Genomic DNA, 228,308 nt, shown 5'->3' with positions numbered 1-228,308 from the left:
GTCAGGAACTGATTACAAAGGTGTCAAGAGGACTGAAAGGCAAAAGGGAGATGAAGAAGGGGCACTGGAGAAGCCAAAGGGAAGGGGCTATTAGCCTAACATCAGAACCTGCCTTTGGGGACTTCCCTGGCGGTCCAGTGGTGAAGACTCAGTGCTTCCCATGCAGGGGGCTCGGCTTCCATCCTTGGTCTGGGAACTAAGATTCTGCAGCAGCACATAAAGTGGGAAAAAAAAGAGAAGAAGCTGCTTTGGCTCTGAGCCGGGGATGCTGCTGTTCCAGAGACTGAGCCTCCTCCCCCTGGCACTGCTGCCCCTGCAGCCCTTGGTTATCCTCCGCTAGTGCTGCACTGCCAAGCCCCCCCTCCAGTAGGCAAAAAAAAACAGCAGCATTTTGCTTTCAGCAACCTTCTAATTCCCGTGCCTGTGCCAAGAAATGACAGAGCTAAACAGAAGCCATCTGGCAAGGAGCCTGAGAGATGAAGGCTGCAGGCTGTAAGCCCCTGGCAGGACAGGAAGGAAGCTGGCTGGAAGGGCTGCGTGAAGCTGCAAACCTTCCACCCAGCACACAGAAATGTTAATCACACTTCTTTTGGTTCTACTTGTGAATAAACTGGAGCTGATAATACTAGAATTCATTTGCCTTTGTTTGGCTTGTTGAGAAAAATGTTTCTGTATAGGAAAGTCAACGTAATACGATTAAAAACATGGGTTTTGGATAAATAACAAGTCTGGGTTTGACCCCCCTGGTTCCATCACCTACTGTGATTTCCAAAGGTCTTCACGAAACCTTATTCCTACCAGAAACAGATGTCTCCTTTACTGCATCCTCCCAAAAGGTGGGCAGTTTTTCTTTTTAAAACTTTTTGCTAATTTGATCAGTGAAAATAGTGTCTCGGTATTTACGTTTGTATTTCTTTAGCATCTATGTGATTAATCCTTAAGAAAACTGTAATTATAAGGCTGAGCTCACAAGTAGAGCCTGTGATTGTTATTCTTGGGCATAAATGTGCAAGGAACAAAAGGGTCATGTGGTGGCACTAGAACGTAACAAATGGAAATGACCGTTCCGCTTCATCAGCAGTCGCCAACCTTTTTGGAACCAGGGACTGGTTTTGTGGAAGATAGTTTTTCCACAAATGGGGGTTGGGGAGTGGGTGTGGTTTCGGGATGATTCAAGCACATTACATTTATTGTGCGCTTCATTATTATGACATTGTGATGTATAATGAAGTAATTACATAGCTTACTATAATGCAGAATCAGTGGGAGCCCTGAGCTTGTTTTCTTGCGCTCAAGCAGTAATGCGAGCAATAGGGAGTGGCAGTAAATATAGATGAAGCTCCACTTGCTCGCCCGCTGCTCACCTCCTGCTGTGTGGCCTAGTTCTTAACAGGGCACCTGCCGGTACTGGTCCATGGCCCAGGGGGTTGGGAACGCCTGCACTTCCTGGGCTCAAGCTGGGCTAAAAAGGATTTCTTTCTCCATCTTAACACTGGTTTCATTGTTCAGAGTAAAGTTCTGGATGTTAACTAGATTTATTGTGGTGATCACTTCATCAAATATACAAATAATGAGTTATGTACACCTGAAACTATTATTACATGTCAGTTATCCGTCAATACAATAAAATAAAATAATTTTAGATTAGGAATCATGTCAAGTTGGTGGAAGATGAATAGACATGCACACAAGTTCTGATAGGGAGCAGGTTAGCTTTTTTATTTTTTAAGCTTATTTTATTTTTTGGCTGTGGTGGGTCTTCGTTGCTGCATTCAGGCTTTCTCTAGTTGAGGCGAGCAGGGTCTACTCTTCGTTGCAGTGTTTAGGCTTCTCATTGCAGCCGCTTCTCTTGTTGAGGAGCACAGGCTCTAGGCACACAGGCTCAGTAGTTGTCATGCAAGGGCTTAGTTACTCCTCAGCATGTGGAATCTTCCAAGACCAGGGATCAAACCCCCGTGGCCCTTGCATCATCAGGCAGTTTCTTAACCACTATATCACCAGGTAAGCCCACAGGTTAGCTTTTAATATGCCCATGAAGTGGTTTTTTGCTATTGGGCTGGAAGAAGCACAAGCTGGAATCAAGATTGCCGGGAGAAATATCAATAACCTCAGATATGCAGATGACACCACCCTTATGGCAGAAAGGGAAGAGAAACTAAAAAGCCTCTTGATGAAAGTGAAAGAGGAGAGTGAAAAAGTTGGCTTAAAGCTCAACATTCAGAAAATTAAGATCATGGCATCTGGTCCCATCACTTCATGGCAGATAGATGGGGAAACAGTGGAAACAGTGTCAGACTTTATTTTTGGGGGGCTCCAAGATCACTGCAAACGGTGACTGCAGCCATGAAATTAAAAGATGCTTACTCCTTGAAAGAAAAGTTATGACCAACCTAGATAGCATATTGAAAAGCAGAGACATTACTTTGCCAACAAAGGTCCGTCTAGTCAAGGCTCTGGTTTTTCCTGTGGTCATGTGTGGATGTGAGAGTTGGACTGTGAAGAAAGCTGAGCACCGAAGAACTGATGCTTTTGAACTGTGGTGTTGGAGAAGACTTTTGAGAGTCCCTTGGACTGCAAGGAGATCCAACCAGTCCATTCTGAAGGAGATCAGCCCTGGGTGTTCTTTGGAAGGAAAGGTGCTAAAGCTGAAACTCCAGTACTTTGGCCACCTCATGCGAAGAGTTGACTCATTGGAAAAGACTCTGATGCTGGGAGGGATTGGGGGCAGAAGGAAAAGGGGACGACAGAGGATGAGATACCTGGATGGCATCACCGACTTGATGGACATGAGTTTGAGTGAACTCCGGGAGATGGTGATGGACAGGGAAGCCTGGCATGCTGCGGTTCATGGGGTTGCAAAGGGTCGGACACGACTGAGTGACTGAACTGAAATATATTTGAATTTAAGTTCAAATACATAATTAGGATCTTTTTTATTATTATATCTATTGTATTTTTATTAGCCATGACCATTATTTTTATTTTCCACTCATCTCCATACAGCCATTCTCCATCCCCTTCTCTAAGCATATTCTAAAAACTCAGGCTCAGTGGATGTGGCTCATGGGCCTGAGAGCTCATGGGCTCAGTAGTTGTAGTACACAGGCTTAATTGCTCCGAGGCATGTGGAATTCTCCCAGACCAAGGATCGAACCCGTGTCCCCCATACTGGCAGGCGCATATATCCACTGCACCACCAAGCATGTCAGTAGACAAAGATCTTGATGAAACTTTAAAAATTTTATATTCTGGGACTTCCTGGTGGTCCAGTAATTAAGACTCCATGCTTCCACTGCAGGGGTGCTGGTTTGGTCCCTAGTCGGGGACTTAAGATCCCCACATGCCCATGTAGCACTGCCCCAAAAATTACATTTTAAGACAAGAAACATTGAAACGAAACTTTATCTGCTTGTGTTGGCCTCCTCCCTCCCCTCCAGTATGCACTGCGCATCATTATGCATCAACCAGACCTACCCTGTGGCAGAAATACCCGCTCAGCCATAAAACCCAATTTTTCTTCTGGCACTAGCCATGTAACTAGAAGATACCATTCCTTTCTCAGTCCTATAAAGTGTCATGATGACCCACCACTCACATCGTATGTGCAGATATCTTCAGTGAGTGCTATGTAAAATGCCAATATATTGGTTTCCTTATAATGATTGGTTCAGTACAGACTGGTCAGACGACCTGGGAAAATACTGGGCCACACCTAATGGAATTTTTTAACTTAAATGCTTATGACCTTATTGATGTTACTAGCTATATTATATGTATTCTGCCTAATTCACAAGATTATTGTTTCTTGCATGGCCAAATGTGTGATTGGTCCTCAGATAAAATGAATGATGACTAGGTGACTTTGAGATGATGGATAATATTGTTCTACAAGATCAACGATTGTAATAGTGTAGCTCTAGATATGGAAAGAAGCAACAGAAAGAACCATTTTCTAGACCATAGCAGACCAGTAAGAGGTAGTGCAGAGGCCTTTGGTTATAGTTAATAGGGCCTAGTCCAGTAACGTCTGCGTGTGTGTGCTCAGTCATGTCTGTCTGTGACCCCATGGACTGTAGGCCCCCAGCTTGTGTGTGTGAGTGTGTGTGTATATGCGCGCTCAGTCATGTCTGACTGACTGTGACCACATGGACTGTAGCCCACCAGGCTCCTCTGTCCATGGAATTCTCCAGGCAAGAATATCAGAGTGGGTTGTCATTTCCTTCTCCAAGTCCAGTAGTAACACAGCACCCTGCCCCCTACAAAAAGGAAAAAAGGCCCATCAATGAAATCCACACCTGACCTGGAAATGAACATTCCTAGCATTGTGGGACAAATTGGTCACAAAATACCTTCCAAACCTTGATTGCAATTAAGACTGAAAGAAAGGAGTTATAAAATAAAGAATGGTGCCCACCATCCAGTTCTACAAAAATCAAGTCATTAACTGCTATAGTCACTGACCTACAATACACCCTTAAAGGAATTCAGGGCCAAGATCAAGCTGATCTTTGTGCTCTGGGAAAACTGGCAGAACTGGCCCTCAGATTGTTAGATATTTTCAGGAGAGAATTTTGTAAACCCAGTTTCTCATCTTCCTATACTTGGAAAGGCACTAAACTTGCTATGGTGTCTGTTCCTGGTAACTAACCGCAACCTTCTACCAGTATGTCTGATAGATTTCATGTCCCCCTTCACTGAAATCACATATATACTAACCTCCCCCTTACCTCTTTGGAATCGCCCTCAGAGCTATCTGAGTCACTGTCTCCCAACCTATAATCCTTAGATTAGTTGGAGTAAAAATTTTCATTTCTTTCTTATACTATTGATTTTTTTCATCAAATACTCTCTAGGAAGATTTTCTATATTAAAAAAAAAAAGGTTCTTTAAGACTTCCCTGGCAGTTCAATGGTTAACACTGTTTGCACTGTAGGAGGTGTGGGTCTGATCCCTGGTCAGGAAATTAAGATCCTCCAGGCTGCTTGATGCAGCCAAAAATTTTAAAAAAGTAAACAGTTCTCAGTAGATCTACCAGGAAAAGGCACCCCTCTTTGGAGGATCACATTCTTTTCCTTAATTTGGCTGCACCAGGTCTTCATTATGGCATGCAGGATCTTTAGTTGTAGCATGCGAACTCAGCCATGTAGTTCCCTGACGAGCGGTGGAACCCAGGCCCCCTGCCTTGGGAGCACAGAGTCCTAGCCACTGCACCACCAGGGAAGTCCAGGGTCACATTTTTTAAAGCACAGTGTTTAAAAACTGGCTCTCAGTTGCAGCCCAGTATTTCCTGCCCGTATACACCATGACTTACACGTGGATCCAGTCCACCTACCTTTCTAGCCTCAATGTTCCCACTCTTCCCCTTTCTCTGGCCAGCCTCTCCCCTTCCCCAGTCACTTACTAGGCCATAACCATATTTACTTCCTTCCCAAAACTATTAAAAGTTAACCTTTGTCGCCTTCTCTATTGATCATCTCACTATTCATTAATTTGTCCCCAAACCTTAGAACTGTGCTTCATGTAGGAGACTTTTAATAGGTCTGTATGAGATAAGTAAATTCTGGCTACCCATTTTTCAGGGTAAAATTCCTTCCTTGAATGTTTCATGGTCACATGCACACATGAAGGCACCTCATTACACATAACAAAAAGAGAAATTTAGCAACAACTAAATAAGTAAAGACTATATTTAATTTCCGTGACTCATGCACAGTCTTTCATCATCTCTAGCTTTGCATGAAGTGGCTCATTGCCAATCCTTTGACTAGTCGGAGTCAAGAATCTAATTAGTGGGGCACTCAGCTTGCCCTTCTTAAGGATGGAAAAGCTGGTCTGACAAGATGGAAGATATTCAGTCTTTGTACTGTTTCTTCTGGGGCCCAGAGATTTGGAATCTACTTGCTGTGCTTATGTAAGCACATTGGCTGCCTCCCCTGGGTAGTTTTTGACCGAGCTTTAAGTAAGAGAATAAGACCAAAGAGTTTGGGTGAACACGTCCGTCCAGATGGGAGTAGCCAAGTAAGCACACAGATGTGCTTAAGATAGCCAACAGGTTCTTTTTAGTTGAATGCTGGTGCCCTAGATATAATAGGCTAGTGGTCCCCCAACTTTTCTATGGCATGCCCATCAGTTAAAACGTTTGAATATGTACCCCCAATGTATATTCCTTTAGTAGAGGTTTTGAAAAGAGGAAATATGAACACATTCAATATCTTCTAATAACCTATCATGGGGAAAAACCTAAAGCTATATACCTGAAACTAACACAATATTGTAAGTCAACTATAGTTAAATTTTTAAAAAGACAAAGAGGGACTTCCCTGGTGGTCCAGTGGCTAAGACTCCTCACTCCCAATGCAGGGGGCCTAGGTTTGATTCCTGGTCAGGGAACTAGATCCTGTGTGTCACAACTAAGGCCCAACACAGCCAAAAATAAATAAATATTTTTTAAGAGAAAAATAAAAAATTGAGATTAATACTTTCTCCCTATATCCAATGGATTGTCCTGCGCACTTCATATTGGAAGCCTCTGGCATAGACAACTTTACTTTGCAGTACTCTTAATATTGAGGTGTAATTTACATACGATAAAGCACACAAATCAAAGTTGGGTTACTGTTTCCCTATGTCTACAGCTGTACAGTGATAATCCTTATCAAAATATAGAACATTCTAACATACCAGAACACCACCTGGTGCCCCCTCCTAGATAGAGCATATTTCCCCCATTAATAACCATTGTTCTCTCCTCTACCATCATAGATTATTAGTTTCACCTGGTTTTGAATCTTCTTTAAGTGGACTGTTACAGCATCTACTCTAGAGTCTGACTTCATTCCTCAACATTTTAAGAGTCACGTATATTATTTTTTATAGCAATAGCAGTAGTTCATTCTTTTCCATCCTTGTGAGTATCCTATTGTATTAATGTACCTTTATTTATCTATTATCTCTCTCTCTCTCTCTCTTTTTTTTTTTTTTTTTGGCCAGACAGCATGTGGGATCTTAGTTCTCCAACCAGGGATCAAACCCAGTCCCCCTGCATTGGAAGCTTGAAATCTTAGCCACTGGACTGCCAGGGACATCCCTACCCATTCTACTTGCTTTTTTCTTGTTTGTGCTGGGTCTTCATAGCTGTGCGTGGGCTTTCTCTGGTTGTGGTGAGCAGGGGCTACTTTTCACTGAAGTGCACGGGCTTCTCATTTCATGGCTTCTAAGGAAACGGCAACCCACTCCAGTATTCTTGCCTGGAGAATCCCATGGACAGAGGACCTGTCAGGCTATAGTCCATGGGATTGCAAGAGTCAGACATGACTTAGCAACTAAACCTTGTTGTAAAACACAGGCTCTAGGCTCACAGGCTTCAGTAGTTGCAAGATGTAGGCTCAAGGGTGCGTAGGCTTCAATAGTTGCAGCATGCAGGCCCAGTAGTTGCAGCTCTTAGACCCCAGAGCACAGGCTCAGTAGTTGTGGCACACGGGCTTAGTTGCTCCATGGCATGTGGGATCTTCCCGGACCAGGGATCAAACCAGTGTCCCTGAACTGGCAGGTGGATTGTTATCCAGTGTACCACTAGGGAAGTTCCCCATTCTACTCCTGACAGATATCTGGGTTATTACCAGTTTTTGACAATGATGAATGAAGCTGCTCTGAGCACTCCTGTACATGTCTTTGATGGACAGAAGCCCTCATTGAGAGTTTCCCTAATGGCTAGAGAGTAACCCCCACTTGCCGCAACTAGAGAAAAGCCCATGCAGCAATGAAGACCCAGCACAGCCAGAAAATAAATAACATTAAAAAAAAGAAGAAGAAGAACACTCACTGACTGTGGGTGTGTTTCCGGGAGTGGAAGTGCTTTAGTAAACATTGCCAAACAGTCTTGCCAAAGTAGTTATACCATCTATACTCCCTCCAGCCATGTGTGAGAGATTACCCCACATCCGTGACAAGACTTTGAATCATCAGTCCTTTTAATTTTATTATTTTTATGTATTTTTAAAATTTGTATTGGAGTTTAGTTGATTTACATTGTTGAGTTAGTTTCAGGTGTACAGCAAAGTGTTTCAGTTATACATATATGCATATTCATTTTTTCAGATTCTTTTCTCATATACGGTATCAAAGATATTGAATAGAGTTCCCTGAGTTTTACAGTAAGTCCTTGTTGGTTATCTATCTTATATATGGTAATGTGTATAGGTTAATCTCAAGCTCCTGATTTATCCCTTTCCTCCCCATTTCCCCTTTGGTAACCATGTTTGGATTTGATATCTGCTAAGAAACACAAGCTGGAATCAAGATTGCCAGGAGAAATATCAATGACCTCAGATATGCAGATGACACCATCCTTATCGCAGAAAGTGAAGAGGAAATAAAAAGCCTCTTGATGAAAGTGAAAGAGGAGAGTGAAAAAGTTGGCTTAAAGCTCAACATTCAGAAAATTGAGATCATGGCATCTGGTCCCATCACTTCATGGCAAATAGATGGGGAAACAGTGTCAGACTTTATTTTGGGGGGGCTCCAAAATCACTGCAGATGGTGACTGCAGCCATGAAATTAAAAGACTCTTACTCCTTGGAAGAAAAGTTATGACCAACCTAGATAGCATATTCAAAAGCAGAGACATTACTTTGCTGACTAAGGTCCGTCTAGTCAAGGCTATGGTTTTTCCTGTGGTCATGTATGGATGTGAGAGTTGGACTGTGAAGAAGGCTGAGCGCCGAAGAATTGATGCTTTTGAACTGTGGTGTTGGAGAAGACTCTTGAGAGTCCCTTGGACTGCAAGGAGATCCAACCAATCCATTCTGAAGGAGATCAGCCCTGGGATTTCTTTGGAAGGAATGATGCTAAAGCTGAAACTCCAGTACTTTGGCCACCTCATGCGAAGAGTTGACTCATTGGAAAAGACTCTGATGCTGGGAGGGATTGGGGGCAGGAGGAGAAGGGGATGACAGAGGATGAGATGGCTGGATGGCATCACTGACTCAATGGACGTGAGTCTGAGTGAACTCTGGGAGTTGGTGATGGACAGGGAGGCCTGGCGTGCTGTGATTCATGGGGTCGCAAAGAGTCAGACACGACTGAGCAACTGAACTGAACTGAAGTCTGTCCCTATTTTGTAAATAAGCTCATTTGTATCATTTTTTAAAATTAGATTCTGCATATGGTATCATATATTTTTATTTCTCTGTCTGACTTACTTCACTCAGTATGATAATCTCTAAGTCATCCAGTTTGCTACAAATGGCATTATTTTGTTCTTTTTTATGGCTGAGTAGTATTCCATTGTGTATCTGTACTACATCTTCTTTCTCCATTCATTTGTTGATTGGCATTTAGGTTGCTTCTGTGTCGTGACTATTGTAAATAGTGCTTCAATGAACACTGTGGAGCATGTATATCAGTCCTTTTAATTTTAGCCATCCTGGTGGGAGACTTTGCAATACTCTTGATGAAGTGGGAAAAAATGCCAGGACAAACATCTTGTCTTCCAGTCTGGTTTATCTCCTCTCGCTTTTCCACTTGAGATTTATGGATGAGTTAAATCCACAGTGTATCTGTACATCTCAGAGTCCAGTGGCCATCATTCAATATGATCTCAACTGGGAAGCATGACAAGATTCTAAATCTGAACTCACAACAGCTAAGTCTTACCATAAACTTTAGAAAAGATTAAACAGCTACTCAGTGGGTTTTTGTTTTCTTTCTGGCACTCTTTAAATATCCTAAAGCAACCAGAAAACAAGGATTTGTGCTTTTCGAACAACCAAGGCTTAGTGTTTTTTAGAGGGAATAAAGACATTCCTAGAGCAATTTCTCATTTTGAACTCTCCTTCTGACATCCATAGGACCAAAGAATACAACCTCTAAACTGACTTTCTCTTGGTAAGTAGTCCTACAGCTTGAGAAAAAAAGGCTTTTTTGAGATATGGTTCACATACCGTACAATTCACCTATTTAAAGTATACAATCCAACACTTTTGACTACATCACAAATATATACAACTATCACTACAGTCTTCCTTGGTGGCTCAGATGATAAAGAATCTGCCTGCAATGTGGGAGACCTGGCTTCAACCCCTGGGTTGGGAAGATTCCCTGGAAGAGGACATGACAACCAACTCTAGTATTCTTGCCTGGAGAATCCCCATGAACAGAGGAGCCTGGTGGGCTACAGTCCATGGGGTTGCAGAGTTGGACACGACTGAGCAACTAAGCACACATATCACCAGTCAATTGTTGAACATTTTCATCACCTCTAAAAGAAACCCCATACCCTTTAGCTATCATCTCCCTATCCCCCTTCCCAATCCACACCTCCCAAGCAACTGCTAATCTACTCTCTATGGGTTTGCCTCTTCTGGACATTTGAATATGTAAATAGAATCATGATATGTGGCTTTTGCAACCGCAAAGTTCATCCATGTTGTAGCAGATGTATTTATTCCATTTTTATGGTGGAATAATATTCCATTGCATAGATAGATTATGCATGCCTGCTAAGTCACTTCAGTTGTGTCTGACTCTTTGCAACCCTATGGACAGTAGCCTGCCAGGCTCCTCTGTCCATGGGATTCTCTAGGCAAGAATACTGGTGTGGGTTGCCATGCCCTCCTCCAGGGGATCTTCCTGACCTAGGGATCAAACCTGCCTCTCTTATATCTCCTGCATTGGCAGGCAGATTCTTTACCACTAGTGCCACCCGGGAAGCCCTGTAGATAGACCACACTTAGTTTATCTATTGATGGAAATTTGGGTTGTTTCCACCTTTTGGCTATTATAAAGAAAGAAAGAAAGTCAAGTCGCTCAGTCGTGTCTGACTGTTTGCAACCCATGGACTGTAGCCCACCAAGCCTCTCTGTCCATGGGATTCTCTAGGCAAGAATACTGGAGTGGGTTGCCATTTCTTTAACTATTGCTATATTCTGTAGCTTTTTAGTCACCTTAATACTTTTAGGGGCTTTTGTTGTTGTTATTTTCAATATGTACACATATTGACTTACTCATCCTTGAGACATCAGTTAAGACTCTGTGATCAAGAAAAAATCAAAATATGCATAGAAACGAATGAAAATGAAAACACAACAACCCAAAACCTCTGGGATTCAGTAAAAGCAGTGCTAAGGGGAAGGTTCATAGCAATACAAGCTTACCTCAAGAAACAATAGAGAAATCAAATAAATACCCTAACTTTACACCTAAAGCAACTAGAAAAAGAAGAAATGAAGAATCCTAGGGTTAGTAGAAGGAAAGAAATCATAAAAATTAGGGCAGAAATAAATGAAAAAGAAACAAAGGAGACTATGGCAAATATCAATAAAACTAAAAGCTGGTTCTTTGAGAAGATAAATAAAATAGACAAACTGTTAGCCAAACTCATCAAGAAAAAAAGGGAGAAGAATCAAATCAACAAAATTAGGAATGAAAATGGAGAAATCACAACAGACAATACAGAAATACAAAGGATCATAAGAGACTACTATCAGCAACTATATGCCAATAAAACGGACAACTTGGAAGAAATGGATGAATTCTTAGAAAAGTATAACCTTCCAAAACTGAACCAGGAAGAAACAGAAAATCTTAACAGACCCATCACAAACATGGAAATTGAAACTGTAATAAAAAATCTTCCAACAAACAAAACCCCAGGACCAGACGGCTTCACAGGTTAATTCTACCAAAAATTTAGAGAAGAGCTAACACCTATCCTACTCAAACTCTTCCAGAAAATTGCAGAGGAAGATAAGCTGCCAAACTCATTCTATGAGGCCACCATCACCCTAATACCAAAACCAGACAAAGATGCCACAAAAAAAGAAATCAGGCCAATATCACTGATGAACATAGATGCAAAAATCCTTAACAAAATTCTAGCAAACAGAATCCAACGACATATTAAAAAGATCATACATCATGACCAAGTGGCTTTGTCCCAGGGATGCCAAGATTCTTAAGTATTTGCAAATCAATTAATGTGGTGTGATACACCACATTAACAAATTGAAAATTTAAAAACATATGATTATCTCAATAGATGCAGAGAAAGCCTTTGACAAAATTGAACATCCATTTATGATTGAAAAAAAAAACCCTCCAGAAAGCAGGCATAGATGGAACATACCTCAACATAATAAAAGCCATATATGATAAACCCACAGCAAACATTATCCTCAATGGTGAAAATTGAAAGCTTGTCCCCTAAAGTCAGGAAAAAGACAAGGGTGCCCGCTCTGATCACTACCATTCAACATGGTTTTGGAAGTTTTAGCCACAGCAATCAGAAAAGAAAAAGAAATAAAAGGAATTCAGATTGGAAAAGAAGAAGTAAAACTCTCACTGTTTGCAGATGACATGATCCTTTACATAGAAAACCCTAAAGACACCACCAGAAAATTACTAGAGCTAATCAATGACTATAGTTAATTTGCAGGATATAAAATTAACACATGGAAATTCCTTGTATTCCTATACACTAATAATGAGAAAACAGAGAAATTAAGGAAACAATACCATTCACCATTGCAACATAAAGAATAAAATATTTAGGAATAAATCTACCTAAAAAATCCAAAAACCTATATATAGAAAACTATAAACACTGCTGAAAGAAATCAAAGGTGACACAAATAGATGGAGAAATATACCATGTTCATGGATTAGAAGAATCAATATAGTGAAAATATGAGTACTACCCAAAGCAATCTATAGATTTAATGCAATCCCTATCAAGCTACCAACAGTATTTTTCAAAGAATTAGAACAAATAATTTCACAATTTGTATGGAAATACAAAAAACCTTGAACAGCCAAAGCAATCTTGAGAAAGAAGAATGGAACTGGAGGAGTCAACCTACCTGACTTCAGAGTATACTACAAAGCTACAGTCATTAAGAAAGTATGGTACTGGCACAACAACAGAAATACAGATCAGTGGAACAAAATGCTCAGAGTTAAGTCCACACACCTATGGACACCTTATCTTTGACAAAGGATGCAAGAATATACAATAGAGAAACAACAATCTCTTTAACAAGTGGTTCTGGGAAAACTGGTCAACCACGTGTAAAAGAATGAAACTAGAACACTTTCTAATACCATACACAAAAATAAAGTGGATTAAAGATCTAAATGTAAGACCAGAAACTATAAAATTCCTAGAGGAAAACATAGGCAAAACACTCTCTCACATAAATCACAGCAGGATCCTCTATGACCCACCTCCTAGAGTAATGGAAATAAAAGCAAAAATAAACAAATGGGACATAATTAAACTTAAAAGTTTTTGCACAATGAAGGAAACTATAAGCAAGGTGAAAAGACAGCCTTCAGAGTAGAAAATAATGGCAAATGAAGCAACTGACAAATAATCTCAAAAATATACAAATAGTTCATGCAGCTCAATTCCAGAAAAATAAATGACCCAATCAAAAAATGGGCCAAAGACCTAAACAGACATTTCTCCAAAGAAGACATACAAATGGCTAACAAACACATGAAAAAATATTAAACGTCACTCATTATCAGAGAAATGGAAATTAAAACCACAATGTGGTACCATCTCATGCCGATCAGAATGGCTGCTATCAAAAAGTCTACAAACAATAAATGCTGGAGAGGGTGTGGAGAAAAGGGAACCCTCTTACACTGTTGGTGGGAATGCAAACTAATACAGGCACATGGAGAACAGTGTGGAGATTCCTTAAAAAACTGGAAATAGAACTCCCATATGACCCAGCAATCCCACTGCTGGGCATACACACCAAGGAAACCAGAATTGAAAAAGACACGTGTTCCCCAATGTTCATCACAGCACTGTTTACAGTAGCTAGAACATGGAAGCAACCTAGATGTCCATCAGCAGACAAATGAATAAGAAAGCTGTGGTACATATACACAATGGAATATTAGCTATTAAAAAGAATGCATTTGGATCAGTTCTAAAGAGGTGGATGAAACTGGAACCTATTATACAGAGTGAAGTAAGTCAGAAAGAAAAACACCAATACAGTATATTAATGCATACATATGGAATTTAGAAAGATGGTAATGATTACCCTATATGCAAGAGAGCAAAAGAGACACAGATGTAAAGATCAGACTTTTGGACTCTGGGAGAAGGCGAGGGTGGGATGATTTGAGAGAATAGCATTGAAATATGTAAATTACCCTATGTGAAACAGATTGCCAGTCTAGGTTTGATGCATGAGACAGGGTGCTCAGGGCCTGTGCACTGGGATGACCCTGAGGGATGGGATGGAGAGGGAGGAGGAAGAGGGGTTCAGGATGGGGGATACATGTACACCCATGGCCGATTCATGTCAATATATGGCAAAAACCACTACAATATTGTAATGTAATTAGCCTCCAATTAAAATTAATTAATAATAAAAAAAGACTCTGTGATCAGGGAACTTCCCTGGTGTTCCAGTGACTGGGACTTAAGTTCCCAATGCAGGGGGTCAGGGTGTGATCCCTGGTCAAAGAACTGGATCCCACATGCCACAACTAAGACCTGGTACAGCCAAATAAATATTTTTTAAAATATATGATCAGATTTTTTCCAATTCACTCTTGTCTCTGGCAGCAATTCTCTACATATACCATGGTATTTCAAGACTTTGCTGCCATCCCCTCTTTGCCTAGCTAACTCCCACTCATTTTTATCTTATTATTATTGTTTTTACTTTCTGGTCACACCTTGAGACATGTGGGATCTTTTGTTCTCCAACCAGGGATTGAACCTGCACCCCTGCAATGGAAATGTGGAATCTTAACCACTGGACCGCCAGGGAAGTCTCCTTACTCATTCTTTATTCTGTGATGTTTACTCAGTATCCAAGTTCATTGGAACTACTTCAGAGAATATCTTGTTTATATGACTAGGCATCTATGTATGAAGCATTAGGATATTCCTTGCATTCAAATAAATAATATGATGAACCAGGAGAAATGGCATGTCACCAGAACTATTGCTGACTTATTTTTTTCCAACGTTCTTTATATAGACTTGATTTTTTAAGTCTACAGAGGATGTTACTCATAACCCATACTCTGTTTCATACCTCAAAAGAAGAAGTGGTAATTTACAAAATTTCTTCCTCTTCTTTCCACCTCGTAATATCATATGCCCTGTGGTTGGTGATTTTTTGGTCATAATGGAGCCAGAATATCTAGGAAAACTTTTGTCATCAAATGATATGAATGCATAGGCTGGTGCTTTGATCTCTCTTTCTAAGATGACTCTTAATCAGCCACCGTATACAACACTGATTGTAATAGTTCTATCATTTATAGGGTTGCCATGTAAAGATAAGAATTCTGGGGACTTCCCTGATGGTCCTGTGGTTAGAACTCACTCTCACTGACAAAGGCCCAGGTTCAGGGAACTAAGATCCCACAAGCTTTACAGTGTTGCCCCCCCAAAAAAGAGAAAAAAAAGAATTCTACGTGCTAGTATTTTAATGGGTCGCCTTTTCTTGGCAAGTTCCATGCTTTTGGTTCAACCTAGATTACTGGTGGGATTTTTCTATATTTTTTTATATTTTTCTATATTAGCAAGAATAAAAAGAAAATGTGAGTGGTGAGGGTTGAATGGAAGAGGGAAAGGAAGAAAGAACCAGAAGGATGAAAGCCAGTGGCCAAGCTATACCACCACATCATCTTCATCGAGCCTGCTTAGTTAGGTCTCTTGAAAGGCATCAAGAGAATACTCAAGTTTCTCTCCAGTTTGCCCAAATATCTCTATATTCATTTTCTAGGGCTGCCATACCTAATGATCACTAACTGGGTGCTTTAAAACATCAGAAACCTATTCTCTCACAGTCCTGGAGGCCAGAGGTCCAAAATAAAAGTGTCAGCAGGACCACACTCTCTCCAAAGTCGCTAATGGAAAATCCCTCCTTATCTCCTGCAGCCTTTGGTGGTGCTGGGTGTTCCTTGGCTTTGGCAGCATCACTCCATTGTCTGGCTCCATTGTTGCATGGCCCTCGCTACGTGTCTCTCTGTCCTTTTATTTTATTTGTTTATTTGGCCTAACTGTGTGCCTTGCGAGATCTTAGATCCACGACCAGGGCCCCTAGTATTGAGTCCTAACCACTGCACTGCCAGGGAATAATCCTTTTCTGTCTTTCATAAGGATACTTGTCATTGGATTTAGGGCCTATCCTATTCTGTCGGATCTTATCTTAATCCTGACCTTAATTACATCTACTAAGACACCATTTCCAAGGAAGGTCACATTCTGAGGTTCCAGGTGGACATGAATATTGTGGTGGAGAGGCTATTCAACCCACTCCAAACTCCTTCAAATTCTACTGCTTCTGCCTTTGGATATAGTATACACACCTTGAAGTGACAGTGAGCTGTCTACTTCGCCACTAATAAGAAACAGTTGTCTTACAAATTTAACAGAAGTAAACTAATGTACTGGGGGCCTTCCTGGTGGCTCAGATGGTAGAGAATCTGCCTGCAATGCAGGAGATGTGGGATTGATCCCTGGGTCAGGAAGATGGCCTGAAGAAGGGAATGGATATCCACTCCAGTATTCTTGCCTGGAGAATCCCATGGTCAGAGGAGCCTGGTGGGCTACAGTCCATGGGGTTGAAAAACATTGGACTTGACTGACCAACTAACACTCACACAAACTAACATACAGAAGAGTATGGAAATTGCAATGGATTTTTCACAAAGACAACATGCCCATGTAGTAAAACACTCAAATCAAGACATAGAACATTCCCAGTATAGATTAGGAACCATATTCTCTCTTTTTTTCCATTAAAGAAAAAAATTAAATTGTGGTAAAACACAACAAAATATACCATCTTAACCATTTTAAAGTATACAGTTCAGGGACTTTCCTGGTGGTCCAGTGGTTGAGAATTCACCTTGCAATGCAGGGGACTCAGGTTTGATCCCTGGTGAGGGAACTAGCATCCCACATATTTGGAGCTACTGAGCCTGCAAGCCACAATTAGAAAGTCTGAGCGTTGCATTGAAATATTCCCACATGACGCAACAAGGATGCCATGTGCTGTAACTAAGACTGAAGGCAGCCAAATAAATAAACTATACAGTTCAGTGGCCTTAAATACATTCACATTGTTGGGCAACCACCCCCACCATCCAGTTTCAGAATTTTCTCTCATGTGAACTAAAACTCTGTCCCCATTACACAATAATTCCCCATTTCCGCAGCCCCTGGTAACCACAATTCTACTTCTGTCTCTCTGAATTTGACTACTCTAGGGACCTCATGGAAGTGGAATCATACAGTATTTGTTGCTTTGTGACCTTCTTATTTCACTCAACATAAATCAAATCCCTTATGATTATACAGTGGAAGTGAGAAATAGATTTAAGGGACTAGATCTGATAGGTAGAGTGCCTGATGAACTATGGACAGAGGTTTGTGACATTGTACAGGAGACAGGGATGAAGACCATCCCCATGGAAAAGAAATGCAAAAAAGCAAAATGGCTGTCTGAGGAGGCCTTACAAATAGCTGTGAAAAGAAGAGAAGCAAAAAGCAAAGGAGAAAAGGAAAGATATAAGCATCTGAATGCAGAGTTCCAAAGAATAGCAAGGAGAGATAAGAAAGCCTTCCTCAGCAATCAATGCAAAGAATTAGAGGAAAACCACAGAATAGGAAAGACTAGAGATCTCTTCAAGAAAGTTAGAGATACCATGGGAACATTTCATGCAAAGATGGGCTTGACAAAGGACAGAAATGGTATGGACCTAACAGAAGCAGAAGATAGTAAGAAGAGGTGGCAAGAATACACAGAAAAACTGTGCAAAAAAGATCTTCATGACCCAGATAATCACAATGGTGTGGTCACTCACCTAGAGCTAGACATCCTGGAATGTGAAGTCAAGTGGGCCTTAGGAAGCATCACTACTAACAAAGCTAGTGGCGGTAATGGAATTCCAGTTGAGCTATTTCAAATCCTGAAAGATGATGCTGTGGAAGTGCTGCACTCAATATGCCAGCAAATTGGGAAAACTCAGCAGTGGCCACAGGACTGGAAGAAGGCAGTTTTCATTCCAATCCCAAAGAAAGGCAATGCCAAAAAATGCTCAAACTACCGCACAATTGCACTCATCTCACATGCTAGTAAAGTAATGCTCAAAATTCTCCAAGCCAGGCTTCAGCAATACATGAACCGTGAACTTCCATTCCAGATGGTCAAGCTGGTTTTAGAAAAGGCAGAGGAACCAGAGATCAAATTGCCAACAAGTGTGGGATCATCGAAAAAGCAAGAGAGTTCCAGAAAAACATCTATTTCTGCTTTATTGACTATGTCAAAGCCTTTGACTGTGTGGGTCACAAGAAACTGTGGAAAATTCTGAAAGAGATGGGAATACAGACCACCTGACCTGCCTCTTGAGAAAGCCGTGTGCAGGTCAGGAAGCAACAGTTTGAACTGGACATGGAACAACAGGCTGGTTCCAAATAGGAAAAGGAGTACGTCAAGGCTGTATATTGTCACCCTGCTTATTTAACTTATATGCAGAGTGCATCATGAGAAATGCTGGGCTGGATGAAGCACAAGCTGGAATCAAGATTGCCGGGAGAAATATCAATAACCTCATATATGCAGATGACACCAACTTTATGGCAGAAAGTGAAGAGGAACTAAAAAGCCTCTTGATGAAAGTGAAAGAGGAGAGTGAAAAAGTTGGCTTAAAGTTCAACATTCAGAAAATTAAGATCATGGCATCTGGTCCCATCACTTCATGGGAAATAGATGGGAAACAGTGGAAACAGTGGCTGAATTTATTTTGGGGGCTCCAAAATCACTGCAGATGGTGATTACAGCCATGAAATTAAAAGATGCTTACTCCTTGGAAGGAAAGTTATGACCAATCTAGATAGCATATTGAAAAGCAGAGACATTACTTTGTCAACAAAGGTCCATCTAGTCAAGGCTATGGTTTTTCCAGGGGTCATGTATGGATGTGAGAGTTGGACTGTGAAGAAAGCTGAGCGCCGAAGAATTGATGCTTTTGAACTGCGGTGTTTAAGAAGACTCATGAGAGTCCCTTGGACTGCAAGGAGATCAGTCCCGGGTGTTCATTGGACAGACTGATGCTAAAGCTGAAACTCCAATACTTTGACCACCTCATGTGAAGAGTTGACTCATTCGAAAAGACTCTGATGCTGGGAGGGATTAGGGGCAGGAGGAGAAGGGGACGACAGAGAATGAGATGGCTGGATGGCATTCCTGACTCGATGGACATGAGTTTGAGTGAACTCCGGGAGTTGGTGATGAACAGGGAGGCCTGGCATGCTGAGATTCATGGGGTCGCAAAGAGTCGGACACAACTGAGCGACTGAACTGAACTGAACCGAATGTCCTTTGGGTTCATCCATGTTGTAACACGTCAGAATTTCCTTCCTTTTAGGGCTGAGTACTATAGGAACCATATTCTTCTGAAAGGTGATGAAAACGTCCTCTGGATTTTAATGGCTAAGTCTTTATTTTCATCCCTGATTCCAATTGGTAAATAATGTATGTTTCATTTATGTTTTCTTCTTTGGCAATTATAGAGTTGAGGTTTCAGGGGTTTAAACCAGAACCTAGCCCTTTGCTCTGGATCCTGTGGCTTTGACTGAGTTACCCAATCTCATGTGCATTTTAAGGATCTCATTGAATTTATAGAAAAGCTCAAAGAATCAATCGCATCACCAACTCTATGGACATGAGTTTGAGTAAGCTTTGGGACTTTGTGATAGACCGGGAAGCCTGGCATGCTGCAGTGCATGGGGTCGCAAAGAGTCAGACACGACTGAGCAGCTGAACTGAGCTGAAAAGAATCAACAGCTTTCAAAAGTGGATACATGAGTGCTAAGTTGCTTCAGTCGTATCCAACTCTTTGTGACCCTTTAGACATGGCTCCATCCTGTGGCTCCTCTGTCTATGGGATTCTCTAGGCAAAAATAATGCAGTGAATTGCCATGCCCTCCTCCAGGGGATCTTCCCAACTCAGAGATCAAACCTGTGTCTCTTATGTCTCCTGCACTGGCAGGCGGGTTCTTTACCACTAGCGCCACCTGGGAAGCCCTCAGAAGTAGAGACAAATAACCCAAAGGGCAAGTCTCAAAACATAATTGTTCATTCCTCTTTCCTTTCCCTTTCTTTGCAGTTGGCTCCTAGGCAGAGCCCAAAGGACCTTGGCAGTGGTTTAGTCCTCATCCTTCCGCCCATCTGAAAGTCAGCGGGAGTCTGTGTTGTTTCCTTTTATTTAAGCACACTCACTCATTGTTTTGGAAATACCTCACATTCCAGGCAATTCAAGACTTCTGGAATAAACAAGTCATCTCTTAAGAGATAAGACCCATTGAACATAGGAATCCCTAGCTGAATGGGAAAAATGAAACAACCAAGATGTGGAGACTGAGGGGAAGGTCATTCTGTATCTTTGTTAGAGATTCTCAGAGGGACAGTCTAAATTCACTTCCATCATGGCTAAGCACCTTAATTAGTGTGGGCCCAGGACCTAGCTCCTTCAATCCATCAACTGTGAAACAGGTTTTTACTGTAGGCTATTTAAGTCATTTATTTTCATAGTTTTGTTTACACATTACACAATGACTTAGGACTTAGGACTTAGTGCCAAGAAGTATATAGTAAGAGCAAGATCAAATCCAACCACACTTCAAGTATTAATCTTTAAGGGTTGTGTGTGTGTGTCTTAGTTGTTCAGTTGTGTCCAGTTCTTTGCAACCCTGCAGACTGTAGCTCTCTAGGCTCCTCTGTCCATGGAATTCTCTAGACAAGAATACTGGAGTGGGTTTCCATTCCCTTCTCCAGGGGCTCTTCCCAACCCGGGGATCAAACCTGGGTCTCCCACATTGCAGGAAGATTCTTCGCTGTCTGAGCCATCAAGGAAGCCCTTTTAATCTCTAATACTAGCCTTTATATGCCCTTATAAAAGCCCGCCCAGTTGCATTATCCTTTTCCTGAAAGCTTTCTATCTATAGAGTAAAGCAGGAAACATATGGTCAGGTCACTCAAGATGGCTGTTGTCTTGCTCTTTTTGTCCATCTCTTGCCTGACGAGCACCTGCTTCACCTAAACTCTACACACAGGACTGACCTTCCTATATACCTGCCCCAGCTGTTGATTGTTCTCATCAAAATGCTGCAGGAAGGAGGACCCCTTCCAGGGTCCTAAAGTGGGCTCTTGTCTAACTCTCAGAAATGCATTGTCTGGGGAGACTCATGTGCTGACAAAGCAGATTTTATGGAGAAGGGGGCACCCAGGTGGAGAGCAGGAGGGCAAGGGAACCCAGGAGGACTGCTCTGCCACCTGGCTTGCAGTCTCAGGTTTTATGGTGATGTGAATAATTTCCGGGTGGTCCCTGGCCAATCACTCTGACTCAGGATTCTTCCTGGTGGTGCAGGCATGGCTCAGCCAAGATGGACTCCAGCGATAAGGATTCTGGGAGGTGGTAGGACACACAGCGTCTCTTTTTTACTTTTCCTGAATTCTTCCAGTTTGTGGTAACTTGTTAGTTCTGTGTTCCTTCCCATATTCCTCCTGTCATAAAATAATTCATGAAAATTGTTAGTATGGTGCCTGGCGAGAGTGGGCAGTTTCGGTCACTGTTTCCTTTAACAAAAGGGGCGGTGAGGGGCGTGTCTCTCTGCTGGTTTCCCTGGTAACTAGTGAACTCTTCTGACCTCAATTCCCCTACAACTGGCAATCTCCCCTACCTCTCAGGAGCAGAGACTGTCACCATGTCCTGCCCGCCGTCCACCACACATGGTGGAATATTGTTCCAGGACCTTGTTTCTTGCTTCAGACATGTAAGTTCCCTCATCCATTAAACCATGGATGTCTCTCTTGCTGACTCTGGGCTCTTGAAACTGGGGAAGCAAGGGCCTTATTGGCCTGTGGAGAGCAGTCCAATAGGTGGCCATTTCCAGAACTTTCCAGAACCACAGAAAAGTGAGGGAAAGGGCATGGAGAGGGATCCACTTATTTTCCTCTGCTTTCTCCCAGTCGCAGCCTAGTGATGCAAAGGTCAACTTGACTTTGAAGTGGAAAGTGCTCACCTTTACCATGTAGAATTGACATTTCACACATCCACAGTGTTTGGTCATGTTCCAGGGTTCAATGCTAATCTGTCAAATCTCACGAGAAGCCGCACAAACTCAGTGGTGTGCCTAGTGATTCCATCTTGCCAGCAGTACTCAGAGCTGACAACTCTATAATTATTTAAATATTGTACCTAAAGCTAGTCCATCTGGTTTTTGAAATATTCAGTGCTAAGACTGGCTTGAGACAGGGAATATGAGACTGGGATTCATCTTTGGGGATCACACACACGTATACACACACACACTCCTTGCCTAGCCCTGAGAACTGACTGCACTTGAAAATTCTTATGCTTTTAAGATTTTTTTGATGTGAAAGTGAGTCACTCAGTTGTGTCCTCTTTGTGACACTATAGATTGTAGCCCACCAGGCTCCTCTCCGGAGAAGGTGATGGCACCCCACTCCAGTACTCTTGCCTGGAAAATCCCATGGATGGAGGAGCTTGGTAGGCTGCAGTCCATGGGGTCGCTAAGAGTCGGACATGACTGAGCGACTTCACTTTCACTTTTCACTTTCATGCATTGGAGAAGGAAATGGCAACCCACTACAGTGTTCTTGCCTGGAGAATCCCAGGGACGGGGAGGCCTGGTGGGCTGCTGTCTATGGGGTCGCACAGAGTTGGACACGAATGAAGCAACTTAGCAACAGCAGCAGGCTCCTCTCTCCATGGGATTTTCCAGGCAAGAATACTGGAGTGGATTGCCATTTCCTTCTCCAGGGGATCTTCCCAACCCAAGGATTGAACCCAGGTTTCCCACATTGCAGGCAGACTCTTTACTGACTGAACCACCAGGGAAATCATTTTTTGATGTGGACCATTTTAAAAGTCTTTATCGAATTTGTTAAAACTCTGCTTATGTTTTCTGAGTTTTGGGCCACGAGGCACATGGGGTCTTCGTTCCATGACGAGGGATCAAATTTGCACCTCCTGCATTGGAAGGTGAAGCCTTAACCACTGGACAACCAGGGAAGTCCTGGGAATTCTTTGTCATTAGCTATCTACCTACAAGCTGAAAAGATTTCTTGCTTTCATTTTAGCTGCAGCCACTCATGAGGGTACGTTTTTGCTCCAGGGAGAGACACGCGAACATGGTTACTGTTAGTCTTGCAATTCTTGCTCCTGGTTGGATAAAATCAATACCTTTGCCTGGCTTTTTCAGAACCTTCCTTGGGGGTCTTTGGGCAGCAAATAATAAAAACCTTGCTGCCAAAACTAGAAATGGCTTTAAGAGGTCATTTACTATCTTGCATAACCTGAAGTTCAGATATTGAGTTCCCAGAACTTGCCGATGATGTAATCGAGCCCAGGTTCTTTCCATCTTTCCACTCAGCCATCCTTTACTGGGCTGGTTTGGCCTTGGCTTGTCATCTCACAAAAGGGCTCAGCTGCTCCAAACATTACATCCTTAGGCAAGAATTTCCAAAGTTCCTTTTTTTTTTTTTTAATTGAATTAAAATTCACATGACATAAAATCACCATGTTAAAAGTGAGCAACTCAAAGATAAATATCATATACTAATGCATATATATATATGGAATCTAGAAAGATGGTACTAAAGAGTTTATTTGCAGGGCAGCAATGGAGGAGCAAACACAGAGAACAGACTTATGGACATGGGAGAGGGGAGGAGAGGGTGAGATGTATGGAGAGAGTAACAGGGAAACTTATACTACCATATGTAAAATAGATAGCCAATGGGAATTTGCTATATGTCTCAGGGAAGTCAAACAGGGGCTCTCTATCAGCTGAGAGGGGTGGGATGGGGAGGGAGGTTAAAGAGGGAGGGGAAATATATATACATATGGCTGATTCATGCTGAGGTTTCACAGAAAGCAACAAAATTCTGTAAGCAATTATCCTTCAATTAAAAATAAATAAATTTTTAAAAGAAAAATAAAGGGAGCAACTCAGTGGCATTTAATCCCTTCACAATGTTTGCAAGCTCTCACCTCTACTGAGTTCCAAAATATTTGCATTACCCCCAAAATACTCACTCAACAGGGACTAACTACTTATTCCCTCCTCTCCAATTCCTGGGAAACTACTAATCTTTCTGCCTCTAAGGATTTACCTATTCTGGACATTTCATATAATTGGAATCATATAATATACGACCTTTTGTGTGGCTTTTCCCACTCAGTCTGGTGTGTTTGAGATCCATCCACGCTGGAGCCTGCATTAGCCCTTCATTCCTTTCTCTGATAGTCCGTTGCACGAATATGCCACCTTTTTGTTTGTCCATTCACCTGCTGATGGATATTTGGGTTGTTTCTGTCTTTTGGCTATTGTGAATAGTGCTGCTGTGAACATGCCTGTATTTGTATTTATTTGGGTAACTGATCTTCAGTTCTTTGGGGAATATACCTAAGAATAGAATTACTAGGAGATTTTCTTTTTTTAATTTTCTTTTTTTGGGGGGGGGCACTGTGCATAGCATGTGGGGTCTTAGTTCCCTGACCAGGGATCAAACCCATGTCCCCTGCAGTGGAAGTGCATGAACCACCAGGGAAGTCTCTACTAGGAAATTTTCTGAAAAACATCCCCAGACTTCCCCTCACATCCTATAGATCAGAGCTGTGTTACCATCTCCACGCCTAAAGCAATATCTTGGCAAGGAGAGTGAGACCACCACTGTTGTCCAAAACTAATTGAGACTGACATCATGTAGCTGGGTTGGAACCCAGTCACCTCTGAAGGACACAGTCACTTGGAAGAGGGCCATTTTCAGAAGGTGGTGACCTTGAGCATGAACACTGTGACGCAGGTATGAAAATCCTCTGTCAACCATCCCTCCCCATATTGTTAGAGCAATTTGCTTTGTGTTCAAGGGTGTGAACTTGACTACTCTACGTGGCAAGCAGCCTTTCCTTTGGGGATTGTTCATCCTGCAAACATCTGTCTTAAGGAAGATGTGTGGGAACTAGGGTCGTGACAAATAGCATGTCAGACAATGAAACCTAGGTGAAATGGAAGCTCTTAAAAAATACTAGAGGAAGGACCCTGGTGGATGCAGGGTGTGTGTCTGCTTTGTAGAGACACTGGGAATGTGTTTCAAAGAAGTTCCATTAATTATTTATTTTTTAAACTGGAGTGTAATTGCTTTACAATGTTGTATTAGTTATTGTTGTACAACAATGGGAATCACCTTAGGTAGATATATATCCCCTTCTTCTTGTGCCTCCCTCCCACCACCCCAACCCACCCCTCTTCAAAGAACTCCCATGAATTTAACGTCATCTAGATTCTTCTTTATGTATCCAGATTTGCCTTTCCCTCCACCACCAAGCCACATGGAGTTCATTTTTCATCTATTTCACAAACATTCCCTGAGCGTCTACTATGTGTTAGGCACTGGGAAAGACAGTGGAGAGAGTGTGGTAAGGCAGAGAGCTTAGCACCTATCCTCCTGGAGCTGTTAATAACAGTGCGGTAGAGGAGGCTGAGGTTAAATACATAATTCTGGAGAACATTTTTGAAGAAAGTAGGGAAAACCACTAGACCATTCAGGTATGACCTAAATCAAATCCCTTATGATTATACAGTGGAAGTGAGAAATAGATTTAAGGGACTAGATCTGATAGATAGAGTGCCTGATGAACTATGGAATGAGGTTCATGACATTGTACAGGAGACAGGGATCAAGACCATCCCCATGGAAAAGAAATGCAAAAAAGCAAAATGGCTGTCTGAGGAGGCCTTACAAATAGCTGTGAAAAGAAGAGAAGTGAAAAGCAAAGGAGAAAAGGAAAGATATAAGCATCTGAATGCAGAGTTCCAAAGAATAGCAAGGAGAGATAAGAAAGCCTTCCTCAGCAATCAATGCAAAGAATTAGAGGAAAACCACAGAATGGGAAAGACTAGAGATCTCTTCAAGAAAATTAGAGATACCAAGGGAACATTTCATGCAAAGATGGGCTCGATAAAGGACAGAAATGGTATGGACCTAACAGAAGATATTAGGAAGAGGTGGCAAGAATACACAGAAGAACCGTACAAAACAGATCTTCATGACCCAGATAATCACAATGGTGTGGTCACTCACCTAGAGCTAGACATCCTGGAATGTGAAGTCAAGTGGGCCTTAGAAAGCATCACTACGAACAAAGCTGGTGGAGGTGATGGAATTCCAGTTGAGCTATTTCAAATCCTGAAAGATGATGCTGTGAAAGTGCTGCACTCAATATGCCAGCAAATTGGGAAAACTCAGCAGTGGCCACAGGACTGGAAGAGGTCAGTTTTCATTCCAATCCCAAAGAAAGGCAATGCCAAAAAATGCTCAAACTACCACACAATTACGCTCATCTCACGTGTTAGTAAAGTAATGCTCAAAATTCTCCAAGCCAGGCTTCAGCAATACATGAACTGTGAACTTCCATTCCAGATGGTCAAGCTGGTTTTAGAAAAGGCAGAGGAACCAGAGATCAAATTGCCAACAAGTGTGGGATCATCGAAAAAGCAAGAGAGTTCCAGAAAAACATCTATTTCTGCTTTATTGACTATGCCAAAGCCTTTGACTGTGTGGGTCACAAGAAACTGTGGAAAATTCTGAAAGAGATGGGAATACAGACCACCTGACCTGCCTCTTGAGAAACCCGTATGCAGGTCAGGAAGCAACAGTTAGAACTGGACATGGAACAACAGACTGGTTCCAAATAGGAAAAGGAGTATGTCAAGGCTGTATATTGTCACCCTGCTTATTTAACTTATATGCAGAGTACATCATGAGAAACGCTGGGCTGGATGAAGCACAAGCTGGAATCAAGTTTGCCGGGAGAAATATCAATAACCTCATATATGCAGATGACACCAACTTTATGGCAGAAAGTGAAGAGGAACTAAAAAACCTCTTGAAAGTGAAAGAGGAGAGTGAAAAAGTTGGCTTAAAACTCAACATTCAGAAAACAAAGATCATGGCATCTGGTCCTATCACTTCATGGGAAATAGATGGGGAAACGGTGGAAACAATGTCAGACTTCATTTTGGGGGCTTCAAAATCACTGCAGATGGTGATTGCATCTGTGAAATTAAAAGACGCTTACTCCTTGGAAGAAAAGTTATGACCAACCTAGATAGCATATCGAAAAGCAGAGACATTACTTTGCCAACAAAGGTCCATCTAGTCAAGGCTATAGTTTTTCCATTGGTCATGAATGGATGTGAGAGTTGGACTGTGAAGAAAGCTGAGCGCTGAAAATTGATGCTTTTGAACTGTGGTGTTGGAGAAGACTCTTGAGAGTCCCTTGGACTGCAAGGAGATCCAACCAGTCCATTCTGAAGGAGATCAGCCCTGGGATTTCTTTGGAGGGAATGATGCTAAAGCTGAAGCTCCAGGACTTTGGCCACCTCATGAAAAGAGTTGAGTCATTGGAAAAGACTTTGATGCTGGGAGGGATTGGGGGCAGGAGAAGGGGACGACAGAGGATGAGATGGCTGGATGGCATCACGGACTCAATGGACATGAGTCTGAGTGAACTCTGGGAGTTGGTGATGGACAGGACTGGCGTGCTGCGCGATTCATGGGGTCACAAAGAGTCGGACACGACTGAGCAACTGAACTGAATTACTTTTTTCTTTTTTTTTTAAGTATATTTGCTGTAAGTTACAAGTGTACAATATAGTGATTCACAGTTTTTAAAGGTTATACTCCTTTTATAGTTATTATCAAATGTTGGCAATATTCCCTGTGATGTACAGTATATCCTTGTAGCTTATTTTATACCTAATGTGTGTGTGCTCAGTTGCTTCAATCATGTCCGACTCTTTGCAGCCCTTCGGATTATAGCCTGCCAGGTTCCTCTGTCCATGGGATTCTCCAGGCAAGAATACTGGAGTGAGTTGGCATGCCCTCCTCCAGGAGATCTTCTCAACCCAGGAATTGAGCAGATGTCTCTGCGGCTCCTGCACTGCAGGCAGGTTCTTTACTACTGAGCCACCAGGGAAGCCCTTATACCTAATAGCTTGTACCTTTTGCTACCCTACCCTATATTTCCCCTCCCCCAGGTAACCTCTCCTTTGTATCTGTGGGTCTGCATTAATTTTTGTTATATTCACTGCTTTGTTGTACTTCTTAGATTTCACATTTAAGGGATATCATACAGTATTTTTCTCTGTCTGACTTATTTCACCTAGAGTAGTGCCGTTTAAGTCCATCCATGTGGCTGCAAATGGCAAAATATTGTTCTCTTTATGGCTGAGTAGTATTATACTGTATCTATTATATATATTATATATATTACATATGCATATATAAATATACAGTGTACAGACCATATCTTCTTTTATCTATTCCTCTGCTGATGGTCACTTATGTTGCTTCCCTTTCTTTACAATTGCAAGTAATGCTGCTATGAACATTGCGATTATGCAAATCGTTTTAAAACTACCATTGTGATAGATGTGACAAAGAAATGGAAAACACAGGGCGCAGTGAAAGTGTGGGAGAGAGGAAATGTTTTGATTAGACCCTCCCTGACAACAGACACAAGGAAAGACTGCAGACTTCCTGTACCGAGTGGTTAAGAGAAAGTGGTGACTTCAGCCAATGTCACTGGGGTCCCTCAATTAGCCAGCAAGGCCAAGTGCAGGCTCCAGGGACACTACTTAGAGTACAATGGGGACTCATTTGTTTCCAACAGAATGTTCATGGGAAAAATAATACTAGGTTTGAAAATAAAGGATTGTTTAGACCCATAAAGGCCAGGGTGGGGATGTTTCGAAAAATTGAAATGCAATCCCCGTGTCCCTCTGTGCTGTGCTGTAAGAGAAGCCCATGGCCCGAGTGCCATGTCATGTCACCATTTGGGCTTCAGTTGACTAGACCAGCCCAGAGGAATCATCCATTCGTTGACTGACAGCTGTAATCTGGCCGGGTACATAAGCTTTTCTCAAAAAGGCACTCTATACTGTATAATAGTTTCTTGGGGCTGCTGTAACAAATTTCCACCACACTTGGTGTTTTAAAACCATAGGAATTTATTCTCTGACAGTTCTGGGGACCAGACATCTAAAGTCAAGGTTTTTTTTTTTTTTTTTTTTTTTTTTTTTTTAAAGTCAAGGTGTTGACAGAGCCGCATTCCTTGTGAAGGCTCAAGGAAGGACCCTTTCTTGTGGCTTGCAACTCTGGGGGCCCCCAGTGTTCCTTGACCTGTGGCCACCTCACTCCATTGTCTTCTCCACATGGTTTTCTCCTCTCTGTGTGTCTCTTATAAGGAGACACACTTGTCACTGGATTTAGAGCTTATCCAGATAATCCAGGATGATCTCATCTTGGGATCCTAAATTTAATTATATCTGTGAAGAGCCTTTTTCCACATAAGGTAACATTCACAAGTTAAGATCTTCCTGGTGGCTCAGACGGTAGAGCGTCTACCTGCAATGCAGGAGACCCGGGTTCGATTCCTGGGTAGGGAAGATCTCCTGGAGAAGGAAATGGCAATCCACTCCAGCACTCTTGCCTGGAAAATCCCATGGATGGAGGAGCCTGATGGGCTACAGTCCATGGGGTCACAAAGAGTCGGACACGACTAAGCGACTTCACTTTCACTTTCACAAGTTAAGGTTCTGGGATTAAGCCGTGAACAACGAATGGGCTGAGGATCACTATCCAACTCACTCCCATAGGTTAGTGACTATTTAGACACAATCATACAGGGGAAGACGCTGAACAGCAACAGTCCGGATAGGGCCTCTCTTTACGGAAGTCTGAACATAAGATGTGCAAGAAAAAGACACTTTTGTTGGAGCTGGGCACAAGCCAAGAGACCCTGAAAGAAGACAATCAGAAGTCAGAACAATGACCTACTGAGACCACATCCTAAGAATGGAGATAATTCTAGAGCTCCTTTCTCCTGTCATACTGTTTTCATTGATGTAAGCTAAAATATAGGGATTCCCTGGTGGCTCAGTGGTAATGAACTCGCCTGCCGATGCAGGAGACGTGAGTGGGTTCGATTTCTGGGTCAGGAAGATACCCTGGAGAAGGAAGTGGCAACCCACTCCAGTATTCTTGTCTGGGAAATCCTATGGACAGAGAAACCTGGAGGGCTATAGTCCATGGGGTTGCAAAAGAGTTGGACATGACTTAGCAACTAAATAACAACAAGCTAAAATGTATCTTTTGTTTTCCATCACATTTTAACATCTTGGGATGTGCCTAACAATAGCTGGCATTTTTTCTTTCTTTTCTTTTGTCTGCACCTGGTGGCAGTTCCCTGATCAGTGATCGAACCTGCACCCCCTGCACTAGAAGGTGGATTCTCAACCACTGGTGTCTTAATTGTTGTGTTTGTGGAGGCAGCAGTCCTGAAGTGATGGACATTGCCTGCCTGCAGGAAGGTGAGCACCAAGAGCATGGGGATCGAAAGGCCCACAATGGGTGTCAATGCCTCAGGGACAGCACTCTTCTCACTCCTGAGAGCCCAGGTGTTGGAGGAGGGGTGAGGCAAGAAGAGGATCAGACACGTTTAGCAACATTCCCATTGGAAGATTCAGAAGGAGGCTCCCTGCATGATCCCTGAGTTGGCAGAAGAGCCAACTGTGGTTCAGTGTTTTAAGAAATGCCACATCATCAGCATTCTTGAGTCACGGAGGACGATGCTCAGTGAAAAACACAGTGTGATTGTGTTGAGGAGTGATCAGAAGAGCCAGATCTAAGCAGGAAGGCATTGTATGAGTTCCGTCACCAGTTTATCTTCATTTTCCCTTTTAATATGTGCTCAAGAGTGACATAGGAAATTAAACAACTGGGCACTAAAATGATATAAAAAATCCAAGACAAAATACCAGTCGAACATTTTCAAAATGATGACATTTTCAAAATTATTTTGCCACAGTGAGTGTACATTCATTTCCTGTCTTTGCGGCACAGAAAGTAATGATGTGTCTTCTACCAGATGGTATTAGGATGTAACCTAAGACAGTATTATCCAGGGACTTCTCTGGCGGTCCAGAGGTTAAGACTTCACTTTCCAGTGCAGGGGGTGCAAGTCTGATCCACGGTCAGGGAGCTAAGATCCCGTGCGCCTCGTGGCCAAAAACCCAAAGCATGAAACAAGAAACATCGTAACACAGTCCATAAAGATTTTTAAAATAGTCCACATTGAAAAAAATAATCTTAAAAAAAAAAGACAGTGTGGTCCCAGACCTCCACAAGGCTTGACAGTTTCCCTAGCAAGCTCATTTCAGGTGCTTATGTAACATTCATCACCTCAGGTAACCCAGAAGTTCCCAAGCAACACAGAGTCAGACAAAAGCTGGACAAGGAACAATGCTTAAACTCAAAGCCTTGTGGGCTGTTAAAGAACACGCCCCAAATCCTGGATTAGAAAGAGAAAAGGAGGCTGGCTTACCTCAAGGACTTACAAGATCCCTCACTGTTTCATTTATTTATTTGGTTGTGCTGAGCGTCTTGTGGGGTCTTAACTCCCTGTCCAGGGACTGAACCTGGGCTACAGCATGAAAGTTTGGAGTCCTAACCACTGGACTGCAAGGGAAGCCCCTCTCATGGTTTTTTTGTTTTGTTTCTCAAGGTGAATTGTTCAGGTTTTCCTTGAGGCTGATGCTCTTTACTATGCTGAAGCACAGACTAATCTCTATCTATTTATTTGGCTGTGCTGGGTCTTAGTTGTGGCCCATGGGATGTTCCGTCTTTGTTGTGGCATGCCAACTCTCAGTTATGGCTGTGGGATCTTCCCTGACCAGGGATCGAACCCAAGCGCCCACATTGGGAGCACAGTCTTAGCCACTGAACCACCAGGGAAGTCCCCGTAGACCAATCTTTATTCCAGTATTTCTCAACCCCTTTTCCTTTATTGCCCCTTCCCTGGTTACCTTTTCAGACTTTAAAAAATTTTTTTACTAATTGTCCCGCTCTGTGAATTTTTTCTTATTGTGATAAAATATATGATAACATGTGTGTGCCTGCTCAGTTGCTTCAGTTGTCCTATTCTTTGTGATCCTATGAACTGTAGCCCACGAGGCTCCTTTGGCCATGGAATTCTCCAGGAGGAATACTGGAGTGGGGGGCCATGCCCTTCTCCAGGGGATCTTCTTGACCCAGGGATTCAACCCATGTCTCTTATGTCTCCTGCATGGACAGGCAGGTTCTTTACCACTAGCACCACCTGGGAAACCCATTTTAAAACTGCATTAACTGCATTCACAATGTTGTGCAACCAATACCATGATCTCATTCCAGAATTTTTGCATCACCCCAAACAAAAACCCCAAACCCATTATTGAGCAGGCCTATTGATTGGAAAAGACCCTGATGCTGGGAAAGATTGAAGGCAGGAGGAGAAGGGGACGACAGAGGATGAGATGGTCGGATGGCATCACTGACTTGATGGACTTGAGTTTGAGCAAGCTCTGGGAGTTGGTGACAAACAAGGAAGCCTGGCCTGCTGCAGTCCATGGGGTTACAAAGAGTCAGACATGACTGAGCAACTAAACTGAACTGATTCTCCCACAACTCCCACCCCCACCCCCCAAGTCCTGGACACTACTAATCTACTTTCTGTTTCTATGGATTTGCCTTGAAATAAGTGAAGAAAGCTGAGCACCAAGGAATTGATGCTTTTGAACTGTGGTGTTGGAGAAGACTCTTGAGAGTCCCTTGGACTGCAAGAAGATCCAACCAGTCCATTCTAAAGGAGATCAGTCCTGGGGGTTCATTGAAAGGACTGATGTTGAAGCTGAAACTCCAATACTTTGGCCACCTCATACGAAGAGTTGACTCATTGGAAAAGACCCTGATTCTGGGAGGGATTGGGGGCAGGAGGAGAAGGGGATGACAGAGGATGAGATGGCTGGATGGCATCGCCAACTCGATGGAGATGAGTTTGAGCAAACTCTGGGAGATGGTGATGGGCAGGGAGGCCTGGCGTGCTGCAGTTCACGGGGTTGCAAAGAGTTGAACACGACTGAGTGACTGAACCGAACTGAACTGAAGTGGTCTTTTATGTCTGGCCTCTACCACTCATCATAACCTTTTAAAAAATATTTTACCCACTTATTTTTGGCTGCGCTGGGTCTTAGTTGCTGGGTGCAGCCTTCCTCTAGTCGTGGGGAGAAGAGGCTACTCTCTGGTTGTGGTGCATGGGCCTCTCTTGTTTCAGAGCACAGGCCCTAGGGTGCAAGAGCTTCAGTAGTTGCGGTGTACCAGTTGCCCCACAGAATGTGCGATCTTCCGGGACAAGGGATAGAACCCATGTCCTCTGCAGTGGAAACATGGACTCTTCACAACAGGACTGCCAGGGAAGTCCCACTTTATTCCTTTTTTATGGCTGAATTATTCTATTGTATATTCAGATGGATGGACCACGTTTGTTTATCCATTCATCTGCTGATGGACTTTTGAGTTGTTTCCACATTTTGGATACTGTGAATAGTGTTGCTATGACCATTTGTTCAAGTGTTTGAACATCCATTCAGTTCTTTTGGATATAGTCATAGGACTGGAATTGCTGTGTTCCTATAGTAACTCTATGTTTAACTTATCAAAGTCCTGCCAAACTCTTCTCCACAGTGGTAGCACCATTTGACATTCATACCAGCAATATATGAGGGCTCCAATTTCTCCACATCCTCACTAATACCTGCCCCCTGGCTTCACCCCATAAAAGGGCAATACCTCACATATACCACGTATTTGTTTGTGTACTGTGGCCCTTTCAAGGACAGACTGTGTCTAGTGAAAACATTTACAGGGGGATCCTAGACTCAGAAGCCTGCAGGAATTTATAAAAACATTGCTGGCTCACCAAAAACACATCTGCCAGGCCTCGGGGCTTGCAGGCTGCCAGGTTGCAGACATCGATCGATTTTATTACAATATATATAGGGTGGGTATAGCATCATTTAGTCCATCATTTCCCTTTTCCTTTTCTGGCCTGTTTCCTACCACAAAAGAAAAAAAAACCACAACACTCTAATAAACATCCTTGTCCCTAAGTTTTGGTATTTTTATTTCTTTGGGATGGATTCCCATGAGTGAGATTAATGGGTCAAAGGGTTTAGTTTCCATTTTAACAGATGTTGCCAGATTGCTTTCCCAAATGGTCACAAAACTTTACATGTACCCTTTCCTCCATATTCCTGCCAGCACTTGAGAGCATCGCTTGTTTTAGTTTCATCAATCAGTCTGATGAATGCACTGTTTCATTGCTCCTTTAATTTCCATTCTTCTGACCACTGTGCAATTTAAAGAGCTTTATATTCATTTGTTGACCTTTTGGTTTTGCTCCTCTATAAGTAATCTGTTCATAATCTAAAGTCCATTTCCGTCTTTGTTGTTTGTCTTGTTCAGGTCAATTTGTAAAAGCTCTTTTTTTAAAAAAAACGTTGATCGATTTAATTTTTACAGAATTGGCTTGCTTTCTTTTTGTAAGATGATGTATCTAGGGACTTCCCTGGCAGTCCAGTGGTTAAGACTTCACCTTCCAATGCAGGGGGTGTGGCTTTGATCCCTGGTCAGGGAACTAAGATCCCACATGCCTTTCCATCAAAAAACAAAACATAAAACAGAAGCAATACTGTAACAAATTCAATAAAGACTTAAAAAATGGCCCACATTAAAAAAAAATCTCTGAAAAAAAAAGATGATATGTCTAACAGGAGAAAGCAATGGGTATTTATTTATTTGGCTGCCCCAGGTCTTAGCTGAAGCACATGGGATCCTCTGTCTTTGTTGCAGCATGCCGGATGTTTAGTTGTATCATGTGGGATCCAGTTTCCTGACCAGGGATCCAACCTGGGCCCCCTGCGGTGGAAGCCCAGATTTTAACCATTGGACCACCAAGGAAGTCCCCATGAAAGCTTTTTAGATAATATCCATTTGGCCTTTGGCTTAATTGCAGAGAAGTGATTAAGACCATTCTTCTCTGGGGCAGGCTGCCAAGGGTCACACCAGAACTTAGTCCCTGACTGGCTATGTGACCTCTACAAGTCATTCAACTTTGTTATGCCCCAGTTTTCTCATCTATAAAGTAATGGTCATCATCAATATCAGGATTCCTACCTCCTACTGTTGTTCTAGACGCAAAGGAGTTAATACAGGTCAATAAGATGGTGCGTGGCACCCAGTAAGTTAGGCAACCATGGTTGGTGACTATTATTTGTATTACAAATATTTTTCCAGCTCCATCATTTGCACTGGCTTTATTTTTGGTATCCCTTGTCACATAAAACATTTTAATGTTTACATAGTCAAATACCCTTCTTTTCTTTCTTAGCTTCTGAGTTCCCAGGCTTGGTTAAGGAGAGCTCCCTATTTCCTTCATGTGAATTTCCTTGATGTGATCATCACAGACATATAACTCACTATGTCCCACACTGAGGGGCATAGTCCTCCCAGCTCCTAATCTCTTTCCTCTTCTCCCTCAGCCCTCCCGGATGAGACCTGTAGACCACTTCACTTCCTGTCTTTCCTCCTCTCCTTCCCCATGTTCCCCACTGAGACCTGTGAAACACTTTTCCTCCCCACCCCTACTCACCAGTTTCTGAAATTTGGTTGAAATAATTTAGTATTTCTTAGAGCTCCCTTGGGCTTCCCTGGTGGCTCAGTGGTAAAGAATCTGCCTGTCACCGTAGGAGCCACAGGAGACATGAGTTCGAACCTTGGATCAGGAAGATCCCCTGGAGAAAGAAATGGCAATCCACTCCGGGATTTTTGCCTGGGAAATCCCATGGACAGAGGAGCCTGGCAGGCTACAGTCCGTGGGGTTGCAAAGAGTTGGACACGACTTAGCAACTAAACAACAGAACCCACAGGGAATGTCCATTTGGTTTCAAGAGTCCTTTTCTGTTACACAAATCCCTCTCTGGAGCCCCTTAATCTTTTAAGTTCTTTTAAAGTGAACCATTTAAAAAAATCTATTGAATTTGTGATAATATTGCTTCTGTTTTATGTTTACTTGGTTTTTTGGCCATGAAGCGTATTGGATCTTAGCTCCCTGACCAAGGATCAGTGCTTCACCCCCTGCATTAGAAGGTGAATCTTTACCACTGGACCACCAGGGAAGTCCCTGGATCCACTTAGATGTAAGATATCCCATGCCTACATTCTTAACATTGTTTTCTCTCTCTCTCTTTTTTTTCTTCTCTTTTTTTTTCAATTTTCCTTTCAGGTTCAGTTGTAGTTTGGTTAGTCTTTTCTCAAGTTGTTTCCATAGACGGAGTCCTGAGAGTTAAAGTCTCTGAATCCTTGACTATTCTCCTTTTGCCACAATAGATGGAAAGTATTTTGGAAACTAGATAGAGGATTCTTGGATTGACGTCCTTTCTCTTCTCTGTCATCTTTCCATAGCTTAGATGAAAATCCAGTCTGATTTTTTTCCTTCATGAATATCTTCTGCTTTCCACTTGACACTTATGTTTATCTTCAAGATTTGGGAATTTTACCAGAATATGACCACATTGGATTTTTATCTCATTAGACCAGTCTGGAACTCAGCGAACCCTTTTATAATTACTTTATTTATTATTTACTTATTTTGGCCACGCCACACAGCATATGGGATCTTAGTTTCTGCATCAGAGATCGAACCCAAGCCCCCTGAGATGAATGGGTGGAGTGGTGGTGTTTGCACAAATTTGTGAATATTCCAAAAAATAGTTGAACTGTACTTTAACAGAATGAATTTATCATTTTGTGGCCTCTTGGCTAAGATCGAGTGTCAGTATCTGTTTTTAGTCGATGTCCCTGGTTGAACTGTGGTTGAGGGCTGGAGGGCAGAGATCTCAGGGAGTTGCATGTGTCTTGGTTGGGTGGCTGGGAATCCAGTCTGTGTCAGGAGCCAGCCTATGACCCAGGACACCATGGTCACCGCCGCCAGCATGCAGCCACTGGCCATGCAGCCAGGGGACCTGCTGTGGCTGCCAGAATCAGCTGCAGACAGTCTCTCTCTCTCCGGCTTCCCTCTGCCAGCTGGTTCTTTCTCCTAGATTCCATTTCATTTCACTCTATCAGGACTTGTCACTACACTGTTGAGATAGAGGGGAAGTGCTGGCTTATTCCTCAGTGGGAAAGATAGGTGAAGGGTCTGGACAGGAGCTTGAATCATGTGTTCTTGTTGTCCTGTCATTCTCGGGCCTTTTAGGTATGTATCTGAAAGAAAGTCTCTTGACTGTAAGAATATAAGAAAGTACACGAGCTAGGCCACAAAATGTTGGTGGTGGTTTAGTCACTCAGTCATGTCTCACTCTTGCGACCCTAAAAAATAACCTGCCAGGCTGCTCTGTCCATGAGATTTCCCAGGCAAGAATAGTAGAGTGAGTTGCCATTTCCTTAAATGACCTAAAAAAAGAAAAGATGAATTTTATAGCATGAGAATTCTATCTCAGTATAAAACGTATCCATATCTGAAAGGGTCCTAGGCCCAGGACTTCTTTCACGCTCTGCATCCCTAGCACCTAGCCAATGAGTGGGAAAGTTGGAATGTCAGTCCAGGAGCATCTGATTTCAAAGGCTGTTCTCTTTCACTTCCACCTCCAACCTTGTTGGTACCAGGTTGCCTGGCAGCAAAGACTGTGCTGAGCTGAAACTTTATTCTTCTTTTTTGGCTGTGCCGGGTCTTAGTTGTGGCACACAGGATCTTCATTGCAGCATGGGGGTATCTAGTTCCTTAACCGAGGATGGAACCCAGCCCCCCTGAATTGGGAGTCTTAACCACTGGATCACCAGGGAAGCCCCAAACTCTCTTCTTTTGATAATTGAAGACTTAAGGTAGGAAAAGAAGGACGATTCAGTTTTTGTTTTAGAAGGATAATTTTTAGGAGTTTTATGTGAATACTCTGTTAGAAATAATAGCCGTAGATAATAAGACTATTCAGCAGTTTTTTTCTGGGTGGACTATAGTTATTTTAGTAGCTTTTTTTTTTTTAATTGTATTTTTGAAATCATGAATTAAATGTCAGCTTTTCTGGGAATCCTAGAGAACAGTGTGATTTTTTTCTCTCATTCAATTTTTTAAAAAACATGCATTTTAATGAATTTTGAGATTGTTTTCCATCATTAAATAAAAGATATGTATTAAGACAAAGCAGTTGGATCATGTTTGCCTATGAAAAGTCAACCTGTCTTTAATGCTATTGTTCTGCTTTCTCTATAGTTGAATTTGTCTGCTTTGTAGCATAGCAGGTCTTATGTGAAATCCTATTCAAATTAATAGGGGATAAATAAGTGGTTTTAAATAAACACCCAAGGCATTCCAGCCAAGCTCCAAAACCACTGGCCAACTGAGGCATAGGACAAAGATAATCAGATGCTATGAGTTTGTTTGGGGGGATACAGATCAGCTCATAACAGACACCAGGGTTTATGTACTGTCTAATTTCCTCTTAAGCTTGCTTTGATTCCAGTGCGGTTCATTGAAGGACTGGAAACAAAACTGGCTGGGCTTTGGAAAGAGATTGGGATAAGAACAGGTGGGAGACAGGAACTCCCCAGCCAGAGGGACCAGGATTCCCCAGAGATATCACCAGCAAGTTAGAAGCTGCTTGGGAGGCAGTGGGACCACTGGGTTGTTTCTAGAGTGTGAGGACGTCAGCTCCCATCAGTGACAAAGAAAGATGAGGAAATAAAACATGTCCCCTCCAAGCCGTCTGGAAGCCAGAGTCAGAAATTACTCAGTTTTCATTTCAAACACAAAAATGACTCAGAATTTTTCAAATATTCTTTTATAGTATCTCTGAGATCTTGTAAACAGTAACTTCAATGTACAACCATTTTCAGTTTGTGGAAGAGACTTCATTTCAACCTGACAACCACCCTCAGACATGCTTCAAACAGCAGCTGGTGATCTTTCTCCACGGGGTTTTAAGAGTGAGGAAAATGTTTATATGAGAGCTACCCAGGCTACAGATGATAAGAAATCACACAGGATGCTGGCTCAGACCTTGTGTGTGTGTGTGTGTGTGTGTGTGTGTGTGTGTGTGTGTGTGTGTGAGCTGCTCAGTCATGTCCGATTCTTAGCAACTGCATGGACTGTAGTTCACCAGGCTTCTCTGTCCGTGGGATTCTTCAGGCAAGAATACTGGAGTGGATTGACATGCCCTTCTCCGGGGGACCTTCCTGACCCGGGATCGAACCTGGGCCTCCCGCGTTGCAGGCAGACTCTTTACCATCTGAGTCACCAGGGATGCCCCTCAGACCTAGTATCCCACCCTAATTCCATTCTCAGACACTGCCTCTGAGGTAGGGATCCTGCCCGACCCAGGAGAGGACTGCGGACAGAGAACGGAGGATGGGAGACAGCTGAGCTAGAGAAGAGGGGCAGTTGCTCTACAGATTTGCCCCAGTTCTTTGTTTTTAATCACATGAAACTCATATAACATGAAACGAACCATTTTAAAGTGAAAAGTTTAGTGGCATTTAGTACATTTTCAGTGTTGTGCAACCGACACCTCTCTAATTCTGAAACATTTTCATCACCCGAGAAAGAAACTACAGGCTGTTTAGCCATTCCCCCTTTGAAGGACATTAGCAGATTGTTCTTCTTAAAAAAAAAAAAAAAGTAAAAGCATTGCAGAGACAATTGAGGCCTCTCATCCATCAAATTTCCCTCCTTCCTTCTACAGAGGTCATCTGTATCCCGCGGTTGCTATGCATCCTTCTCATCCATGATTTTTGTTTTATTACGTATCAATGCTTCCAAAATCCATGTTATTTTGTTCAGTATGTTTTAAACATTTACAACAGTGTTATCACATTGCACAAATCTTTTGGCAGCTTGCTTTCGGCTCCAGATGTTCTGCTCTAGGTTTAACTCTGTTGATGAAAGTAACTCTTGTCCACTTTTTTCCTTCCCTGCTATGTAGTATTCCGACGGGTGCCTGTATTGGTGTTTACCTGTTCCCCTCCTAATGGACACTGGGTTGTCTCCTGGTTTCCACTATTACAAACACTGTTGCACTGATCATCCTTGACCTGCCTCCTTGTGAGATGGTAGCTTTATTAGGAAGACAAGAAGAATCTTCAACAAGGAAGAAAGAATTCAATGACCTGTTAGCTTTGGAAGAAGGGAAACTAACATTCATTAATCCCTTTAGTGCCAGGTACTGTGCCTGAAAGCTGAAGTACATGAGCTCAGTCTGGACCTGGGAGATCCCTCTTGGTAGGACAACGTGAAAAGTTCCAGAAATATTGAGCCCTAATGGGCCAAAGCATTCACCCTACTTTTTACAGTTCATGTTGTTCATCTCTCACTTTGTGTTTTTTCAGAACTTTTAAAGGCAAAGACTCAGGCATACCTCAAGAAACAAGAAAAAAGTCAAATAAATAACCTAACTCTACAACTAAAGCAACTAGAAAAGGAAGAATTGGAGAACCCCAGAGTTAGTAGAAGGAAATAAATCTTAAAAATTAGGGCAGAAATAAATGCAAAAGAAACAAAAGAGACCATAGCAAAAATCAACAAAGCCAAAAGCTGGTTCTTTGAAAGGATAAATAAAATTGACAAACCATTAGCCAAACTCATCAAGAAACAAAGAGAGAAAAATCAAATCAATAAAATTAGAACCGAAAATGAAGAGATCACAACAGACAACACAGAAATACAAAGGATCATAAGAGACTACTATCAGCAGTTGTATGCCAATAAAATGGACAACGTGGAAGAAATGGACAAATTCTTAGAAAAGTACAATTTTCCAAAACTGAACCAGGAAGAAATAGAAAGTCTTAACAGACCCATCACAAGCACGGAAATTGAAACTGTAATCAGAAATCTTCCAGCAAACAAAAGCCCAGGTCCAGACGGCTTCACAGCTGAATTCTACCAAAAATTTCGAGAAGAGCTAACACCTATCCTCCTCAAACTCTTCCAGAAAATTGCAGAGGAAGGTAAACTTCCAAACTCATTCTATGAGGCCACCATTACCCTAATACCAAAACCTGACAAAGATGTCACAAAAAAAGAAAACTACAGGCCAATATCACTGATGAACATAGATGCAAAAATCCTCAACAAAATTCTAGCAATCAGAATCCAACAACACATTAAAAAGATCATACACCATGACCAAGTGGGCTTTATCCCAGGGATGCAAGGATTCTTCAATATCCGCAAATCAATCAATGTAATTCACCACATTAACAAATTGAAAAATAAAAACCATATGATTATCTCAATAGATGCAGAGAAGGCCTTTGACAAAATTCAACATCCATTTATGATAAAAACTCTCCAGAAAGCAGGAATAGAAGGAACATACCTCAACATAATAAAAGCTATATATGAAAAACCCGCAGCAAACATTATCCTCAATGGTGAAAAATTGAAAGCATTTCCCCTAAAGTCAGGAACAAGACAAGGGTGTCCACTTTCACCGCTACTATTCAACATAGTTCTGGAAGTTTTGGCCACAGCAATCAGAGCAGAAAAAGAAATAAAAGGAATCCAAATTGGAAAAGAAGAAGTAAAACTCTCACTGTTTGCAGATGACATGATCCTCTACATGGAAAACCCTAAAGACTCCACCAGAAAATTACTAGAGCTAATCAATGAATATAGTAAAGTTGCAGGATATAAAATCAACACACAGAAATCCCTTGCATTCCTATACACGAATAATGAGAAAGTAGAAAAAGAAATTAAGGAAACAATTCCATTCACCATTGCAATGAAAAGAATAAAATACTTAGGAATATATCTACCTAAAGAAACTAAAGACCTATATATAGAAAACTATAAAACACTGATGAAAGAAATCAAAGAGGACACTAATAGATGGAGAAATATGCCATGTTCATGGATCAGAAGAATCAATATAGTGAAAATGAGTATACTACCCAAAGCAATTTACAAATTCAATGCAATCCCTATCAAGCTACCAGCCACATTTTTCACAGAACTAGAACAAATAATTTCAAGATTTGTATGGAAATACAAAAAACCTCGAATAGCCAAAGCAATCTTGAGAAAGAAGAATGGAACTGGAGGAATCAACTTGCCTGACTTCAGGCTCTACTACAAAGCCACAGTCATCAAGACAGTATGGTACTGGCACAAAGACAGACATATAGATCAATGGAACAAAATAGAAAGCCCAGAGATAAATCCACACACATATGGACACCTTATCTTTGACAAAGGAGGCAAGAATATACAATGGAGTAAAGACAATCTCTTTAACAAGTGGTGCTGGGAAAACTGGTCAACCACTTGTAAAAGAATGAAACTAGATCACTTTCTAACACCGCACACAAAAATAAACTCAAAGTGGATTAAAGATCTAAATGTAAGATCAGAAACTATAAAACTCCTAGAGGAGAACATAGGCAAAACACTCTCAGACATAAATCACAGCAGGATCCTCTATGATCCACCTCCCAGAATTCTGGAAATAAAAGCAAAAATAAACAAATGGGATCTAATTAAAATTAAAAGCTTCTGCACAACAAAGGAAAATATAAGCAAGGTGAAAAGACAGCCTTCTGAATGGGAGAAAATAATAGCAAATGAAGCAACTGACAAACAACTAATCTCAAAAATATACAAGCAACTTATGCAGCTCAATTCCAGAAAAATAAACAACCCAATCAAAAAATGGGCCAAAGAACTAAATAGACATTTCTCCAAAGAAGACATACGAATGGCTAACAAACATATGAAAAGATGCTCAACATCACTCATTATTAGAGAAATGCAAATCAAAACCACAATGAGGTACCACTTCACACCAGTCAGAATGTCTGCGATCCAAAAATCTGCAAGCAATAAATGCTGGAGAGGGTGTGGAGAAAAGGGAACCCTCCTACACTGTTGGTGGGAATGCAAACTAGTACAGCCACTATGGAGAACAGTGTGGAGATTCCTTAAAAAATTGCAAATAGAACTACCTTATGACCCAGCAATCCCACTGCTGGGCATACACACCAAGGAAACCAGAATGGAAAGAGACACATGTACCCCAATGTTCATCGCAGCACTGTTTATAATAGCCAGGACATGGAAACAACCTAGATGTCCATCAGCAGATGAATGGATAAGAAAGCTGTGGTACATATACACAATGGAGTATTACTCAGCCGTTAAAAAGAATTCATTTGAATCAGTTCTGATGAGATGGATGAAACTGGAGCCTACTGTACAGAGTGAAGTAAGCCAGAAAGAAAAACACCAATACAGTATACTAACACATATATATGGAATTTAGGAAGATGGCAATGATGACCCTGTATGCAAGACAGGAAAAAAGACACAGATGTGTATAACGGACTTTTGGACTCAGAGGAAGAGGGAGAGGGTGGGATGATTTGGGAGAATGGCATTGTAACAGGTATACTATCATGTAAGAATTGAATCGCCAGTCTATGTCTGATGCAGGATACAGCATGCTTGGGGCTGGTGCATGGGGATGACCCAGAGAGATGTTATGGGGAGGGAGGTGGGAGGGGGGTTCATGTTTGGGAACGCATGTAAGAATTAAAGATTTTAAAATTTAAAAAATTAAAAATATATATATAAATAAATAAAGGCAAAGACTCTGAAGTCGGACTGCCTACATTTGTTCCCTCAAACATTGTGCCCTCATACATGCCTGCGTTTGGCTCATCTCTTACAGGTTGTATGACCGTGGGCAAATTATTCAGACTCCCTGGGCCTCAGTTCCCTTATCTGTGAAATGAAATAGCACCTACCCTATGAAGTTATTGAAAGAATGAAATGAGATCATCCATGGAAAATAGAGTAGTGTCTGGCAGACTGCACGGAGCAAATCTTAGATATAATAATTTATGGCGATCAAATGATGAATGGGGGACTTACCTGGTGGTCCAGTGGTAAAAGCTTCATGCTGCCAAGGCAAGAGGTGTGGATTCGATCCCTGGTCAGGGAACTAAAACCCCTCTCTGACAGTCTATCTTTGCCTCATGTTCTTTGACTGAAATAAAAAATTGAATCAATACCATTTTCCTGACCGAAGCATTGTATTCCAAAGAAGGGATGTTCTGTAAGCTGGCTGAAAAGAAACCCTCTGTTTTTTAACCTGTTAACATCGGTTCAGTTCAATTCAGTTCAGTCGCTCAGTTGTGTCCAATTCTTTGCAACTCCATGGACTGCAGCACGCCAGGCCTCCCTGTCCATCACCAGCTCCCAGAGTTTACTGAAACTCATGTCCATAGAGTCGGTGATGCCATTCAACCATCTCATCCTCTGTCGTCCCCTTCTCCTCCCGCCTTCAAACTTTCCGAGCATCAGGTCTTTTCCAGCAAGTCAGTTCTTCACACAGGTGGCCAAAGTATTGGAGCTTCAGCTTTAGCATCAGTCCTCCCAATGAATATTCAGGACTGATTTCCTTTAGGATGGACTGGTTAGATTTCCTTGCAGTCCAAGGGACTCTCAAAAGTCTCCTCCAACACCACAGTTCAAAAGCATCAATTCTTCGGCGCTCAACTTTCCTTATAGTCCAACTCTCACATCCATACATGACTACTGGAAAAACCATAGCTTTGACTAGACGGACCTTTGTCAGCAAAGTAATGTCTCTGCTTTTCAATATGCTGTCTAGATTGGTCATAACTTTTCTTCCAAGGAGTAAGCATCTTTTAATTTCACGGCTGCACTCACCATTTGCAGTGATTTTGGAATCCCAAAAAATAAAGTCTGTCACTGTTTCCATTGTTTCCCCATCTATTTGCCATGAAGTGATGGGACCAGATGCCATGATCTTTGTTTTCTGAATGTTGAGTTTTAAGCCAACTTTTTCACTCTCCTCTTTCACTTTCATCAAGAGGCTCTTAAGTTCTTCTTCCCTTTCTGCCATAAGGGTGGTGTCATCTGGATATCTGAGGTGATTGATATTTCTCCCGGCAATCTTGATTCCAGCTTGTGTTTAACCCAGCCCAGTGTTTCTCATGATGTCAACATCAGTAGGCAATTGTTTTCTCTTCTTTGCAGTTGCATTGGGAATGTCATATACTGTTCCCAGTGCCCACTCATGCCTGTGAATCCCTTTCAGGGTGTGGCCAGAGCACCCAGTATATCAATATTTGTTAAGAGCCTAGAAGTGCTTGCCTTTCATAGGACAGGGTCGTGAGATTGTGATCAGGCCTGATGTTTGTAATGCCACATGCAAACCTCTTCTCACTGAAGAGACAGAGAGTGACCAAGTCTTAAATTTGAGCCCCAGGAGAATCCAGCACTGGCTGCACAGTAGCCACATTTCAGCTGTCATGGAAGATGCAAAACAGTGAACAGAGTGTCACGGCCAGGTATTCACCATGGCTAAGCCTGCCAAAGAATATTCCTTGGACTTGAGTTTATTAAGTAACATATAACATTACAAAGATTTTTAAATCTCTGGGAAGGCCTCAAGAAGGGCTCTAGAACTCATCTGGAGAGCCACATCTGTTTGGGTTTGGGACAATGTGAACTGTTATTTCTTCCTCAAGGTTGGCTGATTACCTCTGTGTTCCCCAGAAATTTTGGAAGCAAGAGAACCGAGACCAACTTTGCTGAAGGCACAAACATACTTTTTAAATGAGTGACCTAGATGGCAGTCCGAAATGTTATGGTAGGAACAGTTGCCAAAAAGCATGTCTTAACATAAACAGTAGTTTAAAAATACCCCTTTGGGACTTCCCAGGTGGTCCAGCAACTAAGACTCCATGCTCCCAATGCAGGGGTCCTGGGTCCCATCCCTGGTCAAGGAACTAGGTCCTACATGTTTTAACTTAAAGTTCACATGCCACAACTAAAGATCCTGTGTGCTGCAGCTGGGCCTAGCACAACCAAATAAATAAATAAAAATATTTTTTAGAAATAACGATAAATAAAAATACCCTTTAGTGGTTACTAGAGGTCGGGGTGGAGATGGAGAAATTGGATGAAGATAGGCAAATGTACAAACATCCAGTAATAAGATAAATAACTCCTAGGATGTGATGTACAACCCCATAGATATAATTAACACTGCTCTGTGTTATAGATGAAAGCTGTTAAGGGGATAAATCCTAAGAGCTCTAATCACAGGAAACATTTTTTCCTATTTCTTTAATTTTGTACCTATATGAGATGATGGATCTTCACTAAACTTATTGTGGTCATCATTTCATGATGTATGTAAGTCAGATCATTATGCTGTACACCTTAAACTTCTGCAGTGCTGTATGTCAATTATATCTGCGTAAAACTAGAAGAAAAAAAAGAGAGACTTTACATAGCTGCTGCTGAGAGTTGTCCTCCTGACCCTTTTATAAAGTGTGGTTTGGGACCAATCAGATTCTCTCAAATGAGACTCTGACCTGAAAGACACAGGTATTGAGGTTGACTCATGTTTATGGTTAAGAGCTGGAGTGAAGAGCTGTGAACTGGTCTCCTGGGTCTGCCTGTGCCTGATTTAATTCTCTGTTAGTTTCTGTGAGATACATCACAATATTTCTTCTCTTTTTCTTTTTCAAGTTAATATAAGTGTATCTCGGTTACTTCATCCTTAAGTACCTGGAGTTAAACAATTACAGTAAGGCATCTTTCCATGCCATGAGAGAGAGAGAAAGGATTTTCCAGTAACAAACAGCTCAGCTTCAACCACTAAAGAATTTCATCAAAAATTTCTTTCCAATTTGAAAAAGTCATCAATTTTAACTAAAAGATGGGGGAGCAGGAGATGACCCATATCTCCATTGATTTGTAAATGGTCAATTGCCAGTACTTAGTGCTTCACCACGGAGAAGGCAATGGCACCCCACTCCAATGTTCTTGCCTAGAAAATCCCAGGGACGGGGGAGCCTGGTAGGCTGCAGTCCATGGGGTCGCTAACAGTTGGACACAACTGAGTGACTTCACTTTCACTTTTCACTTTCATGCATTGGAGAAGGAAATTGCAACCCACTCCAGTGTTCTTGCCTGGAGAATCCCAGGGTCAGGGGAGCCTGGTGGGTTGCCGCCTACAGGGTCGCACAGAGTCGGACACGACTGAAGCGACTTAGCGGCAGCAGCAGCAGTGCTTCACCAAGGCACATTGTTGGTCAAATCCCTCAGCTAAAGACTGATTACAGAAGCAAGGCAGGGGAAGAGAGAAGTGAGCTGGGGCCTGAGGGACCTTCTGTGAACTGCAGCTGCTTGCTGTAAGTTCCATAGACCATAGTTAGGAAGTGTTTTGAATATTAAATCAAAAGGCATGTTTATACCAGGTGCAGTTTAAATCCCCTCCCTTCATGCAAGGTGCCCTGGGGCAGGCAGGCTAATAAATTCGGAAAGGCAAAGGAGTTCATAAAGTCAGAAACAAACATGATTTTGTACCCCTGATTTTATGGTTCTGGACATAGGGGTAATTAATCTCCTGAAGCTTGGAAGACGTTGTTTGGGGGCAGCTAGCGGGAAGTCCAACAGAGAGTGAAACTCATGGAACTCATGACCCCCAAAACTGGGATCTTCCAAAATAAAGAGAAATCAGTGAAAAAGAGATGCATAAATGATGATGACTGGCCCTTCCAATACATATATAGATACACAGACATGCATACCTAGAGTTACACTCACACAAACATTGTATCACACACAATTTGACACTGAATAGACCACATCATTGGTTTAGCCCAGAACATTATTGCTAGCTCTCATTTTTTTATTTTTAATTTTTTGCCTGAACTGTGCGGCATGTTGGAGAAGGAAATGGCAACCCACTCCAGTGTTCTTGCCTGGAGAATCCCAGGGACGGGGGAGCCTGGTGGGCTGCCGTCTATGGGGTCGCACAGAGTCGGACACGACCGAAGCGACTTAGCAGCCGCAGCGGCAGTGTGGCATGTAGGATCTTATTAACAGTTCTCCAACCAGAAACTGAACCCATGCCCTGGAGTGGAAGGGTAGAGTCTTTAACCACTGTACTGCTAGGGAAGTTGTGTTTGCTCTCTGTTGGCATTCTCCTGGACAGGAAACAGAATTTAAGAGATTGCTCTCTCTCTCTTTTTTCAAATGGAAGTGTAGTTGATTTACAATGTCGTGTTAGTTTTGAGTACATACAACAAAGTGATTCAGTTATTCATATATATATATACATATTCTTTTCCATTATGGTTTATTATAAGATATTGAATATAGTTCCCTGTGCTATACAGTAGGATCTTGTTGTTTATCTACTTTATATGTAGATAAACATAGTATATAAGTAGTTTGTATCTGATAATCCCCAATCCCTAATTTACCCCTCCCCCATCACTTTTCTGCTTTGGTAACTGTACATTTGTTTTCTATGTCTGTGAGTCTGTTTCTGTTTCATAAATAAGTTCATCTGTGTCATATTTCAGACTCCACATATGTTATCTGCAGGATCTGTCTTTCTCTGTCTGACTTACTTCACTTCATATAATAATCTCTAGGTCCATCCATGTTGCTTCAGATGGCATTACTTCATTATTTTTTATGGCTGAATAATATTCCATTGCATATAGCACACTGTATTGTATATTCATCTGTGGGTGGACACTTGGATTGCTTCCGTGTCTTAGCTATTGTGAATAGTGGTGAACATTGGGGTGCATGTATCTTTTCAAATTTGAGTTTCGTCTGAGATGTGCCCGGGAGCGGGACTGCTGTGTCATGTGGTAACTCTATTTTTAGTTTCTTAAGGAGACCCCATATTGTTTTCCACAGTACCTGCACCTATCTACATTCCCACCAGTGGTGTAGAAGGGTTCCCTTTGGGAGACTGCTCTCTCAATAACTATTGTTGATGATCAAGGAGGATGATAGGAAGATGATACTAAGGAAAAGTCAGATGGACAAGTGAAAATCATCACTAACCTCATCACCCAGGTAGAATCAAAGTTAAGGCTGCAATGTATGTTTTTCTAATCTGTTGTTCCAGCCATATATGCATAGACAGATTTTAAAAGAGAACAAAGATCCTATCTTGTTTTTAACCTCTTTTCCCTTTAATACGGTGTGATCTTTTTCTCAATTCTTTTGTTATTTTCACACAACAGGGTTCTTTACCTAACTGGGTAGAAGACTCCACACTCACCATGCCCAGTCATCTGACCTCACCTCTGTTTCTCACTGCAGTGGGTTGACTTGGGCTCCCCAAAAGCTATGTCCACCCAAGATCTCAGAACGTGACCTTATTTGGAACAAGGGGCTTTGCAGATGTAATCTTTGCAGATGTAATTAAGGGAAGGATGTCAAGCTGAGATCATCCTGGGTTGGGGTGGTCCCTCAATCCAGTGGCAAGTGTTTGTATAAGAGACAGAGAAGGAGAAGACACAGAGACATGGAGAAAAGAAGGCATGCTGAGACAGCGGGGGGCCTGGGACCCTTTGCTGCAGTGCCAACACTTAGACGAATGTCTCCTCCAGCAACACAATACAAGAAGCTATGGGGGATTAAAAATAACTGTGTTCCTGTGCAGTTGGGATAAATTATGGACAAAAAGATACAAAAAAGATCAAAACCCAACTGCCACTTCTGAAGAGGTGGGATCAAAAGCAGGGTGATGTGCATGCCCCCTGCATACACACCACGAAAGGGGTCGCAAACCATCTAAGCCACCCCTCTGGAATGACCCCTGAACACACCCTACCTTCACCCCATATAAGGAACAAGCTCACCCCTCTTCAAGGAGCAAGCCAGCAAGAGAACCTGTTACTTGCTGTCACTCCCCACCTTGTGCCACAAGGGCCCTAATAAAGCCTTGCCTGAATTTCTTGTCTGGCCATTTATCAATTTCTGTCGATTAAGAAGGCCAAGAATCCTGGTCCATAACAATGTGAAGATGGAGGCAGAGACTGGAGTGATGTGTCTGCAGGCCCAGGAATGTTAAGGACATTCCTGATAGCCCATAGAAGCTAGGAGTGAGGCATGAGGTGGATTCTCCTCAGAGCATCCAGAAGTAATCAGTCCTGCTGACCCCCTGATGTGGACTCCCGGGCTCCAGAACTGTCTGAGAATACTGTTTTGCCTTTTTCCCCCAAGTATTTATCTATTTTCACTTTCAGCTGTGTCGGGCCTTAGTTGTGGTGCATGGGCTTCTCTCTAGTTGCAGAGTGTGGGCTTAGCTGCCCGGTGGCACATGGGATCTTACTTTCCCAACCAGGAATTGAATCCTTCATGTCCCCTGAATTGGACGGTGGATTCTTAACCACTGGACCACCAGGGAAATCCCAAGTTTTCGTTTTTTTTTAAGCCACCAAATTTGTGTTACTTTGTTATGGCGGTCCTGGGAGACCAGCAGGCTCACACACCCGAGGGCCTCTGTATTTACCATCCCCTCTGCCTAGAATGCCCTTCCTCCAGATGCTCACATTGTTTGCGCTGTCTCATCATCCATGGCTCAGCTCTTGGTCACATCCCAGTCATCCCAGCACCACGCCTCTTTTAGCCTGTCATCCTTCTTTGTTGGCTTCATGGTCCTCACAGTCATCCCAAGCTTCCTTTCCATTTATTTGTTTACCTCTTGTCTGGCCACCTCCCCGCTGTGAATGTAAGTTCTAGGAGAAGAGGGTCTCAGGGAATTTGTTCCTTGCTCTGTTTCCACCAACCACTCAGAATGCCACAGCACACTGTTGGTGCTTAATACATAAAAACTTGATGCCAAGCAGGGCCCTGTGGGGCTCCTGGGCACAAGGACTTTCTGTTTCCCCCATTTCCTTGATTATAGAAAACAGCTTTCATTCAGCCTCCGCAAACTTCCCTGAGTTCCAATGGGCAGACCCAAGCACTTGTTAACTAGAGAAGGAAGGAGATGCCACACCAGGCAGAAACAGTCAAGAGCAGCCTTGGGGCAAGGTCCTGTTTCCCCATTGGGGAAACATACGACAATATCTTTGAGCCATTTTGCTGACACTGAAACTCCCTCCAGGTGGGAGAAGTTAACGATTAATGATGTTATGGTGCCCACCAGCATGCAGACACCATACTTAAAGGCTGATGGTGCTGACTCCCACTTACTTCACCACCAACCCATCAGAAGAATGTCCACAAGCTGATCATGCCCTCCTCTTTGAACAATTACTGTAAAACTTCTCACTATCTTCCCCAAATAGGGACACACGGTTTTGAAATCGTTAGCCCGCTTTTAGCCCCCTTTGCCCGGCAAAACAATAAAGCTCTTCTTTTCTATCTCACCCAAGTCTCTCTCCAAGATTCGATTTGGCACTGGTGTACAGAGTAACTGAGCTTTCAGCATCAAGCTGATGGGATGAATGAACAAAAGGACAAATGTGAGTTGTTCGGTTGTTCTGAACAAATAGGGGTTTCACAAACGGGTTCCCTGCTGACTCATGCATCTGAGGCTGGCGGAATCCCTGCTTTCCTCTGAGCTCTTCTCTGATCGTCTCTTCCTCTTTAAGAAAGATGATCTCTGCTTTTAACTTTCAGTCTCTAGGAGTTAATTGAAAAATCAGACAAGCAAACTGCTCAGAAAACACTTCAGAACCTCAAAATATCCATCTTTCTTCCTTTTCTGCCATTCCACTGGGGCCAGGAGTCTGAGTATCTGCCTTCCTTATCGGCATCCAAGTCACTATGTCAAAGCAAGCCTCATCTTGCTAATGAACAATGAGTGGAAATGAGCATGTAACAGAAACTTGGACCGATTACCACCTCAAACCAGTACATCTCCTTTCCTTCCCAGCTTTGGGAACTGAAACCATTCTGTAGGAAGGTCTCTCTTCCCCCTCCTATGCAAAAATCCCAGCCTGGCCAGATTCCTTTTTTTGATACACAAATACTAATAGCAGCATTCACCATACCATTAGCAGTATTAACCACCCCCTAAATAAAAGCAAAGTCCTCTTGCAATCCTGTCTGTACTGCCCTTCCAGATTAAATCACTTTTATTTATTCCCAACTCTTTCCCATCCTTGTTCTAACGCATATGTAATTTTTGACTTAACTACCTCATGTTGTGGCTCAGATTCCACATCCCTTTCTTACACTTTACAGTATATGGTATTTTTTTTTTCTTCCAGGGCACAGTTAACCACCCATAAAGGTCTCCGCTTAAGTAAGAAGTCCATGTCTGTGAACCATCACCCAGACACAAGCAACACCAGACTATGTGTCTCATATCAAAGTTTATTGAAGGGGTAGATTTCTTATAAGAACAGAAACACAAGCAAATGAACCAGGAGGAAATCTCTCCCCCCTCTAACCATAGGACAGCATTTCCCTTTGAGTGATAAAAGCAAACAGAGATGGGAAGCTGCTTTCTCCCTGGAGCCTTTTTAACTGCTCAACCTTCAAATTAGTGTAAACAGAAGAGGAATGGATTGGCTGCAGGTTGTAACATAAATGTCATTTCCTTTTGCTTAGTAACACTGTTCTGCTCAGATCCTCCTGGGGCAAAGCCCCTTCTTACCACCACTGGAAACTCAGATACTAACGGAAGCTCATGAATCTCTCTATCTGGTCTGTTTCTGCTAAATCATGGCTGAAAGAAGGATCGGTTCCACTGAACCCAGGTGACCTCCTGGCTTGTTTCATGATGCTTGGGCTCCCTTCAGATGCAATAATTCCCCTCCAATCACAGCTTTCCTTATCCCAGTGGGAGCCCACAAGAAGCTAGACATTGCTCCAGGAGCTGAGAACCAAACAAGTCTCAGGCAGGTGACAGGAAGAGGCCTGTTGAGTCCCAGGTGCCAGTGGGCCTCTCTGTGGCTCCAACACTCCAGCAGCAGAAATGTGGACAGTTTTGCCATCTTCAGTTCTGCAAGTGTCCAAGACTGAACAGAAATCTTAGACACCTGGAAGCTTCATCCTCCATTCCCCAAGGTTCCTGTGGAGACACGCCACAGGCAGGCAGCCCACGCTGTCACACCGATGCCCTAAATCTGCTTCTCCGAATCTGGAAGTTCTGGGAAACCACAGACCAAGGCTCTGTTATTCCGTGCAGCAGCCAAACTGCTTCTCCAGAAATCCTGGTCCTTGATGATCTTCTCCCTTCTCGGATTGGCTTTTTTAACTGGAGACTGGATTCAGATAAGAGGGGCTCTGCGGCTCACTGAGATTGGACATCAAAGCCTCGGGAACGTTCTTGGTAGTGCTCAGATCCCCTGTGAGCTCGGCGCTGGTGCTGCGGTTGTTATCCAACTCATCCGGGCCCTTCCTCTGCAGGCAGCGGTTGATCAAGGTGGAGAAGAAGTTGGGGAAAGATGGGCTGGAGAAGTAGTACACCAAAGGGTCCAGCATGCTGTTCATGTAGGTGAAGCTGAGGGTGATGTAAAACGCCAGGTCCACTGAACGATAGATGTCACAGTTTTCCGTGCCAGCCTTGCGCAAGAGCCAGAAAATATGTATGCGTACGGCCACGCTGGGCAGGAAGCAGATGATGAAGACAATGGCCACCACCATGATGAAGTTGATAGCCCGCTTGATCTTGGCGTGTCTGTTCATTTGCCGCTGCCGTAGGCTCCAGACGATTCTGACTGAGCAGAACAGGATGATGCCCAGGGGCACGAAGAACTCCAGGAGGAACATGGCATCGTGCCAGCGGAAGGCATCGCAGATGCTGAAGCTGCTGCACAGTTTCGAACCCTGATTCTCGATCAACCTCGTTCTGTACAGGAGGTGGACCGTCAGGCCAATGGTGATGCCCCACAAGAGGCAGGAGATGATGCCCGCTGTCCGATTGGAGATCTTGTTCAGGGCGTGGTGGGGATGGACCACCCGGAAGTACCTATCCACGGCCACCACAGTGAGGAAAATGATGCTGCCCTGGCGGTTCATGGCCAACATGAACAGCATGAGCCGGCAGGGGATCTCCCCAAACTTCCAGTCCCACCTCCGCACGTAGTTGTCCGCCAGGAACGGCAGGCAGATGATCAGGAGAAAGTCAGCCACGGCCAAGTTGAACAGGAAAACCCGGCTGGCTTTCCAGGACTTGAGGTGGAAGCAGAAAATCCACAGGGCAAGGCCATTGCCCAGGAGCCCGAACACGAACTCCAGCCCCACGACCGGCGGCAGCACTTTGGCAATGAAGTCATCACGGAACACACAGCAGTTCTTTTCGCCTATTTTCAGAAAATGATTCTGCAGTTGGGAAGGGTTCATGAGTGAATCGCGTTGGCGCCAGGGAGCAGCTCACCTAGTCAAGGCTCGGAGAACGAGGTGCAGGTCTGAGTGACGAACCTGTGGTTCAGCGCTTGCCTTTATGTCATGTCAGAGTGTTGAAACAGATGACTGAATGGTTACCAGGAAACTACGAAATCGCTTTAAGAAAAAAAAAAAAAAAAAAAAAAAGAAGCCAGCAAGGCTCTTGTGCAACCTGCTGTTTGCATAAACAAGAAATAAAAAAAAAAAAAATCCCCCCGGGGAGACAGGAACCCAAAAAATTTTCTAAATGTAAAGAATATGCTTGGGCAAGCCGACTGTCATTGTGAATTACTGAAATGTGTAAGCCTGTGTGCCCGTATACTGAATACTTAGCACAGGAGAATTAATTCATAGTCATGTGGTTGCCTTGCATAATGAACAAAACAACAACAGCAATATTAACTTACTGTGCTCAACAGAAGCATGAAGAATTTGCATGGAATATTTGCAGGCATGTGTTTTAAGAAATGGTAGTGTGTGTGTGATTTTTGAGGGGGGTCAGAAGGCCAAGAGAATAGTAATTGTCTAGTACCTCGTGGGCTGCCGTCTATGGGGTCGCACAGAGTCGGACATGACTGAAGCGACTTAGCAGCAGCAGCAGCAGTATTTTATGAGGACAGATATGTTGCATTTGATGTTTCCAGGCCATCTTTCCCGTACAAGCATGGATTGCCTTTCTACACCAGAATGCTGCAATTAATTCCCAGCTAAGGCGGAGGTGGGGGGGTGGGGGTGGAGGGGTGGAGGGGTGGGGGGAAGCTATTTGAGAGCGGCATGCCATTTCATAAGATGCTTGAAAACTTGAACCCAGTTTGGGTTGCCAGTGGTATGTTACAATAAGTTGGGTTTTTCCTTTGTTTGTGTTAGATTTTGAGATGCCTCCATGCTCAAGTTAGTAATTTATCAGTAAGGATGTGATTTATTAAAATTAATAAGCTTTATTTTTTAGAGCAGTTTTAAATTCCCAGCAAAACTGAGCAGAAAGTACAGTGAGTTCTTGTTTACCAGCTGTCCCCATATACAACCTCCCTCACAATGTACATGATATTTTCGATTTTTTAAATTTTTATTTATTTATAGATTTTTTAAAAAATACATTTTACTTAATTTTAGCTGTGCTGGGTCTTCACTGCTGCTCTGGCTTTTGAGTGCGGACCACTCTCTAGTTGTGGTGCTCAGGCTTCTTGCAGTGGCTTCTCTTGTTGCAGAACACAGGCCTTAGGGTGCCAGGTTTCAGTACTTGTGGCACTTGGGTTCAGTCGTTGCAGTTCCCAGGCTCTAGCACACAGGCTCAGTAGTTGTGGCCCATGGGCTTAGTTGCTCTACGGCAAATGGGATCTTCCCAGATCAGAGATCGAATCTATGTCTCCTTCATCGGCAGGCAGATTCTTTACCACTGAGCCACCAGCGAAGCCCAATGTGCGTGATATTTTAAAAACCTCCATTTTTACAAAATTAAACTTTGAGGACCTAAGAAGACTTTGAACTCTGCCTTGCAGGAGGTCACCATTTCACACATCATTTTCTTGCTTTTCAGTATAATTGGGTATATAAGTCCTCACAGAACATTTCTACCCTGGAATATTTTGGTCTGATGAATTCTTGCTGTGCAAGAGGTTCTCAGTTGTGTTGCTTCTACTCTGAGTGAGAACTAAGACATTTGTTTATTTTTATCTTTGAAAATTTGGCCACATCATGCAGCATGAGGGATCTTAGTTCCCAGACCAGGAATCGAACCTGCTCCCTCTGCGGTGGAAGTGTAGAGTCTTAATCACTGGACTACCAGGAAGTCCCAGACATTTGTTTATTTAGTTTCACAGCCAGGTTCTGCCACAGGGGTTTGTAGACTCCTCCCAGTAAACGGGAGTCAAGATGATCTAATGTTAGGCTCACGTAGGGAGCAGTGGCACTTGATGATGAAGACGGTAATGAAGATGACGTGGGCAGTCATGCTAGGGAGAGCTTCCTGCATGTCGGGTGGCATGCTCAGTGCTTTAAATACATTCACTTGTTTCCCCCTGACTTCAGTCCATGAGGGAGGGACTACTACTGACTTTTATTTCGAAATGAGGAAAGTGAAGCTCACAGAAGTTGGCCATATACATAGTCAAGGCTACACAGATCATAAGATTTGAATCTGGCACTGGCTTCAAAGCCTGCATCCCTAACCAATACACTACACTGCCTCTTATTGTATTATTGCCCCATCTGTAAGGCTGCACCAGACTGAGGTCACATTGTGTGGGTGTGGTAAGAATCAAGTGAAATGACTAGCATTTGTTTCCTGTCCTTGATGCCTATCAATATCCTGCTCCTTTCTCAGATGAATGTGGACTTGTCAGTGACATTCAGAAAGTAACCCTAAGGGCCTTTATTAGCTAAGAGTCAGAAAATCCAACTATTCACAATAGTTATTTCCGGGAGCTGGAATTTGCAAGGGATCTTCCCTTTGTAAGGTTTTCTTTCTGTTTTGTTTTTAATTTTTGCCAACCCACTCCAGGACTCTTGCCTAGAAAATCCCATGGATGGAGGAGCCTGGTGCAGGCTACTGTCCAGGGGGTCACAGAGAGTCGGACACAGCTGAGCGATTTCACTTCACTTCATAGTTACTCTACAATGTTGGGTTACTTTCTACTGTACAGTAAACTGAATCAGCTATCAGGACATATATATATCCCCTCTGTTTTGGATTTCCTTCGCATTTAGGTCCCCATAGAGCACCGAGTAGAGTTCTCTGTGCTGTGCAGTAGGTTCTCATTAGTTACCTATTTTATACATGGTGTGTGTATGTCAATTGCAATCTCCTAATTCTTTTTTCCCCTCATAAACTGTTATTTGTCTGTTTATTTTTATTTATTACTTTTAAAAATTTTAATTGGAGGCTGATTGCTTTACAATGCTGTGTTAGTTTCTGCTGTACAGCAATGTGAATCAGCTGTAAGTATAAATATATCCCCTCCCTCTTGAGCCTCCCTCTCACCCCTCGAGTTCATCAGAGAGCACTGAGCTGAGCTCCCTGTGCTTTACAGCAGCTTCCGACCAGCTATCTATTTCACACTTGGTAGTGTATATATCGGAGAAGGCAATGGCACCCCACTCCAGTGTTCTTGCCTGGAGAGTCCCAGGGATGGGGGAGCCTGGTGGGCTGCCGTCTATGGGGTTGCACAGAGTCGGACACGACTGAAGCGACTTAGCAGCAGCAGCAGAGTATATATATTAATGCTACTCTCTCAATTCGTCCCACCCTCCCCTTCCCCCACTCTGTCCACCTTTGAAAGTTTTATAATTTCATAATATTTGGATAAAATTAGGAAAAAACAAGAATGGATATTGCTTCATTTGGAAAAAAAAGAGAGAGAGAGAGAAGTTGGAGGCCCTGGATGCTTTTTCCTGGCTCCATCATTACCCATGAAACCTCTTAACCCCTGAATTTCCCATATGTAATGTGGAAGATGGGACCATCTTCCAGATCCCTTCCAGCTCTAGGATTCTAAACCCAAGTTCACAACTGCTCAGAAAGAGTGTCAATCCCGGCCTCCCTGGAGCCTGGCCCTGCTGTGGAATTCCCAGTCTTACCACCGTGTCATGGGCATGTTTTGTCTTGCTCCTGTCTTCCTTTTATGCATTTTTTTTTTCTTACAAGTGCATGAGTTGTACAGAAACTTGTTTTAGTGATTCATTTCAACAGCTCAGGCAGTGATTCCACCAAGTTTGGGGGAACTCCACTTAACATTTATGACTTCACCATTAACTCAAATCTCCCTTCTTAGTTCTCTTATCACAACTGGAATGTGCCCCAGAGCAGGATGGAACTACTTTTTAAAATTAAAAATAACAATAGCTTTCATTTACCAACTGCTTGCTTTGTGCCAGGCATGTGGCTAAGAGCTGTACATACATGATCTCATTTAATCTTCTCAGAAACCCATGAGGAGTTGCCCTGTTATGATCACAGATCGGAAACCTGAGGCTTAGAGAGGTTAATTCATGGTTTGTCTTTTTTTTTTTTTAATTCTTGTTGAAGTATAGTTTATTTACAATGTTGTGTTTGGTGGTGGCGGTTTAGTCGCTCAGTCGTGTCCGACCCTTTGCGACCTCTCTGTCCACGAGATTCTCCAGGCAAGAGTACCGGAGCAGGTTGCCATTTCCGTCTCCAGAGGATTTTCCTGACCCAGAGATCGAACCTGGGTCTCCTGCATTGGCATGCAGACTCTTTACCGACTGAGCTACGAGGGAAACCCAATGTTGTGTTTAATTTCTGCTGTATAGCAAAATGACTCAGCTATACATATATATATATATATACATATACATATATATATTCTTCATATTCTTTTCCATTCTGATTTATCACAAGACATTGGGTATATTTCCCTGCACTGTGCAATAGGGCTTTGTTGTTTATTCATCTGTCCCTGGTGGTCTAGTGGTTAGAATTCGGCGCTCTCACTGTTTGTCGTTGAACGTAGCGAGGTTTCTGTTTCAGTGATCTATTACTATTTCAAAAACCACCACAAAATTTAGTGGCTTGAAACAGTCACTGTTAAAAAAAAAGAAAAAGAGTCACCATTGTATTATCATGGCTTGACTGAGCTTAGCTAGTCAGTCCTTGTTTGGGGTCTCTTAGGTGGCAGGGAAGCTCACTCATGCCACTTGGGATGCCTGGGCATCTCTTCGTCTTCATATGGTCTGTGTCTCTCTATGGCATCTGTGCACAGCCTCTTCACATATTCTTTCCACTGAGTATGCTGGACTTCTTACAAGGCTACTCAACATTTCCAAAAGCACACAAGCAGAGTCTCTTTCTTTCTCTCTGTCTCCCTTCTTTCTTCCCTTCCTTCCACAGCACCAGGTTTTAGTTACAGTATGCCAACACTTAGCTATGGCATGTGGGATCTAGTTCCCTGACCAGGGATCGAACCCGGGCCCCTGGCATTGGGAGCACAGAGATGCAGACCTTCTTAATGCCATGGCTCGGAAATCCCAGGACATCACCTGTACCACATTCTACTGGCCAAGGCAAGTCACTGAGTCAGTCCATATTTCACAGGGAGAGGCCACATAAGGGTGGGGGTTCAGGAAGCACAGTTCACTGGTGCTATCTGGGGGGACCTGGACTCTGTAGGTAATAAATAACATTGAGTTGGGACATTTGGGAAAGGAGAGACATTTGGACCTCCCATGAAGAGGATAAAGTCGGAGAAATCGAAAGTTAGTGGGCAGAGGAAGCTGGCAATACTGACTAGCAGAGACATTAAAAGGAAGGAGAAGGGTATTTCAGAGTTTTGAAACACAGTGTTAAATTTAACTTAAAAAGTCTGAGGGCAAACCAGAATAACCAAATAATCTTGAAAAAGAAGAACAAAGTTGGAGGACTCACATTTTGCAATTAAAAGCTTGACTGCAAATCTATAATAATCAAGACAGTGTGATTCTGGCATAAGAATAGATGTATAGATCAATAGAGCAAGATTATTGAGAGTTCAAAAATAAACTCCTGCATTTATGGTCAGATGATTTTCTTCATCTTTTTTTTTTTTAGTATCTATTTATTTATTTGGCTGTGCTGAACCTTAGTTGTGGTGCTTGGAATTTTCGATCTTCACTGTGGCGTGTGGAAACTTTAGTTGTGATGCCTGACCTCTTGGTTGCTGCATGTGGGATCTAGTCCCCTGACCAGGAATTGAACCCAGGCCCTCTGCATTAGCCACTGGACCACCAAGGAAGTCGTACGGTTGGCTGATTTTCAACAAGGGTGCTAAGACAAATCCATGGGAGAAAAAATCATCTGTTCAATAAGTGCTGCTGCTGCTGCTGCTAAGTCGCTTCAGTCGCGTCCGACTCTGTGCAACCACATAGATGGCAGCCCACCAGGCTCCCCCATCCCTGGGATTCTCCAGGCAAGAACACTGGAATGGGTTGCCATTTCTACTGGATGACTAAATAGACAAATGAATGAAGTTGGGTCCTTTCCTTGAACTGGACACAGAAATGAGCTCAAAATGGATTATAAACCTCAACATAAGATATAAAACTCTTTTAAGAAATCCTAAGGGTAATTCAACATGACTGTGGCTTAGGCAGAGCCTTTCTAGGTACATCAAACACACACACAAACAAAACTGATAAGCCAGACTTTATCACTTTAAAGAAGTGAAAGTTTTTGTTTGGTTTTTACAAAAAAGAAGAAAAACAAAATGCTTGTTAAACAAACCAAACAAGGGCCCATTGGCGAGAGTGTGGAAGAAGGCTTTTTCATGCACTATCAGGGGAGTCTAAGTTGGTTCAGCCTTTTTGTTAAGTAATTTGGCAGTATTTATCAAGGTTTTAATAAGAGCTAATACAATATAATAATAAGGATGAATAGAAGTAGAGCTGCTCCAGGGACTTCTCTGGTGATCCAGCAGTTAGGACTTCACATTTCTAATGCAGGGGGCGTGGAATTGATCCCTGGTCAGGGCACTACTGTAGAGCATGGTCAGAAAGTAAAATAATAATAGTAATTTAAAAAAAGAAATAGAGCTACTCCATGTTGGTCACTCCACCCATCAACAGAAAATTGGATTAAAGAGTTACTGAGCATGGCCCCGCCCTTCAGAACAAGACCCAGTTTCCCTCTCAGTCAGTCTCTCCCATCAGGAAGCTTCCATAAGCCTCTATCCTTCTCCATCAGAGGGCAGACAGACTGAAAACCACAATCACAGAAAACCAACCAATGTGATCACCAGTGTGGACCACAGCCTTGTCTATCTCAATGAAACTATGAGCCATGCTGTGTAGGGCCACCCAAGACTGACGGGTCACGGTGGAGAGTTCTGACAAAACGTGGTCCACTGGAGAAGGGAATGGCAAACCACTTCAGTATTTTTACCTTGAGAACCCCGTGAACAGTATGAAAAGCCAAAAAGATAGAACACGGAAAGATGAACTCCCCAGGTTGGTAGGTGCCCAATATGCTACTGGAGATCAGTGGAGAAATAACTCCAGAAAGAATGAAGAGACAGAGGCAAAGCAAAAACAACACCCAGTTGTGGATGTGACTGGTGATAGAAGTAAAGTTCGATGCTGGAAAGAGCAATATTGCATAGGAACCTGGAATGTTAGGTCCATGAATCGAGGTAAATTGAAAGTGGTCAAACAGGAGATGGCAAGAGTGAACATCAGCATTCTAGGAATCAGTGAACTAAAATGGACTGGAATGGGTGAATTTAACTCAGATGACCATTATATCTACTACTGTGGGCAAGAATCCCTTATAAGAAATGGAGTAGCCATCATAGTCAACAAAAAAGTCTAAAATGCAGTACTTGGATGCATTCTCAAAAACAACAGAATGATCTCTGTTCGTTTCCAAGGCAAACCATTCAATATCACAGTAACCCAAGTCTATGCCCCAACCAGTAATGCTGAAGAAGCTGAAGTTGAATGGTTCTATGAAGACCTATAAGATCTTCTAGAACTAACACCCAAAAAAAAGATGCCCTTTTCATTATAGGGGACTGGAATGCAAAAGTAGGAAGTCAAGAAACACCTGGGGTAACAGGCCAATTTGGCCTTGGAATACAGAATGAAGCAGGGCAAAGACCAATAGAGTTTTGCCAAGAGAACACACTGGTCATAGCAAACACCCTCTTCCAACAACACAAGAGAAGACAGTACACATGGACATCACCAGATGGTCGACACCAAAATCAGATTGATTATATTCTTTGCAGCCAAAGATGGAGAAGCTCTCTAAGGTCAACAAAAACGAGACCAGGAGCTGACTGTGGCTCAGGTCATGAACTCCTTATTGCCAAATTCAGACTTATATTGAAGAAAGTAGGGAAAACTGCTAGAGCATTCAGGTATGACCTAAATCAAATCCCTTACGATTATACAGTGGAAGTGACAAATAGATTCAAGGGATTAGATCTGATAGAGTGCCTGAGGAGCTATGGACAGAGGTTCATGATATTATATGGGAGACAGGGATCAAGACCATCCCCAAGAAAAAGAAATGCAAAGGCAAAATGGTTGTCCGAGGAGGCCTTACAAATAGCTGAGAAAAGAAGAGAGGCAAAATGCAAAGGAGAAAAGGAAAGATATACCCATCTGAATGCAGAGTTCCAAAGAATGGCAAGGAGAGATAAGAAAGCCTTCCTCAGTGATCAGTGCAAAGAAATAGAGGTAAACAATAGAATGGGAAAGACTAGAGAACTCTTCAAGAAAATTAGAGATACCAAGGCAACATTTCATGCAAAGATGGGCTCAATAAAGGACAGAAATGGTGTGGACCTAACAGAAGCAGAAGATATATTAAGAAGAGGTAGCAAGAATATACAGAAAGTGAAAGTGAGAGTGAAGTTGCTCAGTTGTGTCCGACCCTTAATGACCCCATGGACTGCAGCCCACCAGGCTCCTCCGTCCGTGGGATTTTCCAGGCAAGAGTACTGGAGTGGGGTGCCATTGCACCTAACAGAAGCAGAAGATATATTAAGAAGAGGTGGCAAGAATACACAGAAGAACTGTACAAAAAAGATCTTCATGACCCAGATAATCACAATGATGTGATCACTCACCTAGAGCCAGACATCCTGGAATGTCAAGTGGGCCTTAGGAAGCATCACTACGAACAAAGCTAGTGGAGGTGATGGAATTCTAGCTGAACTATTTCAAATCGGAAAAGATGATGCTGTGAAAGTGCTGCATTCAAGATGCCAGCAAATTGGGAAAACTCAGCAGTGGCCACAGGATTAGAAAAGGTCAGTTTTCATTCTAATCCCAAAGAAAGGCAATGCCAAAGAATTCTCATACTACCACACGATAACACTCATCTCACACGCTAGTCAAAAAATGCTCAAAATTCTCCAAGCCAGGCTTCAACAGTACATGAACTGTAAATTCCCAGATGTTCAAGCTGGTTTTAGAAAAGGCAGAGGAACCAGAGATCAAATTGCCAACATCTGTGGGATCATCGAAAAAACAAGAGAGTTCCAGAAAAACATCTACTTCTGGTTTCTTGACTATGCCAAAGCCTTTGACTGTGTGGATCACAAGAAACTGTGGGAAGTTCTGAAAGAGATGGGAATACCAGACCACCTGACCTACCTTTTGAGGAATCCATATGCAGGTCAGGAAGCAACAGTTAAAACTGGACATGGAACAACAGACTGCTTCCAAATCAGGAAAGAAGAATGTCAAGGCTGTATACTGTCACCCTGCTAATTTAACTTATATGCAGAGTACATTATGCTAAATGCCAGGCTGGATGAAGCACAAGCTGGAATCAAGATTTCCAGGAGAAATATCAGTAACCTCAGATATGCAGATGACACCACCCTTGTGGCAGAAAGTGAAGAAGAACTAAAGAGCCTCTTGATGAAAGTGAAAGAGGAGAGTGAAAAAGTTGGCTTAAAACTCAACATTCAGGAAACGAAGATCATGGCATCTGGTCCCATCACTTCATGGCAAATAGATGGGGAAACAGTGGAAACAGTGTCATACTTTATTTTGGGGGGCTCCAAAATCACTGCAGATGGTGACTGCAGCCATGAAGTTAAAAGATGCTTGCTCCTTGGAAGGAAATTTACGACCAACCTAGATAGCATATTGAAAAGGAGAGACACTCCTTTGCCAACAAAGGACCATCTAGCTGAAGCTATGGTTTTTCCAGTAATCATGTATGGATGTGAGAGTTGGACTATAAAGAAAGCTGAACACCGAAGAATTGATGCTTTTGAACTGTGGTGTTGGAAAAGACTCTTGAGAGTCCCTTGGACTGCAAGGAGTTCCAACCAGTCCATCCTAAAGGAAATCAGCCCTCAATATTCATTGGAAGGACTGATGCTGAAGCTGAAACTCCAATACTTTGGCCACCTGATGCAAAGAACTGACTCATTTGAAAAGACCCTGATATTGGGAAAGATTGAGGGCTGGAGGAGAAGGGGACAACAGAGGATGAGATGATTGGATGGTATCACCCACTCAATGCACATGAGTTTGAGCAAGCTCCAGGACCTGGTGATGGACAGGGAGGCCTGGAATGCTGCAGTCCATGGGGTCACAAAGAGTCAAGACAAGACTGAGCAACTGAACTGAACTGAATGTTGGTTACTATTGTAGGGGCTTTATACAGTTAAACTAATTTAGTGCTCAGAACAGTTTAAGAGATAGGTAGTATGCATAGGTACTATTCTTTTACAGACAAGGAAAATAAAGCAGTGAGAAGTTCAGTAATTTTCTCAAGGTCACACAGCTAGTAAAAAAAGGCGATAGAATTGGAACGCATGAGATGTATGTAATTCCAAGGGTTCTCCTCTCAGCCACTGTGCACTCGACCTCACCCAGTGTGCCTTTGACTGCAATTCCATGTCTAAAAATCTGTCTTCCAAAGTCTTTGACACAACCCAAAGATAAATCATTCAGTGTGTTCACCATAGCATCCTGACAATAGAGGAAAACTAGAAATAAATGTCTGTTAGTTGAATAAACTACATGTGGCTCATTTACACAATAAGATAATTTCAAAAAGGAAATTGATCTCTATTCTGACTTAGGAAGGGCTTCCCAGGAGGCTCAGTGGTAAAGAACCTGCCTGCCAGTGCAGAAGATGCAGGAAACCTGGGTTCCATCCCTGAGTCAGGAAGATTCCCTGGAGGAGGGCATGGCACCCTAGGTTGGGACGATCCCCTGGAGAAGGGCATGGCAACCCACTCCATTATTCTTGCCTGGGAAATCCCAAGGACAGAGGAACCTGGCAGGCTCCAGTCCATAGGGTCACAGAGTCAGGCACGACTGAGCATGCACGCACTGACGTAGGAAACGGTCCATGATAAAATAGCTTGCAAGACTCTATCTTTCTATCTTGCTTTAACAATGAAAGATTCATTACCTTTGTGCAAGTGTGTATGTATCCAAATGTTAAAAGTCACGACCTCTAGAAATCAGATTAAGAGGAAAGAAAGGAAGATCTTTACTTCTTACTTTACATATCTGTGTGTTCCTTGATTTCTGAATGAAAACATAACATGCTTCTGTAATGAAATACATTGAATTCTTGTCTAAAAGGAAAGGGATCTGCAAGTCTATTCATGAGTCTTCTGTCAGGACAGATTGTGAGCAGACCCTCCTCACCCAGGTGGATCTGACAGCTTCCCCTCTTACCAGGCTGTTGTGACCCAGCCTCGACTTTCCATTCCAGTCCCATTGACCTTCCTGCAGTTCCCTCAACCAGGCTTAAGGGCCCCTGGCTTCTCCTGTAGAACCCCAGATTTCCCACTTTCACTGCAGTTACCCTGAATGGTAAATTTAGTTTTTCCTTGGTTTCTACATTGGAACCCACGGGGTGAGGGCTATGTTTTTCGCTTGGGTTTTCACTGTGCCTGGTACAGAGCTGGTACCTAACGAATGTTCCTTGAAAGAGGGAATGAATGAATGAAACCATATCATCACTGGAAGCTGAATACAGAGTAAGCCCATCTCTAAGCCCATCTGTTTATGCTGCTCCATCACAAACTCTGTCTATATGAAATGTAGGGCCCCAGACTTCCCTTGGAGAAGGAAATGGCAACCCACTCCAGTATTCTTGCCTGGAGAACCCCAGGGACAGAGGAGCCTGGTGGGCTGCCATCTATGGGGTCGTACATGACTGAAGTGACTTAGCAGCAGCAGCAGACTTCCCTGGTGGTCCAGTGGTTAAAAATCCACCTCCAGTGCAGAGGACATGGATTTGATCCCCAGTCCGGGAAGATCCCACCCATATCTACTAAGCCTGTGTGCCAACTACGAAGCCAGTACACTGCCAAAAATCAATCAATCAATTAATTAGTTTTGAAAATGTAGGACTCCAGCTTCATGGATGAGTTCAGAAGGGTTCTGTGTTTAGTTTATGCCCTGCTGTCACTATCTTGAAATGCTTTATGCTTTTTGAATGAGGGCCCTTGCATTTTCTCTTTGCACTGGTCTTTCAAATGGGATAGCTAAGCCTGAAGCCATTTATGGACTCACTGAGATGGTGGGGTCTTGCGTCATATTGGAAAACCATGAATTAGAAGGCCCAGGAGGCAGCAAGCTGAGCGTGTGCATCACAACGTGTCCACCTCCCATCTCAGAGTTCTAATCCCACCCAAGCAGCCCCTGCACTCTGGTGACCTCAGACACCATCTTAACCATGTCAGTTGTAAGAAAGGGTAAGGAAACCCATTCTGAGAGTAGTCCAGAATCTATTTTCACAGTCAGCACCAATAAAAGGTACCTCTTATTTTTTTCCATAGAATTTGTGAACAATAATGGTCTACTATCCCTTCTCACTTTTACATCACTTTTCCTGGAAAGACCCTGAGTCAGAGGAGACAACATTTTCTTCTACATCAATGACAGTTCCCTATTCCAGGTAGTTTAAACAAAGTTTCATCAACAAAGCTATACATCACTTCCTTACAATTTCTGAAGGCTTCTTGGTAACATTTATGTTTCACCACATTCTATGAATTTGAAAGAAGCAAAATCAGAATCAAGACTGTGGCTGGGGTCTGGATCTTTCTTTTGGTTTGTTCTTGCTGTTTTTTTAATGAGAACCTCAGCCTACCGGGGCTTCCCTGGTGGCTCAGATGGGAAAGAATCTGCCTGCAATGCAGGAGACCCAGGTTCTATCCCTGGGTCAGAAAGATCCCCTGGAGAAGGGAAGGGCTATCCACTCCTGTATTCTTGCCTGGAAAAATCTCACGGACAGAGGAGCCTGGTGGTCTACAGTCCATGGGGTCTGAAAGAGATGGACAAACACAACTGAGCGACTAACACTTTCAGCCTACCATGAGCTCCTGGATTTTTTGGACTTTTTTTCTCTTGGAGGGTAAAGTCTCATGACTCTTTTGACATAGGATGACACACAGGATACAGGCTTTCTTTTGGAATCTGTTTTTATTAAGATGGAGCAACAAGGAGGGCAGCCCAGGAAAGAGTGAACTAAGAATAGAGTTTAAAGCAGAAGTGCGGGTTTTTCACAGATTTCTGTCTAGAGTTCTTTGAAGCTGGTAAGAATCCTTGCTTTCACTTTTCCCCTGGAAGCAGGGGAGCTGACATAGTGACAGCAGAATAGCTACTTAAGGGCTCTGAACGGCAGGGGAAATGGCTTCTGTGCCTCAGTTTCTTTATGTGTAAAATGTGTTAACATAATACATCAGAACATTGAGCATTACTGCCAGGCAATGCATTTAATGCTTTACATGCACTTACTCATTCATTCAATTTACTGAACACCTACTGTGTGCATTCACACTTCTAGACTCTAAGGATTTAAGAGTAAACAAAGTACCTGCGCTTCAGGATCTTATATTCAGTGAATTCACCCAACAACCTTCTTGTTTCCTTTGTAATCGTTTTTTATTTGTCCGTGCTGGGTCTCCGTTGCTTTGCACAGGGTTTGTCTAGTTGCAGCGAGCAGAGGCTACTCTTCCTTGTGGTGCACAGGCTTCTCATTGCAGTGGCTTCTCTTGTTGTGAAGCACAGGCTCCAGGCACACAGGCCTCAGTAGTTGCAGCGCCTGGGCTCAGTAGTTGCGGTGTGCAGGCTTAATTGCTCCATGGCACGTAGGATCTTCCCAGATCAGGGATCGAAACTGTGTGCCCTGCATTGGCAGGCAGATTCTTTACCAGTACCACTAAGCCACCAACGGAGTCCCCCAAAGACCTTCTGATGTCAATGTTATTGCTACCCCTGTTTGACAGATGAGGAAATTAAAGCTAAACGTGGTTAAATAAAATCTGCCCCCAGATCACACATCTAGTAACTTAGATTTGATTTAGTTTGTACAACCCATGTTTTCCATCTCTGGGCTGTGCTGCTGCTGCTGCTGCTGCTAAGTCACTTCAGTCGTGTCCGACTCTGTGCGACCCCATAGATGGCAGCCCACCAGGCTCCGCCATCCCTGGGATTCTCCAGGCAAGAACACTGGAGTGGGGTGCCGTTGCCTTCTCCCTGGGCTGTGCAGTGCCCTTTAAAAATGAGTTAATAGGAACAATATATATACATATGTGGATACTTAGTCGTGTCCAACTCTTTGTGACCCCATGGACCATAGCCCACCAGGCTTCTGTCCATGGGATTTCCCAAGCAACAATACTGGAGTGGGTTGCCATTTCCTTCTCCAAGGTCTTCATGACCCAAGGATGGAATCTGGGTCTCTTGCATTGCAGGCAGATCCTTTACCTCTGCACCACCTGGGAAGGCCAGGGACAGCCTAGATGGGTGTTTTGAGGCCAAAGAATGCAACATTGGTATTAGTTGCAGATTGAGGGTCTTAATGGGCTTCCCCAACGGCAAAGAATCTGCCTGCAATGCACAAGCCACAGGAGGTACAGGTGCGATCCCTGGGTCAGGAAGGTCTCCTGGAGGAGGGCATGGTAGCCCACTCCAGTATTCTTACCTGGAGAATCCCCATGGACAGAGAAGCCAGGTGAGCTACAGTCCATAGGGTCATAAAGAGTCGGACATGACTGAAGCGACTTAGCATGCGTACAAAGGTTTTAAGTGGAGAGAATCCCCTGGGAATTTGAGAGCGTGTGAAGAGAGGAGCCAAGAATGCTTTCACTGCTTTATGACTTGAGAACATAAATTTCGGCTGATTCCAGCTTGGCATCTCTCCCCCTAATCCAGGGCAGAAGCAGCATGTCAGTTCATACAATCATCTCATTCTGAGCACCCCATAGGCATATCTGGAAATTCATGTATGCAAGGCCTACTGCCTTTTCCACCCTTTGGTGTTTGTATAGAATCCTACAATAAAAGGAAAACAGCGGTGTTTGTAGAGAACAGGTCTAGAAGCTATAGTTATCATAAGGGTGAAGGTCACTAACTTCTCTGTCTGCCACCTCCCCCAAAACACACAAGTTGACTAAGGACCCTCCGGGTCAAAGGGACACTAGCACAGTACCTGGCACAGAATATTAATTCAGGAAACACGCAGAAAACGAATGATTGCATAATTTAAACTCATAGTCGCATTACAAGCAGCCAAAGCAATTTCGCTGGACTCAGCACTACCCAAAGGCTAAGGGGACTTTTTCAAGTGCTCAGCTTCCACTGGAAAAATCAGGACAGGAAAACATATCCTTCGGTACCTTCTTTGAAATGCAAATACTTGCAGAAAAACGTGCAGCTCCGAAAAGCTGGCAGCATGTTGTTTTTGCTGTCATTCTTCTTGGGCTCCTGAGAAGTCAGAAAAGTAGAGGGACCCTGGGAAGATGAAAATCTTCGGGGTCAAGACATCCCACTCTAAAGAGCCTCCCTCTGCCTGAAATAAAAATATTGACTTACCCCAGTTACTATTTTCCAAGAAAAGTGAGGATTTAAGGTCAGAGGATGGGTCATTAAATTCGCTGACTCCCCCAGGGAGAGAACATGACAGAATGACAGATTTAAACATCAGTACATATCACCTGAGCCGTTTAAAATTTCTCAGGGGCCAAGCTCTTCCCAGCACACACACACACACACACACACACACACACACACACACACACACACACTCACACACACACACACACGCCTCTGTTATTAGAATCAAATTATATAAATGCAACTGACTCACTTCTCAAGTGGAACCTTCCAAAAAGGCATAGTGATCCGAATTTCGTATCCAACAGAGTGAGGAGTGTACAGCTAAGAAAGAACGGCATTTTCAAGGCTCCCCACCCCTCAGCATGGAGTATTTCTAAGTCACCAATCCATCCTCCTTGATTTTGTCCGTCTGTCTGTTCTGGTGCCATCCGTCACATTTAGAGATCTCACTGCACTTCAGACTGGCTTTGGAAGCTATTTGCCACACTGACGCAACTCTTGCAACAAAGGTTGGAAGTGGGCATCCCCTCTGGCCTCTTGAAGCATCCCGGATACCTAGGTCTCAAACTGCAGATTTTGAGCTTGGTGTAGAATTTGGGGAATGAGGGACTTGAAAAATAATATACCAGGGGGTCCAGCATGCTGTTTATGTAGGTGAAGCTGAGCGTGACGTGGAGGGCCATATGGACAGATGGATTGCAGGCACTGGAGGGCACCGTCCAGAGAAAATAGAGTCTGGCCAATGCGCTGGGCAGGTAGCAGGCAATAAACACCACTGCCACCATCATGATGAAACGAATAGGCTTCTTCATCCGACTCTGCCTGGCCAGACGCTGCCTCTGCTTGAGGCTCCAAATGATCTTGAAGGAGCAGAACAAGATGATGCCAAGGGGCAGAAAGAACTCCAGCTGGAACATGACATCATGCCAGCCATTGGCTGACACCATGATGAAGCTCTCACAAGCTATGACTTTCTCTTGCACACACAGATGGTTCTCCATCAGAAGATACAGAGTCCCCAAGATGACCAGGGTCCAAAGGGCACAGACGATGCCAACCGCAGTCCAGTTGGAGATGGTGTTCACCATATGGTGGGGATGGACCACTTTAAAATACCGGTCCACAGCCACCACTGTGAGGAAGACAATGCTCCCGGCCCTGTTCATGGCCAGCATGAAGAGTGCCATCCGACAAGGAATATCCTCAAATGCCCATTGCCTCTGTCTGAGGTAGTAGTCTGTCCGAAAGGGCAGGCAGATCATCAGAAGGAAGTCGGCTATGGCCAAGTTGAACAGGTAAATAGTGCTTGGCTTCCAGGTCTTCATGTGAAAGCAGAAACCACAGAGGGCGATGCCGTTGCCCAGGATGCCGAGCACAAAGGCGAGGATTAGCAGCGACGGCATCACCTCGGGCATGTGGTACCCCTGGATGAGGCAGCACGACCTGTTGGCCATGGTGGACAGAGGACCAGTGCTCCGTGTGCTGGGCCGTGCCGTTTCCAACTTCCTTACCGTGGGAGGCAGGTACCACACGTGTGCATGGATGCAGGCACCGCCTGGAGAACAGAAACTTCAGCCAGGAAATGCAACTCTGCAGTGGAGGCTGGATCACAAGCGGTCCATCTCCAACCCCCACCCCCCACCTCCTGGCCCAAGAGCTGAAGCCTGTAGCACCCCAGGGCCTGGAAACACAGGTGACTTCACCAAGTTGTCATTTCTGGGAAGCAGCTGGCTGGTCCGAGGAAATTCATGCCGGAGAGGAGTTGTTGGGACCTGCCCCAGAATGAAATTTTCTTTCCAGCCTCTCTTCAGAGTCTCTCCAAGCTGGAGGATTAAGCGAAGCTACACAGAAGGCACGAAAAAAAAAAAAAAGCTTGTTTTTCCTCCCTCCCCAGTGGAGAAACACAAACATTTCCTGGAGCTGTTCTGGGTCTCTCCTCCCTAACCTTTGCCTGACTGCCCCAACCTCACCCTCATCCCGTGGGGGCTCTCCCAGGCGGTGCCAGAGAGGGGAAGCTTAGCTCTGCCGCTCCTCAGGGCCACTTCCTGCGCCCAGACCCAAAAATACAGCACTTCAAAATCAGAAGGATCTATGGAGGGGAAAAAAAATCCCTAAAATAGCATTTGTTTGGCTGTTTGAAAAGTTCTCTGAAGTGAGTCGCCCTTCCCCTCCTTCACTGGCACCTCCTACCCTGGGCATCCTTCCTTGGACCCAGTGACCAGCTGCTCCACCACTGAGGCCGTGAAATGAATCTGAAGCCACTTCTCATGTCCCTGTTCATGAAACAGCCTCTCTGGGAGCCGGGTTCTCCCTCTGCTGTCAGCAAAAGAGGATTTGGCTCTGAGTTTCTCAAATCCGCCTGCTCAAAAGAGTGGAGTGCCACGGTCTGTATGTTTTTCATTTTAATTATGTGTTCAGCCCATGGGTGGCGGCAGTTGGTCAAGGAGTTTATCTCCAAAACGGTCATGGGTAAAATCAGTCTGCTCCCAAGACCTGTATGTGCTAAGTCGCTTCAGTCACATCCAACTGTTTGCAACCCCATTTACTGTAGCCCACCAGGCCCCTCCGTCTGTGGGATTTCTCCAGGCAAGAATACTGGAGTAGGTTGCCATGCCCTCCTCTAGGGGATCTTCCCAACCCAGGGGTTGAATCTGGGTCTCCTGCTTTGGCAGGTGGTTTCGTAAACTTTCCTGTCCTTTGGCCTTAGAGATCATCTGTCCACCTTTCAGCTTTCAGTTTAGGGAAGGGTGAGGGGAGAGAGTGTATGGAAAGGATACATGTGGGGACCTCCTGGGTGGTCTAGTGGTTAAGACTCCAAATTCCACTGCAAGGGGCCCAGGTTTGATCCCTGGTCAGTGAACTAAAATCCCACATGCCATAAGATGTGGCCACACACACACACACACACACACACCTGGATTTCCAGCTTCTCTAGGAAACTGGAAGATCTGGCCACACTGGGCCAAGCATCCTACCTGATGACAATCTGCAGGATGTGAGAAGAGCTTCACCCTTAAGACACAGCAGGAATGCTCCATTTTGCCTCCGTCTCCACTTACCTGATCAGCTTCACTCATCGACAGGCCTGGTCTCTGTGGGATTTTGAGTTTGTTACCTCTGCTCTAGGTTTGTCAGTGCTGTCCTTCCCAGGTGGTGCAGTGGTAAAGAATCTGCTTCTTAATACAGGAGACGCAGGTTCAATTCCTGGGTCAGGAAGATTCCCTGGAGGAAGAAATGGCAAGCCACTCCAATATTCCTGCCTGGAGGATCCTATGGACAAAGGAGCCTGGAAGGCTACAGTCCATGGGGTTGCAAAGAGTCGGATACGACTGAAGCGACTTAGCATGCATGCACGCTCCAGGTTAAAGGTCACATTCCCTGAATTGGTCTACAAGGCCCTTCACAGATGATTGCCAAACCAGCTTTCCAAGATCATTCTCCTCTCACTTTCCTCCCCACACCCTACTTGTTAGTCTCCGAACTTCTAATAAATAAGTGTATCCACCAAACAGCTACACTTAGCTCCCTCACTATCCTCACTAACCAACAGGTCCTTGAATGTAAAGTTCATGTTCTTGGCAGGAAGGGCCTACAAGAAGGATCTGATGATTAGCTCCTACTTTTCATGAGAGCAAGTATCTGCCAGTTACACTCTGTGGATCTTTGTGATTATTATTACTATTATTTTTTGACCATGCCTCTTGGCAAGTGGGATCTTAGTTCCCTGACCAAGGATTGAACCCAGGCCCCCTGCATTAGAACGCGTGGAGTCTTAATCAGTGGACCACCAAGCAAGTTCCTACTTTGTGATTTTATAAGAAGCTAACTGGCAGGGGGTATCTATGTAGGCTGGAATGCCCCAAGGTGAGCCCTGGGTGGGTGAACCTGAGCACCTTGATATGGTCAGGCTGGATATTTCAACAAATGGAGTAGACTCTTTCTTCTGTGTTAGCAGAGACTATCGAGATTCTCATAAATACAAAGATGATTGTTTTCCTTTTCCCAAATGACTAATACTTGCCTTTCTTTAAAAAAAAATAATTTTATTGATTTATTTGGTGTTTGGCTGTGCTGGGTCTTTGTGGCTACAAGCAGGTTTTCTCTCATTGCTTCTCATTGTGGTGGCTTCTCTTGTTGAGGAGCTCTAGTAGTTATAGCTTGTGGGCTCAGAAGTGGCAGTTCCCAGGCTCTAGAGCACAGACTCAGTGTTGTGGGCTTCTGTGTGACACATGTATGACACACGGGCTTAGTTGCTCCAAGGCTTGTGGGAAACTTCCTGGATCCAGGATCAAACCCGTGTCTCCTGTATTGGCAGGCAGGTTCTTTATCACTGAGCCACCAGGAAAGCCCTAACACTTACCCTTCTTTTTCCACATCCTTTCAGTTTAGCTCAGTCGTGTCTGACTCTTTGCGACCCCATGGACTGCAGCACGCCAGGCCTCCCTGTCTGTCACCAACTCCCAGAGTTTACTCAAACTCATGTCCATTGAGTCGGTCATGCCATCCAACCATCTCATCCTCTGTCGTCCCCTTCTCCTCCCGCCTTCAATCTTACCCAGCATCAGAATCTTCCAATGAGTCAGTTCTTTGCATCACGTGGCCAAAGTATTGGAGTTTCAGCTTCAACATCAGTCCTTCTAATGAATATACAGGACTGATCTCCTTTAGAATGGACTGGTTGGACTCCTTGCAGTCCAAGGGACTCTCAAGAGTCTTCTCCATCACCACAGTTTAAAAGCATCAATTCTGCACTCCAGAGAGAAGAAACCCAGCTCCACCCACCAAAACTCCAACACAAGCCTCCCTAACCAGGAAACCTTGACAAGCCACTGATAGAACCCCACCCAAAGTGAGGAAGCTCCATAATAAAGAGAACTCCACAAATTATCAGAATATAAAAAGGCCACCCCAAACACAGCAATATAACCAAGATGAAGAGACAGAGGAATACTCAGCAGGTAAAGGAACAGGAGAGTTGCCCACCAAATCAAACAAAAGAGGAAGAAGTAGGGAATCTACCGGAGAAGGAATTCCGAATATTGATAGTGAAAATGATCCAAAATCTTGAAATCAAAATGGAAACACAGATAAATAGCCTAGAGACAAGGATCGAGAAGATGCAAGAAAGGTTTAACAAGGACCTAGAAGAAATAAAAAAGAGTCAAAATATAATGAATAACACAATAAATGAGATCAGAAACACTCTGGAGGCAACAAATAGTAGAATAACAGAGGCAGAAGATAGGATTAGTGAAATAGAAGATAGAATGGTAGAAATAAATGAATCAGAGAGGAAACAAGAAAAACGAATTAAAAGAAACGAGGACAATCTCAGAGACCTCCAGGACAATATGAAACGCTCCAACATTCGAATTATAGGAGTCCCAGAAGAAGAAGACAGAAAGAAAGATCATGAGAAAATCCTTGAGGAGATAATAGTTGAAAACTTCCCTAAAATGGGGAAGGAAATAATCACCCAAGTCCAAGAAACACAGAGAGTCCCAAATAGGATAAACCCAAGGCGAAACACCCCAAGACACATATTAATCAAATTAACAAAGATCAAACACAAAGAACAAATATTAAAAGCAGCAAGGGAAAAACAACAAATAACACACAAGGGGATTCCCATAAGGATAACAGCTGATCTGTCAATAGAAACTCTTCAGGCCAGGAGGGAATGGCAAGACATACTTAAAGTGATGAAAGACAATAACCTACAGCCCAGATTACTGTACCCAGCAAGGATCTCATTCAAATACGAAGGAGAAATCAAAAGCTTTACAGACAAGCAAAAGCTGAGAGAATTCAGCACCACCAAACCAGCTCTCCAACAAATTCTAAAGGATATCCTCTAGACAGGAAACACGAAAGGGTGCATAAACCCGAACCCAAAACAATAAAGTAAATGGCAACGGGATCATACTTATCAATAATTACCTTAAACGTAAATGGGTTGAACGCCCCAACCAAAAAGACAAAGACTGGCCGAATGGATACAAAAACAAGACCCCTCTATATGCTGCTTACAAGAGACCCACCTCAAAACAAGGGACACATACAGACTGAAAGTGAAGGGCTGGAAAAGATATACCACGCAAATAGAGACCAAAAGAAAGCAGGAGTGGCAATACTCATATCCGATAAAATAGACTTTAAAACAAAGGCTGTGAAAAGAGACAAAGAAGGCCACTACATAATGATCAAAGGAACAATCCAAGAAGAAGATATAACAATTATAAATATATATGCACCCAATATAGGAGCACCACAATATGTAAGACAAATGCTAACAAGTATGAAAGGGGAAATCAACAATAACACAATAATAGTGGGAGACTTTAATACCCCACTCACACCTATGGACAGATCAACTAAACAGAAAATTAACAAAGAAACGCAAACTTTAAATGATACATTAGATCAGTTAGACCTAATTGATATCTATAGGACATTTCACCCCAAAACAACGAATTTCACCTTTTTTTCAAGTGCTCATGGAACCTTCTCCAGGATAGATCACATCCTGGGCCATAAATCTAAACTTGATAAATTCAAAAAAATCGAAATCATTCCAAGCATCTTTTCTGACCATAATGCATTAAGATTAGATCTCAATTACAGGAGAAAAACTATTAAAAATTCCAACATATGGAGGTTGAACAACACACTTCTGAATAACCAACAAATCACAGAAGAAATCAAAAAGAAATCAAAATATGCATAGAAACTAATGAAAATGAAAACACAACAACCCAAAACCTGTGGGACACTATAAAAGCAGTGCTAAGAGGAAAGTTCATAGCAATACAGGCATACCTCAAGAAACAAGAAAAAAGTCAAATAAATAACCTAACTCTACAACTAAAGCAACTAGAAAAGGAAGAGTTGGAGAACCCCAGAGTGAGTAGAAGGAAAGAAGTACAGCCACTATGGAGAACAGTGTGGAGATTCCTTAAAAAATTGCAAATAGAACTACCTTATGACCCAGCAATCCCACTTCTGGGCATACACACCGAGGAAACCAGAATTGAAAGAGACACATGTACCCCAATGTTCATCGCAGCACTGTTTATAATAGCCAGGACATGGAAACAACCTAGATGTCCATCAGCAGATGAATGGATAAGAAAGCTGTGGTACATATACACAATGGAGTATTACTCAGCCGTTAAAAAGAATTCATTTGAATCAGTTCTGATGAGATGGATGAAACTGGAGCCGATTATACAGAGTGAAGTAAGCCAGAAAGAAAAACACCAATACAGTATACTAACACATATATATGGAATTTAGGAAGATGGCAATGACGACCCTGTATGCAAGACAGGGAAAGAGACACAGATGTGTATAACGGACTTTTGGACTCAGAGGGAGAGGGAGAGGGTGGGATGATTTGGGAGAATGACATTCTAACATGTATACTATCATGTGAATTGAATCGCCAGTCTATGTCTGACGCAGGATGCAGCATGCTTGGGGCTGGTGCATGGGGATGACCCAGAGGGATGTTGTGGGGAGGGAGGTGGGAGGGGGGTTCATGTTTGGGAATGCATGTAAGAATTAAAGATTTTAAAATTTAAAAAATAAAAAACTAAAAAAAAAAATAAAAGCATCAATTCTTCAGCTCTCAGCTTTCTTTATAGTCCAGCTCTCACATCCATACATGACTACTGGAAAAACCACAGCTTTAACTAGATGGACCTTTGTCAGCAAAGTAATGTCTCTGCTTTTTAATATGCTGTCTAGGTTGGTCATAACTTTCCTTCCAAGGAACAAGTGTCTTTTAATTTCATGGCTGCAGTCACCATCTGCAGTGATTTTGGAGCCCCAAAAAATAAAGTCAGCCACTGTTTCCACTGTTTCCCCATCTATTTGCTATGAAGTGATGGGACCAGATGCCATGATCTTCGTTTTCTGAATGTTGAGCCTTAAGCCAACTTTTTCACTCTTCCTCTTTCACTTTCATCAAGAGGCTTTTTAGTTCCTCTTCACTTTCTGCCATAAGGGTGGTGTCATCTGCTTATCTGAGGTTATTGATATTTCTCCCAGCAATCTTGATTCCAGCTTGTGCTTCATTCATCCCAGCATTTCTCATGATGTACTCTGCATATAAGTTAAATAAGAAGGGTGACAATATACAGCCTTAACATACTCCTTTCCTGATTTGGAAGCAGTCTGTTGTTCCGTGTCCAGTTCTAACTGTTGCTTCCTGATCTGTATATGGATTTCTCAAAAGGCAGGTCAGGTGGTCTGGTATTCCCATCTCTTTCAGAATTTTCCACAGTTTATGGTGATCCACACAGTCAAAGGCTTTGGCATAGTCAAGAAACCAGAAGTACATGTTTTTCTGGAACTTTCTTGCTTTTTCGATGATCCCACAGATGTTTGCAATTTGATGTCTGGTTCCTCTGCCTTTTCTAAATCCAGCTTGAACATCTGGGAGTTCACAGTTCATGTACTGTTGAAGCCTGTCTTGGAGAATTTTAAGTATTACTTTGCTAGCGTGTGAGATGAGTACGATTGTGTGGTAGTTTGAGCATTCTCAAGGCATTGCCTTTCTTTGGGATTGGAATGAAAACTGACCTCTTCCAGTCCTGTGGCCACTGCTGAGTTTTCCCAATTTGCTGGCATCTTGAGTGCAGCACTTTCACAGTATCATCTTTCAGGATTTGAAATAGCTCAACTGGAATTCCATCACCTCCACTAGCTTTGTTCGTAGTGATGCTTCCTAAAGCCCACTTGACTTCGCATTCCAGAATGTCTGGCTCTAGGTGAGTGGTTACACCATTGTGATTGTCTGGGTGGTCAAGTTCTTTTTTGCACAGTTCTTCTGTGTATTCTTGCCACCTCTTCTTAATATCTTCTGCTTCTGTTAGATCCATACCATTTCTGTCCTTTATTGTGGCCACATCTTTACATCCCTAGATACCTCTAATTTTCTTGAAAAGATCTCTAGTCTTTCCCATTCCCACCCTAAATCTATTCTCAGACCACTGCCAGAAACTGAACCAGCGTCTCTTTCATCTCCTGCATTGGCAGGTGGATTCTTTACCACTGTGCCGCCTGGGAAACTCACCAAAGAGCTCATAAGCTTGACTGCCTCTCCCCTGCTTGCACAATCCCCCGTCTACTGATCATTTGCCCTAAATCTCTCTCCACCCACACTGCTACCACTTTGGCTGGCCCAGTCTCTAGAGGAATGCAGCCACCTCATGACTGGGCCTGCTCTCATGCTCCTCCTCCAATCCATTCCCCCAAAACTCAAATCTGATGTCACCCATCACCCACCCAGGTGAATGCTCCAGTGGTTCCCTGTTGTCTTTAGCGGGGGATTCAAGGCACCATAGGAACTGGCCTTGGTGCCTTCAACAGGAACCATGGCAGTATTTAGCGTCCAAAGCCTGTCTTATACGGACTGCTGAGGACATCATTCCTTCCCTCCTGGTCACGGATAACCCCTCTTTTTTTGGCTTTAGCATCTTCCACTAGAACTTTCCACAGTGATGGAAATCTTCTGTAATATACATGTAACTCCTGAGCACTTGAAATTGGGGCTAGTGGGCACTGAATTTTCAATGTTATTTAATTTTAATTAATTTCCATTCTGAAAGCCACATAGCCACATGCGGTTTGTGACTATCCTACAGGCAGCCCAGGGGATACCTCTTCCTTCAGCCCCCAAGCCTCCAGTGTACTCCCACACTAGTCTGGGTTAAACCCTCCTCTCTGCCCATATCCACCATGCCCACACTGACCACACAGTATTGTCATGATTTACCCGTGTATCTTCCCCTAGTCCCTCGTCTTTGTGAAGCCTAGCACTGGCTCTGATTCAGCAGTGCATACCCAGACTGCAGACTGGCACCAAGGGAACACTCAGGAAGTATGTCTTGGATAAATGAATGCACTAGTGGACTAGCAGTCATATCTGCCAGGCTGATCTGGTGTGAGCTTGGAGCTCTTAGGCCCCACAATACCACTTTCTCTGATGCTTTGAGATAACACATTACTTTATACGTGACGGGGCAGGCGGTGGACATTCAGGGCAGGAGGGGAGACTGGCCCTGTGGCAGTGTATTGGGAAGGTACTCTCCTCCTGGAGTGTCTTCACTCCTGCACCTTCACCACACTCAAAACACTTCCAATGCCAAGCAAGTGGGATTTTTTTTCCCCCACACACCACACAGTTTTCTGTGACACAGTTGGGTGTCCTATAATTTGATTCAATTCTGACACTAACCAGAGTTGGCACAGATGCATTCTGCCCCCTGTTCCCCTGGACCAGGTTAAAGGCTCAGTTCCATGAGACTGCCTCCCGCTTTGGATGCTAATTGTGAATTCCTTGGATATCTACAACTTTATGTCTGATGAGGCTGCAGTTTGAGATGCCCGTTTAACACCCCTCCTCAGATTTCAGCATAGGCTAGAACAGCTCACAGAGCTCAGGAAAACAGTTATGTTTTTGTTATTCATTTGTTAAGTCGTGTCTGACTCTTTTTGACCCCATGGACTGTAATATACCAGGTTCCATGGGATTCTTCAAGCAAGAATACTGAGGTGGGTTGCCATTTCCTTCTCCAAGGAATCTTTCTGGAATCAAACCCATATCTCCTGCATTGGCAGGTGGATTCTTTACCACTGAGCCACCAGGGAAGCCCTAGTTATGTTTACCAGTTTATTCTATAATGAAGGATGTGATAAAGGATAGAGAAAAGCTGCCAGATAAAAGGTATGTAGGACAAGGTCTGGAAGGGTGTGTGGGGTTGGGCACCCGTGGGGTCTTCATGGGGTTGGGGACCTCCTGATTCATGAAAGTTATCACCAACCCAGAAGCTCCCCAAACCACATAGCATTGGGATTTTTGTGGAGGATTCATCACGTAAGCACAATCGCTCATTAACTCCATTTCCAGCCCTTCTCCCTTCTCTGAAGAATAAGAGATGGGGGCTAAAAATTCCAGGCTTCTAACCATGGCTTGTCTTTGCGGTAACCAGTCCCCACCGAGCAGTCCATTAAGAGTCAACCTCATTAGAATACAAGACAGAGATTTCCCTAGTGATTTAGTGCCTAAGGCTCTGAGCTCCCAGTGCAGGGGGCCCGGGCTCCATCCCTAGTCAGGGAACTAGATCCTGCGTGCTGCAACTCAAAGTTTGCACACTGAAACTAAAGATCATACATGCTGCAATGAAGATCAAAGATCCTGCTTGCCAAAACTAAGACCTGTTGCAGCTCAATAATATGTATTTTTTAAATTATTTATTTTTAAATTGAAGGATAATTGCTTTACAGAATTTTGTTGTTTTCTGTCAAACCTCAATATGAACCAGCCATTGGTATACATATGTCCCCTCCCTCTTGAACCTCCCTCCCATCTCCCTCCCCATCCCACCCCTCTAGGTTGACACAGAGCCCCTGTTTGAGTTTCTGAGCCATACAGCAAATTCCTATTGGCTATCTATTTTACATATGGTAATGCAAGTACAGATATGCAGATGACACCACCCTTATGGCAGAAAGTGAAGAAGAACTAAAGAGCCTCTTGATGAAAGTGAAAGAGGAGAGTGAAAAAGTTGGCTTAAAGTTCAACATTCAGAAAACGAAGATCATGGCATCCGGTCCCATCACTTCATGGCAAATAGATGAGGAAACAGAGGAAACAGTGGCTGACTTTATTTTGGAGGGCTCCAAAATCATTGCAAATGGTGACTGCAGCCATGAAGTTAAAAGACTCTTACTCCTTGGAAGGAAGTTATGACCAACCTAGATAGCATATTAAAAAGCAGAGACATTCCTTTGCCAACAAAGGTCCATCTGGTCAAGGCTATGGTTTTTCCAGTAGTCATGTATGGATGGGAGAATTGGACTGTAAAGAAAGCTGAGCACCCAAGAATTGATGATTTTGAACTGCAGTGTTGGAGAAGACTCCTGAGAGTCCCTTGGACTGCAAAGAGATCCAACCAGTCCATCCTAAAGGAGATCAGTCCTGGGTGCTCATTGGAAGGACTGGTGTTGACGCTGAAACTCCAATACTTTGGCCACCTAATGCCAAGAGCTGACTCATTTGAAAAGACCCTGATGCTAGGAAAGATTGAGGGCAGGAGGAGAAGGGGATGAGAGAGGGTGAGATTGTTGGATGGCGTCACTGACTCAATGGACATGAGTTTAGGTAAACTCCAGGAGTTGGTGATGGACAGGGAGGCCTGGCGTGCTGCGGTTCATGGGGTCGCAAAGAGTTGCACATGACTGAGCAACTAAAATGAATATAAGTTTCACGTTGCTCTCTCCATACATCTCACCCTCTCTTCCCCTGTCCCCATGTCCATAAGTCTGTTCTCTATATCTGTTTATATGTCTATTAAAAAAAAAAAAAGAACACAAAACAATCCTATCACCCTGGAAATCCAAGGGATTTAGGAGTTCTGTGTCAGGAACAAGGGGCAGAGACCAACATCTATATTTCTTATTATGTCACAGGTAGAAAGCCAAGGCTCTCCTTTTCCAAATTGCCTTTCCCAGCCAGGGACCTGAGGATGTGACTCTATTAGCTTCCTGTGGCTGCTGGAACAAATTACCACCAGCATGGTGGCTTAAAACAACTGGAATGTGTTCTCTGAGAGTTCTGGAAACTGGAACTCTTGGAGGAAGGTGTCAGGAGGGCTGTGCTCCCACCAGAGGCCCTAGGGAAGAGCTTGTTCCCACGTGTCCCAGCTTCTGGGAACTGCTGGCAGTCCTTGGCTTGCAGCCACGTCAGTCTCTTCCTCCTTGGTTACATAGGCTTCTCCTCTGTGTGCCTCTAGTATGCACACTTGTCACTGGATTTAGGGCCCAGGTACTCCAGAATGATCTTGGGATCACTAACTTAATTACTGCAAAGACTCTTTTTCCAAATAGGATCATATTTAATTGTTTTTGGGGGTGATGGTGTGAACATATCTTCTTTTTGGAAGGGGGGATGTAACCACTCTGCCCATTACAGTAAGCTTTTTTTTTTTTAAGAGTTCTTTGTTTCCCTTTTTTTCTGAACTTTTTATTTTATATTGGAGTATAGCTAATAAACAATGTTGTGATAGTTTCAGGTGGGCAGCAAAGGTACTCAGCCATACATATACATGTATCCAATCTCCCCCAAACTCTCCTCCCATCCAGGATGCCAAATAACATTGAGCAGAGTTCCCTGTGCTGTACAGGAGGTCCTTATTGGTTATCCATTTGAAATATAGCAGTGTGTGTGTGTCCATCCCAAACTCCCTAACTATCCCTTCCTCCCATCCTTCCTCCTGGCAACCCTAAGTTTGTTTTCTGAATCTATGAGTCTGTTTCTGTTTTGCAAATAAGTTCATTTGTATCATTTAAAAAGTACTTTATTTTGGCTACACCGTGCAGCTTACAGAATCTTAGTTCCCCAACCAGGGACTGAACCTGGGCCCTTGGCAGTGAAAGCAGAGTCCCAACCACTGGGCTTCCAGGGAAGTCCTCACAGTGACATTTTCAACGTCAGTATTTGAGTCCAGAGTTCCTTTCTCTACCAAACTATTTCAAAACACCTTCTCTGGAAGGGAGGAGGAATTACTGACTGAAAGTAAGGTATCAATGATCTATCCTGTGTTTCGATTTTGTTTCCTGCAACAGCCCAGGAGAGAGCTGGGGCCAAAAGTTTAAGGGGAGGTTGGAGGATTGCTTCACAGGGTGACCAGGAGGGAGGTTACCCTGACCTCACACAAGATGACAAGGAAGTTCCTTGGCATTTCAACATGAGTCTTAAAAATGGCAAACAATGTAGGTTTCTTCCCTCTACGTATAAAGTATAAGAAAAATTAAAAAGGGGAGGCAAACTATATATTTAAAGAAATTTAAGAGATATATTCACCAATTGTTTGTACTCTGACAATTCCAGCTGTTAAAAAGTACTGGACAGGGATTTCCCTGGTGGTTCAGTGGTTAAGACTTAGCCTTCCAATGCAAGGGGTGGGATTTTGATCCCTGGTTGGGGAGCTAAGATACCTCGCAACCAAAAAAAAAAAAAAAAGTAAAACAGAAGCCATATTGTAACAAATTCAACAAAGCCTTTATAAATGGTCCACATCAATTTTTTTAAAATTTTTTTAAGAACAAAGCATTAGGAGAACTCTAAACATGAAATGGCTAATTATTGTGGGGGTGATAATGGGTATTGTGATTATGTTTGAAGAAAGAGTTATTATCTTTTGGAAATAAATTCTGAAATATGTGTAGATGAATTACCTATTATTTAGGATGTGATTCAAAGGAGTCCAACAGGAGAAGGGAAAGAAATAGAAAAAGAGAAGTTACAAATTTTTTATTATTGTGGCTGGATTATGAAAACAGGGACTCTCATTGTCCTATTCTCCTGGTTTATGTATATTTTCCATAATAAAAAGTTAAAGTTGAAAGCAGCTTAAATCTCTACCAGTGGGAAATGAGATAAATTGTGGTGACTCCTTACATACTTAGGAATTCCCTGTTAGTCCAGTGGTTAGGACTCTATCCTTTCACTGCCAAGGGCATGGATTCAATCCCTGGTTGGAGAACTAAGTTCCCACAAGTTGCATGGAATGGCCAAAAACAAAAGAACAACTATATGCTTATTAAAAAGCATTCACTTGCAAGGCTTCCCTAGTGGTCTAGTGGCTAAGAGTCTGTGCTCCCAATGCAGGGGCCTGGGTTTGATTCCTGGTCAGGGAACAAGATCCCATATCCCATAACTAAGACCTGGGGTAGCCAAATAAATAATTTTTTTTTTTAAGCATTCACTTGCAGAACACTTTCTTTGGATCAGGCTCCCAAAATACACAAACGTACTGGAGTTTGTGTAGAATAATCCCATTTTTGGAAGCTAAAACACTATATACATATATAGTTTTCTGTATCACTGGGTGGAAATATAAAATGGTTCAGCCGCTGTGGAAAACAGTTTGGCAGCTCCTCAAAAACTTAAACGTAGAATTGCCCCATGACCCAGCAACAACACTCCGAAGTGTATATACCCGAAAGAACTGAAAATAGGACTCAAAAAATACTTGTACACAAATGCTCCTAGCAGCACTAGTCACAGCAGCCAGAAGATGCTATGAAGGTTTATTTATGTGTCATCACAGCTGGGCCTCAGTGCCCAGACAGGTGGTCAACCCGTCTTCTGACTGTGTCTCTGAAGGCGTCTATTGGATGAGAGTAACATTTACATTGATAGACTCCAAGTAAAGCAGAGTGCCCTCTATTTATTTAGTTATTTATGGCTGCTCTGGGTCTTCTTTGCTGTTCACGGTCTTTCTCTAGTTACAGTAAGCAGGGGTTATTCTTCCCCCTGTCTCCAGCCTGCCAGCCTAACCTGCAGATTTCAACTTACCAGTCTTGCGGTCACATACGCCAACTCCTTTAAATAAATCTCTCTCTGTATACATATACACCCTATCAGTTCTGTTTCTCGGAAGAACCCTAATAGAGATAGAAACAATTCAAATGTTCATCAGTACATGAATGAATAAAAAATTGTGGTAAAAACACACAGTGGAGTATATTCCATCGCAAAAAGAAAGGAGTATGCTGATTGATGGTACAGCATACGTGAACTTCAAACCCTAAGTGAAAGAAGAGGCATCATACAATTCCCTTTGTACGAAACATTCAGAACATATAAGTTATAGAGACAGTAGATTAGCATTTTTCAAAGACTGGAGCTAGAGGAGAAAGGGGAGTGACTGCTTAATGGGTACAGGATTATGTTTGGGGGCGATAATATTTTGGAACTAGACAGAAGTGGTGTTTGCACAATGTACTATGCCACTGAATTGAACACTCTAAATGGTCATTTTATGTGAATTATAACTCAATGGAAAAAAAAACAAGTATACATTTTAAAAATCTAGAAGATAAGACTGTATACTCTGGAGCTTGGTTGTCTGGGCTTAAAGTTAATTCTGTCAATTATTGGCTATGAGATTTTAGGCTATCTTTTAAAAAAAATTAATTAATTAATTTGGCTGTGCCAGGTCTTCGTTAGCAGCATGTGGGATCTTTAGTTGTGGCACGTGGAATCTGGTTCCCTGACCAGGGTTCTTGGAGTCTTAGCCACTGGACCATCAGGTAAGTCCCTTTAGGCAATCTCTGTTTTCTTTTAACTTTTTATTTTGTATTGGAGGATAGCTGATTAACAGTGTTGAGAGAGTTTCAGGTGAACAGGGAAGGGACTCAGCCATACATATGCATGTATCCATTCTCCCCCAAACTCCCCTTCCATCCAGACTGCCACAAAACATTGAGCAGAGTTCCATGTGCTTTGCTGGTTATCCATTTTAAATATAGCAGTGTGTACATGTCCATCCCAAACTCCCTAGCTTTAGGCTGTCTTTAAAGGTTCAATTTCCTCATGGGTAAAATGGAAATGATATTGCCCATGTCATTCTAATATGATGGTAAAATTGTAAGAGGGAAGAACCTTTGTATTCTATTACAAATCAATCACTAAAGGGATGTTCACCTATAAGCTTAAATTATACATAATGGCCCATCTCTAGGAACCCTGCCTCATACACAAGGAGCATTAAGCTAAAATACCTTTGTTTAGATGACAGGAAACATCCTGACCAGGCTTGCCTGTGAACAGTTGCAGGAAGAAAGAAATTAATACATTCCCTCAGGAGTCTGACCCCCATCTAGGATCTAGGACTTTATTCCTTCATTGTTTAAAAGCGGACTGGGGGGAACTTGCCTGTTGGTCCGGTGGCTAAGACTGTGCACTCCCAATGCAGGGGGCCCAGGTTCTATCCTTGGTTGCAAAACTAGATCCCACATGCCCACTATACCAGTGCAGCCAAATAAATAAATATATTAAATATTTTTTAAAAAAGCACCAAAAAAAACCCCAGCCTGAATTCTAACTTAGGGAACATGGTTCTTTGGGACTTTAGTCCACCATCTCCTTGACTGGCTGGCTTTCGGACTGGGGGCTTTCTCTGCCCCCACAACTCATCTTTGATTTATTGGCCTGTTTCGTGGTGAGAAGTACAAGATTGGACATGGTAACAAAATGGATTAATCTATAGAAAGTGCTTAGAGCGTATGCAACACAGAGTAAATGGTATCTGTGTTTTAGTTAATATTCCTATTCTTATCACTATATGCACCAAACTGTTAATAGTACTCTGGGGAGGGGGAAATTTTTGTTTTTTATAATAAAAGAGAGAGATGTACTTCAATGTATTGTAATAAGACTCTCAGAATATCAGGGGGCTGAGCCCCTTGTACAAGGGCTAAACAAAGATAAGTTTCACTGCAAGTTTAAGTTCCTGCCCCATTAAAATAAAGTATCATCTTTGTAAATCCTCTTCTATATTTAATATTTATGGGCCTCTGTGGCAGAACTGGTTGTGTCCCTTGTTAGTCCTGTGCGGCAGGTAGAGCAAATGACCTTATGAAACGTCAAGCTCTTTGGAGAAGCAGGGCAGGTTGGTTTCCACGAACCACTGTCCTGGCTGCTCCTTGCCTATCATCTCTTTGCTCCGTCCTGCTTCCTTTGAGTAGGGCTTCTGGGATCAAGAGCTTGGATGGTTTTGGTGGTCCAGTGGTTAAGAATCTGCCTTGCAAAGCAAGGGACACCAGTTCGATCACTGGTCTGGGAAGATCCCACATGCCGTGGAGGAACTAAGCCCGTGCACCACAACTACTGAGCCCACAGTCCACAACAAGAGAAGTCACTGCAATGAGAAGCCCTCACACCACAACTAGAGCATAGTCCCCGCTCTCCGCAACTAGAGGAAGCCAAAGTGTGGTGATGAAGACCCAGTGCAGCCAAAAATAATATAAATTAAAAAAAAAAACAACCCCAACTCAGGTGATGGTGTAGTTATATGCTGTCTTGGTCTTCCCAGTATCTACATGCCCTCTGATTGGCATTGACATCCTGATTTCTTTCTCTGACTAATCCATCTCTGAGTTATGACCATCTCTGAGGTTTGGGAGGATTTGGCTCCACCCCCAGGCTCTAGGAATGACCATCTGGCAAATCAGATCTTTTCATCCCTACAGCCACTGTGACGGGCTCATGTAGGCACAGGACTCCAAGGATGAATTTGAGTTCATTTGGGTTCATTTGGGTTGCAACGGAGGAGCCTGGTAGGCTGCAGTCCATGGGATCGCTAAGAGTCGGATACGACTGAGGGACTTCACTTTCCCTTTTTACTTTCATGCATTGGAGAAGGAAATGGCAACCCACTCCAGTGTTCTTGCCTGGAGAATCCCAGGGACGGGGGAGCCTGGTGGGCTGCCGTCTATGGGGTCACACAGAGTTGGACACGACTGAAGCAACTTAGCAGCAGCAGCAGCAGCAAAATACCATAGCCAGGGCAACTTGTAAAAAATAGAAACTTATTTCTCACAGTCCAGGAGGCTGGGAAGTCAAAGATCAAGGTGCCAGCAGAATCACTGGTGAGGGGCCACTTCCTGACTGTTATCTGCTCTTGGTGTCCTCACATGGCAGAAGGGAAAGGGCACTTTCTGGGATCTCGCTCTCTTTTTTTTTTTTTTGCAGTGTGGTGGGGGGAGGGGAAGGCACACCTTGTAACATGTGGGAATCTTAGTTCCCCACCCTGGGATCTAACCAGTGCCCCCTGCAGTGGAAGCACAGAGTCTTAACCACTAGGCTGCCAGAGAAGTCCCCAATTTGGTTATACATATATATTTCAGTGCGCCATTTCAAGGGACATCAACACAGCAGCCAAGTTCATCAGAACTGAGGTAGGGGTGGCTAGCTCTGGGCTGGAATTCAGGACTATGTTTGGGAGCCTCATCATCCATTATGCCAAGAACCCTTCTTTGAAGCAACCATCTCTCTCCTACACCATTCTGGACTTGGCTCGGGAGGGAGGGATGGGGGTCCTCTATCCTGATAGTGCTCTTTCTCATCCTTTCACCGTGAGAGGGGTCTGTCTCCACTTCCCATAGTTCTTTCCCCCATGTCTCTCTGCCTTATTGGTTCCTTTCCCATGCCTCCCCAGGCAGCCTAGGAAAAGTGGTTGGCTCAGGGTTTGACAGAGAGAAGACAAATACTGTATTGATTAAAAAATATATGGGGCTTCCCTGGTGACTCGCTGGTAAAGAATCCAGTTGCCAATGCAATAGACATGGGTTCGATCCCTGAGGTGGAAAGATTCCACATGCTTCGGAGCAACTAAGCCCGTGTGTCACAACTACTGAGCCGTGCTTGCCTGGAGAATCCCAGGGATGGGGGAGCCTGGTGGGCTGCCGTCTCTGAGGTCGCACAGAGTCGGACACGACTGAAGCGACTTAGCAGCAGCAGCAGCAGCAGCAGCAGCAGCAGCAGCAGCAGCAGCAGCAGCAGAGTTTTCTATTCATTCCTAAATGATGCTATCATTTAGGAGCAACTAAATGATAGCTCTTCACTTAAGCTCTCTACTTAAGCTGCAACTACTGAGCCCATGGGCAGCAACTACTGAAGCCTGAGTACCCTGGAGCCTGTGTTCCACAAGAGAAGCCTGAGCACCACACCAAAGAATAGCCCCCACTCAGTGCAACTAGAGAAACCCTGCACGGCCACAGAGACCCCACACAACAAGAATAGATAAATAAAAAGATACTTTTTTTTCTAAACCAATTTGAACATCAAAGATCCAAGAGACATGTACCATCTTGCCCATGAAAAAATAATTCTCAAAGGATATTTATCCTTCAAGAGAGAAAGATGACAAATATAAACTCTTTTCAGAAAAGAGTAAATGGTTTTCAATTTAGACCAGACGTAACAGATGGAAAATATATTCATTTTGAAGATAGCTCATGTAGCTTGGGAACTAACTGGACCCCGTTCGGTTGGCAGTTCTCACCCGTGTGTCTCGAGCCACAGGTATGTTGAAATCAGTTTTTGTTTGCTTGTCTGTTTGTTTTGGCTGCACCATGCTGCTTGTGGGATCTCAGTTCCCCAACTGGGGCCCTCCTGCAATGAAAGCATGGAGTCTTAACCATTGGACCGCCAGGGAATTCCCAGAATTCAGTTTCATGTATGGCATGTGCTTGGCAATTTATTGCTAATAAGGAACTATTAGAGTTTGAAATTTTACTTACTTAAGCAAATCAAACAGTTTGAAGGTTAGCCCTATGTTTCTCTTTTGACCAGGACTTGATCTAAGGACTCCAAAATACCTTCTTCTGAGGGGTAAAAAGGACTCCAGTGATAACCCATTTAATCTGCCATAGTCCGCAGCCACCTTAATTATGTGCACATTGTAATTAACTGCAAAAACTGCAGATCACTGGGACTTCCCTGGTGGTCCAGTGGTTAAGAATCCACCTTCCAATGCAGGGGACAGGGGTTAGATCCCTGGTTGGGGAACTAAGATCCCACATGCCTTGTGGGCAACTACTGAGCCCACAAACCACAGCTAGAGTCCATGCAACACAAGGAAAGATCCCGCATGACTCAACAAAGACCCCAAGTGACACAGGTAAGACCCCACACAGTCTAAATACATATTTTTTAAAATTACAGATTATTATAATGCTTTACATCCTTGCAGTTATTTGGAGATGTCATCAAACTGTAGATGTGTTTATGAAAAATCATGCTCTGCAAAGGCATAAGATCCATTGGGCATATCACAGTGGGGAGAAAATGTTAGGAAACATTGGTTACAACAGGTCTTAACAAATCCCTGTCAGGGCTGCAATAGTGCTAACTCCTATGTGTTCATCAGAACTAATTTGAAAATGACATTCCAGGTCAAACTGACTTGAGCGAAAAATGGGAATTTGTTGACTTTTATACAGAAGATTTGGGGTTTGAGGCTGACCTCAGATGTGGCTGGAACCAGGGGTCAAATATTCTCTATTTCTCAGCTCTGCTCTCCTTCACACTGACTTTATTCTCAAACCACATGTGACATGACGGCTGCCAGCAACTCTAATGTGAATGTCCTGAGACTCAAGTCCAACAGCAAAGAGAGAGCCTCTTTTCTAGAAGCTCCTTCAAAAGTGTGCTGGCATCCACTCTGACTGATCTACCCTGGAATCAATTAATGGCTGTTACCAGGAGGACACTGTGGGCTGATTGCCTTAGACCTGGGTCATATGCTCCGTCTCTGAATGGGAGTTGTAACAGTTCTGTTGAACCACCTGGGATAAGTGTGGGGGAGAGATACACCCTTCCAGTTCAAAATGAACCTGTTACAGAGAGGGGATGCTAGAAAGGCAAACAACTAATATCCACTCAGCCCCAAGTCTCTGTCTTAAAAAATGCCCCGAAAGAACCAGAGGAAAGAACATGTCTGGCCAAGTGCAGAGCCAGCCCCAAAGGTGGAAAAATAAAATTCATAATTTCTTGAAAAAAAAAAAATAGTGTTATGACAAAGTATCCTGTGTGGTAAGACGTCATTTCTCACTCAAGGAGCCCAGGGCAAATGCTTTCATTCTCTTTGACAGAAGTCTTCTCAGAAAGTGACAGAACGATTCTTCCTCCAGGCTTCATCCGAATGACAGGTCTTGCAGCATTACTTCCCCATCGCCTCTTAGCCAGCTCTCACCTTTGCCCCCTTCCTTCACACATGCATTGTTTGAACATCAGCTCCCCTCTTGTGTTAAAGGAAATGACACTGACCAGGGTTCTTGGCCTCCCCCAATCAATAGAAATTGACTAGAGACCAGACAAGAAATTCAGGCAACGCTTTATTGGGGTCCCCGCTGCAGCAGAGAGGAGTGGGAACAAGTAACAGGTTCCCTTGCTTGCTCATTTCCTGAGAGAGGGGGGCGATCTGGTTCCTTATGGTTGGTGAGGGTAACAGTGTGTCCAGGGGTCTGTCCAGAGAGGTACCCTAGATGTTTTGCTCATCCTTTAGGTGGTGTTGTATGTAGGGGGCATATGTAATATCCTATTTTTGCTTCCAACACCCTGTTTTTGCTCCCAGCTATTCAGATGTGGCAATTGGATTTTTTTTTTGGCCTTTTTGTATCTTTTGTCTAGAATTTGCCCCAACTGCATATGTGCACAGTTATTTTTTAGTCTCTTATAGGTTCTTTGTATTTCATTGTTGGAGGAAAGGTTTGTCCAGGTGCAAGCACCCCAACACTGCAGCAAAGGGTCCCAAGTTCCACGCTCGTCTCAGAAATGCTGGGCTTCCTGATATTATCATTAGGAATGCACAGAAAACTCTACTGTAGTAAATAGTTGGTGGGGGAGTGTGGGGAGATGGGGAGGCTGTAGGGATGGGGAGTGTTTGTCTTTCATGATAGGAAGCTCTAGAAGGAGGACCAAAAGCTGATACAATGTCTCAACAATGTTATCCAGAACATAGGCTGTTTATGTTTCCGTCCAAGATCCCTAGCATATGCACCTTCATTCTCAGGCTTGCAAGATGGTTGTAAGCCATCCTCATGGTTGCAAGATGGCTTATGTTCATGTTTCAGTTGGAAAGAAGACAGAAAATTTGACTTTGTTTTTAAATAAAGAATTGCCTTTTTATTTCAGAATGTTAAGTGATACATTTTTTAAAAAAGCAGAGAATTCCCTGGTAGTCCAGTGGTTCAATTCAGTTCCGTTTAGTCGCTCTGCTGCTGCTGCTAAGTCGCTTCAGTCGTGCCCGACTCTGTGCGACCCGATAGAGGGCAGCCCAGCAGGCTCCCCTGTCCCTGGGATTCTCCAGGCAAGAACTCTGAAGTGGGTTGTCATTTCCTTCCCCAATGCGTGAAAGTGAAGTCGCTCAGTCGTGTCCAATTCAGAGCGACCTCATGCACTGCAGCCTACCAGGCACCTCTGTCTATGGGAGTTTCCAGGCAAGAGTACTGGAGTGGGTTGCCATCAGTTGCTCAGGCATGTCCAACTTTTTGTGACCCCATGGACTGCAGCATGCCGGGCTTCCCTGTCCCTCACCAACTCCCAGAGCTTATTCAAAATCATATCCACTGAGTCAGTGATGCCATCCAACCATTTTATCGCTGTCGTCTCCTTCTCCTCCTGCCCTCAATCTTTCCCAGCATCAGTGTCTTTTCAAATGAGTCAGCTCTTGGCATCAGGTGGCCAAGTATTGGAGTTTCAGCTTCAACAGCAGTCCTTCCAATGAACACCCAGGACTGATCTCCTTCAGGTTGGACTGGTTGGATCTTCTTGCAGTCCAAGGGACTTTCAAGAGTCTTCTCCAACACCACAGTTCAAAAGCATCAGTTCTTCAGCGCTCAGCTTTCTTCACAGTCCAACTCTCACATTCATAATTGACTATTGGAAAAACCATAGCTTTAACTAGATGGACCTTTGTTGGCAAAGTAATGTCTCTGCTTTTTAATATGTTGTCTAGGTTGGTCATAACTTTTCTTCCAAGGAGTAAGCATCTTTTAATTTCATGGCTGCAGTCACCATTTGCAGTGATTTTGAAGCCCCAGAAATAAAGTCTGTCACTGTTTCCATTGTTTCCCCATCTATTTGCCATGAAGTGATGGGATCAGATGCCATGATCTTAGTTTTCTGAATGTTGAGCTTTAAGCCAACTTTTTCACTCTCTTTCACTTTCATCAAGCGGTTCTTTAGTTCTTCACTTTCTGCCATAAGGGTGATGTCATCTGCATATCTGAGGTTATTGATAATTCTCCTGGCAATCTTAATTCCAGCTTGTGCTTCATTCAGCCCAACATTTCTCATGATGTACTCTGCATAGAAGTTAAATCAGCAGGGTGACAATATACAGCCTTGATGTACTCCTTTCCTGATTTGGAACCAGTCTGTTGTTCTATGTCCAGTTCTAACTGTTGCTTCCTGACCTGCATACAGATTTCTCAGGAGACAGGCCAGGTGGTCTAGTATTACCATCTCTTGAAGAGTTTTCCACAGTTGATGGTGATCCACACAGTCAAAGGCTTTGGCATAGTCAATAAAGCAGAAGTAGGTGTTTTTCTGGAACTCTCTTGCTTTTTCGATGATCCAGCGGATGTTGGCAATTTGATCTCTGGTTCCTCTGCCTTTTCTAAATCCAGCTTGAACATCTGGAAGTTCATGGTTCACATACTGTTGAAGCCTGACTTGGTGAATTTTGAGTATTACTTTACTAGCATATGAGATGAGTGCAATTGTGCGGTAGTTTGAAAATTCTTTGACATTGCCTTTCTTTGGGATTGGAATGAAAACTGACCTTTTTCCAGTCCTGTGGCCACTACTGAGTTTTCCAAAGTTGCTGGCATATTGAGTGCAGCACTTTGACAGCATCATCTTTTCGTAGCTCAGTTGGAATTACATCACCTTCACTAGCTTTGTTCGTAGTGGTGTTTCCTAAGGCCCACTTGACTTCACATTCCAGGATGCCTGGCCCTAGGTGAGTGATCTCACCATTGTGGTATCTGGTTCATGAAGATCTTTTTTGTATAGTTCTTCTGTGTATTCTTGCCACCTCTTCTTAATATCTTCTGCTTCTGTTAGGTCCATACCATTTCTGTCTTTTATTGTGCCCATCTTTGCATGAAGTGTTCCCTTGGTAACTCTAATTTTCTTGAAGAGATCTCTAGTCTTTCCCATTCTATTGTTTTCCTCTATTTCTTTGCACTGATTACTGAGGAAGGGTTTCTTATCCTTCCTTGTTATTCTTTGGAACTCTGCATTCAGATGGGTATATCTTTCCTTTTCTCCTTTGCCTTTTGTGTGTTTTCTTTTCTCAGCTATTTGTAAGGCCTCCTCAGACAACCATTTTGGATTTTTGCATTTCTTTTTCTTGGGGATGGTCTTGATCCCTGCCTCCTATACAATGTCACGAACCTCTGTCCATAGTTCTTCAGGCACTCTGGCTATCAGATCTAATCCCTTGAATCTATTTGTCACTTCCACTGTATAATCGTAAGGGATTTGAATGGTCTAGTGGTTTTTCCTACTTTCTTCAATTTGAGTCTGAATTTGGCAATAAGGATCCTGAGCCACAGTCAGCTCTCAGTCTTGTTTTTGCTGACTGTATAGAGCTTCTCCATCTTTGACTACAAAGAATATATCAATCTGATTTCAGTATTGACCATTTGGTGATGTCCATGTGTAGAGTCTTGCCTTATGTTGTTGGAAAAGGGTGTTTGCTATGACCAGTGTGTTCTCTTGGCAAAGCTCTGTTAGCCTTTGACCTGCTCCGTTTTACACTCCAAGGTTAAATTTGCCTGTTACTCCAGATATCTCTTGACTTTCGACTTTTGCATTCCAGTCCCCTATAATGAGAAGGACATCTTTATTAGGTCCTTGAGCCCAGTGGTTAAAACTCATGCCTTCACTGCCAAGGGCCCAGGTTCAGACTCTGGTTGGAGAACTAAGATCCTGTAAGCCATGAGTTCCAGTAAGCCACAAGAAAAAAAAATGACTCTTGTCCAGTTATAAGTAAACATGTGTCAATATTTTTATTTCATTCTTTAATTAGCATGGGAATTAGGAGATGTGAAAAGAATTTTTAAAAACAAGCACACATAGGCATTCATATACACATACATAAGAATCAGAAATGCCAAAATGAATTTACAAGCAGATGGAATCCTAGTCAACAGAGAAATAATCAATTACAGCTCCACTAGACAGAAGTGATTTCCATTCCTATGGACAAGAGCAAACTGCATGACTATCCATTTTTAACAACTTACGAAATTGTAAAATAGCATAAAGTCAAGGAAAGATAACACTGAAGAGAATGCTAAACAGGACACCCAGTATTCTTTTTTTGTCCATTTAAAAATCTTTCACAGTGTTTCCCAAGAGAAGAGATGCCCTTCTCAGCACCCACTTACATCTCATTGACCAGAATTGTATCACTTAGCCTCCTTCACTGCAAGGGAGGCCGGGCAATCAAGCATCTTTAGCTGGACACATGGCGACCTCAAATAAAACAGGATTCTGTTAGTAAGGTAGTCTGCCTCACCTGTACACCCACCTGATGTGTTAAGAGCACTATTTTTATTTTTAGAAATATTTATTTATTTGGCTGCACCAGATCTTTGTTGCAGCTCATGAGATCTTTGCCTTGTGGGAGATCTTCCTTGCAGTGTGTGTGTGTGTGTGTGTGTGTGTGTGTGTGTGTGTGTGTGTTAGTCACTCAGTCTTGTCTGACTCTTTGCAACCCCATGGACTATAGCCCACCAGGCTCCTCTGTCCATGGAATTCTCCAGGCAAGAATACTGGAGTGGGTAGCCATTCCCTTCTCCAAAGGATCTTCCCAACCCAGGGATCGAACCTGGGTCTCCTGCATTGCAGGTGGATTATTAACCACCTGAGCCACCAGGGAAGCTCTCCTTGTGACATGAGGGATCTTTTTAGTTTTGGCATGCTGGCTCCTAGTTGTGGCATGTGGGACCTACTTCCCTGTCCAGGGATCCAACCTGGACCCCCTGCATTGGGAATGCAGATTCTCAACCACATCACCACCAGGGAAGTCCCGAAGGCCTCTAGATTTTTATATGATTTTTAGCACACATGAGTATGAGGATGTCTGGAGTAAACTGTCTGTTGGTTTTGATAGTATTATTGACTATGCCAAAGCCTTTGACTGTGGGGATCACAATAAACTGTGGAAAATTCTGAAAGTGATGGGAATACCAGGCCACCTGACCTGCCTCTTGAGAAACTTTTATGCAGGTCAGGAAGCAAGAGTTTAAACTGGACATGGAACAACAGACTGGTTCCAAATAGGAAAAGGAGTACGTCAAGGCTGTATATTGTCACCCTGCTTATTTAACTTCTATGCAGAGTACATCATGAGAAACGCTGGGCTGGAGGGAAGCACAAGCTGGAATCAAGATTGCCGGGAGAAATATCAATAACCTCAGATATGCAGATGACACCACCCTTATGGCAGAAAGTGAAGAGGAACTAAAGAGCCTCTTGATGAAAGTGAAAGAGGAGAGTGAAAAAGCTGGCTTAAAGCTCAACATTCAGAAAACGAAGATCATGGCATCTGGTCCCATCACTTCATGGCAAATAGATGGGGAAACAGTGGAAACAGTGGCTGACTTCATTTTTCGGGGCTCCAAAATCACTGCAGATGGTGATTGCAGCCATGAAATTAAAAGATGCTTACTTCTTGGAAGGAAAGTTATGATCAACCTAGATAGCATATTAAAAAGCAGAGACATTACTTTGCCAACAAAGGTCTGTCTAGTCAAGGCTATGGTTTTTCCATTGGTCATGTATGGATGTGAGAGTTGGACTGTGAAGAAAGCTGAGCGCCGAAGAATTGATGCTTTTGAACTGTGGTGTTGGAGAAGACTCTTGAGAGTCCCTTGGACTGCAAGGAGATCCAACCAGTCCATTCTAAAGGAGATCAGTCCTGGGTGTTCATTGGAAGGACTGATGCTGAAGCTGAAACTCCAGTACTTTGGCCACCTCATGCGAAGAGTTGACTCATTGGAAAAGATTCTGATGCTGGGAGGGACTGGGGGCAGGAGGAGAAGGGGACGACAGAGGATGAGATGGCTGGATGGCATCACTGACTCAACGGACATGAGTCTGAGTGAACTCCGGGAGTTGGTGATGGACAGGGAGGCCTGGTGTGCTGCGATTCATGGGGTTGTAAAGAGTTGGGCACGACTGAGTGACTGAACTGAACTGAACCTGTTTTCCCATTCCAAACACAGTTCCAAAAATGGACACTTGTCTCAGAGCTTGACTAGTTATGGTGATTGATTTAGGAATGGATGCGATTGGAAACAAGCCCATCAGATTCAACCTTTGGACTTTCATTGGAACAAAACTATAACTTACACTAGAAAAATAGTAATACTTAAGGCTGAAAGATATTTAGCCAATTTCCTGACAATGTTTAGTCTTCAACTGGATTCCTGTATTCTTTGCAATAATTCCCCTGCCTCTCAGAGTCTGTGGCTTCCTGGTGAGAAACCACTGTGCTCTTTCTTTATTTAATAGGTTGTTCCTCCTTTTATTACCTGAATGCTGACAGGTTGTGATGAGTGAGTGAGGAAGTACAGCTCTGGGTTTGAATGCCAGCAATGTCAGGCAGAGTTCACCTAGAGAACAGTATTTAAATACTATCAAAGGATTTAAAGCAGAGGGGAATTTCATTCAGGGCTTTAAAACCTAAATAGAGATGGTGAAGCCACTCAGAAATCAGCACCAAGAAGCCATCAATCACTACTGGTAGGCTAGAGACTAGATCTAGGGAAGGGGCGATGTTACAGGAGCCCAGAAGCTGAGATGCCTAGATTATGCAGAGGGAGAACCAGCTCGCTGCTAGAGACGCTGCCCAAGAAGATGGCACGGTCTCATTACTGCCTCCCATTGACTGAACTAGCTGGAAGCTCAGGAAAAAGAAAGCTTGGGAATTCAGTCATAGGAGTCAACACCCTCTTCTCTACAAAGCAGAGCAGGAAAAGCGTGAGGAATGGCACTGAAGACATTAGGTCTACTACACAGGACTGGCCACTTATCCATATTTCCTCATGTCTAAGATGCCACTGACAGCAAGATGCATCACTAAGAAAGGAAAAACACTGCCGAATTAAACTATGCCACAGTGAAATCTCATAGACAGAGGAGTCTGGCAGGCTACAGTTCATGGGGTCACAAAGAGTCTGACATGACTTAGCAACTAAAACAACAATGTGAAGACTCCATCCCATGCAATACATCTTGATATGAGAGATGTGAAAATGTAAAAATATGTATGTCTTAAGATCATTAACACGCTACTAGCTATGTATCTTAAGCATAGGTAAACGATGCATTCCCATCTTTGAGCTTCGATTCTACCCTCTATTTGGAAATTAGAGACAGTCACTACATTGTAAGGATTTTGTAATTCTAATTTGTTAAGCTCAATAAGATTAGGGACTTTGCCTCTTGTTCACTGCTTCCCCAGCACGTAGCACTTAGGGCATTCTCAGTTATCAGTCGTGTCTGATTCTTTGAGACCCCCATGGACTATAACCTGCCAATCTCCTCTGTCCATGGAATCTTCCAGACAAGTATACTGGAGCCGATTGCCATTTCCTACTCCAGGGGATCTTCCTGACCCAGGGATTGAACCCACGTCTGTTGTGTCTCCTGCATTGGCAGGTGGCTTCTTTACCACTGTGCTACCTGGGAAGCCCCTGGCACATAGTAAGAACCCAAGTTTTATGAAATGAAGTCACCTGGACTCGATCTCCAAATGAACAGGTTCTTGGCATGTTAAGTGTCAATAAACGGAAGCTTTTATTATTGGAATCAAATAGGCTTAGAAACAAGATCTTTTACTATCTTTTAGAATTGATGCTCTTCTGTGAGAGGGGGAAACCACTCATTTATATAAGAAAGATATCAGAGTAGAGGTCATAGTCTCTGGTGCAAAAGATTATGCTAGATGGCTTCATACACACAAAGCTCTGAGCAGACAATTTAAGGGTGGTACTGGTGGTGGCAAATGAAGTTGTAGTCAAGGGGAAGAATGAAACAGATGTGAGTGGAGGAAACAGCAAAATAGAAAAGAACCACCTCCAACATCTACAAAGCACTTTTGGTCTCCATTTCCCTAACCCACATCTCTTCAACTGTTGTAGTGTTATTCCCATTTCCTAAATAGGACTCAGGCTGAAAATGGATACGAAGGGTTTTTCCCAAAATGAAACAACTAGATGGAAGCAAAGCCAAGACACACCGTGAGTGAAAACCTGATGAGAAATGGACTATTTCCTGCAGTATCAGTAAACAAAGGATGTCACAGTCATCATCACCACCAAACTATGAGCTGGTGAACCCTGAGGGAACTTGGGAAGGAAAAAACTACCTGCCATCTAGCAGTCATCAGACTACAGCTACTCCCTACAATGAGCACTGAGGAAACTCAGGATGGGAAAACACAGGATATTGGCCCCAGGTAGCTGACGTGTATATTAAAGGAAAGATTTCAGTAAGCCCAGACTCCTGCATCTACTCTCACACAGAAAAATCACTTAATTTCTTTACTTGACATACCTGATTTTCTTTAATTAACAATAATCTTTTGGTTTTCAGACTACCTGCTCCTTGCTGCAAAATGCCTATATATCCTGGCTTCTGTCCTCCCCAGAACAGTTCTCTCAGGGTTAACTTGAGAAGCTGCCTCCTAGGCTTGAAGCCCTAAAATTCCAGCCAAGTAAAACCTAACTCGCAATCTTGAGGTTGTGAATACTTCTTTAGTCTACAGTGACGTGGGAGAGTTTAATTCCAATTTAAAACATATATAAGGATCAGTAAACACCAGGAAGCTGTGAAAATAGTTGTTAGGTTGGTGAAATTGCAGGACAATGAGAAAAATGGAATAGCATTGACACTGTCTTTTTAAAAAGAATTCCGCCAATATAGGGCAGGTCGTTGAAATTAAACCAAACGCATTTTCCAGTTGCAATCTCCCCGCGGAGGAATGACATCCAATAGGCTGGAGGTTAGTCAGGACTGAAGGAGGCACTCCAGACCCCAGGGCCACGGCCACGTCCCCGCCTCAGCAGCAAGCAGTAAGCAGTCTTCGCTTTCCAAAGAGCGCCCCCTTTCGCGCCGCGACCGCGGACCACCCACCCTCTCCCACAAGTAACGAGCACCGCCTACTGGCTGTCAGCCTCTAGGCTGCTTGGCCCCGCCCCTGAGCGAAATGCGCATGCTCTCCAATTCCTCCCCGCCCCAGCCTTCAGGCTTCTCGCGACAGCCGCCCGGCGGCCACTGAGTCTCGCGATAAAGGCTTATTATCTCGCGGGACCGCCGCTGGTAGACGCGCTCTCGGGCGGCTCTGGCTGGAGAAGAGGAATCGCATGTGTCGCTTCAGCTGGCGGTAGTGGCGGGAGCGGAGGCGGTGGAGGCTGTGCGACCGCCTGGGTAATAACCCCTCGTGCCTCTCCCGCTTCGGAGAAGCTTGTAGAGAGCGTGAGGAAGCTGAGGTGCTGTCCGGCGGAAGGGGGCCGGGCCGGGCGCCTCCACACCCCCGCCCACATGGGCCGCTCTGGTGTCCCCGGGGTTGCCCCTGTCGCTTCAGGTCGCGCCCTCACACCTGACCGCCCTTGTCGCCTTAGTCCTGTTACATTCTGCTCCTTTCTGGTTCTTTTGCCCGTATTCTTATCTCCTCAGACTCTAGTCTCCCCGCCCTCTCCCACTTCCATCCCCTCTCCCGACTCTAAAGCGTCCCTTTCTTGGCATCCAGCCGCCCCCACACCCTGCACTCTGGGCGCCTCCGGCGACCCACCCCTTCTTCACCCCCTCTTCGTAGGTTTTTCCAGCCCCTTCAGCTGCTTCGTGGCCTTTCTCTGTTGTACTTTGCATCCCTCCCGAATCACCCCCTAAACCTTTTGCCTTGCCCCCACCGAGGTCACTATCCCCATCCTTTTTTCCCATTGCTGCTGCTTCCACCGGTGCCCCCCCCCCGCCCCGCCCCTCGTTGTCATGGTCCATTTGCTATGAATCTCACTGTTGTCGCTCGCTTTCCTGGAAAATGGTGTGCCCAGAATTACTCATATTTTATGGATCCAGCTTCTTACCTTTCATTCAGCAGAGAATTGAAACAGATTTGGGGTGGGGGGATTTCTACTGGAAGACAAGGTTACACTTGAACAGTGTTTCTCTCAGGGCCTTGGTCCCAAATAGTGAAGCTGTGTTATTTTCTTTTCTGACAGGTTTTGAAATGGCTGCTGACATTTCTGAATCCGGTGGGCATGATTGCAGAGGAGACCAGAGGAGCAACACCAAGTTAGATGCAGATTACCCACTTCGAGTCCTTTACTGTGGAGGTAAGTGTTGGAAGGCAGAAAATGGCTTTTACTCACCGTATTTTTAGACGTTATGATCAGTGGCTTCACATTTGGTCCAAGTAATTTTTTCATCTTTGTCATTTGGTGAATCTTTAATTGGGAGTTGGGGAAGAGGAGGCATGGATGAACAGATTTTCCCAACCTGTGGGACTTGTGTCTTGCTACTTGGCCTGGAGAAATTTTCAGTCCAGTTGGAATAGACATGTGTAAATAGATTATTCCAGCCCAAAGTAACTTTCCAGTCTGGCCGTTAAAGTTGGGCTTCTTGTAAGATAATTGACTCTTAGGGATGACTGGATGAGGGAGTGGGAAAATGCATCCTAGATGAAGTGAATAGCTGTGTAAGGAAAAGCTTGTCTGTGGAGAAATAAGCAGTTTTGTATGAGTATAGTGTGTAGTGTAGGAATAGTGTAATAACAAGTGGAAGATGATGAGACTGGAGTGATGGACAGTAGGACAGTTGATTAATAAAATGTGGATCAGGGTTTTTTTTTCCCTTTGAGTGTGTTTCCTCATTTTCAGTTCAGAAATATTTGTTAATTGGAAATAGCTAATTTTACTAGCATCTTGAAAAGGTTCAGAAAAATTTGAAGACATACGACAGTAAAGTAAAGGGCAAGTAAATATTATCTTTTTCAGTAAATATTTTTGGCCACTTACTACGTGCCTAACTGTTTTGTGTGCTGGAGACTGAATAATAACTAAGTTCGGAGAAGTCATTGTTCTTGTGGACCTTACCTTCTGTGAATGTAATGGAGATTTCTTCTGGAATTTAAGTACTATAAAAGGAGAAGTGATGTCACTGAGTTGAAAAATTGTATCGACTCATCATTTATTTACTATCTTTGATTAAGAAAATAAAATGAGTATAAAATATCCCAGAGAGTAGGCAGGGGAACTTTATGTAAGGTTGACTTTGGAGTCATGGACCAGGGTTTGCATCCTTACCTTGGGCTTTACCAGCCGCTTCTGCTTTATTCTAGCTCTGTGACCTTGGGCAAGTTACCTGATTTCACTAAGGGTTAGAGGTCTGTTTCTTAAGGTCTGTAAAATAAAGATGGTGATTATATCTGAAGTCAAATAATTCCTATAAAGCTGGTTCAACAATGAATACAAGAACATAATACAGTAAGTGCTCTTATTAAAAAAGTATACTGGTTTAGTTTATTCATTCTTGCTCGTCAGATGTAGTTATGAGTTACCATTCTTTGTATCCTAATTCATTGAATCTAAGTCTTCGTATGTTATAAGATGCACCATTATTTTAGGTTCCACTGAGGAAGAAAAATTTTTTAAGATTGACATGCCATAATTATGGGATGCATCCCTGTAAAAGTGAAAAGAAGAAAGAATTAATGAAATACAGTATATGAAAGTCATCCTCTTCAATTGCTTATGTCACTTCTGAGTTGGTTTTGAATAACTGCACTAAGTATGCATCTAACCCAGTGATATTTCACCAGTAGTCACCAGAGGTCCCTAACCTTTTTGAGAAAGGTTTATTTTTATTTCCCTAGTTTGTGTTGATATTCCAGGCACTAGGATGGAGACAGGATTACCTTTTCCTTAAGGAGTTTAAAGTCTAGTTGTAGGAGAAGGACTTAGGGAATATTCAGTGGTAAAATAAATAGTACTGACCAGAGCTATTAATTAGGATTTTAGGAAAAGGAGGGATCTTTGTTTGAAGGGAAGCTGGTAAAGTGAAGTGAGAAACCTTACGTAATAGGTAGAATTTGCAAGGAAAGGTGGTAAGGTGAAGTCAGTCAGTCGTGTCTGACTCTTTGTGACCCTATGGACTGTAGCCTACCAGGCTCTTCCATCCATGGGATTTTCCAGGCAAGAGTACTATGGGGGCAAGGTTTAATATGCTATTTTCAGGGTAGAGGGGGAAAAAAGGAGCTAATTGGTGCAGAATGCTGGTTGAAATATAGTGAAAAACAAAGGTACGTGGGATGGGGTCATTTCCAGGGAGACATTTGTCTGCAGTACTGAGACTTCAGAATCTGAAGTCAGTCTGAGTTTGAATCCTGGCTTAGCCAGGATTGGTCAAGCCAGGCCAGTGACCTTGGCCAGTTCCTCATCCAGAAAATGAATAACAGAGCCTACCTCAGCGGGCTGTTGAAAAGAATAAAATAATGCTTCCTAAGGCCCCATCTCCTAATAACACCACATTGTGAATTTTGAGGGGACACAAACATGAAGACCATAGCAGAAGGTTTCATGGATGATGGACTTTGTTCTTCATATATCATCAGCAGGTACATAAGATCAGGTTGTTAGTGATGTAAAGCTGGTGACTGCTCAGTATTTTCATTGAAGAGCTATAGTTTACAAATAGTAAATCATCTGTGGAGGAAAATTGACTCAAATAATGTGGAACTTGGAAGATTTGTCCAACTTTTTTCATCATATTAGAATTTTGCTGCATTGAATATTATTTGAAATGGTGTACAAAATTTTATGGTTTTAGAGTTTGCAGTAATGGTATTTAACCTGTAATTATATCCTGAAAGTGTGGCTGAATATTTGTTCCTACTAGTGATTGAACCTGAACTGTGAAGATTAGAGAGCTCTGGTTAAGCAGACAGAGCTTTAGTGGGAAACTCTAAACTGAAATAAAGAGATGGTGCATTTTATCGAATAGTTTCTGCCACATTACCACTTTTGTCATTGGGTGAGCTATTTAACCTATTTCAGGGCTTCATCTTTAAAAGACTGATGCACTGGTACACAGCTACATTGCCTGATAGGTTCTGTGATCTAATTAAGTAAACCAGCATGAGCTTCAGAAACAGACCAAGGTTCAAATCTTGTTCTAACCAGATGCAAATGAATTACTTGTTCTAAGTCTCATTTTTCTCAATCATAATAAACATATGGTAGTTCTTACCTTATCAGGCTGTGATGATGAAACATGATACAAAGTATAACAGTGCCTGGGATGTGCCAGTAGATGGTAATTGCTGTTACTGGTAATGGTGTACTACCTGTCCTCTCCCTCACAAGCCTCAAGGTGTTGGGGCCACTGAACCAGTCCATTCCTCACCTTAAAAATTAAAATAAGCAGTTGACCCAGTAATAGAGTTATAGTTAAAATTGGGAAACTTCGAGTTTTTCTAGTCCCTTAGCCTTTGCAGGCTATCTAGTGACAAGACTGAACCAACCTCCCTTTGAAGGAAGGAAATTCAGTTTCATGATCTTGTGTAGCATAACATGAAAAGAAGAGGAAAACTGTATTGCAAAGAAATGGTAGCAGAGGTGCTGCTGAAGTCTGTAAATGTGTTAGTATGAACGGAAATTAGCGGCTGTTTTAGTGAAGTTATCAAAAGAAATAACCAGCTCCATTTAAGCTTTGTGCATGGGTAATGGTTCCCATCCTAGCTTAGTTTCCAACCCATTGAAGTGGTTGTGGTAAAACCGTAAGACATGCCAGATAGTATAGTTTGATGTTTTAGCAACTGAAGGAGACATTGTTCTTAAGATCAAAAACACAAATCAAGATAGTATCTCTATTAACCATGTGCCATTAACCTCAAAAAAAGCACATGATGGGGGTAGTATTTGAAAAGTGGTATAGAAAAGTTACAGGGAAAAATAGAAATGAAGCATTTTGTCAAATTGAAAATAAGTCCTGTGTGTTTGTACTTATTTATTTATTTGTATTTTCAACTCTTTTCTCTCCATTTCCCCAGTCTGTTCATTACCAACAGAGGTAAGTTCTTTTCAGATTCTTTTTTTTTAAAAATTTGAGGTCATTGATTTTATAGCTAGCTTGGGAACTTCATTTTGTTATTTTTCATTTTCTGTTATTTGCTAGCAGAGTTTCAACCTTTTATAGAGGACTTTGGTTTAGAGTGATTTTATGGTCCTACAAATTGTTTTTTTTTAAGACTTTGAGTCATATGTGTGCGTCTTTTGCACTTGGCTATACATAGTTTGGATTTTTGCACAGAACTCATGGTCAGCCAATAAAACGAGTAACCTTAAAGTCAAAGTTTAACATCCAAACAGAGAAGAGAAAGCATAAATTATGTGTAAGGCTTTCTGTTGATAAGCTTCTAAGTCAGGCTCTGTGGGCAGATCATAAAAATGAGACTCCTATATGCCTGAAGCAAGAAATGTTTGTGGTTATTTTTGTCTGTTTCCTCCTTTTTCTAATGGCCCTTCTGTTTGTCGGAAAGGAAATAAATTGCTACAGTGAGGAGGTGTGTTTTAATTTTTAATTTCTTATGGGACATTTCCTGTTTGAATACAGATTTTCTGTGGATGAGACATTAGGTGGGAGTAGTTGATTTTATCATTCTATAAATAGCAAGCACAGGGAATGATTTTTTAATTAAAATGATTAAAAATATACTGTTGTGACTCAGTTTGTTCTTTTCCCCCCTCCAGTACTGTGAATATATGCCTGATGTTGCTAAATGTAGACAATGGTTAGAGAAGAATTTTCCAAATGAGTTTGCAAAACTTACTGTAGGTATGAACATTTTTTTTTCTTTCATAAAAGCCTATACACCTGAAACAGATGCATGTAGGGCATTATTTTAAAGATACAAAAGTCCTCTAGTAGGAACAGAATTGTATCACTCTATATATCTATTGACTTTAAAACTGTTTTAAGTTCTTGGGTTAATTAAGATTTCTTACATAAAATCATGGACCACTTCATGAGTCTTATCGGGATAGGATAGGTCAAAATATCAACTTTCTTATATAAAGACTAAATGATTTAGGGACATATATTTTCACTCATTTGCTTAACAAATTATTTCTTGTATGCCTGCTATATGCTACACACTATTTTAGATGCTGAGAATAAAGCAGTAAACAAAAGACCTGGTCTTTGCTATATTATATTATAGAAGTAGAGACAAAATAAGTAAAACAAGACAAATGAAATAAATACATTAAATTATGATAAGCAGGGAATGGAAAGATAAGAATTTAGGGGGAGGGAATTTGAAATCTTGAAAGATTTTGCTGAAAAGATGGCATTTGAACAAAGACCTAAAATAAGTGAGGGAGAGAGTCCTTTGAAGATCTGGGTGAAGAATTTTCCAGGCAGATAGCACAACCAGTGCAAAGGCCCTGAGGCAAACACTTACCACATACAGCATATTTAGAAAACAGCAACGTGGCCTTTTTTTTTTTTTTTCCTTTGGTGGGAAGGTGGTCAGGGGAAGGTAGGAGATGAAGTCAGAGAAGTAACAAAGGACTGTGTCTTAAAGAGCAAGTCTTGGCTTTTCTGAATGAGATGAGAAGCCTTTGGAGCAGTTTGAGCAGAAGAATGATGATAAGGTCTTTTGTTTCAACAGCATCTTTGGCTGCTATATTAAAATAGACTGAAGAGAGACTTCCCTGGTGGTCCAGTGGTTAAGACTGGGCTTCCAGAGCAGGGATGTAGGGGACTCAGATTCAATCCCTGGTCAAAGAACTAAGATCCCACACGCTGCATAGCATGGCTAAAAAAAAAGACTGAAGAGAGGCATAGGCAGCAAAGCAGGGAGATCAAGTAAGTGGCTCTTGCAGTGATTGGGTCAGGAGGATGACCACCTAGTCTGGATGGTAGCAGTGGGGTGGTGAGAAGTGGTCAGATTCTGGACATGTCTTGAAGGTAGAGCTGACAGGGTCTCCTGATGTGTTGCATGTGGGATGTGAGGAAAAGGGCCAGCTAGACTTCTGACCGAAGCAACTAGAATGGAGTTGCTGTTGCCAAAGGTAAGGAAAACTGCAGAAAAACAGATTTTCTCAGTTAACAAATTGATGGCTTTTCTTACAAGACTGGTAAAAATGAAGGCAGTAGCAGAAGAAAGGAAACCCTGGGCCAGAAACAGGGCGTATACCCAATGTTATCCTGCTATTTGCTGCTTTGATTTTCAGATAGTTTTCCATGCAGCACAGCCCCTGAGACAACATGGTCTGTCTGTGATTGGATAAGCACCCTCAAATCTGATGTAACAGTCAGTCTGCCTGGTGGGCCCTGAACATGTGACTTGCCTAGGATGTATCTTCATATTAAGGACCAGGCTTTCTGTTAACAGAATCAGTATGCTTGATGCTAAACACTCCTGTGGAGTCTTGAGGGTTTTATGCTACTTTAATGTGGCTTCTGTCACCATACACTTACCATAATGACTTCAGAATCAGGCCTGATAGGAGTTCAGGAATATAATCACTGACTTTATAAATGTTACACTCACTTATTGGTAAAATATCTTATTTGTCTGTAAAGGTATTATCCTTCAATTAAAAAATAAACTTTAAAAAATACCTTATTTGTGTATGAGGTTTCTCAGGGGTAATTTCATGTTAATATGAAGTGATGTCAGTGCTTATAAGGGTTTTGTTTTTACATCTAGAAAATTCACCCAAACAAGAAGCTGGAATTAGTGAGGGTCAAGGAACAGCAGGGGAAGAGGAAGAGAAGAAAAAGCAAAAGAGAGGTGAGGCGTGATTTGATTTACACAAAACATGCTACTAGGATAGGGCTTCCCAGAAAGCTCAGAATCCACCTGCCAACGCAGGAAACGCGGGTTCAATCCCTGGGTCGTGAAGATCCCCTTGAGAAGGAAATAGCAACCCATCCCAGTATACTTTCCTAGGAAATCCCATGGACAGAAGAGCCTGGCGGGCTACAGTCCGTGGGATTGCAAAAAAGTTGGACACGACTTAGCAACTAAACAACAACAACCACTAGAGGAAATAAGTGAAAGCATTCCCAAACTGAATAACATCTTCCTGTTACTGCCTTCTATGTGAATACCATACAGAGGGGTACAGGATCGTTCTCAGGATGACTGGATTTCCTATGATTTGCTCTATCAGTAAATTGGACCCAAGGAAATGTGTTTCATTTGCCATGTATATACATTAAAAAGCAGCCAGCCAGCTTGTTTATGACTTAAAAACTTTGTTGCCTTATAAAAATATCTGTGTATTCTATTTAATTAGAGTGAGGACATTTATAAAAGATTTTATTCTCTCCTTATTTCTGTCAGCTCAGTTGAATTTTTCTTTTCACAACTGATGAATATACTTGTCTACCTCTCCTTCTAAAATGAATTTCTTGTGCCTTGTATCCTATCCCTGCCTGTTTCTTCCTGAATTAATTCTCCCATGACTAAAATCAGCTTATAAATATTTTCTAGGACTTCGCATTAAAGTCAAAAAACATTCCCCCAAGAACTCGTGTCTCTCTTTGCCATATTCTCCTCCCCATTCCCTTCTTAGCTAGACTTCCTTGCTAAGACTAGACTCAGCTAGCCTCCTTTCAGTTCAGTCATTGAGTCTTGACTCCTATCCTCACCTGGCTTTCATGCCACTGAAACTCCTCTGACCAGGGTCACACATGGCTGGAGGGTTGCTCAGTGGTGAGAGAGCGTCTGAGTGCTCCCTTCCTGAAGTGTTGTGCTTGCTCCTTCGTTCTGCTTTCTTTCCTCCTCAGGCTTCTGTGCAGACTTCTCCCTTCTGTCCCTTTAAAAAAATGGTGTTTCCCAGGACTCTGTGTACTTACCTTCTCATTCTGCATATCCTCCCTGGATGATTCTTCTGCATCCTTAACTATTGCCCCAACTCTGCACTTAGAACTCCCAAATCTAGTCCTGGGTCATGTTTCTAGACTAGAAATGCGCATAGTCCCATAGGCACGTAAAACACAGCACTTCCAAAGTAAACTTACTCAAGTCCCAAATCTGCGTCTTTTGTTTTTTGATTAACGACAGCACAGTTTATCCAGTCATTTGAGCCCTAAACCTGAGAGCCATTTTGGCTTCTTTCTTTTTGCCTCTTTGAATCAGTTCTGAATTCTGTGATCTCGTCTCCTTTCTCTGTTTATTCTGTGCCTAGTGGCCATTGCTGTTGCCACTGCTTTATTTAGCTTTTGATTCGTTTCTGCCTGAACTAATGTAGAAGCCTCCTCAGTGGCCTCTCTTTCATTGCTCTTCACAGACTCACCCTCCACACGGTATGATGATCTTGACAGACCATAAATCAATGATTTCACTCTTGCATAGTCACTTGTTTGCTGGGTTCTTTTATTTGCAGTATAACAGAGCTTGACGTACTAGTCCTTAAAGTGAAGTGAAGTGAAGTCGCTCAGTCGTGTCCAACTCTTAGCGACCCCATGGACTGTAGACTACCAGGCTTCTCTGACCATGGGATTCTCCAGGCAAGAATACTGGAGTGGGTTACCATTTCCTTCTCCAGGGAATCTTCCCGACTCAGGGATCGATCCTGGGTCCCCCACATTGGAGGCAGACACTTTAACCTCTGAGCCACAGGGAAGCTAACCAGGGAAGTCCTTAAATGACTGGTATATAATATTTACCTATCTGGCTCTCTTTCCTACATATCATAAGCTTCCTTCAGACAAGTGTATTTGCAGCCAGTTAAGCCAACCATGCTCTTTTCCCCGTGGGGCTCAGTGTGCAGTGGTTGTGAACAGCACACTACCTCCTCTGTAGTGTATTCAGCTTGTGGCCTGTATGAGTTGCCCTAGGGAGACAGCCCTTTCCAGTGGACACTCGCATCCGCCCTAATGAGACCAAGTGCCTATGGGACCACCCCAGTTTAGGCTCCAGACAGGTATGTGAAGGGCCTTTGGAAAGCCCCAGGACACAGTGGCCAGGGTCCACATTGGTCAAGTTGCGATGTCCATCCATACCAAGCTGCAGAATAAGGAGCATGTGATTGAGGCGCTCTGCAGGGCCAAGCTCAAGTTCCCTGGGTGCCAGACGATCCACATCACCGAGAACTGGGGATTTACTAAGTTTAATGTGGATGAGTTTGAAAACATGGAGGCAGAAAAGCGGCTCGTCCCAGGTGGTTGTGGGGTCAAGTACAACCCTAACCATGGCCCCCTGGACAAGTGGCGGGCCCTGCACTCATGGGAACCTTGGTACTGTCTTTTCCTTACTATGCCAACCAATAAATCCTACTTTCCTGTTACACACACCAAAAGACAAAGTGTAGTTCTCAATTACAGCATCCTTTCTTGTCTCTGTACTTGTTTCCTTTTTTATATCCCCACCAGCCCTTTTCCCTTCAAATGGACTTATTCTGCAGGCACTTAGATGGCACTTTCTCTGGGAAACTTTTTCTGTCTTCTGGAAGTAGAGTAAGCCGTTCCTCTGCAGAGGTTATGGTAGTGCTGTGTTCATGGATCCTATTTCAGTATAGACCAGATTGCTGTAATTTAACCTGTTGTCTCCTTGCCCTGGACTGAGAGCCTCTGGAGGACAGGGGCTGCGTTTTTGTTCTCTTCGTCTTTGTGTCCTCAGCCCTTAGTGCAGTGCACAGCACATACTACTTAATATGTATTGACTGAATGAATACTCATGCCTGTGTTTATATTAATCATGAATTTTGTATTAGAAAAAGAAACTTTAGAAATTAATGTTTCATACCTTTTGAAAATCAGTATATTTAAAGATAGTATTCTCTATTTATGATAAAACAACTAATCCTGAACTGTTTCTTAATAAATAAAGGTGGAAGGGGTCAAATAAAACAGAAAAAGAAAACTGTACCACAAAAGGTTACGATAGCCAAAATTCCCAGAGCAAAGAAGAAATATGTAACAAGAGTGTGTGGCCTTGCAACTTTTGGTGAGTTCAAGCTTAAGTATGTTTAAAATTTGTGAATTTTATTCATAATTCATTTCATTCTCTTTTTAATCTAGTATCATGAAAATTTTACAGTTCTGTTTTTTGCTAAGAAGGATACAAAATGAGATTTTTGATTTCTAACTATAGTCAAACTTAAAATCTTAAAAATCTTTTGCGGAGGGGAATGGTTTAACTTTTTCCATTCCAGAATTTCTGCTTGTGCACGTTTTATCTAAAATGAGGGCTGGACAGGTTTCCCTTTAAGGTCTACCAGCACTGCTCCTCTTTCCAAACAGTTGCAAAATGACCTGTCCCCTCTGGATGACGGTAGAGGGTGAGGGAAGGTGGTTAGTGGTAGAGTGTCTTCCTTTGTAAAAAGGGATAACCACAGGAACTTCATTTACTTGGAAGTGCATATGTAATGTTGGAATCCATGTGTTCCTGGATTTATTTTGGTCTTACTGTATGAATCAGGAATAGTATGGATGATCTTATTTTTACGTACTGAGGCTTTATCTGACCTTAACAATGTTACATTGTTCAGATGACTGCCTATGGGTAGTTTATAATTACTGTTCCGAAAGGAACATGAAACCCATTAATATGATGTTTTATGAATTTAAAATGCAGATTAAATTTCAAAATGGAAAAATATCTTTGACATGATTCCAATTATAGTCTCACTGTTTCTTTTTTTTTAAATAACAGAAATTGATCTTAAAGAAGCACAAAGATTTTTTGCTCAGAAATTCTCCTGTGGTGCCTCAGTAACAGGGGAGGATGAAATCATCATTCAGGGAGACTTTACAGATGATATTATTGATGTCATTCAGGAAAAATGGCCAGAGGTGAGTATTTGGAACCTGTGCATCTATAGAAGTAAGTTACTAAAGCAGTTGCTTCCATGTTAGTTGCTAAGCACAGCTCATTAAATGTAATTATTTGTGTTTTATAGGTGGATGATGATAGCATTGAAGATCTTGGAGAAGTGAAGAAGTGATTTTGAAAATATGTCTGTATTTAATGATCTGAGCTGATTGTTGATGTGGCCAAAGGGAGAGAGGCCTTTTAAAAATATATATATTTATCCTACAGTAAAACTGTAGCCTACCCTTCACCCTTGGAATTTTCACTGTTCTGTACAAGGCTGCTTGTTTTTTGGTGTTTTGGTTTTTTTTTCAATTGCCAAAGTCTAATAAACAGGAGAGACTGTCATGCTTATGCATGAGATAGAATTTAGTCAAATAAAAATTTTTGGTCATTTGGTACTGACTTTTCTCTTTCTTTTTAACTTTATTTTTGGAAAAACTAGATTTTCTGTGGAAAGCTTTTCTGTTGATTATTTTTAAATACAATTTAATCAAAAATGATTTTTTTAATTTGAGTGATATTTTAAAGATTTGAATTTGGCTTTATCACCAGTAATAACTGTCTCCTTGCTTATTTGGTGTGGTAGTTTTGAGATGCTTGAATATCTCATGGATGTATGGTTGAATTTGCTTCATGGTCACCAACCAAGTTCACTTTGTGGGCATATTAACATATTGTTGGTAACAGCTGTTTGAGCTGTTGTGGAGATTATTTCGTAAAGTATATTAAAAGCCTTAAAACCATCTGCACTGTTTGACCCACTTCTTTGGCATTATCCTAAAGATATAATGGCTGCTTAAAACTATGGATGAGGGTGTTCATCACAGTGCTACTCATAATATTTAAAAAATTGCAAATAATTATAAATGCAACAGTTGGGAAATGGTTAAAGAAATGATGGTGTGTCATGTGGTAGGATATTTGCTTATATTTTAAAATACTGTCTAAGAATACTTGGAAAGGTGTTTGATAATGCTAAGTAGGAGGTCAGACACCCAAATCCATTTTATACATTATTTTCATCGTCTTGAGTGGACAACCATTCAGAGAGGCTGAGTTCTTGTTCTGGCTGTAAATTTATGTGAGTGAAATTCTTCTAGTCACTTGAAAATAATACACAGCATTGCTCAGTATAGTCTGGGAAGCAGCAATTGAAATGTGTTTTTCTCAGAAGCAGTGACAGTGAATCTTAATGAATATATTAAATGAATTTAAACTGTTTTTATAAAGGTCCTAAGTCTGGTGCTACAAATTGGAAAGAAGACTCAGTGGTATTTTAAGTTGCTGTCGACACTTTTAAGAAAGTTAGAACCCATTGTCTGTTGCCATGCAGAATACCATCTTGAATGAATGAGTGGATTTTTGAGTATTGAAACGTTAGGAAGAATGTATAAATAAAGATGTAAATTAAAATGAAATTCTGCATTAACTGTGAGTTTAGTTAAATAAAATTATCTAATGAAGCAAATTTATCCATTAAGATCACTTGATATGTGTTATGTATGTATTCTGTTGGTGCTGGAAGATGTCTATGTGCTTGTATCAACACACGTGACTTCATGTAAAGATTCTTAATGTTCACAGTTCTTGGCAAATGCAGTTTCAGTCCATTTATAGCCACAGTGGATGTTACTGCAGGAAAATGCAGGATTAAAACTGTCCTTGTGTATATGTGTGAATCTTTTTCTTTGACTTGAAATTTAAAATGCAACTGTTTAATCTCTGATTAAAGCCTATTGTTCAAGGGGAATTCAGTGGCCGTCCAGTGGTTAGGACTCAGCATTTTCACAGCTGTGGCCTGGGTTCAATCCCTTGTCAGGGAACTAAGATCCCACAAGCCTCATGGCATGGCCACACACACACACTATATATATATATGGTTCAGGGACTGAGTTGAATTCATACATTTTATGTATACTTTTATTATGTAAATACTTTCACAATCTAGTATTTTTAGCAAAAAGAATAAACAGCCTTATATGTGTAAGAGATTTACAATGATTAAGCTGGCAACTTCAAACACAAATATAGTTTTGGTATGTAGTGTCTTATTTTTAAAAAAATGCTGGCAATATATGGTTTTAAATTCCTTTTTAGTTGTTAAATAGTTGTTAAATAACATTAAGTCAGCTGTCACTTAGGTATAATCCATGATTTCTCATTCTTAAAAATTAATTTTTTCAAAACAATTTATACTTTTTAGATTCTGTTATTTACTAAATGCCTTTACTTAGAAAATATGGTAGAGAAACTGGAATGAGTCTGTAGAGTTCATCAATTTGAATTAGTGTATAGCTAGATGCTGTTTAATTATATTTTCTCTTTAAAGATTTTTTACCTTAAAATACTAAGATTTTTGATTTGCAGCTAGTCATAATAACTCTCTTACCCACATTCAGTTGGTACTTAGCAACCATAACTCATAAAAATGAGCCTCATTTCTTACTGCTTCGTATACTTGTACCTTTAAAGTGAATATTAGGCATGTGATTGCCTGGTAAAGAATGACATTTTAGGGCTTCCTAAAACTCCCAAATTTTACAAAAGTGAAATTTGAGAAGCATGTAAGTTAAAATTTTCCTCACTTGGAAAATTGACATTCAACCACACTCCTTTTCATCTTTCTCATTCCACCACCACAACTTACTGCATAGTCATCTATTGATAGGTCATTTAACAATTAGTCAGCATTTGCTTTATTGATTTTTAAACTCTAAGGCATTATCTTGTTGGTTCTCCTGAACATGAGCCAAGCCTAAGGAGACAAGTGTCATCCAAATCAGTAAAGTTTCAAGGTAAGATTTTTTTTCTTTTTAAAAATGTTGGCAGTGCTGAAACTTCATTGCTGCAAGAGCTTTTCTGTAGTTGAGCATGCAGGCTACTTTCTAGTTTTGGTTTGCAGGCTTCTCATTGCGGTGGCTTCCCTTGCTGTGGAGCATGGTCTTCAGTGGTGGTGGCTCCCCATCTCTGTAGCACAGGGTCGATAGTTGTGCACAGGCTTAGTTGCTCTGCAGCATGTGGGGTCTTCCCCGAATAGGGATTGAACCGGTGTCTCCTACGTTGGCAAGTGGATTCTTTACCATTGAGCCACCAGGGAAGCTCCAAGGTAAGAAATTTAAAATTTGTTTTTTCCATGTTCAGGTTATCTTTTATGAACACGAGGACGTGTTTTGCAAATTCACAGTCAACCAAAAGTAAAGTTGAAATACTAGTACAAATTTGTCTTGCCAGCACTGCCATCTTATGGGTTACGCAGTAGGGGTGGGTGACCAGAGGTTAAATATAATAAGCATTACTTTTTTATAGTCCAGTTCCTATATAATGAGTAAAAAGGGGGAAGGGGTGATTATGGACAGGAGAAGAAAATCTTAATCTCAACTCAAAACATGGTAAATATTGTCAGGATAAAGTGCCAAGGGTCTCCCCTCATGGTGCACAACCATCCCCTTCCCAGGGGGCAGGACCCTCAGGGTGTGCACCTCTACCCCATGGAGGTACATCATCATTTGACTTACCCCAGGGGGGTGTACACAACCCCCCAAGGGGGACAGCACACCTGCTGATTCAGTCTGCCTTAGTAAATATAGTGACCCTAATTAAATCATTCTCCTTAATGCGTGTCCCAAGAGGTAAGGTGATTTAATGGGGGGGGGGCGGGGGGTGGTGTCAGGAAACCTAAGATGTTTCATTGGTTTAATGAACGTTAGGCGATTTAAGGACTCGATTTAACGAAGGGTGAGGGGGGGCGGAGGTGGGTGTCAGTATTTGAGGGAGATGATTTAATCAGCGGCGACTCACGTGATTTAGGGGTCGGCTTAATATATAGGAGTCACACAGTACAGGGTGTTGACTGAATCAATGGGACTCACCTGACTTATGATAGGGACTGATTTAACAATAGGGATCAAGTCATCCAGGGGCTGATGAAGTCAGCCCGAGCACCCCTCAAGAGGGACAGACAGCACCCTTCCAGGCTGAACAGAAGGGTGGGTGCACGTCCACCCTAAGGGGGCACGTCTACCCCAAAAGGTGCATCTCCTCATTTGATGTACACCACGGGGTGCACGCCCACCCCAAGAGATACCTCATTATTTAACAAAAGAGCTACATCAAGAGTTAAAATACCGAAACTTTTTCCTCTCCATCTATGATTCTCAGTTTAGAACTGTCTGCGGCGCTGGTCAGCAATTGACTATCAACTACCACCAGAGGTGGCGTCTGCCTCCATCATTTGAGTGCCAGGTGCTGACTGTTCTCCCTACCCGGGTGTGCAGGGCAGCTAAGGCGACAGCGCTCACAGTTAGGAGGGAAAGATGCGAATCTGTAAGCGGCTGGTCCTACATAGGTCAGGACGTGGCAGAGACGGCCGCTCATTTGTTCCATCATTCTCTGGGTAGTGGGGAAGGAGCGGTTCTTCGTGGGCCGCGGGTAACGGCTTTTACATCGCCAGATAAACCATTCGAGAGTCTCCAGACTTGCAAGAACAAAATGCCGGGATGGCGGCGCGGCACGCGCCAGGAGGGAGCCAGCCTCCGTGGGGTCTCGCGAGAGCTGGAGCGGTCCCTCGGCGACGCCGTAGGCCGAGCGGGCCGGGCGCGCTCCGCGGGGTCGGCGGTTTGGGCGGGCTGGCTTGGGCCGGCGAGGGCGCGGGGCTCCGGGGCTCGGGGCTCGCCCCCCGCCGCTCCGGGCAGGCGCGCCGATGGCGTTTCTAAGGTGACGCTGCGCACACCGACTGTCTCTGGGGGTGGAAGGAAACACCTATGAACCCTTCGGCCTCCTTCCTGGCCGGGCGCCAGGTGAGCGGCAGCCCCTCGGCGCCTCCGGTTTCCGCCGGCTTGTCCCAGGGCGAGCGGAGAGCAGTCCTCTGGGACGACGTGCATGGGGGTTACTCAGGAATCGTTCCTGCTTAAAATGTGAAACAATACCCAGGACGCAGGGGAGCGTCACTGCCGTTTCCTTACCTTAATGAAAACTTGTTTAGCCTAGGCGAGGTGCTCACTTTTTAACGATATACCAATGGGCATCTGCAGAGTTGTTTCTCTTTATACACCTGCTCGCTTGCTTACCTGCCCTTGCTTCCCAGCCACCTGCGAGTGGAGCAGCGCTGTAATCACCACTTTTCCCAAAACATCTTGAAAGTAAACTTGCCCAAGATGTGCGTGTGTCTGGTCCGTATAGGTTGAGATGAACGTGTTTTGCACACTTGGTCCATTGTTGTTTCCTGTGTTAGAATCCGTGCTCCGGGCTGGCGAGCTCAATGCCCCAAGCAACTGGTCTGCCCGGTGAATATTGGTTGAGTGAATGAGTGAGTGAAATGGCTTACCAAAGACTGGAATTCACGTTTTATGGCTTGGAATTCCTTGACTTCAAGTTCCATTTTCTGTGTTTAGTAAGTAACTAATTCATTCGTCATTATTATTTCTCTACAAATCTTATAATTCAGAAAGCAATAATGATGTACATGGGTCTCTGGTAAACGATAACACTTTTTTTTAATTGGAGTATAATTGGTTTACAATATTGCGTTAGTTTCAGTGTAGAGCATAGTGATTCAGTTTTTTTTTAGTTCTTTAGTTCATAGATGGAGACAGTGCCATACTTCAGAATGTGACTTACAGTCTTGCTAATAATTTGTTAATAATAGCTAATGTTTGTTGATCGGTTATGATGGAACAAAATTTTATTAAGGCAGGACATGAAAATTTTAACATAAAATTTTCTCTGCACTTTGAGCCACACCCTCCTCCCCTTTGGTGTGTATTGTGCATCCCCTTTAAACATTAACTAGATCCCTTTAGAAGACCTAGGAATGCCTACTGACCAAAAAAAAAAAAAGGGGTGTTTTTTTTTTCTTAGAATTAGCAAGCAACTCCTTAGTAGATAGCATTCCTTTTTCAATCATGTAAGGGGTCACAGTGACCCACCACTTGCCTTGTCTGTGCAAAACTGAACTGTGTAAAGGTGAATGTATTATTTTGATATATTTTCAACCCTTTGTCTTGAAAACATACGTAACTGGGTTTTGACATCTTACAGGCAGAATGGTTCTCAGAGCTTTTTGAAAGACTGTCTCCCAGGTTATAATCCTCAGGTTGGCTGGAAAAAATTCTCCATTTCTTTTTTAGATTAACTGTTGATTAATTTTTAAAGACACAATAGTGTGTCATTTTTAATGACACAATGGGAAGTGCTTTACAGACCTTATCTTGCTTAATCCACACGACTCTAAGAAATTGAAATAGTGTTACTATCATCTCACAGCAAAGAAACTAAGGGTTAAGAAAGTAAAGTAACTTGCCCAAGGTCTTGGAGCCACCAAGTGGCTCATTCTGGATTCCCACTTAGGTGAGACCAACTTGACTGCACTAGACTTTCAAATGATGTATGCTTAAAAGAAATTATTGTAGATAATTTTGTTAGGTATGAAAATGGGATCTTGGTTACATAAAAATGTTCATTTTTAGAGAGGCATACCAAAGTATCTAAAAGTAAAATATAATTTTTATCAACAACAAAAAGAAAAAGGAAAATTGAAATGTTGCAAAATTTTTTATAGTAGTGAGACCTAGCTACTGAGCAAATGTGAGTTCATTATACTGTTCTTTTATCTTCTGTGTATGTTTGAAATTTTACCTTTGGACCAGTTATATTTAAATAATATTTACTTCCTGTTTCCCTTTACTTGATAGTTCTAGAATTGCTAGATGAGGGTATAAGATGGGGGATAATATTGTTGATTGATACAAGGAGGGTTGACAGCAAAGAAAAAAAATGCAGAAATGGGTTTATCTGTGATTAACCAATGGAGGTTTTACAGCTGGTCCTGTTCTTTAAGAGTAGTGTGTTTGGTATGACAGAAAATGATAGAGACAGAGTGCATAGTAGATGTTAGCATATATTAAATATACATAATTTTGCTGCCATGTTATAATCAAGAAATAAAATTTCTTGATTCAAGTTGCTACCTTGAATTGGCAGCAAAAGAAGATACTGAGTTGGCCCTAAAATTCCTTTGGCCAACCCAATATAATTGTTCGGAAAATATACTTTGGCTGATTTATGGCGATGGTTTTATTTTGACATGAATCTGCTTTCTATATTTAGAACATCGGGTCAGAGGTTGAGATTTCCACTATTGAGAAACAACGGAAAGAGCTGCAGCTGCTCATTGGAGAGCTGAAAGATCGAGATAGAGAGCTCAATGATATGGTTGCAGTACATCAGAGACAACTTCTTTCATGGGAAGAGGATCGGCAGAAAGTGTTGACTTTGGAAGAACGTTGCAGCAAATTAGAAGGTCAGACATATTCAGCACGATCCATCTAGTGCTGGTACATTGCCAGCATACTGAAAGGGCTCGTGTGAAAAATAGAGAAGGAACATCTCAGCACAGTCCCTGCTGTCCTAGAGTTTAATTGAAGATAGGAAGACTTCATGAAGATTCACAGCAGAACAGATAAACTCATGTGAATTAAAGTAGGGCCAGCAAAGTATTAATACTTAACTGTAGAAAGAGTGCTGGGACAGCTCCAGTAGACAGGGAGGGTCAAGAGTGAACCTGAAGGAAATTAGTTTTGAGCTAGAATATGAATGAAGATGCCACTGAACTGACCATTCCTTTTGAACTGACTCAAAGATTTTAAACTTTTGATATTAAACTTGATCTCAAGTACTTAAAACAATCATCTTTTAAAATTACAGCAACCTCAAAAGTGGCTTACAAAAGTTTCCCTTTGTACCATATTTAACTGTCATCCTTTTGGTGCTGCCCTAAAATCTGACTGTTCTATTGACACTATGTCAATATTACTAGAATGCACTAGAGGACGAAATACTAGATCTGTTTATAGAAAAGTAGGGACTTCCCTGGTGGTCCATTGGTTAAGAATCCAGTGCAGGGGATGTGGATTCGATCCCTGGTTGGGGATCTGAGATCCTGCATGCCATGGGGCAACTAAGCCCTCATGCCACGACTGCCGACCTCACATGCCTCAACCGGAGAACCTGGGCTCTGCAACGAAGACCCAACACAGTCAAAAAAATAAGAGAGATAAACATATATCACCTTCTTTTTTTTTTTTTTTTTGCTTTTGTTACACAAAGGATTCTGTAAATGTGACAGTCTAAATATGATTAATTTTTCAATTTCCTGATGACCATCTGATTTTACCCTAACTGTATGTACCCACACATATATACATATAATGCAGTATTTGTTTATTTTTTAAACTTAATTTTGTTTTAATTTTTGACCATGCCATACAGCATTTGGGATCTAACTGTATGCACCCACACACATATATATATATAATGCAGTATTTGTTTATTTTTTAAACTTAATTTTGTTTTAATTTTTGACCATGCCATACAGCATTTGGGATCTAAGTTCCCTGACCAGGGATCAAACCTGTGCCCTCTGCATTGGAAGCACAGAGTCTTAACCAGTGGACCACCAGGGAAGTCCCGATAAGGTATTTTTAAATTGAGGTCTACACATCGGTTTTTGTGCATAATGCTATTGCACACTTAATAGACTATAATATACTACCATATAAACATAACTTTTATATGCACTGGAAAACCAAAGTATTTATGTAATTCACTTTATTATGATATTCCCGTTATTGCAGTGGTTTGAAATTTAACCTACAATATCTCAGAGGTCTGCCTGTATAACCATTAGTATCTGGTTTTAAAATGATCAAGACGTTTGAATAGGCATTTCATGGAAAACTGGCCAATAAATTTACAAAAAAGTTCTCATTCGTAAATTAGGGAAATGCAAACGAAAATTAAGACCATAATGAGACTTCTTACACCTAACAGACTGGCGAAAAATATCAGGTACTGGTAAAATTGTGGAGCAAGGGAAGATTCACTGACTGCTAGTGGTAGAGTCAATTAGTACAACTACTTTGGAAAAATCACGTGACAATTCTGGTAAAGTTGAAGATATACCAAGCTATGGCTCTGCATTTCCCTTTCTGGAAGTATACTCCCACTTCAATATGCAAGTGAATTACCTAAAAGTGAAGTGAAAGTGTTAGTCACTCAGACATGTCTGACTCTTTGCAACCTCGTGGACTGTAGCCCACTTGGCTATGTCCATGGAATTGTCCAGATGAGGATACTGGAGTGGGTGGCCATTCCATTCTCCAGGGAATCTTCCTGACCCAGGGATCCAACCCAGGGCTATCTGAGCCACTAGGGAAGTCCTCAGGATCTTACTAATAAGTAGACTATGATATAGTAGGTCTGTGGCCTAGTTCAGTTCAGTTCAGTTCAGTTGCTCAGTCGTGTCCGACTCTTTGCGACCCCATGAATCGCAGCATGCCAGACCTCCCTGTCCATCACCATCTCCCAGAGTTCACTCAGACTCACGTCCATTGAGTCCGTGATGCCATCCAGCCATCTCATCCTCGGTCGTCCCCTTCTCCTCCTGCCCCCAATCCCTCCCAGCATCAGAGTCTTTTCCAGTGAGTCAACTCTTCGCATGAGGTGGCCAAAGTATTGGAGTTTCAGCTTTAGCATCATTCCTTCCAAAGAAATCCCAGGGCTGATCTCCTTCAGAATGGACCGGTTGGATCTCCTTGCAGTCCAAGGGACTCTCAAGAGTCTTCTCCAACACCACAGTTCAAAAGCATCAATTCTTCGGTGCTCAGCCTTCTTCACAGTCCAACTCTCACTTCCATACATGACCACAGGAAAAACCATAGCCTTGACTAGACAGACCTTAGTCGGCAAAGTAATGTCTCTGCTTTTGAATATACTATCTAGGTTGGTCATAACTTTTCTTCCAAGGAGTAAGCGTCTTTTAATTTCATGGCAGCAATCACCATCTGCAGTGATTTTGGAGCCCCCCAAAATAAAGTCTGACACTGTTTCCACTGTTTCCCATCTATTTGCTATGAAGTGATGGGACCAGATGTCATATCTTCGTTTTCTGAATATTGAGCTTTAAGCCAACTTTTTCACTCTCCTCTTTTACTTTCATCAGCAGGCTTTTTAGCTCCTCTTCACTTTCTGCCCTAAGGGTGGTGTCATCTGCATACCTGAGGTTATTGATATTTCTCTCGGCAATCTTGATTCCAGTCCAGCGTTTCTCATGATGTACTCTGCATATAAGTTAAATAAGCAGGGTGACAATATACAGCCTTGACGTACTCCTTTTCCTATTTGGAACCAGTCTGTTGTTCCATGTCCAGTTCTAACTGTTGCTTCCTGACCTGCATACAGATTTCTCAAGAGGCAGGTTACGTGGTCTGGTATTCCCATCTCTTTCAAAATTTTCCAGTTTCTTGTGATCCACACAGTCAAAGGCTTTGGCATAGTCAATAAAGCAGAAATAGATGTTTTCTGGAACTCTCTTGCTTTTTCCATGATCCAGCGGATGTTGGCAATTTGATCTCTAGTTCCTCTGCCTTTTCTAAAACCAGCTTGAACATCAGGGAGTTCACAGTTCATGTATTGCTGAAGCCTGGCTTGGAGAATTTTGAGCATTACTTTACTAGCATGTGAGATGAGTGCAATTGTGTGGTAGTTTGAGCATTCTTTGGTGTTGCCTTTCTTTGGGATTGGAATGAAAACTGACCTTTTCCAGTCTTGTGGCCACTGCTGAGTTTTCCAAATTTGCTGGCATATTGAGTGCAGCACTTTAAATCTGCATATTTAACAAGTTCACAGTTGATATTGGTGCTGCTGGTCTAAGGGACCACGTTTTATTCAGAAGCTCTTGCAAAAGCATAAAGATGCTTGTGCAAGAATATTCAGGGCAGCATCGTTCATAATAGCTGTGAAGTGGAAACAGTCCAAATGACCGTCAATAGTAGAGTGTATAAGTAAATGTTGACATAATCATATAATGTTATTATGTAGGAATGATAGTGCACAAGGAGGAGTTACACGGCCACATGGACACATCTCAGGATCATAATCTTTTTATTTTTTGGCCCTGCAGTGCAGCTTGTGGTATCTTAGTAACCAGACCAGGGATCAAACCTATGCCCTTGGCAGTGAAAGGGCAGAGTCCTAACCACTGAACCACTAGAGAATTCACAGAATCATAATCTTAAGTGAAAAACAGCAAACAGAATTCACACAATTAAACTATTTTTAGGGATGTGATCAAAGAGAGTAAAGTGAAAGTGAAGTCGCTCAGTTGTGTCCGACTCTTTGCGACTCGCCCACCAAGCTCCTCTGTCCATGGGATTCTCCAGGCAAGAATACTGGAGTGGGTTGCCATTTCCTTCTCCAGGGGATCTTCCCGGCCCAGGGATTGAAGCCAGGTCTCCCACATCGCAGGGAGACGCTTTAACCTCTGCACCAAAACTGTAATAAAAAACAAGGAAATGAGTAAGCTCACGATGGTGGCTGGCAGGTGGGAGATTGGAGAGGCTGCTCAGGAAGTGACATGCAGGGCTCTGGGTTGCTGCTAGTGCTCTGCTTCTTGACCAGGGTACAGTAGCATGCATTTCGTAATAAAACCTTTTCAAAGAAGAATTACCCTTTGAAAGATTCCTTAGCACCCTTACTTTTTAACCGTTGCCTGAAAATAATCGCCTTCAGGTGAACTACATAAAAGAACTGAAATAATCAAGTCACTCACAAAGAAGGTAAAAAGCCTTGAATCGAACCAAATTGAATGCCAGAGTACTCTTCAGAAGACTCAACTACAGCTTCAGGAGATGGCCCAAAAGGCAACCCATTCCTCTCTCCTCTCTGAAGACCTTGAGGTTGGTTTTATTTTTTTAGTTAATTAACTTTTTATTAGAGTATAATTGCTTTATAATGTTGTGTTAGTTTCTGCTGTAGGACAAAGTCAATCGGTGAGACTGGTTTTCAGATAAGTTTCGCTAGCCCAAATTCTGTTTGTGTTTCAGTTTTAAAGTAGTTCATAGACTTAAATATTTCCATTAAATGTGTGTGTGTGTATAAAAGTATACCCATCCATTCAGCGTCCCAGTTTTATGCTGATGGTGAGCTTTGGTTAGCCCCTAGTGTTGCTTTGTCTTGAAGATGAAGCTTCATTACAGCTCTTTCTTAATTGTTAGGCCATTTGTTTGGTAGCATCCTTCATTTTATCAATAGTGGGTTAATTTAAAAAGCCTGTCTCAAGGTCTGAGATCAGTATCATCACACAGCTTCAAATTATGTTTCCTGAATAACTGTGTCTAATCTGATGAAACAGATATCTACCTCATGTTAGTGGCATATTGGGAACAAAATGTCAGGGTGATCTTTCAGTTTTTAGTCCTGGCTGATGAGTCATCAAATATCTTTTGAGCTCATGCTTTTTTGAGAGGCACAGTGAGAAAGCCTTTTTAAAAATATTATTTATTTATCTTTTTTTTTTTTTTTTTACTGTACTGGGTCTTTGTTGCTGTAAGGGTTTTACTCTAGTTTCAGAGAGTGGAGGCTGCTCTCTCGTTGTGGTACATGGGCTTCTCGTGGTAGCTTCTCTTGTTTGAGAGCAAGGGCCCTACGGTGGACAGGCTTCAGTAGGTGCAGCTCACGGGCTCAGTGGTCGTGGTGCATGTGGGATCTTCCTGGACCAGGGATTGCATCCATTGGCAGATGGATTTTTACCACTGAGCCTCTAGGGAAGCCTGAGAAAGCCTTTTTTGCTGTTGTTGTTACTGCCTTCATGTTCTTGTTTCATAATGATACCAGTATAGATCTTGGTAATATAGTGAATCTTAATAACTCATAGTAATTATATAGATTTTATTTTATGTCTTAAATTTTTTTTTCAGATTACTCTTATAGACAGATTCTAGCTATAAAATAAGTGAAAACTATTAATGGAATCTCTTGATGTGAAAGTGAAAGTCACTCAGTCCTGTCTGACTCTTTGCGACCCCCATGAACTATATAGTCCATGGAATTCTCCAGGCCCGGATACTGGAGTGGGTAGCCTTTCTCTTCTCTAGGGGATCTTCCCAACCCAGGGATTGAACCCAGGTCTCCCACATTGCAGGCGGATTCTTTACCAACTGAGCCACAAGGAAAGCCCAGAATCTCTTGATATGTTGAATTAAAAAATAGAAGTATGTTAGTCAGCTTGGGCTGCCATAACAAAATACCATAGACTGGAGGAAGGCTTAAAAAACAGAGATTTTTTTCCTCACAGTTCTGCAGATTAGAAGTTGAAGATCATGGTGCCAGCCTGGTTGGTTTCTGGTGAGGGCTCTCTTCTTGACTTGTAAATGGAATGGTCACCTTCTTACCATGTCCTTGTGTGACAGGGAGAGAGATAGCACCTGAGCACGTTCTCTGGTATCTTTTCTTCTGAGGGCTCTGATCCCATCCTGAGGGCCCCACCCTCATGACCTCATCTAAACCTAATTCCCTCTCAAAGGCTCCCCGCCCCCGGCAAACACCATCACATTAGAAGTTAGGGCTTCAGCATATGCATTTGAGGGGGCATGCAGTTCAGTCTGTTGCAGGGAGGTTTTTTTCTTTTTTTAAATTAGTAAAACTTTGTCTTTGTTAGAGAAGTTTTAGGTTCATAGCAAAATTGGGTGGAATGTACAGAGATTTCTCATAGACACCCCCAGCCCCGACCCCGCCCCCAGCTAGCCTCCTCCACTGTCGACATCGTGGATCCCAGTAGAACTGATACATTTGTTGTAGCCAGTGACATGTCATTGCCACATCACTGGGTGAGACATGGAAGTCCGCAGTTTACGTTAGGGTTCACTCTTGGTGTTGTACATTCTGTGGGTTTCTACAAATAATGACCTGTATCCACCATTGTAATATCATGCAAAATACTTTCCCAACCCTAAAAACCCTCTCTGCTCTGTCCTTCTTTCTTGCAGTCCCTTGCAACCCCTGATCTCATAGTTTTGCCTTTTCCAGAATGTCATGTAGTTGAAACCATAGAGTATGTAGCCTTTTCAGATTGGCTTCTTTCACTTAGTAATATGCATTTCAGTTTCCTCCATCACATCTAGATCTATTATTTTAAAAATCCCTGATGAGTGAGAATACCTCAATGTGAAGTTATTTCAACATAAAAAAAGATGCACAGAAGTTCTTCAGTTCAGTTCAGTCGCTCAGTCGTGTCCGACTCTTTGCGACCCCATGAGTCGAAACACGCCAGGCCTCCCTGTCCATCACCAACTCCAGGAGTTCACTCAGACTCACGTCCATTGAGTCCGTGATGCCATCCAGCCATCTCATCCTCTGTCATCCCCTTCTCCTCCTGCCCCCAATCCCTCCCAGCATCAGAGTCTTTTCCAGTGAGTCAACTCTTCACATGAGGTGGCCAAAGTACTGGAGTTTCAGCTTCAGCATCATTCCTGCCAAAGAAATCCCAGGGCTGATCTTCTTCAGAATGGACTGGTTGGATCTCCTTGCAGTCCAAGGGACTCTCAAGAGTCTTCTCCAACACCACAGTTCAGAAGCATCAATTCTTCTTTATTTTAGCAAAGGAAATCTCTCACTAATCCAGTTGCCGTTCATTCTTCCGTTCATGTTCCTCTTTCTCACCCACCTGAAAGTATACGTAAAAGACCATTAGGAAGTAGGCATGTTTATAAACATAACTGATAGAATTCAGAAGGGAATCATAAGAACTGAGAGGATGATGGGGAAATAGATGTTTGTGTTGCTTTTTGATGACTGCTTAAATAGCTCACTTTGTTACTGAAAAGGTTAAAGAAAAAACAGAAAGATTGAGAACAGATTATGGCTGGTGAGAGTAGTGAAAGCTTTTAAATGACTGGGTTAGTATTTTGCGTTTTTTTCCTTGTAGGCTAGAAATGAAAATCTCAGCAACACATTAGTGGAACTTTCTGCTCAAGTGGGACAACTGCAAGCTCGTGAACAGGCTCTCACCACCATGATAAAGCTGAAGGTAATTCAGAATAATGATACCTCTATGTGCCAGGCACCTTGTGATCAATAAAGTATAGTCATGTACCTTATCTCACTTAAGTCCCACAGTGACCCAGATAGGTTGAACTGTCTATATTATTCTCTCTTTTTTTAAAAAATTCTGGTTTTAGAAATGAGGGAAACAAGTTTAAAATGATATGCCGAAGGCATTAAGAGGAGGCAGAACTCCACTGTGGGTTTCGGTCTTCAAGGCCTGTTCCATCTGATCACAAAGTTCCATCTCCTGCATCCCAACCCCTATCGGTTTTTTAATGATCTGCCCCAACCCTATTTTTCCATAAATCCTCTTAACGTGAGATATGCAAACTGTGAAGTGTTTTAGGAATGCATATATGATGCTACCACAGAAACCTTTGTCCTTAAGCAAAGGTGAAACCTGCTGATAATCGATATTCCCTGTGAGTGGTGGGGGGAGTACTTTTACTTATTATTTTTGTACCTTCAGGTGTTATTTGAATTGCTTTTCAACAGGCAGATAGATACCTTTTACATAATTAAAACAACCATGTCAACAATAAGAGGTTCTGGCTTGGGTAGTTTTGGGATGAGGTCTTGGAGTCTGTCGTGTTAAGAAGCTGAAAAGAAGGAAAGGAAGAGAGGGCCTCTGGGATTTATCTGTAATCCAGAAAACACAGCCCCCTCCAGGGCCACCAGTCCTCCTATCGCTTGCTATTATAGTTTCATAGGTAATCAAATGTTTGGTTCTAGACTTTCTGAGACTGCAGACTGGTGGTTCATGCATGGTTTTGGGGGTCAGCCAGCCAAGTTCAAATCAAAACTCTGTCACTGACTTGTGCTGTGTTTAGTCACTCAGTCGTGTCCAACTCTCTGTGACCCCATGGACTGTAGCCCACTAGGTTTCTCTGTCCATGGGATTCCCCAGGCAAGAATACTGGAGTGGGTTGCCATGCCCTCCTCCAGGGGATCTTCCCTACCCAGGGATCAAACCCAGGTCTCCTGCAATGTAGGTGGATTCTTTACCTCGTGAGCCACCAGGGAAGCCCAGCTTGTGTAATTGTGGCCAATTTCCTGTCCACTCCTCTGTCATGTGGGTAGTAACAATATTTCTTACCTCAGATAGTTACTGTGAGGCTTAAATGAGTTAACACATGGAAAGCGCTGGATTGAAACTGGGTACACAATGACATGACACGGTCTTTTTTTCTTTTTTAGTTTTTAGTAGAGTACAGTTAGGGCTTCCCTGGTGGCACAGAGGTAAAGCCTCTGCCTGCAATGTGGGAGACCCAGGTGTGATCCCTGGGTCAGGAAGATCCCCTGGAGAAGGAAATGGCAACCCACTCCAGTACTCTTGCCTGGAAAATTCCTCGGGCTATAATCCGTGGGGTCGCAAAGAGTCGGACACGCCTGAGCCACTTCACTTTCACTTTTCACAGTTGATTTACCATGTTCTGTGTTTTAAGTGTACGTCAAAGTAAATCAGTTATATATACACATATCGCCACTCCTTTTTAGATTCTTTTCCCATATAGGCCATTACAGAGTAGTGAGCAGAGTTCCCTGTGCTGGACAGCAGATTCTTACTAGTTACCTATTCTATGTATAGCAGTATGTACACATCAATCCCAATCCCACAGTTTATCCCTACTCCACAATGAGATTTCAGTAAGTGTCATCTTGTTTAGTTGGCATTTTAAAATGTAACAGTTTTCAAATTTGGGTTTTAGGACAAAGATATCATTGAGGCAGTCAATCACATTGCTGACTGTTCGGGTAAATTTAAATTGTTAGAGCATGCCTTACGTGATGCTAAGATGGTGGAGACCTGTATTGTGAAAGAAAAGCAAGATTATAAGCAGAAATTGAAGGCACTTAAGATTGAAGTCAATAAATTAAAAGGTAAGGAAGAGGCCTAAATATAGGTGTTTTATCTTGGGAATATATTTCTTCATTTGAGTTCACTTAATCTGATAACTGGGAAGAGGTCTGTTGTTAGCATTAGGTCCGATCATGAAATGTTCATTTCATTTGTATAGAATTATGCAGCAGTTTTTGTGTTACAAGATAAATAGCAAGAGTTGGGGAAAACTGCCTAATGCATTATATTTAAAAAATAATCCTGCCTTTGCTGTACCTGTTAACTATTGCTACTATATGCCTTGTGGCAACCAACGATGGTATCTCAGTGGTGTCCTTTGATAAACTCATTTATCTGGAAGCCACTAGGGAATAGGCTGATCTCTGTTGGGCCCATTGGAGCATCTTTTCCCCGGCTGGGTAGTGTGGGCATTTCTTCCCGTGGTGAAGGCAGAAACTTAAGAGAGGAAGCAGAAGGAAGCCTGGCACATCATCACTTGCCCTTCATTCTGCGCCACAGTGAATCACATGGCTGAACCCAGAGTCAGGCAATGGAAAAATATCCTCTGCCCTTTTGTGGAAGAAATTTAAAAAAAAAATTGAGGAATGAACGCAGGGCGGGATAAGGAGTTGCCACCTAAAACACAGACTGCCAGAGTGGCTGTTCAGTGGATGTTCTGTTTTGGGGAGAACTCCTTTTGTGTCTTCCTTTTTCTGTTTTCATTCTCACAGTAACTCCATGGTTTATTCTACTCCTGGAAGTTTTCGAATGAAACGAAGGCTGGGTACGGCAGATAGGTTAGTGCTACATGCTTGGAGGTGGATCTAGGTGATAGAGTAAAAATTTGCGTTTGTCTTCAGAGGGTACAGGGGGAGGCCCACTTGTCTCTGGCTTTTCCCAGCTGTATCGCAGAAGCAGCTGTTGGAGTCAGGAGCTATCTGGGTCTTACTTCCACACCCAGATGATTGGATTTGTAAGTGGTCATCAGTTAGACTTGAGGACTAACTCTTACAGTGGAACAGGCAGCCTTAGAATGACAAAGCGGTGCAGCGGCGTGGTTGCTCCGCCTCTCTCCCAGGCGGGGCCCCTTGTGAGGCAGGGAAGAGTCCACCTGCTAAAATCTTGTTCTAATGATGCCCTGACTCTTGGCAAATGATAATTTTGTGTCCATTTGTAGCTTCATCTAAAACCATAATCATACTATTAGCCCCTTGACAGCAGGGACGGACTCTAATAACACAGCCCTTGGAGTATATTGCATTCAGTAAATTTATTGAATGTTATGTATACCTAGGTAAGATTAAAAGTAAAAAGAAGTCTGTTTTATCAACATTTATGCCTTATTTTAGAAATTTAACATTTGTTTAAAAAATATAAAATAAAAACAGGGTCATGGATAGTGGGCCAGAGAGTAAGGGACAGAGACTCATTTAGTTTGGGTGCGCTGGAAGGACATCTTTACAGAGAACATTTGAGCTGAAACTTGGATGATGGGAAGAACTAGTCATGTAAAAATCTAGGCCAAGAGCTTCCAGGCAGAAGAAACAGCAAATGCAAAAGCCCTGGGGTGGGTTCGGAGGTCGGGGCAAGTGAAAGGAACAGATTGAAAGGTCGGCCAGGCTGTGCAGGGCTTAAGGGTATGAGTTTATATTTCATCCTAAATGTAGTATGAGGGCTTTTAGCAGAGAAGTGATGCCAGCAGATGGCCCTGATGGCTCTGTGGACATCAAGCTGCAATGGAAGAGGCAAGGTTCGTGCAGGGAGACAGTGGGAGCCTTGGCCAGGATCACTGCCAAGCATGCAGTGAAATGTCAGATATGGGACATTTTGGCTGTAGATCCAACAGGACTTCATATGGATTGGAAGTGGGTGCTAAGGACATGAGAGGTATTCACAGTGTATATTCCTCTAGAAACTAGTATTTATTTGAGGACTTTCTCCCCCTTCTATTTGTGAAGAGGATCTAAATGAAAAGACAACAGAAAATAATGAACAACGAGAAGAGATCATTCGCCTCAAGCAAGAGAAGAGTTGCCTGCATGACGAATTGGTCTTTACTGGTAAAAATAGATTGTTTGTTTAAGTGATTGAATAGTTATATATATTTTGTAACCTGTACTTTCTTTGGTACTACCATGGTGGGCTAAATGAACTGCCTGCCTCAAAATACTATATGTATTTATGTAATTAATTTTAACACCCTTTGAGAAACGAAGAGAGACCATGCAGGACATTTTAAAGCTGTCGTCATACTTACCAGTTAACTCAGTTTTCCCTTCTGTAAAATGAGGAGCTGCTCTCCCTTCCAGCTTGAGTATGTGACTATACTTCTTACTAAAAATGCAACACTTGGCTTAAAAATTCATTAAGGAAGAATCTTATGAGCCAAAGAAGGGAGGATGTTCATACTTCTGCAAACACTAGGTAAAAATTAGGAATTCAACATTTTTTTAGTTTTCCAAATAAATCACCCGTAATTATTACAGTTGGAAAACTTCATGTGTTTTGTTACATCAGTATGACCCCAAAATAATAAAATTGGAGATGAGTTGTTCATGATGTGAAAGCAAGTTTGTCAATAATATGTAATGTAAAAATTGTACACACACTGCTCCACCGGCTGCCATATTCTCCTGCACTTTTAACCCCAACCTACCCCAGTATGTTAGAGTGTGTAGCCCCTCCTTTCTCTACTCCCAACTGAGAATCACTGATACATAGATCTGATCCATATATGGCTAGATCTGATCCATATATGGCCCTGCCAGCCAAGATTTTTTTGGGCTTTAATTCTGGTAGTTTGTATTAAGAAAATCATAGATTTGGGGATAAAATTCCAAATAGAAATTAAATGAACATTTTTGGGTCTACTCATACATACCCTCAATGTTCTTCCTTCTAGGAAGAGAATACATTTCTATAAGTTAAAGGACAGGATACAGTATTACATTTTTTTTTTTTCCGAATAAAGTGGAATTCTTAATTTTAATCTCATGTGATTAAGATAGGAGAAATGCAGTTTTCTACCACTAGAGGTCACTATTTCTGTTATTTCTAGGGCTATACAGCATGCACGCATCTAAAGATACATATATAAAGTTGTATGTATATTTGGATGTATACGTAAAGATACGTATATTTGTGGCTTTACGGTTGAATTCACACAGTCTTTGGATCAGTGTATATGTGCCAGGCACTCTGTTAGTGACCAAGAAGCACAAGGCCCACAGAGAATTCAGTGTTACACAAATGCTATGAAAGGTCAGACAATGGAGAAAAGTTTACAAGATATTTTAATAAATAACCTCCTTTTCTTTTGGTTCATCTATTTTTACTCATTCTGTTAGGTATTACTAGGTAAAGTATATGTAATTTGTTAGCTAATACTCCAGTAAATCCGTTTTGTGAAATAATTTTTTGAATCATTTCCTAAGCTGATTTCTTAAACATTTTTTCTGCTCAAACCACTGTCTCAGAACAATTTTTGTACGCTTAAATGATAAAAGTGAATTATGCCTAAAAATAATTTTTAAAGGCTTACTGCTAAGTCGCTTCAGTCATGTCCGACTCTGTGCGACCCCATAGACGGCAGCCCACCAGGCTCCCCTGTCCCTGGGATTCTCCAGGCAAGAACACTGGAGTGGGTTGCCATTTCCTTCTCCAATGCAGGAAAGTGAAAAGTCAAAGTGAAGTCGCTCAGTTGTGTCCAACTCTTTGTGACCCCATGGACTGCAGCCCACCAGGCCCCTCCATCCATGAGATTTTCCAGGCGAGAGTACTGGAGTGGGGTGCCATCGCCTTCTCCGTTTAAAGGCTTAACGTGATAATATGCTCTCAGGTGCCATGGCTGAAAATTAACACATTTTATTCGAGATTGGAAGATGCCTTAGAAATGTACTTTTAATTCAAAACTTCATTTTCCCTCTTATTGAAGTTCTTCACATAGGGTTAGAGACAGGTTTCATTTATACATGTTGCTTATAAGAAGTTTTTTTTTTTAAAAAAAAACCACGATGCTAGTTTACATTTCTGTGGTCCTGAGAGTTCTGTAAGACTGAGTGAAGGTCTTTCAGGCAGTAAAAGGCATAGCGGCCTGACCGGAGCTCAGCAGGTCCAGACTGCCAGCCCCCCTGCCTTTATGCTGCTGTCCTTAGGCTGCCTGGCTTAGGCAGGTGTCAGCAGAGAGTTCCGTATCTCTTTGTTTTCAGTAACCAATGTGTGAAAATAGGCAGACCCACTCCACTTTGGTCCCTAGATAATCCAGCCATGTAGGAAAGTGTCAGATCTAAGGAAACAGTTCTGTTTTATGCAACAGTAGATTATTCTAACGACAGATTAAGGCAGTACTGAAGTACATTTAGAATTGCCCTTTCAATGCCAGATAAAGTCGTTAGCTTTTGTTTAGGGGGCCGTGCTGTGCCCTAAAGAAGTATCGCTAAACACTGGGAAGGCACCAGCATGTTAGATGCTGTTGAAAATGAGAGGTGGGTAGAACAGAGAGCAGCCAGGAGGCCTAGACGCCCGAAAGGCATCGCTTCCCCTGTGAAAGGCGCTGTGTCCCCTCTTTTATTGTTTTCTTTGTGCATAGGATTGAATTCATACAAACTAAATGGGGCTTCATAAATATTGCAAGTGCACTACTTTTTTAGGCTTTCGTTATGGTGTTGACTCATCTAATGCAAGGAAATAAATTCAGAAATGAGGAGAGGTAGTAGTTTAAACCCGAGGCGGTGGCTTTCACTGTGCCGTGTCCTCCATTCTGTGCACGTGGATTACCTTTTTGAAATGAGATGATGCTGCAGACCCGGGTTGGAAGGGCTGAGCATTAAGCGTGTTTGGGTAGGAGGTGGTGGCTTTTCACAGGTCACTCCTCATGCTTTATTCCACCTGGCCCTGCTCTGATTACCAGCAAGCACTTGGCAGAAAAGCTGTCTAGGTAGCGTCTCCATCCCCAGCAAAGCTCATGCCTTTGTCCTTGGATGGTTTCTGTGATGTTCCAAATGTAAAGCAACGATAAAATAAATATTTGTATTCTCCATCCATGAGGAAAATGACCCATGGAAAAGGAACTATTAATAAACCGTAGGAGTTGCACATTTTGATTTAGGCTGCATCTGATTGACTCAAAATCCATTCATGTAACAGAGGGCTATTTTGTGCATTTCATTTGAACTTCTTATAAAGATAGTAGGGTTTTTTTAGGTGAAACATTTACTGTTGATCTCTCACTTCTGTGTGAATGACATGATTTCTCATTAAGCATAATACTAATTTTTTTTCTGGTGCAAGACTTCATAGAGACTTCAGATCTTTCCTTTCTGTAGGTTCTCATTTGCCAAGTTCTGAAACTGTTTTAAAAATATTGACTTCTCATACTCCAACTCTAGTAATAATGAAGTGTCCCAATTTCAGCAGAATGTTTTTGGTCTTTATAAAAGAATGAAGATTAAAAAAAAATACCTCTTTTTCTTTCTGAGCTAGGAAATTGAGTGTAATGCTCAAGTATATATTCAAGACAATTCTGAATCTTAATTACCTATCAGATAAAAAGAATTTTCAAGAAATAGAAAGTCTGTAAAGGAGTCCTGGGCTTTCCTTAAAATGGAAAGACAAGTTTATCTACCTATGGGGTCACCTCATAGGTTCAGGTATCTTAAGTCTTTGGCTTGCAAGATCATGTAGGAATAGCCTGATTGTGAGATTATATCAGATTGACTTACCTACTGAAGAAAGCAGTGAATTTTTTTTTTCCCTTGTAATGTTAGGTTTTTTTCTGTTGATAAAAGTAATATGTTGTTTGGATTTTTATAAGGAAAATGCATTTACAAGTTACCTGTGTAATGTGAATAAACAAGTAAAGAATAAAGTATTAAATTTTAGAGATTTAGAACTCATCCCCTCCCCCCAAAAAAGGAAAATAATTTTCTTTAATCCTTACATCTAAAAATAACTTCTTTTGATATTTCAGTGTAATATGTAAAAAAGTATAACTTGATATTCCATCAAAAGAAAGAATAACTTTCTTTTGATATTGCCCTCAGCCTTTTTCAATGCATATGTACGTACAGACACACACGTCATTTGATCATAGAGTTTGTACAGTTTGGAATACTTTTTTGACTTAGCATTAATTATATTGTGAAAGTTTTCAAATTTGGTGAAGGATCTAGTTAGAATCACAGATTAAACTTCCTGGGCATCCATTTTACAATTTTAAAATTCAGAAACTAGTGGGGAAAAAAAATTAGCCATGTGCACTTTCAGTTGTTAGAAATGAAGAGGTGTGTATTGATGTGGCTGGTGAAAAATGTTTTAATAATATTTGTTCTTAAATAGCAGAGAGAGAAAAAAGGAAAGATGAGTTACTTGATATCGCAAAGTCAAAGCAAGAGCGCATGAACGCAGAGCTGCATAACCTGAGACAGGTACGTCCCCACTCCCTCTTCACTATTAAGTGGGAAACATTTATAAACAGACATCAAATTAGGAAAAGTGTATGCCTGGTGATTTTGTTTATGGTGCTTCTGGAATCCTGACTACTTTAAAGGTGTATCAATCGTATTAACCTCGCAGATAGAGCCTTGCTTATAGTAAAGGAGACTAGTTATACTAACAAATCTTGGTGCGAACAGGAAAAATGAAAGCTAACATACTCAGCATATGTCTTTAGCCACTGTCTGATACGTTTTAGCGTTTGAAACACCCAACTGTTGGCTTGCTTTAGCTTTGTCGTTACACTTTGTATTGATTTATCAATATCTACGGCAGATTTACGTAAAACAACAGCGTGATCTGCAGTTTCTTAATTTCAATGTGGAAAATTCTCAGGAATTAATACAGATATATGACTCAAAGATGGAGGAATCAAAGGGCATGGAATCCAGGTAACCTTAGTAAGATGCCATTAATATGATATTGTATTTATTTCCGTCATTCATCAATGTTTGTTAAGTACCTACTATGGGTCAGTACTTACTACTATTCCCTAGATAGCAGGGAGTAAATGGGAAAAAATATATGTGAGCTAATAATTATCATTTTAATCCTGGGTTGTAGTGAGACTAGATTTAGAATTTTAGGCATGATCCTAATTAAACTATTTGATAAATTTCATTAAATACATTATTTGTGGGTATGTGTTGTATAAAAGGCTTTGAGGTAAAGTAGAAATTACAGAGATGAATCATTTATTCAGAACTCTCAGTATTTTAGGCACTGGGCTAGGAATCGGGAAAATAAAGATATACTGGGTATTATACTTATCTAAAAGAGAGAACATCAAAGAAGGGTAGAAATAACTGCAGCAGAAGTTCAGCTGAGGGTGACCTCTGCTCTCAGCTTGATTTTTCCAATAACAGGCAGTATGTGAATTAAATTCATTTCTGTAAAAGTAGAACATAAACATATGAAGAGTGGTTTAATTGACAAGCATACAGCTGTCCCACAGTTCAGTTTAGTCCACTCATCCAACCGAATAGTGAGGAAGTGGTGGAAAGGAGGGGGCATTCAGGGGACTCCCATCTCTCCATGTAAGGGCAGAAGCTGGGCCCAGTGGCGCACGCCTTTCCCGGGGGGCTGGGGTTCGAGGGTGGGAGTGGTCAGGAGTTGCAGGGTTTTGCTGCAGACTGGAAGGCTGGGGACTCACCCCACACTTTGCTGCATTCGCTGTGCTTTTCTTCGGGTCTTTCACTGGGGCTTCTAACACCATCTGTCTGTATCCCAGTATCTGCAGCTGCTACTAATAAACAGCAGACCAAGCCGGCGATCTCCAGGAGGCAGAAGCCCCTAACCAGTTGTCTCTCTTTCCTTTTTGTACTTCATTTCCTCTGGGAGGCACCTGGCCTTAGACGATAGAGGTTATTCTTTAAGAACATAAAGTGGCCTTTCCCATTCTAGAAGGAGAATCAGAATCATATAGATTAGAACACCTGAACACATGTGACATGAGCATTTTAACAGGCAGTGTATTAAAAGATTTATCACAATGATTTTTATTTTATGCACACATGTCATTTTTACTTTAGACTGGCTTTCAATAGGTATGCAGCAGATAAATGGGATAGTAATGAATACAGTATGGTAAACACATTTGGCACTGTCCAGTTTATCTCTATACCTTGAATCCCCATTGCCTTTCAGTTCTGGCTTTAGCTCTGCTTACTGTGAAACTAATAGAATTAGGAAAAGAAATAACAGATCAGTCAACAAGTATTTACAGAACACTGAGTGTGTATTAATGACCGTGCTAGGTGCTAGGGGGATTAAAAATGCCTTCATATGTGAAAAACACCCTTAAGCATCTTTAGACAAGACATTGATATGTATGAAACAGTGAGCCATACAGTTGTAATTGGAGAGTCTGTCTCTGATTAATTAAATCATATATGCAATAAGATAGTGATTTGCAGTATGGACAGTATGTATAGTAGACCTTAAGGATGGGACATGGGGGAGTGGGCATATGGGGCTTGGTGATCACAAAGACTTCTTGGAGGAGGCTGGGCTAAAATTGGGCTCCGAAGAATATAAAAATTCTACCTTCTATTTTCAACTGAGACAAATGGGTTTTATTAAGGTTTAGCTCAACTGATGAGGTTTGAGTGAAATATTTAGAATGACAGTATCAAGTGTATCTTATAACTTCCCGTTTTTTGTAATGCCACCATAGCAGAGACATGTGTTTATCAGACCTTGAAAATAACCACCTAAAAGTCGATTTTAAGAGGGAGAAAAATCAGAAGTCACTGGTTAAGGACCAAAAATTTGAGACCACGTTGGTTCAGCAAACTAGGTCAGACAAGAGCTCTTGTGATGTATGCAAAGAGAAGAAACTACAGGTTAATACTTCATTTGGGGGAAAAAGTGTAATTGCTATCTCATCTCTATTTGCAAAAGACTTAGTGGAGAAACAAAAGTCTTGGTCTCTGGGAGGAAAAATCCAGATTGAACCCGAAAACAAAAGTACATTTTGCAAGATCCACGCAAAATCACACAAAGGGAATGGAATTGGGATTCAGAATGAAGAGAAGCAACCCTCAGAAACATCAACATCTGTATCTGATGATAAATGGCATGACGTCAACGTTTACCTGGGCCTGGCCGGCTGTTCTGATTCAAAACAGCCAGAAAAGCTGGATGTCGACTATCAGGACCACTTGGAAAGGCCTGGAGTCTCCTGTTACCACAAAAATGAAGCCTGTGTGGATGAGAGTGACCTGTGGGAGTCCAAGTGCTGCCACCCGAGCAACTTCATCATCGAAGCGCCAGGCCACATGTCTGACGTGGAGTGGATGAGCATCTTCAAGCCTTCCAAAGTACAGAGAGTCGTGCGCCACAGATCTGTGTGCACTTGTTCAGAAAGTGCCAGCGGGCCCAAGTACAACTCTTCGACAAGGTCAGTCTCGTTTCACATTTGTAAACACTCAGGGAGCCTACTTGGTGTTGTGGTTTAGTTGCTAAGTTGTATCCAACTCTTTTGCACCCCATGGACTGTAGCCCGCCAGGTACCTCTGTCCATGGGATTCGTCTGGCAAGAATACTAGAGCGGGTTGCCATTTCCTGGCAAGAATGCTAGAGCGCGTTGCCATTTCCTCCTCTAGGGGATCTCCCCGACCCAGGGATTGAACGCACGTCTCTGTGTTTTCAGGTGGATTCTTTACCGCCAAGCACCAGGGAAGCCCAGGGAGCCTACTTACTGAGTTTAGAAATGGAAAAGGCCCACAGGAGCCACTTCCTGCCAACTGTGGAATGAGAGCAGTGTTTGCAGCAGACATTGCGTGTGACACACCGCTTCCTCTTTTCATCACAGCGCAGGCTGTTGAGTTTTGACTGCACAGAGACTTGATGCCAGTGAGAAGTTTGTGCCTAGGACAGCATCTGAGGCAAAGGTTTTGCTTAACAACACAGCCAGCTGTCATGAGCTGAGCAAACATGTTTTATTTTAAAACAAACGGGGAGGTCACTTCACAGAGTAGAATGCTGCTCTGGGGCATTCCTCAGCCTGGATCCTTTTGAATCGATAAGCTGTTTCTTTCATGTCCAGATTACATTCCCTAGACCCCAGATAAGACATTCTCCTGGCCTGCATCGGCGTATTGATACATCCAACTGCTTTGGCCTTTGCGTTCAGTTTACATCTCCGAAACTTTCTTACTTTTCAGAATCATGCAGGAGAAAGAATATTTGTGTTTAACAAGCTGGTAACAGTTATTGGCCTTTTTCTTTCAGTTTTATTGAGATATAACTGATGTAGAACTGTATAAATTTAAGGTGTTTGCCATAACGATTTAAGTACATCAGGAAGTGATGAGCACAGTAAGTTTAGTGAATGGCCATCATCTCATATAGATACAAAAGGAAAAAAAATTATTGTTCCTTGTGATGAGAACCCTTAGGATTTACCTTCTCAGCAATTTTCGTATATAGCCTACACCAGTGTAAATTTTATTAATCCTACTGTATGTGAAATCTCTAGTTCTTATAACTGTAAGTTTGTGCCTTTTGACCATTTCTATCCAACTGTATTTTTTATTTTTTTTTTAAGAGAAGAAAATGCATTAGTTGTCAGCAAATGCTGCACGTTTCAGGCTCATCCGGTCAGTTGCTGAATCCTGTAGTTAGTTGTGGGACACTATCCTAACTTCTGCTATTTTTAAAGAAAACCTCGCTCTTTGACCTTAAATTATAGAAAGAATAAAGTTTCTATATTGTGAGCCTTATCTGAATCATCACATTGACTTTCATAGGACTTTATAGTTAAAAATTCCTTTGGGGGATTTTCATTGTTTGGGTTTTCATTTGGCCTGTTTAGAAGCCTGAGTCATTTAAAAATCATATACTGATTCTGTCAGTTGCAAAAGTTTTTTAAAAAATTGGTTGTTACACTAAATGTTACTTGTTCATATTTGGTTTTAATAAAAGATTGCCTTAAGTAATCGCAAATCCCAGTAGGACACAACTTCCTGTTGTTCACTACTGAACAAAAACACGCATATATTAGGGGGAAAATTTTGTGTTAGACAGTTTTAAGAGCACAGTGGACATACATTAAATTTAAGGCATGAAAGAAATTCCAGAGCAACTTCAGAGTGTTCTTTCCAGGCCCTTTTGACCTCCCTGACTTGAAATAATTCAAGTGACTTCTTGTTCTGCCAGCAGAGGCACATGGCAAGGCATCGCACGACAAACGCATGATTAAGTAGAAAAGGCCATCGTTTTTTCCCGTTCTTCCTTAGACTGTAAGAATTGCGTGCACACTTCATCATCTGACCGAAAGGTCCTTCCCATCTATACCTCCATTCCATTTGACAGCTAGGGGTGTGTCTGTGCACGGAGAAGCCGCAGCAGCCTGCCTGGACCGATCCAGAAGGTCCATGGGAGAAGGTTTCCAGGGCCTGTTTCCAGGCTCTGCTTTGAGCCCAGACTTTAATAACCTGCCCAGAAACTTAGCTACATGTGTCTGTTCTCTAATTACTGAGATCCTGTAGAAGAATTAAGGACCCATAACAGTGCCACTCAATTTTCACAAAAGCACTTTAAAAAAACTATTAACAAAAATCAATCTCTCGCCAACAACCTAAAATCTACACGTTTAACCTTATACTGTATTCATTTCTTTCCCCCGTCTCTCTTGGATGATCCTATCCCTCAAACCTTCTTTTCTTTGCTGTTTTTTTTCCCAAGGTGTAGAGAGGAGGACAATTCTCTCTTCTGTAGTTACCCTTTAACAAAGAATTTTGTTTTCTTGCTGTGAAGGGTGTGCATTAATTATAATATCTTATATAAATACTCTATTCAAATCTGTAACATTCTGTTCAAACTTGAGCTTCTTCATCAAAAAAGAAAAATCTCTCTCTTTTTTGTCCTGTTGAGATGCTTTTCTGTACTGGTGTCAGATGTTTCCTATTGTTTCAAGATGCCTATTTTTGTTTGGTTTTATTATTCACAGTGAGCTGATCGCCATCCAGCAGTCCCACTGTTTGGGTTCTTCAAAATCTGCCTTAAGAGAAGATGAGAAGTTGATAGAGGCAGAATCCTCTTCCGATAAAAAGAACTCATCTAAGATTTTGTTAGTCAACAAAGACACAGCCCTCCCCAGTGAAAAGGTTTGTATTTCGCTTAGGAATACTCAGCTTAGGGACTTCCCTGGCAGTCCAGTGGTTGGGACTTAGCCTTCCAATGCAGGAGGGTGTGGGCTTGATCCCTGGTCGGGGAGCTAAGACCCCCACATGCCTCATGGCCAAAAAGCAAAGAACAGAAGAAGAATATTGTAACAAATTCGATAAAGACTTTAAAAATGGTCCATATTTTTTAAAAAAATCTTTAAAGAAAGAAATACCCAGCTTATTCAGGCAAGATTTCTCCCCAGTGTACTTTTAATTCTTCTATAGCAGTATTGTTAGTGTGCTTATGTTAGTGTGCTTAATTTTGGCTGTTCTTCAGGTTTTATTTTAACCATAGGGCTTTACCTGCATTATTGAACTGAAGTCATACTTACTTCCCTTCTGTTTTCCTTAAACATACTGTAGGTTAGCTTCAGGCAAAACGTCCCTCAGGCCCTCCAAGTGATTGCTGTATCTATTTTTAGTAAATAGTTTAAACACACAGCAAGTGAAGAGTACAAGAAGCAACTGTGTACCTACATTCAGATTTAACATGTTTACATTTTGCTGTATTTGCTTTATTTTTCAAGTGGTAAAGAAATAGAACGTTGCAGATAAAGAGTAAACTCCACGTGTCACTCTGCCCTGTCCACCCCTGCCACCAGCTAACCACTACCATGAAGTCGTCTCCACATTTGTTTTTATGCTTTTACGTTTTTCATAAAAGTGTACACCTAAATATCACGTACTGTTGCTTTGTTTAAAATGTACATAAATGCCTTTTGCAGTGTGATTTTCCAGCTCTGTTAGTATTTTGTGACCCTCATCAGTGTTGACGTTGTGGACCTGGCCTCGTCATTTTGACGGCTGCTCAGCGTGCTGTCCAGTGACTGAATAAACCGTAGTCTGTCTGTTCACACCCCTCCATGCAGGCAGTGAGGTTATTTCTGTGTGGGTGTGTGTTTAGTTTCTCAGTCGTGTTCAACCCTTTTCGACCCCATGGACCGTAGCTTGCCAAGCTCCTCTGTCCGTGGAATTCTCCAGGCAAGAGTACTGGAGTGGGATGCCATTTCCTACTCCAGGGGACCTTCCCCCCCCACCCAGGGACGGAGCCCACTTCTCCTGCACCTCCTGCGTTGGCAGGCTGATTCTTGATGCAGCCACCGGGGAAGCCCTGAGGTGGTTTCTACACTCACTGTTGTGGACGAGCCAGTGTCTTTATCATGAACAGGCTCCTGCTCGCAGCTTTATCGTAAAGAAAATTAGTTCAAGTAAACTTAGTCATTTTGGGGGTTATTTTGGGAAGATATCTGGCTTTGAAAGCATCTAATCTGAGTTCAAATCCCCATTTTGCTTTGTCTTAGCTCAATGACCTTAGTACAGTTATGTAACTTCTTTGAGCCTCAATTTGTTCACCTACAAAAATATAATTAAAGTATCACAGTTGGGGCTTCCTTTGTAGCTCAGCCTCAATTTGTTCACCTACAAAAATATAATTAAAGTATCACAGTTGGGGCTTCCTTTGTAGCTCAGACGATAAAGCATCTGCCTCCAATGCAGGAGACCTGGGTTTGATCCCTGAGTTGGGAAGATCCCCTGCAGAAGGAAATGGCAACCCACTCCAGTATCCTTGCTTGGAAAATCTCATGGACATGTGAGCCTGACAGCTGCAGTCCATGGGGTCACAAAGAGTCAGACGCGACTGGGCAACTAACACACACCCACAGCATCACAGTTCCTTGGTTTCAAGGGGATATCGTAGGGCTTGGCCGCTAATGGGTGTTTTGATGAGTGTTGGTCCTCTTTGTTATGAATTGACGATACTAAGTGTTGACTAGAATCAGGAGCATCTGGAGCGTTCATTCACTGATGGCGAGAATGTGCATGGCAGAGCCACTTTGGAAAACACTTGGGTACTTTCTATTAAAAAACTGCTTAAAAAAAAAAGTTAAATATACACCTACCATATGACCCAGCTATTCTACTCCTGCAGACATGGAAACATATGTCCACATAAATATTCTAGCAGCTTTATTTTCACTAGTTAAAAAAAACTGGGAATAACCTGATTATGCTACAGAAGGTGAATAGATAAACAGTGGTTTATCCATACAATGGAGTACTTCTCAGCAATAAAAAGAATGAACTATTTATACATATACAGCATGGTGTACCCCAAGATAATTATGCTGAGATAAGCCAGACAGACAAAAGTATGTAATGCATTTATATAAAATTCTAGAAAATGCAAACTAATCTCCTGTGAGAGAAAGCAGATCAGTAGTTGTCTGAGAATGGGAAGCAGGGACTCTGAGAGGCAGGAATTCCCCAGGGACACAGGCATGGTAAATGTGACCTGTATTCATCATGGGTGTGTACATGCACCAGAACTCACCAGATATTCACTGAATTGTATAGTTAATTGTATGTTCACTGTGGAAAACTCACAGGTTGTATACTGTGAAAAACTTTTTACACAAAGTAGAAAATTAAACAAGAATGAACAAACTAAGATATATTTCCACAGATTTTTAAAAGCTAACAGAGGACTTCCCTGGCGGTCCAGTGGCTAAGACTCTGTGCTCTCAATGCAAAGGACCTAGGCTTGATCCCTGGTCAGGGAACTAAGATCCCACATGCTCCATGGTGTGACCAAAAAATTAAAAATTAATTTAAAAGCTAGCAAGCCTTTAGTGTTAAAGTTGCATTTTGTAAGTGTTTTGACTTGGTAATTACAGCCTTGACAAGTTGATTTAAGAGAGGTAAACAATGCCTATGATTCTTTTATCACATGGGTGTTACTTAATTAGGTGTAGTAAGTTCTGTTGAAGTCAAATTACCTAGTCAAATAGGTTTTGAGAAAGAACTGAAATTTGGTTCTTTTAGTATTTAGTGTTCTGCTTTGGCATGTAACACACACTTAAAGTCAAAGAACCAGTCATGAATAGTTGACGTTTGTGCTTGTCAGATTGTTCTTGTAGACATATACGTTAGAAAGTGTTTCTTGATTTCATCAGTGCTTGAATTGTGTTGTGTTCCCAGGATGATTTTTCTCCCACGAGTAAGCTTCAGCGTTTGCTGGCAGAATCCCGTCAGATGGTCACGGACCTGGAGCTGAGCACCCTGCTTCCCATCAGCTCCGAGAATCTCAGCACCAGCAAAAGCGTAAGTTCTTCCTTTTCTTTTGACCCTGAACCTTTTCCGTCATTGTGTGCGAATGTCACTTTCTGTTAGAATAGCAGTGTCTTCTTGTCTGGGGGAAGGGGTTTGCAGCCTGGGTTTGAGGAGGAACAGAATGTTGCCACAGATGCCACCACACCCAGACTTCCTCTTTCCAGTTACCTGGGCACATGCATGTACATTCTGGGGGATTTTTAAAAGACATTTTATTATAGAACATTTCAAGTACAGAAGTAGAAAGACTACTTCTAATCCCAGAGTTCCAGTAACCGCCAGCTTTCTGCTGCCTTTGTTTCATCTTCCCCCATCCGTCCCTGTGTTTTCCTGAAACATTTTAAAGCAAACCCTGGACATAATGTCAGGTTTCCCTGGTGGCTCAGTGGTAAAGAATCCACCTGCCAATGCCGGAGATGCAAGAGACATCTTGCATCTTGCATTCCTTTGATCCCTGGGTCAGGAAGATCCCCTGGAGTAGGAAACGGCAAGCCACTCTAGTGTTCTTGCCTGGAAAATCCCATGGACAGAGGAGCCTGGCCGGTAGCTATAATCTGTGGGGTCACACAGAGTTGAACATGACTTAGCAAAAACAACAACAGACATCGTGTGTTTTCACTCATATGTACTTCATTCTATAGCTCTAACAGGTAAGGACTTTTATTACACCCAGCCAGATTCACAGTAACTCTTTAGTATTGTCTAATGACTACACTACCTTAAGGTCTCCCCATTTGTCTCAAAAGTATCTTTTTACTGTTTGTTCAAATTAATACTCAATCGAGGTCCGTATTTTGCACTTGAATGAATCCCTGAGGTCTCTCTTCATCACTAACAGTTCCTTCTCCTTCCTTCCCTCCTTCTCTCCTTCCTTCCTCCTCTCTTCTTTCTCTTGTGTTTCATTTTTTAAAAAATATTTATTTGTTTGACTGTGCTGGGTCTTGGTTGCAGCAGGTGGGATCTGATCTTATTAGTTCCTCAACCAGAGATCGAACCTGGGCCCCCTCCATTGAGTGTAGAGTCTTAGCCACTAGGCCACCAGAGAAGTCCCTTCTTTCTTTGTCTTTTGATGCCACTTGTTTGTGGGAGAAGCACTGGGTCGTTGTCCCGTAGGTTTGCCCAGGGACTGAGATAGGCTTGATGACTCCATCCTCACTGTTGCGTCACACATACCTCTAGCCTCCAAATTCCTGTAAGCTAGTATTTCTGTCTAGTGACTTGTTGAGACTTGGGGTCAGTTTGGGTTCTTTTTGTTTGCTCTGGCGCTACGCCCTCCTGGGTGACACCCAGTCTGTGGCCTAGTGCATCCTATCAGGAGGATCCTCGTGTCTGGTTGCCCCACTTGTGGATGTCAGACTTATTGGGGAGATTGTCAGCCTGAGCTTTTTTATTGTAGAGTTTCCCTAAAGTTCACTTAATGACTTTTGTGTTTCTTGATTATTATGCTTTAGATCTGTTGTTTCATTAGGAATTGCAAAATAGTCATTTTCTAAATCTGTCGGTCTTTGGGAGTGTGTCACACATGAATTCTAACTGCTTTCTCTGAGCACAGGAACACTGCAGTAGCAGTGATATAAGTTGCTTTGTAGATTCTATAGCCTGACATAAATAGTGAAAAGAACACCGAACTTGAAATCAGGACACTTGAGTCCCAGTTGCCCAGTCTGTAAAATACAAGCTTGAGATGGGTGCTATAAGATTCCAGGTCCGTTAGTTGGATGTGCTGTGGACATAGTTCAAGATACTTGAAAGCCATTGAATTAAACTTTTTTGTATCCCTGACCAAATAAAATTAAAAAGATCTGCAAGACATTGAAATACCATTTGTTTAAAATTTTTAAATTTATTTTTGGCTGCACTGTGTCTTAGTTGCAGCAGGCAGGATCTTTGCTGTAACAGACAGGATGTTTCATTTCAGCGCACCGGCTTTTCTGTAGTTGTGGCTTGAGGGCTTAGGTGCCCTTCTGTCTGTGGGGCTTTAGTTCCCCGACCAGGGACGGAACCTGTGCCCCTTCATTGGAAGGTAGATCTTTTTTTTTAACTTTTTTACTTTGTATTGGGGTATAGCTGATTAACAATGCTGTGATAGTTTGAGGTGAACAGGGAAGGGACTCAGTCATACATATACATGTATCCATTTCCCCCCCGAACTCCCCTCCCATTCAGGCTATGGAAGGCGGATCCTTACACTGGACCACTAGGGAATTTATCGCTGCACCTGGGCTCTCTCCAGTTTTGGTGAGCGGGGCTACTCTGGCTGTAGTGCCTGGGCTCCTCCTCGCAGTGGTTTCTCTTGCTGCAGAGCACGAGCCCTGTGCACAGGCTCAGTAGTTGTGGTGCATGGGCTTGGTTGCTCTGCAGCATGTGGGATCTTCCTGGACCAGGGATTGAACCTGCGTCTCCTGCATTGGTAGGCAGATTCTTAACCAATGAGCCACCAGGAAAGCCCTTAATGCCTGTATGCAGGCGTGCATATGTGCGAAGTTGGTTCAGTCGTGTCTAAGTCTTTGTGACCCACTGGACTATAGCGCACCAAGCTCCTCTGCCCGTGAGATTCTTCAGATAAGAAGGTTGGAGGGTTGCCATTCCCTTCTCCAGGGGATCTTCCCAACCCTGGGATCGAACCCACGTCTCTTATGTCTCCTGCATTGGCAGGCGGGTTCTTTACCACTAGTGCCCCCCGGGAAACACTAGACTCAGTGGTAAAGAATCTGCCTGCCAAGCAAGAGACGTGGGTTCAATCCCTGGGTTGGGAAGATCCCTGAGGAGGAAATGGCAACCCACTCCAGCATCCCTGCCTGGGAAATCCCATGGACAGAGGATCCTGGCGGGCTACAGTCCATGGGGTCAAAAAAGAACTGGAACCAACTTAGCTACTGAACAACCACCACCAACATCCCTCTCAAGATATAGAACATCTCCATCATCCCAGAAAGTTCCCTCATGGTCTTTGGAGTGAATCTTTCCCTACCTCCACCCTAGGCAACTACTGATTTGACTTTTATCATTAGAGAATAGTTTTGCCTGTTCTAGAACTTCATATAAATGCAGTGATACAGGTTGTACTGTTACTTTATGACCAACCTAGACAGCATATTCAGAGAAGGCAATGGCAACCCACTCCAGTACTCTTGCCTGGAAAATCCCATGGACAGAGGAGCATGGTGGGCTGCAGTCCATGGGGTCGCTAGGAGTCTGACACGACTGAGCGACCTCGCTTTCACTTTTCACTTTGATGCATTGGAGAAGGAAATGGCCACCCACTCTTGTGTTCTTGCCTGGAGAATCCCAGGGAGGGGGGTGCCTGGTGGGCTCTTGTCTATGGCGTCGCACAGAGACAACTGAAGCAACTTAGCAGCAGCAGCAGCAGCAGATAGCATATTAGAAAGCAGAGACATTACTTTGCCAACAAAGGTCTGTCTAGTCAAAGCTATGGTTTTTCCAGGAGTCATGTATGGATGTAAGAGTTGAACTATGAAGAAAGCTGAGTGCCAAAGAATTGATGCTTTTAAACTGTGGTGTTACAGAGAAGACTCTTGAGAGTCCCTTGGATTGCAAGGAGATCCAACCAGTCCATCCTAAAGGAAATCAGTCCTGAATATTCATTGGAAGGACTGATGCCGAAGCTGAAACTCCAATACTTTGGCCACCTGATGCAAAGAACTGACTCGTTGGAAAAGACCCTGATGCTGGGAAAGATTGAAGTTGGGAGGAGAAGGGGACGACAGAGGATGAGATGGTTGGATGGCATCACTGACTCAGTGGATGTGGGTTTGAATAAACTCTGGGAGTTGGTGACGGACAGGGAGGCCTGGCGTGCTGCAGTCCATGGGGTCACAAAAAGTTGGACACAACTAAGCGACCAAAGTAACTGACTGACTTACACGTTGTACTCCTTATCTAGCTTCTTTCAGTAGAATTATTTTGAGATCATACGTGTTGCTGTTTATCAGTATTTCGCTCTTTTTTGTTGCTGATTAGCATTCCATTGTATGAAAAGACCACAGTTTGTTTATCTGCCTGTTGATGGGCTATTTGGATTGTTTCCAGTTTTGGACTATCATAAGTAAAGCTGTGAACATTTCACACACACAAGCCTTTTTTGTAAATGGACATATGTCTTCATTTCTCTAAGGGTAAATACCTAGAAGTAGAATTGCTAGTTATAGCATTTAAATTTTTAGTAAACTGGCAAGTCATTTTTCAGAGTGGTTGGTACCATTTTACGTCCTTCCCAGCCCTGTATGAAAGACCTAGGCTCTCCACAGCCTTACGCAACCGTGGTTTTTTTTTTAATCATTAATTTTTGGCTGCACTGGGTCTTTGTTGCTGCTCACGGGCTTTCTCTGGTTGTGGTGAGCGGGACGCTACTCTTTGTGGGGTGCCAGCTTCTCATTGTAGTGGCTTCTCTTGTTGCGGAGCAGAGGCTCTCGTGTGCTGGCTCAGTAGTTGAGGCTCAGTAGTAGTTACTCCCTGGCATATGGAGTCCTCCCGGATCCAGCAATCAAACCGTTGTCTCCTGCTTTGGAAGACGGAGTGTTAACCACTGGCCCACCAGGGAAGTCCCTGGCCTCAGTTTTGTCAGTCCGTTTGATTTTAGCCATTCTAGTATATTTGACATAGCATCTCACTGCCATTGACTAATTTGCCTTTTCCCGGTAACCTAACGACAAGCATCTTCATGTGCTCCTTGGCCCTTCAGGTGTCTTCTCCTTCTCCTATGTACTCTGCTTTACCAGCATCTCTAGAATCAGTGAATCAGTTCAGTTCAGTTCAATCGCGTCCGACTCTTTGCGACCTCATGAATTGCAGCACGCCAGGCCTCCCTGTCCATCACTAACTCCCGGAGTCCACCCAAACCCAGTCAGTGATGCCATCCAACCATCTCATCCTCTGTCGTCCCCTTCTCCTCCTGCCCTCAATCTTTCCTAGCATTAGGGTCTTTTCCAATCAGTCAACTCTTCACATGAGGTGGCCAAAGTATTGGAGTTTCAACTTCAACATCAGTCCTTCCAAGGAACACCCAGGACTGATTTCCTTTAGGATGGACTGGTTGGATCTCCTTGCGGTCCAAGGGACTCTCAAGAGTCTTCTCCAACACCACAGTTCAAAAGCATCAATCCTTCTGTGCTCAGCTTTCTTTATAGTCCAACTCACATCCATACATGACCACTGGAAAAACCATAGCTTTGACTAGACAGACCTTTGTTGGCAAAGTAATGTCTCTGCTTTTTAATATGCTATCTAGGTTGGTCATAACTTTCCTTCCAAGGAGTAAGCATCTTTTAATTTCATGGCTGCAGTCACCATCTGCAGTGATTTTGGAGCCCCCCAAAATAAAGTCAGCCACTGTTTCCCTATCTGTTTGCCATGAAGTGATGGGACCAGATGCCATGATCTTTCTGAATGTTGAGCTTTAACCCAGCTTTTTCACTCTCCTCTTTCACTTTCATCAACAGGCTTTTTAGTTCCTCTTCACTTTCTGCCATAAGGGTGGTGTCATCTGCATACCTGAGGTTATTGATATTTCTCCCGGCAATCTTAATTCCAGCTTGTGCTTCCTCCAACCCAGCATTTATCATGATGTACTCTGCATATAAGTTAAATAAGCAGGGTGACAATATACATCCTTAACATATTCCTTTTCCTATTTGGAACCAGTCTGTGGTTCCATGTCCAGTTCTAACTGTTGCTTCCTGACCTGCATACAGATTTCTCAGGAGGCAGGTCAGGTGGTCTGGTATTCCCATCTCTTTCAGAATCTCCCACAGTTTATTGTGATCCACACAGTCAAAGGCTTTGGCATAGTCAATAAAGCAGAAATAGATGTTTTCTGGAACTCTCTTGCTTTTTTGATGATCCAACGGATATTGGCAATTTGATCTCTGGTTCCTCTGCCTTTTCTAAAACCAGCTTGAACATCTGGAAGTTCATGGTTCACGTATTGCTGAAGCCTTGTTTGGAGAATTTCAAGCATTACTTTACTAGTGTGTGAGATGAGTTCAACTGTGTGGTAGTTTGAGCATTCTTTGGCGTTGCCTTTGGGATTGGAATGAAAACTGACCTTTTCCAGTCCTGTGGCCACTGCTGAGTTTTCCAAATTTGCTAGCATATTGAGTGCAGCACTTTCACAGTATCATCTTTCAGAATTTGAAATAGCTCAACTGGAATTCTATCACCTCCACTAGAATCAGTGAATAATACATTGGAAAATATATGACATCTGAAGGCAGTATTTTTGCCAACTAAATGATTATCTGATTCTAGCTGTAGGATGTTAAACAAGAGATTTAATCACTTTCCCTCTCCTGTGAAAGGAATGGTTGTGATGAGATCTCTCGTCTGGATCTTTCCAGTTCAAAAATCCTTTTAAACCAAGTTTTCAGTAACCTTTTCACTAACCTGAAGTGTCTTTAAGTCCTTTGCCCATTTTAAATATGAGTTGTCGATATTTCCTAGGAAGATTTTTTTCTTGACAAAATCTTTGCAGCATCCGTGAAGTTGTTTCTTTACATTGGGGTAGAACATTTTTAAGTATTGGTAAGAGTTTTTAAAGTTTTTAACAGCATTTATTGAGGTATAGTTCACCTATCCATAACCTTCCCCCATGTAGAAGTGTACAGTTCAGTGCTTTAGTATATTTACAGAGTTGTGCAACCGTCACCATGATCCAGGTTTAGAACATTTTCATCATTCCAGAAGAACCTTGCACCCACTGGCAGTTACTCCCCATTTTACTTTCCCCCTGCTTCAGGCTGACGTTCATCTACTTTCTGTCCTTGCGGATTTGTTGGGCAGAGATTTTTTCATCAGAGTTTGTTCAATAGAATTCAGAAGACCCATAAATTTTGAAGGGGGGGGGTAAAAATTACACATTAGGTTATTTTTGTTAATCTCTAATTGAAATAGAGCACTTCCTTCAATTACGAATATAGGAAATAAGCCATCATCGTACCTGCTACTTATGACCTTGTCATTAGTAGAAATAACAAATTCCTACCACATTGCAGTTATTACTGGTATCTTGAAATAGCATGTACACTAAGTACTGTGTCAGAATTACAGACCATTAGGCCTACTGCTAGACCTTATTATTTAATGCACTAATAAAGAAGGCTATATACTATTGTATCACAGTCTTATTTAATATTTTGATAACCACAGTTATAGCTGCCATAATGCAACATATGGGTTCCTAAAAATCACCACACAATGCAAAAACTGCCCAATAAAAACCATACAGTTTATGGGGAAAATGGGATTAGGAGCATAGCCTCAAAACCTTTTTCACTGACACATCTTTAAAAGGACATTTAAATGGTAGGACAGCTTTATGCATGTTAAATAGTTAAGAAACGCACAAATATTGCCATAAATGCGGCACTTTACCCTGGAAGAGCCCTGAAGTTCGCAGGTAGCATTGGGAGTCGGAGAGGTTGCAGTCTGTGGCTCACTGGAACGCGGTAGGAGGGTGACTGGATGGAAAGTGGTGGCAGGTGTGGATGTGTTTCATGACACCCCGGGCTGAGGGCTGGTGGGCGTTGGAGGGGTCTGGAAGTAGGGGTGGGTATATTCCTACGTGACCCAGTCCAGTTCACCTAGGTTTCTTGTGGACAGAAATTACGCATTAACAAACGCAGACAACTCAAGTCATTCTTACATATATCAGGTGAGTTGGAACAAATTCGTGTTTTCAAAACAATTGTCATAGCAGAACCAACTATACTTCAGAATCATCCTTCTGACAGCTTCTACTTGCCCTCATGGCCTCCGGTTTTCCTCTTAACCTCCTCTTTGGGGTTTCGGGTTAATTCCTCAGATGTAATCAGGAGCTCCCTCACTTTTGTCCTCATAGCACCGCTGGGGTGTGTGTGTCAGAGTGCATGTCCCAGCACATGACAGCTGGGAATGTCCGTGGGTCTCTGCTCCCGCTTTAGCCCCTTTAGGAGCCTCCATCACTCATCCTGGCCTCCACCCCCCGGTGTAGCACAGGCCATGCCTGCTACAGAGTATGCTTGGTAAATACCGTGAATGGAGCTGGTAGGAGAGTTCAGGAAGAATGCAGAAGGGTGACCACAGGTGCAGATGGAAAAAGTGCTACAGCTTTTCAAGTTTGGTGAAAACTTGGTTTAAGAGAATTTTTGAGCTAGAAAGATCCAGAAGAGAGATCTCATCACAACCATTCTTTTTACAGGAGAGGGAAAGTGATTAAATCTCTTGCTTAACATCCCACAGCTAGAATCAGAAAATCATTTAGTTGGCAAAAATACTGCTTTCAGATGTAATATATTTTCCAATGGATTATTCACTGATTCTAGAGATGTTGGGAAAGCAAAATTTAACTAACAGAAATCTACTTGGCAATGCACTTTGCAAATTCTGCCCCTCTGGTCCTTTGAGTGGAGTATTGCTGGTTACAGAAAAAGTAAATAATTTTGTAAAAAATTCTTCATTTTTGCAGCAGGGAAGCAGGATAAGTTCTGAGCAGCCTGTCTGCTTCCCCAGGATTTTGCCATCTGTCGCTAAAGACAAGGGTCTTAATTGAAAGCCTGTCTCTGCAATAGGCACTCTCACATTGCTGGGGAAGCACAAAGTGCTTCCGTCCTTCTGGCAGGGAACCCGTCGATGTCCAAAACTTGCCCTGGCAGCATCACTTTGGGACTCTCTCATTCACACACAGCTGTGTGTATGTAAAATGGTATATGGACAAGTTTTTCATGGCAGCCTTGCTTTATTTTTATATTATTATTTTAAAAATATTTATTTTTACTTATTCATTTATTTGGCTGTACCAGGTCTTAGTTGTGGCATACGAACTCTTAGTTGCAGCTTGTGGGATCTAGATTCCCCGATGAGGGATCAAACCTAGGCCCCCTGCTTGGGAGCGTGGAGTCTTAGCCACTGGACCACCAGGGAAGTCCCATGGCAGCATTGCTTTATAACAGCCAAAGTTAGGAACTGATCTAAGTGTCCAGCAAGAAGAATCTGAATGAATAGCTGTGGCCTGTCCACCTGATGGAATATTACCCTGAGACAGAATAGGAAGGTCCTAGGTGTGGAGATGTTTCCAGGATGTTCAGTTCAGTCGTTCAGTTGTGTCCGACTCTGCGACCCCATGGACTGTAGCACACCAGACTTCCCTGTCCATCACCAACTCCGAGAGCTTGCTCAAACTCATGTCCATTGAGTTGGTGATGCCATCTAACCATCTCATCCTCTGTCATCCCCTTCTCCTCCTGCCTTCAGTCTTTCCCAGCATCAGGGTCTTTTTCAGGATGTACTAGTGAGTGAAAGGAGACAGGATCCTGAAAGGTTCATGTGGTATTCTACATATGAGGTGGGAACAGGAATCTGTCTATGTATATATGTTCAAACCATGCTCTTTAAAAAACATTAATTTAAAAATAGAGGAAAAAAAGGAATGAGTGAGACAGCACAGCTGCCGCACCACCAGCAGCAGGCCTCCTGTGGGGTGGGGTGGGTTTCAGTTTCAGCCTGAAACTGAGGTCAGAGTTTTGACCCGAACACAGGACTGTTTCCTCATCAGTAGTTGGCAGCTGTTGGGATTACCTGTCAAGGTTCTTAACCTTGTCTGTGGCAGGCTGGATCCCTTTTAGAATCATCTTTTTAATTTTATTTTGGTATCAGTTTTAAAAATTTATTTTTTTGTTTTTGGCTGTGCCGCAAGGCGTGGAAGTGTGGAGTCTTAACCACTGGACCACCAGGGAAGTCCCCCCTAGAATCATGAAGTAAAATACATCATATTGTAAAGTACATAGGAAGGCTATCCCAGTAGAGAGCAAAGCAGCGTGTTTAAGAGCCCAGGGGTCTGGAAGCACCGAGAAGAATCCTAATGTGGCTCAAAGGCTGGCCCTGTGGGAAGATGAGGCAGCTGAGCAAGCCCAGGTTCACCACTGGAGTCTACCAGTGTCTTTCCAAGTATCGTCCTCCTCTTCTTTCCATCTTCTTTTTTAATACCTCCCCCAAGCCTGACCATGTTACGCCCTCAGTAGGCACCGTGCTGAATTAAAGCGTTGCTGAGTTGTGGAGTCTTCTTGTGACCCTTGTCCTCACTGCAGGCTCACCGCAGAGTCTATATTAAGGCTGACAGAGAGCCAGTTATATTTGGGCGTTAGCTGACTCCCAGGGTTTAGCCATAACACGCATACGGTAAAGCAAACAGAACATTCCAACTGCAGGCTTAGAGACAGAGGGGCCCCACGCATGAGCAGGAAGTCAGTCCATCTTTGTTGGCTGGCTGGATGATGGTTGTATGAAATTGCTTCATTGTATTTCATTAATTCCTTACGGTCTTTTAAAGGCATTTCTGCTGTATTTGTGTATTGTCCTCCTAAGTATTTTCTTGTTCCATCCTGGGTACTCATTTGGGAATTGTTTTGTAGAATATGGAAGTCTCAGAAGAGTCAGCTGAAAAAAATACCCCTCTCGGTAACTGAAGAAAACAAAAGTTAACCTCAGTGTTCATTGTGATCATGGGTAAGTCACCTTTCCTTATCTCACCTTATATTTATATTTAATAAGTAACTTGGGAATGTTGATAATCTAGAAGCACGGCAATGAGTTTGACCTGTAGTCCTTTCTCTTTTGCCTGACCTATTTATACACACCTTCTAAATTTAATCCAAAAAAATAAATAAATAAATAAATTTAATCAGAGTCAAATGTCAGTTACTTATAAGAGAGATGCAGATCAAAAAATTCTTGTTCTCAGTACCTAGAATTTTAAGCCTAAAGAAGTGAATGCATATAGCTTTCAAACTCCCATGTCAGCATTTCATCCGAATGTCTGTCTGGAGAGAAGTCTTTCCATGGGGTTTTGAGTCTTCTAAAAAAGGCTTATTGACCCAGGAAGCACTTTCTTGATTTGTGTTTCCTCCTATCGAACCTTCATTTCCTATGCCAAGTTTCTTTAGAAGCCAGTTTGATAAGTTAAAATATAAAATCATCTCAGTTGTTTTCCACTTAATCATAAGAACATCTTTTATGATTGTGAACGCACCAAGCATAAGCAGCCCTTTCTCTGTCTTCTTTCTCTTTCCTGAGAAATCTTCATGTTTATAATAGTTCACATGACCTTATGTTGTTGAGAATCAAGACTGTATAGTTCTTTTTTTTTTTTAGAAGCTGGGAGCTTATCGCACACCATCCAGTGCCCATTGATTTTGATTTGATTAACTCTGTTTCCTTCCCACAGAAGCTGATTTCTCATCCATGTGGAAGGCAGGAAGCAGACATCCATACCTAATACTTAGCCTTGAAAACAAAAAGAGGATGGTAATCCTTTGTAAGCAACATCTAATACCAAAGGGGAGCTGAAACCGAAAGTTAATTTTTAAACATCTGTATCTTGTTTGTCTTCAGGTTAGCCATTTTCATGTGGAAGAAATATTTTTCATGTGGAAGAAATGGGACCTAATTGTATATTACATGTAATATGCCACCTTGGAATTTATGCTAACAGAGAAAAAGCCTTCTCTATAAAGATGCTGACTCTGGTTAAATACTCCAGAAGCTCTTTAAAAGTGTGAACATCAAATAGAGAATCCATGCATAAAAAATGCTGTTTTAGCCATCTGATTTTTTTAAACCTGTACAAACATTTACATTATAGCCAGTAGCTTATCGGCGTCAGCTCCAAATATATGAGAAATAGTGTTCCCTTGTAGTTTTAGCCCTGAACTTGGCTGTGTAAATAGCCATAAAGTGATATGATATAAAACATTTTTAACTGCAAACTATCTCTTGGGTTCCTGACAGTTGAGGTCCTTCTGTCCCAAAAGCTGAGCAGAGCTCCCTCTTGTCTGGATCAGTAGTAGTCCCATCAACTTATACAAACCAAAGCTCGCTGGAAGATCAAGTTTTATATGCATTTTTTTTTAAATCCTTGAAGACTGAAACTTCTGTTTTAACCTGTAAAGTAATTTAATTTTTTAAAAAATATGATGATCAGCTTCAGTCAATAAAAAATATTTTTAATAATAAAAATAGTTTTTTGGGGTTTCTTTTTCTGACACAGAAGCGAAATAAGGAAGGTTACTCTCTTGAAACCAAACCTGGCAAGTTAATTTCCTGAGGAATGGGAATGCAGTTTTTTTAAGCATTGCCGATATCAAAGTTCTATTGTGCTGTATCAATGCCCCTTTGTTAAAAGGTTTCAGTGCTACTTCAGAGATGATTTTCATGAGAGTGGAGGAGCCACCCCATTTAGCCTTTTTAATGAGGGTGCTGAAAAGAGAAATTGGGTGAAGTTTGGCTATGTTCTTTATAAACGCTTGCTTTCTTCCCAGGCTAGGCTGGTTTATACCGGGCAAAACTGAGAAAGGTGCTGTGTATAGTCGATTGTGAACCATTGCCTCCAAGTTAGAAACCCAAAATGTCCCTGGAGAGGCCAACTTTCTGTCTGAGAAACAAAATATTAAATTTTCTCCTTCTCTTCATGATAGGTTCACGGCTGCACATCAACTTACCTAGTGAAAAGAAAGAACACTGATGAGATGCTAAGAACAATTTCAGGGACCTGAAGGATTTGAAAAAAGTCCAGTTGTTTTGTAACTAAATGTCTTTTAGCTCATAGAGTTATAGTATCTACCCATACCTATTCTTACCCATCCACATTCTTGTGTATTACAGTACATGATTTCAAAAATGGAAACCTTAGTATTATCAATTTATCTCTCTCAACCCTAGTTATTTAAGTCCATAAGCAATTTCTGTGAAAGAGAGGCAGCCTTTGGTTACAAGATAAAACTAGATTTCAGCCTTTATATTTTGTCATCAATATATTTCATCTTGAGAGGGGAATTTCCTGGCAGTCCAGCGGGTAGGACTCTGTTTTCACTGCCAAGGGTGAGGGTTTGATTCCTGCTTGGGGAAGTGGTTTTTCTGGTAGTCATGTATGGATGTGAGAGTTGGACTATAAAAAAAAGGCTGAGTGCTGAAGAATTGAAGATTTTCAACTGTGGTGTTGGAGAAGACTCTTGAGAGTCCTTTGGACTACAAGGAGATCAAACCAGTCAATCCTAAATGAAATCAGTTCTGAATATGCATTGGCAGGACTGATGCTGAAGCTGAAATTCCAATATTTTGGCCATGTGATGCGAAGAACTGACTCATTTGAAAAGACCCTGTTGCTGGGAAAGATGGAAGGCAGAAGGAAAGTGGGACGACAGAGGATGAGATAGTTGGATGGCATCACCAACTCGATGGACTTGAGTTTGAGCAAGCTCCAGGAGTTGGTGATGGACAGGGAAGCCTGGCGTGCTGCAGTCCGTGGGGTCACAAAGTCGAACATGACTGAGCAACTGAACTGAACTGGGGAAGTAGGATCCCATAGGCCATGCAGAGTGGCCAAAAAAGGAGGCAACTGAATTGTACTATAATTTGCCTGCCAGAAATTATCTCAGCCTTCAAAAGAGACTGATGGAAGTGTATTTTTAGAGTTTGTGAACAGATCTATTAAATACAAATAACCCAAAATAAAGAAATTCTGAATAAAGATAATACTGAAATTCTGAATACGAGATAATACTTAACAGTTTTACCTAAAAACTGCTAATAAAATGCAAAGGATTGAGGGTCACTATGGGGTAAGCTTGGTTTATTTCAGGAAACGTGGCTGAGGTTTAGAACCTTGTGTGTGTGTTAATCACTCAGTCGTGTCTGACTCCTTGTGACAATATAGACTATAGCCCACCAGGCCCCTCTGTCCATGGGATTTTCCAAGCAAGAATACTGGAGTGGGTGGTCATTTCCTTCTCCAGGGGATCTTCCCAACCCAGAGATTGAACCTGGTTCTTCATTCGCAGGCAGGTTCTTTACCATCTAAGCCACAAGGGAAGCCCCAGAACTTTGTGTATACCATTGATCCTGGGGTTGTTCTTGGTGACCTTGACCTGAGATTTTTCTTCTCTGGTTAGATACCAGTAGCTAAAGTGGCTGTTTCAAAGCCATGCATTTTTGTTTCTCTTGAGCCGTGTGATGACAATTCTGTTGGGGTACATTTCAAAAAGGTTCATCATTCTGGGCCAAACAGAATCATCATAGTAACCACTTCATACGTGATATAGAACAATGAATACAATCAGATTAAGAAACCAGACACGTTAATCAGAACCACAGCTGACAAGGTAGGTTAAAAACCAGAATGGTCTTTGAGAGAACTTCATCAAATGAGGGCACATTAGTCAGTCCTGTAAATGATGATTTCTGGGTCCTCAGCCAAATGCACGCTTAAGAGGTCTAGCAAAGAGAAAATAATTTGAGCTCACATTAAATATTGTTTTGCTGGCCACTGCAGACACAACAGGGAGCAAAGCAGACTCAATCTTTGTTTACAGTCTAGTGGAGGTTGTTTAGTTGTTAAGTCATGTCCAGCTCTTGTGTGACCCCATGGACTGTAGCCCCCCAGGATCCTCTGTCCCTGGGATTTCCAGGCAAGAATACTGGAATGGGTTGCCATTTCCTTCTGCAGGGGACCTTCCTGACTCAGGGAGCAAACCCATGTCTCCTAATTTGGCAGATGGGTTCTTTACCACTGAGCCACCAGGGATGCCCATCTAGTGGGAGAGACAGATCTTAATCAAATAATCGCAAATAGGTTGTGAAAAACTGGTAAGGGCTACGAAAAATAAAGCTTTGAGCTACTGTGTCAGCATACAATAGGGGCATAGGTCAAGCGTGGAGGGTTCAGGGAAGGCTTCCCTGAGGAAGTGACATCTGAACTAAGCCTAAAGATGAGTAGATGCTGACTGGCAAACAGGAAGGAAAAGAGCATTCCAGATAAATGGTAACAGCATGTGCAAAGGCCCTGAGACAGAAAGGAGCGCAATACATTTTCTGACCTGATGGACTAGGATGGAGCAAGATGAGGCAGGAAAGAGAGGCTGGGACACCAGATCAGACACATGTCAGTGAGGCAGTGTGGGAATTGCAGCGCCATCACTTGGTAAGTCCAATGATGTAAACTCTGTTTGTTTTTTTGGTTTTCCTTGTGAGTGAGTGAAGTCACTCAGTCATGTCCGACTCTTTGCGATCCCATGGACTGTAGCCCACCAAGCTTCTCCACCCATGGGATTCTCCAGGCAAGAATACTGGAGTGGGTTGCCATTTCCTTCTCCAGGGGATCTGCCCAATCCAGGGATTGAACCCAGGTCTCCCACATTGCAGGCAGACGCTTTAAACTCTGAGCCACCAGAGCCTTGTAATCAGGTCTAAGTTATCCAGTTATCCTAAATGCTCCTAAATATCTAATATCCTAAATGCTTTGCCCTTGTAATGGCCCAGGGGCAGCATTAAACAGCACTGGAGATATGCAACAAAAAGCAGAATCTCAGCCGAATAGTGACAGCCAGTTTTCGAATCAGGTCTCCTGCCTGAAGGGGTTCCCACGAGGGACCTGACAAATTGAGGGTGGGGAAGATTGTGTCCTTGTGTCCGTAGGAATGCTCTTTCATAAAACTCAGCCATATGTTGATGTGCCAAATTACGGGGGACTCTGTATTTACTTTTTCAGCTCCTTCATTCCACACACATTTTTGCTGGATGTTACTAAGCACCACCAGGATAAAACTGAGTAAGGCAGGGAACCCCCTGGTGGTCCAGTGATCAGGGAACTCAGATTGCACAGTCTCTACTGTGTAACCAAAAATTACTAAAAAAAAAAAAGTAAGACAGGGTGGTCCTTGCCCTCCAGCTGCTCAAATATCTTTCTTACAAACAGATCAATCATAATTCATTAGAGATGTCTTTAACAAAGTACTCTGGGATCCCAACAGTATTGAGCACCGCTTCTAGCACAGTTATCAACCCTTTATTATTGATAGGAATGGTAGTTGGTTGCTGACCTTAAGTCCCTGTGGCAGACATTGCTTTTTTGTTTTTTTTTTAATTTATTTTTTGGCTGTGCCACGTGGCGCATGGGATCTTAGTTCCCTGACCAGGGATTGAATACACGCCCCCTGCATTAGGAGCTCAGGGTCTTAACCACTAGGCATCCAGGGAAGTCCCAAGTCCCTGTGGCAGACATTCTAAACCCAGAAGGGGTGTTGCCTGGTTTAAAAGAAGATGCATGAAGGTCACATAATACGCGCTTTTGTTGAATGTGGAAAAAGGTGTTTGAGAAACAGCTGGTCTGGAGCCTGCAAATCCCTTTCCTGCAGGCCTTCTTTCCCCACAGCTATTGACTAGGGGCTGAGGGTTAAAATGAAATAATACACACAAAGGGTTTTACCTAGTGCCTAGCAAATACTAAGCATTCAGTAAATATTAGCTGTGCTTAGTCGCTCAGTTATGTCCTATTGTTTGGAACCCCATGGTCTGCAGCCCGCCAGGCTCCTCTGCCCATGGGGATTCTCCAGGTGAGACTCCTGGAGTGGGTTGCCACGCCCTTCTTCAGGGTACCTTCCCAACCCTGGGATTGAACCCAGGTTTCCTGCATTGCAGGCAGTTTCTTCACTGTCTGAACCAACAGGGAAGCCCAAATATTAGCTATTGTTATTTTATTGTAAAGAAGATTTTTGGCGATTAGAATTAGATTAAAGTGGGGTTATTTCCTCTTTATAAGGGAGTAAGAGGAAAGCCTTGTTAAATACATCTTTCAAGTTCCCAGTGTCAGCTCCGGGACTAGACAGTGAGGAACCAGTGAGGTTACAGAAGGGGTCCAGCAAACAACATTCAGGGTTATGTAGGTGTCACCTTCCCACTTCAAGGAGTGTCCTTAGTTTTGGGTGATTTCACACCTATACTCTGAGAGGAAAGCTGAGGCCAGCAGAAACAAAATAACCATTTGAGAGCTACCTGTGATTTAAAAAGAAAAAAAAAAAACTTTAATTTTGTGACTGGTAATTTTAGAAGCAAACCAGTAATAATATTTAAAAAGAAAAGAAAAAAAAAAGGCTCACATCACCTCCTGTGGCATCTGCTGCATGCTGTCTGACGGCCCAGCTCTGGGTTGGTCCAGAGCTGTCTCCAGGCTGTCCCAGCCCTGCCTCTCTCGGTCAGGTTCTCAGCTCTAGGAGGGTCTCTGAAAAGTCATCCCACAGTCCCGCGTTGATTACAGCTGCAGTTACGTTACACTTGGGCTTCCCAGCTGGCGCTAGTGATAAAGAACACTCCTGCCAATGCAGGAGAAGTAAGACACAGCGGTTCGATCCCTGGGTCTGGAAGATCCCCCGGAACAGGGCATGGCAACCCACTCCAGTATTCTTGCCTGGAGAATCCTATGGAGAAAGGAGCCTAATGGGCCTCAGTCCATAGGGTCCTGCAGAGTCGGACAGGACAGAGCGTGCACACATGCAGTTACATTAGAGATGCACAGAGTGGACAGCCCAATTTTATGTCTTTGACACACAAAGAGAGTCCCCTGGACTGCAAGGAGATCCAACCAGTCCATCCTGAAGGAAATCAGTCCTGAGTATTCACTGAAAGGACTGATGCTGAAACTGAAACTCCGGTAATTTGTGCACCTGATGCTAAGAGCTGACTCATTTGAAAAGACCCCGATGCTGGGAAAGATTGAGGGTGGGAGGAGAAGGAGATGACAGAGGATGAGGTGGTTGGATGGCATCACCGACATAATGGACATGAGTTTGAGTAAACTCCGGGAGTTGGTGAAGGACAGGGTGGCCTGGCGTGCTGCAGTCCATGAGGTCGCAGAGTCGGAGACGACTGAGCGACTGAACTGAACTGACACGTAAAAGTAATAGAGGCCTGTTTAAAATGAAAGAAAAAGTGTCTAGATGTGCTCCCCTTGGTCAAGTTTCATTGAGGCCAGGTTTTCTCCAGTTAACCAGATCTTGGCCTGGTGCGGACAGGGCTCAGTGAGTCGGGGCGGAGTCTGTGTGTGCAGACGGAGGAGAGACGGGTGTTTCCGCTCGCACACGTGAGGCGTGGAGGGGCTGGGGGCCCCCCTGGCCGCAGCCTGTGCCAGCCACCCCACCAGGGCCGGGCCGGGGGCGGGCCGGGGGCGGGGCGATAGTAAAGCTCCTCCCCCAAAGGGCGGGCGTTGCCGTGCGGCGGGCGGCCTCGCGGTGCCTAGGCTTGGGCGGCCGGCCTGGGTCGCTCAGTCGCGCGGAGCCCCGCCAGGGATCGCAGGCGGCGGCAGGATGAACAGCATCAAGAACGTGCCTGCGCGGGTGCTGAACCGCAGGCCTGGCCACAGCCTGGAGGCCGAGCGCGAGCAGTTCGACAAGACCCAGGCGAGCGGCGGGGCTGCGGGCGGGCGGGCTGGCGGACGGCGCCTTCTCCCCTTCCCCTCACACACGTCCCTGGAGCCCGGCCTGCGCCCGTCCCCTTGGCGCCCCAGGCCCCTCGCTCCCGGCCGCCTGGGTTCCCTTGGCTGCATCTCGGTCACGGCCACCCCTGCTCCCCGGCCTCCGCCGGCCCGGGCGCAGGTGAACCGGAAGCGCGCGCCGGCGCCCGGGCCGGAGGCGGCGCGGGGGGCTGGGGTGGCCGGGACTGAGATGCCGCCGGGGACTGAGATGCAACTGAGGGGCCCAGGTGGCCCGGGAACCGGCCAGGTGTTCAGGGACTGAGATGCGGTCGGGGGCCGAGATGGCCAGGGGACAGCGGTGTCCAGGGACCGAGAGGCGGCCGGGGACCTCGGGTGCCCAGGGACCGAGAGGTGGCTGGAGACCTCAGATGGCCAGGGCACCAAAGTGTCCAGGGACTGAGGCGGCCGGGGACCGAGGTGGTCGGGAGCCGAGGTGGTGGAAAGGGATCCAGCTGGAGGGGGCCGAGACGCCGCGGTGGGCCAGGTAGGTCAAGGTACGTTTCGGGCCCGGGTGCGTCCAGCCCGGGTTGGCCCGAGTGGACTTATCCACCCTGGCCGCGCAGCGCCGCCCCCTCCCGGGCTCCGGCCACCTTTTTCCACGCCTTAAAAGAATGCCCTCTCTTCGGAGAAGCAATGCATTTCCTTCAAGGAAACTCAGTGCTTCCTTTCCTCCTGAGTTGTTTTCCAGGGCCTCACAATATCTTATTATCTGCTGGGTGAAAAGTTTCACGTATGTAGCCAGACTTGTTTGCTCGAGCCATTGGCCCACATATAAACAGGTTCACACCCCCTTATTAAATGCCGGCGCCTGACAGAAACTTCCTAGGGTTCCCTTCCTGCACTTCCCACGCTCAGGCATCTCTTCCTCAGGGTGGCCTGTCCTGGGAAGGTTATTTTAAAAATGAAACAATGACAGGGGGTGTGTATTTGTCCGTGTGTTCCTGCTGAGACCACACTGATGAGGGCGTTGGTGTTTCTGGTTTTCTGTTCCTTTTTATTTTGCAAACACTGAGGTGGTGTTCTGCCTGGGTGGGGGTGAGAGGAGCTTACTTGTTTATTCGCTAAAGTAAGTCAACCAGGACTGACACAACAGAAAGCTTTTCTTTAGAAATCAGCGGTGGACTTGCCTGGCGGTCCAGTGGTTAAGACTGTGCCCCGCAGGCAGGGGGCAGGGGTTCCATCCCTGGTTGGAGGACTAAGATCCTCCAAGAGTAGGCCAGAAAAAGAAAGGAGCTAAAAGGACCGAACTGACCCCTGTCTGAAGCCAGGTGGTGACATTTGTGTCTGCCATTATTAGTAAGGTTCTCTCAGTCTCTCCCTATAGGAGCAACAACTTCTGAGGTGTCTTTCAGATCAAGTTAGTACATGCAGCCTACGACAACTTTCGCTTTGAAGTAAGAGGAAATGCAGAGGAAACAGCTAACCTTTGTGCTTGAGATTAACCAGGAAAATGATAATAAAACCTTGGCTCTAGGAAAGCCTAGTGCTGAACCAACCTAGCCACAAATTATTAATTTATCCTTGTGATCATCACCATCCAGCCCCTGGTATATTTTCAGCCCAGATAGTCCATCATAAAAACAAATGTGGCATTTAATTTAAAGTCATTAATGCATAATTAACTGTGCCAGGAACTTTCAGAAGGATGGGGAGAAAAATTTAATTGGCAGAGAGAATCTGGATGTTGTCAGATGTTATTCATTCTCTGATTTTTAGTTTCTTTCACGCTTTTGAGAAGGTATAGAGAGGCCGGATTGCTACATAGAGGAGATGAAATTAAAGGGCTGAGTTCATTGATCTTACTCTTAAATTGTGATAAATCAAGGGCAAGCTTCCCGAATGTCAAAGAGAATCCCTGATACAGCACCGTATATTTTGATGGTTGGTTTGGTAAACAAGAGGGTGTTTTGTTCTTGCTGCTTGGTTTTTTCTCAGAGGCCGAGAGGGTTACTTATCATGAATAATTCTTTCTAATAGGTGAATCTCATAGGCTTTACCCATTCCAGGGCTCTTTTTTTTTTTTTCTAGAAAGATGAAGTTCAGGTTCACTGTCTAGATTTGTCTTCAGAATGAGTTACTGAGAGATGCAGGAATAAGGTTTTGTGCACGGTTAATATTTAATTAGATCGCTCCCAGAAATATCTAGTGAGCTGCTAGCCAGGCCCCATTGGAGGAAAGGACACAGAGAGCCGAAGCTGCTGCTTACAGGTCTCCTTCTGAACAGAAAATAGTGCATCCAGCCCTCGGACACTCCTTGCCTTCAGAATGCACTGTCCGGGTCTCCTCGTTGACCACAGTACCCTGTAGAGCAGAGGGGCATTTTGGCTTCCTTAGAACACATGTCCCCACTGTCCTGCCAGCCTCGCTATTCCTCCTGGGCTTATGGGTCAAGAAGAGGAAAAATGTGACTGACCACACCCTGTTTTGCAAAAGGGTTTCTAACCCCGCCCAGGTCAGGAAAGTGGAGGGAGGGCAGTCCTGCATCCTTCACGTTGCGGGTACTCGTGGTTGTTATGTGATGTCAGTGTGTGAGTGCCTGTATATTAATCCCCAGGGCGCCGTGCAGAAAGCTGGTCTATTGTTCCCCAAGACTTTATGGTCCCTTTGGTGATAAAGCCCCTTTTTAAAATGGAAGTGACAAAACTGTATTGGCGTTTTGTTGTTGTAGTATTCTGAATGCAGAATACTGTGGAATACAGCATCCCCGTGTTCTGAACATGAAAATCACCTGTATTGTTTCAAAGGCGGTGCAATATCACCGAAAGTCAGTGCACCTGTGTCCCTGGGCAAGGTGCTTAACTCCTGTTTCCTGGTCTGTGAAAATAGAGATAATTCCATCTACTTCCTTGGGCTGTTTCAAGGTCTAGAAACGATGGGGTGGGCTAAAGAGGCCCCCTCCCCGCCCCACACCAAAGATGTCCATGTCCTAATTCCTGGAACCTGTGAATATCTTAGCAGTCCTGGGTAAGAAAATGCTAATCAGAGGACCTTAATAATAGGGGGCATGGCCTGGGTTAGCCAGGTGGTCCCAGTGTAATTACAGGACCTTTAAATGTGGAAGAGGTCACAGGGAGGTCAGGGTGATGTGTGGTGAGGGGGACGCCATGGGACATTGCTGGCTTTAAAGCTGAAGGAGTGTGAGTGTCCTCTAGAAGCTTAAAAAGGCCAAGAAATGGATTTTTTCACAGAACTTCTAGAAAGAAGCACAGCACTGCAAGCACCTTGATTTCAGCCCCTAAGATCTATTTTGGACTTCTAACCTCCAGAACTGTAAGATGATACGTTTGTGTTGTTTTAAACCGCTGAGCCCACTGTGGTCATTTGTTAACAGGAGTGACAGGCAGCGAACACCATCAGAACACAAAACATGTAGTATGGAGCTCTGAAAGTGGTCAGCGATAGCCTTCTTTCTCCCTGCCCCCACTTCCCCAGAAAGCTTACAATTTGAGAACTATTTCAGACCTTCCACTAGAGAGGAGACCCATCTTTGAGGCCTAGCATGGGTGACGGCTCAGCAGATGGGAGGCCTAGAAATGCTAAACCCCAGCTTGTTTTCTTCCTTGTCTATGAGCGCGTTGGCTATCTGGGCCTCTGTTTCCCGTGCAGGAAATGGAATTAGAGCCCAACAGCTTCTTTAAGGTCAGGACGAGAGAGGGGCCCCACTGCTCAGTGAGCCGCGCCGGGTGGGGAAGAAGAACATCACACCTGGGTGGGAGGGAGGGTCAGGAGTTCAGGGCTTCTGGCTTGTCCAATAGAGACAGAATAGCCACCTGTATCATTTTTAGATTACTTAGCCACCTAAAGACATAAACAGGTGAAATTCATTTTCATCGTATATTTTATTTAGCCCAGTGTATCCAAGCTATGGAGGTCAGCGGTAAAGAATCTGCCTGCAATGCAGGGGGCGAGGGATCGATCCCTGGGTCAGGAAGATCCCCTGGAGAAGGGAATGAGAGCCCACTCCAGAACTCATGCCTGGATAATCCCATGGACAGAGAAGAATGGCGGGCTGCAGTCCATGGGGGCCACAAAGAGTCAGACACGCCTGAGCACGCACATCCAAAATATAACGATCCCAACACGTAATCACTGTGGAAATTATGAATGGGGTATTTTACATTCTTTTCCTCCTACTGAGTCTTCAGACTCGTTTTGTGTTTGATTCAGCACATCTCAATTTGGGCTCACATTTCGGGCACTCAGTAACGTGGCCGGCAGCTGCTGGATTGGTTGACCAGGTGTTAGAATCATCTGGGGGCGTTTTCACACTTGTCAGTGTCTAAATCCTGGTGATTGGGAGTGATTTGACTTGGATTGGAGTCCTAGGCACATGGTCTATTAAAGTTCCCTAGCCAGGAATTCTGTAGAACCTCAGTATCAAAGGCAAGCCCCAGCACACGGACAGGTGTTTGGGCACTTCACTTGAGTTTCTGGCTTGAAGGCCGTTCCCACATTGGCAGTAGTCTTTTGGACTTCCGATTTCCTCTGTCCTGACTTGCCGACCCTTGACTGTCATCACCCATCTCTGCTGGGCAGGCAGACTTACACACTCTCCCTTTTAAAAAACACTTTATAGTTGATTTACAATGTCTAATTTCTGTTGTACAGCCAAGTGACTCAGTTATACATATATATATAGTCTTTTCACATTCTTCTCCACTGTGGTTTATCACGGGTATATAGTTCCCTATGCTATAGGGTAGGACCTTGTTGCTCATCCATCCTGTGTGTACTAGTTTGCATCTGCTAACCCCAATCTCCGAGTCCTTCCCTCCCCTGGCCACCCACCCCCTTGGCAATCACAAATCTGTTCTCTACGTTGTAAGTCTGTCTTTGGTGTGTCGCTGAGTTCACTTAGGCCATATTTAGATTCCACGTATAAGTGACATCATAGGGCCTTACTCTTTCTGACTCATCTCGCTTAGTGTGATCATTTCTGGGTCCATCCGTGTTGCTGCGAATGGTGTGATGCGTTCTTTCAGTGGCTGTGTTACATCCCATTGTGTATAGGTACCGCATCTTTATCCGTCCACCCATTGATGGATAGGTGTTTCCATGCCTGGGCTGTTGTAAGTAATTATACATGCTCCCCTTCTGTCTTTGGTATTCCTTATAGATACTGTGGTATTACAACACTGTACGTCACCAACCACTTTCTGGGCCTCATTTAAATGTTTATTTAGAAAAAGTTCCCCCACCTCCGAGTCTGGGAGGAAACCTCAACCATATGGTGGAAGTCAGAAAGCCCCCAGTTCCACCCACATCTGTCGGCTCCTGGAAGGCTGGGACAAGGAAGGGGGCCTGGCACCCAGTGGCAGGCTGGTTGAAAGGCTAACGAGAGGTGAGCCCAAGGTTTTCTGAAAAGGAAGGGAGAACCAACCCGGCTCATAACCCCCACGGGATGCTGCCCACAAAGCCACACCTGAACTGCCCTAGCAGCAGTGGCCTTCCTCCCCGGCCCCCAGGGGTGGGCCAGCTGGGGTGGGTAGGGGGTGGCGAGCCGTGCCCTTCCTTCCAATGATGCTGCTGTTTCACGCCCCTGAGACACCCTTCACCTGGTCCTGCCCCATCAGCCTGCTTGGTGATGCTCAGGACAGCTGCTGACTTCCGGGTTCCTGTGGTTTCCCCCCAGAATCCCCCTGGGCTGCCCACGTGTCTAGTGACCTCTTGGTCCAGGCTGGGGTGAGGCTGCGGCTGCTCATCCTTCCCCTCCCTCTTCCCACCTTTGCTGTGCGTTTGTCCCGTGACACGTTCACGAGGGACCACTGACTGTCTGTTGGCTTGGTTCCGGTGCCCTGAGATGTGTCTCCTCCGAGGGTGTTCACTTTGGTGAAGGAGGTGGGAGATGGACAGGGGGGCTGTGGCAGAGCTATCTGAGAGTTGGGCTCTGTGCCTCAGTTATCCCATCTGCAAAATGGAGCTAATCCTAGCGCCCGAGTCATGGTGTAGGTATGAGGATTTGCGGGATGCCCCAGCGCCTCGTGCAGAGCCGGTGCTGGACCAAGCAGCTGTTGGCCGTTAGGCTGTGCATTGGAACGCAGGCTGGACCAAAGAAATAGAAGTAGCGCCCTCCTGGCTTCTGTCCCTGTGTCCCCAGGTGAGCCTCTGTAAGTGGGGAGCTGGGGCGGTCTGTGAGGGCTGCCACGGGAAGGTAGGGAGCCACCTGCTCCTGGCAGGGCGATCCTGCAGTGCCACCTTCTCAGGTATGGAAGGCCCTGTTCCTGGGTGACGCTGTCCCCTGGAAGATGCCCCGGGGGACGCTCCAGAGAGGTCGGGGGAGGCCAGCTGGGACTTCTTGGCAGAAAGGCCTGCCCTCCTGACCTTGCCCCCAGGTCAGCGTCCCATTTGTGAATGAAACCCGCCTGGGCACTGAGTCCCGCTGCGCAAGGTGGAAACTTTGGAATCGAGTCTAGGCCTGCTTGGCTGGGTGGAGGGGGGCAGGGAAACCCAGCCAGCTAACCTGAGCCGGGTCCCAGAGAGTGTTTGCCAGGAGCGCCTCTGCCAGCCAGGCTGACAGCAATACCCTTCCCCCGCTCCACCTGGCTCCAGGGTGGACTCAAATATCACCTTGCTTGCAAAGCCTTCCTGTGCTGCCCTAGTTCTCGCGATGCTATCCCCACTTGCTTCCCCGTCTCCCGAAACCCTGCAGCCAAACCAGCAGGACTGGGCGGACCTGAGGCTGGGTGTATGTTTGGATCCAGAGTCACTCGAAGAGGAGAGATCACATTGCCTCCCCCCAGGGCCCTCAGGCAGGACACCCTTGACTCCTAATGTGTCCTGGCACCCAGGAGTGCCCAGCACGGGACCCGCTCGGCGAGTATGCGCCGAATGAATGGGTGCCCTGGGGACCTGTGGGTCTCCCTTCTTTGATGCTGCTGCTCGGTGAAGCCTAAAAGGCCCTGGCACCCACTGCGGGGAAAGACTGAGCCCTTGGAGCAAAGTTTAGTAGAGGCGGGGTTGTTTTTCCTCCTGCTGAAACAAACACAATCTCAAATTGCAATAGGTTCTCCCGCCAGAGAGTGACTCAGCCCCCTAGCTTGTGGGCCAGACAGGTCTGGGGAGTGATGTCAGCAGGGCCCAGGAAGGAACCTGCCCCGGGGCTGGCTCCCTGTCCATCCTGGAGGTGGGACTCGGGCCACATCCTCCTGTACCACTTCCTCCTCATGTGTCACCTGCAGAGCCCAGGGGTGGTGGGGGGGAGGTGGCAGTGCCCACCCCCGCTGAGCCCCTTCCTGGGGTATGGGAGGAGCCCGCCTGGGGCTCAGGCCCTCCCCTCCCCCATCCAGTTTCATAAGGTCAAATGATTAAGGGGCCCAGACCAATCCAACCGCCTCTCCGGCTACAGAAATCCTGTTTGCTTTCATCAATGGCCATTGAGGTGGCAAAAGCATTTGAATGCGGTCTCTCTTTGCTCTTTGGAAACACTGAAGCAGGATAACCCACCTCTGCCAGCCCCCGTGCCCTGGCTCTTTGAAGGATGTTTGGTCCCTGCCAAGTGCCACCATGAAGCGTCAAGATAACAGGACAAGGAAGATTAAGTCTGATTCATTTCAGGGTTGGTTTTAAAAATAGAAATGGTTTTATAGTTGCCTTTGGTATTTAGTGGTTAAATCATTAGCTGGGGAAAGAGACATACACACTACCTTGAATTTAACCAGCACTTACTTTTGAAAGAGCTTTTGTTCATTCAAGTTTACACTCTTTCACTCATCCAATAAAGATTTATTGACCTCAAGTTTGAGGACTAGAGATACAGCAGGGAGCAAGACCAACCAGGTTCCTCATGCCAAGTTCAAGTTCAGGGGTGGGAGGTAGAATAAATGGTAAACATATGGTTTCAGAGAATAAATATCCTGGGTGAAAGTAACCGAGAGAGTGCTATCTGTGCGGAGGAGGGGGCTGCTCTAGAGAGGGGGGTTGGAGGAAAATTCCTAGGAGGAGCGTCTTAGATCAGAGCAGGGTGACCCCAGAAGCACCGCTGGGCCGGGGGTGGGACCAGACTTGCCCTGTTTGAGGACCAGAAGGAAGGCAGTGTGGCTGGAACAGAGCAAGATGTCCCACCCCTCCCATGAAGATGTCCTGCATCTTCAAATGTGTTTGTGTCCTCGAAGACCCAAGGGTTTTTTATTCTTCTCAGATGGGAAAGGGGAGGTTTCTAAAGTGGAGGTTCCCCAGTGAGTCGGTGTGCATGGGCCTGGGGTCTCCGGGCCAGGGTGCTGCGGGTGGCCGTGGTGGAGCCGGGCGAGCTGACCTGTATTTGTCCCCATTCACGTGGGCTCCTGGGGAAGGGGTCTCCCTGAGTCTGTATTCCTCTGCTGTGCAGAGCCCCCCACAGCCTGGCTGGGAGGTCAGACCTCACAGAGAACAGTCAGGGCTGCAGCCTCTGCGGTCACTGGGCTCTGACCCCTCGCTGGGGTTTCCAGAACGGTGGCTCTGTGAGCTGTTGCATGCTCCCTCTGCCTGGTGTGCAGTCCCATGGCGCCGGGGCGGGTGGGGGGGCTTGACTTCTGTCTCGAGTCCATAGCAGGTGCCCACGTGGCAAGCCTCTGGGGAATATCACCTGTGGGGTCTACTCCCCAACCCCCGCCCCGCCTCACCGGGTGCCCTCTCCTGACCACACAGAGATGCTCCCTCAGTGTTCCTTGGGGTCACCCGTCCAGGGCCAAGTGTGCCCAGAGGCTCTGTCCACCCTGGTCCTGGGGTTGTCGCCCTGGGCTTGACTCCCAGGCCTCTGCTGGCACCAGACAGGGTTTTATTTGATAAACAAGAACAAGACTGTTCCTGGAAGCAGGGCGGGTGTTTCCTGGGGTCCCACAGACCCAACGGAGCCCATATAAGAGGCCTTCCTAGAGGTCCCCAGCCCCACAGTCAGGAGCCGGCCCAGGAGGAGCCGGAGGGAGCCAAAATGAAGGCCTTGGTCAGGCAGCCTTCCTTGCCTGCAGGAATGGGGAGCCTTGGGGGACCCCCCCCACCCCGAGCTCCTTGCCACCACCCAGTTGCTGTTATTCCCTGTGGTTTACACAAATCCCGGATCCAGAATCCGCATCATAACTTGGGGTCAGGCCAGGTCCTCCCTGGGCGACAGCAGGTCCTGGGGAGCTGGGTCCCCGCATTGGGACAGAGGGGCCAGAAGGACGTGCGGGCCCCCAGCCCCCCAGCCCCTCCTGCTGTGAGACCCAGGACCAGTGGTGTCTAAGGGGACCATCTGCAGAGCCAGCAGCCTGGGTCCCAGAGCTGCCTGGCCACCCTGGGGACTGCTCGCCCTGGGTTAGCAGGGAGAGGCACAGGAGGCTTGTCTGGGGGGATGGTGCCTGGAGTGGTGCCCAGTGGGGCGTGGGTGCTGGGGCTGCGTTTCCTCATTATGACCTTGAGCAAGTGACTTAAACTTCTCGAGCTCTGATTTCTTCATCCACCTGCTTCCAGGGTTACTCAGGAGACTAAATGAGATAATGCTGGTGAGCACTCTGCACGGGGCCTGGCACATGGCTGAACTTGATAAAAGTAATTTTATTAGTCATTTATTGAGGCCATCTCGCTGGCCCTTCGGCATGAAGTATGCCTCCTGCAAGCTTCCCCGGGGCCAGCGATTCCAAGTGCGTCTCCAGAGCCTGCTGGAGGCCTCCCAGCCCTCAGCCTGGTCCCCGCTGTCCAGAGGGGCCGACCCCTTGATGCGAGGTGGTCCCTGGGCCTAGGCTTGGAGTTCTCCAGCAGAGAAGGAGCAGCCATGGTATGAATGCTTGGGACGTGGTGTAATCACCCAGCCTCAGGGTCCAAGAAGCGTACCTCTGCCTGCCCTCCCCTGTCTCTGCAGACCCCCCTCAGCTCCTTCCCCCAGAGTCCCCCTACCACCCCCCGGCATATCTGGGGGTCTCACAGACCCACCATTCCTGCTCTTGTCCTGCTCTCCCACCCTGGTTCAGAAGTGGGCACAGCTGCTCCCTGCCCCACCCCATCCCCAGCCACTCAAAGGCTGAGTGGGAAGTAAGATAAACAGACCCCCAGGACGGTCGCCACCCACCCCTTGCCACTCCCCCCGCCTCCCTGGACCCTCTCTCCAGTTTGGGCTCTTCTATCTCCATACCCAGTGAAAAAGTGAAAGTGTTAGTCACTCAGTCATGGCCAACTCTTTGCGACCCCATGGACTGTATGTAGCCCACCGGGCTCCTCTGTCCATGGGATTCTCCAGGATACTGGAGTGGGTTGCTTTTCTCCTCCTCCAGGGGATCTTCCTGACTTAGGGATTGAACGCATGTCTCCTGTACTGGCAGGTGGGTTCTTTATCACTTGTGCCACCTGGGAAGCTGGTCTCCACACCCAGGCTCCTAATCAACCCATTCTGCTTGAGGTTCCTCCTGTCTCCCTGATGGAAAGGCTCTCTCCATGGCAGTTGATCTGCCCGTCCCAAGAGATTATACTCTGTTGGCAGAACTGCCCTGCTTGATGGACCAGGGCGGAAGGCAGCCTCTTTCAGTCCCCGGTGCCCCTCTGACTGCCCCCCACCCCTCGGTCTCCCCGCAGGCACCGGGGGCCTGGTGGAGGACGCCGTGCTGTGTGGGCAGGACCAGGGGTCGTAGTCAGAGCCACCCTGGACTGGAAGCCCGGGAGCGGAGCCATGGCGGGATCGGCCGGCGCAGATTCCTGGGCTGAGGAGAGGAACCCTGGTGTTCCCCACCCCCCGATTCTGCGGCACATGCAGGACAGTCCAGGGAGGCGACGGGCACCCCAGGGCCTGCTGTCCTGTCCTGAGACGGGGCTTGACTGCCGCCCCTGGCAGGAACAGCAGGCCTGTGAGCATCCACAGACCCCCTCTGTGTGAGCGCTGTGCCTCCTTGGGAGGCTTCCCGGCCCACACATCTGCCGCCTGCACACAACGGGGCCTGTTCCCGCCGGAGGGACCCTGTTCCCTCAGCCGGTGGCGCGGGGAGCGGACGGCACCAGGAGGCGGGCTTGCGGGAGGGGGGGTGGACGGGAGGGGCCTGAGTCACCCACGTCTTGCTGGGTCCCCAGAGCCTCCCTCGCTGCCTCTGGAAACCTTCCATGTGCACCCCATGGCACTGACATGGACTCGGGGGAAGGGAGGTGGGGGGTGAGTAAGGACACTGTCAGGGGTGCTGAGCGCGTGGAGAAGCGTAAATCAGGGGAGACTGAAGCAGGGCAGTGGGAGGAAGGGGACCCGCGAGCTGACTCCCCAGAGGGAAGGCCAGGCACGCTTCCTGGGGGTCCAGGCCCAGCCACGAGAGGGCGCTTACATCTGGACTGACGCTGCGGGAGGGCAGGGAGGTGAGCCCTGCTCCCGGCTCCCCTGCTGGGCCCCAGCCCGCCCACTTGGGCAGGGTGGGTCTCTGCTGCAGGCCAGGGGAAGAGGGACGGGGGGCTGGCCTCCAGGAGGGAGGGGTGTCCGCACGCCCCCTTCCTGGGGTCTGGGGTCAGGCCCCAGGACAGCGGGAGGGCAGAGTGCCTGCTGAGCCTGACTGCAGGTGACGTTTTGGCATCTCCCGGCCTTCGGGGCAGCCTGCTTTGCACCTGTGGCCCTCCTCTGTGCTGGCCCATGGTCTTGCGGGCCAGGTGGCAGTCGTCAGAGCCAGCTCAAGTGTCAGGGCAGTTGGGGGATGGGGTTATACACCCCAGAGACGGGCCCACTCCCATCTCATGGGCTGATGTGCCCACCCCTGCCAGCTCTCTACCTGTGCTGGAAGGAGAGGCCTGGGAGCTGGACTGCAGGATCGTTAGGACACAGCCAGACCTGCCTGTGCCCTTATTAGCTGTACAGATACCCAAGCTCCCGGAGCCTCAGTTTCCTCATCAGGAAAGTGGGCTCACGCCCGCTGGGAGCGTGTTGCCTGGACCTGGTGCAGGGGAGTGCCCAGGCGTTTCTGGTTGTTGATCTCTGTCCTCAGCCTCTGGGGCAAGTTCTCTGCCCGGTGGGGCATGAGGTTGGCAGGCCAGCAGCAGTACACCCAGGCCGGCTCCTCTCACAGTTGATGCCTGTGGATCGTGGGCAGGCGCCGGGGCCTCAGGGAGGTGGAGCTGGCAGAGGGCCAGCAAACATGGAACAGATGGCCAGGGAGCCTTCCGTGTCTGGCTCGCCGAGGCTTCTCACGTAAGGGGAGCCAGAACCGGCCTGTGTCCTCTCAGGACCCTGGTCCACAGAGAGGCCAGAGCTGCGCCCCCAGCCTGGCCCTTGATGCTGGGGGAGCCGCCCCCCCAGGACCCAGAGTGCTGTGTACCACTGCCCAGCTCTCCCCAAGCCCCCAGGAATGGCCACAATGGGTGCTGTGTGTGAAAGGAGGTCAGGCGGCCTGGCTGGGGTGGGCATGAGGGGCCCGGCCAGCCCAGCCCCAGCCGCTCCCAGGTCCGGGAGCCGGAGCAGAAAGCACGGCCATGGCTCTTGGGGTTGCTCTCCTCGCAGAGCAGGCCTCCAGTCAGTCACAGCAGGACCACAGATGAGTGAGATCACCTCGCGCCTAGCAGCACCAGGTCCTGTTGTCCCCGCTCCAGAGGTGGAGAGCAGAGTGGCCTCCGGGTTAGAAAGAAAGGAAGCACCCGCTGCCCCTCAGGGCTCTGTCTCCATCCTGTCTTGCTCCCACCACAGCTGGGCCCGCTCCAGACAAGTCGGGGCAGGACCGGGCTGCAGGGAGAGCAGGGACCCCCTTGCCCAGCCTCGAGAGCTCCCTGGACAGCCTGGGGCTGCACTTGTGGGGGACTTGGGAGAATTGCTGAGCTGGAGAGGTGTCTGCACTGGGCAGGGACCCCGTCCCGACCCTCCTGCCAACCAGCAGCTCTTCTCACTCGATCCACAAGCTCAGGGCTAGGTGGGTGGACAGAGGCTTACAAGACTTGCCACCAGGTGGAGAATTAAAACATATGAATGAGCAAGCCCAGGGCCAGTGGTGGTTCCTGGGTGAGTGGAGTCGGGGTGACAGTGCCCCAAGCGTTTGGTGAGGGAGCAGTCATATCCAGGAAGCCTTCTTGGAAGAGGAGGCATTGAGCTCAGGGGGACAAGACTCCAGCAGGTGGAGGTGGGAGGGGCCCGAGACTGCCACCTTGCTCGGAGCCTGAGTCGGGGCAGCACGTGTGCTAGGTGGGTCCCCCTTCCTGCCACCCCTGCTGGGTTGCAGTCACTGGGTCAGTGGGGCTGGGAGCTGAGTCAGGACTTGCCCACCCAGCATGCGCGCAGACAGGCCATGGGACCTGGTGTCTCCTGGTTTTCCACGTAGTGGCTGTGGGGGCCTCGTCGCTCTAGGCCAGGCCCCGGGGTAAAGTGGGGGTGACATGCATCTCCTGGTGGAGTCCTGGAAGGCTCAGCAGTCTCTCCGAGAAGCGGGACCCATGGAAGCTGTCAGGAGGGGACTGGCCTTGTCCCCAGGGCCCCAGGGGGCCACACCTTCTGGGGAGAAGGAACCACCTGCAGTTTCCAGATCAGAGCTGCTCTCCTGCAGCACAAGCTGGCCCTTGGCCTTATTTCCCAGACTCCAGATGCTCTCAGTGGCGGCGGCATCGAGCGTTAGTTGTAGTTTGAGCTGCACGTATCAAGTGAAAGAAAAGTCCCGAGTGGTCTGGTTTGCTTAGGTTAGAGAATTTCTTTTTAAAAAATATTTATTTAATTTTTGGCTGCGTCAGGTCTTAGTTGTGGCGGGCAGGATCTCGCCTTGTGGCTCACAGGCTCAGTAGTTGCGGTGGGCAGGCTTAGTTGCCCCGTGGCATGGGGAATCTTAGTTTCCAGCCAGGGATCGAATCCACGTCCCTGGCATTTGAAGGTGGATTCTTCACCACTGGACCGCGAGGGAAGTCCCTCAGAATTTCTGTTCTCCCCTCATCTCTACCCTCGCCTTTAACCAGCGGGAAGGATCCATCCTGTGTGTCGCCCCCTTCCCCCGTTGGCTGCTGTCTCCCGGGAAGGCTGCCAGGTGGGTCTCTGACCTCCGTCTCCTCTGTCCCCTCCCAGGCCATCAGCATCAGCAAAGCCATCAACACCCAGGAGGCCCCCGTGAAAGAGAAGCACGCCCGGCGTATCCTTTCTGCGGCCATTCCTCTGGGCCCCTGGAGGAGGCGAGGAGTGTGAGGCGCACATGGGGGAGATGGATTTGGGGAGCAGTGGGCATTGCGGATGGCCCGATGAGGCGTGGCCCCCACTGCCTGGTGCGAGCCTCGCTCGGCCCCTTCCAGACTCTGAGTCCCGCCTGGGGAAGGCCACCTATTGTCTTGGGCCATTGGGCCCAGCATGGGATGTGGGGCACGACCATGCCCTTGCTTGGCTGAGAACCACAGTGCTCAGTAGGGGGGTGGGGAGGGGGCAGGTGGCCCGCCACCCCCATCTCTGCAGTCAGTCGCCTGCTCGGCTGCACCCACTGAGCCCTCACCCATGCTGCGGGCCCTGCCGCGTGCACTTGACCTTGACCTGAAAGGCATCATCCTGGGCACTCACCATGAGAAGGGGGCCTTCACCTTCTGGTCCTACGCCATTGGGCTGCCACTGCCCAGCAGTGCCATCCTCAGCTGGAAATTCTGCCATGTGCTCCACAAGGTCCTCCGGGACGGGCACCCCAATGTGAGTAGCTGCTGCCTGCTGGTCCAGGGGCCCTGGCCCTCCGTCTGCTGCCCCCCTACCCCTGCGAGCACCCCTGAGCTGCGTCCTTTGAAATGAGTGAGGGACTGTCCCCGAGTTTGGGTCCCTCAGCTCTGGGCTGGTTGCCCGTCCTGCCTGCTGCCCTCTCCCTCCGCCCCGCCTCGAGGGAGCAAGTGTCACCCCCTGCCCCCAGCCCCATCGCCCGGAAGGCACCAGCTCCTTCATCCTTCCCCCTTTGTCCCCACCTCGGGGCAGGTGCTACACGACTGCCAGCGGTACCGGAGCAACATTCGGGAGATTGGAGACCTGTGGGTAGGTGCGGGGAGTGGACGCGGGGGCCTGGGGGCACATGGGGCCCGGGGAACAGAGCCCCGGTGGTGGTGTCCTCCTCCCAGCAGAGTCAGAGCCGTGTTCTCAGGGGCCACGGTGGGGGAGGAGAGAGTCAGTGCCTGAGCCTGAGCCTTGCTCTTAAGACCTGGCACAGGAAGCCCCAAACGCACCGCTGATGGGCCCTCCAGCTCCAGAATTCAGCCCTTCAGTCCCTGGAGGTAGAGTACCCCTTGCTGAGTCCAGGTGAGGAGTGCAGACTCTGGGCCCCGCAGGACCATCGGCAACTGTTGAATCTTGGGAATCTGCATTTTCAGCAGGCTCCCCAAAGATTCTCATCCACAGTTAGGTCTCAGAGCCCCCAGGAGCGTGTGTTCTATCTAGGTCTGCTCCACAATCAGGAATCAGGCGTGTCCCCCAGGCAGAGAGAGGGCCCCTGGCCTTATTTGTCCTCCAGGAGCATGGCTGGGGCTGCATCAGCCATGCGGGGGGCCAGGCAGGCCTCTGGAACTGACCAACCTGCAGTGGGGAGGCCCCTAGAAGGAAAACAGCGTCCCTGGTGCCATCTGCAGACGTGGGCCCAGCTGCTGTGGCCGCGGGGGACGTGGTGCTGGGAGGCGGCGGCGGGGAGGGTGTGTGTACACACCCATCGGAATGTAGCTCCCTGGCTGCCACCAGCATTTTAATAAAGTGTCCCGGCTCAGAACTGGCCTCTTGCCTGGACAAAGAGCTCTTTTGTCACAAGAGTCTCTCTGGCAAGACCGATAAGGAGAGAGCAATAGGCAGGGAGGGAGCTGGCAGAGAAACTCCTTGGGGAAAGAAGGTCGGCCACCTCTGGTGGGCTGAGCGGTGTTTGTTGAATGAATAAGTGACCGGGTGGGTGCGCGCAGGACCGACACTCCACTTGTGGCATTGCATCTTGCAGCCTCGGCTTCCTTGCTGGGCCCGCGGGGTTCCCGGGCACATCCTCACCCGGGGCTTTCTCCACAGGGCCACTTGCACGACCGATACGGGCAGCTGGTGAATATTTACACCAAACTCTTGCTGACCAAGATCTCCTTTCACCTCAAGGTAGCTTCCTCAGGAGAGTCTGGGGCTTTTCCCCCTGCTCCACCACCACGACATTGAGGGGGATGGGGTCTGTCCTGTCCCCGCCTGTTCCTGGGGGACACTCCGTACAGACGGCAGGGAAGTCAGAAGGCCCAGGGGCGGTTCCCAATGTGGGGCTCCGGCTGGACCTCCCATCCTCTCCGCCTGTGTCCGCAAGCAGTGCCCAGGGCAGGTGGTGGCTCCACAGGCTGGGGTCGGGGGGCTGCTTCTCCGGCCCCTTCCCTCCCTCAAAGACTGGAAGCTGCATTGGGCCAGAGCCGAAGGGGGCTGAGGTTGCGTGGGGGTGTCCTCTCCACAGCACCCGCAGTTCCCTGCAGGCCTGGAGGTGACAGACGAGGTGCTGGAGAAGGCGGCTGGGACCGACATCAACAACATGTGAGTCCCCTGGCTCCCTGGGGTGGGGGTCGTGCCCTGTCCCGGGGCCGAAGGTCATGTGTGCCCAGGAGATGAGGCTGAAGCTAAAGGGATGGGCTCACGTGGAACTGGGTGTTTCGGCTGAAGGACCGCCACCTGGGTATCCATGCGAGGGTGTGGCCACAAGCATCCCTCCCGCCTGGGAGGCTGGGGGCGCGCCCCGCATCCCTCCCACCCAGCTCTTCCTCCTTCCCCTGTAGCTTCCAGCTCACCGTGGAGATGTTCGATTACATGGACTGCGAGCTGAAGCTCTCTGAATCAGGTGAGCCGCCGGGGGGACCTCAGGCGTGTAGTCCTTGGTCATGGGGCCTCCAGGTGCCCCCAAAGCGCAGGGAGGAGAGGCCATTTCACCCCTGCAGGATGCCAGGCCCCCGGTGGGCATGTCCAGGGCATGGTCTGGCAGAAGGAGCCCCACTCTGTTGGCCCCAAGGTAGGAGAGGGGAGGGAAGGGTGGGGGGACCCCAGGAGCCATGTCTTCAGGTTTCCGACCACCTCCTACCCAGGGCAGTTGGTTTGGGACAGTCCCACCTGTTCTCTGCTGTGAAAGGCCTCTGAATCACTTCAGATCTCCCTGCCCAGGAACCCAGCAGCCGTAGGACAGGAAATCTCAGCACCGCCGCCCCCTTCCCCCGCCACCAGGGCTGCAGAGGTGATGGTTTTGAGTGGCGGCTTAGAGACAACTTGTGAGTGATTTGGTGCGCTCCATAGGAGAGTGAGAGGCCAGATGCCTTTTTAAGGGGAAGCCAGGAGTTAGAAAGAGTGGGTCCAGGCAGCCTCCTGGCACCGGTGTCTGGACCCTGCAGCCAGGTGGTCTGGGGTTGGGGGCAGCTGTCTGGAGGTGTGCCTCTCCCCGAGGGCACCCCCACCCCACGTGCCAGCATCTCCTGGAGAAACAGCATGAGGGGGAATGGGCATTCCCCACCCTGAGCTTTCTAACAGCCCCAAATGGAAACGTCCTGAACGCCCCCCAGATGAGAAGTGACTGCATTGTGTTTTAAAACCCCAAATTGTATTTTACGTGTACTTAGATTTTTTTTTACAAGGAAAACATACTTGGCGTGACATGTAACTAAGAATTAAGGTTTAAGTGGGTGTTGTGCCTTCCTCCTCGGCCCTTCCGTCCCGGGCGTCCTCGTATCACGCTGGAGGTTTGCAGGTTGGCCCCACCCCAGGCAAGGCGAGAGCAGGCCTGAGTTAGAGGCCACCCGTCTGGAACAGTGTCCCCCATGGGCGGCCCCAGGTGTCACCTACTCACGTCTCTCCCTGTCCCAGAGAGGGCCCCGGCCTGGGGCAGTAGTACGTCTGTCTCTTTCCCTCCTACTTGGTCCATTGGATGAAAGGAGGATTCTCAGGGGCAGGGAAGATTGACTCCGGGTGCAAGTGAGGTTTTGGGGTCCCTTGGGGTTTGCAGGACCACATCCTGAATCTCCTGCTATGAGATTAGCCAAGCACAGGCTGTTCCACATCTGCGCAACCTTAGGTGTCTCAGATTCAGAGTGAGGGGGGAGCCTGTGGGTACAGGACTGTCGAAGTCTCCCGGATCCTCGGGCCTGCTGCCTGGAGGCTCTCGGGAGACGAGAGTTGCTGGCCGAGCTGAGCTGGGATTCGTGTGCCCCTGCCTTGCTGCCACCCTCATTAGTGGGAGGCTGGGCCTCAGTCTGCAGCAGCTTCAGCACCTGGGGTCCATCCTCGCCTCGAGGAGCGCACCAGTTCCCGAGAGCCTGGGGTCGAGTCCCGCTGCCCAGCAGGACTGATGAGGCCAGGAACCCAGGCCATTGCCCTGTCTTCGGGTGACGGCCAGCTGTCCTCACCGTGGTCGTCCCTACTCCTGTGACCGGAGTAGGCTCCACACTGGTGTCTCCTGGTCCCCCATTCAGGCTCCTCCCGCCCCTCTTTTCTGCAGTTTTCCGGCAGCTCAACACGGCCATCGCCGTGTCCCAGATGTCCTCAGGCCAGTGCCGCCTGGCCCCCCTCATTCAGGTCATCCAGGACTGCAGCCACCTCTACCACTACACGGTCAAGCTCATGTTCAAGCTGCACTCCTGTGAGTCCCCGTGCCCTCAACCCTGCTGCCTCGGCCCTGAGGGTCAGCGGAAGCCCCAGAGGGCTGTGCGGACAGCCTGTGTTAGGGATGGGAATTGAGCAATCTTTAAGATGTTCATTTATTATTTATAAATATTTATTATTATTTATATAATGAGTAATAAGCCCATTACCCATTAATAGAAATAACATTTGTTATAGAAAAAAAAATCACTATTTTCCAAAACAAAGATTTAGAAGGGAAAGCTGCAGAGATTTACATGTTTGCAGTTCTCTTGACCGCCTGGCCTCAGAGGCCGCAGTGGAGCTTCTCCTGTGCTGCTGGGGAGGACCAGGGGGGTCCTGTGGTGGTGCTTTAGTGTTCAGAAGGGTCTGTGCGCTGTTCCACCGTCAGCCGTGGGCAGGCTCCAGTCCTGACGCACCGGCAGAGCCTGGCGGGCAGTGGGCTGTGGTTGTGGTTCCGCCCATCCTTCGCTCACTCAGTTGAAAGCCTGACCCCCTCACAAGGGTCCCTGGGGCCTCCTGATGGTGGGTGGGAGCCAACCAGGTGGCAGGAGGTCTTGTCTCTAGTCTCCCATGGTTTCTAGAAGGGGGAGGAGCAAGGATGGGGCCGGAAGGGAACCCTTTGAAGTCTCAGAACGGTGAGCAGAGACGAAGCCCCCTTCAACCTTGCTGCCCCCAGGTCTCCCAGCGGACACCCTGCAAGGTCACAGGGACCGGTTCCACGAGCAGTTTCACAGGTACCGGCCCGGGCGGGGTTGAGGATGGCAAGAACGGGACTCCTCGGCTCTGGCCGCGGCGCGCCGGGGCTGCGGGCCAGGTCCTGGCTCCTGACCTCCCGCCTCCCTCCCTCCCGCAGCCTCAGGAACTTCTTCCGCAGAGCCTCGGACATGCTCTACTTCAAGCGGCTGATCCAGATCCCCCGGCTGCCCGAGGTACCTGCGCCCTCCAGTGGCCGCCGCCGGGGCTGCAGCCCTCCCTGTCCCTGCGCTGGGGTTGGCGGGCGTGGGGGTGGGGGGACGTGTGGCTGGGGGGTCGGCAGAGGGAGGGGCTTCCTGGTTGTTGGGGCGGGGAGCGCCCCGCAGCTTTAACCCACTGCCTCTGCAGGGACCCCCCAACTTCCTGCGGGCCTCGGCGCTGGCCGAGCACATCAAGCCGGTAGTAGTGATCCCCGAGGAGGCCCCCGAGGACGAAGAACCTGAGAACCTCATTGAGATCAGCACGGGGCCCCCCGCGGGGGAGCCAGCGGTGAGCAGCGCCCCCTCCCTTCCTCCTCCCTCGGTCTCCTGGGGGAGCCGGGCGGAACTCACCGAGCAAGCATTGTTGCCCGTGGCAGGTGGTGGCGGACCTCTTCGAGCAGACCTTTGGACCCCCCAATGGCTCCGTGAAGGATGACAGGTGAGGGCCTGGGGAGCCCAATGCAGTGCGGGACGGTGGGGATGGGGACCAGCAGCCTTCAGGGAGCTGTGATCCTGAAAGACCACGGGTGGGGGACACAAGAAGGAGATGCCCAAATCCACTGAAGATAAGACCGGTGGCTGTGCCTCAGTCCCCCGAGGGCCCTGGGTGACTGAGCTTGAGCGTCAGGGCCCGCTGACCTCTGTCCCCAGGGACCTCCAGATCGAGGCCTTGAAGCGAGAGGTGGAGATGCTCCGCAGCGAGCTGGACAAGATCAAGCTAGAGGTGAGGGGCGCGGGCAGTGGGGCTGGGCCCAGGGCTGGCCAGCCTGCGGGCCCCACACCCACACCCGCGCCGCTCCTGCCTCCCAGGCCCAGCGGTTCATCGCGCAGCTGAAAGGCCAGGTGAACGCGCTGGAGGCCGAGCTGGAGGAGCAGCGGAAGCAGAAGCAGAAGGCCCTGGTGGACAACGAGCAGCTCCGCCATGAACTGGCCCAGTTGCGCGCCGCCCAAGTGGAGGGCGAGCGGAACCAGGGGCTGCGCGAGGAGGCCGAGAGTATGTGGGCAGGGCCAGGCGTAGGGCAGATGGGGGGAGCTGTTCCCGAGTTGGGGCGGTCATGGCCACGGCCTCTTCCGTCCCCACAGAGAAGGCCAGCGCTACCGAGGCCCGCTACAACAAGCTGAAGGAAAAGCACAGCGAGCTCATCAACACACACGCGGAGCTGCTCAGGAAGGTAGGCCCCTACACGGAGGGGCGGGAGGGGAGCCCCGAGCAAGGTGGAGCCCGAACCAAACCCCTCCGGTCTGTCTGTGCAGAACGCGGACACAGCCAAGCAGCTGACCGTGACGCAGCAGAGCCAGGAGGAGGTGGCGCGGGTGAAGGAGCAGCTGGCCTTCCAGGTGGAGCAGGTGAAGCGGGAGTCAGAGATGAAGGTACGTTTTGGAGCCCCCACCCCCACCATGCCCAGAGCACCCCCCACCATGCCCAGAGCACGCCCCATCTCTACTGCCCCCTGTAACATCCTGTCCCACCGCGTCCAGCTGGAAGAGCAGAGTGACCAGCTGGAGAAGATCAAGAGGGAGCTGGAGGCCAAGGCGGGAGAGCTGGTGCGCGTGCAGGAGGCGCTGAGCCGCACGGAGCAGGTGTGGGGCCTCCCCGGCTGGGGGCACAGGGTTGGTTCAGAGGGGCCCTTGGTTTGGGGTGCAGCTGGGACCAGCACCAGGGGACACTCGGGAAGCGGGATCTGGTCCTCGCTTGGCTCTCAGTCCCTCCTCCCCAGTCTCGTGGGCCCCTAGCAACTGTCTGTGAATTCAGGTGGGGATAGGGCAGGCAGGCATCTGGAAGCCCACTCACACGCCGGGTGTTCACAGAGCGGGTCGGAGCTGAGCTCCAGGCTGGACGCACTGAGTGCGGACAGGGACGAGCTGAGCAGGGTCGTGCGGCAGCGCGAGGCCGACCTGCTGGCGGCCCAGAGTCTGGCTCGGGAGAAGGAGGAGGCGCTGAGCCAGGAACAGCAGCGCAGCTCCCGGGAGAGGGACGAGCTGCAGGGGCGACTGGCAGACAAGGTAGGAGAAGGTAGCGGGGCTCGCCCTCCCCGTGTGATGGCTGCGTGGGGACAGGAGCCCTTCTTAGCACTGAGCTGGCTGCCCTGCTCTGGCAGGAGCCACCCAGGCACTGAGGGGTGGAGCAGGGCCTGTCTCCAGAGCCCCCTCCCCAGCGAGGGTCTTAGGGGGCACCTGGCTAGCTGACCTGGTGGGGGTCTCAGCCACCCCTCTGTTTCCCCCGCCCTCCAGGAGTCTCAGGAGCAGGGGCTTCAGCAGAGGCTGCTGGACGAGCAGTTCGCCATGCTCCGGGCTACTGCCGTGGAGGCCAGACGCATCCTGCAGGACGCGGTGGGCAAGCTGGACGACCCCCTGCACCTGCGCTGCACCAGCTCCCCAGGTAGGGCCGCCCGCCTGCCCACTGTCCCCGCCCCCCACACCCTGAGAGAGGTGGGCTGGGTGCTGGGGCCTCTGACCCGGCCTCCTTGTCTGGCAGACTACCTAGTGAGCAGGGCCCAGGCCGCCCTGGACGCGGTGAGCGCCCTGGAGAAGGGCCATGCCCAGTACCTGACCTCCAGGGCAGGTGAGTGCCACGGGCATGAGCCCAGGACAGGGCGGGGCAGGGGGCAGAGGCCACAGGCTGTGGTGCCCACCGGCCATTGCTGCCTGCGGGCCACCTCTTCAGGGAGCCACACCCTGGAGCCAACCCACCCTCTGGGCCTGGGGTCCCACAGACCCTGGTTTGGTTCCTGCTCTGCTGCTTTGTAGCTGCGTGACCTGGGCCTGCCCCGCTCCCCACCGCACTCTGGGAGCTGGGCTGCTGGGGCCCTTGGGGCTCTTGGGCAGGGGAGGCAGCACCAGGCCTGGCTCTGAGGCAGCAGCGTTAGGGTGTGTCGTCCTCCCCAAGCAGACGCCTCTGGCCTCGTGGCGGCCCTGACCCGGTTCTCGCACCTGACTGCGGATACCATCGTCCACGGCAGCGCCACCTCCCACCTGGCCCCCACCGACCCTGCTGACCGTAAGTGGGCCCGGCGCGCGTTACACGTGGTCCTTGTGGACCTGGGAAGGGGGTGGCTGCAGAGAGGTCCTGGCGTCAGGCCAGGCCAGGCTCGTCCAGGGCTCCCCCCTTACAGCCCTCTCCCCCGCCCCAGGCCTGATTGACACCTGCAGGGAGTGTGGGGCCCGGGCGCTGGAGCTCGTGGGGCAGCTGCAGGAACAACAGGCCCTGCTGCAGGCCCGGCCTGGCCTGGTGCGGACCCCCCTGCAGGGCATCCTCCAGCTGGGCCAGGTGAGGCGGGCAGCGGAGCGTGGGCCAGGGTCAGAGGAGGATGGTGGAACTGGCTCCCCAGTTTCTCCACATCTCCTTCCAGCTTGGGCTGAGCCAAGGGCTTAAGTGCAGGGCCTGCCGCTGCGGGGCACAGGTTGGGGAAAGAGCACTGCCCCAGGCTGGCCCCCAGGCTCTGTAGGGCAGCCGGGGCAGAATCCATCCACTCTGCCTGACTCCCGGATGCCTCGTCCCCCAGGAGCTGAAGCCCAAGAGCCTGGACGTGCGTCAGGAGGAGCTCGGGGCTATGGTGGACAAGGAGATGGCGGCCACATCCGCGGCCATTGAGGATGCGGTGCGGAGGATCGAGGTGAGGACCAGGGGCGGGGGCAGGGGCAGGAGCCCCGGGTGCGCCTCCCTCTGCGGGAGGGCCCGCCAGCCTCTGCAGGTCAGAGGTGAGGGGCGGCTGGGGCCTGGCTCTCCCGCCGAGGCTCTGTGGCTGGTGGGGTGGTAGGGGCTGGCCAGCGCCGGTGTCCCCCTTCGTCGCATGCTGCCCTCCTCCCAGCCCACTCAAAGATCTTATTGTTGGGTGTAGGACATGATGAACCAGGCCCGCCATGCCAGCTCTGGGGTGAAGCTGGAGGTGAATGAGAGGTGAGCCCCACTTGTGCCTCCCAGTCTCCCCGGGACGGGTTCCTCAGTTTTCCCGGATCTGGGGAGGTGGGTTATGCCCCTCTGACTGCACACCCTGCCCTGTGGCCCCACCTGCTGTGTGCCCACAAGGCCAGGCCGAGCTCCCTGGCTCCCCGTGGCTTCCAGGGCCATAGTGCAGACCCTTTTCCCTCGTTCCCCGTCCCTCCTGCTCCTCCCAGGATCCTCAACTCCTGCACGGATTTGATGAAGGTGAGTGGCTGGCTGAGACCCAGGCTGGGCGGGCTCTGTACCTGGCAGGGCCGCCCAAGGGTGACTTGTGTCTTGATCTTGGCAGGCCATCCGGCTCCTGGTGACAACATCCACCAGCCTGCAGAAGGAGATCGTGGAGAGTGGCAGGGTGAGCTGGGCTGCTGGTGGGATGGGGCATCCCTGGCTGAGCCAGGTGGGGCCCCTTCCTTAGTGGGCAGGCTGCACAGCTCAGCCATCGAGGACAGATTCCTGCAAGGGGCCTGACTCCAGAGCCCTCTTTGTCCCAAATCACCCCGTGGTTTAAGATTCCCCCCAGGGCTCCTTTTGGGCGTGAGACCCCTGCAGTGTGCAGAGTGGCGGCAGCTGGTCCTCCCCCAGGGCCTGCAGCGTGCCTAGGAACCACAGCCCAGGGGTGCGCCCCTGTGGCTGGGTGACGGGAGAAGGGCTCACCCCTGGGGATCTGGTGTCCCCCTGGTGACATCCTTGACTGGTCCGCCCTGTCCTCCTGTCACCACTAGGGGGCAGCCACGCAGCAGGAATTTTATGCCAAGAATTCAAGGTGGACGGAAGGCCTGATCTCTGCCTCCAAGGCTGTGGGCTGGGGAGCCACCCAATTGGTGTATGTTGCCCCAGGTCTGGGGGTGGGGTGGAGGGGGCAAGGTGGGGGTGCTCAGGGTTTGGGGAGGGGGCGTGGGGGTGCCTGGCTGTCCAGGGGGTCGGAGACCCAGGCCATATCCCTCCCCCCGGCCTCTGCCCCCAGGGAGTCGGCGGACAAAGTGGTGCTGCACACGGGCAAGTACGAGGAGCTCATCGTCTGCTCTCACGAGATCGCAGCCAGCACAGCCCAGCTGGTGGCGGCCTCCAAGGTGAGGCTCCCCTGGAGACTGACCGCGGGGTGGTGGTGCACACGGTGGGCCCATCCCTGAGCCATCCCTGAGCCCCCCACGCCCCCCAGGTGAAGGCCGACAAGCACAGCCCCCACCTGAGTCGCCTGCAGGAGTGCTCGCGCCGCGTCAATGAGATGGCCGCCAACGTGGTGGCCTCCACCAAGTCGGGCCAGGAGCAGGTCGAGGACAGAGGTGGGCGCTGGGGTCCTCGTGGGGTGGGGTGGGGGTGGGGAAGGCACGCAGATGCTGACCCACCCCGCTCTGCCCTCAGACACCATGGACTTCTCCGGCCTCTCCCTCATCAAGCTGAAGAAGCAAGAGATGGAGACCCAGGTAGCTGCCCTCCCGCCTCTGCCCCCGCCCCGTCCCCTCTCCCTGGGGCAGGGCCCAGCCTGCTGAGCTGCTGTGCGGGGCTGCAGGTGCGGGCCCTGGAGCTGGAGAAGACACTGGAGGTGGAGCGTGTGCGGCTCGGGGAGCTGCGGAGGCAGCACTACCTGCTGGCTGGGGCCACAGGGGCACCGGGCGAGGAGGAGCCCAGCCAGCCCAGCGCCGCCCCCCGCAGCGGGACCAAGAAGCCGCCCTTGGCCCAGAAGCCCAGCGTGGCGCCAAGGCAGGACCACCAGGTGCCCGGCCGGTGGGGGGTGATGGGAGGGGCCCTGGGGTGCTGTCCTGGCATCTGCTCCCGGGTCCGTGGGGCACTGGCCCTTGGGGTCAGTCAGACACCACTGGGTGGGAGCAGACACGCTGCCCGGCACTCCGGGGAGCAAGGCAGGGGCCCAGGGCTCTTCCCGCGGGAGGTGCAGGGGGGCCCTGACCCAGGGTGTGTCCTGCACTCCTGGCGGTGGCCATTGAGCCCCCTCACCTTTGACTCTTGCAGCTCGACAAGAAGGATGCCAGCTACACAGCTCAAGTCGTGAACTAAGCCCCCTCCAAGGGGTCTGGCGGGGAGGCTGACGGGAGACCTGGGCCTCATGGCTGAGGTGCCTCTGAGAGGCCCGGCTGCCCCCCAGGTGCCCAAGCCCTTGGCCCCCAGCCCTCGCTGAGGGCTGACCACGTGCCCAGGACTGACCGAGGCTGTCCTCCTGGATGAGAGCCTGTTTATCTGCAACAGGGACTGCTGAGAGAAGCCAGGCCCCAGCAGCCTGAGCCACAGCTCCTCGGGAAATACACAGAGCGTTTCGAATATTCTGAGCTAGACCTTTTGTTGAGTTTGTGTTCAGCACGCTGGAAGGCAGGGCGGCTCCCTGCCCTCTGGACCTGCGGTCTGAGGTTAGAGATGAATGGCACACAGTCCGTGCTGGCTGCTGGGGATGGGTGAGAGGTCACTTGTTTGTAGCCCTCTTGGGGTGTGGGCTCCCGGGAGACAGGACTAGTATGGCCCCAGGCAAAGCAGGATTGGGTATCACCCCTTTCTCCCTGGGCCTCGCCCTAGGGCGTCAGTGATGGGGCGTGCCCAGCACAGGGAGGTGACCTTTACCTGGGAGAGGCGGGCCCCGCACCCACTGGCCACAGGTGCTGCCATCCTCCCGGACTGTGCAGTGACCCTCCTCCTTCCTGTTGTTCACTCCCCCGATCTGCCGGCCCTGCCCGGGAGCCTTCTCCCCTTGCCCACCGCCTTCCTCCCTTTGGCGCGCCCACCCCTGGGAGGCTTCCAGCCTTCCTGGAGGCCTCCCCAGCTCAGCCACACAAGGCCCAGAAGCCAGGAGCCACCTGCCCACTCTGGATCAAAAGTACCTCCTGCTCCCCAGGAAGGGGAGCGTTTGGATGAGTGTGCTCCCCTGCCACCCCCCTCCTCCTGGGAAAGGGGGAGACCCCAGGTCTGAGAGGAGCACCAGGAGCAGCTCGGTTTGCTCTGCGTGTAGTTATTTCCTTGTGTTGAAGGGTCCTACTGGCAATAAAACGCACTGACTGTTGTCACCCTTGGCCCCCGTGAGGGGCCGCGTCTGGTGCTTCATCTCTCTGTGGCCAGGACACTCGGGAGGGAAGGGGCCCACTGAGTCTGTGCAGTGGAGCACTCGGGGCTACAGAAAGCCTTGCTGGTGCTTTTTCTGCCAAGAGGTGTCCAACTCGTTTCCCAAGGGGAGGGCTGTGACTCTGGGGCACCTGTTTGCTGAGTCTTAGGGCTTTTCCCTAAGAGGCCTCTGTTCCCAGCCAGAGGCCCCCACCCAGCCCTGTGGGAAGCTGTACCCCTTTCAGAAAGGGAGGGGTGAGGCCGATTCCTGGCAGTTGAGACTTTCACCTGAATGCTGCACGTCTGAGCATGGTGGTGAGCCTGACTCCTGGCTGCAGCTGACTGTAGTGGCGACATGGAGTCTTTAAACTGGGGAACTCACTGGGTGTCGAGGTTCCGCAGAGTGCAGTGGGCTGCACCCACCTTCCCCAGCAGCACCTTGGGCACAGCCTTGGCCAGCTGTCTCAGAAACCATGGCCTCCCCACTGGCCGCCAGCACTTGGGGAACCCAAGGACGATGCAGGTCGGGGGAGAAGCAGGTCACCTTGGGTGGGTGGCTTGTGCCCCGTGGCCTCCTGCAAGCACCCTGCTCCGGGGCTGTGGTTTCCTGACCACAAGGTGCGAGGGGCAGGTGAGGTCAGGTGAGAAAGGGCTCCGGCGAGCTGGAAGGGCACAGGGAGGGAACAGCGTCTGACCGTCTGCTAGGGAGATGGTTTCAGCCAACAGACCGACGCACCGGTTCTCGCACCAAATCTAAACCAGTGCAGAAGCGTGCGTGCTGACTACACTCAGGACCCCAGCGGATACACCTTTCCGTGGAGCCCCCACCAGTGAGCACACCACCTCCCACTCTGGCTGGGGCTGGGCCCTGGCCCAGAGGGGGAGAGATCAGATGGGGCTGCGAGGAGGAGCGAAGTGCACTGTCCAGCCCGCTGAGGGTAGACTACAGATCTGCCTGTAAGCTTCCTAGCAACCACCGGGCAAAGAGAAAGCCATCAGACATTCTTGTAAACAAAAGCAAGTTGCTTTCTCAGCAGAAGCCGCCCTCTCACAGGAAAACCACCGCGTTTCCTCGACACCCTCAGCACCATGAAGGGAACGCCGTCTGTTTCATGCAGACAGCGATAGGGAAGCTTCCGTGTGGTGGCTCCAGCGCTCGCACGCCTGAGCTCCTCCCAGGGGCACAGAGGCCGCGGCGCAGCTCAGCCTGGGGCCACAGCCCGAGGTTCCCCCTGCCACCCTCCAGCAGCGCACGATGCTGCCACGGGCCCCCTCCGAACACCTGTGGGTGAGCCTCTGGAGCTCTAGTCTACCTGAAATCAGCAGACAACGTCCTCACCAGAGCTCCCAGCGGCTGGCCTGAACCCAGAGGGCACCCTGAGTGCCCTGCTCTGAGGCGCTGGCAGGGCAGCCCAGACCCCAAAGGCACCTTCTGATGGAGGAGGGAACGTGCTATCCTCTTGACATACCTTGAGAGGCTGATTAAAAAACAATGCTGCTGTGAGGGCTGGGGCTCCTGGGCCAGGCGGACACCTCAGCCACCTCCATGGCCTTCTGTGTCTTAACTTCAACCACCTTACCGGTCCACTTCGCTGTGGGAATGCTGACTGCTGAGACGCCAGAACCAGACACAGCACAAGGCTCCCCAGGCAAATGAAGGGCGGGCAGTTATTAACAATTTTCTATTTATTAAAAAGGATCTTACAGCTTTACAGCCACAGCTCAGATGTGGCCCTGGAGAGACGGCGAGGCCAGCTTGGCGGCCCCTTCCCCCCATCAACGCCGACCGAGCTCATGCGTTTGGCTGCACCCCTGGTAGGAGGCGGGCACCCCCAACGGTGGGGCGGACGGCAGAGGTACGGGGTGGTGGCACCACTCTCGAGGTTCAGATGTGGCAGGCCCACCTGATTGGCAGGGCAGTAAGTCGACCTGTACAGTTGTTCTCTTGAAAAACAGTTAACGATACAGCAGAGTTCAAGTCCAGGAGGAGAAATGTACAGTCACTGAGGACAAAGGGTGGTGGCCTTGCCCACGGCCTGCTAGGCCAGACCCGTCTGAGCACCGCCTGGATTTTGTCCTCTGGGCTGCGGCCTGCTGGCGAGTCATGGGTCCGAGTTCCACCACTCAACACAGCTTTTTCTGTCAGCAGGTGGAGGGGGTCACCACCACCCCCAACCCCCTGCCCCAGCTGGGCCCTGGGAATCCGGCACACACAGCACATGCAGACGAGCGCCCGGGGGGCAGGGAGAACCCGGGGTGCAGCCAGGGCCTCAGAGCTCGTTGGCCCCCCTCCACACTGAGGGGCTGCTGGCGGCCGTCGCATCCCTGCCCCACGCCCAGCCAGAGGCAGAGAATATTGGCTATGAATAAGTATCCTGGTGCAAGGTGAGTGGACTTTCCTGCCACCTGCAACACGACAAGGAACAAATTCAGACTGGCCGGCCCCTCCCGGCACCAGGTGAAGCTAAGGCACAGCACGGGCCTGCAGGTGCGACCGTGCGCTGCTTGCATGAAACGGAATTGCGTCACTTTATCTGCCTCTCAGCCTGCTCAGAACTGTATGTGCATTTTTCCGAAAGTTTCCCTGAATGGTCTTGTGAGTGTCAAAAAAACACATTTTCTTCCCCAATATAAAACAGGAAAAGTATACACGTAGTAAAAACACCGGAGGAGTAGGTCTTCACAGAAGCCTGGGCTGGCTCGAGGAGGAGGAGCAGCAGCTGGGGACAACCTCCATGTGCCAAGCCCAGCTCCCACCCGCCTCCTCACCTGGCCGTGACTTGCTGGCCTCTGGATGTGGCTGGGGGCCAAGTGCAAACTCTGTGGGCAACTGTGAAGCGTCCAGGGTTGGGGAGGGAGGGACTGGGAGGACCACCCGCCCCACACAGGTCCAGGGAGCACCTTCCGGGCTGGTTCCCCCGACCAACCCCCACCGCGGCGGCTGCAGTGGGTGGTGGGCTGGGATGCACAGAACCGTCTTGAAAATAAAGAATGATGAACCGTGCTTATTAAATAAAGCTGCAACAGGAAGACGACGCTCCAACGTGGGAACAGAGGTGTGTTGGGGGGGAGGGGAGGCTTTTTTCCCCAAACTCAGGGGCTCATCAACACAGAACAAGAAACCATACTGAGAACACACACCAGCCTGACCACAGCCATGCCCGGCCGAGCACAGCTGCCTCGGTGTCCAAAACCAGGGTTCTACGTGTATCACCACTGACCTATGGCTCTAAAACCAGCCGGACGCCCTGCCCCGAGCACCGGAGACCCTGGCAGAGCAGCCGGTGCCCACAGTCTCCATCTGTGTGTGTGCAGCCCCGGCCAGCAGGCAGTGAGGGAGCCTCCCGGGGAGGACAAGGGCCGCTCACTGGAGGATGAAGCCTGGCTGGTGCGGGGGCAGCCGGGGCGGGGGTCTCTGGGGCAGCGCTGGCGGGTACGGTGGTGACACAAACTGCTGCGCAGAGAAGCCCTGCTGGGCGGGGAGGCCCCCTCGGGGGGGCAGGGGCGGGCACTGCACGACCGGGTACGGGAGGGCCTGTCCTGAGCCCACAGCAGCAGTGAACGGCGTGGCTAAGCGTCCTGCAGGCGCCGGGGGCGGCGGGGGCGGCATGCGCCGAGGCACCATGGAGGGGGGCCCGCTGGCCTCTGGGGCGGGGTAGGGCAGGGGGGCGGCGGGGGCCAGCTCGGGCACCCTGGGCGGCAGCGGGGCAGGCGCGGGGGCCTGCGGCAGTCTCTGCCCCTTCAGCACCATCTCCTGGAGCTTCTCGATTTTAACCCTTCGCATGTGGGCCAGTTTCCGCTTGCTCTGATAGACATCGATGAAAGAGTCCAGAGGGAGTTCTCCATCGAGAAACTTCTCAGCCATGTTCTGAAGGAGCAGGAGAAACTTGGTCATGGGCTGGGCGGGTCAGCCGTTAGGGGAGGAAGACCCCCTCACCGACTGGGGCAAGGGGAGACGGGGCGAGCTTCCTCCCAACACCCATCCCCTCCTCGCTGCAGACCGTGGCCCACCCAGGACAGGGGCCAAGAAGAGAGGAGGGCTGGTCCTGTCCACCTCCCGGACCACAAACTGGACAGGCAGCAGGCCCTGCGAGAGTGGCCTTCAAGCGACAGGGCCCGAGACCTCTGTTTCTTCCCTCCGCTGGCTGCAACCTGACATGCTCACCCCACGCAGGCTGGCGGGACAGGAACCTGCTCGTGCCTACAAGGGCCACCCCGCCCAGTGGGTCATCAGACCACATTGCCCAGTTTGGCACCGCGCTGTCCACCCCAGTGTGCCACAGCGGCTCAACTTTTGACCCGGATTCGTTTCCTTATCACTGAGCAAGGCTCGAGCCTCAGGTGCTTGGTGGGCTGTGCCCACAGGCCCCACCCAGCCAGCTGACCCAGACAGATGGTAACTCAGCCGCCGGCACCCACAGGCCAGGTGCTGAGTCTCAGCACAGCACGCACCCCTCACTGGAAGACCTGGCCGCCCCGCTGCTCCCCTAGACCCCTGCCTGGTGCACTCCTCAGCCCACAGGCCCGCCTGCCCCAACCTGGGATGTCCCCCGGGGCTGCCAGAGTTACCTCAGTGTCTTCCTCAATCTTGGCCCCTTCTGCCTGCAGGAGAGCTAAGAGGGTCTCCAAGGAAGCACTGCTGGACTGTTTATCTGGAAGAAGCAGGAGGCACAATGCGGTCAGGGGGCACCGGCACCCCCTCAGAGATCACCCCCAGCCCCTCGGAGCGACACACCCCACCCCATGCCCTCAAAGAAAGTGCACTTTAGCTGGAGAGGCGACAGGGGAGGCACACCCAGTGAGCGGACTTTCCAGGAAGCAGAAGGGAACGAGGGAACATGCAGGAGAGGAAGGAGGCCACGCGATGGGGCGGCGGGGTGGGGGTGAGGTGGGGGGGGGGGGGGGGGGGGGGGGGGGGTGGTGAGGCCGGCGGGGGGTCTGCGCCCGAGCTAGGGCAGCCGTGTCGCCACCCGCCCCACGATACAGGGGCCATCACTGTGCACCTGACCTACCCTGCAACCACCCCGTTACTTCCTTAGGATTTCTGAAGGACAATCTACATAAATGCCTAAAGTAGACACACCTTCAGTGTGTATGTATAAACCGTCCCCCAACCCAGACTGAGACAGGACGTCTGCAGAGGCTCCAGCCCTGCTCCCAGAGGTGCTGACGTCCACTCTGCAGGAACGCTGCCTGGTTCTGAGCTTCACCCAAGTGGACTCGCGCAGGGTGCTCCGTGCTGGCCTCTCTCGCTCCACACGTCTCTGAGACCATCCGTGTGGCGGCATGAACAGGCGGCTCGTGCCTTTCAACGCCGTGTGGCACGGAAAGCTGCGTATCACGACTTACCCATCGGTCCAGAGACAGGCGTTAAGATTGCTTCGCAAATTTAGCTCTTACAAATAAAGCTACAACGAGCACTCTTGCGTGTATCTCTTGGTAGACGGGAACCTCCGCTTTTGTGGGGGAGTCGCCCACCAGCGAGGCTGAGGAATCAGAGCGCGCAGCTCTGCTGCACCAGGTGCTGACAAGCAGCATCTCCAGTTCTCACGCCTCCCAGCAACACAAAGCCCCGCGCGCCTGCCAGCACCATCGTTACCAGTCTTTTCGCCTCTGCTCAGTCTGGTCAGGCGTGTTACAGCACACGCTTTTTACAGTTACAGAGATACAGGGATCACGGTATCGGATGGTACTGAAACGCCACTGGAGAGAGTGATTTTTTTAGCTTCTCTTTCTCTTTGGCCACGCTGCATGATACATGAGGTCTTAGTTCCCTGGTCAGGAACTGAACCTGGGGCCGTGGCAGTGGAAGGACCAAGTCCTAACCACTGGACCACCAGCGAAGTCCCTTTTTAACCTTCTATGAATCTCAGAGTTCCCTTGAAAGCTACTTAGGCCTCAATGCTAGTCAACTCCTGTGTCACTTCATAATGGCTGCAAATTAAAGTGTGACATTAAAATAAAGTATTCCAGTGATCAATCTCTTTTAGCATTAACTATGAGGGCCCAACCTCACAGGATAAAACATTAGTTATATTATCATCATTCAGAATATTGCCTTTTTTTCCTATGCTGTTTGGAAAAGGTGCAATCTTGCTGAAAGGCAATCAAGTCTCTCTCTAAACTGGTGACACAATCCTATATACAGATTGTTTCTGGCAGCAGCGATCACTGTCTTAATCTGAAATTGTTACCTAAATAACGTTTCTTTCCTGGTTAGTGCAACAGCTTGAAAATGCGCCCTTCCATCGGCTCTTTACTCTTGAAAGATCACCCTGAAAGCGTTACCTAGCTTGGTCTTCTTTATCTGATAGGCCTCAAAGAGCACCTGGAGCTCCTGGTACTTCTGGGTCAAACGAGCCTTCCGAGAATCCAGCTGGGGCTGGTAGAGGAGGTTTCCTTCTGCCAGGCTCCGGTTGCTGGCCAGCGTCATCTCCTTGTTGAGCTGAACGTTCTGTGTCTGAAAGGACCATACAGGGTGATGAGAAGCGGCGTGTTAATCCCCGAGCACCATCCCCGGGGCCACGGCACCAAGAGCTCATGTTTGGCCGGGCAGCTGCCCCCAACCCAGCTCCAGCCCCAATCTTGAACATTGCTGTCTGTTCTTAAAGAGCAAGGCCATTTCCTCTCCCTCTGGCCCACAGACTGGGCTTTGTCCGGGGACCTGCAAGGCTTTCGTGCCCGGAGCTTCGCTGTGACCAGAATTCCTTACTTCTGCCACTGTGCTCTTAGAAGTGACTGCTCTAAACATTCGGAGCTAGGATTTTCCTAAACAAGTTGCTGCTGCTCTAGAGAAGTGAAAGGGTAACTTATCAGAGGAGGGCCAGTTGGCATGGTGTCAATTCAGGCTTAGTCACCAGGATCTGAGATCAAACATGAGAGCCTGGGAAGGAGCCGCTCAGGGCCCCTGTTCTACTCCGTGCCCATGCCCACCGCAGGCTCTCTGCATCTGAGCAGAGGCCCAGCTCCTGGCCACTGGTCCACCAGTGCCGCCGGCCCAAAGGCGGGGGCAGGGGGGTCTATCTGCCAACAGGGGTTCTGGGCATCCAGGGGGTGACAGGCTGTGTGGGGGTGGAGAAGCCCACCTGGGCCTCAGTGAGAGGAAGTGCTAAAGAAACATAACCCCAAAGTATACCTGAATGAAAAAGCAAAGCCACGGCGTCGGCGTCTAGTTCAGTTCCCTTCCCCCCTGCTTGCTGGGCGGTCCTCCATGGCCCGCAGCCCCCTTGCTCCCCGATGTGAAGAAACCTTTGCCCCCACCTCACTCAGAAGTGCTCCTTCAGCCCCACAGCAGCCATCCTGTGGTCCACCCCGTAGTAATACTATTTACACCCCACCCTACCCCACCCCGCCCAGGCTATTTTCGCTGCTACTTCCTTCCTCCTGCTCCTCTGACTGTAGATTCCTGGCCTCCTTGCCTCAGCTCTGACCCTCCCCCTCCAGCCATACCGTTTGGTGCTTGTGTAGTTCCCAAGGCGTACGTGTGGGCACACGCACGCACACACACGTGTGAGAACAAAGAAAGATCTTGGGAGGCCCTGACCACTGAGGAGTGGGGGTGGGGACGAGCCTCTCCTTCAGCTCAGTCGCTCAGTCGTGTCTGACTCTCTGCGACCCCATGGACTGCAGCTCGCCAGGCTTCCCTGTCCATCACCAACTCTCAGAGTCTACTCAAACTCATGTCAATCAAGTCGGTGATGACATCCAACCATCTCCTTCTCTGTCGTCCTTTTCTCCTCCTGTCTTCAATCTTTCCCAGCATTTTCCCCAGATTCTCTCCTTTGAAGACACCTAATCTGCATCTCTCCACCTACATCACTTCACGGCAAACAGATGGGGAAAAAAATGGAAACAGGGACAGACTTTATTTTCTTGGGATCCCAAGTCACTGCAGATGGTCTGCAGCCATGAAACTAAAACGCGCTTGCTCCCTGGAAGAAAAGCTATGACAAACCTAGACAGCATATTAAAAAGCAGAGACACTACTTTACCGACAAAGGTCCCTACAGTCAAAGCTATGGTTTTTCCACGTATAGATGTGAGAGTTGGACCATAAAGAAAGCTAAGCTACCAAAGAATTGATGCTTTTGAACTGCGGTGTTGGAGAAGACTCTTGAGGGCCCCCCACACTGCAAGGAGATCCAACCAGTCCATCCTAAAGGAAATCAGTCCTGAATATTCATTGGAAGGACTGATGCTGAAACTCCAATACTTTGGCCACCTGATGAGAAGTGACTCATTGGAAAAGACCCTGATGCTGGGAAAGACTGAAGGTGGGAAGAGAAGGGGACAACAGAGGATGAGATAGTTGGATGGCATCATCTACTTGATGGACAAGAGTCTGGGCAAGCTCTGGGAGTTGGTGATGGACAGGGATGCCTGGCATGCTGCAGTTCATGGGGTTGCAAAGAGTCAGACACGACTGAGCGACTGAACTGACTGACTGATCCACTTGGATGACAGGGCAGGGCCCTCAAGATTAGGCTCAATTTAAAGCAGAATTTAATTTAAGATAGAAAATTAAGCCTATAGTTTAATATAGTTCAACACTATAAATCTGTACAGTAGAAACACTCTCCTCTCTTGCTGCTGTTTTTAGCCAGCAAGGAAAATGGGGGCTGCCAAGACCTTCCAGACGACGGGGGGAAACAGAGACTCCAGTCTTGAAGGGCACAAACAAAATTTTGCCCATACCAAGACCCAGAGGAAAGGAGCAGTGACCCCTACAGGAGACTGGGCCAAAACTACCTGCTGGAGCTGGAGGTCCCTATGGAGGCGGGCCAGCAGGGGCTCACCACAGGGACTGGGGCGCTGGAGGTCCCCCTTGGCATAAACCCTTTTGAAATTCACCATTAACCCTACCATAAAGCCTACAGACCCCAGGGCTGGGTGGCTTCAGGCCAAACAACTAGCAGGGAGGGAATGCAGCCACACCCATCAGCAGAAAATTGGATTAAAGCTTTACTGAGCAAGGCTCTACCCACCAAAGCAAGACCCAGTTTTTCCCATCACCAGTCCCTCCCATCAAGAAGCTTACACAAGCCTCTTAGCCTCATTCATCAAAGGACAGACAGAAGAAGCAAGAAAAAGCACAGTCTCACAGCAGCTAAAACAAGCCCTATTATAGAAAGTTAATCACGATGAAAAGGCAGAAAGTGATGTCTGAGATGAAGGGACAAGATAAAATCTCAGAAAAACAACTAAATGAGGTGGAAATAGGCACCCTTCCAGAAAAAGAATTCAGAATAATGATAGTGAAGATGATCCAGGATCTCAGGAAAAGAATGGAGGCAAATAATGAGAAGATGCAAGAAATGTTTACCAAGACCTGCAGGAACTAAAGAACAAACAGAGCTGAATAATACACTGGAAGGAATCAAGAGCATAACTGAGGCAGAAGAACGGATAAACGACCTGGAGGACAATCATGGAGATCACTGCCACAGCTGAGAATATAGAAAAAAGGATGAAAAGAAATGAAGACAGCCTAAGAAACCTCTGGGACATTAAACGCACCAACATTCACATTATAGGGGTCCCGGAAGGAGAAGAGAAAGAGAAAGGAGCTGAGAAAATACTTGAAGAGGTAACAGCTGAAAACTTCCTGAACATGGGAAAGGACTTCCTCAACCAAGTCCCGGAGGTACAGAGAGCCCCAGGAAGGATAAACTCAAGGAGGAACACACTGAGACATACGGTAATCAAACTGACAAAAATTAAAAGACAGAGATAAAATATTAAAAGCAGCAAGGGGAAAATGACAAATAACATACAAGGGAACTCCCATCAAGCTATCAGCTGACGTCTCAACAGAAACTACACGCCAGAAGGGAATGGCATGATATTAAAGTAATGAAAGGGAAAAACCTACAACCAAGAATACTCAACCCAGCAAGACTTGCATTCAGATTTGATGGAGAAATCAAAAGCTTTCCAGACAAGCAAAAGTTAAAGAGAATTCAGCACCACCAAACCAGCTTTACAACAAATGCTAACTTCTCTAGGCAAGAAACACAAAAGAAGACAAAGACCTACAGAAAATAAACCAAAAACAATTAAGAAAATGGTAATAGGATCATACATATTGATAATTACCTTAAATGTAAATGGATTAAATACACCAACCAAAAGACACAGACTGCTGGGTGGATAGAAGCATGCACTTCTGCTCACCACATCACTGCCTGACCCCACAACTTGCATATAATTATTTTATATTGTTAATCATGTGCCCATTATGGCTTGCAATCGTAATTATCTTTTATTGTTTGTCTGGCTATTGATTGTGAAAACTGATAAACATCTTTTACTATTGTGATTATGTAACTATTACTCAGTTAATACCACTGTATCATGACTGGTCAACAGAAAAATAACAGAACTCTATATATCACCAAAACTAGGATCCAACAGAAAACCTGTAATCACTTTTTAAAATCCAGATGCATATCTGAATCACCTTGAAATTTTCTGGAAAATTAAAATACTCAGGTACTGCTTTTTTTTTTCCTCTAGAGCTCCAGATAGTTTCTAATGAGCAGTCATGTTTAAAAATGACCAGATTACGTGATGATCTTTTACTTTTATCCAGTTTGTCTCACTTTTTCTGCTTCACATTCAGTGCTCCCATTTCATTTCGTTTATGTTCTCCAATTTCTCTCTCTTTTTTGGATGCTCTTCCTTAAGCCTTTATCAAGTGCAGTAGAAACGCTTTTGTATACATATCAGTTCAGTTCAGTTGCTCAGTCATGTCCGACTCTCTGCGACCCCATGAACTGCGGCATGCCAGGCCTCCCTGTCCATCACCAACTCCCGGAGTTCACTCAAACTCACGTCAAACGAGTCCGTGATGCCATCCAGCCATCTCATCCTCTGTCATCCCCTTCTCCTTCTGCCCCCAATCCCTCCCAGCATCAGAGTCTTTTCCAATGAGTCAACTCTTCGCATGAGGAGTTTCAGCTTTAGCGTCATTCCTTCCAAAGAACACCCAAGGACTGATCTCCTTTAGAATGGACTGGTTGATCTCCTTGCAGTCCAAGGGACTCTCAAGAGTCTTCTCCAACACCACAGTTCAAAAGCATCAATTCTTTGGTGCTCAGCTTTCTTCACAGTCCAACTCTCACATCCATACATGACCACTGGAAAAACCATAGCCTTGACTAGACGGACCTTTGTTGGCAAAATAATGTCTCTGCATTTGAATACGTTATCTCGGTTGGTCATAACTTTCCTCCCAAGGAGTAAGCGTCTTTCAATTTCATGGCTGCAATCACCATCTGCAGTGATTTTGGAGCCCCCCAAAATAAAGTCTGACACTGTTTCCCCATCTGTTTCCCATGAAGTGATGGGACCAGATGCCATGATCTTAGTTTTCTGAATGTTGAGCTTTAAGCCAACACTTTTTCACTCTCCTCTTTCCCTTTCATCAAGAGGCTTTTTAGTTCCTCTTCACTTTCTGCCATAAGGGCGTTGTCATCTGCATATCTGATGTATACATATAAATATGTATAATATATATTTTAGAAAACTTATGAATTTTTGCCTAACTAAAAAAATTATGGCATTTTGATTCCACTTGTTTGACTTAGTATGAATAGACTGCTAGATTTCTGATTAAAAAACAGATATGCAACAAGCAACAAAGGTCCACTGCACAACACAGGGAGCTACAGTCAGTATCTTGTAATAACCTCTGATGGAAAATAATCTCAAAAAATACCGTATGCATGTTTATGTAACTGGACCACCTTGCTGTGCACCTGAGACACTGTAAGCCGACTACACGTCAATAAAACACATTTAAAAAAAAACAAAACCAAGATAAACCTGGAAAACAGCTCAGAAACACCTTTTAAACAAAACAGGCAACTACCATACCATCCAGAAGTTGTGTGCTTTGGCATTTATTCCAGAAAGGTGAAAGTTTATGTTCACAAAAAACCCTACACATCAATGTCCAGAAAGGCCTGCTATGTAATCAAAACCTTGACGCCACCCAGGTGTCCTTCAGCGGGCGAAGGGCTTCATCACAGTGCGCCACCAGCAGCAGGAGCAGGGCGTGGCCCTGGGAAAGGACGAGCTGCTGAGACACGTGCACACCCGGGTGAAGACCCAGGCGAGTCGGCTGAGCAGGGGGAAACGCACGGCTCACAGGGGCGCGCACTCTGTGATTCGGTGGATGCTGCATTTCTTGAAATGACAGAACTACAGAAACGGAGACTGGCCCACGGCTGGGGGGAGGGACGTGGCTGTCAGAGGCAGCAGGAAGCCCTCATGGCCGTGGTTCCCTGCTCTGTTATCGGTGTCCAAAGCCTGGTTTGTTGTCACTGGGGGAACCTGGGTGAAAGGGCACACAGGATTTCTGTGTTATCACTTACAACTGCACGTGAATCTACAATCACCTCTAAATTTAAAGTGTGAAAGTGAAGTGGCTCAGTCGTGTCCAACTCTTTGCAAACCCATGGACTACAGCCTGCCAGGCTCCTCCGTCCATGGGATTTTCCAGGCAAGAATACTGGAGTGGGGTGCCATTCCCTTGTCCAGGAGATCTTCCTGACCCAGGGACTGAACCTGGGTCTCCCGCACTGTAGGCAGACGCTTTACCCTGAGCCACCAGGGAAGTCCAAATTTAAAGTTTAGTTACAAGTAAATAAACAAACGGCTGAGGGGCTTCCCTCGTGGTCCAGGGTAAGAACCCGCCGGAGAGTGCAGGGGACACGGGCTCAATCCCTGCTCCAGGAAGATCCCACATGCTGCGAAGCAACCAAGCCTGCGTGCCACAACTACTGAGCCCGAGCCCCAGAGCCCACGTGCCGTGGTGACTGAGCACGCCCACCCTGCAGCCTGGGCTCGGCAGCAAGAGACCACAGCGACTCGAGAGCAGCCCCACTCGCCGCAACCAGAGAAGGCCAAGAGCAGCAAGGAAGACCCAGCACGGCAAAAATCATACACCCTTTTTAAAACAAAAAATACAAACAAACTGTCGCTGAGATCTTCTGCTCCTACGGGTCTCATCTGATGGACAAGAAAGGAGCAGAGGGGTTCAAGGTCACAGCCCAGACCCACCACCCGGGGAAAACTGTCATTCTGGCTCAATCAGCTCTGTGTGTAACAGACTCTGAGAGGGGCAGGCATGTTTCTGTCCTCAGGTCACTGCAAATGGAACAGAACTCGCCGTGCCCCGATCTCTGAGCCCGGGGTGACCTGGCCCTCCCTCACCCCACCCCGCCAGTTCCGAGAGCCAACCAGGCTCCCCACGAGCCCCGGCTTAGGGCCTTGGCCACAGAGGGCCCCCAGCTGTCCTCTCTGCCACCCCCATCCCGGCCCCGTGTCGCTCTCCTGTCGCTGGTGACAGTCAGCGAGCACTGCGTCTGTGTCCCCACTCGCTCAGCCCCTCTGGAGCGCTGACAGGTCCTGTCGTCTGTGGTGGGCTAAGCACCCAGCGCACAGCGCCACTCAGCAAAGATCTGCTGAATGAAGCAGAGAGACCCTCTCGCCCCCTAAAAAGCCAGTCACGTGAGGCCAGGTCTGGCAAACAAGGTGGGTAAAAAAAACACCGAGTTTAAAAAAAAAAAAAAAAAAAAAGAGCTGTGCTTGATGCCCCACATCCTTTATGCAACAGATGGGCTCCCTTAAAAGAGCTCTTAGAGACTCTGTGGGGTCCCAAGACCCTCTGTGGAGAGTCTCGTTCACCCTGGATCTAAGGGTGATCAGACCAGGAATTTTCCCATGTCTTCAGAGAACTGTCAAGCGCCACCACCTCCAAGGGCTACCTTACAGCAGGGCTGTCTGTGTCAGCCGAGTCCCCTGAAGGGGAGGTGCGCATGCTCAGTCATAGCTGACTCTCTGCAACTCCATGGACTGAAGTCAGCCAGGTTCCTCTGTCCATGGGATTCTTCGGCAAGCACACTGGAGTGAGTTGCCATTTCCTTCTCCAGAGCACCTTCCGGACCGAGTAATCGAACCCACGTCTCCTGCACCTCCTGCACTCGCAGGCAGATTCTTTACCACTAAGCCACCTAAGAGGGAAGGGGGCTGTTCGCAAATCCCCCATGCCCAGACCAGTCCTGGAGTGTCTTCAAAGCCCCGGGTGATCCCAATATCCAGCAGAGCATCCGGCCTGACAGCTCCGCCCTAAAATATGTCTATGAATAAAGCGTACTTTCCTGGGACCCGTCAGGTCAGACTCACGGCTATAAGTCACACACAGGATGCACGGAAGCAAACTAAAACTTCAACCCACAGGGACGACTGTTAAGCTGGCTGCTTTCTCTCCATCCCCGAGTGTTCAGATGTTTCTACGTGAACATCAGGAAAATGTCCAGTGGCCTCCCAGGGCACACCTGCAGTGCTCTCTGGGGTGGGGGTGGCAGTACTGTGGAGACAGGTGGCCAGGACAGTGGCTGAGGTGGGGAGAAGCCCTTTCTTCAGCCTCTGACAAAGCTCTTCCAACACAACCGTGGGTAAAGACCTTCCCCCCGATGTTCCTCTTCATCATCCCAGTTGAGGAAAAATGGGAGGAAGTGGCCAGCCTCATTCTATCATTTGCAACACAAAGGTGGGGATAGGACGTGGGGGACCGGACAGTCCACACTCAGCAAGGCTGAAGCAGCAGCCACCGAGGGTGATGGGACGATCCAACTCTCAACCTCCTGTCCTACCGCCCCGAGAGGCCCACCGTGCAGAGCCACAGACCCTGAAACTGAAAATAGGCTCTCCAACCTCTTGATGGTTTCTCATGATCCTTTTTCTTTGCTAAGTCACTTCAGTCGTGTCTGACTCTGTGTGACCCCAGAGATGGCAGCCCACCAGGCTCCCCCGTCCCTGGGATTCTCCAGGCAAGAACACTGGAGTGGGGTGCCATTGCCTTCTCCATCCTTTTTCTTAATCACAGAGAAATCTTTTCAGGAAATAATCTCTCTGTGGTAACAAAACATTTTTATATGCCTGCTCAGTTTCACTTCAGTTTCCTTTCCCTTTTCTGTTCAAAATCAAAGAAAACTGAGATGTGTGACGGCAGCATTTACAGTCAAGTTCGATTAATACTGTGACTTCTGCCCATCGGTTCATCTGTGAGCAGGGCTAGCAGAAAGGATGGTCACCTGCAGCCTACAGCGACCTCTCAAGGGTGTGACTTTTTTTTTACTTTCCTCTTTCTACTTTAAACAATGTGTGAATCATTGCAATAAGTATGTATAAATTTACAGTTACTTCCCTGGTGGCTCAGACGGTAAAGCGTCTGTCTACGATGTGGGAGACCAGGGTTCGATCCCTGGGTTGGGAAGATCCCTTGGAGAAGGAAATGGCAATCCACTCCAGTACTCTTGCCTGGAAAATCCCATGAACAGAGGAGCCTGGCAGGCTACAGTCCACGGGGTCGCAAAGAGTCGGACACGACTGAGCGACTACGTTCACGTTCATGCTTTAATTAAAAAAATAACTGTTAGATATCAATAGAACCAGAGGGGCAGAGGCTCTAGAGAGGCTGCCTTTGTTTAAAGCAAATAAAACGACGACGGTCTTCTACGTGCACTTGTCCAGGCCGAGGGGCGCTCCTCTCTCTCCTGGGCGGCTCACACATCACCACAGAACATTCTCACAGAACCCACAGCCCACCTCAAATGCTCAGGTCACTGTTTATCTGAAGGAGTGTGGTAAAAAATAAAGTTGGTTAAGAAAGAAAACAGACCTAAAGCCCCCTCTGGGTGACACAAGCGGTGTTACAGACCAGGCACGGGGCCCGGGGCGTCCCGCGCGGCCAGCGCTGCGGGGTGCGGTGAGGCCATGTCTTCCAAACCAGATGCTTCTCCCGACTCTGGCTGGCTGGTCGGCCCCTTCAGCTACACCTGTTCCTTCCTGAACACTCGGTGGGTACACTTGCTGATGTTTCCAAGCTAAACCTTTTTATGGAAAAACACAGAGTGGTCCTTCCTCCATAATAGAGTCCTTATCATAACAAAGTCGATGTCGTTATTGAATTATGTTAGCAAATTTCAACGAAATAGATGGAAATCCTTAGTCGTATCAGAAGTCCTTTAAATGCTGAAAAGCCAGGAAGGACTCAGAATCTGTGCTGGGAACTAAGATAACAACCAGGTTTGGGATGAGCCTGGTGGCCCAGTGGTTAAGAATTCGCCTTCCAACGCAGGGGACGAGGGTTCGGTCCCTGGTCAGGGAACCAAGATTCCACGTGCTCTGGGACAACTAAGCCTGTGAGCCGCAGCCACTGAACCCGAGTGTCACAGCTAGAAGCCCACACGCCACAGCGAAGCTCTCTCGTGGGGCCAGTAAGGCCTGACCAGGCAAAATAAACAAGCAAACACTCAAAACACACACTTGCCTTCTTGCCGCCATGCTCAGAGGCCTAGCACTTATGCGAAGTTAACAATCCCATTTTATTTAACAAGCAAACTTCTTGTCTGGCGGATAAAACGCTCTCTGCCAACGATTGTGGTCATGCTGCTCCCGGCCTGGCGCCCCCTTTTCCTCAGACCCCTGCCCTGGCCCCGGCTCTGGGCCTCTTTTCGGCCTCAAAGCGCCACACTCTCACTCACGCATCACCAGGCACGAGGCATAACCTACACACCACTCGATCCATCCACTTAAAAAGGTGTCAGGCCCCAGGGCGAACTGCACCAGCCCTGGGGGGTCCACACCCACTACCTCCTTGTAAAGAACCCCTTTATTAAACACCCCTGGAGTCCCCTAAGCCGAGCACCCGCTGTCCTGCCAGAGGCCCAGCTGATGCAGCTGAACCGGCTTTCAGCAGCTGAGCCCCGTCCCGGGGCCTCACTGAGCACAGCTCCGGTTTTACCCTGTGTTGCGGGTCATTTACCCGCTTATTCATTCACCTGAAAAAGCATCATCTGAGGCGCTGTTACTCGCTGGCTCTGGGCAGGGTAGGCGACGGACATGGGGGAACAAGCAGGCAGAGACCCTGCCCTCACAGAGCGCCAACTGACTGAAGACAAACGAAACAAAGCCACGCCAACACCACCACCGCGTCACAGCTCCCGGGAGTGACGGGGGCTTGTGGTGGGCTGAATGGTGGTTCCCAAGAAGAAATATCACATGCTAATCCCTGGAACCTGGGGATGTGACCTTATTCAGGGAAAGGGTCTTTGCAGATGTGATTAAGTTAAGGATCTGAAGATTAAGAGATCACCTTGGATTATGTGGGAGGCTGGAAATCCAATGACAAGTGTCCTCATACGCAAGACACACAGGAGAAGATGTAGAGGGGAGAAGGCCGAGAGAAGACAGACGGGGACGAGTGATGCGGCCACAAGCTAAGGAGCCAGCAACACCAGGAGCGGGAAGAGGCTACGCGTGGGTTCTCCCCTAGAGACTCTGCAGGGAGGGAGCGTGGACACCCCTGATTTTGGACTTCCGGCCTCCAGAATGTGAGAGTATAAGTTTTTCTTGTTTTAAGCCACCGAGTTCGTGTGATGTGTTATGGCATCCACAGGGAATGAATCCAGGGCTGGAAGTTTCCACTTCCCCTCGAGATCCACTCTCCATCCTGCTCTGGGTCCTGGGGAGGCTGCCTGGCTGAACCACAGCCACCACGTGCCTTCTGGTTCCAGCTGGACTCAGGGATGGGAACTGAGGGTGGGAGGAACCTGAAAGGAGGAGGGGGTTCTCTGGGCCCCCTCCCTCTGGGGTGGCTGTAGGTGACCTCAGCCACCACCCCCATCCAAAGCAGCCCTCTCGCTCCTTCCCTTGTTCTCCACAGGCTGCTCCATCCCTCAGGCCTGGAGGTGGGACGCGCACACCTGTGGCCAGACCTGCACCGGCCCTGGGGGGGGTCTACATCCCTGTCCCCCAAGCTGAGCGCCCCATCTTGCCAAAGGCCCGACACACAGAAGTGGAATGGCTTTTCCCGGGGCATACGATGACATCTGAGCACACGCTCAGCCTTCTGATGAGAACATCAGGCCCCTGAAGAGAAGTGTGTCGTGTTCACTCCCCCTTGCCCAGAACGTGGCACGGCACCCAGTCACCACCACCTAGCACTAAACGCTGGTCCCGCTGGATCTGGAGGACTCCCGACTGCTGCGGCCTCGGGCCACTGCCCGTCAGTTGTTAAAACCTTGCTGAGCTGTTCTGAAAATTAGCTTCTTTGAACGTTTATAATACATTTTTAAACAGTTAATGTCACAGATAAATGCTCGCTATTACAAACAACCAGGTGAAACTATCTGCGCCAGGAGCGCAACAGTTTGGGAGTGAGACGCAAAGGAGGACACTGAGCTGATGACAGTGATGCTCTGAAGAAAAACCCCCCGCCCCGGTGCAGACATCAGACATGCAGCACGGTGCACTCAGCAGACACCAGTCAGCTTCACACAATCCCTTCTCTTCAGCCGAAAGTCAGCCCTCCTGGAAAGCCTATTAAAATGTGGGAGTAAAGTTATGATTGTGATGGCCTGCTGCTGCTAAGTCGCTTCCGTCGTGTCCGACTCTGTGCGATCCCATAGACGGCAGCCCACCAGGCTCCCCCATCCCTGGGACTCTCCAGGCAAGAACACTGGAGTGGGGTGCCACTGAAGCCACTTATTTCACGTATCTTTTTTTTAATCACTCACAAACTCCAGTACCTAGACTATGAATCATGAGAGCCACCAAAACATGTTTCACACAGTGGCTGGCTCCTTTCATTCATTCATTCAAAAAATACTTAAGAAGCACCATTACGTGCCAAGCTGGGGGAGACAACAACCAGAATACAGTCTGTCCTTCTGAGCATCAGTCTCCGCGTCAAGACCTCCTTGGAGACAGGCCCTGGGAGCTGACCACCACCCAACTCCAGAGGGCACCGTTCACTCTGCACTGCAGCCCCGGCTGCATTTGCTCTTCAAATAAAAGGCCCTGGGGAGGAAAAGTGGGGGGAGGGGGGAGTCAAACAGATGTGAATTTAAAGATTTAGGTAAGATGAGTTATTGGTGGCGACAGGAAAGCTTCACTCGCCAGCACCTGTTCACTGTCCAACGAACATTCACTGCATGCCTGGCGCTGTGCCACCTTCTCGTCACGTATTATCTCCATTTAACCCTCTCGGTGAGCGTGAGACAAATCTGTTCCCATTTTACTTGGGAAAAAGGAAATTCAGTCTTAGGGAGGTTGAAGAGACCACCACAGTCGCAAGTACCTGGAAGGAGCTCCGGACCTGCAGCCTTCAGTGTGCGGACACTCAGCCCCAGCGTCTTCTGCACGATCGTGCCATCGACTGCGCCACAGCAGCCTCTCTCCCGCAGAGGCCAGTCTATCGCGCCTGCCACCACGTCTCTAAGTGCCAACAACCGCCTAAACTCCCTTCCTGTTTATGTCTCCTATTTATTTTTTATATTTTCAAACACAAAGCAAAGCAAAGGTTAAATATAAATGAATCCCGGGTGCCCTTCTCCTGGGTCTGACAATCAGCAACATTTGCCAACCCCATTCCATCTGCCTGTACTCCTCACTTTAGAGAATGTATTTTAAAGCCAATCTCGGCATAGTATCATTTCACCCTCAAAATTACTATGTATCTGTAAGGCATAGGAACTTTTATTAACTCTAACTACAACACCATAACTACATTTACTGAAATTCTTTAGTTTCACCTTCTGTGTGGGTCGGCCTGCATTCCTCTATGAGCGTTCTGCCTCATCTGTTTGAGTATCTGAAATAACTAATATAGGAAAAGCAGGATGAATGTGTGATTTCACCGCCCCTTCACTTTTAAAACCACTTTTAAAGGCTGAGTTAGTGCTCCAGCAAACTCTTAAAAACAACCAGCAGGCTTTTTTTCTGGAGATACCATTATTAGGTAACAGATTTTTAACCAGCTGTTGTCATTAATCTTTCCAGTGCTCAAGTTGTTCACGGCCAGTGGGAGACACCTCGAGCTGGCTCTCAGGCTGACACCCCCCAGGCCCTGACAGCTGCCCTGCTCTCTGCTGAAACAAGACGTCCCAGACCCATCTGTACGCATGGGGCCCCCAACCCAGACTGGTCCTTCTCAAAGACATGCTGGTTCCTTCTGGTGGGAAATTCATTTTGATTTGAATCTTTTCTCTCTAAATAAAATTAAGTAGAACATTATTTTTAATACAAAGATACAGAACGGAAGAAATCTCAGCCTCTGTACTTCCTACTAGGAACGTTCAGGTTGCATTAAGACTTTAAACACAGTAGGCTTAGGGATTAGGTGATAAAAAGGTCGGCGTGCATTCAGCCAGGTTAACCTCATTCCCTTTAACTGTGCTGTATTTCACCAAAGTTGCATGCAATTTGAGTTTAGGCTTAAATACTAAAGGTTATCAGAACGCCCAAATTCATCTTCCATTCAGTGAAAAGATGTTCCCAGTGATGCACTCACTTTATCAGTTTTCCAATTAAAGACAGACTCTCAGGAGGAGCCTGTAACCCAAGCCTACACTATCCCAGAGGAGACTTGCAAACGCAACCCAATGTGGCTTGATTTAACCTAAGTACTCCTTGAGTTTTTATGAAAAACTCAACAGCTGCTGAGTTGGACTGTTTAACATGCTAACAAAATTAAGAACCTGAAAAAAAAAAATACAGGTAAAGAACTGGAGAACATTCTGAAACTGTTCTAAAATACAACAGTCTCGTGGGCTGTGTGAAACCATCTCCAAGGCTACAGCCTACTCGGGAAAGGACATTTGCCAGCTGCTTATCAATGTTCCACCAAAACAACCACTCAAACAGAATGTATTAGACTAAAAAAGACAGCTATACCAAAATCCTTCTTGCTGACAGAAACTTGCTGTCCTCAGAAAGCAGCAGACGAGGGATGCAGACTCGACCAACCCTTTCCACATGGAGCTGGCTTGCATCTTAAAACTGAGTGTTACTCTAAGTGCAAAACTGAACACAGAAATGCAAAAAACTAGGCTTGAAAGTAAACGGACCAGCTCCAGGGAAGAAGTCGGTGGTCTCCGAGACACACAATTTGATTGTTCTCTACTTCTGGCAGGCACAACACACCAGGGTGTTCTGTTGGGCTTTTTTTTTCCCCAGAAGACTTACTTCCTAATATTTAGAGGAAACTAAACAGGATCTCCCCACTCCCTGGACTTGCGTGGACAGCTGTGCCAGTAATAGCCGCTACCCTCCTGGCGTCACGGGCCTTGTATCCTGGGGAATCAGGGTGGAGACAAAGAGGGCTGAGGAGCAGAGGCAAGACAGGACCCAAACAGACCACGATGTGACCTGTCTCCATCCCTCAACTCCTAAAAGCAAGGGGCTTGTCACACCTGCACCTACCCTACTCCTACGGAATCAGAACCCCACCGCAGGTGAACCAGGAAAGCAGAGAAGCCCTCATTTCATACTATCAGAACCAGTCAGCTCAGCTGCTGGTTAACTGAGCAGTTTGGTTAAAGTGGTAACTCACTAAACACTTAGAATTTTACAGATCTTATCCGTGTTTTTCATTTAAGGCAAAGGTCTTTTCTTAGAGATAAGGTCCACCAGCTCAAGTTTCAGAAGTTCCTCATTCAGACCACAGCCTCTCTGTGGGGAACTTAAAAAAAGACACTGGACAAGCAAGATGAGAGCAGAGTCCTTCTGGAATCTTCAATTTCCCCCCAGCAAGTCCATAACTAATTCACTAGCTTTGTTTTTTTTCCTCTAATGAATCACCTGTTAGCCCTCAGCTTACAGTGTTTTTTTTTTTTTTAAGATTTTTCTGATGTGGACCATTTAAAGCCTTTATTGAATTTGTTACAACAGTGTTTCTATTTTATGTTTTTTGCTTTTTGGCCAGGGAGGCATGTGGGAGCTTAGCTCGCTGACTAGGGATTGAACCCTCATGCCCTCTATTGGAAGGCAAAGTCTCAACCCTTGGACGGCCAGGGAAGTCCCAGCTTACAGTTTTCATACACGGTTCATCAGTTGCCATGGTATTTAATGAAATCATGTAATTACTATAACAAATAAAATCAGAGTGAACACGTCTGAGAGCCAACACACTTGACTCTGGGTAATTACTCGGTGTGGGAGCCGAAATGCCCCGGGGATCTGCCATGACGGAGGGGGGTGGGGCGGGGAGGCATCAATCACTGTATCTGATAAAGGGCCTGTATCTGATAAAGGGCCTGGCGAGCGCCAATTACTGGAACACTTCAGTTAAGTGGAGGGAGGTCAACTAACAGCTTGTATTGTAATTTTAAAATCCAAATCCCTCCTCCCCTTCCCAAAAGAAGGCAGTCTGTGGAAGACAGAACTTCTAAACTTTGCTTTTCTCATTAGTAGTTCCTTGCCAGCACAACCAACCAAAGCGTTCACTTGTTTAGTGAGAGCTTCGGGGTTTTCCCCTCTTCGTCTCCTCTTAACCACAATCTACAAGAAAAGCATGCATGAGAATACTCTGGAATCGTCTTTACACAGGTGCAAGTGAGAAAACGCCTCTCCAGGAAGATCTGGGTGTGTATTAAGACTACATCTTTAGAAGATGTTGCTTTTACATGTAAAATGTATCATGAGATGAACTTTCCAACACCTGACTCAAAAATTCAGTTTAATAGGCAAGGTTTACTCTCACGTGACTGAAATTACTCATCTTATGTTCAGTATATGAAAATGCTATTCTAACAAGTTTTTTTTTTCTAGTCTGTGGGTAGAGAAAGGGATTAGTCAAAGGAGAATCAGTTACTCTAAGTTATTCTACTTAAATTTCATACACACACACACACAAAAACTGCAATTATAACTGATACAGGGAATAAAATTTCTAAAAGAATCACCAGGTACTTAATTTTTTGAAAATAAGTCATTCTTAAGTATTGATATTTTAACAGATTTATGTTCAAAGATGTTAACTGCAATATAAATTATGAGAGCAAAAAAAAAGAAACAGTACCTAAGGGACTAGTCACATAAATTGTAGCATCAGTTCAGTCGCTCAAGTCATGTCTGACTCTTTTTGACCCCATAGAATGCAGCACGCCAGGCCTCCCTGATCATCACCAACTCCCAGAGTTTACTCAAACTCATGTCCATTGAGTCGGTGATGCCATCCAATCATCTCATCCTGTCATCCCCTTCTGCTCCCACTCTCAATCTTTCCCAGCATCGGAGTCTTTTCAAATGCATCAATTCTTCCCATCCATCAGGTGGCCAAAGTATTGGAATTTCAGCTTCAGCGTCAGTCCTTCCAATGAATCTTCAGGACTATTTACTTTAAGATGGACTGGCTGGATCTCCTTGCGGTCCAAGTTGTAGCATACCCACATGATTAAAATATAAGTCGCTAAAAATGTCATGTAAGAATCTTCTGACAAAAAATAAGAAAGTGCTCAGAGCATAACTTCACAGATAAAAAACAAGACAAAAACTCTACAAGCAAAATTATCCCAGTGGCAGAAAACAAAGAAAACATATAAAATGTTTAACAGTGTTTATCTCTGAGTGGTGGTATCACACGTGACTACCTATTTCTTCTTCACAGTTCTGTATTTTTTAGTTTTTCTATAATATAAATGTTAAAAATGCAATTTTTAAAGGTTTGATCAATTGGGATCAGAAATTTTACACACTATATATACTTCCTTGCCTTCTCAAAGCGATGAAAACAGGACAGCCTTTGATGGCACAGAATTGTCAGTATCAAGTAGCCACAGTGCCCTCTGTGATAAAAACATGCTCCTGGGCCACGAAAGCAGATGGCTGCATTTATGACCTTAAATAAGCAGTTGCCGAAGTATGCCCCAGGGGACCTAGCCCTACCAGACTGATTAAGTGTGGGAAATATTGCAATACATACTATTAATAGCTGTAAGAGAGAAACCAGACAAAGCAAAGCAAAAATAAAACCCCTCTTATTTAACCAGATTCCCCAAATTTCTCCACCATGGAAACTTTTTAATGTAATCACCATCAAAAGCCACGGAATTAGGCAAACCCTACCCTAAATCAAACAGCCCCAACCACTTCATTAACAACTGCTGAAGCTTTATTTACTGGGCATTTATTAAACTGTCATGCACCGTGTTCCACAGTTTACAAACACTGTCTTATTTAATTCTCCAAATGTCTCTTAAGGATGATATCTTAATCCTCCCATTTTAAAGATGGGGAAGGCAATACTTAGGAAGGCTCATCCGTGTCCAAAGTCTCCTAGCAACCCAAATCCTGTCTTAACCACTATGCTTAACAGCTGATCTTCCATTTTTGGAGCAGCTTCATTTCTTTCTTGATGGTGTATGATCAGCTCTACTAGTTATCTCCTACACCCTGGAAAAAATCTGCCACTGACAAGCCAGAGGACCAAGCGTGTCGTTATCTGAGTTGTGTGCAAAGCAAGACTCAGCAGACTGGGCACTGAGTGCAGTGTAAGACTCCCCGCTAAGAGAGTCTGGCTCACTGAAAAAAATTTTTTTCTTCCATCTTCTTTCAGCCTTCTGATTGATCTCTCTGCTTTCTGGTCTTACCTCCTCAAATCCATCCTCCTCTGGCTGCCTGAATCATTTGTATGAATCACCAAGTGTGACTGCACCACTCCCAGGCTTAAAACCTTCCCTGTGACTGGAAGGTGAAGCCCAAGCCCTCTCCACAAGCGTGGGACCGTCTGGTTTCTGCCGGCCTCTCTGACCCCGTCCCCTCACGCCCTGCCCTGGTCCCTCCAGCAAGGCCTGCAACAGTCCTGTGCACACGCTGTTTCTTTCCTCTGTGTCTCCGTTTGTGGGGCCCGGAAACCCTTCTCCCTCCTTACCTGGCTAATGCACCCTTGCAATCACAGCTCCTGAGTCATCTCCTCCAGGAAACACTCCTGCCGGTCACCCCGAGCCCTGCAAAGGCTCTCCGGGTCTCCCTTCCACTAGGGTGTGCCCTCACCCCTACTGCATCCCGGGTACATTGGGATCGGCTTACGTGCACCAGCGCGATCCTCAAAGATGAAAATTCTGTGGCTTAGCAGTTTCACTTCCCCAAGGTGCTCCATGAAGGTTGAGTAAACGCATAAACTTCCTCAACCTCAGCTGTGCTCACATTAACGAAAGCCGCTTTCTGATGGCAAACGTTAATTAGCACTTACCCTGTCCCTCTGCCAACCCTGGCCCTGGGCTATGGTATGAAAATAACCTCAGGGTGCCATTAGCTAACCTTGGAGACAATAGAAAATTTGATTGGAAAGGAACATTAACTATGGCACTGCTTGTAATGTAACAACCATGTGAATATCTGCTTTTCACATACACTCTGGTACGATGGAGCGTGTTGCTCAGTTTAAAAGCTTTCCCCCGGTGCACTGCGAGGCAACCTACTGACAAGAGCGCTCCAACCATGGCTCTCCTTTCCCTCTTCCCTATGAAGAAACTCAGAATTCTCCTCCATCTTCATGCCATTGGGTAGGATGGCTTTCCTGAATGATGATGGGATGTGAAAACCCCCTGGAGCTGAGGAAGGAGATAAACCAGCTAGCGTGTTCTGAGCCTCAGCAATCACACGCGTGAGCAGAGGCTGACGCACGGGTCGTTACAGACACCGGGCACTGCAGCCTGGCATGGCCCCCTGAGCGACAACCTGCCAAATGCTGTGATAGAAGCCGAATCTACGACCGAGCTGACTGCGCTCCAGAGCACCTCGACTGCGCGTGTCCTGAGGTTCCTCTTGACCAGTGTGTACAGCACAGGCAGCGCAAAAGGAGGCTGACTTGTCTGTAAAGCCGAGTCATCAGACCCGTTTCTCCTTGCGCCTCCACGGCACCCGTTCCCTTCTCCCAACCCACCGAAGATACGCCCAACGGCCTTTTAAACTTTTATGCTCCCCTCGATTTCAACAAGTGCTTGGAAGAGGTTACTTTGCTCTCAAATTTGTATCTCTAAGCAAACCATCCCTGAGCTCCAGAACCGCACAGTCAACTGCCCACTGCACGAGGCCACATAACTGCCCTGCCTGTCCCCTATGCTGGGCTCCCGCGGCCCCAGGGACCACCCCCCTCCTCCAGCCTTGCTCTGGGCCCTCCTTTTACTCGATTTCACTTAAAGACCAGCTAGCTCCACTCACTCAGGAGCACTAACTGGGCACAGCCTATGTGCCAGGCCTGTGCTAGGGTGCCCAGGACACAAAGAATGGAGCCCCTGTGCCAGGCGGGGACACAGGGAAGCAAGTGACTTACCAAATGTGTGTCAAGTGCCACCAAGGAGGCACAAAAGAGGCCAAGGGGCCGTGTGTCTGTGACTGAGCGGGAAGAGCGTTTGGAAGGCAAAGCTGATGGGGCCCCTCAGTGGGCAGCTCCACGAGGGTGGGAAGGGGTTCGGAAAACTGGTCTGCATCTCCCCCCCAGAACTCTGGCTCGAATCCTAACCTCTTCTTGCCTGGTCTTCCGGAACCCCCCTCGCCAATCCAGCCCACACTGCAGTCAACACGGCCTTCCTGAAGCGCTCCTCCGATCACGCCGCTGCCCCGCTCCCAAGTCATGAAAACTCAGTGCTTCCAAGTGGGTCGCCACCCAGCTCCTGCCCAGGCTCTCGGCCTCGTCAGCTTTATTTCTTGTCACTTCCCTTCACACTAGCAAACCTGACCTGGTAACTCACGAGTCATGAAATCTACCCTGAGCTTTCCTGCTCGGTGCCAGGCTCAGCCACCTTCCTGAGCCCTGACTTCTGTCAAAATACAATTTAGAGAAATAAACACCTAATTCAAGACAGTGGCTCCCTGGCTGGGGGGTGGCGATCACGCTCAGGATGGAGCACAGAGGTTTGCTCTGGCTCGGTCGCATTTTCCTCCTGAGCTGCTGGCAGGTACACAGATGTTCCTTGTGTCATTCCACACCCTTATAGGAATTACCTCATTTATTTTCTTAAAGCTTACCCGCCTATCAAAGTCCATCTCTTGCAGTAGGAACCTAATCTAGCCAGAAAGCCCCTCTTCATCTGACATTCAATGTTATTTACAATTCACGTCTGGCCTTTCTCTTATTCTTCCTCTAAAAAACATAAACAAACGACTGTGGTGAAACATACACAACACGGGCCTTTCCTGGTGGCTGGGCGGTGAAGAACCAGCCTGCAATGCAGGAGATGTGGGTTTGATGTCTGGGTTGGGAAGACCCCCTGGAGAAGGGAATGGCAACCCACTCCAGTGTTCTTGCCTGGAGAATCCCAGGGACAGAGGAGCCTGGTGGGCTGCAGCCCATGGGGTCACAGAGAGCCAAACAGGACTTTCCGACCGAAACAACAGCATACACAACACCATTTCAACTGTGGGAGCCTGCCGGGCGGCCACACCATCACCTGTCTCACCTCCCCAAACCGAAGCCCCCCAAGTCTCTCTTGCTGTAGATGTCTGTGCACTGCATCTCCCTAAGTTATAGTACAGAGGTTATACACTATCCATGTTTCTGCCCTTTACAGTGCCTCACACAGCGAGCGCTCCACAGACGTGGACCTGACACGGGGTCGTCTTGAGATGGCAGCCAGGACATCATGCCTTTTAGTTTTAGCAGTAACAGCCAATAACAGCTTCCTCAGTGTTCACTCTGTTCCAGGTTCCATGATAAGTATCCTAACAACTTCTCTGATTTAGCCCACCTGCAACCCTATGGAGGCGCTTGCTGTTATTATCCGCTTTATTTTCAACGAGGAAACTGCAACTGGAAAAAGACTGAATACTTGCCAAAGGTCACATCACTGGTAACAAAAGCCAGTTCTGTACTGCACTGCCCCCACTGCGCTTTTAATCAATAGAGAGGAAGTAGACAGCAATTAAGTAAAATAAGGGATCGGATTTCACGTAAGCCAGCCTAAACAATTCTGAAAATCTCTCCAAAGAAAGGCAGCCACCCTCTACCAACTTCACCTGCTATGCCACTTAGCCTCACAAGAACCCTAAAAGGCAGGCCTGGCCACTGTCCTCACTTTCCCGGGGACGCACTGAGCTGGAAAACAATGAAATAAGTCACTAAAGTCGCAGCTATAGTCTGTCCACAAAATCTAGATGCTTTCTTTGAAAAAGAAAAAAGAGTCAGCCAGTACTGGATTCCAGAAAATATTCTGAGACAGAGTAATGTTTTCCTCAAGAGTTAAAGTCATAGGTCCATGGAAGAGAAGATTTAAACATAAAAGCTGAAGCCTGTATATATATATACAATAATGACTGGATGACAGGAACAGAAACATACTCCAGTAGTAGACACTCAAAAGGGTTTCACATCTCAGCTTCTAAAAACCAGTCCCACCAGCGTTCAGAGCTTGTTTGAGGAAGCAGTCCCTGGTCGTACGCTTCAAAGAGCCATTATGATTCATGCGGTAGCTTCGCAGCCCCACACAAATCACCCCAGAACACGCCTTAGGGAAACAGCTTCTTCCAGACCAGGCTCTTGAGTTTCCACAGAACTGTTTCTCAGATCCTCAAGAGTTTTTGCGTGTGGGCAGTTTTACCTGCCACAGGAGCAGAGTTCCTGAGTTTGAAGTCTTAGTGAATCCTCAGCTAACACCAACTCATCAGCATTTCCTCGGAAAGCACTGGGAAGAATGACCCAAGAGGTCCGGTTTAGCTGCCTAATCCCCTGAGCGATGGTTCCTTTTAAGGGAGTGCCCTGCAAGTCCAATGGGGTTAATGTGGACAGACAGACAAAGGCCCATTCCACTGCCAAGTAAAAATAACTTGACATAAAAATAAAAACGTGTGCATAAGAAATATCAGCCCAGAGCAAAAGGAAAGAGCTGCCGATCAGTAGGAACACACTACATTTTAGAGAACTGCACGCAGACAAGAGGACAGGAAAAGAGAAACCCACGGGCAGGGAAAATGAGAATGTCTGCCGCTCCAACACAATTTGACTCTAGTTTCCAGCTGGACTACAGCTCAGAGGCCACAATTAGAACAATGTAAGCGAAGCACAATACACAGCTGTATTTAAACCCAACAGTGAACGCCTTCAAAACCTAGCCACACTTTCCAGTCGCCACAAAATAGCCCCTCAGGCTTGAAGAAGCCTTACTCTACAATTTAAAACACTTCCTTCTGCCAATTAAAAAAAAAAAAAGGCCTTGGTTTAGGGTAAGAGATCTGCGCCTGAAAGTCCTGTTCTATTTACTGTCTCATTCTAGTGCTACTGAGACAATCACTAACCACAGAAAGCTAGAAAAAAGTTTTAGGCTAATAGCAAATAAAAATCTACTTTAGATTTTTGAAATAAGACCCTATTATCTGGTTGGGATGACCTTATTATATGCATGATTGTTGGTAACTGTTCCAAAAAGAGAACTACAAATTACTAATGCAATTACTCTTTATTGAACACTATTAATACGCACCATGTTAAGGACCTAACCCTGGAAAAGGAAATGGCAACTGACTCCAGCATTCCTGCCTGGAAAATTCCATGAACAGAGGAGACTGGTGGGTTACAGTTCATGGGGTCCCAAAGAATTGGACATGACCAAGCACTCACACAAGGACCTAACATGCACTCTCTAATATAATCCCCAAGTCAACTCTAAGAAGTATTTTCATCGAACTTGGTGGTCGATGGTCCAGTGGTTAAGAATCCGTCTCACCAATGCAGGGGATACAAGTTCGATCCCTGGTCCGGAAAGATGCCACAGGCCACAGGGCGTCTGAGCCCTTGTGCCATAACTATTGAAGCCCGAGTGCCCTAAAGTCTGTGCCCCATGAGAGAAGCATGTGGGCAGTTTCTCTGCAATGAGAAGTCCAATCACTGCAACTAGAACAGCCCCCGCTCACAACTAGAGAAAACCCACATGTGTAAACCAAGACCCAGCACGGCCAAAAATAAAACTAAGAAGTATGTTTTTTTTCCCACATATCTTTCCCCAGCGGCGGCTCACAGAGGTGAGGTGACCTGCCTGCAGTCACACAGCTGGGCAGTGGCCAGGCCTGGCCCAGAATATATAATTCCAGAGCCCAAACGTTCTTTAACACCAGATCATAAACACGCCATCTGTTCAAAGCTATTTCACAAATATTTCCTTCTGTCTCACAACCACCCCCAAATAAACCAACACGCAACATTAGGAGCTGAGTGAAACTACCAGGGCCAGAATGTTGGTTGTTCACATCACAGCCCTTCCCTCAGAAACACACCACACACACCCAGGGCAACCTTTCGAAGGGTCACCATGGCTGGTGAGCTGTCTGGCTAAGGCAGTCTGGTTTTCACGTTCAATTTCTTTAATAAAAGCACTATACCCTGAAGAACAAACCTTTGCTGAGTAATTTAACTTAATCACGTGGCCTAATCAAGAGAGATTGGTCCTCAGTATTTGTATGAGGTACTCTGGGATGAAGATCATCTGTACTAAAAAAAAAAAAAAAAAACAGAAAAACACCTGCTAGATTAATCTGCCTTTCCCTTTAAATAGTAACCTACAGTGTGTCTCAGATAGAGGAAACAGGTAAAGCTGTCCTAACAGCCTGAGTCAGCAGACTGACTTGACTCCACAATCTCCCCTCCACTAAAAGGCACTTTACTTCGATTAATGTTCTACTAATGTAACTACAGTACTCTGTCCTGAAACTGGGGAGTCACATATAATAAAATTAACTTGTAGGCAGTGTTACACATTAGAAATACATACCTATCATTTTATTATTAAACTAGAAAGATGCCTGCAGGCAGTCAACAAAAGGTCTCCCGGCAACTGACAAGCAGAGTTAACTAAGCAAAGATTTTCTTTCTTTGGAGACATGAAACTCTCATTCAGTCAAGAAAGATGGATTTTGTCACTTATTCTTCTCTTAAAAGGAAAGCGCCACATGGAGACCATAAATGGGGTGAATTGCATCTCAGAGCAATGTTATATGTGCCAAGTTACAAAGCCTGTGAATACAAGGGGTGGATTAATGGAAAGACTGATACCATCTTACTACAGTGGCCTCTCTGTAGCTCCGGACAATGATCTGTTGAGGGTTTTCCAGTGATTTTGAATGTGCAACCTCCATACAAGCCCCCTTTTAAGGGGGCTGGCTCAGTGCTGAACAGTCAATCCTTTTGCAGAAAGCAAGCCAAAAGCCCCCACACAAGCTTCTGGGTGAGAAGCTTGGCCCTGTAGGCGTGGGAAGGCTCAGACTTCAGAGACAAAGGAGTAAAAGCAGGAGGTGGGCTGGGGGGAGCTGGCTGGGCCTGGGTCTAGCAGCCTGGAGAAGACCCAGACTCACAGGGCTGGACTTTCGGGGAAAGAGTTCAAAAGGGCTGGGGGAAAAGGACAGAAGAAAGCACACCAGGAGCGAAGTCAGTTACCCCTGAGAACAAACCCTGCTACAAGGGATGGAGTGAGATCTCCAGAAACAGCAGTGGGCACACCTTGCAGAGACGGGGCAGTCTGTCTACTATCAGAGGTGGGGGTGGGTTGTCAGCCCCTGACCTCCAGTTTGTCTCCTAAAAAACAACTTGGCCCCAGTGAGGAAGGACACTATGGGGCAGAGCCACCATACTAGAATTACCACATTCCCTTCTTCTATGGAGGGGGGGCATGGCATCCTTCTGCCAACCCACAAGACCGGACAACCCCTGGGACAACACTGGCAAGACGCCTTCCAAACGAAGTCAGACCCGGAACAGGCCCTCTGACCCTAAGGATCCCTCAGATAAACGGCCAAATCAGATCTTAACCTAGGTAAGTCCGCTGCCTCGTGTCTCCCAGCCTTGGAGACCCCTCCCCACCCCTAAGGCCCATCTCAGAACCACCTCTCAGATTTAGCTATAGACACTGCCCCCAAATCCATCTCGGAACCCCCGATCCTTTCCCATGATTCCTATCTAGCTAATCCACTCAGCCCCTCAAAGCCTATCCTCAGATCCCAGTAACTGTTTCCCTGTACCCGTCAACCCTCCCCTCAACCCCAACCCCTGCCCAGACCTAACCCTCAACCCCTCAGTCCGGTCTCAGGCATCCCCAATCCTTGACTACCGTCCCCTAGACCCATTCCAACCCAGTCTCGGTCCCTCAATTCCCTCCTCGCCGCCCCAAACTCGGCCACAGCCCTCCACGATCCCGAACGCCCCTTCCAGGCTCCCTAATCCGCATTCCACTCCGCCTCAGGACCCCTCCAGCCCCCGCAAGCTCTGTCCACCCAAGACGCTTTTCCCAGCTCTGCCCCAGCCTCGGTCCCCTCATCCCCAAACCCACCTCAAGCCCCCCCCCCAATTTCTCGTCCCAGTCTCCTCGATCCAACATGAAGCACCGCGACCGTCTCCGCCTCGGGCCACCTCCAGCCCGCCGCGGGCCCCCGACCCCGCGCGCCCCCCTCGAGGCCCCGCCGTCGCCGCTTTGAGCTGCCGCTCGGCTCACCTCCTCCATCTTCTGCACCATCTCTGTCAGCTGCCCCTCGTCCTCCAACAGCTCGTTGAGCTGCACCAGCGACAACCCGGCGAACCGAGCTTCGCTCGCAGCGCCCGCCATCGTCCCGTCTCGGCCGCCGCCGCAGCTCTGGCCGCCTGGCTTCGCGGACCGGAAGCGCCGCCCTCAAGGCCCGCCCCCAGCGGGGGGGCACGTGACGCCAGCCGTGGGCCTTGACGTCATCGCCTCGCGGGCGGGCGGACATGACGTCGCAGTCTGGGCACTTGACAGGAAGAGTGTTAGGGGCTGGGGTTGTCTCTGGGAAGGGTGGGGGCTTCTAAGGGAAGGGACCTGGAGATAGGCTTGGGACGCTCTGGTCAGCAGTAATGATGTCACTGCAGCATGACATCAGGAGGGTGTGCCATGATGTCAGAAGAGCCTTTTCCTCAAGGAAAAGAAATGCCTAGATGTGAAGAAAGCAGGCAGCAGGACGGAAGTTCGTGCAGCCTAAGCCCAGCCTGACCGAGGGAACCCCAAAGAAGGGGATTTATGGGAAAACAACTTTAGATGCCTTTGTTTTTTTGTAATTGTGGAACTGCCAATTCATTCATTTGACAAAATTGAGACCTACTATGTGGACTAGGAATTGGGTATATCAGTTCAGTTGCTCAGTCATGTCCCACTCTTTGCAACCCCATGAATTGCAGCACGCCAGGCCTCCCTGTCCATCACCAACTCCCGGAGTTCACCCAAACTCATGTCCATCGAGTCGGTGATGCCATCCAGCCATTTCATCCTCTGTCATCCCCTTCTCTTCCTGCCCCCAATCCCTCCCAGCATCAGAGTCTTTTCCAATGGGTCAACTCTTCTCATGAGGTGGCCAAAGTACTGGAGTTTCAGCTTCAGCATCATTCCCTCCAAAGAAATCTCAGGGCTGATCTCCTTCAGAATGGACTGACTGGATCTCCTTGCAGTCCAAGGAACTCTCAAGAGTCTTCTCCAACACCACAGTTCAAAAGCATCAATTCTTCCGCGCTCAGCTTTCTTCACAGTCCAACTCTCACATCCATACATGACCAATGGGCAAACCATAGCCTTAACTAGACCGACCTTTGTTGGCAAAGTAATGTCTCTGCTTTTTAATATGCTATCTAGGTTGGTCATAACTTTCCTTCCAAGGAGTAAGGGTCTTTTACTTTCATTGTTGCAATCACCATCTGCAGTGATTTTGGAGCCCCCCAAAATAAAGCCTGACACTGTTTCCACTGTTTCCCATCTATTTCCCATGAAGTGATGGGACCAGATGCCATGATCTTAGTTTTCTGAATGTTGAGCTTTAAGCCAAATTTTTCACTCTCCTCTTTCACTTTCATCAACAGGCTTTTTAGTTCCTCTTCACTTTCTGCCATAAGGGTGGTGTCATCTGCATATCTGAGGTTATTGATATTTCTCTTGGCAATCTTGATTCCAGCTTGTGCTTCCTCCAGCCCAGCATTTCTCATGATGTACTCAGCATATAAGTTAAATAAGCAGGGTGACAATATACAGCCTTAACATACTCCTTTTCCTAACTGGAACCAGTCTGTTGTTCCATGTGCAGTTCTAACTGTTGCTTCCTGACCTGCATAATAGGTTTCTCAAGAGGCAGGTCAGGTGGTCTGTATTCCCATCTCTTTCAGAATTTCCCACAGTTTATTGTGATCCACACAGTCAAAGGCTTTGGCATAGTCAATAGAGCAGAAATAGATGTTTTTCTGGAACTCTCTTGCTTTTTCCATGATCCAGCGGATGTTGGCAATTTGATCTCTGGTTCCTCTGCCTTTTCTAAAACCAGCTTGAACATCAGGAAGTTCACGGTTCATGTACTACTGAAGCCTGGCTTGGAGAATTTTGAGCATTACTTTACTAGCGCGTGAGATGAGTGCAATTGTGTGATAGTTTGAGCATTCTTTGGCATTGCCTTTCTTTGGGAGTGGAATGAAAACTGACCTTTTCCAGTCCTGTGGCCACTGCTGAGTTTTCCAAATTTGCTGGCATATTGAGTGCAGCACTTTCACAGCATCATCCTCCAGGATTTGAAATAGCTCAACTGGAATTCCATCACTTCCACTAGCTTTGTTTGTAGTGATGCTTTCTAAGGCCCACTTGACTTCACATTCCAGGATGTCTGGCTCTAATTGGGTATATAGTTCTGAATAAAATAAAAAAGACCCCTGCTTACATGGAGCTAACAGACAGGGAGGCAAACCAAAAATAAACGAAATGATTACAGATTGGGAGCGTGCAAAGAAGGAGATGGATGTTAAACTAAAGAGAGTAATGGGGATACCTTTAAAGGGAGTAATGAAAGGTGGTCCTCTTGGAGAAGATGGCATCTGAGGAGATCTGAAGGAGAGAAGGGCAGAACCACCCACCATTCCTTTAGGAAGCCCCAGGCTGCAAGACTAGCATGTACGAAAGCCCCGAGTCAGTTCTAGCTTGCTACATTCAAGGAAGGGCAGAAAACCAGTATGATTGGAGCATCAGAGCAGGGACCCACATTATTGCCGTTTGCCTCAACTCAGAGGAAGGCACCTAGACATTTAGTTGGGCCAAGCTGTGCTCTTTCAGAGATATTATTGCCGGTGCCATTGTGGAGTCTCCCCACTCCTAGAAGCGTTTCAAGATCCAGGAATTCTGGGAACTTGTTATCCTGCTTTGGAATCTTCCACAGTTCTAGCTGGAAGAAACCAACATCTGAGGATAACCACAACAGCTTCCTAATTTTACACATAAGGAAACTGAGGCCCTTGGAGGAGGAAGTTGTCTTCTTTCAAAATCAAGTAATTGGCAGATCTCCTGGCTCCCAGACTGGCATCGGCCACGCTGGCATCCTACCACACTGACCTCGGCGCATAACTCAGCACTGAGCACAGTCCAGACATTCAGTAAACACTTGTTGGCTGACTAACGAGCTTTGTGCATGAGGCTGATGTTTCTGCTCCCCCATCCGTAGAGCATAAGGTCTGAGTTGTCTGCCCATACATTAGACTGGGCTCCAGTGACCATTCTCTTTCCTCCTAGCCCCTGTGACTAAGGGCACAGATTAGTGGGAGATGAGTAAAACTAGAGGAAGCATTTCATACTATCTGTAAACAAAAGATTTTCATTGAGTTCGAAAAGAGCCCTCGATTGTTTTCTTCCTTTGAGTTTGTCCAAAAAGGTGGCTTTAAGAAAGACCATAATAAAGAAGAAGGCAATGGAGAAAGTCAAGTTTATAACCAGAGTAGGCACTCAGTTTAGTTTCATTATTTTCCCTTTCCTCTCCAGGAGAAGTATAAACCTGCCAAAGTGAGAATAGTAGCTGTACTTCCAGGAAATCCTCACCTATGAGGCTTAAGATGATGTCCAGAAGTTTCTTAAATTCCCCACAGAAGGTAAGAACAAGGTTGGAGGTCAGAGCACTCCAGAACATAGAGGGATGAAGTAACTCATCCAAGGCACACCAAGAACAAACCTGGTCCTGAATGGCATACCTGTATACAGCAGTCCCTAGAATGCTTAGTCCAAACCAGGTTCACAGTTCAGCCCTGCCTGGTCCTTATAAACTTTCTCCAACCTGCTTTCTGCCACTGACCTAGTCGAGTCACACACCACTTCCTTTGTCAAACAGAGCAAACCACAGAAAGGTCTTGTTTTCTGCGGCTCTAAAAACTTCTCATCGCTCTTAAAAGTGGTTGAGAGAAGAAAAGAAACATAAGAAGATCCTGGCATTGGTGTCAAACCTGTTGATTTAAATGCGTGGGTGAGCTGATACATCTCCTCCCCCCCCCCCCCGCCTTTGTGTTAAACTGAGGTCGGGGTTTCTCTGCAAACTTACGCCTGCCTGTAGTATTTCTGGGTTAACTAAGATTTTGCACTGGCAAATCAAGGGCAATGTATGTAGGTGCCAGGGCTTCTGTCTCAATAGGAGCATTGTTACTGCCTAGAAATGGGTCTCCTGTTACATAACATGGGGAAATGGTTTGGAAGGCATACTTCCCCACTATCTGATGAGAAAAGAAAAATATATAAGGTTCAACTAGGTGGAGGTCACGGTCTTCTAGCCTTGAGGTTAGAATTCTTTCTGTCTGATGGAAGTAAAGAGAATTACAGATAAATATTTTCCAGTTTGACAAGCTGGAAGAAAATCTAGACCTGATGACACCATATCCATAGCACATGCTGTCAGCTGTGTATGGGCAGCAGAGGAATGATTCCCTAAGGCGGCAGGTGGAACAGCCCTGCTCCTCGGGATGTGTTGCTCCTCCTGAGGTCACCGCCATTGTCACTGTCATCTGCTAATATCTAAATAGTCAACATGACCTAAGTACTAGTCATCAAGAAGCGGGGAGAAAACTCATTTTGGACAAAGTCCCTACTTTGGCGAGTGTAAGGAAGATATAAAAATAGAGAGCAGTATTTTTTTTAAATTATATTTAAGGTTGATGTTATTTGGGTGTATTAGGAAGGTGGAGGATGTAGAAAGCTTGGTTATTTTGATTTGAGATTTGTGTTTTCTTGGTTTGGGGATTTTTCTCTTATTTTTTGCTCCCTTGTGGGGTTTATTTAATCAACTATTTCAGTTCCCCCACAAAAAAGAAGAAGAGGGAGAGAGAAAATATAACAAACCCTCACGTAACTCACCAAGTTAAGGACTAAGCATCATAGGCACAGTTAAAGCCCCTAATATCCTTTCTCCCTCTCTAGAAGGTAGCTACTGTCCTATTTATTTTACCTTACATGTATATATCCATAATCTTAATTTTAAAACATACACATTATATGTATATATGCATATATAACGGGCTTCCCAGGTGGCGCTAGTGGTAAGAACCTGCCTGCCAATGCAGGAGACATAAGAGGTGTGGGTTCAATCCCTGGCTCAGGAAGATCCCCTGGAGGAGGGCATGGCAACCCACTCCAGTATTCTTCCTTGGAGAATTCCACAGACAGAGAAGCCTGCCAGGCTCTAGTCCATTGGGCTGCAAAGAGTCGGACACAACTGAAGCGACTTAGCCCAGCGCAGCATAGCACACATACACATTACATATACATACACACAGATCTTTCCGCTACTTGCTTTTTAGGATCAATGGTGAGTTTTTCGCTTTTCAGGTTTTCTTGTTTGTTTGGCCACACTGGATGGTTGTGGGATCTTAGTTCCCTAACCAGGGATCAAACACCAGGCCCACAGCAGTGAAAGGACGGAGTCCTAACCACTGGACCACCACGGAATTCCCAACAGTGAGTTTCTAAGATGTATCCTTGTTGATTCAGGCTTCCCGGGTGGCTCAGCGGTTAAAAAAAAAAAGTCCACCTGCACTGCAGGAGATGCAGAAGAGATAGGTTTGATCTCTGGGTTGTGAAGATCCCCTGGAGGAGGAAATGGCAACCCATTCCAGTATTCTTGCCTTAAAAAAAAAAAAACCACCACCCACAGACAGAAAAGCCTAGCATGCTACAATCCACGGGGTCACAACGAATCGGACATGACTGAGCACACACACATCCTTGCTGGTTCATATAGTTTGAAACATTTTTTCCATAGCTGTATGGTGTGCCATTGTATACATACATGACAGATTTTAAACTCCTTTCTTCTGTTGTTGGGGTCATAGGGTATTCATATCTTCAACATTATGGGATGTTGCTAAATTGCTTTCCAAAATCATTGTACCCATAGTGCTTGTTTTATTGTGATCAAATATATGTAAAAGTTACCATTTTGAATATATTAAGTGCACAGTTCAGTGGCATCAAGGACATTCACATTGTTGTGTGACCATCGCCACCATCCGTCCCCATAAGTGAAACTCTGTACCCGTGAAGCAGTAATTCCTATTTCCCCCTTCACCCTCTGGAAACCATTATTCTATTTTCTGTCTCTATGAATTTGACTCTACTAGAGGCCTCACCAAAGAAGGCAATGGCAACCCACTCCAGTACTCTTGCCTGGAAAATCCCATGGGCGGAGGAGTCTGGTGGGCTGCAGTCTACAGGGTCGCTACAAGTCGGACACGACTGAGCGACTTCACTTTCACTTTTCACTTTCATGCATTGGAGAAGGAAATGGCAACCCACTCCAGTGTTCTTGCCTGGAGAATCCCAGGGACGGGGGAGCCTGGTGGGCTGCCGTCTCTGGGGTCTCAGAGTCGGACACGACTGAAGTGACTTAGCAGCAGCAGCAGCAGAGGCCTCACATAAATGGAATCACATAATACTTGTCATTTTGTCTTCCCTGGTGGTCCGGTGGTTAAGACTTCTTCCTTCCAATGTAGGGGGTGCAGGTTCGATCCCTGCTCGGGGAAGCTAGGATCCCACATGCCTCTCGGCCAAATAAAAACCAAAACATAAAACAGAGGCCATATTGTAACGAATTCAAGGACTTTAAAAAAATTTGTCCTTTTGTGACCTTATTTTACTTAAAATAATGTCTTCAGGGTTCATCCTTGTTGTAGCACGTGTCAGAATTTCATTCCTTTTAAAGGATGAATAATATTCCATTGTGTGTACCGACCGCATTTTGTTTATCTGTCAATGGATATTTGGGCTGTTTCTACCTTTTCTGTTGTGAATGATGCCACTATGAACACTGGTATACGATTATCTGTTCGAGTTCTTCATTTCAGTCCTTTTGGCTGTACATCCAAAAGTAGAATTTCTGGACTATATGGTATTTTTATCTTTTGGGGGAACCACCATATTGTTTAACAACATATATTGGTGCATATAGCAAACTGTACCATTTCACATTCCCACCAGTCACACACAAGGATTCCAATTTCTCTGCATCCATGTCAAACTCATTTTCTGGAAGGTTTTTTCTTTTCTTTTTTTAAGTATATAAACAGCCATTCCAGACTCTTTGTTGGCTTTGCTTTTCTTAAAAAAAAAATCTTGTGCCAAAAAAAGTGATCTCTGCAAGATTTGCATCACCTCATCTTTCACCCAGTGCAGGTCAGATGTAGGAGTGTCTAAAAAGTTCCAGAAACCGACTATTATCTAAAAAGATAACTTTATCTCTATAAGCCAGGAAGTAAGATGTAGAGAGGTCCTGGATGAGTAGAGAAATGAATGTTTTTGTATGTAAAGGATGTGGCTAATTTTGAGACTGGGAACTTGAAAATGATGAAAGGAATGGGAGACAGATGGCTGTTAGATATCGGAAAGGTGCCTGGGGTAGTCAGCCTCCGGATATGCACACCTGTGAGTAGCGCTCTGTTGTCTGCTAACAGAGCTGGGCTGTGTGATCGGGGGAATAAGGCAGTGATGGGCATCACTTCCAAGATTAGGCTTTCATTTCACACTCCTCTTTCACCTGATGAACTCTGGGGTTGAGCCAGCTGTCATATCAGGAGGACATTCAAGATGGACACATGATGGGGCTTCCCTGGTGGTCCAGTGGTTAAGGCTGGGCCAATGCAAGGGACACGGATTCAATCCCTGGTCCAGGAGGATCCCACTCGCTACAGAGCATCTGAGCCCATGCACCACACTGCTGAGCCAGCGCTCCAGAGCCCGAGGTCTGCAACTACTGAGCCTACACACTGCAGTTACCGAAGCCTGTGCGCCTAGAGCCTGTGCTCCACAACAAGAGAAGCCATCGCAATGAGAAGGCTGCAGACTACACCTAGAGAAAGCCTGCTTGCAGCACGGAAGACCCACAACAGCCAAAAATAAATAAAACA

The 228,308-nt window shown here is 45.9% G+C and overlaps 6 protein-coding genes, 1 long non-coding RNA gene and 1 other non-coding gene across 18 annotated transcripts; 5 read left to right on the top strand and 3 right to left on the bottom strand.

The window, feature by feature from the left end:
- Nucleotides 1–52,099: 52,099 nt before the first annotated feature.
- HCAR2 (hydroxycarboxylic acid receptor 2) lies at nt 52,100–54,164 on the bottom strand. Its single transcript, XM_004023416.6, has one exon. It carries the CDS (start codon nt 54,091–54,093, stop codon nt 53,002–53,004), a length of 1,092 nt encoding a protein of 363 aa, XP_004023465.2. The 5' UTR covers nt 54,094–54,164; the 3' UTR covers nt 52,100–53,001.
- A 12,852-nt stretch (nt 54,165–67,016) lies between these two features.
- On the bottom strand, nt 67,017–71,278 carry HCAR1 (hydroxycarboxylic acid receptor 1). Of its 2 annotated transcripts, none has more exons than XM_060401134.1 (2): nt 68,466–71,278; nt 67,017–68,309 (listed from the first exon to the last, which is right to left on the bottom strand). In XM_060401134.1, exon 1 carries the CDS (start codon nt 70,905–70,907, stop codon nt 69,900–69,902), a length of 1,008 nt encoding a protein of 335 aa, XP_060257117.1. In that variant the 5' UTR covers nt 70,908–71,278; the 3' UTR covers nt 67,017–68,309; nt 68,466–69,899. The 2 variants fall into 2 exon arrangements, with proteins under 2 accessions (XP_060257117.1, XP_027812257.1); XM_027956456.3 differs by having other exon boundaries at nt 67,017–68,235; nt 68,540–71,278.
- A 28,877-nt stretch (nt 71,279–100,155) lies between these two features.
- Nucleotides 100,156–113,331, top strand: DENR (density regulated re-initiation and release factor). Of its 4 annotated transcripts, none has more exons than XM_042234590.2 (8): nt 100,156–100,274; nt 101,053–101,166; nt 104,880–104,899; nt 105,580–105,664; nt 107,547–107,630; nt 110,676–110,792; nt 111,501–111,640; nt 111,748–113,331. In XM_042234590.2, exons 2-8 carry the CDS (start codon nt 101,061–101,063, stop codon nt 111,790–111,792), a joined length of 597 nt encoding a protein of 198 aa, XP_042090524.1. In that variant the 5' UTR covers nt 100,156–100,274; nt 101,053–101,060; the 3' UTR covers nt 111,793–113,331. The 4 variants fall into 4 exon arrangements, with proteins under 4 accessions (XP_042090524.1, XP_060256736.1, XP_060256735.1 ...); XM_060400752.1 differs by lacking the exon at nt 100,156–100,274 and adding an exon at nt 100,388–100,418; XM_060400753.1 differs by having other exon boundaries at nt 100,156–100,323; nt 111,501–113,331.
- On the top strand, nt 109,565–109,694 carry LOC114108881 (small nucleolar RNA SNORA70). The gene has a single exon (XR_003585616.1). It is a non-coding gene; the product is annotated as a small nucleolar RNA SNORA70 (small nucleolar RNA).
- Nucleotides 113,332–116,244: 2,913 nt separating the features above from the next.
- On the top strand, nt 116,245–155,660 carry CCDC62 (coiled-coil domain containing 62). 4 transcript variants are annotated; one of them, XM_012097730.5, is made up of 14 exons: nt 116,245–116,458; nt 116,893–117,051; nt 118,767–118,959; nt 123,228–123,394; nt 126,421–126,522; nt 128,249–128,420; nt 130,338–130,439; nt 134,719–134,804; nt 135,148–135,263; nt 137,048–137,773; nt 140,327–140,483; nt 143,523–143,645; nt 154,058–154,151; nt 154,870–155,660. In XM_012097730.5, the coding sequence occupies exons 2-13, from the start codon at nt 116,977–116,979 to the stop codon at nt 154,109–154,111; spliced, it is 2,073 nt and encodes a 690-aa protein (XP_011953120.3). In that variant the 5' UTR covers nt 116,245–116,458; nt 116,893–116,976; the 3' UTR covers nt 154,112–154,151; nt 154,870–155,660. The 4 variants fall into 4 exon arrangements, with proteins under 4 accessions (XP_011953120.3, XP_011953119.3, XP_011953121.3 ...); XM_012097729.5 differs by having other exon boundaries at nt 134,716–134,804; XM_012097731.5 differs by lacking the exon at nt 116,893–117,051 and having other exon boundaries at nt 134,716–134,804.
- A 6,075-nt stretch (nt 155,661–161,735) lies between these two features.
- On the top strand, nt 161,736–188,313 carry HIP1R (huntingtin interacting protein 1 related). 3 transcript variants are annotated; one of them, XM_027956451.2, is made up of 32 exons: nt 161,736–161,869; nt 175,889–175,952; nt 176,349–176,491; nt 176,765–176,821; nt 177,827–177,907; nt 178,245–178,321; nt 178,561–178,622; nt 180,264–180,404; nt 181,086–181,143; nt 181,263–181,338; nt 181,511–181,651; nt 181,740–181,801; nt 182,014–182,086; nt 182,173–182,356; nt 182,446–182,534; nt 182,617–182,733; nt 182,842–182,943; nt 183,172–183,366; nt 183,595–183,742; nt 183,839–183,925; nt 184,253–184,360; nt 184,494–184,630; nt 184,866–184,976; nt 185,202–185,260; nt 185,479–185,509; nt 185,595–185,657; nt 186,028–186,128; nt 186,270–186,375; nt 186,465–186,588; nt 186,668–186,729; nt 186,816–187,019; nt 187,274–188,313. In XM_027956451.2, the coding sequence occupies exons 1-32, from the start codon at nt 161,777–161,779 to the stop codon at nt 187,316–187,318; spliced, it is 3,201 nt and encodes a 1,066-aa protein (XP_027812252.1). In that variant the 5' UTR covers nt 161,736–161,776; the 3' UTR covers nt 187,319–188,313. The 3 variants fall into 3 exon arrangements, 2 of the variants coding, with proteins under 2 accessions (XP_027812252.1, XP_027812251.1); XM_027956450.2 differs by having other exon boundaries at nt 184,250–184,360; XR_006056668.2 differs by lacking the exons at nt 186,270–186,375; nt 186,465–186,588; nt 186,668–186,729; nt 186,816–187,019; nt 187,274–188,313 and having other exon boundaries at nt 184,250–184,360; nt 185,390–185,509; nt 186,028–186,078.
- A 1,702-nt stretch (nt 188,314–190,015) lies between these two features.
- On the bottom strand, nt 190,016–220,751 carry VPS37B (VPS37B subunit of ESCRT-I). 2 transcript variants are annotated; one of them, XM_027956452.2, is made up of 4 exons: nt 220,612–220,751; nt 194,636–194,807; nt 192,917–192,999; nt 190,016–192,215 (listed from the first exon to the last, which is right to left on the bottom strand). In XM_027956452.2, exons 1-4 carry the CDS (start codon nt 220,720–220,722, stop codon nt 191,712–191,714), a joined length of 870 nt encoding a protein of 289 aa, XP_027812253.2. In that variant the 5' UTR covers nt 220,723–220,751; the 3' UTR covers nt 190,016–191,711. The 2 variants fall into 2 exon arrangements, with proteins under 2 accessions (XP_027812253.2, XP_042090522.1); XM_042234588.1 differs by lacking the exon at nt 220,612–220,751 and adding an exon at nt 213,069–220,581.
- On the top strand, nt 213,791–227,481 carry LOC132657999 (uncharacterized). Its single transcript, XR_009596869.1, has 2 exons — nt 213,791–219,936; nt 220,481–227,481. It is a non-coding gene; the product is annotated as an uncharacterized LOC132657999 (long non-coding RNA).
- The last annotated feature ends 827 nt before the right edge of the window (nt 227,482–228,308 follow it).

Source organism: Ovis aries, chromosome 17 (assembly GCF_016772045.2).
Source record: "Ovis aries strain OAR_USU_Benz2616 breed Rambouillet chromosome 17, ARS-UI_Ramb_v3.0, whole genome shotgun sequence".
Lineage (NCBI taxonomy): Eukaryota > Metazoa > Chordata > Mammalia > Artiodactyla > Bovidae > Ovis > Ovis aries.
The sequence above is the reverse complement of the archived record's forward strand: the minus strand, read 5'-3'. Positions and strand labels throughout refer to the sequence as shown.

Coding starts and splice junctions, on each gene's coding strand:
- HCAR2 (XM_004023416.6), bottom strand. CDS start 54,093: ATGAACCCTTCCCAACTGCAGAATCATTTTCTGAAAATAGGCGAAAAG.
- HCAR1 (XM_060401134.1), bottom strand. CDS start 70,907: ATGGCCAACAGGTCGTGCTGCCTCATCCAGGGGTACCACATGCCCGAG.
- DENR (XM_060400753.1), top strand. CDS start 101,061: ATGGCTGCTGACATTTCTGAATCCGGTGGGCATGATTGCAGAGGAGAC. Junction 107,631..110,675: donor GAAGAAAAAGCAAAAGAGAG/GTGAGGCGTGAT, acceptor TAATAAATAAAG/GTGGAAGGGGTCAAATAAAA. Junction 110,793..111,500: donor GTGTGGCCTTGCAACTTTTG/GTGAGTTCAAGC, acceptor TTTAAATAACAG/AAATTGATCTTAAAGAAGCA.
- CCDC62 (XM_012097729.5), top strand. CDS start 116,977: ATGGCTTACCAAAGACTGGAATTCACGTTTTATGGCTTGGAATTCCTT. Junction 118,960..123,227: donor ACGTTGCAGCAAATTAGAAG/GTCAGACATATT, acceptor AATCGCCTTCAG/GTGAACTACATAAAAGAACT. Junction 135,264..137,047: donor TCAAAGGGCATGGAATCCAG/GTAACCTTAGTA, acceptor ATGCCACCATAG/CAGAGACATGTGTTTATCAG.
- HIP1R (XM_027956450.2), top strand. CDS start 161,777: ATGAACAGCATCAAGAACGTGCCTGCGCGGGTGCTGAACCGCAGGCCT. Junction 178,623..180,263: donor GCTGAAGCTCTCTGAATCAG/GTGAGCCGCCGG, acceptor TCTTTTCTGCAG/TTTTCCGGCAGCTCAACACG. Junction 181,339..181,510: donor AGATCCCCCGGCTGCCCGAG/GTACCTGCGCCC, acceptor CTGCCTCTGCAG/GGACCCCCCAACTTCCTGCG.
- VPS37B (XM_027956452.2), bottom strand. CDS start 220,722: ATGGCGGGCGCTGCGAGCGAAGCTCGGTTCGCCGGGTTGTCGCTGGTG. Junction 194,808..220,611: donor TGGTGCAGAAGATGGAGGAG/GTGAGCCGAGCG, acceptor TGGTCCTTTCAG/ACACAGAACGTTCAGCTCAA. Junction 193,000..194,635: donor GATAAAGAAGACCAAGCTAG/GTAACGCTTTCA, acceptor TGCTTCTTCCAG/ATAAACAGTCCAGCAGTGCT.